The 288,358-nt window shown below is 43.7% G+C and overlaps 3 protein-coding genes and 2 pseudogenes across 12 annotated transcripts; 2 read left to right on the forward strand and 3 right to left on the reverse strand.

Annotated features, from left to right (window-relative positions):
• Positions 1 to 29,837: 29,837 nt before the first annotated feature.
• On the reverse strand, positions 29,838 to 184,455 carry GLG1 (golgi glycoprotein 1). 2 transcript variants are annotated; one of them, XM_016930161.4, is made up of 27 exons: positions 183,970 to 184,455; positions 109,946 to 109,978; positions 86,702 to 86,788; positions 81,389 to 81,604; positions 74,249 to 74,452; positions 72,566 to 72,637; positions 70,770 to 70,953; positions 68,821 to 69,035; positions 63,633 to 63,754; positions 60,854 to 60,955; positions 58,067 to 58,220; positions 55,232 to 55,369; positions 52,392 to 52,478; positions 50,204 to 50,266; positions 49,023 to 49,136; positions 47,858 to 47,946; positions 46,816 to 46,933; positions 45,628 to 45,720; positions 43,545 to 43,682; positions 41,220 to 41,343; positions 40,353 to 40,495; positions 39,960 to 40,061; positions 37,547 to 37,654; positions 35,734 to 35,854; positions 34,514 to 34,620; positions 31,054 to 31,217; positions 29,838 to 30,011 (listed from the first exon to the last, which is right to left on the reverse strand). In XM_016930161.4, exons 1-27 carry the CDS (start codon positions 184,405 to 184,407, stop codon positions 29,936 to 29,938), a joined length of 3,612 nt encoding a protein of 1,203 aa, XP_016785650.1. In that variant the 5' UTR covers positions 184,408 to 184,455; the 3' UTR covers positions 29,838 to 29,935. The 2 variants fall into 2 exon arrangements, with proteins under 2 accessions (XP_016785650.1, XP_016785651.1); XM_016930162.3 differs by lacking the exon at positions 109,946 to 109,978 and having other exon boundaries at positions 183,970 to 184,431.
• Positions 129,916 to 130,411, forward strand: LOC100610595 (small ribosomal subunit protein eS10-like; annotated as a pseudogene).
• Positions 184,456 to 198,713: 14,258 nt separating the features above from the next.
• On the reverse strand, positions 198,714 to 244,308 carry RFWD3 (ring finger and WD repeat domain 3). Of its 6 annotated transcripts, XM_016930163.4 has the most exons (14): positions 244,163 to 244,307; positions 241,964 to 242,085; positions 238,299 to 238,818; positions 229,279 to 229,481; positions 226,476 to 226,546; positions 221,889 to 222,083; positions 221,723 to 221,814; positions 215,184 to 215,298; positions 213,684 to 213,915; positions 209,862 to 210,012; positions 208,107 to 208,283; positions 205,772 to 205,986; positions 203,661 to 203,872; positions 198,714 to 201,394 (listed from the first exon to the last, which is right to left on the reverse strand). In XM_016930163.4, exons 3-14 carry the CDS (start codon positions 238,814 to 238,816, stop codon positions 201,251 to 201,253), a joined length of 2,325 nt encoding a protein of 774 aa, XP_016785652.1. In that variant the 5' UTR covers positions 238,817 to 238,818; positions 241,964 to 242,085; positions 244,163 to 244,307; the 3' UTR covers positions 198,714 to 201,250. The 6 variants fall into 6 exon arrangements, with proteins under 6 accessions (XP_016785652.1, XP_001137409.2, XP_063653499.1 ...); XM_001137409.8 differs by lacking the exon at positions 241,964 to 242,085 and having other exon boundaries at positions 244,163 to 244,308; XM_063797429.1 differs by lacking the exon at positions 229,279 to 229,481 and having other exon boundaries at positions 244,163 to 244,270.
• LOC736335 (lamina-associated polypeptide 2, isoforms beta/gamma-like) lies at positions 240,052 to 246,241 on the forward strand (annotated as a pseudogene).
• A 3,010-nt stretch (positions 246,242 to 249,251) lies between these two features.
• On the reverse strand, positions 249,252 to 279,216 carry MLKL (mixed lineage kinase domain like pseudokinase). Of its 4 annotated transcripts, XM_016930165.4 has the most exons (12): positions 278,129 to 279,216; positions 277,899 to 277,988; positions 272,750 to 273,211; positions 269,818 to 269,892; positions 268,755 to 268,941; positions 262,885 to 262,982; positions 260,048 to 260,183; positions 256,293 to 256,374; positions 253,017 to 253,168; positions 252,759 to 252,808; positions 252,364 to 252,504; positions 249,252 to 249,929 (listed from the first exon to the last, which is right to left on the reverse strand). In XM_016930165.4, the coding sequence occupies exons 3-12, from the start codon at positions 273,207 to 273,209 to the stop codon at positions 249,895 to 249,897; spliced, it is 1,416 nt and encodes a 471-aa protein (XP_016785654.1). In that variant the 5' UTR covers positions 273,210 to 273,211; positions 277,899 to 277,988; positions 278,129 to 279,216; the 3' UTR covers positions 249,252 to 249,894. The 4 variants fall into 4 exon arrangements, 3 of the variants coding, with proteins under 3 accessions (XP_016785654.1, XP_054525551.1, XP_063653503.1); XR_010152454.1 differs by lacking the exon at positions 252,759 to 252,808 and having other exon boundaries at positions 278,129 to 278,645; XM_054669576.2 differs by lacking the exon at positions 278,129 to 279,216 and having other exon boundaries at positions 277,899 to 278,123.
• Positions 279,217 to 288,358: the final 9,142 nt, after the last annotated feature.

Below are 288,358 nucleotides of genomic sequence, written 5' to 3' on the forward strand. Positions count from 1 at the left end.
GTGGGCTCAAAGGGGGGCGGGCTGAGGCTGCACCTGCACGAGGAAAAGGGTGCCTTAGGAAAGTCTGTCTGGGCAGGGTCGGGGGCTGGGCCCAGCCCCGGTGCCCACCACCCTCACCCACGTGACTACAGGCCAGGGGGGGAGTGAGGCAGGAGGAGTCAAAGCAGGCGGGGACCAGAGCACGTGATGCCCTGGGCTGACTCCAGTCCTGCTGGGATCACGTCCGCCTCTAGAAAAACAGGCGGCGTAGCAGGTGGGCAGCACGTTGCCATGATGTGCCATGGCCCGGCCGTGGCTGGCGTGATCCCACCAGAGTGAGCTGAAGCAGATCTGCACCATGGGCCAAGTTTCTCAGAAAATACATGGCTTCCTGCGGGCTGCAGCCTAATGCTCACGTTCCTCTCGGGGCAGACCGAAGGTTATTCAACCAGGGCAAAGGACAGCCTTGCAAACCAACTACATCCTCCTTCTGGAGTTTGTGTGACCCCTGGCCCCTGAGCCCATACCCTCTCGGAGCAGGGTTCCAACTCCGTGGAAGCTCTGCTGAGATGCAGGTAGGGTTGGCTTTCCTGGGGAAACACCAGTGGAATGTGGCTATCGTCATGGGTGCCAGGGATGGGGATGAGGCCAGGCATACAGGCCATGAAGGCGGCCTGGAACTGCGTGTCCCCCACAATACCTAGGGGCTCAGGAGTTTCTTCTCCCTCAAACAGAAACCCAGCACCCTCAGGGTCACTGCGTGTGGGTCCTAGCAATGCTTAATAGCTACCTGTTTTTTGATGTATTTGTATTTTTATTTTTTAGACAGTTTCACTCTGCCACTCAGGTTGGAGTGTTATAATCTCAGCTCACTGCAGCCTTGACCTCTTGGGCCCAAGTGATCCTCCCACCTCAGCCTCCGAAGTAGCTGGGACCAGGTGTGTGCCACCATGTCTGGCTAATTATTATTATTATTTTTGGTAGAGACAGGATTTCATCGTCTTGCCCAGGCTGGTCTCCAACTCCTGGGCTCAAGGGATCTTCCCACCTTGGCCTCCCAAAGTGCTGGGGTTGCAGGCATGAGCCACCACACCTGGCCAAGCCACCTGTGTTTATGGAGCTCACAAAGCCTGTTTGCATGTGTGAGTTCAAGTTATTGCCACAAGAACCTGGTGCAGTAGCAGATGGGATGCCTGTCGTGTAGATGAGGAAACGGGCTTAGTGTGTCTAAGGGGCTTGTCCAAGGTCACTCAGCGAGTGCGTGGAGCATCCCAGCTAATCCAAGGTCTCTGCCTTCCCATTCCCAATGCTTTAATTCACATCCTGATCTCTCCCAGTGCAGTTTCCACAGCTCTGCTATGCCGGGTGATAAAAGACCCACTTCCTACAATTGGGCTTCCATGGCAAACACGGCCAGCTGACCCATATAGTATGATGCCAGGCACTTGGGACAGGCAGGAGAAAAAGATATTTTGGGGATTAGGGTGGAGCAACTTTTGAAGGGTCCCATGGCCCTGGCTCACTGCAAGAAGAGTCCCAGGCCGGGTGTGATGGCTCAATGCCTGTAATCCCAGAACTTTGGGAGGCCAAGGCAGGCGGATCACTTGAGGTCAGGAGCTCGAGACCAGCCTGGCCAACATGGTGAAATCCTGTCTCTACTAAAAATACAAAAATTAGCTGGGCAGGGTGGTGGGTGCCTGTAGTCCCAGCTACTCGGTAGGCTGAGGCAGGAGAATTGCTTGAATCTGGGAGGCGGAGGTTGCAGTGAAGCAAGATGGCACCACTGCACTCCATCCTGGGCAACAGAGCAAGACTCTGTCCCACCCCCGACCCCTCAAAAAAAAAAAAAAAGAGTCCCAGGAGAGCAAGGTTCATGGGCCAGACGAGAAACTGAGTGGATAAAAGATCAATGAGACACTGGAAGACCTAGGCTGGAACCGACACGCTGTGTGACCCTGAGGATGGCACTCCCACTCCTGAAGCTCAGTATCCAATGGCGTAGAGCTGGGATGACCCCTCTGCTGGGCCCCTAACCAGGGCATTGCAACTTGGTTTCCATGGTACTCCCTCCTGGGTTCAGACTTTTTAGTGGAGCCTGCTCGGTGGCTGGGGTGGGTTTGGAGAATGGGCAGCCTCATTCTTGCAAGGCAGCTTTCCCCAGGTGAGGCTACTACAGGGTTTACATCCACCACCCAGATTGTAGGATTCACATTTTGCTAACTTTTCTTTATCACCTGTGTCTCTATCCCACCCCTCTCCAGCTCATGCATAGCTGATACTTCTCCCAGTCTGCATTTGAAGGTTATAGCGTTCGAGTCATTTTATCTCTTCCTGAAGCAGCTCCTTTCTTTAAAGCCTTGAAATCTTGTTGATGGTCTCAAAAAACAAACAAACAAACAAAAAAACAACATTTAACTCTAGGAGAGTTGTGGCCACATTTTCTTTTAAAAATTACATGTCCAGGCCAGGCATAGTAGCTCACTCACACCTATAATCCCAGCACTTTGGGAGGCCAAGCTGGGTGGACTGCTTGATCTCAGGAGTTTGAGACCAGCCTGGGCAGCATGGTGAAACCCCGTCTCTAAAAAAAATACAAAAAATTAGCTGGGCGTGGTAGCATGTGTCCATAGTCCCACCTACCTGGGAGGCTGAGGTGGAAGGATAGCCTGAGCCAGGGAGGTCAAGGCTGCAGTGAGCTGTAATCGTGCCACTACACACCAGCCTGGGTAACAGACCAAGATTCTGTCTCAAGAAAAAAAAAAAAATTAGGCCAGGTGCAGTGGCTCATGCCTGTAGTACCAGCACTTTGGGAGGCCGAGGTGGGCAGATCACCTGAGGTCAGAAGTTTGAGACCAGCCTGGCCAACATGGCAAAATCCCGTCTCTACTAAAAATACAAAAATTAGGTGGGTATGGTGGCACACACCTGTAATCCCAGCTACTTGGGAGGCTGAGGCATTAGAAACACTTGAGCCCAGGAGACAGAGGTTGCAGTGAGCTGAGATCACACCAGTGCACTCCAGCCTGGGCAACAGAATGAGACTCTGTCTAAAAAAAAAAATCATGTCTATTTGATTTTTAAATTTTTCTTGAGATGAAGTCTGGCTCTGTTGCCCAGCTGGAATGCAGTGGCACAATTTTGGTTCACTGTGACCTCTGCTTCTGGGGCTTTGACCTCCACATCCCAGGCTCAAGCCATCCTCCTACCTCAAGCTCCTGAGTAGCTGGACTGTGGGTGTGCGCCACCATGCCAGGTAATTTTTGTATTTTTAGTAGAGATGGGGCTTCACCATGTTGCCCAGGCTGGTCTCAAAGCTCAAGTCATCTGCTGGGATTATAGGCGTGAGCCACCACAACCAGCCCCAAATTAGTAATGTTGAAGTCCTACCTCCATTACCTCCGTGTCACTGTATTTAGAGATAGGGTCTTTAAAGAGGTAATTAAAGTTAAATGAGGTCACTGGGGTGGGTCCTGATCCAGTCTGACTGGCCTCGTTATAAGAAGAGACACACAGAGGGAAGATCCTGTGAAGACACAGGGAGAAGGCGACTGTAGACAAGCCAAGGAGAGAGGTCCTCAGAGGGAACCAACCCCCCGGCACCTTGATCCTGGCCTTTATGCCTCCAGAACTCTGAGAAAATACATTCTGTTTTTTAAGCCACCCAGTGTGTGGTACCTTGTATGGCAGTCCTAGCAAACGAATACAGCCCTTACGCAAAACGTACAGCTAATATCACACTTAACAGTGAGACCAAAGACTTTCCTCCCTAAGATCAAAACAAGGCAAGGATGTCTTTTCTCACCGGTCCCACTAAACATTGTACTATTGAATGCGCAATTTGTGCAATAAGTTAAGAAAAAGACATTAAAGGCATCCACACTGAAAAGAAAGAAGTAAAACTATCTTCATTTGCAGATGACATAATTCTACTGTAGAAAATCCGAAGGAATGTATATAAAAAAAAACCCTACTAGACTAAAGGTCTCAGAATACAAAATTAACATACCAAAATCCACTGCATTTCTACAAATTGGCAATAAACAATCCAAAAATGAAATTGAGGAAACAGTTCCACACATGGCCAGGCACAGTGGCTGACATCTGTAATCCCAGCACTTTCTGAGACCGAGGCAGATGGATTGCTTGAGGTCAGGAGTTCAAGACCAGCCTGGCCAACATGGTGAAACCTCATCTCTACTAAAAATACAAAAAATTAGCCAGGCGTGGTGGTGGGCAACTGTAATCCCAGCTACTCTACTCAGGAGGCTGAGGCAGGAGAATTGCTTGAACCCGGGAGGCGGAGGTTACAGTGAGCCGAGATTGCGCCACTGCACTCCAGACTAGGCGACAGAGTGACTCATTCTCAAAAAAAAAAAAAAAAAAAATCCATACACATAAAACTGTAAAACAACATTGCTGAGAGAAACTAAAGATCTAAAAAAATGCATAGACATTTCACATTCATGGAATAGAAGACTCAATATTGTTTTATTGTTTGTTTTTTGAGACTGAGTCTTGCTCTGTTGTCCAGGCTGGAGTGCAGCGGCGTGATCTCTTCCTACTGCAACCTCCGCCTCCTGGGTTCCAGTGATTCTCCTGCCTCAGCCTCCCGTGTTGCTGAGATTACAAGCACCTGCCACCATGTCCAGCTAATTTCTTTTTTTTCTTTTCTTTTCTTTTTTTTTTTTTTTGAGACAGAGTCTCACTCTGTCACTGAGGCTGGAGTGCAGTGGCGCGATCTGGGCTCACTGCAACTTCCACCCCGTCGGTTTAAGTGATTCTCCTGCCTCAGCCTCCCAAGTAGCTTGGATCACAGGCACCCACCACCACACCCGGCTAATTTTTGTATTTTTAGTAGAGACAGGGTTTCACCATGTTGGCCAGGCAGGTCTTGAACTCCTGACCTCAAGTGAGCCACCCACCTTGGCCTCCCAAAGTGCTGAAATTACAGGCATGAGCCACTGCACCTGGCCAATTTTTGTATTTTTAGTAGACACAGATTTCACCATGTTGGCCTGGGAAAACTCAATATTGTTAAGATAGATGGTAATTCTCCCCAAATTTGTCTATTAATTCAATGCAATGCCCATCAAACTTCCAAAAGATTTTTGTTGTTGTGTTTATTTTAAAGTAATTGAGAGGCCAGATTTGGTGGCATGTGCCTGTAATCCCAGCTATTTGGGAGACTGAGGCAAGAGGATCCCTTGAGCCCTGGAGTTTGAGACCAGCCTGGGCAATATAGCAAGATCCATCTCAAAAAAAATTTGAAAACTGGATCTTAAAATTTGCATGGAAAGGCAAAGGAATTAGAATAACCAAAACACATTTGAAAAAGAATAAAACTGGAGAATGTATACTACCTGATTTCAAAACTTGCTATGAAACTTCTAGTAATCACATCTATAAGTTATGGAAAAAGGACAAGACATATAGATCAAGGGAACAGAATGAACAATACAGGAAAAAACTCTTACATTTATGGCCAATTTATTTTGTTTTATTTGAGGGTCTCACTTTGTCACCCAGGCTGGAGTGCAGTGGTACCATAATTTCTGAGTAGCCTCGAATTCCTGGGCTCAAGCCATCCTCATGCCTCAGCCTCCTGAGCAGGTAGAATGATAGGCACGTGCCACCATACCCAGCTACTTTTTTTTTTTTTCCAGACAGGGTCTCACTCTGTCACCCAGGCTGGAGTACAGTGGTGTGCTCACGGCTCCGGGGTTCAGGTGATCCTCCCACCTCAGCGTCCCAGGTAGTTGGGACTATGGGCATGCACCACCATGCCCGGCTAATTTTTTGTATTTTTGGTAGAGACGGGGTCTTGCCATGTTGTCTAGGCTGGTCTAAAACTCCTGGGCTCAAGTGATCCTCCTGGCCTCCCAAAGTGCTGGCATTACAGTTGTGAGCCACCGCGCCCGGCCCTATTCTTTTTTTTCTTTTTTTTGAGACGGAGTATCGCTCTGTCGCCCAGGCTGGAGTGCAGTGGCGCCATCTCGGCTCACTGCAACCTCTGCCTCCTGGGTTTACACCATTCTCCTGCCTCAGCTTCCCGAGTAGCCGGGACTACAGGTGCCCATCACCACACCAGGCTAATTTTTTGTATCTTTAGTAGAGATGGGGTTTCACTGTGTGAGCCAGGATGGTCTTGATCTGACCTTGTGATCCACCTGCCTTGGCCTCCCAAATTGCTGGGATTACAATCATGAGCCACCGTGCCTGGCCCTTCCTTTTCTTTTTTTTAGATAGGGTTCTCACTATGTTGCCCAGGCTGGAGTGCAGTGGCTATTCATAGGTGCAATCATAGTGCACTGCAATCTCCGACTCCTGGTCAGCCGCTACTTCTTAAAATGTTTCTCTGTCTGGTTCATGTTTCAAAGTCTGGTTCATGACTCTGCTGCACTTCAGTTTCAAAAGCTGGTAGCAAAGGAAAGAACATGCCAAGAGCTGAGGTTCTGCTGTGATGAGGCCACCCAAGCTCCCCGTATCTATACCAAGGGATCTGTTGCCCAGGCTGGAGTGCAGTGGTGCGGTCTTGGCTCACTGCAACCTCTGCCTCCCGGGTTCAAGAGATTCTCCTGCTTCAGCCTCTCAAGTAGCTGGGATTATAGATATGCACTACCACACCCGGCTAATTTTTGTATTTTTAGTAGAGATGGCGTTTCACCATGTTGGCCAGACTGGTTTTGAACTCCTGACCTCAAGTGATCTGCCCGCCTTGGCCTTCCAAAGTGCTGGGATTACAGGCATGAGCCACCACACCCGGCCCGGATGTCTTACTTAGCTCTTCAAGGCTTACGGACGTTGGTACCTTGTGGAACTAGGCTGGGAGGTCTGGATGCCAGATGTTCTTCTGAGGTTGCTGTTCTTATAATTGCTGTATTCAAATATATCACCCAGTTGAGATGAAATGCCTAGAGCACAGCTGCGGAGTGGGACCAGCTGGGCTGAGGAGGGAATGAAGTACAAACATCCAGCGATGTTCAGGGCCCTGAAGCAGCTGGGAAGCGCAGGCGTTCAAATCACCAGAGGCACGGCTATATCAGCTCACATATCATGCACATAGATGCATGTCCTAGGCGTGGAAACAAAGCTCCCCAGACCATGGTTAACTCACCGCATGCACCTGGAGCTCCATCTGCACCAAGGCGCCAGTGGTTACTTTTAGAAATAAACAAGTCACAATGAACACAGTTAAAAGATGTCAGCACTAGTGGCACTTGGGGACTCCAGCCCAGCTCCTGTCACAAGCAACTGGCCACCAGGTCTGGACCCACATCCTTTGCTCTTGGCCTACTGAGGTCATTGAGTTTTGCTCATCTCCCACAACCTGGAAACCCAAGGGGGCAGGCTGTGCAGTTCATCCTGGAAGAATAATGAAGAGCAGCTGTCGTGCATGGAAAGATCGTGCAATGGGTCAAGTATTTAATTAATTATTTTTCGAGACAGGGCCTTGATCTGTCACCCAGGCTGGAGTGCAGTGGCGCGATCATGGCTCATTGCAGTCTTGAACTTCTGGGCTGAAGCGATCCTTTCACCTCAGCCTCCCGGGTAGCTGGGACTACAGGCACGCACCACTCTACCTGGCTAATTTTTTTATTTTTGGTAGAGACGGGGTCTCCCTAAGTTGCCCAGGCTGGTCTTGAACTCCTGGGCTCAAGCGATCCTCCCACCTTGGCCCCCCAGTGTTGGGATTACAGGCGTGAACCACCATGCCAGTCTGGGTCAAGTATTTTATATTCATTAGTTGAGTTTCATAACAACCCTATAAAGTAGGCATCACTGTCCATTTTAGAACAAGTAAACAGAGGCCTAGGAAAGGTAACCACCCAAGGTCATACACACCAAGGAAGAGGCAATGCTGGCATTCAGACCCAGGCCAGTAAACCCAAAGCCCCATGCCCTTGACCCACCACAACAATCTGGGATTCTGAGGGGCTTGAGTCAGGTGACACCCCAGATCTAAGCATCTGAAGGTCCCTAACTGTGGAGCCTTTCATGAGAACAAGCCACTGGAGGGTAAGCACACGTCGCTCTTCTCAAGGGAGGGTGTACTAAAGGAGCCTCATCTCACTCCCCCTGTGCCATGGAGGCCACACCAGGTGAGCACCCTTGGGAGGGAGACGCATAGCCTGACTGGGGTGCTAATGGGTCCCGGCACTGGGTTCTCCACATGAACAGTTGCGTGAATCCAGGAGGCTCAGATCACGTGCCACAGCGCCACCTACTGGCCTGCAAACAACAACATCAGGAGATGGATTCCACTGGCTTTTCTTTGTTGCTCTGTGTGATTTCTTTACATATTCTGGATACACTGTCAGATGTATGTATTAGTCTCTCTCTATATAGAGAAGAATTATATAAGGAATTGACTCACGTGATTGTGCAGACCGGCAAGTCTGAAATTTGCAGGGCAGGCTGGAAACTCAGGGAAGAGTTGATGTTGCTGTTCGTCTTGAGTTGAAGGCAGTCTGGAAGCCAAAATCCTTCTTCCTGGGGGAACTTTAGTCTTTTCTCTTAAGCTCTTCAACTGATTGGGTGAGGCCCACCCATATTATGGAGGGCTTTACTGCTTTACTCAAAGTCTACTGACTTAAATGTTAATCACATCCAAAAAGTATCTTCACAATAATATCTAGGCTGATGTTTGCCAAACATCTGGGCACCAAAGCCTAGCGAAGTTGACACATAAAATTAGCCAGCACAGCATCCACTTACTTGCTTGTAAAATGGGCAGTGACACACCTTTTTTTTAGACTTAACTAATGCACATAAAACATGCGGCCTGTTGTAAAAATCTTCCCATACATGACAACTGCTTTTTACCTTTTTTTTTTTTTTTTTTTTTGAGATGAAGTCTCCCTCTTGTCACCCAGGCTGGAGTGCAATGGTGTGATCTCGGCTCATTGCAACCTACGCCTCCTGGGTTGAAGCAGTACTCCTGCCTCAGCCTCCCAAGTAGCTGGGATTACAGGTGCCTGCCACCACGCCTGGCTGAATTTTTTTATTTTTAGTACAGATGGAGTTTCACTATGTTGGCCAGGCTGATCTTGAACTCCCAATCTCAGGTGATCCACCCATCTTGGCCTCCCAAAGTGCTGGGATTACAGGTGTGAGCCACTGCACCCAGCCTACTTTTTAAATTACTCTTGCAAGACAAACTGCATGGCCTATCCCCTTGGATTTCCAGGTTGTGACAGATGACTGGAGATGAGCAAAATGAAATGACCCAAGGAGGCCCAGAAACATTCAGCTCGAGAAGCAAATAACCCAGGCCCAGGTGTGTTGGTCAGTTGCTTGTGATGAACGCTGGGCTGGAGTCCACAAGTGCCATTGGCACTGATGTCTTCTAACCGAGCTCCTTGTCTGTTTACTAATTATGTGGGCTTAGTGTAGACTTCCTCTAGGATGAAGCCTGGGAGTTGGTGCAATGGTCTGATTGCAGGGAGCTATCTTTGCATGCCTAGGACATGCCCCTGTGTGCATATCCTATGTCAGCAGCTCTCCTCCTGGCCCCTGGGGATATTGGCTAGCATGGGCCCTATGCTTTCCAGCATCTTCCGGGCCCTGCATGTAGCTCGAAGTTTGTGCTTCATTTCCTCCTCAGACTGGCTGGCCCACTCTGCTGCTGTGCTCCAGAACCTCTCCACTGTGTGACCAGTTTGAACACCCAACCTCTGCACCTATCGTCTGGGTTAGAACCTTTCAGCAGCCTCACAGGAAAGCTTTGTGCCCAGTCTTCCACAGCCCATCTGCATGGGGACCAACTGCTGCCAGCCTTGCAGAGCAAAGGTGGCCAGGACGGTTGGCCACAGAAAAGGGTGCAGACATGGGGAAGGCTGGCTAGAGTCTCATCCAGAGAGGAGAGCCCATACTTGTGACCCATTCCACATTCTCCTTTACCGGGCAGTTTTTTTTTTTGTTTTTTTTAAAACAGCATCTCACTCTATCTCCCAGGCTGGAGTGCAGTGACACAATCACAGCTCACTGCAGCCTCGACCCCTGGGCTGGAGTGACCCTCCTGTTGACAGCTATTGTGAGGCCTTGGTTCTTGTCTTCTTGGTTTAAAAGAATTTAAACAAGAGACACACAGCAAAAGAAGTGCAGCATAGAGTCATTTATTGTAAAGAAAAAAGAGTATTTTGAAAGTTAAGTATATATAGGCTGGGCATGGTGGCTCATGCCTGTAATCCCAGCACTTTGGGAGGCTGAGGCAGGTGGATCACAAGGTCAGGAGTTCGAGACCAGCCTGGCCAATATGGTGAAATGCCGTCTCTACTAAAAATACAAAAATTAGCCAGGCATGGTGGCAAGCACCTGCAGTCCCAGCTACTTAGGAGGCTGAGGCAGAAGTATTGCTTGAACACAGGAGGCGGAGGTTGCAGTCAGCCGAGATTGTGCCACTGCACTCCTGCCTGGCCAACAGAGCAAGACTGCATCTCAAAAAAAAAAAAAAAAAAAAAAAAAAAAAAAAGTTAAGTACGGAATAGACAGTGCCCTGAGAGACAGCATTCGTAAGGATGAGACAGCAAAGACTGGCGCTAGGGAGGCTCCCTTTCTGGAATCCTTTCATGATTCTTCGTAAGCGGGTGGGAAGAGGCGTTACTAGTAGGCATGGTCTGGGTTGTCTTCTTGGTGCACATGTGCAGTAGTTGTACCTGCTTGTCTATACATCGCATGTCCCTTTAGCATCTTTTTTTTTTTTTTTTTTGAGACAGAATCTCACTCTGTCGCCGAGGCTGGAGTGCAGTAGTGCGATCTCAGCTCACTGCAACCTCCACTTCCCAAGTTCAAGCAATTCTCCTGACTCGGCTTCCTGAGTAGCTGGGATTACAAGCACGTGCCACTACCCCTGGCTAATTTTTGTACTTTTAGCAGAGCCAGGCTGGTCTCGAACTCCAACCTCAAGTGGCCTGCCCTCCTCGGCCTCCCAAAGTGCTGGGATTACAGGTGTGAGCCACCGCACCTGGCATCTTTAGCATCTTATATCTCCACCCAGGGGTGTATTTTTTACTATTAAAATGAGCAATGTGTCGGTTTGAGGACAGGTGAAATCAAAATGTGCATGCTCTCTACAGGGGCAATCGCCTACTGAAGACAGCTTTGCTTGAATGCGCTCGATTACAATGTGAATGCTGAGGCTTATTGTGTTGATTGTACAGTCACCACGCTTGCTGCATTCCTAGAACATGGTCATTTCCTTAACTACCTATCCTGCCTCACTCCCACCCCAGCCTCTTGAGTAGCTGACACTACAGGTGTGCAACACCACACCTGGCTAATTTCTTTTCTTTTCTTTTTTTTAGACAGTCTTGCTCTTTTGCCCAGGCTGGAGTGCAGTGGTGCAATCTTGGTTCACTGCAACCTCTGCCTCCCAGGTTCATGTGATTCTCCTGCCTCAGCCCCCCGAGTAGCTGGGATTACAGGCATGCACCACCACGCCCAGCTAATTTTTCTATTTTTAGTAGAGACAGGGTTTCACCATGTTGGCCAGGCTGGTCTCGAACTCTTGACCTCAGGTGATCCACTGGCCTTGGCCTCCTAAAGTGCTGGGATTACAGGCGTGAGCCACTGTGCCTGGCTCCTTTTCAATTTTTGTAGAGACAAGGTCTCACTATGTTGCTCAGGCTGGTCTTGAACTCCTGGCTTCAAGCCATCCTCCCAAAGTGCTAGGATTATAGGCATGAGCCACTGCACCCAGCCACTACCTGGCAGCTTTTAAGCCAAAGCTTAGTGGAATCATGGGAGGGAGAAATCCTAGTGTCAGCAAGTGAGGAGGTTCGGGCAAGGAAAAGCAGACCTGGCTCTCCTCTCCAGGTCCACTTAGTGCCAGAGCTCTGCGCCTCACAACACACTGCTTGTTCCAGGCTCCACTTTTTCTTCTCAAAATGCTTTATAAATGCCTGGTCCTCATCCTCTTTGGAGTAAGGGTTAACGCTATTCTTCAGGTAATAAAATAAGGCACAGACTCTCTTCATATGATCTGGTACAACACCTCATCCCAGATGTGAAATCCTCTTTGCCTAGCCAGGCCATGCTTTCCTCCTCCAGGCAGGCTTCCAGATCTCCAGCTGCAGCTACTCATCCAGTCAGGAGCCAAGAGAACGAGAGAGGCAGACTGGGTGCAGCCTGCAGCCTTCTGCAACCTCCAGCCCCAGAACCCCTCAGCACCAGTTTATAAATGAAAGAGGTTTAATTGACTCACAGTTCCGTATGGCTGGGGAGGCTTCAGGAAACTTACAATCATGGTGGAAGGGGAAGCAGGCACATCTTACATGGTGGCAGGCAAAAGACGGCCAGAGCAGGGAAAACTGCTTTATAAAACCATCAGATCTTGTGAGAACTCACTCATATCACAAGAACAGCATGGGGGAAACCGCCCCCATGATCCAATGATTTCCCTTCCCTTCCTTACAGGTCCCTCCCTTGACACCTGGGGACTACAATTAGAGATGAGATTTGGATGGGGACACAGAGAGAAATCATGACAGGGGCTCTCCAGAGAAGCAGCTCAGCCTTGGGCAACTTAGTTCTCCCATCTGACCATCCAACCCAATAAGGCTGCTGACTCACATAGGACCAGGTTAGTGTTTTTCTTAAAGGCACTACCTTTTTGTGGCTAATTTTTATAATTTATTTTTATTATTATTTTTTTGAGACGGAGTCTCACTCTGTTGCCCAGGCTGGAGTGCAGTGGTGTAATCTTGGCTCACCACAACCTCTGCCTCCCGGGTTCAAGCAATTCTCCTGCCTCAGCTTCATGAGTAGCTGGGACTACAGGTGCATGCCACCACACCCGGCTAATTTTTTGCAGTTTTAATAGAGATGGCGTTTCACCGTGTTAGCCAGGATGGTCTCTATCTCCTGACCTCGTGATCCCCCTGCCTCAGCCTCCCAAAGTGCTGGGATTACAGGCGTGAGCCACTGTGCCCGGCCGCTAGAATTTAATTTTTATCAGATATATAGATACTAGTTTGAAGTCAAGTAATACTACAAAGCTTATAATGATGAACAGCAGCTCCCTGACTCACCACACCCTTGCAATTCTCAATCCTCAGGAGTAATAACTCTCAACTCTTAGAGCTCTTTCTTATGGTAATTAACTATTAATTCATGCTCATACTGTTATTTTATTGGTTTTCAGGTTTCAGATATTCTCTACTGACTAGGAAGATGATTTTGCTTTCAGACCACACATACACTCATCGCCCCTCTTGCCACCCATCCTTTAAATTTGATTGTTTTTTCCTTCTGGGGTTAAATCAATATTCATTGTTTACAATGTTTTAATTATGCAAATATCACTACTTGAGGCATACCACATACTATAATTACATTTCTGTTAGTTTTCCTTTAACTGAAAATGTCTTAATTTCACCTTCATTCTTGAATGATATATTTGGTGGATATAGAATTTTGAGCTGACAGTTCTTTTCTTTCAACCCCTAATGATGTTCTTCTGGCCTCTATGATTTCTGATGAGAAGTCCAAGTCATTCAAATCCTTGTCTGCCTTAAATTTGTTGTTTTCTCTGTTTTCAAGATTTTCTCAGTTTGCTTTTTTTTTTTTTTTTTTGAGACAGAGTCTTGCTCTGTCACCCAGGCTGGAATGCAGTGCTGCGATCTTGGCTCACTGCAACCTCTGCCACGTGGGCTCAAGCAATTCTCTGGCCTCAGCCTCCCTAGTAGCTAGGATTACAGGCACCTGCCACCATGCCTGGCTAAGTTTTGTATTTTTAGTAGAGACAGGGTTTCACCATCTTGGCCAGGATGGTCTTGAACTCCTGACCTCAGGTGATCCACCAGCCTCGGTCTCCCAAAGTGCTGGGATTACAGGTGTGAGCCCCTGCACCCAGACTATTTTGCATTTTTAATAGTTTGATCATGAGGTGCTTAGGCATAGTTCTCTTCAAATTTATTTTGTTTGGGGCTTATTGAGTATATTTATTTATTTATGAGATGGAGTCTCACTCTGTCACCCAGGCTGGAGTACAGTGGCATGATCTCGGCTCACTTGCAACCTCCACCTCCTGGGTTCAAGCAATTCTCGTGCCTTGGCCTCCCAAGTAGCTGGGACTACAGGCATGCAGCACCATTTTTTTGTGGCTAATTTTTGTATTCTTAGTAGAGATGGGGTTTCACCATGTTGACCAGGCTAGTCTTGAACTCCTGATCTCAAGTGACCTGCCTGCCTCGGCCTCTCAAAGTGCTGGGATTACAGGCGTGAGCCACTGCGTCTGACCTTATTGAGCTTTAATCTGTAAACTTATTTACTAAAGTTGGGATGTTTTCAGTTATTATTTCTTTAAATATTTTTCTTCCATGTTGTCTTTCCTATCAATTTTTTTCTGTCCTTCAGATTTCATTATTTCTATTATCCAACTTCATCTTCACTCACTCTTTTGTTGGTTTTTAAAAAAAAATTTTTCTATTTTTTTCTTTTTTCACTGACTTTTCTTTTTCAATTCTGTTTTACTAGTAAGCTCATTGCTCTGGTTTTAATGTGTCCCCCAAAATTCATGCATTGATACTTAATGGACAATGTGATGGTATTAAGAATTGGGGCCTTTAGTAGGCAATTAAGTCATAAGGTTGGAGCCCTCATGGATGGGGTTAGGGTCCTTAATAAAAGATCTTGCAGGAGTGGGCTCATTCTCTTCTGCTCTTCCACCACGTGAGGACATAGCATTCATTCCTTCTGGAGGATACAGCAAAAAGACACCATCTCAGAAACAGAAAGCAGCCCCTAGCAGACACCAAACCTGCCTTGATCTTGGACTTCCCAGTCTTCAGAACTGTGAGAAATAAATTTCTATTATTTATGCATCGCCCAGTTTCAGTTATTTTGTTATAGCAGCTCAAATAGAATAAGACACCCATCTAGTGATTTTTTTTTTTTTGGAGACAGAGTCTCACTCTTGTTGCCCAGGCTAGGGTGTAGTGGCACGATCTCGGCTCACTGCAACCTCCACCTCTTGGGTTCAAGTGATTCTCCTGCCTCAGCCTCCCGAGTAGCTGGGACTACAGGTACCCACGACCACACCCAGCTAATTGTTTTCACTAGAGATGGGGTTTCACCATGTTGGCCAGGATGGTCTCGATCTCTTGACCTCGTGATCCACCTGCCTCGGCCTCCCAAAGTGCTGGGATTACAGGCATAAGGTACTGCGCCCGGCCTTTTTTTGAGACAGAGTTTCGCTCTTGTCACCTAGGCTGGAGTGCAATGGCGCTATCTCAGCTCACTGCAACCTCTGCTTCCCAGGTTCAAGTGATTCTCCTGCCTCAGCCTCCCAAGTAGCTGGGATTATAGGTGCACGCCACCACGTCTAGCTAATTTTTGTATTTTTAGTACAGATGGGGTTTCACCATGTTGGCCAGGCTGGTCTTGAACTCCTGACCTCGTGATCCACCCGCCTCGGCCTCCCAAAGTGCTGGGATTACAGGTGTGAGCCACCAAGCCCAGCCACTATTGGTGTTTTAGCTCCCAGGTGCTACAGATTGTTTGCTCCAAGTTTTGACTCCCCTCTGAAAACTGCCTGCTTTTGTTCAGTTTCCAGAGCTCTTAAGTAGTTCTTTTCTCAATATTATCCAGAGCATGTAAGTATTTGAAAGAAGATGGCTTGTTAGCTTTCTCCTCTAAAATGGAAGTGATAACCCATCTCCCAAATACTTCACCTTTTATATCATCAATCCTTTTTTTTTTTCTTTTTTTTTGAGACCAAGGCTAGGAGGCTAAAGTGCATCTTGGCCCACTACAACCTCCGCCTCCTGGGTTCAAGTGATTCTCCTGCCTCAGCCTCCCAAGTAGCTAGGATTACAAGCATGTGCCACCATGCCTGCCTAATTTTTGTATTTTTAGTAGACACGAGGTTTCACCATGTTGGCCAGGCTGGTCTCAAACTCACTGCAACTGAGCCTCTGGCCTTGGCTTCCCAAAGTGCTGGGATTACAGGCATGAGCCACTACACCCAGCCTAGAGATCAGTCTTATTTATAGCTTTGTTTTTTGGTAAAATGTACTAATAATGAAAAGCACAAGTGAATCATTTTTCTTTTTACATGATTTTTTGGGAACATAGTGATGCATATGTGTGCTTTGCTCCATAAGGCAATACTTCTCTTAAAAGTCCACCTAACTAAAAATGGAAAATTCTTATGCCTGTAATCCCAGCACTTTGGGAGGCTAAGGGGGGTGTGGATCACGAGGTCAGGAGTTTGAGACTAGCCTGGTCAACATAGTGAAACCCCGTCCCTACTAAGAAAAATTCAAAAAATTAGCCGGGCATGGTGGCGCACGCCTGTAGTCCCAACTACTCAAGAGGTTGAGGCACAAGGATCTCTTGACCTCAGGAAGCGGAGGTTGCAGTGAGCCAACATTGAGCCACTGCACTCCAGCCTGGGCGACAGAGCTAGACTTCGTCTCAAAAAAAAAAAAAAAGAAAATTCTTGCTTTTCTTCCTCTCCTTCCCCTTGGGGTTTGGTTTTAGGCTCTCTGATGATAGCCTATGATCACAATGCTTATGTAAAACCACTCTGGCTTTATCTGCTGATTGATCAGTTCTAACAGCCCTATAGGCTGTGGGTTTCCTGTTTCATATCTGACAGTGGTCACTTCTTAGAATATTCTTTTCCTATCAGCATGTAATTACATCCTTTTACTGCTGCTCTTGTGAACACTTTTGGACACTGACAGTTACACTGATATGTAACTGAGCAAACTTCGCTTTGCCTTTATTTTGAAGTTGCCTGTGCTCACCAGGCGATCTGATACTCCACATCGCGAAGCTCCAACCTCAGGGTTGTGGGAGTGTTTTTAATTGTTTCCTGCGTTTCCTACCAGGCATTGCCAAGTGACTAGACTTAACCTTCTCAGGAAGACTCGAATGCTTTCCCCTCTCTTACCCTACCCCGTCTTTAAGGCATAGCAGATCCTCGAGTTGACCTTTCATACTACTGACTCTCACGTCAGTCTGCCCGTTAGTCAGTTTATGCTTAGTGACTTGTTCTTCAGTTAGGAGACTTATGTATGCTTGTTTGTTTTTTTGAGACAAAGTCTCAGTCACCCAAGCTGAGTGCAGTGGTGCAATCACGGTCACTGCAGTCTTGACCTGCTGGCTCAAGCGATCTTCCCACCTCAGCCTCCTGAGTAGCTGGGACTACAGGCGTGCACCACCACATCCAGATAAATTTTTTTAAGAGATGGGGTCTCACTATGTTGCCCAGGCTGGTCTCAAACTCCTGGCCTCAAGTCATCCTCCCACCTCAGCCTCTTTTTTTCCCTGCGAGTTGCAATTATAGCTGAGTGAAACAAACGTAACCGAATGAAAGCAACGACAACAGAATCCTCCCCAGGAAGCAGCTGATTAGAGAGGGCCAAACGGACAGACATCTTGACAACCTGTAACCAGCAAGTTCTGGAAAGTTACTGATGGAGGCTCTTTGAAGTTCAGCCATAGTTGGGATCCACTTGGCTGGGCACAGTGGCTCACTTGAGGTTAGGAGTTTGAGACCAGCCTGGCCAACATGGTCAAACTCTGTCTCTACTAAAAACACAAAAATTAGCTGGGCATGGTGGTGCATGCCTGTAATCCCAGCTACTTGGGAGGCCAAGGCAGGAGAATCGATTGAACCTGGGAGGCGGAGGTTGCAGTGAGCTGAGATTGCGTCACTGCACTCCACCCCGGGTGACTCTGTCTCAAAAAAAAAAAAAAAAAAGGGCTGGGATCCACCTACTAATTACAGTTTCCTTCTCTGCGGCAGAGTGAGAGCAACAGAAAACTCTCCACTGTTAGCTGTTAGCAGACCCCTCTCAGTGTTCTCTGCCGCTTGGAGGAGTGACCCATACACTTGTGTCCAGTGAGTGCTGCACCATGTTGGCCTCTTAAGGAAGCGCTTCGCTTCAGTGCTGTCCAGGACTTCCCACTTTCCTTTACAAGAACAGCGATTACATCAGTGGCCCCCGTTAGGGGACTGGGCTGCTGTAATGTGTTTTAAAAATTAGGTGCCAAGAACATGTACAAGAATGTTCACAGCAGCATTACTCTTAAGAGCCAAGGTGGAAACAATGCAAACATCTTTTTTTTTTTTTTTTCTGAGACAGGGTCTTGCTCTGTCGCCCAGGCTGGAGTGCAGTGGCGCAATCTCAGCTCACTGCAACCTCCGCCTCCTGGGTTCAAGCAATTCTCCTGCCTCAGCCTCCCGAGTAGCTCGGACTACAGGCACCCGCCACCACGCCCAGCTGATTTTGTATTTTTAGCAGAGACAGTTTCACCATGTTGGCCAGGCTGGTCTCAAACTCCTGACCTTAGGTGATCCACCCACCTCAGCCTCCCAAAGTGCTGGGACTACAGGTGTGAGCCACTGCACCTGGCCTGAAACAATGCAAACATCAACTAATCAATGTATAAAAAAAAAATACATCCACACAATGGACTATTACTCTACAATGAAAAGGAATACATTTCTGATACATGCTACAACCTGAATGAACCTTGAAAACATTATGTGAAAGAATCCAGCCACAAAAGGTGACATATTATGTGATTCCATTTATTGGAAGTGTCCAGAATAGACAAATCCATAAAGACAGAAGGTTTCATGGGAATGAAAGGAGTTGGGGTGAATGGGGGTACATTTTAATTTTTTTGAGCTGGAGTCTCACTCTGTTGTCCAGGCTGGAGTGCAGTGGTGCAATCTTGGCTCACTGCAACTTTCACCTCCTGGGTCAAGTGATTCTCCTGCCTCAGCCTCCTAAGTAGCTGCGATTATAGGTGTGCACCACCACACCGAGCTAATTTTTCTATTTTTATTAGAGACAGGGTTTTGCTGTATTGGCCAGCATGGTCTTGAACTCCTGACCTCAAGTGATCAGCCTGCCTTGGCCTCCCGAAGTGCTGCGATTACAGGCATGAGCCACCACACCCGGCCAGGGGGTACACTTTAAATGGCTGAATTGAATGAAGTGTGTTATATCTCAATAAAGCTGTTTTTTAAAAAAGTTAGATGCCAGGTTTCTGACCCCACAGTGGCAGGCAACGACCCTGTTCTGTGAGCATCCGGGATTATTTTTGGTATGGCAGGTGCCCAGGATTTTTGTGCAGAGCCTTCATACCTGTCACTGATGGAGGCTCTCTGAAGTTCAAGCCAAAGTTGGGATCCGCCTACAAACTGTTTTACAGTTTTCCTTCTTCTCCAAGGTGCAGTGAAAGCGAAGGAACGCTGCTGGACACGGTGAGACATGGAGGACTTTGTAAGGGATAACCTTTGGTTCCCTGATTTTTTGACATGAATCTAATGCTCTGCACCTTCCTCCATCTTCTTGACAGTGACATTCATAAAGGCCAGAAGCTCGGTGTTTTTGTTTCTGTTGTCGTCTGTATTCTGTATTCTGTTCCACTAGTCCATCTGTCCATCCTTGTACCAATACTTCACTGTCTTCACATTACAGTAACTTTTTAGTCTTGGTTCCTGGTAGGATAAGTCGGAGGTTTGTTGTTCTTCAAGATCACCTTGGATATTCTAGGTCCTTTACATTTCAATATAACATTTTAGAAACAGCTTGCCATTTTTCCACCCACAAAAACCATGCTGGGATTTGGTTGAGATGACTTTGACACCACACATCAGAGTTTGGGAAGAACCAACAACTTTATAATACTGTGTCTTCCAATGCATATACATAGAATATCCCTCCATTTAGTTACATTTTGTTAGACTTATTTCTAAGTATTTGATGCTTTTTGATGCTATCATAAATTATATTGTTTTGGCAATTTCATTTTCTATTTGTAGCTGTTAGGTATAAATACAGTTTATTTTTCTGTGTTCACCTGATACTCAGTGACCTTGCTAAACTAACTTATTAATTCTAATGGTTTATACATTTAAAAATTTACTGTATATTCCATCAAGTTGTCTGGAAATAATAAAAGTTTTATTTCTTCCTTTCCAGTCTGTGCTTTGGTTTGTTTTTTGAGACCGGTCTCATATTGTCGCTCAGGCTGGAGTGCAGTGTCAGATCTCCGCTCACCACAACCTCCACCTCCTGGGGTCAAGCGATCCTCCTGCCTCAGCCTCCTGAGTAGCGGGGACTACAGGAGTATGCCACCAAACCCGGCTAATTTTCGTATCTCTTTTGGTACAGACAGGGTTTCACCATGTTGCCCAGGCTGATGTTGAACTCCTGGGCTCAAGCAATCTGCCTGCCTATGCCTCCCAAAGTGCAAGGATTACAGGCTTGAGCCGCCACGCCCAGACAAAAAAAAAATTTTTTTTTTAAAGCTTTTCTCAAGTGGTTTTTGTTGTTGTTGTTGTTTGTTTTAGACAGGGCCTCACTCTGTCACCCAGACTGGAGTGCAGGAGCATGATCACAGATCACCCCAGGCTCAGGTGATCCTCTTACCTGAGTCTCCCAAGTAGCTTGGACTACAGGGATGCACCACCACACCTGGCTAATTTTTTATTTTTGGTAAAGATGAGGTTTCACCATATTGCTCAGGCTGTGGAGTTCACGCAACATTGTAGCCTCAACCTCCAGGGCTCCAGCGATCCTCCCACCTCAGCTTCCTGAGTAGCTGGGACTACAGGCGCAAACCACCACGCCCAATTAAAAAAGTTTTTTTTTTTGTAGAGATTGGGGGGTGGGTCTTGCTATGCTGCCCAGGCTGGTGTTTCATTTTAAAAAATCCAATCTGACTTTTATTTGAGGTATTAGTCTGTTCTTGCACTGCTATAAGGAACTACCTGAGACTGGGTAATTTATGAAGAAAAGAGGTTTAATTGACTCACAGTTCTGCAGGCTGTACAGGAAGTGTGGCTGGGGAAGCCTCAGGAAACTTACAATCATGGGGGAAGGTGAAAGGGAGGCAGGGAAATCTTCCATGGCAGAGCAGGAGATAGAGAAGGGAGAAGAGTTACATGCTTTTAAGCAACCAAGTTTTGTGAGAACTCACTATCAAAAGGACAGCAAGGGGGAAGTCTGCCCTCATGATCCAATCACCTCCCCCCTGGCCTCTCCTCCAATAATGGGGAATACAACTCGACATGAGATTTGGGTGGGGATACAGAGCCAAACCATATAAAGGCGTTTAGACCATTTACAATACAGTTGTTGACATGGTTTGGTCTATGTCTTTCTGATGGATTGACTCCTTTATATTATTAAGTATACATCTTTAATAATGTTTTCTGGTCTTAAAGTCTACTTTGTCTGATATAGTATAGCTACATCAACTGATATCTTTATTTTTATTTATTTATTTTTATTCAAACAGAGTTTCACTCTGTCGCCCAGGCTGGAGTGCAGTGGCATGATCTCGGCTCACTGCAACTTCCGCCTCCTGGGTTCAAGCGACTCTACTGCCTCAGCCTCCTGAGTAGCTGGGATTATAGGTGCACAGCATGACACCCAGCTAATTTGTGTATTTTTAGTAGAGATGGGGTTTCACCATGTTGGCCAGGCTGGTCTCGAACTCCTGACCTCAAGTGATCTGCCAGCCTTGGCCTCCCAAAGTGCTGGGATTAGAGGCATAAGCCACCACACCCAGCCTCACTAGTTTTATTATCCACTGACTCGACTTGCTTGAGACGATTTTCCTATGGTGGTTATCAAATGGTAACTTTCTAATTCTGTAATTCCTTCTGTGTTTATTAGTTCAAGGTCTATGGGATGCAGTGTTGATAGGGTTCTGTCTACTTCACTTGCCTCTGTTCCCAGGGCCTAGCTCTCCAAGTTTTTCAACTGAAATCCCATAGTATTCCCCAGGTTCCCTCCTTTTGAGAGATCTTGAAAACTGTCTACTCAGCTCATTGCAACCTCTGCCTCCCAGGCTCAAGCAATTCTCCTTCTTCAGCCTCCTGAGCTGGGATTACAGGCACACGCCACCAGGCCTGGCTAATTTTTGTATTTTTAGCAGAGATGGGGTTTCTCCATGTTGGCCAGGTTGGTCTTGAACTCCTAACCTCAAGTGATCCGCCCGCCTTGGCCTCCCAAAGTGCTGGAATTACTGGTTTCTTTTTTTTTTTTTTTTTGAGACAGGGTTTCACTCTGCCGCCCAGGCAGACTGCGGTGAAGCGATAGCTCACTGCAGCCTCTGCCTCCTGGGTTCTAGCGATTCTCGTGCCGCAGCCTCTCAAGTAGCTGGGATTACAGGCACCCGCCACCATTCCTGGGTAATTTTTTTACTCAGCACTGTGACTGCAAAATTCCGCTCTGCTTTAGAGAGGTCTAGGCTTAGTGTTTCAGGTTTGCATCTTGTATATTCAGATTTCACCAGATGGCTTGAGACCTAGCCATCTATTCGAGGCCATTCAAGCCCCACATTTTGTCACTCCAGCTGGTGAGACTATAAAAACATAAAAAACCTGGATCCTCAGCCTCTGGCCAGAGTTGGCAAATGCAAGTGGCTGCAGGCTGTCAGCTCTCCTCTCTACAATCCTGACCCTTTAGTTACTGTTGCCTCTGCAACTCACTTAAACCAAAACCTCACCTCTGGCTTTCATTTTCCTTTCTAAATCTCCATTTTAAGGACTTCACAGGCCGGGCGAGGTGGCTCACGCCTGTAATCTCAGCACTTTGGGAGGCCAAGGAGGGAGGATCACCTGAGGTCAATAGTTCAAGACCAGCCTGGCCAACATGGCAAAACCCCATCTCTACTAAAAATATAAAAATTACCCAGGAATGGTGGCAGGTGCCTGTAATCCCAGCTACTTGAGAGGCTGAGGCAGGAGAATCGCTAGAACCCAGGAGGTGGAGGTTGCAGTGAGCTGAGATCGCATCACTGCACTCCACCCTGGGCGGCAGAGTGAAACCCTGTCTCAAAAAGAAACCAGTAATTCCAGCATTTTGGGAGGCCAAGGCGGGTGGATCACTTGAGGTTAGGAGTTGAAGACCAACCTGGCCAACATGGAGAAACCCCATCTCTACTAAAAATACAAAAATTAGCCGGGCATGGTGGCATGTGCCTGTAATCCCAGCTCAGGAGGCTGAAGGAGGAGAATCGCTTGAGCCTGGGAGACAGAGGTTGCAATGAGCTGAGATTGCACCACTGTATTCCAGCCTGGGTGACAGAGCGAGACTGTCTCAAAAAAAAGAAAAGAAAAAAAGAAAAACATCTGGGAAAGTATTAGACTCAGTCTCTAGTTCTGTCCCCAACTCTCTGGGGCCCCTTGGGTGAGTCTTTTACCTTCTCTGGGCCTCCTATCCACCTGCCTACCTATTACACTCAGTTCTGAGGCTACAGAGTGAACAGAAAAGAAAACCACTGCTGTCCTTACAGAACTTAAGCCTAACTTTTCCATCTATAAAATGGGGATACTACAACCTCCCGGAGAGTAAGCGAGCCAGAGAGCTTGCTCTTTGGGAGGTGGCAGTGGCAGACAGGAAAAGCCCATGGAAACACAATGTCAGAGGTCAGCCCAACCTTTCACCTGGGCCTGTGTGCCCTGCAGTGAAACTTGGACAGATCTTCACTGCTGTCACCTACTGCTACCTGGGGCCGTTGGGTGCAGCTCAGTTCTATGGCCTGATCCTGGTTGCTTTCTAAAGAAATCCCTGCTATTTGGCCCACCCTGAGGGGTCTCCCAGCCAAATGGGTCAAGGAGCAGTCCCTGGCTCCAAGACCCAGGCAGGAGAAAGGCATAGTCCTGCCAGGGCCCTGGAGTATGACAGCCAAGCACTAGCAACTGCCTAGTCCTCAGAAGAGCTGCCTGTGCTCCAGCCTCTACCTCCTCGTTTGAGCCAGCTTCCTCCTAGTCTGCTGCCCCTGTTGCCTCTCTCCTCCTGGCTTTTCTCTTCCACATCGTCCAAGTGTCTCCCCAAGTACAGAGTGTTTGAGAAGACACTGTTCTGCTGTGGGTTGTTGTGGGCAAGTGAGGTAGGGATTTAGGGCCGAGGCCGAGAGCTCCCAGGGAAGGCCTGTCTGGGGAGTCTGCAGCATCCTGCGTTGGGGATGTTCCTATCTTCTCCTACAACCCAATGGGAGCTGGGGTTTTAGTTTGGTCATTCATTCAGGTCCCCAAGCTAATCTGGCCAGTGAGAGGGACAGTGCCTGGTGGGGCAGGCATTCCTGGGCACTGCTGATCAGCTGTCTGAGAAGGGCCTCCCCTCTCTGCACCTCACTTTTTCATCAAGTGAGAATTGGATGTCTAAGGTTCTCCTCATTTTGGCTAAAACTCTTTAATTCCTAGCCCCTTTTGAGGACAAATGCCAAATGCCTCTGAGGATTATGTTGGCCAAGGATTTTTTACCAGAAACATCTTCACACATAAAATGTGAGGGTGGGGGCGATACATTCATACTACTAAGGCTTCAGCTGGGCAGCTGTCTCCATCACCGCCAGGGCCTCTGGGGCTGTGGCGTCCACTTATGGGGCAGGGTGGAGCTGGGATAGGTGAACCAAAATCTCCCTTGTAGGGTGCACTGGTGACAAGGAGCCTGAACCATGGACCCCACCTTCCTAAGCTTAGATCAAAGCAGGCAGCCTCTCCAAGACGCTCACGGACAGGCTCCCCACATGCAGAGACTGATGGCTGCCTTGGGCTCCCTAGACAGAGCAAGATCTGCAGTGACGACTCACAAGGACCCCAAGTCCCTCCTTCTTCTTCCTCCTCTACTCTTCACCTTCTCCCGGTCTCTCCTCTATGTCCGGGCCCACAGCCTCCTAGGTGACAACTGCCTATGATGGGCGTGAGTTCTGAGAACAAACCCTGGGTCCCAAGTAACTGCCTCCTCTCGCAGCACATCTCATTCCTCAAATCGTAGTATGGATATTACCACTTCAAGAAACCCCTGCTACCATGCAAATTCCCGAAGCCATTCATTTTTAACACGCAGACGCAAATTAACTTCGCCGAGACAGGAAGCAGCCGAAGGCTCAGGGGGGAGGTCTGGTAAAGGCTACTGACGCAGGGACTGGGCTGCTGGAATGTGAGGGAGAAGACTGACAAGGAGGTGATGGGGAAGGGTGGCCACTGAAGATCAGGCGCCTCTCAGGACCAGCCATCCACATGTCAGATCTGTACACAGAGCTGCCAGATTCTGCTCTCCCCAGGACAGAGCCTCATGATGTGGGCTTAAACATATCAGTAGAATGAATAATTCTGGACACATTGGCTCAAGAGTCAGAAAACCCCAGACGTGACTTCCAGCTCTGCTACTAGCATACAGAAACCAAGGGGATCAAGGTCCCTAGTCCTCTAAAAGTCCGAGTCCTACTCTGCTGGACCTAACTGGTCAAGAACTGAAGACCTGATCAGCAAGGTTTGTGAGCATCGGTTGGCAAGTTCAAGGCCACTGCTTCCACTAGCAGAGAGGTGGTTGAGGTTCCTCCCAGTCACCACAGAGAAGATTTAACAAGTAAAAACCTGCAAACTCTTTATTAAATTCTCCCATTTCATCTGTACAGAAAAAAATGCACATTATGTTCAGAACATATCTCAGTAACATCTCAAAATTACACAGCATGAACATGTAAAAACAAGGGACCACCACGATTTTATACATAGAAAGGAAACCCATTTACAAAAGAGGCTTGTTAATTGTACTTTTTTCTTTCTTTCAAAAACAAAACAAAACAAAACAAAAAAAGTGAAAAGCCTAAGATCTCACACAGCATTTGCTGTACAGACTGTTTTCCGGATGGACTGGTTTGGGAACACTGTGCTGGGGGAAGCTGCCCAGGAAGCGCTCCCGCTGCCGGCTTTCCGGAGGTCTCCGCCCAGTGCACTGCAGGGGGACCTGGAGGGCCCGTTTCTACCACCCTAGCATGTCTGACAGAAAGCCCTGCTGGGCTCTGGGGTCCAGATGTCAACTCTACATTGGAGGAGGCAAAACACAATCTAGAGGCACTGTCTGAACTTTCTCCTGGCCCAGGGAGATTTCTCCACTGCACATAGCACAGTGTCCTATACATGTGTCCTGGTAGAGCAGAGGGAGCGGGAGAGGACCACGGCTCAGGATCCTGTCACCACCAGCCTGAGCAGACAGTCCCATCTTTGTGATCCAGGTGACAAATAATCAGTCCCTGGTCCCCACAGTGACCTCACCAGATGGCTTTGGGGAGCTCTTCACCCTAAAGATTCAGTCTGGTTTGCTAATGACTTATCTATTATCTGAAGTCTGTGGAGGAAGGACCAAGAAGGGGTGCAGTTAGAGGGATGAGCAACCAAAGACCAATGGGAGGGAAGGCAGGCAAGAACCTCAGACCCGGCCCCACGCCCTCTAGGAACCAAAGTCTAGTGGAGAGGAGGCGAGTGGGGAGGAAGGAAGTGTCCCTCAAGGCCTGAGAGAGACCCACAGCACCAGATGCTGCATTTTACAAAACCACTTAGGTGCTGCCCAAATGGTGAGAAATAAAAGGAAGCATTCTGGCCTTTCAGGTTTTTCAAACTCACAAGATGTTGAAATACAAGTAAATATACCAAAATGCACATAATTGAGGCCAAGGTGGGTGGACCACATGTGGTCAGGAGTTCGAAACCAGCGTGGCCAACATGATGAAATCCTGTCTCTACTAAAAATAAGAAAAAATTATCCAGGCATGGTGGTGCATGCCCGTAATCCCAACTACTTGGGAGGCTGAGGCAGGAGAACTGCTTGAACCTAGGAGGCAGAAGTTGCAGTGAGCCGAGATTGCGCCACTGCACTCCAGCCTGGGCAACGAGTGAAACTGTGTCCCAAAAAGAAAAAAAAGGCCAGGCCGGGCGTGGTGGCTCACGCCTGTAATGCACTTTGGAAGGCCAAAGTGCACTTTGGCCGAAGTGGGCCACTTTGCGGCCACTTTGGAAGGCCGAAGTGGGCACATCATGAGGTCAGGAGATGGAGACCATCCTGGACAACATGGTGAAACCCCGTCTCTACTAAAAATACAAAAATTAGCTGGGTGTGGTGGTGCATGCCTGTAATCCCAGCTACTCGGGAGGCTGAGGCAGGAGAATCGCTTGAACCAGGGAGTCAGAGGATTCGGTAAGCTGAGATAGCGCCACAGCACTCCAGCCTGGCAACGGAGTGAGACTCCATCTCAAAAACAAAACAAAAAACCAAAAAAGCCATTACGGCCAAAATTGAGGCTGACTGTTCTAGGGCTGGCTGACTTCCAAGGTTCCTGGTCCAGCTTCCTTCTTCTTAGATTAAGTTCTGACTTAGAGTGTGTTCTAAGGAGGCAGGGGAGGAAATGGGAAGGGAAGGCCTCTCCCAGATGACTCACTACAGTAGGAACTTCGGGGCAGAAGTCACACCACAGGCCTGGAGGATGGGAGGATAGGAGACACTTCCAGAAGCCACACTGACATAAGAAGAGAATCTTCTCTTGGGAAGGCCAAGGGAAGTCAGCCACATAATTCCCTTTCCAGTGTGCCTTGATAAAACGTAAAACATGAATGAAGACACTCTCACCATTAGATTCTTCTGTTAGTTGATCTCAGGAAACAGAAACAAATGAAATCTGACAGTAACTTTCTGTAGCATCTTCAGGGAAAGCTGTCTCTTCACCAGGATGCATCCCCACCCTGGCCAGCTGAGTGACTCACTGTTCCCAAGAAGAGTAAGGACAGCATGAGACAGCCAAAGGCCTGCAGTGTGTTCAAGTCAATACCTGCTCACTCAACATTAGCTCACTGGTCACCCTAGAATTCTCCTAGCTTCGAAGGATGCACTAACTCAGAACTGCGGCTGGGGGTGGTAGCCCGGGGAAGATCGCTTTCCCGGGGGTGATCCCAAGCCTATGGAGTGCATGGCTCCCCTGCCGGTGCTTCTTGCTAACGGGCTTGTCTAGGGACAACCGCAACAGCAATGGAAGTCCAACATGCACCCAGGTGAAGGCCTCACAGAGCTCCCCATCTGTGGGAGAAGCTCCATTGTGAACAGTTCGTCTTGTTCTTAATAGTTTGCCCAGACAGCTCACCTTCAGTACCCCAGAGCCTCCAGCCTGGCAGTCCGGGCTCCAGGTGCCTCTAGAGGGCTGTGGGGCACACTATGCATAAGTCACAGGGACACTGGCATGAACTGGTAAGTCCAGATGACAGCGACCCAGCTGCTATAACTGTTAGCAAGTACCTGAAGCCTTAGCCTTGGCAAAACCCCCTACCCTCTACTTCTATTACTGTTGGTGGGCTACACATCAGGAGAGTAGACACAGGCCAGAGTCCATCATCCACTCACATCCACAGAAGGGTCATTGTTTCTGTTCTTGACCATTTCTCAGCCAGTTGACTGACCTATAAGGCCAGGAACCAGGGGTGCCCCAGGCCCTGTTTTGTTTTGCCAAATGAGGGACTTAATGAGTGCGGCCAGTTCAGACTTTGCTGGCCTTGGCACTTAGAAAAACTTGCTCGGGGCCCTGCCTGGGGCTCTCAAGAGCCAGTCATTGGAAAATGCTCCAAGTAAGATGATGAAAGACATTCTTGTAATAAGTAATTGAAGATACTGGCAGAGCTAACTTTTCTATTCTGACCATTTATAAAGATGACAAATGTTTTGGCCAGGCATGGTGGCTCACACCTGTAATCTCAGCACTTTGGGAAGCTGAGGCGGGTGGATCATGAGATCAGGAGTTCAAGACCAGCCTGGCCAAGATGGTGAAACCCCATCTCTACTAAAAATACAAAAATAAGCCAGGCGTGGTGGCGGGTGCCTGGAATCCCAGCTACTCAGGAGGCTGAGGCAGAGAATTGCTTGAACCCAGGAGGTGGAGGTTGCAGTGAGCTGAGATCGCGCCACTGCACTGCAGCCTGGGCAACAGAGAGATACTCTGTCTCAAAAAAAAAAAAAAAAGACAGATGTTTCAAGAACCAAATTCCTCATCAAACTTCCAAATCTGCAGACAACGAATGGGATTTTCTCTCAATTCAGAAAGAACAGAAATATCAATACAATTAGAACTATAAGGGTGTTTACGCATACTGGGAAGGAGACTGCAGAGAGGAAGGATACCCCACCCGGTCAAACAGTGAACATCCATCCTACCTGCAAACCACACCAGACACGTCTGTAGGCACCTCCATGTACATGACATTCCTGGCTCTTGATATTAGGCCTCAGCGGCCCCCAGCCCCCAGGGGAACCTGCAGAGACTCTCGGGCCGCTCAGTCCGGCTGGCAGTGGCGGGAGGCAGTGTGTGCTGCTCGCACCCTGCGTTTCCAGTTTTAGGAGACTGAAGCATCCCAGACAGCTGTTGACAATCAGGAAGACCCTACAAGCAGGACCGAGGGGACTAAGCAGCTTAGCAGCTTCCCTTGGTGACTTGGCAGGGGGACAATCAGTTGGCTTCTGGAACCCACTGCCTCCAGGAAGGGCAGCAAATAGAAAAAAAGAAAGAAAACCACAGTATTCAAATATATGTCAGTCAGGTTAGACAAGGAGTAACTTGGATCAACTGATCCACAAACTGACACGCCTTGTACTGAACACCCTTCAGGGAAGACACGTGTCGCTCCGGTCCTGCAGTGCACGTGGACTGTGCAGAGCAGAGGCAAGAGTGGGGGGTGCCGAGGGCAGGCCTTGGTCTACATGGACAGTTTTAGGCACGTGATTTATAATACTTTGTGGACATCTAACAGGTTAATAAAATATATATTACATAAATGTCTCTCCTACTGTACACACTGCTCTCTTGTGCAGCCACTGTGATCTCATGCCCCAAACTCAACCAAAGGAGTGCCAGGCTGAACCATGATGCCCGGACCCCTCCCTCTCACACCCCAGACTTGGCATCTCCACACTGGAGGAATGAGGCGGGATGGCCAAGAATATTGCTTCTATAAAGCCCATATTCTGCAAAGGATGATGAATCGCCAAAATACAACATTTAGCCAATGCCTACTAGAGTGGGTACACGCAGCAAACGGACAGAAAGAAAAAAAACAGAGCAAATCCTCCATCTTTTAATGTGATAACTTTCCACACCCTCTCCACGTAGAGGCACAAAGGAGCTTGTCTGGGAAGTTTGTCTGGAGTGTGCAGAAAGGTCAGGCTGGACTGCCTGTCACATCCTGAGACCACACTAAACCTTTATAAGCCATTGTCTCTGACCTGTATTGTAGCCTGAAAAATAAAGCAAAGTGAGTCAAACCTCTGGCTCCCACTTCCTGACCCATTGCTCCCCACACCCATCTTCAAGGACCTCTCCCGCCACAGTCCCGCCTCCTGATGAAGCGCAGAGCTTCCAGAGTGACTGTAGCCTCAGCAGGGCCGGTCCAGACACGGCTGAGTCCTGTGCTGCCCTGGAGGAGGAAGGTTCCTGGGATCCTGCTGCCCCGGGACTCGGGATCCAGCCTCTCAGTGCAGATGGATGGACTGTTCAACTTCACAAACTTCCGGTCCCTTCCCCTCCCCAGCTGCCCTTGTCTAGGGAGGCTCATGCTTTGCTTCAATGAAGTGAGGAGACCACAGAAATACCCATGGCCGTGGGGCTGTGACCAGCAGTGGCTGATTAGGGTGGAAACTGGAAAGCGTCACTGTCTCAGCAGAAGAAAGCAGGACCCCACACAGCCTGGGGAACGGCTGCCCACCCACGCCTCGGTGAAGACCACGGCCGTGGCGAGGCCCCAAGGTGCTTCTGAGAGATGAACGAGACACCTCAGTCACGGCACACTGGGTGGTGTGCTTCCCCTCCAAGTCCTGTCTTTGTTTTACACAGTCATATGAAAGACATAACCCCATTGCCCAAATCAAGCCTGGAGGAGATGCGTTACTATATACATTTTTTTCTTTAAAAAAAATTTTTTTTTTTTGGTGGTTTTCTTAAAAAAAGCCTTTGAGTTGCAGGTCAGGTGAGTTGGTTCTGGAAGTACCGGAAGTTCTGTTGGTATGAGAGAGACTTGTCTACAGGCAGGTAAACCCAAGTTTGCCAAACAAAGGCAGTAACCCCAGCGGCCAGCTGCTGCTGCTGCACGGTGAGGAGGAGGAGGACACCATGGACACGAGTGGAGGCTGGACGGGACAACGCAGTGGACACCTGCTGATGCTCTAACACGGGGTTGGTGTCACCTCTGAGAAGAGCGAGGTGAGTGGGGATGCTATACAAGAGGGCTGTACAAACTGGGCACTGGATAGGTAGTTCCTTTGGTGGTCAAGGTGGCTCTACCTGTCCTTGAGCTCTCGTGTCACTCGCTTGGTGATCCGTCCACACATCAGGCCAATCAGGAACAATATACAGATGCTCCCACTGATCACAGAGAGAATGTAGTTCTTAGATGGAGACGTCATTACTTGCATGGCAAGATCAGAGAAGCCATCTGCTGGGGCCACCTAGAATGACACAAGGCAATGTGATTCTCTGCGAGAGCACTGGGCTGGTGGCAGTGCTAGGTCTAACTTATCCCTCTCAGTTCCTAGTTTAATTTATGTCTTTTCTTTTGGAGAGGGAGGGCAGGAGATAAGAAAAATCAACACAGAGCTACAACTCTTTTTCCTGATCATAAAACTATACACACGTCTACTGCACAAAATTAGAAATACAGAAAGAGACAAAGTGGTGCAGTCACCCACAATTCCATCACAGTGATCACCACTAACACCAGGACACTGAAGATGTGTCGGGCCCTGGACGAAGGGCTCTCCCTGCCCTCACTCATTTAGCACTCACACCAAGCCTAGCAAGCAGATTTCACCACTCCCATACTCTGGATGGAGAGTCAGTGCCCGGGGGTGAGCGTGGTTAAATGACTTCTATAAGGCCATGGGTTCTTCTATCTTTTGATTTATGCTCTTTAACTGCGTTTGCTGCGTTTCTTTAAAAAACAAAGATAAAAGTTGACATCGTTTTACATATTCTATATTTTGTAAATTCTATTTTTTTTTTTTTTTTTTGAGACAAAGTCTTACTGTTACCCAGGCATTGTGCAGTGGCATGATGTCAGCTCACCACAACCTCCACCTCTCAGGTTTAAGCGATTCTCCTCCCTCACCCACATGAGTAGCTGGGACTACAGGTGCACGCCACCATGCACAGCTAATTCTTTTGGTATTTTTAGTAGAGACGGGGTTTCACTGTGTTGGGCAGGCTGGTCTTGAACTCCTGACCTCGTGATCTGCCCACCTCGGCCTCCCAAAGTGCTGGGATTACAGGCATGAGCCACTGCACCCGGACTTGTAAATTCTATATTATTTGTAAATTTTATATTTTGGCTTTTTTTTCATTGAGTTGGGGTCTCGCTCTGTTGCCCAGGTTGGTGTACAGTGGTGCGATCACAGCTCACTACAACCTCAAACTCCTGGGCTCAAGGGATCCTCCTACCTCAGCCTCCTGAGTAGCTGAGACTACAAGTGCACCACCATGCCTGGCTAATTAAAAAATTTTTTTTGGCCAGGCATGGTGGCTCACACCTGTAATCCCAGCACTTTGGGAGGTTGATGGTGGACCATGAAGTCAGGAGTTCAAGACCAGCCTGGCCAACATGGTGAAACCCTGTCTCTACTAAAAATACAAAAGTTAGCTGGGCGTGGTGGCGCTCGCCTGCAATCCCAGCTACTGGGGAGGCTGAGGCAGGATAATTGCTTGAACCCGGGAGGCGGAGGTTGCAGTGAGCCAAGACTGCACTACTGGACTCCAGCCTGGGCAACAGGACGAGAATCCGTCCCAAAAAAAAAAAAAATTTTTTTTTTTTTTGTTAGAGATGGGGTCTCCCTATGTTGCCCAAGCTGGTCTCGAACTCCTGGGCTCAAGTGATCCTCCTGCCTCGGTTTCCCAAGGTGCTGGGATTATAGGTGTGAGCCACTGCACCCAGCCTGTATTTTGACTTTTTTCATTCACCATTATATCATAAGCATTTCCCACATCAAAAACAATGTGCAGGCCGAGACCAGCCTGGACAACATAGCCAAGACCTTGTCTCCACAAAAAATTATAAAATTAGCTGGGTGTGGTGGCGTGCACCTGTGGTCCCAGCTACTCAAGGAGGATCACTTGAGCCCAGGAGTTTGAGGCTGCAGTGAGCCATGCTCGCACCACTGCACCGCAAACAAGACTTATATTGACAGAATATATTTAACCGCCCTCCACTTGTGGACATTTATAATTTAACCTCAGCTAGTTTTCGTCCTCAGTTTTCCACTGCTTTCCCTAACGGACCTTGATGGTAGCCTGCTATGGCAGAATCAGGACCGAAAGGGTCCCCAGGTGCACATGTCCCCATTCTTTTGCATCCCAGCCTGGCTGCTGAGATGGTGTGGCCCAGAGGCATCTGGGCTGTTTCTATGCTCATATCACGTACACAGAACAGAGTAGGGAGGCGTGAGATGAATGAGATTTGAGCTCCAATAGTTGCCAACACAAAACAAGCCGTGAATTACTCTGAGTCACTCTGAAGCAATAATACACAGCTCAAAGGACTGGACACAATGAGGCAGAATGAAGTAACGCAGCATCTCCTGCTGCCGCTTCCCTGAGCCACCAGCTTTAAAGGCAACTTTCTTCCCTTGGCAGAAGGGTGACAGAGTGTTGACTACTGTGACAGACAGGAGCCCTCCCTTGTACCTTCCTGCTGTCGAGCTATGAAGACTTTCTCTGATTGTTCCTCTTGTCTTGTTACCCTTGACTTGGAAGTAAAAGGGTGATAAAATTGGCCAGGAAGGAGGGGTGGTCCTGGGATTACTCTCTTGATCTTAGGCCACTGCAAATGTCTATCCCAATGTGAGTCAATACAAAAGCATGGCTCTAAAAACCAGAGGGACTCTGGGCAAGTCGTGACCTCTGAAGTCAGTTTCCTTCACTGTAAAGTGACGAAACAGTCATTCTACTTACCTCACAGGGTTTCAAGGTTCAAATCAGGCAATACGTCCAACAAAGTGTTATGTAAACTACAAAGCAATGTATACACGAGAAGAACTGTTATTCTTCTCACTGAGGCTGAACCTCTGTAGGAAAAATTTCCCCTAGCCCAAGTCTACCTGGGTATCATACACATTCATGAGTGTCCTACAGTCTTTCTTCATCCCCTTCTTCTCCATGTTCCAGACCAGATGAGTACTGGCCTCAAATATGTATTTTTCTCCTAAAGACTGTAAAATGATAAAAGCAAGCTTCATCATAGGCGAGGCTGGATTTCTTTCTTTTGCCATGGGTGTGACATCTCTTTTGTCTTTGGGTGACTCACTTTTCAGCGGTGAACAGTGGGCGAAATGAGAAAGGAGGGCCCTGGCAAAGCCTTGCAGACAGCCCGATGCACAGGGAGACGGCTCCAGGCTCACGGGCAGCCAAGGAATTCTAAAAGCACACTGACCATGTTTACTGTCTTTTAGTAGAGACGGGGTTTCACCGTGTTGGCCAGGTTGGTCTCGATCTCCTGACCTCGTGATCTGCCTGCCTCGGCCTCCCAAAACGCTGAGATTACAGGCGCGAGCCACCGCGCCCGGCCCTGACCACGTTTTCAAATGCACTTATTGCTAGTCTCACAATAAGGACAAGACCAGTGCGATATCTAAAAGAGGCTGGACAGCCACAGCGAGGAGAGCGGCATGGCCTTTGCTCAAGGATGACATGCAAATTGGTGAAGTGTTCCATATTTTTTTGTTTTTTTAAAAAAGGAGATTCTCTTGGTCATTACCTTTGCTGCGTAACTCCACATCTCAATCCGGTCATTGAGGCGCTTTTTGCACTCGGGCTGTAACCTCACCCGCTTATCCTCCAGTGCTTCCATGAGACAGGACATTTCTGTGGGAGGAAATGAATAATAAGAAAAACCTGAAACTGTACAGAATAGAGAAATTTCTGTAAAGATGAGGAAGAGGGTGCACAACCACCAGAGAATTCAGATCTGCAGGCTCAACAAAGTTAAATACATACTAGGAAACTTGATCCAGGATCCAACAATGGAGAGAAATGATATGTAACCTCCAGGGTTGGCGTCCAAAGCCTCTCTTAAAACCTCCTTATTTTTAGAGCCAGGTGTGGTGGCAAACACCTGTAATCCCAGATACTTGGGAAGCTGAGGCAGGAGGATCCCTTGAGCCCACGAGTTTGAGACTACATTATAGTAAGACCTTGTTTCAAAAAATTAAAACGAAAACAGGCTAGGCATAGTGGCTCATGCCTGTAATCGCAGCACTTTGGGAGGCCGAGGTGGGTGGATCACTTGAAGGAGTTTGAGACTTGCCTGGCCAACATGGCAAAACCCTGTCTCTACTTAAAAAATACAAAAATGAGCCAGGCATGGTGGTGGGTGCCTGTAGTCTCAGTTACTCAGGAGGTTAAGGTGGGAAAATCACTGGAACCCAGGAGGCGGAGGTTGCAGTGAGCTGAGATCATGCCACCACACTCCAGCCTGGGTGACAGAGTGAGACTCTGTCTCAAAAAAATAAATAAAAATACAAACAAACAACTTCTATTAGTTTTATTGGGTATACGTGGCTCAAAAAGAACTCTCACACTTGCCTTGGCTCCCTCCTCACACAGAACCTGTCTACTGAGTCCACTGTCGCCACCGGGGAAGTGTGTGAAGCTGGCTTCTAGTTTCGGCACCAGGAAAAGGACCATGATGATGACTTTAACTTCTGCTTCCCTAATAAATACCTCAATTCTCCCTGTTCATCAAATCTTTAGCTCCGGTCATGACAAGGTCAGTTCAAACTTGCAGGCTTATTCCTAAATTCATGATGCCATAAAGGTCTAGTTTTGGCATCACCCAGGTCCCCAGGGAATGTTGTCTATGACTGGGCTACAACTACAGACCATACAGACCACAGTAGCTGCAACTGATGTCTAAGAGGGAGTCTTTGCTCTTCCCAAGAGAGTTCAGACAGGATCAGAGTGAACACAGAGACTTACGACGCCCGCGGCCAGGGGTGATGGCTGCGCAGTGGTGTTTAATGTCCAGGGCACAAGCAGTATGAAGTACCGGGTCAACAAAGATGTCTGCTTTGCTTTCCTTCAGCATGTTTAGCACTTCCTGGAAAGGGAGGGTCATTGCGGACAGAGCTTTTGAAGGGGAAATGCATCAGACCTGTTGTCTGTAAATACTTCATATACTAATAAAAAAGGGGGGAAGTTGAGGGCTAACAACAGAGACCACTTTGGGACAGGTTGCAAGGTGGTGATGATGTACAGAATGCAGAATTTAATTGAGTAACTAACTACTTTTAGGGATACAAAACTGTGTGTTTAAAAAAAGCAGGGGACTGTAAGTGACTGTAAGATCAGATTTGTGTTTTTGGCATTCCCGTATGTCATGTCATGTCATATTTTAAAATACCTAAACGTTAATATTTTTATTGGTGTGATACAATTACTGTGTTACTTTAAGAAATATGAAAACATGTGAAATCTTAAAATCAGAGTAATATGCTATATTAAAATTCTCAATCGGGACTGGGGGTGGTGGCTTATGCCTGTAATCCCAGCACTTTGGGAGGCTGAGGTAGGAGTCTGAGACCCGTGTGGGTAACACAGCAAGACCCCCATCTCTATAGAAAATTATTTAAAAAAAAATTAGCTGGGCATAATCGTGTGCCCTGTGGTCCTAGCCACCTGGGAGGCTGAGGCGGGAGGACTGCTTGAGCCCAGTTGAGGTCCAGTGAGCTATGACTGCACCACTGCACTCCATCCTGGGAGACAAAGTGTGACCCTATCTCAAAGAAAAACAAAAACAAAAAAATACCAATTAGATAAAGGCACATTTGTTTACAAAATGTTCTACTTTACCTCTGTTGTCCTCAGAAAGAAAAACAGAAAGGACAGGGCATAACATCTACTACAAGAGCAATTCTTATTTGTGTTTACAGATGTCCTGAATGAGAGGAATATCAACATGATGGAACTGAAATCAACTCTGCAGATTCTCCATTTATACATAAGGGAACTATGGGAGGTAAAGATAGGCCAGAAATGTTTCCATAAATAAAAGTTAGTATGCTCCAGACAAGACTCTAGTCCCTATAAAACAACAGTAAGAGAAATAAAAACCAAAAACCAAAGGTCAAATAATATTCTAAAATCCTCCCCAAAGTTATATGGGATCATGTGATGATAAAGGAGGCAAAGGAAAATACACGGATCTAGCTTTCCACATTTTTAACAGACGAAAAAATTTGCACACAATGTTCTCAATTATTCAATAATGACATCAGTGAAATTCTTTTTTAAAAGGTTAATTTTGGCTGGGCGCAGTGGCTCACACCTGTAATCCCAGCACTTTGGAAGGCCGAGGCGGGTGGATCACGAGGTCAGGAGATCAAGACCATTCTGGCTAACACAGTGAACCCCCGTCTCTACTAAAAATACAGAAAATTAGTCAGGCGTGGTGGCGGGCGCCTATAGTCCCAGCTACTTGGGAGGCTGAGGCAGGAGAATGGCGTGAACCCGGGAGGCGGAGCTTGCAGTGAGATCACGCCACTGCACTCCAGCCTGGGCAACAGAGCGAGACTCCGTCTCAAAGAAAAGAAAAGAATATTCACATTATAGGAGATGAGCAGTCAAGATCAAATGAAAGTTTGGTAAGAAGGAACAGCAAGAAAAGAGTGCTGGGCAGAAGGTTGAGATTTTTGGTTTTATTACCAAGGTAGGCAGACTACAGCATTAAAAGGAAGAAGAGGAAAAAAAAAAAAAAGAAATGAAGTGAGGAAAACAAGGTGACGGTGGTTACCTTTTTACACAATTCTGTTTTGATCTTGAGCAGGTTGACCTTGAGGCACTCCTCCACCTGACCTGTCTGCTCTTGGGCTGCTGCTTCTTCAGCACATAGACTGGAGATCTGTTCAGGAGACACAAAAAACAAAGCTACCCCACTGAGCACAGAAATGAACTGACAGTTTCTTCTTTTTTTTTTTTATTTTTTGAAACAGAGCCAAGCTCTGTCACCCAGGCTGGAGTGCAGTGGTGCGATCTCGGCTCACTGCAACCTCTGCCTCCCAGGTTCAAGTGATTCTCCTGCCTCAGCCTCTTGAGTAGCTGGGACTACAGGCGTGTGCTACCATGCCTGGCTGATATTTTTTTTTTTTAGACAGAGTCTTGCTCTTGTTGCCCAGGCTGAAGTACAATGGCACGATCTCGGCTCACCGCAACCTCCGCCTCTCGTGTTCAAGTGATTCTCCTGCCTCAGCCTCCTGAGTAGCTGGAATTACAGGTATGTACCACCATGCCCAGCTAATTTTGTACTTTTAGTAGAGACAGAGTTTCTCCATGTTGGTCAGGCTGGTCTCGAACTTCTGATCTCAGGTGATCGCCCACCTTGGCTTCCCAAAGGGCTGGGATTACAGGGCATGAGCCACCGCAACTGGCCTGATTTTTGTATTTCTAGTAGAGATGGGGTTTCGCCATGTTGGCCAGGCTGGACTTGAAGTCCTGACCTCAGGTGATCCTCCTACCTTGGCCTCCCAAAGTGCTGGGATTATAGGCATGAGTCACCACACCCGGCCCGAACTGACAGTTTCAAAGGCAGATGAGTCCGGTGATTCCAATCAGCTCTGGACACCACAGGATCTGTGCCCCCTCTTCACTGGCCTACTGCTGTTTTACAAGCCAGGGGCAGTAGCACTGCTATCACCAGAACCCTTGGTCTCTAAACATGTCAGTTTGATGATTGTCCCACACCTGTGCCAGGGCTCATCGCAAACAGTTTCCTGGGGGTTTCGTGCCCCTCCTCCTGTATTGGATGCCAGGCTTCATTCTTCACAAGGACTGGCACACAGAGTGGAAAATCAATAAATGTCATATCTTTACAGTGTAAACACTGAGACTTGAGTCAGATCTCAGGACTTGTCAAAAAGAAGGCTGCTACTTGATTCCACAGGAGCAAGGTTATATATAACCAAATAAAATACGAAAAGCAAACGCTTGACATTCACATAGGTTCAGGGTCAAACCAGACTCACAACTTGAAAGTGTGCACACGCGCGTACCCGCACATACATGCACGCATACACAGGAGTTGAGAAACACAGCCCACAGCAAAGACAAAAATATTAAGTTTCTTTGGACAGTTTTAGGAGTGAGCTTTTTTGTAACAGCTTTTGTTATGAGCTCCTGAAATTAACATATGTTGAACACACTCTCCACAAGGCCTTTTCTAGCTAAGAAGTCCAATAATCTCCAAAGATGGGCACTTCCTTAGGGCCATTATAGAATTATCATTATTATTATTTTTTTTTGAGATGGAACCTCGCTCTGTCACCCAGGCTGGAGTGCAGCGGTGCAATCTCGGCTCACTGCCAAGCTCTGCCTCCTGGGTTCATGCCATTCTCCTGCCTTAGCCTCCCAGGTAGCTGGGACTACAGGTACACGCCACCAGGCCGGGCTAATGTTTTTTTTTTTTAGTAGAGCTGGGATTTCACTGTGTTAGCCAGGATGGTCTCAATCTCCTGGCCTCATGATCTGCCCGCCTCAGCCTCCCTAAGTGATGGGATTACAGGGGTGAGCCACCTCGCCCGGGCTTTTTTTTTTTTTTTTTTTTTTCAGACAGAGTCTTCCTCTGTCGCCCAGGCTGGGGTGCAGTGGCATGATCTCAGCTCACTGCAACCTCCGCCTCCCGGGTTCAAGTGATTCTCCTGCCTCAGCCTCCTGAGTAGCTGAGATTACTGGTGCACGCCACCACGCCTGGCTAATTTTTTGTATTTTTAGTAGAGACAGATTTCTCCATGTTAGCCAGGCTGGTCTTGAACTCCTGACCTCAGATGATCCACCCTCCTTGGCCTCCCAAAGTGTTGGGATTACAGGCGTGAGCCACCATGCCCAGCTGAAAGTACTTTTATCTTTCTGGCAGGTCTTGGGTTTACCATCCAGAATAAGAAAAAGGGAAGAACAAATTTACAGAGAGCTATAATGAAAGAACACCCTTGTTCAACAGAGAAATATGGAACAACGCTTTAGAGTGTCAGGACTAATGCCAAGTTGAATTCAGTGTTACAAAGAACAGGAATGCAGACCATGGAGAGCCTAGAAGATGGCCTTCAATTCACCAGATCATTCACGGCTGAAGGGAGAGAAAGTAAACAACTTTTCTCCAGTGGAAACTTCTCTGAGCAGCTCTGTGCGTAACCAGTTTTGCACGCAAATCCCACCTCATCTGAGCAGTGCAGCTGGAGCTGAGGATCCAGGCGGTAGTCCAGGGCGGACTCCTGGATAATGATTCGGATCTGGTCTTCGCAGTCTGAAGACAGGCGCTGCATGTGACAAAGGGAGGATACATGGGCTGATCAGAAAACGAAGCTTTTCTACAAAAGCAGGACATGAAAAAAAAACAAAAAACAGCCACCACAAGAACAAGAAAAAAACAAAAAGAACAAGAAAAAACAAAATGCCTGCTTTTGATCTGGCCCCTTAGCCCCCCAGGTTCGGGAAGATAGGAAAAAGGTCTTGGGAAAACGGGAGCAAGCTAGAGATTTCAAAAGAGAAAATTCCCAGGGACAGAGGCTCCATAAATACACCTTTGTGGAGAGCCCAGGCCAGTTTACCTGGTCAGCATATCTCAGCTTCAGGCAAGAGATGACTTGTCCTTCTAATTCTGAATCATCCTTGGCCTTAGTCAGGATACCGTGACAGAATTTAGGAATGTCAGCTTTACAGGCTTTTCTTAGCATGGGGTTTAAGCGGTAATCTAGAGTAGAAAGCAGTGAGCATGTGACAAAACATTCCACCTGATTCACACATTTTTAGATATCCACCTTCCTAAAGGGAGCATATTACGTCAATGATCATGACTACAACCATGGATTTATCTATTCAATAAACATTTACTGAGCTCTCACTACACTGTTTTTAATCAGCAATATGACTTATTAACGAGTACTTCTGGAAGTCCTCAGGAATATTTCTACTCTGTGGGGTTTTGTGCAGACTCCAATACTCTAAGGAGTCCTCGGAAAAATCAAGGGGACATCAGCAACCTTCCCCATAACAGATACTTTTGAGAACACTGAAAAAGAAATACAATATCCAACTCACCGTGACCATTAACTTACGAGGTCTTCCAACTCAGAGGTGAAATGTTTCTGTTCCGAACCAGATTACCCGTACATTCTCCTGGCACACTCATGAAGTTTTATTGAATTTCTAGATTTTTCTTTCCAAGGACTGCCGGCCTGATTCCTTCTGAACGTTCTTTTAGGGCAGTTTTCTGGTTCTTGTGGCCTCTCTCTCCCCTGACTCTCCCTCCATTTTTCTGGATGCTCCTCAAAGGAGGAAGGCCCTGCTTACACTCAGACTCCTCCCTTAAAATTCCCAGGCAACAAAGCCCTGGGAGTTTGAGCAGGTCACTCTACAGCCACTGAACTCCCTTTCAGATACTCCACGGGGCCAGGAGAGCCAAGCCAAGATCTTACCTGTGTTCTGGGTGATCTGGCGCTTGGTTATCATCTGTTTGCATTTGGGATCCATCAATTCACTGTTTTTATTTTGCTTCAAGCACTGCAACATGGTTTTAGAATCTGCTTCTGGACAGAACCTCTGCAAAGAAACAGTCTGATAAAAACAGCTATCTAAACATGGCGATTAACTCCATCTGCGACCACTTTTCCTGGAGACGGAGTCTCATCGTGTCACCCAGGCTGGAGTGCAGTGGCGCGATTCGGCTTACTGCAACCTCCACCTCCCGAGTTCAAGTGATTCTCCTGCTTCAGCCTCCCAAGTCAGCCTCCTGAGTAGCGGGGATTACAGGCGTGCGTCACCACGCCCAGCTCATTTTTGTGTTTTTTGTTGTTGTTGTTGTTTGTTTTTTAGCAGAGATGAGGTTTCACCACGTTGGCCAGGCTGGTCTTGAACTCCTGGTATCAGGTGATCCACCCACCTGGGCTTCCCAAAGTGCTGGGATTACAGGCATGAGCCACCACGCCTGGCCACTTTTTTTTTTTTTAAGGCTAGTCAAGTGAAGCAACAGGAATGTAGAAGAACAAATAAATCTGTAAGTAGCTGTGATCAATTAGTTGTAAACAGCACTGCACTTGGACCAGCCTGTGGTCACCCTTAACATCTATCCGAAAGCTGATGAAAGCAGCAGCCTGAAGGCATCACGTGGTACAAGAGGAGCAGGTAGGCCTGAAAGAGCACCCCACCCCAACTTCCCCTTTCTTTCTTATTCTCTACTATTTCTCACATTTCTTTCTACTGCCTCACTGGTTCTTACACATGATTGGTTCCCTATCTAGAGGGTGATGTTAAGTTCAATGGCATCTGAGGAACTTATTGTTTAAGCATGAACGTAACACTGTACCAGGTGGCTGTACAGCCCTCAAGCCCTACCTACTCAACTCTAGTGGGGAAACCTAGGAATTCTCCACTAACCAATGTGAACAAGGATGTGGGGTAAGGACCCACTTGGTTCATCTTAATTACAGGGCTATAATCCTACCAAGCAGTAAAGGTATAATCCTACCAACCTGTACACTTACTGCTGTCCTTTAAGTCAGGGATCAGCTGTGGACTAGTAATAAACTCCCTATCCGTTCTGCTAATCCGCAAGTCTTCAAGTGTCACAGTGTCTGATAAACTCTGGTTGAGACACTTGAGCACTGAGCCTCTCTTCCTAGTTCTGTTTCTAGTTCTCTAAAGAGTGTGATTATAATCTGCTGACATCTTGTTATGGAGACATGGATTGTTCACTGACTTTTAGAAAATTTTCCAAAGCTCTCTCACATCAGAGCCTGACATTTCCATTTTTACATATGACTCAATTTCATCAGGCCAGTTAAAAAGACTTACACTGTAACTTTCAAAATTCTCTCTGGAATTTATTTGATAGTGTAAAAAGTAGCATTTTACTTTAAAGGAAAGCTGAAATAAAGGAGCTAGAACCTTTAGTTTAAGTTTTAAAAAAAAATTTTTTTTTTCTTTTTTGAGACAGAGTCTTACTCTGTCACTCAGGCTGGAGTGCAGTGGCATGACCTTGGCTCACTGCAGCCTGCGCCTCCCAGGAGCGATTCTCTTGCCTCAGCCTCCTGAGTAGCTGGGACTACAGGCATGTGCCACCATACCCGGCTAATTTTTGTATTTTTAGTAGAGACGGGGTTTCACCATGTTGGCCAGGCTGGTCTCGAACTCCTGACCTCAGGTGATCCTCCCGCCTTGGCCTCTGAAAGTGCTGGGATTACAGGCGTGAGCCACCGCGCCCTGCCTAACCTTGAGTTTAATGTATGTGTGGCGAGATCAGGGAACTGACATCTAGGTACTCAGGTCAGCCCTGCTGCAGGGAATACCTGCTGGAGGAGGGAATGAAGCAAAACAACCTGTAGAACAGAAAAATCTTCTGAATGTGCCAGATGGATGATCAGGACATTAGATGGTGACTTTCTCAGTACAGCTACTATTAATCGTCCTCAAAACCAATCATTTATTTATTGCACATCCATTTACTTGTGCCTCAGGTCAAAGTGAGGTCAGTTATTCCAGCTCTGTGGTTTCCAAACTTGAGCCTGCATCAGAACCCCCTAGGGAGGCAGTTAAGGCAGGCTTCGTGCTCTACTCCCAGAGTTTCTGATTCAGCAGATCTGGAGGGGGGCCCAGGAACCTGCTGGCTCCCAGGGGGTGCTGCTGCTGCTGCTCGTCTAGGGACCACACTTTGAGAAAGCTGAGCCTGAGGAAGTTGCTGCCATTGTTTGTGCTTTGTTGTTTTGTTGTTCATCCGTGCTCGGCCTTTGGTGTCGGCTTCTCACCTTTATCATCTGCTTGCAGACCCTCATGAGGGTGTAGTCTAGCTCTGGGTCCATCATCTCTGTCTCCTGCAGCTTAAATACTTTTTGGTGGCAGCGGGTGCTTAGCTGCTTCTTGTTTTCTTTCAGACATTCGATAATCTATGGCAAAAGAGTTATAGTCAAGTTGAGAGATGTCAGAGACTGCTCATCCATGTGTTCTGATTGAAACATTCAGCTCCACTGTGCCTCCCATTTCTTTATCCATTTCTCATTCCCAGGCAATAGGAATCAGGATTTCCTTACCAAAGATAAGGATTTACAACCTTACAGCTGACAGCAAACCCAACTAGATAAAAACTCAGGATGACTGGCAGGCTGTGCTCCAGTCTAATGGAAAAGAAACACACCCACGATTTCTGGTTTCTTCTGCCTTCCAGAGCTGCTCCTTGTCCACATTCATTTTGGAGATAGGCTCTCTGCATTTTCCCAGAGCAACAGCTCCGACTAGACAGTGGGCACAAACCAGGAGGTTCAATTCAACCCACTATTTACCACCTGAGAAAGACTACTGGATGCTAGATATGAATCAGACCCAATTCTCAGCCTGATAAATTCACAACTACACATGGCAAACTTATGTAAACAAGTAACTATGATTAAAAAAAGATGAGTTATCACTCAAAATACAAAAGCGTAAAGTGTCATGAAATGAATTTTAAGGTAGTGAATTAAGTATATCCTGAAATCTTCCCTTCCCTAAACCTTCAGATATCATGAAAAGAAAGAAGGAAAGCAGATGGGAAGGTGCAGCAGCTGGGGCTATCGCAGGAAGCCATAAGACTTCCGGGAAATCCTCAAGGCATGGCCAAGAATCACTAACTAGTTGAGGAACACTAATATCATAAGAAAGATGATAAATAAAATGAACCAAGGAGTCAAAAACTGAGGGAAAGGGGTAATAGAGCTATCAAAGCAGAATTTTAAAATATACTTAAAATCCTCAGAACAACACAGAAGACAACAGTAAATAAGAATCAAGAATAGGTAGTTATGCAAAGAAGCAATGAGAAAGCTAGGAAATGAAAAACAAAACTTGATTGGTGGTCTCCTGGAGCAGAATGGACAAAGCTGAAGAATAAATTATATGCTGGGAAAGAGAACTGAGGAGTTACCTAAAATGTAGTACAAAGAAATGAAAAGTACCAAAGAAAAAGTTAAAGAGACATGGAAGACGGACTCAGATGCTCCAATTGCCTAACACGAGTTCCAGAAGGAAGGAAAGGGAAAGCAGTATGTGAAAGAACAATGACTGAGAATGTCCCAGAACTGAAGGAAGACATAGATTGTGAGATTGAAAGAGCCAACCGGAAACACACACAAAACAAAAACCACACCTAACCACATCACACTGAAACTACAGATCATTACAGACAAAGAGAAGACTCTAAAACCTATCAGAAACAGATTAACTACAAAGCAATGAGACTTATATTGACATCAGACTTTGCATCAGCAACAGTCTGATACAAGAGGACAATGAAGTAATTATCTCAAAGGCTGAAGCCCCATGGCAATGCCCTTAACTAGAAGAGGTAGCCGAGTAGTAATGAGAACATTTTTTAAAAAATCACTTGTTTGTATGTACTTCACTCCTGGCAATTCTGGATAGGGTCCTGTTTCTGTCTATTAAAAAAAAGTGTCCTAGGTGATTCTGATGTGACGTCTAGTTAAGAACTTCTGTGCAGTGGGAACAGAGTGAAGTAATGGTTAATTTTGGAGGTGCAGAGCATTGAGAATGCTACAGAGGAGGAGGCATCTGAAGGATCATTAGGAGCTTACTAGGCAGACAAGGTAGGGAAGGATGAGGTAACCTGAAAGAGGGAAGAAAATGAGTTAGAGAGGAGTGCAGGTGAAGAACCCAAGGAAACGCAGCCTGATGTAGTTTAAGAAGGGATGATTAGGTTGGAAGGGATGAGATGGGTCCTGTCTCACCAGCAAAAAATTCATGACTAAAATGTTACCTTATGGGCACTAGCTTTTGAGAAAACATTAAATATTACCTTCACATTACTTTTACAATTACAAAAGAAAAGCAAAAAGTTACCTGAGCGTTGCCATATTGCACAGTGGAACAGAAGTTTTTGATGTCACTCTTGCAGGCTTCGTATAGATCTGGCTCCAAGCGAATGTCCTCCGTCTGCATGAGGGAGCCAGCATGGAAAGGTGAGCTTGGTTTAGGCTGGAGATGTCATATGTTCTGGAGACTTATTTGTTGACTGCATCTTGTCTAGTGACCCTGGCTTCTACATAGCAAAGTCGCCTTGCAGCAAGAGAATCAGGCTTTACTTTCAATTCTGTCACCAAATAGCTGCATGGCCTTGGACCTTCTTTGCAAAACACAATGCCAAGTTTACCCCGAAACACCTTATTTAGTCCTTCACAGGACTGCTGAGATGTGAAAATCACTTTGGAAAGTCAAAATCATTATATAAACGTAGAGTTCTACTTTTATTATTACTTTAATGAAAGAGCTAGGCTCAAAGTTAGGGAACCAAATCTTCCAGCTTGAAATGTCTTTTTTTTTTTTTTTTTTTTTTTTTGGAGACAGAGTCTCGCTCTGTCACCCAGGTTGCAGTACAGTGGCACCATCTCGGCTCACTGCAAACTCCATCTCCTGGTTCAAGTGATTCTCCTCCCTCAGTCTCTCAAGTAGCTGGGATTACAGGTATGTGCCACCACAGCTGGCTAAATTTTGTATTTTTAGTAGAGATGGGGTGTCGCCATGTTGGCCAGGCTGGTCTTGAATTACAGACCTCAAGTGATTTGACCGCATTGGCCTCCCAAAGTGCTGGAATTACAGGCATGAGCCACCTCGCTGGCCTAAGTCTCTTTTAGTACAGGCAGGGTTTCATCACGTTGGCCAGGCTGGTTTTGAACTCCTGACCTCAAGCGATCCACCTGCCTCGGCCTCCCAAAGTGCTGGGATTACCTGCATGAGCCACCGCACCCAGCCCCTGAGGACATTACTGATCCAGTGATTGGATCACATGCTTAGTTAGAGCCTGTCTTACAGCTGGACTTCCAGTTATATGTGGGAAGAAAGGTTTTATCATTCAAAATCAAAAGAATGACACAGGAAGCTAATGGTCGTATGGTAAAACTTTTGCACAGGACTTCAAGTCTTAACCATCACAGTAGTGGATAAAATGCCTCCCCCTTGCCCTAGCCTCTCCCCAGCTTTCCAAGCCCTGGCCCACTGTGGTTTCTGGGAGCAGAGGCTGGGAGGCATTACCATCTCCAGCTCCTCCACGCGGAGCTGCCTGCGGCACTTCAGGGACACCCTGTGCTCCTTGGCTTCCTGCAGAGTGTCATTACGCACGGTCGTGCTCAGGCAGATCACCACGTCCACCCTGCAGACGAAAGGAGAAGCTTGAGGCTGGCTGGGGCCACACAAGGGCAGATGGCCTGAGAGCTGGGCTTGCGGGGGGTCACACCATTAAGAATTTAAGATGCCCTTTGGGGGAATGTCTTTCCTGTAAGGCTCACTGTATTTTTTTTCAGGGTGCTAAAAGCTGCAATTTGACTGTGGGTGTCATGAAAGGCAGGCAGCAGCATGAATGCTGACTACATTCCTGACAGAAGGGGAAGCCACACAGGGCACATGTGTGCAACGACAGTTCAACATCTGTGTTAAAAACATGTGACCACAGAGGAATGCTGCTCTTAACTCTAGGACTGTACTTTTGACCTACTGTGAAACTCACTCCTGAAAGGTAGAGAAACCTGAGCAAATTGGGAATTCGGTTTGTATGAGGGCAAGTGTTCTAGAAATGGTCCTTTCAAAGAGCAACATGGAAGAATTTGGACAGTCATGCTGAAAAAGCTCATCAGTTTCCTCAATAAGACTTAATTCTTAAATGAATAAACATTCTGTTTCTTCACTAAATATCTAATCCAATACAAAAACTGCTGCATCTTAGATGAGATGACATAACAGGACGACACAGGGAAGAGGTCAGTTCGCCTCTTTCACTCACACTGCACCCTGCTTCTCTAAGTACACAATCCAGCCCTACTTGGTCAGTTAGATGGCCTGACCTGGAAAAATTAAAAATGCTCCTTTAGCCTATGGGACCTCCCTGTGAGAACTACCATCGCCAGATGCTCTGTCCAGACAGTCCGAGTGTTTGCCACGCTAATCAAAGGAGAGATGCGGGAGGCCTCCAGGGCTAACCCCACCAGGCAGCAGGAGGGCTGCCTGACATCTCGCATACTCATTCCGGAGCTAAGAGGGACTTCGGGAAAGTGGAATGAAACAACTACAAGCTACATACTTCTTTTTTATGTTTGGGCAAAGCTTCAACACGTCCTCCTTGCAGGCCATTTTAAACTTGTAAGAAAACCGAAAATCCTTCATCTGCACCTGAAAGGTAAAGAGAAAGAAAGTCAGAAGTTTTGTGGCAACTTGTGGTCAGTAGTGGTAGGGCGCACTTTTTCATACAGCTCTCACAAGCCTGTTTACACGACCCTGCATGGCTTGACCCACACCTGAGACATCACGACCTGCTCATCTCTCCAGTACTCCCCCTACAACAGGCAGGCTTCCTTCCTTCCTTCCCTCCCTCCCTCCCTCCCTCCTTCCTTCCTTTCCTTCCTTCCTTCCCTCCCTCCCTCCTTCCTTCCCTTCCTTCCTTCGTTCCCTCCCTCCTTCCTTCCTTCCATCCATCCATCCATCCATCCTAAATAAAAATAGGACATATATTTGAAATTTTTTTTTTTTTTTTTTTTTTTTAAGAGAGAGCCTCTCTCTTGTCATCCAGGCTGGAGTGCAGTTGTGCGATCTCGGCTCACTGCAACCTCTGCCTCCCGGGTTCAAGTGATTCTCCTGCCTCAGTCTCCCGAGTAGCTGGGATTACAGGCACCCGCCATCACGCCAGGCTAATTTTGTATTTTTTGTAGAGACAGGGTTTCACCATGTTAGCCAGGCTGGTCTCGAGTTCCTGACCTCAGGTGATCAGCCTGCCGCAGCCTCCCAAAGTGCTGGAATTACAGGCGTGAGCCACCATGCCCGGCTGGAAAAAATGATTTTTTTGTTGTTGCTGTTGAGATGGAATCTTGCTCTGTTGCCCAGGCTGGAGTGCAGTGGCGATCTTGGCTCACTACAACCTCCGCCTCCCAGGTTCAAGCAATTCTCCTGCCTCAGCCTTTGAAACAGCTGGGATTACAGGTGTGTGCCACCATGCCTGGCTAATTTTGTATTTTCAGTAGAGACGGAGTTTCACCATGTTGCTCAGGTTGGTCTTGAACTCCTGGCCTCAAGTGATCCACCCACCTCGGCCTCCCAAAGTGCTGGGATTACAGGTGTGAGCCACCGCGCCTGGCTGGAAAAAAATGACTTTTAACAGAACATCAGAGGTGCTCTGATGTTCCAAAAAAGGAAAGGATTCAGTCAACATCCAGGCAGCTATGATGGGATATTGGCAGCCAGGTGTCACTGACCAGCTGGAAGTGGGTGACTCCGATGGCACACTTCTCGTTCATGTCCTTCTGGTGTTTGTTCTGTATCAGACACTCCATCAGGTCCCCAGAGTCTATCTGGTTATCTGCCACATCCTGGGGAAGACAGCATGCATTTACACTTCATTGGTAACAATTAATGAACAAAACTTGTAGCCCAGTCCGAAACAAATGCAAGCAAGGTTGGTTCTAGAAGCCCTCACAAAAAAAAGACACACCATAAATTGTAATCAAAATAAGCCTGAAGAATCACAATGGTATACATTCAGTGGCATAAAACTAACACAGCACTGTGTTCCGTATGAGACATGATATATGCTTTTTTTTTCACTTTCCGAAAAGCAGCTGGCTTTTGGGATAATATCTAACATAGCCTCCCAACTGTCAGATCTTAAAGGTTCCTGGGCATGTTTCACTCCCACAATTTAAATAGTTCAGTAAATGAATATGAAATAGTCAGAATTCACTCAATATTGAGGTACTAGGAGACAGTTGGAAGAAGGAGCCACTATTACTGCTAACAATTCCTGGGCAGATGCTAACAATTCCTAGGCTGATGTACTGGAATCAACCCTGCATACTAATGGGGGTTTCCCTGTTCCATCTCTTCTTAAAAAGGGCAACTCAGTAACTGCTGCTGGCCACATACCTGTTTTTACCTACAAAAGCTAATCAAACACAGGTTCCAGGATGGTAGCATCTCTCTCTCGATCTTGTTTACTTTTTCTTTTTTCTTTTTTCTTTTTTAGACAGGGTCTCACTCTGTTGCTTAGGCTGGAGTGCAGTGGCACAATCACGGCTCACTGCAGCCTCGACCTCCTGAGCTCAAGTGATCCTCCCACCTCTGCCCCCTAGGTAACTGGAACTACAGGTGTGTACCACCACACCCGGCTAATTTTTTGTAGAGACAGAGTTTTGCCATGTTGCCCAGGCTGGTCTTGAAATCCTGGGCTCAAGTGCTCCTCCTTGGCTTCAAAGTGCTGGGATTACAGGTATTGGTCACCACACCCGGCCTGTTTACATTTTTAATTTTAACTTGTCAAAGCTGGCTAACACTCAAGAGTAATACATGCTGCAGACAGAGGTGAGTCTGAGATACTCAGGGGAGAGTCCCTGTCAATTTGTTTCTGTTTTTAACCCTTGCTCCTCCAGACATCACTTACGTGGCAGAAGTTCTGAATTATGGGCTCACAGGCTCTCATCAGCAAGGCTTCTATTTGAATATCCTGTAGAAGATTAAATATATTAATACTTCTGCTTTAGAAAGAGCCAGGGTGGAGGAGGAGCAGTTTCTCTTTCTGAATCAGTAATATCTGATGGGCAAATAATCTAATACATACTTTTGGAAACGATTCTAGTATTTGAAGTAGATAGCCCCAGAATAAATATAGAACTGCTCCTCCGTTATACTTTGAAAGGCAAATTTTTAAAGACATATTCCCTTTCGGCCTGAACAAATGAGAAGGCAGAATTAAGAAAAGTGAGGTAAAAACACATGTAGCAATAACATTAGAGTATGCAAAGCCTTTGCAGATTTTCCCAAAATGCTAAGTAGTTCAAAATGAAAACAGGGGTAACTGATATCCATCTTCAGTTTATAAGTTCATAAGCCAGAGCACTGCCCTCAAAGCAGATGCCAAACCACTGTTACTGGGGAACACATACTAATAATGCCTTTAAACAGAGAAACCCGCGCAACACTAGCTCCTGAAAAAACACCTTCCTTTAAAGAGCTATACACCCAGACTGCTCTCATAAGTCCATGATGACAATGATAATGTGAGAGATGACGATAAAATGAGAGAAGGCAATGAACTTCTGAAAACTAGAAAGCAAAAAAGAACTGGTTGAGAAATGTAATTTTACATTATGACAATTCAAATAGAGTACTAAAAGGTTTAAGACAAAATGGTAGTTCCCCACTTCTCTGATTTCTGGCCCCACAAAATAACTTTAACATGTTTAGCTGCCCTCCTCTGTATTTCTAAATAACATCCCAGTGCTTTATGAGGGTTTCTAATCCCCCCTTTTTTTTCCTTTTTATTGAGACGGAGTCTGGCTCTGTGGCCCAGGCGGGAGTACAATGGTGCAATCTCGGCTCACTGCAACCTCCGCCTCCCGGGTTCAAGTGATCCTCCTGCCTCAGCCTCCCAAGTACCTGGCACTACAGGCATGTTTTACCACGCCCAGCTAATTTTTGTATTTTTAGTAGAAACGGGGTTTCACCATGTTGGCCAGGATGGTCTTGACCTTTTTTTTTTTTTTTTGAGACAGAGTCTCGCTCTGTTGCTCGGGCTGGAGTGCAGTGGCGTGATCTCGGCTCACTGGAAGCTCCGCCTCCCGGGTTCACGCCATTCTCCTGCCTCAGCCTCCCGAGTAGCTGGGACTACAGGCACCCGCCACCACACCTGACTAATTTTTTTGTATTTTTAGTACAGACGGGGTTTCACCATGTTAGCGAGAATGGTCTCGATCTCCTGACCTTGTGATCCGCCCGCCTCGCCTCCCAAAGTGCTGGGATTACAGGTGTGAGCCACTGCACCTGGCCTCTAATCCCATTTTTTAAATATTTTAGTGGGTTTCAGGATGGAACAGGGACAAACATACGTATTCAATCTTCCATGCTTAGCTGGAAGTCCTCAGCTTTTATGTTCTGAAACACACAAACATTACCAAATGACCTAACTAAAAGAGCGAGGGATGAGAGAATGGGAATGTGTAGATTGCTCTTGAATGTGACTGTGATGTGAAGTACTGCTGCTATTTTTTTTTTTTGAAACACAGTCTCCCACTCTGTTGCCCAGGCTGGAGTACAGTGGCGCAATCTAGGCTTACTGCAACCTCCGCCTCCCGGGTTCAAGTGATTCTCCTGCCTCAGCCTCCCAAGTACGTGGCATTACAGGCGTGTTTCACCACACCCAGCTAATTTTTGTATTTTTAGTAGAGACGGGGTTTCACTATGTTTGGCAAGCTGGTCTCGAACTCCTGACCTCAAGATCCGCCTGCCTCGGCCTCTCAAAGTGCTGGGATTCAAGGCGTGAGCCACCGCTCACGGCCGTACAGCTGCTATCTTAAGGGAGAAACAGAGGCAAGTCTAATGACTATGATAAATCTAATTTATGAAGAAAACCAAAGGGCTGTATAGAGTGTTGTTCTAGAGAAATGAGGGAAGGAGCTCACAAAGCAACACAATATACTTCTTTATAAAGCAAATATGGAAAATTTGATCAGGTTTCTTTTGATTGACAGAAAATCTGCACTCTCAGGAGTCTAGAAACAGTAGAATCAAACACAAAAGGCCAGGATGCTGGCAGCCACTCTCCTCCAATGAGTAAGCTGCATACCACTTACCTCTGATTCTAACTCAGTGAGGTTGCCAACTATATCTCTACACTCCACCACCAAGTCATCCAGATGGTCCTGGAGGCACTCCAGCTCCTGCAAATATAAAGGCAAGCCACTGGCATTTATCAGTCACATACATGAACAAGGGAAGGGGAGATATCAGCGTCATGACACTTCCCTTTTCAGTGGTCCTCCTTTCTCTTCTTTTTAAAATTACCTCACTGAACAGGACACAAAAGCTTTGTTTAATTCCCCAGACTGAGATTGTTGAAAAGATAATTACTTCATGTAGCAGGTTGGTTATTAGGGCCAAGTGGGCACAAGAGCCATGCAAAGGCTGGGCACGATGGCTCACACCTTTGATCCCAGCACTTTGGGAGGCTGAAGTGGGCAGATCACCTGGGGTCAGGAGTTTGAGACCAGCCTGGCCAACACAGTGAAACCCCATCCCTACTAAAAATACAAAAATTACCCGGGTGTGGTGGTGGGTGCCTGTAATCCCAGCAACTCAGGAGGCTAAGGCAGGAGAATTGCTTGAACCCAGGAGGCGGGGGCTGCAGTAAGCCAGGATCGTGCCACTGCACTGCAGCCTGGGCAACAAGAGTGAAACTCCGTCTCAAAAAAAAAAAAAAAAGAGCTGTGCAAATCTTTCAGAAGACCAAATCTACAAGTGCAAGGAGAATCAATCTTCAAGTGTCCTCAAAGTCTAAAAACCTTATCAGGCCTTGATTCTATTTTCAATCTGTGCTTTGATAATTTGTCACCTCTCATTTTAAATATGCACTTTAATAATGATCATCAGACAAATTCACAGTGAAGAGCACAGATTATTTTAAGACTCTTTATTGGCAAAGTAATTGGGAACCAGGGGTCTGGAACACAGGATACAACTGATAGCTCCTGCAAGTCAGATCTGGGATTCTAACTCCAGTATACATCAAAAGGGTCCTCTGAAGAAAAACAAGTGAACACACTAGGGTTTGGGTACTTAAAAGCTATCTTGTGTGGGCTTTGGAAACCAAGCTGGAGCTATCTGTAGCATTAGTCTATTACTATTCCTTCTAGAGGTTTACAGGTTTAGAGGTTTCAAGTATAATATCAGCTCACTTTCAAAAAGCATATCAACAGCTATTTCTTAGCAAAGTGCTCTGTTAAAGGATCAAGTTTAACTTACTATTCTGCAAGAATCTGTTTCAGAATTAGAATGTGAGGGGAAGAGAGGAGTTGTAGGAATTATACAACAGCCAGAATGGAAGAAGAAGAAGAAATTAAAAAGCTAAAGGAAAATACCCCAAACTTGGGAGTAAAATAAATGGCTAAGAGAAAGATCCTATTAATAGAATCCTGGCTGGTCTCAGTGGCTCACACCTGTAATCCTTGCACTTTGGGAGGCCGAGACAGGTGGATTGCCTGAGCTCAGGAGTTCGAGACCAGCATGGGTAACATGGTGAAACCCTGTCTCTACTAAAATACAAAAAATCAGGTGGGTGTGGTGGCAGGTGCCTGTAATCCCAGTTACTAAGGAGTCTGGGGCACAAGAATTGCTTGAACCCGGGAGGCAGAGGTTGCAGTGAGCCGAGATCGTGCCACTGCACTCCAGCATGGGTAACAAAGCGAAACTGTCTCAAAATAAAAAAAAAAAAGAATTCTTAAGTTTAGCTTCTCCATGACGGGCTGCAATGTAGTGCAGCTTTCTAAAGTTTACTTTACTCGGGGTTCTAAAGGAAACTATTTTCTGGGATTCCAAATCACCATATCCCTTGTTTCATTGGACAGAGGCAACAGAAAGCTCAACTATAAGCATTTTCTAACAATATACCCAACAGAACTGTAGCAGGCTCAGGAAACAGACTGCTGAACATGATAGTCCTATGCTCAACAGACCTGAGTAGGCAACCACGTTTCTCCTTTAAAATGTCCAATTCCTGTACGTGTGACTTTTTCATACTGTACTTCCAGAGGGGGTTTTGTAGTGGTACAAATGGAACCCAGAAACCTGAGTTCACTCCTTGAGTATTTATGTGGCTTTAAACACGCAGTATTCCTACTGCTGAGTATCCTGCATTCAGATGGAAGACATCTAGCTTCCCACATGACCTGCAGTCATGCATCTTTCCTTCTTTCCCTTAAACTGGGACACAATCCTAAGGAGCCAATCACAGCACTCAGGGAATTCTTGGGGGCTGCTCCTTCCCTCTGCTTCCTAGATGGAGAGGCTATATAATGAACTGAACTGAATTTTAGGTAAGGGAATGTATACACTTAACTTCTCTGAGCTTCAATTTGTCAACCAGGTGAGAAAAAATTCCATTTCTACATGTTTTTTGGGACTGTTCTAGGGCATGCCCACTATTCATGCAGACCAGTACTCACATATGCACAGATTTACACCCTGCTTATCTCAAAAGGACTTAATGGAGAAAATGAATTAAAAATGAGTAAAATGAATAAAGATGAGAAACAAAAAGGAAAGGAAAGAGGATGTGAAATGGAGCCAGTAGTAAGCTTTCTACAAAAATGCCTACCATGAAATCTTATATACCTGTAAGAGGCAGGCCATACCATTGGCTCTAGAAGTTTTAATAAGCAACAGGAAGAGGGAAAATAATCAATTACAAAATACAATAACCATAATGCAAACACAAACTCGCTGCCAACTATTCCTGATACAAAGACCAGAGAGAAAATTTTCCTGAGAATTTCTTCCAGAGAAAATATTGAACAATACAACAAATCACATCTGTAAGGTAAAGAGAGATGGATTTTATGGTGTTTGTACTCTGCATAAAATGTTAAACATTAACATCATCATTATTGTAAGACAAACAGAAAGCGATGTCACCTACCTGTCCAGTCTCTGTTTTCTCACTGCACCATTTTCCCAGATCAATCAGGCACTTATCCTGGAGGGCAGGATCCAGCTTGACATCCATGGCACGCTGGTGTAGGATCCTTTGGACTTCAGCTCGGCACTCCCGTGAGAGCTGCATGAGAAAAAATGAGCTAAATACTTGAAAGGTAACAAAACAAAAACACAAAGATATGAGATAAACCTGCTATGAGGAAACTAACAAATAACCCTGTATTTTATCTCCCAAATTTTATACCTCAAATATCTTCCAGAATAAAAATTAAATGTTGCAGCCAGGTGCGGTGGCTCACGCATGTAATCCCAGCACTTTGGGAGGTCGAGGCGGGTGGATCACCTGAGGTCGGGAGTTTGAGACCAGCCTGACCTACATGGAGAAACCCTGTCTCTACTAAACACACAAAATTAGCCAGGCATGGTGGCACACGCCTGTAATCCTAGCTACTCGGGAGGCTGAGGCAGAAGAATCGCTTGAACCCGGGAGGCAGACATTGTGGTGAGCTGAGATTGCACCACTGCACTCCAGCCTGGGCAACAAGAGCGAAACTCCGTCTCAAAAAAAAATAAAATAAAATAAAATAAATAAATAAATAAATAAAATGTGCAAGAGGCTTAGAAAAGCCCATATCTTTAGCAATGTGATTATACATATTCAGCAGTTTCTAATATACTATATAAACAACATTCTTTTATGAGAGTATCCTGATAAAAGTGAACTGGCTTCATTCAGACTAGGTTAGTTGGAAAGTTTTGTGTTTGTTGTTTTGCTTAGCAAAACTAATGTGTCAGTCTATGAACGCCATGTAGAAGGTCAGATCCAATTCAAGAGAGCATATACACTTGACTCAGGAGAAATGAGTTCAAATTGACCTAAATCAGAAAAAGCAGGAAAATGTAGATATAACATTATGAGATAGGACTGGACTCTTCTAGATGAGCTATGAAGAATTAGCAGAGGGTAAAGCAGGTGAAAACTAGTATTTTTCCAAGGGCCATGACAAAGCTGTTATTGACAGATACAGTTAGTCTCTCTTGCAAAAAAAGAAAAAAAAGCCAGCATACCCGGGGCAGGAGGGATGGAAAGTAACTGTTTAATGAACACAGGGTTTCCTTTTGGAGTCATGGAGTGTTTTGAAACTAGACAGACATGATGACCACACAACACTGTAAATGTACTAAATGTCACTGAATTTTTCTCTTTAAAATGGTTAAGACCAGGAGCAGTGGCTCACACCTGTAATCCCAGCTCTTTGGGAGGCTGAGGCAGGCACATCACCTGAGGTCTGGAGTTCGAGACCAGCCTGACCAATATGGAGAAACCCCATCTCTACTAAAAATACAAAAATTAGCCGGGCGTAGTGGCGCATGCCTGTAATCCCAGCTAATCTGGAGGGTGAGGCAGGAGGCGGAGATTGTGGTGAGCCGAGATCGCACCATTGCACTCCAGCCTGGGCCAAAAAGAGTGAAACTCCGTCTCAAAAAAAAAAAAAAAAGGGGGGGTTATTTTGGCCAGGCACAGTGGCTCACACCTCTAATCCCAGCACTTTGGGAGGCCCAGGTGGGCGGATCACCTGAGGTCAGGAGTTCAAGACCAACCTGGCCAACATGGTGAAACCCCGTCTCTATTAAAAAAAAAAAAAAAAAAAAAAAAGCCAGGCATGACGGCAGGCACCTGTAATCCCAGCTACTCGGGAGGCTGAGGCAGGAGAATCACTTGAGCCAGGAGGAAGAGGTTGCAGTGAGCCAAGATCACACCACTGCACTCCAGCCTGGTGTGCAGTGAGACACGTTCAAGAGTGAGGCTTTGTCTCAAAAAAAAAAAAAAAAAGATTAATTTTATGTTATGTGAATTTCACCTCAATTAAAAAAAAAAAAGAAAAGAAAACTAGCACCACAGGCTCCAACTCTTTCTTATTTAAAAGAGAAGAAACCTCCTACCCCCTAGTCACTGTAGTGACCAGAAAGATGCCGGGATGTGGGAGCCCCCATGGTTAATGAGAGGCTCATTATATGGAGAAAAAAAAAAAAAAAAAACAAATTCCCACGTTTTCTCACACAGCAGTATAAACACTGGGTTAGGGAGCAGCAACTGATGTATGCCATTTCCTTCTGAGTCCCCTCATTCTGGATTTGAGATAGCCAGGCTTTTGCATTAAGCTCAGAAGGGGTATTTCTAAGGATGGATGAGAAGTGGTACCATCTCAACTCTCCGGAACAAAGGCAGGACTGATAATGGAGCATCTCAGAAGGCAGAGAAAGCCATCGTGGAGAACAAGTGCATGTCAGTGCGCACCGGGAAGCAGCCGATGCTGCCGAGACCCCAGCACACACAAACATCCCAACAAAAAGCAGCAGTTGGGGCAGACAAATACCAAGAGACTGAGGTATGGAGGTTTCTGCTCCAACCAGTCCATGGGCAGACAATGCAAATGTGTTCAGCTGCCAAGAGGAGAAGCCTAAAATCCATTTGTAGCCTGGCTAAAAGCTTCTAATGGATCCTTAAACCTAAATAAAGTTAGGACAGCAGAATTTAACTGTCCATTTGTGATTCAGATTTTGGGAATTAAAAAAAAAAATCTGAAAATCTTCCCCCACCCACTTTGTTAAAAACATAAAATCAGATGATAGAAGCTGGTAGGGCAACTCTAAGTGCACTCATGGAAGGAAGAAGTTTCTAGAAGTGCAGCAATCTTCTCCCCACAAAATAGTCTAAAAAGTTTTCCTAATATGACTGAAATCAGAAGAATATACAGCAAACAATTTAAAAAACAAATGACAATAAGAAGAAATGAAGTCGATATTCACTGCATACCCTCCTTCCCTGTTCCTCAGTGCGGTAGGCGTGTCTGTATAAACAAGAGAACACAGCTCCCTGAGGCATAAATTCACTGGTCTCATTCCAACCGTGGGTATGGCAAAGACGAGAAGCGTCTCCCTGGCACTTGCGGTACAGGACAGGGTCCAGCCTATAAGGTTAAGAGTTAAAAGATAACCACTAATTAATAGACATTTCCTTCTAACACAGGCTCAGGGTTTTTATGAGGTGTTTGCTTGTATACTCATTGATAATCACTTCCAGGGGCGTGGAGACAGAAGATATGTAAAAGTATATTCCTGAATTTTGTTCTTTTGTTTTTTTTTTTTTTTGACACGGGATCTCTCAATCTGTCACCCAGGCTGGGGTGCAGTGGTGCTATCTTGGCTCACTGGAACCTCCGTCCCCCGGGGCTTGAAGGCAATCCTCCCACCTCAGCCTCCCAAGCAGTTGAGGCAACAGGCACACACCAGGCTCTTTTTTGATATTTTTGGTAGAGACAGAGTCTCGCCATGTTGTCCAGGCAGGTCTCAAACTCCTGAGCTCAAGCAATCAGCCTGCCTTGGCCTCTCAAAGTGCTGGGATTACAGGCATAAGGCACTGCACCCAGCCGTGAATTTCGTTCTTAATGAACACACAGTAGTCAGCACTGTGGGAGGCCTAGGCAGGAGAATAACTTTCTATAGAAGTTTGTTAACCTTCTACAGAAGATTTAAAGTCTCTCTCAAAGATATCTTGGCTTTGTTAGATACCTAACATTTTAATAGACTTAGCACTCACATGCCCTGGGTGAAAACAGAAAACTAGAGTTGTAGCCACCACCAGGCAATTCACAACTTTTTACTTAGTACTTTTTACTAAATACCTTTTTCTAAGTAGGAATGAAGTTCAATCCTATGTAATGTATTAGATTGAGTAAGATCAGGAAATGGCAAGATAAATAGTCTCCTATTCAATTTTCTCTCTTCTTCCTGTGCCAGGTAAGGTGGTTATCTTTTTGGTTACTTGAGTGTGCTTATCAATTTATGAGACTTGACATTTAACTCTCAATCTGGAGACAGTGGATTAGACAATGAGCCTGCTTCTTCTCCACATCAGACCAGGGCATGCTTAATTCTGTCCATATTATATTGTCAACTTTGGTAGATGGCTAGTTAATGGGAGAAAAAGCTAATATTTAATCAGTAACTATTAAGAACTAATATTTAATGAGTAACTACACAGCACTTTTTTTTTTTATTATGGGGGAAGGAATTAAAGAGGAGAAAACGTGATTTTGATTAAGGCAATACACTCAGTAGACTATTTAGGTTGAGATGGCCTGAGTAAGCAAAGGGAAATTACAGCCCAGCTTTCTATAGTCCTTTCCAGAGCTAATCTGAAGGAATAGAAATAAGAATATATTGAATCTTCAAGTAATCTCTTTCTAGAAAAAGTATGTGGGCAAAACACATGCACACACACACGTTTTTTGAGATAGGGTCTCACTGTTAACATGCAGTGGCATGATCACAGCTCACTGTAACCTACAGCTCCTGGGCTCAAGTGAATCTCCTTTTTTTTTTGAGACGGAGTCTCGCTCTGTCTCCCAGGCTGGAGGGCAGTGGCGCGATATCGGCTCACTGCAACCTCCGCCTCCCGGGTTTTACGCCATTCTCCTGCCTCAGCCTCCCGAGTAGCTGGGACTACAGGCATGCACCACCTACGCCCGGCTAATTTTTTCTGTATTTTTAGTAGAGATGGGGTTTCACCGTGTTAGCCAGGATGGTCTCGAACTCCTGCCCTTGTTATCCTCCCACCTCGGACTCCCAAAGTGCTGGGATTACAGGCGTGAGCCACCGCGCCCGGTTCAAGTGAATCTCCTGCTTCAGCCTCTCAAGTAGCTAGGACTACAGGTGCACACTACCATACCTGGCTGATTTCTTTTTAGTTTTTATAGAGACAATGTCTTGCTATGTTGACCAGGCTGGCCTTAAACTCCTGGCCTCAAGCTATCCTCCTGCCTAGGCCTCCCAAACTGCTGGGATTATAGGTGTGAGCCACTGTGCCTGGCCAAAATATATATTAATCACCAAAAAAAATTAACTACCACACCATGGTGGCTTAACAACCGAATGGAGAAGCCACTGAACTTGAAAAGCTAGAGAAGCAGTCGGATCCAGCACTGGCTGCTTTGGAGGTGGGGAGAGAAAGCAAGATGCGGAAAGAGGAGGGGAATGCCAGCCAATGAACTCGGTGATTCTGGCTGTAATACGGATCCTTCTCCTAGTTCACCCTCCCACCCCCGCCGCTTTTTGTTAACAGAATGAGAGGGAAATTAGAGAATCAAGTTGTCACTTATTGACAAAAACCCCTTAAGACAGACTTAATTCAGTAACTGAATAAATAAATAAAAGCCAATTACCATATCCACTGCAAATCAATGAAAAATACAACTGCACTATTATCTTCTTAGAGACATATCTGAAGGCGCTTTTGCCACCCCCACAGGTGCCATACTTCTTACTAGACAGATCTTTGTAGTATCAGAAACATTTTGACCCTGACTTCCAAAGTCGTGGTGAACAAGGATGTGTGGTACAGGCTGGTAGCGGGCTGACTCTGCTTTTAGATAATGTTCTGAAAGTGATAAAGAATAGTTTTTCAGGGGATTGGAGTGTGTTAGCTGTCCCAGAACTGAACAAAAAGAGTTTCCTACTGATTATTTTAATAAATACAGGTAATTATGACTACACAGGAGAAGAGGCTGAGGCAATACATTTACTTTGGCTTCAAAATACTCACTTCCAATCCCGGGAGATGAAATACTGCAGCTCTAAGAGACGGTGTTCACAGTCTTCTACCATCTTCTCTGTGTATAAATGTTCCATCAGGCACGACAAGATCCTAGCCATAAAATGTGTAAAATTGTTAACAAGAGAGAAGTGTTCAGAACTCTATGTCAATATAATATTTCCCTGGTCTGTAGAAGACGGCTTTTAGTTATTTTCTTAGGGCAATCAGATTTATTTTTCTGAGAATCACTCAAATTAACTGAACCTGACAGTGGTTATACCTTCGATCAACTTCAGAGCCACTCAGCACTGAAGACTATGCATGCACAAGGGCAGTGTGCAGCTGCTGTATTTTTAACTGGTTATGAAAAGTTTCCAACACACAAAGAAGTAGAGAATAATGTAACAGCCAACTTCCCTCCCCATAACTTTATCAATCTACGGCCAAGTCTGTTTTAACTCTAGGCCTCTTTGCTGATATTTTAAAGCAAAATCCCAGATACTCCATCATTTCATTTGTAAATATTTCAGCATGTTTCTTTAAAATATAAGGACTTAATACCATTATCACACCACTAAGCAATTATTTTAAAAGCTTTACTATCATGTAATACCCTGTTAGTTTTCAAATATTTTCCTTTCTTTTCTTTTCTTTTTTTTTTTTGAGATGGAGTCTCGCTCTGTCGCCCAGGCTGGAGTGCAGTGGTGCAATCTTGGCTCACGCAAGCTCCGCCTCCCAGGATCACACCATTCTCCTGCCTCAGCCTCCCGAGTAGCTGGGACTACAGGCACCCACCACCACGCCCGGCTAATTTTTTTGTATTTTTAGTAGAGATGGGGTTTCACTGTGTTAGCCAGGATGGTCTCGATCTCCTGACCTCGTGATCCGCCCGCCTCGGCCTCCCAAAGTGCTGGGATTACAGGCGTGAGCCACCGTGCCCGGCCCAGATATTTTCAATTATCTTTTTTTTTTACAAGTTTGTTCAAATCAGGATCCAGAAAAGGTTAACTGATAAGTATCTTAAATGTATTTTCATCTGTAGCAGTTCTTCCTTCTTCCCTCTCCCCTGCCCCCTCTTTGCTTGATGTGGTTATTTTTACACTGTAAATATTCTTAATTAGTTTAACCACACAGAAAGCTTTGAGGAAGAATATGATTTTCTAATTCTCTAGCACAGCATGAACAGCAGGAGTTCTTGCATAGCAGCATGAGATAAACATGGACTATACTCACTTTGTTGTTGGGTATGGCCAACTGCAGGCTATAAAGATTTTTGCAGAATGGGAAAGCTGCTCTTACTTGCAACTGTTTTTTTTTGTTTTTGTTTTTGTTTTTGTTTTTGTTTTTTTTGAGGTCGAGTTTTCCTCGTTGCCCAGGCTGGAATGCAATCGCACGATCTTGGCTTCACCTGCCTCAGCCTCCCGAGTAACGGGGATTACAGGTATGCACCACCAACACCCCACTAATTTTGTATTTTTGGCCGGGAGTGGTGGCTCACACCTGTAATCCCAACACTTTGGGAGGCCAAGGCGGGTGGGTCATGAGGTCAGGAGTTCAAGACCAGCCTAACCAACATGGTAAAACCCTGTCTCTACTAAAAACACAAAAATTAGCTGGGCATGGTGTCATGTGCCTGCAATCCCAGCTACTCGGGAGGCTGAGCCAAGAGAATTGCTTGAACTGGGATCCGGGAGGCGGAGGCAGCACTAAGCGAGATTGCGCCACTGCACTCCAGCCTGGGCTACAGAGCAAGATTCTGTCTAAAAAAAAAATAAAAATAAATTGTATTTTTAGTAGAGACGGGGTTTCTCCATGTTGGTTAGAGGCTCATCTCGAACTCTGGACCTCACGTGATCCGCCAGCCTCAGCCTCCCAAGGTGCTGGGATTACAGGTGTGAGCCACCACGCCTGGCTTGGTTTGGTTTTTTGAGACAGGGTTTTGCTCTGTCATCTGGGCTGGAGTGCAGTGGTATGATCATAACTCACTGTAACCTTGAACTCCTGGGCTCAAGCAATCTTCCCACATCAACCTCCCAAGGAGATGGGACTACAGGCATGCACCACTACGCCAGCTCATTTTAAAAACTTTTATGTTGCCTTGCTATATTGCCCAGGCTGGTTTCAAACTCGTAGCTTCAAGTGATCCTCTCACCTCGGCCTCCCAAAGCACTACAATTACAGGCATGAGCTACTGCATCCGGCCATGGTTTAAGAGCTGTTTTTACATCATAAAAAATAAAACTAAAGAATGAGAATACTTTAATATAGCATTTATTCAGCTTTTCTAGATCTTGGTTGCAACTTTAGTATTCATTTTGTCCATTACTACTCCCTTCAACTACCACATTTTGTTTTCTATTTCTATTTTCTGTTTCAAGTATTTTCTGATGATTACCAGGTAGTCAACGTATACAATGAGTCAATATACAACTAGGATGAAAAGTACAGAGTGCCAAAGTATGTACCACCTATCCTGAGTGTCTCTCTTTCATTTTAATTTGATTGTGATATAAAATTATTCAGTAACCTAATATATAGGTCCATATATGCTCAGTCATTGTCCGTAAACACCATCACAATATTGGGTCTAGGTGTCTCTATATCATGGATGAGGCAGATCCTAGGTTTTAATTCCAATACTAGTTTTAATAAAAGTTGGTGTATGTTCAACTTGTTCAACAAAATTTCAGTTAAGATGTCAAACCACCCAAAAGTCATTTGAAGGAATGTTCCCTGTGCTGCCAAATGAAATACAATATGGATAAATACCATGGAGAAGATAACTTACATTGGGTCTCCAGATCTTATATGTTTGCAGGCTGTCTGGATTACAGATTCACAAGCTTCATTCAAAGCTCGATCAATGCGGTAATCTGCACCAGGGTCAGTCTCCTGAATCAGTGTTTGAAGCTGAATTAAAATAAATTAAGAAGGAAGAAAGAAAGTCACTTAGGTGCTAGGTAAGAGCAGTGTCTTCATACATTCAGTTGCTCAGTCCTATTTACCACAATGTACTCCAATAAAGTTGTCTACAGTTGTCACTAGCCAAGCTCAAGAGCATTTGCCAAATACTTTTCCAACTGGTTTCTCTACCTTGACTGCAGGTTTTTCTGTTTGAGTCATTGATGGGGACTGCTTATCTTTGTTCTCCGTAATCCCTGGAGGTCTTTACAACATGAATATGAAGGCTGCCTCTTTGCTTTTATCTGCCTACTTGTTAATCAGATTACTAAACCTGGTGCTCCCAGCAAAGCCAGATTTAAGTGGAAAAGAGTAAATAAAGAACATTTTCACTTAGAGACCTAATTGGGTCATAAGAATCTAGAATTTGAATTTTGCTGCAAAGACACTGGTATTAAGTCAAGTGTGCTGTGCTTTATTAAAAGCAGATGTGCAATTTCATTTAACTTGCAGAAATATCAATTACAAAAAACAGGATTATGTTATTTATAATTTCCCATTTTCCTCAACTATTTTTCTATAACCAAGAGGTAAACCAGAGCTTGCTCATTCTAAGTACATAGAAAAATACTTGTCATTATGCAGCTGGAAATGAGACTCTATTCTTTATCATTTACTTTTCCATCTTGTCATGGAACAAAGGAAAGACAGGAGAATAGGTACTTCACATTTTTTTTCCTGCCTTTAAGGCACTTGGGGCATAGATGAAAAAGCTCTAAATTAAAATCAAAAGAACTGAGTTCTATTAATAGTTCTGGCTCTGACAGATTAGCTTTGAGAACATGGACAAATTGATTACCTCTAAGTTTTAGTTTCTTTAACTGCAGAAAATTGTAAGAAATAATAATATATGGGAGAATATTAGGTAAACTGCAAAGCATTTTACAGACATGAAAGATGATTATTACTACAGATAAGTAGCAGATGGTGTTTTGGGGTAGAAATCTTTTTTTTTTTCCCCCCGAGACAGAGTTTCGCTCTGTCACCCAGGCTGGAGTGCAGTGGCATGATCTCTGCTCACTGCAACCTCCACTTCCCGGGTTCAAGTGATTCTCCTGCCTCAGCCTCCTAAGTAGCTGGGACTACGGGCATGTACCACCACTCCCGGCTAACTTTTGTATTTTTAGCGGGGATGAGGTTTCGCCACGTTGGCCAGGCTGGTCTTGAACTCAAGTGATCCGCCCACCTCGAACTCCCAAAGTGCTGGGATTACAGGCGTAAGCCACCACACCCAGACCTGGGGTAGAAATCTTTAATAATAGAAAGCAAATTTGAAAACTATAATCCTTACTGGTTTGCGTTCCCTTTTGCCAAGTTAAAAAACTGGAACCCTGTTGTGTCACTGATTTGTCCTCTGATCCTTATACATCTAACCTATGATCCCACAGGGCCTTCACTGGAGCACCTGTGGGATCATAGGTTAGATCACAAATTTATCAGAGAACCATAATCAAAAGGAAATAAAGGAAAAAACCACAAACTTCTATTATCCTGAAAGAAGCTGGTAATCCAGAAGAGAGAAACATGAAAGATTTCCAATATTCTAGGATAGAAGTTATTTATACCAAAAATTCTTGGTGGCAATTTGGGAAACCTACAAAATGCTGTGGTTAGCTGGTAGGAAAATTACTATCAAATGATTACCAATGTTACTTATGACATTTGTTGACAAAGACCAAAGCATTTACATCTTTTTCTGAGAAAAGTTGGAAGCAACATGGGAGTCTGCAAGTCTCTGCAAGAACTGTATCAGTTAAATATCCATGACTGACAGGCAAATGTCAAGAAACAATACATGCACTAGACTGCAAATATTTACAGGCAAAAATAAATGCCCTCTAGAGCCTAGTGGGCTAACAGCTCCAGGGATCATTGCCACTCTGGAATTTAGTGACAGTAGCGTGGGAAATAAACACTGAAAATGTGAATTGCTACATGATTATACACCTATTCCAGCCCCTGGCATGCCTAGGAAAACCTGGGAAAATGCTTCAGAGAGATGACTAGAGAATAAGACTGGCAGTTATCTTTGGCCTAGGAGAGCCTGGGCCCACACTTACTCAGCCATGAACGAAGAGAATTTCACAGTTCATGATTATGGTGCATTTGGGAGAGTAAGTACTGAACGAGATGATAATTATCCTTACGCTTTACAGCTTACTACCTGTTGAGAAATCACTAAATCAATCACCAAGCAGAGAACAGGGAAAACTAATGGTCAACCACAGACAGGTATGGAAGTCTGCTGTATTAGGAAGAAAAATTTGAAAAAGAAAGAAAAAAGAGGCCAGGAACAGTGGCTCATGCCTGTAATCCCAGCAGTTTGGGAGGCCAAAACGGGCAGACTGCTTGAGTCCAGTAGTTTGAGAACAGCCTGGGCAACACGGCGAGACCCCATCACTTAAAAAACAAAACAACAAAAAAGAAATAAAAATAAACTCCCCCAAAATGAATTACTTTAAAACATTCGTCAATTTGACTGGGGATGGCTACTGTAGTAGAACACTAAGGACATTTTTCTCCCTTTGGATCATTTAGGCCTTCAATTTTTGTGGGCAAAAGCTAAAAACCCTGGGTCCATAAAAATAAAAATAAAGCGCTTCTTTCCTACTTGGCTAAATTTATTTTTTATTTTATTTTAATGTTTTAATTTTTTATTTTTTGAGGTGGAGTCTTGCTCTATTGCCCAGGCTGGAGTGCAGTAGTGTGATCTCAGCTTACTGTAACCTCTGCTTCCCAGGTTCAAGCGATTCTCCTACCTCAGCCTCCCGAGTAGCTGGGACTACAGGTGCGTGCCACCACGCCCGGCTAATTTCGTATTTTTCATAGAGACTGGGTTTCACCATGTTGGCCAGGCTGGTCATGAACTCCTGACCTCAAGTGATCTGCCTGCCTTGGCCTCCCAAAGTTCTGGGATTATAGGTGTGAGCCACCATGCCCAGCCCCACTTGGCTAAATTTAATATGGGCAAAACCATATGTTTCACTACTTGAAGCCACTCTCTAGATTTGGAAAGTACTTTTCTTCTGGACACAAAGGGTGATGTGGGAAGTACTTATGTATCTTTCAAGCTGAGTCACTAGTTCTTTCAACAAGCTACATTTTAAAAAGCCCTGGGTGTGAATTAGGTGCCTCGAAATAAAGTCAAACCAGTCTATTTTCTTTTTTCTGTATCCCTTACTACAAGTGTAGCCTCAGTAAAAAGACAGGTTTAGGCCGGGCATGGTGGCTTACACCTGTAATCCCAGCACTTTGGGAGGCTGAGGCGGGAAGATCACCTGAGGTCCAGAGTTTGAGACCAGCCTAGCCAACATGATGAAACCCCATCTCTACTAAAAATACAAAAATTAGCTGGGTGTGGTGGTGGGCAACTGTAATCCCAGCTACTCAGGAGGTTGAGGCAGGAGAATCATTTGAACCCGGGAGGTGGATGCTGCAATGAGCAGAGGTTGCGCCATTACACTCCAGCCTGGGCAACAAGAGTGAGACTCTGTCTCAAAAAAAAAAAGGTAGGTTCATTCCTAACCCCCGCCACAACAACCTTTCTGTGCTGCTTTAAGGATGAAGTGCAAATATAGGCTGTCTCCTGATTCATTTTTGGTCTGGGTCCCAGGACCCACACTGGCACAGAGGTTTCCCAAGGAAGTCACCAGCAACAACTGCACCCTAGAAACAACACTGTGGCAAAATCAAACAGCAGATTCCAGAAGCCTTCCCTCCTGCCCAGGTTGGTATTTTAAAGGAGTTACATTTGTCTGTTTTCCCACCATGGGATGCATAGACACGCATGCGTGCGCACACACACACACAGACACACGTGCACACATGCACTGGTGTCTACTCTGGGTCAAGGTGAGTAATTAAAGCTAAGATATAATTTTACTCCACATCCAAATTCTGTAAAACTGTTGTGTTTCAGACTGCAAAGTTTTGTTTCAGACTGTAAAAATCTGATTTTACACGATTATCAGGAACATAAAATTCGAGTTGATATCCAGTTTTTAATAAAAATGCTAACTATAAAATAATAGACTAATTGTGGCTTTCTAAAGTTACACTGAGGGAGGAGAGCCTCAAGTTTCTACTATTCTAGGATATAAAGCGAAACTATCTCTTGTGCTCCCTAAAGGAAAGTTCACTGCATAGGGCACACTGGTGCACATGGTAAGTTAAGTTGCTCTAAGACTCCTATCCAGTAAAAAGTAATCAACACGGGCAACAGGAATGAAAGGGATGTACTAAATCTCTACTACATTAACTTGTGTTTTGTCCCTGACCTACAGTTATTCAACTGTTTATAAACGCTAGATCAAGAAGAACTTTATCTCCCCAAGCAAAGTATGCTAACTGTGATAGAAAAAGGACTCCCACCATGGCACACGTTTACCCATGTAACAAACCTGCACATGTATCCTGGAACTTAACACTAAATTAAATTAAAAAGAAAATGGCTCTTCCATGCATAGTTGCCCTAGTATATGAAGAAAAGATAGTATGATTTCAAAAATGACATGCTCTCTCGATCCTTCAGGCCAGGAATTCATGCCATGGGGTAAATTAGTAACAGAAAAAATTTAGAAACTTAGAAAAAATTTCAATTCATATCAACTCTTTTTCAGCCTCAACTCAATCAAATCTATTACAACAGGCAAATTCTCTCTTGGTAGAGGGCCTGTCGTCATTGATTGGAACCTGGTTTGCCTTGATTCTGAGTTTAGGAAATCCAGTCTAGCAAGCTGCCCTTTCTTTAGGAACTCTAGCAAATAATGCATTCTATCTATCTAAGAAGACAATTCTTTTTATTGATTATGAGCTCAAACTTTTGCTCTGTAGCAAATGTCACATTCTTACTAAGATATGCCTGAAGAAGCAACATTCAGTCTCTGATCATTAGTACCTAATGTTCAATGTGACACCACAGATGATCCATATAAAGCAAGGTGGGACAGCATCAGGAAGAGGCTCTTCAGCTGATAAATGTGACATTCAAAATGGCAATAGCAATGTCTCCTTACCGCCTGCTGGCAGTTCATTCCAAGGTTCCCCTTCTCCCCTCGAACTACTTTCATCAGACAGTGTAGGGTCCGCCCTTTTCGATGTAATCCGGAACAATGGTGTTCAATCTCCCCCCGACAGCTTAGGATGATCTCAGGGCTCAGAGAAAAGTCTTCCATCAACATGCGTCGGTAATCCAGCATCTCCCCCTGGCACTCACTGCTGACTTGTCGCCCTAAGTTAGGATGTAAGTCATAACATTACGAAGGGTGATGCTATGTATTAGCATCAGAAATCACCACCTATTAAAAGTACATATTTCTATCTGTAATACAATATACCTATCAGACATGCTAACATCTGAAAAGTTTAGAATTAGCAAAAGCTTTAGCAGCATAAAATAGGCTTAGACTCCAGATATTCAGGCTTCTCCTGTCACTGTTCTGCATGAAACAGGTTTTATACTACTGCACTAATAATGCAAATGCTCTGCCCATGGAAATCTTATCAATAAGATAACTATTAGGGTAAAAATGAAAGCCAAAGAACAATCTCCACTGGCCTACACAATTAAAGCTTTTAGAAAAGACTACATTTAAGATATTCACTATAAGCTCCCCCAACTTCTTTGAGCTGTAAATGCCAATGGGGAAAACTTTTTTTTTTTTTTTTCAGACGGAGTCTCACTGTGTCACCCAGGCTGGAGTGCAGTGGCGCGATCTCGGCTCAATGCAAGCTCCGCCTCTCGGGTTCACGCCATTCTCCTGCCTCAGCCTCTCCGAGTAGCTGGGACTACAGGCGCCCGCAACCACGCCCGGCTAATTTTTTTGTATTTTCAGTAGAGACGGGATTTCACCGTGGTCTCGATCTCCTGACCTCGTGATCTGCCTACCTCGGCCTCCCAAAGTGCTGGGATTACAAGCGTGAGCCACCGCGCCTGGCCGGGAAAACTTAAAATAAAAAGATTAAAACAAAACAAAACAAAACAAAAACTGGTCACCCAGACAGTTTGTTTAGTGATAAAGCCAAAATTTGAAGCCAAGTCTGACCCATGTGCTAAATCATGCTACCCTGAGTCTCCTCAAAATGTTGCACAATGTGTATTTCAAAAACGAAAACTAGGCCAGGCGCAGTGGCTCACGCCTGTAATCCCAGCACTTTGGGAGGCCGAGGCAGGCAGATCACGAGGTCAGGAGATCGAGACTATCATGGCCAACGTGGTGAAATCCCATCTCTACTAAAAATACAAAAATTAGCTGGGCATAGTGGTGCGTGCCTGTAATCCCAGCTATTCCAGAGGCTGAACTAGGGAGTCGGAGGTAGCAGTGAGCTGAGATTGCGCCACTGCACTACAGCCTGGTGACACAGAGAGACTCTGTCTCAAAAAAAAAAAAAGAAAAGACAAGAAAACTATTCAGCTGGGCACAGTGGCTCACGCCTGTAATCCTAGCACTCTGGGAGCTAAGGTGGGAGGATCACTTGAGGGCAGGAGTTTTGAGACCCGGCATGCCAACATGGCAAAACCTCATCTCTATTAAAAAAAAAAAAATTGCTAGGTGCGGTGGCTCACACCTATAATCCAAGCACTTTGGGAGGCCGAGGTGGGCGGATCACCTAAGTTTGGGAGTTCGAGACCAGCCTGACCAACATGGTGAAACCCCATCTCTACTAAAAATACAAGAATTAGCCAGGCGCAGTGGCGCTCGCCTGTAATCCCAGCTACTTGGGAGGCTGAGGCAGGAGAATGGCGTGAACACGGAAGGCGGAGCTTGCAGTGAGCCGAGATTGCGCCACTGCACTCCAGCCTGGGCGACAGAGCGAGAGACTCCGTCTCAAGAAAAAAAAAAAAAAGAAAAATACTCAAAAAAGCAAATATGGGAGGAAACTAACGTTTATATATATAAAGCTTTAGAGTGTGAATCCAAAAAGGAACAGAAATGATAATTAAAAAAAAAAAAATGAATGCTACCTCTGTGTACAGCTGACTCCAGGCACATTAACAAGTAGGAGAGCCTGGCTTCACGCGATCGCGGAAGGTTTTCCACATTGCACCGGTATTTCTTCAAGTCACTTTTACAGGATTTGGCCAATGAATAACTGACTTTATAATCCTGGGCAATCAGCTTTTGGCGGGTTGTAAGTGCTTCTCGACACTGAGGAAAGAGTACAGCAACAGCCGTGAGACCACTCATGTAACTTTACTGTTGACGTGTACCACTAAGATGAGCATAGCGACTCAGCCAAGTACATGTCAACAACTGCAGTTATTACCAACATATCTATCTTTAAGTTTGGTTAAAATGTTCACAATTGAGCTAAACTAGTGTGGCATGAGACAGGGGTAAGTGGGTGGGGAACCTAGAAATTCTGTAGTCACTTGCTAGTTGTTGCTGCAATAGCAGCTGTCCAAAACATGTAAATATCTCATAGATCCCAATATGTTAACTTGACACACAGCATTCTTTTCCACTTTAACAATACCCCTAACATAAATTTCACTAGCATCAAACTGGCAACTAACATAACATTTGGGATATTCTGTTCAATGCTTTAAAATACAATTATTCAATTATTCTATATCATCTGAATAATAAGATTTGAATAAGATTGTTCAAATGATACAAGAAAAAGGAAATGAGAAACATTTCTTCAGCTACGCAGGAAAGTAAATGACAAGATAGCAAAATTAATTATTTCAAAAGCCATCAACTATTCTTGCATTCATTCAGGGACAAAGAACTAAAAGAGGATGCTTAATGATATAGCTGCTGAAAAATTAAATAGCTAATTGCCTAGAAAGCACATTGATTTGGTTAACCTAAACTTCTTGAGGAGGCAGGGCTGGCCTTAGTGTGGTTTTATATAAAATTCTCTGATTTTACTTCCCAAACAAAGTAATATCTGAGAATTTTATATAAAATCACACTGAGGATTTTATATAAAACCACAGTGAGAGGCGGGTGGATCACCTGAGGTCAGGAGTTTGAGAGCAGCTTGGCCAACATGGTGAAACCCCGTCTCTACTAAAAATACAAAAATTAGCTGGGCGTGTTGGCAGGTGCCTGTAGTCACAGCTACTAGGGAGGCTGAGGCAGGAGACTTGCTTGAACCCGGCAGGCAGAGGCTACAGTGAGCCGAATCATGCCACTGCACCCCAGCCTGGGTGACACAGAAAGACTCCACTCAAAAAAAACAAAAACAAAACAAAACAAAACCACCTAAAAAAACCACCACAGTGAGAACCCTACTTGGCTTCTCACTATCTAGGTATCACAATCAGGGTTTCATTTTCTTGGTTTCAGCCAAATATGCTTAAAACCCAAGTACCTCACCTCTGAAAGCGGTGAGCTTTATCAGTCATTTACGTTTCGGTATAAGATTATAAGAAATATTGTTTCAGAGAAATTGAGAAAGCTTTTTTTTTTTTTTTGAGACAGAGTCTCACTCTGTCACCCAGGCTGGAGTGCAGTGGTGCAATCTCAGCTCACTGCAACCTCCACCTCCTGGGTTCAAGGGATTCTCCTGCTTCAGCCTCCCGAGTAGCTGGGATTACAGGCGCCCGCCACCACGTCCGACTAATTTTTGTATTTTTAGCAGAGACGGCGTTTCACCATCTTGGCCAGGCTGGTCTTGAACTCCTCACCTCGTGATCCACCTGCCTCAGCCTCCCAAAGTGCTGGGATTACAGGCGTGAGCCACCGTGTCTGGCTGAGAAAGCTTTTAAAAAACAAATAAAACATTCATTAGATTCAAAATAATACTTACCTTTTCACTCATGGATTCTTCAAATTTATGGTTAAAGAGGCACTTATACACTCTGCCCTCACCAGCTTGTGTCTATAAGATGGAACATACACATTATTATTACTTTAGCTAAATAGTTATGCTGAACATTATCCACAATCTCATATAGAGCTTTCTATTAAATGATTATAATCGTACATACCTTTGGACAAACAGCGCTTCCATTTATAAAATTTAATAGGCTTTTAACAAAAACAGTGACTGCAGTAAAGACGAAAAAAATATTCCCATGATATTTGGAGTTTGTCATTTGTTCTCAGATGTATTTTGTTAATTAGGGAACCAAGAGAAGTGTTAGAGTCTGAGTCTTTTTTTTTTTTTTTTTTTTTTTTTTTGAGATAGAGTCACTCTTGCTCTGTTTCCCAGGCTGGAGTGCAGTGGCACAATCTTAGCTCGGTGCAACCTCTGCCTCCTGGGTTCAAGCAATTCTCCTGCCTCAGAGCCCCAAGTAGCTGGGATTACAGGCCCCCGCCACCCTGCCCAACTAATTTTTTTATTTTTAGTAGAGATGGGGTTTCACCATATCGGTCAGGCTGGTCTTGAACTCCAGACCTCAAGTGATCTGCCTGCCTCGGCCTCCCAAAGTGCTGGGATTACAGGCGTGAGCCGCCGCACCCGGCCTCTGAGTCTTCTTTCTTACAAGTGTATGCTAGAGTTAACGAAACTCTTACTCAGTGGCTCTGATGGTTAAAGCTGTTAATGCAAACCAGCAGGCAGAGTGGAAGTGTACACAAGTTACTTTCAGTACTTTGTTGTAAGGATGGAGAGACCATTCTATTTAAAGAGTTAGAAGGCTGTTCTATAGAGTCAGCAGGTGGTAATCAAGGATTTGGTTTTAAAGATTAGCCACCTGTTTTCTTCACCTTAGCCAAAAACACATAAATATATAATGCATCAAAGTTTTAGCCACTGAATAGATGTAAATAAGATCCTGGGTAAAATAAAATTCCTATAGATAAAACAGACTTCCAAGAACTGAAATTGAGAAGTGAGATAAAGCAGAAAAAATACTAAGTGGAGATCATTAGAAGCCAGCTGTTAACCAAATGTTCAGTCATCAAGGCTGAGCATCCAGTTACCACTTTCTGCTATACTGGGACCAATTTCTTCTTCCATTTCTGTGGCTTTTCTACATGTGAGGTTTCTTGATGGCTTATTTTACGTTAGAATAGAGTATTAAAAAATATTTAAGTCACAGTGGCTCGTGCCTATAATCCTAGTACTTTCAGAGACAGAGGGAGGAGATCACCTCAGGCCAGGGGTTCAAGAACAGTCCGGGCAATATAGCAAGGCCCCATCTCTACAAAAAATTTTTTAAAAAATTGGCCAGGCAAGATGGTGCTTGCCTATGGTTTTAGCTACTTGGGAGGCTGAGGCAGAAGAATCGCTTGAACCCAGAAGTTGGAGGCTGCAGTGAGCCATGATCACACCACTTCACTCCAGCCTGGGCACCACAGCAAGACCCTGTCTCAAAAATTGGGGAGGCTGAGCTGGAGCATTGCTTCAGGTCAGAAGTTCGTGACCAGCCTGGGCAACATAGCAAGACTCAATCTCTCAAAAAACAACACAATTAAATTAATTAAAACAAAATTATATATGTGTAAAAATAAAAGGAAGAAAAGAACAGTTTCTGAGCTGACTCACATTTTCACAAAAACGCTCCCGATCATCTCGGCAAGCAAAATATAAATGCCGGTCTAAGTGAAAGTCATCTGATGACAGCTCAGCCACCCGGAGAATGGCTTTCTTGCAGAGTTCAGAAACTTGAATCTTGGGTTCTCTTTCTTCTGCTTCTTTCACCAGGCCTTTCTCCAAGCATGATACCACCTCACCTTGTGAATGTGCATCCTAAAATAGCGAGGATATTAATATTTTAAAACTTTTACCACATGGGTTTCAAATAAACAACATTTGGCTACACACACACACACACACACACACAAAGTAATAAAACCCCATCATAGAGTTGACTTATTAATGTTCTACCAAGAAATCAAGTAAGAACCAACCACATTGTGGAAGTTAAAGAAAATGCTCTCAATAATCTTCAGTTAGAATATAATACTTGCATGCTACAAATGGAAACAGAAATCCTGGAAAGTTTAAGTATTATAGTTTAGTTAGCACTAGAAGTAAGAACCTGAATTTTTAAAAATTTAAAATGTCAAAAATTCATAAGAAACACAACAGGGCCAGGCATGGTGGCTCATGTCTGTAATTTCAGCACTTTGGAAGGCCGAGGCAGGTGGATCACCTGAGGTCAGGAGTTCGAGACCAGCCTGGCCAACATGGTGAAGGCCCATCTGTACTAAAAATACTAAAAATACAAAAAATTAGCCAGGCATGGTGGTGTGCGCCTGTAATCCCAGCTACTCAGGAGGCTGAGGCAGGAGAATCACTTGAACCCGGTAGGCGGAGGTTGCAGTGAGCCGAGATCGTGCCACTGCACTCCAGCCTGGGCGACAAGACAGAAACTCCGTAAAAAAAAAAAAAAAAACAACACACACAAAAAACCACATGGGCTCAAAGTTCTGGTCATAGTTCATGTCAAGACTGAAATTACACTGCTGAAATCTCTGTTCATTTGTCTCTAAAAACCAGGCATTTCCCAAATAACAGGGCTTGCTTTTTTTTTTTTTTTTTTTTTTTTTTTTTTTTGAGACGGAGTCTCGCTCTTTCGCCCAGGCTGGACTGCAGTGGCGCTATCTCGGCTCACTGCACGCTCCCCCTCCCGGGTTCACTCTATTCTCCTGCCTCAGCCTCCTGAGTAGCTGGGACCACAGGCGCCCGCCACCACGCCTGGCTAATTTTTCGTGTTTTTAATAGAGACGGGGTTTCACCGTGTTAGCCAGGATGGTCTCGATCTCCTGACCTCGTGATCCGCCCGCCTCGGCCTCCCAAAGTGCTGGGATTACAGGCGTGAGCCACTGCGCCCGGCCAACAGTGCTTTCAGTCAAGTTAAAAACCAACAAACCACACAATCCACTAAGAAGTTAGAGACTTTCTTTCTCCTTTCCCTACTCTGTGGTGTCCACAAACATCCCAATATGTAGAATCTGTTGTTTAATACTCACATTGATGTTTTGGATTTATCTTAATGGGATTTAACAAGATTACCACTGTTTACACAAAACGCTTCTGAGAGTTTTCTTAAAAACCATCCAATTATCTTTAATTGTACACTTCATCATCCCCATAGCAACCACAAACATTCATTCATGCAAAATATGAGATAGTTCCCCTAAATATTTTCTATTCCAGAGTCCTAATCTATACTTATAAGATATGCTTCAACAATTTAAGGTATAACCACTAATATAGCAAACCAAAGCATCTTAAAATATAGTGCTATTAGCCCGGCACGATGGCTCACGCCTGTAATCCTAGCACTTTGGGAGGCCAAGGTGGGCGGATCACGAGGTCAAGAGTTCAAGACCAGTCTGGCCAACACAGTGAAACCCTGTCTCTACTAAAAATACAAAATATCAGCTGGATGTGGTGGTGTGCACCTGTAATCCCAGCTATTCCGGAAGCTGAGGAAGGAGAATCGCTTGAACCCAGGAGGTAGAGGTTGCAGGGAGCCGAGATTGCACCATTGCACTCCAGCCTGGGGGGGCAGTGCAAGGCTCTGTCTCAAAAAACAAAAAAAAGTATATATATATATATATATATATATGAGATATATTTTTTGTATATATTTTATATATAATATATTTTTATATATATTTTATATATTTTTATATATATTTTATATATATAGTGCTATCATTTATACACACACAATTAAAATCTTGTTATAATAAAATACCTATCTATGAAATAATCTGCATATAATAAAAAGATTCTGGCCAGGCGTGGTGGCTCATGCCTGTAATCCCAGCACTTTGGGAGGCCGAGGCGGGTGGATCATCTGAGGTCAGGAGTTCGAGACCAGCCTGGCCAACGTGGTGAAACCCTGCCTCTACTAAAAATTCAAAAATTAGGTGGGTGTGGTGACACGTACCTATAACCCCAGCTACTCAGGAAGCTGAGGCAAGAGAATTGCTTGAATCTGGGAGGCGGAGGTTGCAGTGAGCTGAGTTAGTGCCACTGCACTCCAGCATAGACAACAAGAGTGAACTCCGTCTCAGGCAAAAAAAAAAAAAAAAAAGATTCCTAAAACCAAGTAGAGTAACATCTACTTCAGACAAAATTTCAAATCAACCAAAGAATGTATTTTTTTCTATTTTAATTAAAGGATTTGTCTATAGCACCTTAATTTCCAAGTGTTTCCATGAAACCTTTCGTGTTATCTCCTAACACACATATGAAGAAAGGACACAGCTCTGATATCTACTGCGGACATGAATGAACAGAGGCTCAGAGGAGTTAACTAACTCATTTGAGTTGTAGAACATAAAGTGTCTAGCTAACAGTCCATTATTTATTTATGGGGTTAATCTGGGTGAGTGGGTGGAGTCTATAAAACTCCTAAAACTTGTTTGTTGTTGTTGTTTAACTTTCATTTTTATTTATTTTTTTAAGAGACAGGGTCTTGCTCTGTTGCCCAGGCTGGAGTGCAGTGGAGGGATCATAGCTCACTGCAGTCCCAAGCTCCTGGGCACAAGTGATCCTCCTGACTCAGCCTCCCGAGCAGCTGGGACTAGAAGCACACACCACCACCCTCAGCTATGGAACACTGTGTTTTTTACTGTACCTTTCCTATGTTTATATGTACTTATATACACAAATACTATACTTGTTTATAAATGTCTCCAGTATTTCAGCATAGCCACATGCTGTACAGGTTTGTAGCCCAGGAGCAATAGGCTATACTACATAGCCTAGGTGTGTAGTAGGCTATACTCTATGATACTCACACAGTGATCAACTTGCCTAACAACACATTTCTCAGAACGTGTCCTGGTATTCTCATTGTATCCTCATCGATAAGCAACGTGTGACTAAATGTAACTACACTGGCATTAGGTCATAACAATACTTCTGGCTGGGCACGGTGGCTCACACCTGTAATCCCAGCACTCTGGGAGGCCGAGGCGGGTAGATCACAAAGTCAGGAGATAGAGACCATCCTGGCTAACACTGTGAAACCCCGTCTCTACTAAAAATACAAAAAATTAGCCGGGCATGGTGGCTGGCACCTGTAGTCCCAGCCACTCAGGAGGCTGAGGCAGGAGAATGGCATGAACCTGGGAGGCGGAACTTGCAGTGAGCCGAGATTGTGCCACTGCACTCCAGCCTGGGCGACAGAGTGAGACTCCGTCTCAACAACAACACCAAGAGAAAAAAAAACAATACTTCTCTACTAGATGTTTCCATTCACTGTAACTTTCAGATAAATACTTTTTTCAAATAAGGGTATTTCAGGAGTTCCTCGGAGTCTCTGAGCTTTTAGTGCATTGGAGTTTATAACTGAAATGCATATAAATATTTGACAACGAAGACTGCATGGTTAGTTACCAAACATTAATTAAAGTGAGGTGAACTACACACCTGCACATTATGAGAAAATAAGCTCATTTAGGTTTAAAAAGTTATTAATACACAGGCTTGGCATATGAGTAATAAATTATCCTATAAATGAACTTACAATAATTTTTTGTTAACTTTATTATGGTAGAAAAACATCTGCTTAAAATCTACTGCCAATGCCTTGATCCGTTTTTAGAAGTTTGATAGGCAGTATTTTTCTTCCCCATATTCCGTGTCCTTTAACAACAACGGCCCCCACAAAAAAAAAAAAAAAAAACCAACAACAGATGCTAACACTAATCTCTAAATAGTAGGCAAGAACTCAGTTTTTATCTCTGCTATAAACCATTCTCTATTTCAATCCTTCTGCTGTCTTCTGTAATCAACCTCACTAGATAAAGGAAAAAGGAATATTAGAATTACTCAAATTAACTGGTTAAAAGCAGGAAATAATAAATGAAATAATAAATAATAAATGATACAGCTACCGAGAGAAAAGCACAAAAGTACTAATACTGTGGCACATGTCCGCAATTAAGTTCCTTTGTTGGCAGCCACAGTCTTTTTCTTCAGATGATGTAAATCATTTATATCTTTACTTTTGGAAATCTGCCCTTTCATTTTGACAACATTTATTATTATATAAAATTCTAAAGCCTTTATTAATGTATCTTCTTTGTTCTAAAATTTATATTAACATTTGAAAAAATCATAGTTTTGAAATCATGACATTTATGTGTTCATACAAAGGCAAGGTACAAACAGATTAACCATGAATCCTCTCCTCAGTCCTTTGGAGGAGGCCAAGTCAAAGCCAGTCATAGAAGAGTTTCAAGCTTCAGTGGCAGCAAATTTGAAACTGACAAGCCTGTTATTTTCTGTGTTCAGAAGCTGCTTTGTTAATTTTCAGTATAAGTTTTCTATCTAAATAACTGGCTTCAGAAAAGCAAACTACGGGTTTTAGAAAAAGGCAGAGAAGAGCTGAGAACATGCCTCCCTCTTTTTTAAATTTGGCTGTAGTACAGAGTGAATGATATAGGAAGGAAGGTGTTTTTTCAGAAGTTCAGGTGTGAGTCTATCTCACTGTCCCCAAAATACAAGAACGCCTTTGATGCTGGTGTAGTGACCTGGTATAAACTGAAATTTCACCCAACTGGTAGACATACTGAAAGATTAAATGACAAAAGTGTCATTTCTATCTTTAGTCCATAGGAACAATTTTTATTATTTTATCTAAATGAATAAACAATCCTGTCGTGCCTTTTGGCTCCAGCAGTACTATTTTCTGCAATCGTTTCAGTCACTACAGACTTAGTAACTCATACATGGAGGTGACAATTCAGAGAGCTAGAAGGAGGCTAATCAGTTGCTACCTTGGTGGTTACCAGGCAAGAACTACTCCACAGAGGGACTGAAACGCTTGGCTTTACTGCATGGAGCACTCATCACGAGGGTGAAAAGGCCTCATTTCTGATTCCTGAAAAGTATGTTTGGAATCCTGTGGAGACTTTAAAAGGAGGCAGGTTTGGAATTGGATATAATTTTCAACATCCTAAATAAAGTCAGAAGAGCTTCCTGAATCATCAGTGACATAAGTGCTTTTGTGCCATTTTGAGAGTCTGCTGGGAAGGAAAACACTGCGTTCTTTATTAAAGCTGTCCTTTCTTTATTTGCCTGAAAGATTTATGCCAAGCCACAGAGTTTTTCAAGACCAACTCAGTGGTACACTCTGATAAGGGAACAGGCCCTGTGCTGATATTAAGGAAAGGGCATCAGGGCTTTGGTGACAGCCAGACAATACACAGCAAGAAACCCTTCATTTGAACTGTGTGCTCAGTTCCAGGATCCTAACACCATGTCCCCTTTGTCAGTGATAGACACCTGCCAACCATGAACAAATAGGGGGCAAAGGGACAAATGGGTTTTATTTTCCATCATATTTCCTGAACAGTAGATTAATGAGCAGCAGCAACTAATAGGGGATGCCACAGGTCTCAGGCTCCCTCTCCCACTGGCATCCATTACTTTTCAGGAGTTTTTTTCATTTTTGCTGAGCAAACAAATTCAGAATAAACCTGGCCAGATCTCTATTGTGACCTTCTGTTCAGCAGACTAAGTCAAAAAATAAGATCAGATATAACTGTGGAAGAAGAAACTAGCTAGGTAGTTATTTTCTTTCCTGTCTTTACTAAAATCAGTTCTTCTGAGATGAAGATTAATAATATATCACATTTAGAGAGGACTTTTCTTCCAACTAACTAGAAGTACCTTCACGTATCTTAAAATTTTCTAATATTTTATAGATGGACAGCAGCCAGTGTGCTAAGTAATTTTTTTTTTGTTTTTTTTGAGACGGAGTCTCACTCTGTCTCCCAGGCTTGAGTGCAGTGGCGTGATCTCGGCTCACTGCAAGCTCCACTTCCTGGGTTCATGCCTTTCTTCTGCCTCAGCCTCCCAAGTAGCTGGGACTACAGACGCCTGCCACCACGCCCGGCTAATTTTGTTTTTGGTTGTTTTTTTTTTTTGTATTTTTAGTACAGACGGGGTTTCACCGTGTTAGCCAGGATGGTCTTGATCTCCTGACCTCGTGATCTGCCCACCTCAGCCTCCCAAAGTGTTGGGATTACAGGCATGAGCCACCGCGCCCGGCCAGTAATTTTTTTTATACTAACAGTGGGACATATGCAGAGAAAGATTACTGAACTTGGCCGGGACCGGTGGCTCACGCCTGTAATCCCAGCACTTTGGGAGGCCGAGGCGGGCAGATCACTTGAGGTCAGGAGTTCAAGATCAGCCTGGCCGACATGGCGAAACCCCATCTCTATTAAAAATACAAAAATTAGCCGGGCGTGGTGGTGCATGCCTGTAGTTCCAGCTACTCGGGAGGCTGAGGCAGGAGAATCACTTGAACCCAGGAGGCTGAGGCTGCAATGAGCGGAAATCCCACCACTGTACTCCAGCCTGGGAAACAGAGGGAGACTCTGTTTCAAAAAAAAAATATTAGAGAACTCAGGTCTCTCCTTTGCCAGAGGCACATTACAGGTAACCAGCAGCTGGTCTAATATTATGAAGATAACACCACTCTTTGCAGGTATTAATTCCTCTGCTTCCCATACAGTACTGAAAAATTTTGCTACAAACACATGAAATACATTGTCAACCAGCCTTAGCTCTTAGGGCTGTCTGGACAAGTTTCTTCAATTTCAACTTAAGGTCACTCCAGTCCTAAATTTTTCCCATGTCAGTTATACAAAGCTTTTCATACACCAAATTTTAAGACCCCTTTGTTGAAGCTAACGTAGTATTAGATACCTTTTCTCCAAGCCGAATACTGCCACATTTCAGAATGTTGATGTCATTTTTGCAGTCATCCATGAAGCCACAGATTAAACGGTAATCACTAAAAATGATGGCCGTCATCTTGGTAATGTACTGGTGACACTGATACTCAGTGATGTTGCCTCGGTGATCCACCAAGCAGGAAACCATGTAACCTTTTCCAACCGGTTCATCAGCACATTCTTTAATCTGCTCAAAATAAAGTAGCTGTTTTACAAAAGTGTTCCATGCTCGTATCAAACAATATTTATCAAAGAGAAAAATGTCTGAAATTTTCCTGTTGATTTCCTAATTCTTTACTTGGAAGAAAAAAAGAAAAATGCTTAGAAATATATCCAAGGAAAACATTTAGGAATACATTCATTTTAAAGAAAAATACTGTCATCCCTACTCAGACTGTTGTGCCTTCTAGAAAAACCTGATTAATGTGTTTTGCAAAAAAATACCTACATATCAAATGCTTAGGTAATGCTCACTTCTAAATGCAGTGAAAAGAGCTGTTAACATCTACAGCTTTGGCATGGTCCTATGGAAGTCCTTGTAACCATGCAAAAAATGCAGGGAACAGTGAGGGGATGAATCTAGGGAGGAAGGTTTGACAAACAGGTGCAAAAGTGAAGTCCAGCTGCATACCCTAAGCCAAGCTACACAGAAAACTATTATTGTTAGGCAAACCTAAGGGCCAAGGAGAGACAGGAGGGAAGGTGTAATATTACTTCTTGACATGATATTATTATTATTTATCTTTTGAGGCAGAGTCTTGCTCTGTCGCCCAGGCTGGAGTGGAATGACATGATCTCGGCTCACTGAAACCCCTGGCTCCCAGGTTCAAGTGATTCTCCTGCCTCAGCTTCCTGAGTAGCTAGGATTATAGGAGCTCACCTCCACGCCAGGCTAATTTTTGTATTTTTAGTAGAGACGGAGTTTTGCCATGTTGGCCAGGCTGGTCTCGAACTCCTGACCCCACGTGACCCGCCCACCTTGGCTTCCCAAAGTGCTGGGATTATAAGCGTGAGCCACCTCACCTGGCCTACTTCTTGACATGACATTAATGTGTTCTAAATTAACTATGGATTGAACATGTGTTTTTGAAATCAGTAGAATCCAAACTTAACCGCTGTGGTCTGGGACACATGTGGTCTGGGAAACAAGTTTAAAATAATGTTCAGTGCAGTTTAGCAAGAAGTTTGGGAAGGGGAACCTAGTTTGGGTGGTTTAGACATATGATCTAGTGGATCAGGCACAGAGTGATTCTGCATGGTGGTGTTCCTGCAAAGTGCATTCCAAACCACAAAATGCTAATAAAGCAAACTAGCCCCCAAATGCTGAAATTCAGGCAAAAGTAAAACCTAATAATAGAATTATAAGCTTAAATTATAAAACAGAGAAGGGTGTTTGGAAAAGAGCCTATTGCATTTGGGGAAATTAAGACAAACTGAAGTGGCAATTCTGACAAGAGGAAGGAGTTAAATGGGAATGTTTATTTTGAATATAAACAAGAAACAGTGCTTTATTTGTCCTTTGAATGCAATAGAGAGCATTCTCCCCATTAGGCCTATCTATCACAAGCATGCCCATAGGGCAAAACAAACACAATCTCCTCTTCCAAAAGGTGCTGGATGAAGGACACACCACCGAGGAATTATCCTATAGGCAACAGGTTGTCTTCACCTCTAACTCCAGTATCAAATCCAGACCACGTAAATAACTCAGTTCAGAAAAGAAAGTTGTGTTTACTTCTAAAGGGGCAAACTTGGGAATTTAGTAAATAATAGTCTCACACTGGTTTCAGAGACAGCAGAGATTTTCAACAGTCAAGATGAATGAAATTCTTTCAGTTTAACCCCAAGTAAGTTTTTGTGATGCCTAAAAGAGGGCCATGGCTGGGCACGGTGGCTCACGTCTGTAATCCCAGCACTTTGGAAGACCGAGGGGGGTGGATCACTTGAAGTTAGGAGTTTGAGACCAGCCTGGCCAACATGGCGAAACCCCATCTCTACTAAAAATACAAAAATTGGCCAGGTGCGGTGGCTCATGCCTGTAATCCTAGCACTTTGGGAGGCTGAGGCGGGTGGACTGCCGGAGCTCAGGAGTTCGAGACCAGCCTGGGCAACACAGTGAAAGCCTGTCTCTAATAAAATACAAAAAATTAGCCAGGTGTGGCGGCGTGCGCCTGTAGTCCCAGCTACTTGGAAGGCTGAGGCAGGAGAATTGCTAGAACTCGGCAGGCGGAGGTTGCAGTGAGCTGAGATTGAGCCATTGCATTCCACCCTGGGCAACAGAGCGAGACTCCTTCTCTAAACAAATAAACAAAAAACCCAAAATTAGCTGAGTGTGGTGCCACGCATCTGTAGTCCCAGCTACTCGGGAGGCTGAGGCAGGAGAATTGCTTGAACCCAGGAGGTGGAGGTTGCAGTGAGCCAAGATTGCACCACTGCACTTCAGCCCCGGTGACAATGACAGACTCCATCTTAAAAAAAAAAAAAAAAAAAAGAGGGCCAGGACTGTATTTCCTGGAAAAGATTTTTTTTTTTTTTTTTTTTTTGCCGAACAAAACAGACTTAAGTTTGAAAAGTGAAAGGAGGAATAGATGCTTGAAAATCCCAGCACTTGTAATTCAACCACAGAAAAACACTGGATAAAAAACAAGACTAGTGGCAGACACCCACTTAATGAAACAGAGAAACATTTTTCCAGGCCCTAATATTGAGCAACCAAAAGTTTTAAAACATCTCAAGAGGCCAGGAGCGGTGGCTCACACCTGTAATCCCGGCACTTTGGGAGGCCCAGGCGGGCGGATCACGAGGTCAGGAGACTGAGACCATCCTGGCTAACACAGTGAAACCCCATCTCTACCAAAAATACAAAAAAAAATTAGCCATGTGTGGTAGCAGGTGCCTGTAGTCCCAGCTACTTGGGAGGCTGAGGCAGGAGAATGGCATGAACCTGGGAGGCGGAGCTTGCAGCGAGCAGAGATCGCGCCACTGCACTCCAGCCTGGGTTACAGAGCAAGACTCCGTCTCAAAAAAAAAAAAAAAAAACTCAAGAGAAACCAGGAGCACATTTTGAACTGTAGCCTCAATAAGAAACTGAATGTAAATTTTAGCTTCAATCACTTGAGATTTTACTGAAACACAGAGATGTGGCACCTACTCATTTTTCAGCTCACTATCCATTACAACAGGGCGTGGTGTTAGAATGAGAAGTTTGCATGTTTCTTCATTCTGCTGGATAGCACTTTTTCCTTCTATCTTACTAAACTTCTAAGATGAACAGCAAAAAAAGGGGCACTAAATCATCATCAACATATTTAAGAACAGGAGTAAACTCTGAAGTGGCTGGGGAGCAGATTGAAAAGGTACCATGAGCAAAATGCTGCAGTCACTCTATTTTTTGACTGGAGCCAGAAGGAAAGCAGGCAGGATTTAGCTCAATCCTGGAGATTAAGTTTGGTTTGTATTAATAGTTTACAGGTATTCTTATGATGTTGTTTTTCTCCCTGGAAGCAGGATTCCAAAATTAAGAAAGATGACAGAATGAAAATATAGAATGAAATGTTTTGCTGGAGACTGTGTTCTTCCTGATATTTAATTTCCCTGACTCCAGTATAATCTTCCTGTGGGAGGGAGAAGTGTCCTTGTTAATGCTAATCTTTTACAAAACTAGAACACCCCAAAAGGTCACAGAGGACCATCGTGATACACACATTATATGGAAGCCAGCCTAATGCAAAGAGTGAAATTATTCTAGTGAATATGTACATACTCAACTAAATTTCCCTGGGCCAATCAAACTGGTATGTATTTAATGGGACACAAAATGGGGCAAAACAAACATATGTGGGTGTATATATATGTATCTCTCCAATGTGTTTTTTTAAAAAAAAACTACTTATGGCCAGGCACGGTGACTCATGCCTGTAATCCCAGCACTTTGGGAGGCTGAGGCGGGTGGATCACATGAGGTCAGGATTTGAGACCAGCCTGGCCAACATGGCAAAACCCTGTCTCTACTAAAAATACAAAAATTAGCCAGTTCTGGTGGCATGTGCCTGTAATCCCAGTTACTTGGGAGGCTAAGGCAGGAGAACTGCTTGAACCCGGGAGGCAGAGGTTGCAGAGAGCCAAGGTGGCACCACTGCACTCCAGCGTGGGCGACAGAGCAAGACTCCATCTCAAAAAAAAAAAATCTACTTACAATTGTATAGTACCACAATATAGAGGGAAAATACAAACATTTAAAGTTCAAGCCTAGGAATAATTTCTTTGTTAGTATTTAGTTTAGTTATTAAGCAAACATCTTTGCCCTTGATATTTTAAAGTTAGAGGTTAAGTCCTATAGCTAGCTAAGGGAGTTTGAGATGTAGAATGTTAAAGCTAGGAGCTAAAGATAAATTTTTCAACGATATGCCTTTCTGCTCGGAAGCCCCAAGGTAAATATGAGGGGTCACTGCTTTAAAAGAATAAAACATAACTGATCTAGTATTAGAAAGTTTGAGAAAACAGGTTCTACGAGTCCCCATAATGACACAAGGAACACAGGCTGATGGTTTATCTGGATGAGACAGGGTCTTCCTTAAGAGCTCTGAAGAATGTGGCCCTGACTTAATTCATCAATAGGGCCAGCTTGAGGACAATTAGTATGGTGTTAGATCTATGACTGTTAATTCTGGGGTGGAAAAATAGCAACTGTTTTCTCTGTGATTCTCATATTTCAGTATGCAGAAACTCTGGCTTCCTGGAGTTTCTATTACTGATTCAAAAAAAAAAAAAAAACCGTTAAAAAAAAAAGAAATTTAAAGTAACACAATTTTCACTAATATTATTTGTTGTTTACACTGGGCCAAGATAAATAATTTTTAAAATCTTAACCTTTTTAACACTAACTCCTATTATTTGAAGTATATACCTCTGTGGGTCAACTGATCCAGCTGCATAGCCAAAACAGGAATGCTGACAGACCTCCTGTAACCAGGCTGATATGCTTCAGACACAGCATGTTGTCCAATGTGTGAGAGTAGCACTGATACCTCAGCACTTTTACTTGCTGTTTTGAGACCAATAGAACCTGATTTCCAACTGCCTCAATCAATAGTATCCTAATGTAAGCGTAGGTGGACATTAACAAAAAGAGTCTAATTACACCCCCCAACTTCCTAATTTTCAACCAAGACAGATGTGAATTCTAAGAAAAGTAATGTAACTGAGTCATTCTTCTCATAAGGGCTGGTCTGGTAATTTTCTCCTCTAAGCCATTAGATGTCTACAAAATTCTTTGACAACTTACCTCTGTTATAGTAGATTTGCAAACCTCTCTGGCCACAGATTCAAATTTGGGATCTGTAGTTAGGTTCAGCTTATAATTCCACAACAACTAGATAGGAGAGGAAAAAAAAAAAACAAAGAAAAACTCCAGTTAGAACAGTATGAAATTTATTATCAACGTTAAATGACAAAAGCCAATTTATACAGAGTCAGAAAAAGCATATTGACATCAGATAACAAACAAAGTAGGATAAAATGCCATCACATTCCTAGATAAAAGGAAAAAAATGCAAGCCAAATAAAAGGATGACTATTCAGATATATTTTTGTCGTTTTTGCTAAAGGACAATTTTTTTTTTTTTTTTTTTTTGAGACAGAGTTTCACTCTTGTTGCCCAGGCTGGAGTGCAATGGCGTGATCGTGGCTCACTGCAACCTCCACCTATCAGGTTCAAGCGATTCTTAAATGACAATTTTTTTAGAGCTATAAATTAAAAACCATTAAAAAGTCAAGAAAAAATGAAAAATTAAGATCCTTGGTAAGGTTTTCAAGGAAAATATAAATAGGTTATATGAGCTAAATTCTGCTTGAACCAAAAAGTCTAATCCAGAAGCTCAGATTTGGTGGATTCAGTCTCAGATCTCACAATCAACAGTGCTTTCATAGATCGGTTTCATGGAGGAGAGTCGCCCAGGTTCTAGTTTCTAGGCATATTTATCTTCATTCATTCATTCATTTAAAAAAAAATTGCCAGGCGCGGTGGCTGACGCCTGTAATCCCAGCACTGTGGGAGGCAGAGGCGGGCGGATCCCGAGGTCAGGAGATCGAGACCATCCTGGCTAACACAGTGAAACCCCGTCTCTACTAAAAAATACAAAAAATTAGCCAGCGTGGTGGCAGGCGCCTGCAGTCCCAGCTACTCGGGAGACTGAGGCAGGAGAACGGCGTGAACACCGTAGGCAGAGGTTGCAGTGAGCCGAGATAGAGCCACTGCACTCCAGGCTGGGCAACAGAGCAAGACTCTGTCTCAAAAAAAAAAAAAAAAAATTTGTAGAGATGGGAGCTCACTGTGCTGCCAGGCTGGTCTTGAACTCCTGGCCTCAAGCAATTCCCCTGCCTTGGCCTCCCAAAGTGCTAGGATTACAAGTGCGAGCCAGCATGCCCAGCCTCTTCATTCCCTTAAAACACTTGACACATACACTATAAGGTCTACTTTTTTTTTTTTTTTTTTTGAGACAGAGTTTCCCTCTTATTGCCCAGGCTGGAGTGCAATGGCGCGATCTCGGCTCACCACAACCTCTGCCTCCCAGGTTCAAGCAATTCTCCTGCCTCGGCCTCCCGAGTAGCTGGGATTACAGGCATGTGCCACCATGCCTGGCTAATTTTGTATTTTTAGTAGAGATGGGGTTTCTCCATGTTGGTCAGGCTGGTCTTGAACTCCTGCCCTCAGGTGATCCACCCACCTTGGCTTCCCAAAGTGCTGGCATTACAAGAGTGAGCCACTGCACCCAGCCCATAAGGTCCACTTTATACAACTGTTTTAACACATGTTACACTAGAAAATATCTAAAGCCTATTCTTGCAGATAATGACTAAATATTACTTTATTTTTGAAGCTTCCATAAAAATATTTTGATAAGTGATCCAATTTCTGAAACTTAGCAAAAATGAGCCTTAAATTGTTCAGTTGGTGAGATAGAGCAGAGACTTTGGATGATGTAGAACATGAAGATGTATGTATATATTCATTTTTGGAGGGGGGTACATTCCTCTCTGGCTACTACATACTCCTAGACAAAAAAATACAGTCATCAATCACTGATTCAGTTAAATATCTGCTTGGCAACGCGTTTCACAGATAGGCTATTAGAAGAAACAAGCAAATGTTTACTGAGTACATACTGTGTTCCAGACACAGTGTTAGGAACTGGTGGATAAAACATAAGGAGAAGGACAAAGACTGTCCAGTGGCAGCTACAGTCAATGGCAGGGAGTATGATCAAGTAATTGGCTAATGGCATCACTGGGTACCACAGCAGTATAGGGGAGGAATATTCCAAACTGGGGAGGGATGGGGAGTTTGGTCAGGGAAGATTTACCATAGAAAATGCTAAGATGAAACCTGAAAGGCTAGAAGCAGTTAGCCAGATTCAAGGGTAGGGAGAAGACTTTTTTAGGCAGATGACACCGCATCCATGGAAGCAAGGGGTGGAGGGAACCAGAAGTCCAATGGAGGACTGACCGAGGAGCCTCAAGCCAGGCCAGATCAGAAAGCCTTTGTAAGCCATGACTGAACTTTAACCCAAGAATAACGGGGAATCGCAGAAGAGAAAGTAGGGAGTGACACGACCAGATCTGCTTTTTAGAAGGACAGAGGCATATAAAAAGTACATTAGAAACGACATGGAAGCATGCAGTTAATTCTGCATGAGTGCTGAGGAAGATCTGAAGAAAACACAAAGGATGGGTAGGATTTCTTCTCCTCCCTCCTCAAAAACAAAAATATGAGTAAAAGCTCTCATCTCTCGGCTACCATCAATAACTGAATTTTTAGGCTGGGCATGGTGGCTCATGCCTGTAATGCCAGCACTTTGGGAGGCCAAGGTAGGTGGATAACCTGAGGTCAGGAGTTCAAGATTGGTCTGGCTAACATGGTGAAACCCGGTCTCTACTAAAAATATAAAAATTAGCCAGGCGTGGTGGTGCATGCCTGTAATCCCAGCTACTCTGGAGGCTGAGGCAGGAGAATAACTTGAACCTTTTTTTTAAAAAGAAAAAAAAAAGAAAGAAAGAAAGAAAAAAAAGAAAAGCTTTCTGGTATCTCAAAAATTTAGGACAAACAGTAACAAAAGCCAGAAAAATTAAAACTATAAGCAGAATATTTCCTTACTATTTTATCAAATGCAAAGTCAGATGTCCTACAATTGAGCTAGAAATAGATTTTCCGCCAACAGACGTTTAGATGACCATTTAGATTTTTTGAATGTCTTCACCTTTTAATTTGAAAACTTACTTGTTCTGGCAGGCATAAATTTCCTTATGAACAAGTCTCTTCCCTAAGAACCATGACAGTATTGTCAAATGCTAAACATTTTACTGTATCTCATCTTTTTTTTGTTCATTTCAAATTGATATTTAATTCATATACCATAAAATTTACCTCTCTAAAGTGTACAATTCAGTGGTTTTTTACTTTATTCACAAGGATGGGCAACAACCACCATTGCCTAATTATAGAACATTATCACCCCAAACAGAAGCCCACACCCATTCTGTCACACTTTATCCTCTCTACCCTCATCTTCTGGCAACCATTAATCTACTTTCTGGTCTTTTATTTCTTTTTTTTTTTTTCCTCAGATGGAGTCTTGCTCTGTCACCCAGGCTGAAGTGCAGTGGCGCGATCTCGACTCACTGAAGCCTCTGCCTGGGTGACAGAGCGAGAATCCACATTAAAAAAAAAAAAAAAAATTTTTTTTTGCCCAGGCTGGAAGTACAGTGGTGCGAGTGTGATCTCGGCTCACTGCAACCTCCGGCCCCCGGGTTCAAGCAATTCTCCTGCCTCAGCCTCCCTACTAGCTGGGATTACAGGTGTGTGCAACCACATCCAGCTACATTTTTGTATTTTTAGTAGAGATGGGGTTTCACCATGTTGGCCAGGATGGTCTCGATCTCCTGACCTCATGATCTGCTGGCTTCCAGCCTCCCAAAGTGCTGGAATTACAGGCGTGAGTCATCGCGCCTGGCCTCAAATCTTAAGACATCCATCCATGAATCTATCTGTTCACCCATCCCAAACATGTAATGAGTAACTACTATAATCTGGACATCCTTCTAGGTAATGGGGATGAGAAAGGTGAAGGAAAGAAAAAAAAAAAAAAAAGACCATTGTCTCAGCAAGTCAAGAAGCTCAACCACAGGAGGACAAAAGAAGGAAGAGTCAGGTTGGAAAGGGAATAAACAATAAAAATATAGTGTGAGAAATGTGATAACAAGCATGCAGGAGATTTTACAGAACACAAAGGAAGAACACATTTTGGTGAGTGGTAAGAGGAGGGACAGGGAGTCTTGGTAGCAGTCCAGTCATCCTGGGCTTGATCCTCAGGGATAAGAAGCAATTTAGTCAGATGAACTGATGGAGATTGGGCTTCTAAGTGTACAAAGGTAGAAAGGACACAAAGAATAAATGATAACCTATGGAAACAGAGTTCAGAATAGCTGGAGTTGAAGGTATGAAAGATGAGATGGGGCGCAGGGGTCAGATCACATTGAATCGCAGTTCATATTAAAGGTTTTGAATTTTATCTTAAAGGAAATGGAAGGTTAATTGATAATTTTGACCAAAGAACTCAAAAGATCACATCTGATTACACTGGAGAAGGGCAGGATTTAGGGAGGTTAGTAGACCAAGAGGCAAGAACTTATTTGAATGAAAAAAGATGGGATATACTTGAGATACTTAGAATAAAGTAATTACAGGATTAGGGTGTGGGCTAGGGGATGAAGGGAAAAGTTTCCTTCAGTCAAGCTCCTTGAAAATATAGTCAGCCTACTGGGAGACACCTCCCAGTAGGGGCCAACAGATATCTCATACAGGCAGGTGCCCCTCTGGGACGAAGCTTCCAGAGGAAGAATCAGGCAGCAATATTTGCTGTTCTGCAGCCTCCGCTGGTGATACCCAGGCAAACAGGGTCTGGAATGGACTTCCAGCAAACTCCAACAGACCTGCAGCTGAGGGGCCTGTCTGTTAGAAGGAAAACTAACAAACAGGAATAGCATCAACATCAACATCAACAAAAAGGACATCCACACCAAGACCCCATTCATAGGTCACCAACATCAAAGACCAAAGGTAGAAGATGGGGAGAAACCAGAGCAGAAAGGCTGAAAATTCCAAAAACCAGAATGCCTCTTCTCCAAAGGAACACAACTCCTCACCAGCAAGGGAACAAAACTGGAAGGAGAATGAATTTGACAAGTTGACAGAAGTAGGCTTCAGAAGGTCGGTAATAACAAACTTCTCTGAGCTTAACGAGCATGTTCTAACCCATCAAAAGGAAGCTAAAAACCTTGAAAAAAGGTTAGACAAACGGCTAACTAGAATAACCAGTGTAGAGAAGAGCTTAAATGACCTGATGGAGCTGAAAACCACAGTACAAGAACTTCGTGAAGCATACGTAAGCTTCAACAGTCGATTTGATCAAGCGGAAGAAATGATCAGTGATTGAAGATCAAATGAATGAAATAAAGCCAGAAGACAAGATTAGAGAAAAAAAGAGTGAAAAGAAACGAACAAAACCTCCAAGAAATATGGGACTACGTGAAAAGACCAAATCTGCATTTGATTGGTATACCTGAAAGTGACAGGGAGAATGGAACCAAGTTAGAAAACAATCTTCAGGATATTATCCAGGAGAACTTCTCCAACCTAGCAAGGCAGGCCAACATTCAAATTCAGGAAATACAGAGAACACCACAAAGATACTCATCAAGAAGAGCAACCCCAAGACACATAATTGTCAGATTCACCAAGGTTGAAATGAAGGCAAAAATGTTAAGGGCAGCCAGAGAGAAAGGTTGGGTTACCCACAAAGGGAAGCCCATCAGACTAACAGCAGATCTCTTTGCAGAAACCCTACAAGCAAGAAGAGAGTGGGGGCCAATATTCAACATTCTTAAAGAAAAGAATTTTCAACCCAGAATTTCATATCCAGCCAAACTAAGCTTCATAAGTGAAGGAGAAATAAAATACTTTACAGACAAGCAAATGCTGAGAGATTCTGTCACCACCAGGCCTGCCTTACAAGAACTCCCAAAGGAAGCACTAAACATGGATAGGAACAACCGATACCAGCCACTGCAAAAACATGCCAAATTGTAAAGACCATTGACACTATGAAGAGACTGCATCAATTAACGGTCGAAATAACCAGCTAGCATCATAATGACAGGATCAAATTCACACATAACAATATTAACCTTAAATGTAAATGGGCTAAATGCCCCAGTTAAAAGACACAAACTGGCAAATTGGATAGAGTCAAGACCCATCAGTATGCTGTATTCAGGAGACGCATCTCATGTGCACAGACACACATAGGCTCAAAATAAAGGGATGAAGGAAGATCTACCAAGCAAATGGAAAGCAAAAGAAAAAAAAAAAGCAGGGGTTGCAATCCTGGTCTCTGATAAAACAGACTTTAAACCAACAAAGATAAAAAGAGACAAAGAAAGCCATTACATAATGGTAAAGGGATCAATTCAACAAGAAGAGCTAACTATCCTAAATATATATGCACCCAATACAGAAGCACCCAGATTCATAAAGCAAGTTCTTAGAGACCTACAAAGAGACTTAGACTCTCACACAATAATAATGGGAGACTTTAACACCCCACCATCAATAATAGACGGATCAACGAGACAGAAAATTAACAAGGATATCCAGGACTTGAACTCAGCTCTGGACCAGGCAGACCTAATAGACATCTACAGAACTCTCCACCGCAAATCAACAGAATATACATTCTTCTCAGCACCACATCGCACTTAATCTAAAATTTATCACATAATTGGAAGTAGAACACTCCTCAACAAATGTAAAAGAGGAGAAATCACAACAAACTGTCTCTCAGACCACAGTGCAATCAAAGTAGAACTCAGGATTAAATATCTCACTCAAAACCGCACAACTACATGGAAACTGAACAACCTGCTCCTGAATGACTACTGGGTAAATAACGAAATGAAGGCAGGGATAGCATTAGGAGATATACCTAATGTTAAATGACAAGTTAATGGGTGCAGCACACCAACATGGCACATGTATACATATGTAACTAACCTACACGTTGTGTACATGTACCCTAAAACTTAAAGTATAATTTAAAAAAATGTAAAGGGGCTAAATGCTCCAATTAAAAGACACAGATTGGCAAACTGGATGAAGAGTCAAGACCCATCAGTGTGCTGTATTCAGGAAACCCCTCTCACGTGCAGAGACACACACAGTCTCAAAATAAAGGGATGGAGGAAGATCTACCAAGCAAATGGAAAACAAAAAAAGGCAGGGGTTGCAATCCTAGTCTCTGATAAAACAGACTTTAAACCAACAAAGATCAAAAGAGACAAAGAAGGCCATTACATAATGGTAAACGGATCAATTAAACAAGAAGAGCTAACTATCCTAAATACATATGCACCCAATACAGGAGCACCCAGATTCATAAAGCAAGTCCTTAGAGACCTACAAAGAGACTTAGACTCTCACACAATAATAATGGGAGACTTTAACACCACACTGTCAACATTAGACAGATCAACGAGACAGAAAGTTAACAAGGATATCCAGGAATTGAACTCAGCTCTGCACCAAGCGGACCTAATAGACATCTACAGAACTCTCCACCCCAAATCAACAGAATATACATTCTTTTCAGCACCACACCACACCTATTCCAAAATTGACCACATACTTGGAAGTAAAGCACTCCTCAGCAAATGTAAAAGAACAGAAATTGTAACAAACTCTCTCTCAGACCACAGTGCAATCAAACTAGAACTCAGGATTAAGAAACTCACTCAAACCTGCTCAACTACATGGAAACTGAACAACCTGCTCCTGAATGACTACTGGGTACATAACGAAATGAAGGCAGAAATAAGGATGTTCTTTGAAACCAATGAGAACAAAGACACAACATACCAGAACCTCTGGGACACATTCAAAGCAGTGTGTAGAGGGAAATTTACAGCACTAAATGCCCACAAGAGAAAGCAGGAAAGATCTAAAATTGACACCCTAACATCATAATTAAAAGAACTAGAGAAGCAAGAGCAAACAATTTCAAAAGCTAGCAAAAGACAAGAAGTAACTAAGATCGGAGCAGAACTGAAGGAGACAGAGACACAAAAAACCCTTCAAAAAAAACCAATGAATCCAGGAGCTGTTTTTTTTGAAAAGATCAACAAAATAGATAGACTGCTAGCAAGACTAATAAAGAAGAGACAAGAATCAAATAGACACAATAAAAAATAATAAAGGGGATATCACCACCGATCCCACAGAAATACAAACTACCATCAGAGAATACTATAAACACCTCTATGCAAGTAAACTAGAAAATCTAGAAGAAATGGATAAATTCCTGGACACATACACCCTCCCAAGACTAAACCAGGAAGAAGTTGAATCTCTGAATAGACTAATAACAGGTTCTGAAATTGAGGCAATAATTAATAGCCTATCAACCAAAAAAAGTACAGGACCAGATGGACTCACGGCCGAATTCTACCAGAGGTACAAAGAGGAGCTGGTACCATTCCTTCTGAAACTATTCCAATCAATAGAAAAAGAAAGAATCCTCCCTAACTCATTTTATGAGGCCAGCATCATCCTGATACCAAAGCTTGGCACACAACAAAAAAAGGGAATTTTAGACCAATATCCCTGATCAACATCTAGCTGAAAATCCTCAATAAAATACTGGCAAATCAAATCCAGCAGCACATCAAAAAGCTTATCCACCACCATCGAGTTGGCTTCATCCCTGGGATGCAAGGCTGGTTCAACATATGCAAATCAATAAACGTAATCCATCATATAAACAGAATCAATAACAAAAACCACATGATTATCACAATAGATGCAGAAAAGGCCTTTGACAAACTTCAACAGCCTTGCAAACTAAAAACTCTCAATAAACTCGGTATCGATGGAACATATCGCAACATACTAAGAGCTATTTATGACAAACCCACAGCCAATATCATACTGAATGGGCAAAAACTAGAAGCATTCCCTTTGAAAACCAGCAAAAGACAAGGATGCCCTCTCTCACCACTCCTATTCAACATAGTATTGGAAGTTCAGGCCAGGGCAATCAGGCAAGAGAAAGCAATAAAGGGTATTCAAATAGGAAGAGAAGAAGTCAAATTGTCCCTCTTTGTAGATGACATGACTGTATATTTAGAAAAGCCCGTCGTCTCAGCCCAAAATCTCCTTAAGCTGATAAGCAACTTCAGGAAAGTCTCAGGATACAAAATCAGTGTGTAAAAATCACAAGCATTCCTATAAATCAATAACAGACAGAGAGCCCAATCATGAGTGAACTCCCATTCACAATTGCTTCAAAAAGAATAAAATACCTAGGAATCCAACTCACAATGGCTGTGAAGGACCTCTTCAAGGAGAACTACAAACCACTGCTCAAGGAAATAAGAGAGGACACAAACAAATGCAAAAACATGCCATGCTCGTGGATAGAAGAATCAATATCGTGAAAATGGCCTTACTACCCAAAGTAATTTATAGAGTCAATGCTATCCTCATCAAGCTGCCACTGACTTTCTTCACAGAATTGGTAAAAACGACTTTAAACTTCATATGGAGCCAAAAAAGAGCTAGCATAGCCAAGACAATCTTGGGCAAGAAGCACAAAGTTGGAGGCATCACGCTACCCGACTTCGAACTATACTACAAGGCTAAAGTAACCAAAACAGCGTGGTACTGGTACCAAAACAGATATAGAGGCCAATGGAACAGAATGGAGTCCTCAAAAATATCACCAGGTATCTACCACCATCTGATCTTTGACAAACCTGACACACGCAAACAATGGGGAAAAGATTCCCTATTTAATAAATGGTGTTGGGAAAACTGGCTAGCCATATGCAGAAAACTGAAACTGGACCCGTTCCTTACACCTTATACAAAAATAAACTCAAGATGGATCAAAGGCTTAAACGTAAGACCTAGGACGATAAAAATCCTAGAAGAAAACCTGGGCTGTATTAATACCATTCAGGACATAGGCATGGGCAAAGCAATGGCACCAAAAGCAATGGCAACAAAAACCAAAATTGACATATGGGATCTAATTAAACTAAAGAGCTTCTGCACAGCAAAAGAAACTATCATCAGAGTGAACAGGCAACCTACAGAATGGGAGAACATTTTTGCAATCTATCCATGTGACAAAGGGCTAATATCCATTAAGTCAAGAAACAACAGATGCTAAAGAGGTTGTGGAAAAATAGCAATGCTTTTACACTGTTGGTGGGAGTGTAAATTAGTTCAACCATTGTGGAAGACACTGTGATGATTCCTCAAGGATCTAGAACTAGAAATACCATTTGACCCAGCAATCCCATCACTAGGCATATACCCAAAGGATTATAAATCATTATATGATAAAGACACATGCACATGTATATTTATTGTGGCACTATTCACAATAGCAAAGACTTGGAACCAACCCAAATGTCCATCAATGATAGACTGGATTAAGAAAATGTGGCACATATACACCATGGAATACGATGCAGCCATAAAAAAGGATGAGTTCATGTCTTTTGCAGGGACATGGACGAAGCTGGAAACCATCATTCTCAGCAAACTATCACAAGATCAGAAAACCAAGCACCACATGTTCTCACTCATACGCGGGAGTTGAACAATGACAACACATGGTCACAGGGAGGGGAACATCACACACTGGGGCCTTTTGGGGGTGGGGGGCTAGGGGAGGGATAACATTAGGAGAAATACCTAATGTAGGTGACGGGTTGATGGGTGCAGCAAAGCACCATGGCACATGTATACCTATGTAACAAAACTGTACGTTCTGCATATGTAACCCATAACTTAAAGTATAATAATTTAAAAAAAGTATAGTACATACGATTATGTGCAATACATACTTGATATTGATAATAAATGACTATGTTACTGGTTTTTGGGGGAAAAAAAGAAAATTTAGTCTATAGCTCGTTTAATCTACTTCCTCTTTTATTCACCCTTAAAATTTTAAGTCAAAGCTATGTTGAGTCAAACAGTTCTACAAAGTTAGTTTAAAAAATCAAAACAAGAAATTCCCTGTCCAAAGTCCCACCCACTCCCCAGAAGCGGGCACTTTCAATTCTTTTTGCTTACGTTAATTACCTCCATATTTTTAAACTACATGCTTAAACTGTCATTTCTTGACTTGTCACTTTTAGATATTCTGTAGTAACTTACACTATAGAAGATGAGGAATGAATTCTCATACCCATCTTCCTGGTCCCACTCCTCCCCATACAGTTAAATCATCATGTTGTTAGATACTCAGTATTCACATTATTGACTATGTAAAAAGTTATATATACTGAGACACAGAATATTGTATTTATTTTCCTATACGACTTTTAGTTTGCTCTATAGTTAAGTCACTTATTTCATAGGCCTATTTTCCTATACACCCATTATTAATTAATCCTCAATCTCTTTACTAGAAATGTAAATCTCCTCTCAAAATGTTCTACTGTGTCCAGTGAGACATTCCTCTTGCAGTCTTTTCATTTTCCTGTTTCCATCAGGGACTGGCTATTTTCTCTGTACATGCATCATCCTTCTCCAGCATCCTCAGAATTTCCTTTGCTTTTCTCTTAGGCTGATTCATTAGTCACTGGGTTCTTTATCTTTCTCTGCCTTGGTGTATTCCCTCATTTTCTTTAAGCACATCCTCCAGGGGCTTTATTTAAAAACACGTGGCCGGGCACGGTGGCTCACACCTGTAATCCTAGCACTTTGGGAGGCCGAGGTGTGTGGATTACCTGAGGTCAGGAGTTCAAGACCAGCCTGACCAACATGTAGAAACCCTGTCTCTACTAAAAATACAAAATTAGCTGGGCGTGGTGGCGCATGCCTGTAATCCCAGCTACTTGGGAGGCTGAGGCAGGAGAATCGCTTGAACCCAGGGGGCGGAGGTTGCAGTGAGCCAAGATCACACCATTGCACTCCAGCCCGGACAACAAGAGCGAAACTCCATCTCAAACGACAACAACAACAACAACAACAACAACAACAACAACAACAACAACAACAAATATGCATGAGTCATAAATGTTTGGAAGAACTGCATGCCAGAAATATCTTTGTATTACTTTGACTGGATATCATTTTTCGGTAAGCACTTGTCCACTGTCTTCTAGCTTCTAGGCATGCTAATGGGAAGTATATTACTCAAATTTTGACCTGGGTTTTTCTTCTCTCTGAAAGCTTTAAGGTATTTTGTTTATTCCCAGGATTGTGAAATTTTACCGACAGGCAGCAGTGAGCAAAAAGGGCAACAGCCTTCAAGGAGTTTACATTCTATGAAAGAGAGAAAGATAAGGCACAAATTATCAAGTAAATGTGTCAGGTGATAAGCTAGGGCAAGGTGAATTGAAAGTAGGGGAATGGGGTGCTATTTTCCATAAGAGAGTAAGAGAAGGAAAATGAATAGCCACGGAAGATGAATGTTCCATGTGGAAAGAATAGCAAATGCAAAAGTCCCGAGTCAGGAACATTTTCTGAGTATCTGAAGAATAGCAAGGAGGACACTGTGGCTTAAGTAGAGGTGGCAAGGGGCAACGGTCGTAGGAGAAGAGGTCAGAGAGTTGGTATTTGCACGCTTGCAGGGCACAAAGATTTGGGAGTTTAATCAGTGAGAAAAAAGTTTTAGGGGTTTTTGGACAGAGCAGCAATATGAACTAACATGATAGAGGGATCATTCCAGCTGTAGGATAGACTAAGCACGAGGGAGACTGCTTAGGAGGCCAACACAGAAGTCCCGGAGAGACGTGATGATGACTTGTATCAGGGCAATAGCAGTGAAAATGGCCAAATTCAGGATATATTTCAAGGAGCAGCCAGAAGATTACTAATGGATTGAATGTGAAGTGTAAGAGGAGAAGAATCAAGGTTTCTGATTTGAGCAACCAGAAGAACAGAGGAGCCACTAGTGGGGATGGGGAAGACTACAGGAAGAGAAGGTTTAGGGGCAGAAAAATCAAGAGTTTCTTTCTGGAAATGACTATTAGACAAAGTAGAAATGTGGAATCAGCAGCTAAAGTCGGAGGTTCTATGGAAAGGTCTGGGCTGAAAAAAGACAATAACAACAAATTGCCAGGAGGACAGCATCAACTGTCCCTCCTCAATGTAAGTCCTGGCAGCAGTTCATGGAGCCATCTGGAGGCATTTTCTCCCCATGGCCGTTGTGACTATTGTCTAGTCACAGTGGCATGGAAAGGAGGTGCCTTGGCTCAGAAGCCTCAGGCCCCATGGGAACCAATATCCTTTGTAACAACGCTCTGGGCAGAGTTTCCAGGGTCCCTGCAAAGGATACATCCAGGCTTATGAGTCACCACATTCAGCAAAGCATGAAAGTACGGCATCCCGATTGGGCATTTATAATTCATTAACAGCTCTTCACAGCCCATCTAAAATTTACCAATCAGGGTCATTTTAATTATAAACAATGCTGCCTAGGCATTTAGTTGATATTTTGCTCTCATTAGGTTAAGGGAAAGGGAAATTAAGAAGTTAATAGAATTCAAATACTCATGAAAATGGGAAAAGGGCTTTGCTAACCTTTTACTCATAGGGCTGTTGTGAGCTGCTACAAATATTTAGCCCTTTTGGGCAGATTTACAAGTATTTGTGTAGGGTAAACACCTAGAAGTAAAATGGCTGTATCATTTGCTATGCTTTAGCTAATACTGCCAAGCCAGCTTTGAAAGCACTAGCTGTGCTAACTATCACCGTTGTTCCACATTCACACAGATACTCGGTATTGGCACTGTCAAGGTACTGGTATCTCACTGAGATTTTCATTTTCAGGTCCCTGATTACCAAGCGAAGTTAAGCACCTTTTCATTGTTTTTAGTTCATTCAGACGTCATCTTTGAGACATGGCAGATTAAGTATCTTACATATTTTTTTTATTCCACTGGCTTTTCTTTGTTGCTCTGTGTGATTTCTTTACATATTCTGGATACACTGTCAGACGTATGTATTATCAATTTTTTTTACTTTTCCATGGTTTGCCTGTTCATACTCTTAATATTGTATGCTTGTTTATTTATTTATTTGAGACAGGACCTTGCTCTGTCACCCAGCCTGGAGAGCAGTGGCGTGAACATGGCTCACTGCAGCCTGAAGCTCCTGGGCTCAAGCGATCCTCTCGCCTCAGTCTCCAAAGTAGCTGGGACCACAGGCCTGCATCACCACACCCAGCTAATTTTTCATATTTTTTGTAGAGACAGAGTTTCACCATGTTGCTCAGGCTGGTCTCAAACTCTGGGCTCATGCAGTCCTCTCACTCTGGCCTCCCAAAGTGCTGGGATTACAGGCCAGAGCCACGGAACCCAGCAATACTGTCTTTAATGAAACAGATTTTTAAGTAACCAATTTATCAGTCTTTTTGCTTTATACTTAGTGCTTTTGGTTTCCCAATTAAGAAAACTTAAATTTTTAATTTTTGGGTACATAGCAGGTGTATATATTTATGGAGTACAAGAGATACTTTAAAAGAGGCATACAACCATTTAAGAAATCTTTGCCAATCTCTAAGTCATGAAGATATTTTCCTATTTAGAAATTTTACTGTTTTACTTTTCACATTTGGATCTGCAGGGCATTCAGAATGGATTTTCCATGAATGGCATACAGTAAGGGTTAAGATTCTTTATTCAAGTATCCACTTATGTATGAATCTGCTTCTACCACACTGCCTTAATTACCGCTGCTTTACAGTAACTCTTCCACCAGGTAGTACAGTCTCTCTGCTTGGTTCTTCAAGATCGCTTTGGCTGTTACAGGTACTCTGTGTTTCCACATAAATTTTAAAAACACGTGGCAATTTTGCTAACAATAAATATGGGATTGCACAGAATCTATAGTCAATGTAATGAGCATTCACATTTTTTATAACACCAAGTCTTCCAACTCATGAGCACAACTGCTCATTTATTTATTTAAAGGCCTTCAAATTTCTCTTAATAATATTTTACAGTTATCTGTAGAGTGGTCTTACACATTTTTGTTAGATTTATTCTTAAGTATTTGATGCTTTACATGTTACTTTAAAATAATATTAATTTTTAATATATTTTAAAAATTGGCTTGTTAATAATATATAAAAGTACAATTAAATTTTACATACTGACCTTCTATCATGAGACTTTACTAAGTTCATCTGTTAAGTACTTGCTGGTCCATTTATAAATTCTTTTGGATTTTCTACTTATATAATTACCTCATCAGTAAATAATGACAGTTTATGATTCTGCTGATAGTGCATTTTAAAAAATAATAGGCCAGGCGCGGTGGCTCACGCCTGTGTAATCCCAGCACTTTGGGAGGCTGAGGCGGGCACATCACCTGAGGTCAGGAGTTTGAGACTAGCCTGGCCAACATGGTGAAACCCCATCTCTACTGAAAATACAAAAACTAGCTGGGTGTGGTATGTGCCTGTAATCCCAGCACTCAGGTGGCTGAGGCAGGAGAATCACTTGAACCCAGGAGGTGGAGATTGCAGTGAGCCGAGACTGAGCCACTACACTCCAGCCTGGGTGACAGAGGGACACTTCATCTCAAAACAAAAAAAAAGAATAAAAAAAATGACAGCTCAATTTTCTCCTTTTTAATTATTACCTGTTTTCTTTTTTCTTGCCTTACTGCACTGGCTAGGACCTCTATGATAATAAGTAACTATGTCTTGTTGCCAATCTTGGGTAGAAAGCTGTTAATATTTCACCATGAAGTACGATGCTTGCTGTAGGCCTTTTTATAGACACGTTTTATCAGATTAAATAAATTCCCTTCTAGGGTGGGTGCTAAAATTGGAAATTTGAATGCTAATTTGATATTTGATGATGTTAAAGAATTATGGTATTTTAAGATATGACAACGGTACTATGGTCTTTTTTTTTTTTAAAGTCCTTATCCTTTAGAGTATTTACTGAAATATTAACAGATGACATGATATGATGTCTCGGTTATGCTTCAAATGAATACAAAGGGAGGGGAAGTACATAAGGATATAAATGACACAATACCAATCTGAATTAATATTTGAAGCTGTATGGTGATTCCATGGGGGCTGGTTATACTGCTCTGTTGAGACAGAATTTACATTGTAAAATTCGCCCTTCCAGAGCACAACTCAGAGGTTATGGTTGTACAATCATCACCACTAATTCCAGAATATTTCCCCAAAAGAAACTCTGTATCTATTAGCAGTCACCTACCATTCCCCACTTCTCTGAGTTCCTGGAAACCACTAATCTTCTTTCTGTCTTTGTGTCCTTTTTGTGATCTTTTGAGTCCAGTTATTGAGGTTCATCCATGTTGTAACATGTATTAGTACTTCATTTTTTTGCAAAGTGATATTTCACTGTATGGCTACATCATGTTTTATTTACCCATTAATCAGTTAATAGGCATTTGGGCTGTTTCCATTTTTGAGCTTTTACTAATAATGCTGCTATGAACACTTATGTACACATTTTTGTGTGAAAATGTGTCAGCTCTCTTGGGTATACATCTAGCAGTGGAACTCATGGGTCATATAGTAACTCTATTTAACTTTCTGAAGAACTGCTAATCTGTCTTCCACAGTGGCTGCACTATTTCACATTCCACCAGCAATTTCTCTAGACTCACACCAACATTTGTTAATTGTCCACCTTTTTGATTACACCCATCCTTCCTAATGAGCGTGAAGTAATATCTCATTGTGGTTGGGATACGCATTTCCTTTTTTTGTTTGCTTTTTAAAGAGACAGGGTCTCACTCTGTTGCCCAGGCTGTGGCATGGCTACATTTTTAAAATTCTTCTTTGTAGAGATAGGGGGTCTCCGTATGTTGCCCAGGTTGGTCTTGAACTCCTGGCCTCAAACTATCCTCCGGTATTAACTTTCCAAACTGCTGGGATTAAAGGTATGAGCCACCCCACCCAGCCCTGCATTTCCTTAATGACAATGATGTTGAGCATCTTTTCATGTGTAACTGGCTATCTGTATGTTTTCTTCTGAGAAATGCCTATTCAAATCCATTGCCCGTTTTAAAATTTGCTTTTTATTCTAGAGTTGGAAGAGTTTTTGTATGATCTCAATACTAGACCCTTTATCAGGTATATGATTTGTAAGTATTTTCTCTCATTGTATAGGCTGCCATTCAACTTTCTTGATAGTGTCTGATGCACAAAAGTTTTTAATTGTGATGAAGTTCAAGTTATCTGGTCAGGCGCAGTGGCTCATGCTGTAATCCCAGCACTTTGGGAGGCTGAGGCAGGCAGATCACTTGAGGCCAGGAGATGGAGACCAGCCTGGGCCACAGAGCAAGACCCCCATCTCTACAAAATAGAGACAGAGCAAGACTCCATCTCAAAAATAAATAAATAAATAGAAGTTATTCAGGCTGGCCAGATACCCAAACAATTTTCCGAGAGAGAAGTATCAATTGAAAAATGAAAATAGTATATAAGTAACAAACAATTTTAAAGTAAAATATAACTTGTACATAAAATATAACATAATGGAAGGTCATTGTACTCTCCAAGGGAGAAAGAGAAGACTTGAGAGTTGGTGATGGTTGGTAAAGGCAGGGTATGAGGGAATCATTCTCTGGAGAGTAATGTAAAAATCAGATGACTGACTATGAGGCAGGCATTCAGTATCAGTATGAAGACATATTTTATGGTAATTCTTTTCCTTAGAACTTTGGCACTTAGAAAAAACTGATGTGGAAAGATTCATGACATTACCTGTAGATGAATCTTTGAGATTTAAAAAATACACTTTGGGCCGGGTATAGCAGCTTACACCTGTAGTCCTAACACTTTCTGAGGCTGAGAAGGTTGGATTGCTTGAGCCCAGAAGTTAGAGGTCAGCCTGGGCAACAAAGTGAAACCCCATCTCTACAAAAAATACAGAAATTAGCAGGGCATGGTGGTGTGCATCTGTAGTCCCAGCTACTCAGGAGGCTGAGGTGGGAGGATCACTTGAGCCTGGGAGATGGAGGCTGGAGTGAGCCGTGATCACACAACTACACTCCAGCCTGCGTGACAGACCAAGACCTTGTCTCAAAAAGCAAAACAAAACCAACACCAAAAACCACTTTTTGACATGGAGAAATACTGTATGTGCAAGACACACTGAAGAGGAACAGAAGATGCTACTTGATCACTTCCTGCTATCACTCCTTTAGCACTCCTAACTATGAGGTAGAATTCAAATTTGTTCCATGTGATAGTCTGACTAGTGTTGAGTAAGTTGCTACACGCAAATTTGCTTAAAACAATAATGTCTCAGGGCATAATCTGTGTTTTGGGTAAAGTGCTATCAACTTGTAAGGGTCATGATGGCTAAATACCATTAACTGAACAATCATTATGTGAAACAAATCTGTATCCTGATTATACATCCTTAACTTGGTCACAGTCCAAATTGAATTGATATTATGCTACCTCATATACAATATAAGAATATTCCAAAGTAAAATTATATTTTTATTCCTACCCACCCTTTGTGCTACTGTTGTCATATATTTTATTCTACATGTTATAATCTGAAAGTATACTGTTATTGTTTTGGCTTAAGTCAGTTCTTTTTTTTTTTTTGAGATGGAGTTTTGCTCTTTTTGCCCAGGATGGAGTGCAATGGCGCTATCTCGGCTCACTGCAACCTCTACCTCCCAGATTCAAGTGATTCTCATGCCTTGGCCTCCCGAGTAGCTGGGATTACTGGTGTGCACCACCACACCCAGCTAATTTTTATATTTTTAGTGGAGATGGGGTTTCACCATGTTGGCCAGGCTGGTCTCGAACTCCTGACCTGAGGTGATCCACCCACCTCAGCCTCCCAAAGTGCTGGGATTACAGGCGTGAGCCACCACGCCTGGCCAAGTCAGTTATCTTAAAGAATGAAAGAATAATAGTCATATGTATCAATTATTTTTCTCTTCTAGTGCTCCTACTTCTCTGCTTCAATTTGTGATCCTTTTACCTTCAAGAATTTAGGATTTCTCACAGTGTGCAAATGTGGGAGATGAATATTCTCAGCTTTCGCTTGTCTGATAACACCTATTTTATTTTTTTTTGAGATAGAGTCTTGCTCTGTCGGCCAGGGGTGAGTGCCGTGGCGGGATCTCAGCTCACTGCAACTTCTTCCTCCCCAGTTCAAGTGATTCTTATGCCTCAGCCTCCCAAGTAGATGGGATTACAGGTGCGGTGGTTAATTCTTTTTTTTTTTTTTTTTTTTTTTTGAGATGGAGTCTCGTTCTGTCACCCAGGCTGAAGTGCAGTGGTGCGGTCTCGGCTCACTGCCAGCTCCGCCTCCCAGGGTCACACCATTCTCCTGCCTCAGCCTCCCAAGCAGCTGGGACTACAGACGCCCACCACCACACCTGGCTAACTTTTTTGTATTTTTAGTAGAGACGGGGTTTCACCGTGTTAGCCAGGATGGTCTCGATCTCCTGACCTAGTGATCTGTCTGCTGGGTTTACAGGCGTGAGCCACCAAACCTGGCCATTTTTGTATTTTTAATAGAGACGGGATTTCACCATGTTGGCCAGGCTGGTCTTCAACTCCTAGCCTCAAGCGATCTGCCTGCCTCTACCTCCCAAAATGCTGGGATTACAGGGGTGAGCCACGGTGCCTGGCCTATTTTCATTTTTTAAAGGGGTATTTTTTGCTGGATATAGAATTCCATGTTGGCATTTTCTCTCAGCATTTTACATTTATTGTTTCATTTGTCTCTAGTTTCTACTGCTTGCTTTGCTGAGAAGCCAGCTGTCATTTTCCTTCCCTCAAGAGAATGTCTCTTTTTCTCTGCCTGCTTGTTGAGTTTTCTTTTTATCTTTTCGTTTTGGCAGATTGTTAATAATGTGTCTAGGCTGGGCATGGTGGCTCACACCTATAATCCCACTACTTTGGCAAGTCGAGGCGGGTGGATCACCTGAGGTCAGGAGTTCGAGACCAGGGTGAAACCCTGTCCCTACTAAAAATACAAAAGTTAGCTGGGCGTGGTTGTGGACACCTGTAATCCCAGCTACTCAGGAGGCTGAGGCAGGAGAATCACTTCAACCCCAGAGGCGGAAGTTTCAGTGAGCCGAGATCACACCATTGCACTGCAGCCTCAGTGACAGAGCGAGATTCTGTCTCAAAAAAAAAAAAAAAAAAAAAATTGTTAGGTGAGTATGGATTTCTCTTGAGGTTCACTAAGTTCGTTGAATTTATGGGTTAATGCCTCTCATTAGATTTGGAAAACATCTTGGCCATTATTTCTTCAAATACTGCTTCTATCCCATTCTGTCTGCCTTTTTTTTTTTGAGACAGAATCTCGCTCTGTTGCCCAGGCTGGAGTGCAGTGGTACGATATTGGTTCACTGCAACCTCCACCTCCCAGATTCAAGCAATTCTCCCGCCTCAGTCTCTTGAGTAGCTGGGATTACAGGCACCTGCCACCACACCCAGCTGATTTTGTAATTTTTAGTAGATATGGGGTTTTTTACCGTGTTGAACAGGCTGGTCTCGAACTCCTGACCTCAAGTAATCCATCTGTCTTGACCTCCCAAGGTGCTGGGATTACAGGCGTGAACCACCGCACCTGGCCATGAATCTGTTTTTATGTCCACTAAAGCTGTCTTTTAAAACTACCCATAAGTTCTTAATTTCTGAAATTATATTTAGTCCAAAAATGTCTAATTGATTTTCTTAATAAAGACTAATTCTCTGTTGAAATACTTCATATTTTCATCCATTTTAATTTTCCTCTATTTTATTTATAGGAAAATATTTTATTTTCCTCTATTTTATTTATAGGAAAATATTTTATTTTCCTCTATTTTATTAGTTATTTGAAGTCCCTGTCTGCTATTAATAATTCCAATATATGAATTACCTCTTCTCTGGATCTCTCTCTGTTGGCTACTTTATCTCTTGATATCTTCCTGCTTCTTCTCATATCCAGCCATTTCTGATAGCATGCGGGACATTATGAATGCTATATTATAGAATTTCTGGGTTATATAATTGTTCTCTAAAGAGTCCTGACTGCTTCTTCCATAGACCTTCCACCAAATCTCCTGTTTTTTGGATACTATTTGTCCCCCATTTTCAGCAGTATTGTATCCTTCCTATTCCTTGGCTCTTTGAGAGTTCTTTTTTTTTTTTTTTTTTTTTTTTTTTTTGTGACGGAGTCTCACTCTGTCACCCAGACTGGAGGGCAGTGGCATGATCTCACTGCAACTTCTATCTCCCCGGTTCAAGCGATTTTCCTGTTTCAGCCTCCTGAGTAGCCAGGATTACAGGGGTGTGCCACGACGCCTGGCTAATTTTTTAATTTTTAGTAGAGGGGTTTCACTATGTTGGCCAGGCTGGTCTCAAACTCCCGACCTCAGGTGATCCACCCAGCCTTCCAAAATTCTGGGATTACAGGTGTGGACCACTGCGCCCGGCTGGCTCTTTGAGAGTTCCAAGGCACACATCAACTTTTTTCTGGGTTTCTCTTCTGTCAGATTCAGTCTATTGATGGATTTTGAGGTTTTCCCCTAATCCTTTACTTTATAAATAATGCCACAACAAATATCCTTTTATAGACACATCTCTATCCACTCTTTTAAGTATAACTATTCATAAATTCACAGAAGTAGAAATGCTGGGTCAAAACATATGCATTTTAGGTTGACTGTTTTATAGCTTGTTTTTATTCCCATACATAGGCTTGAACAGGGTTCAGCCAACTTCTTCTGCAGAGGGCCAGAAAGCAACAGTTCTCAGGGAACTGTAGTCACTGTTGCAGTTACTCAACTTTGCCATCCTAGTGTGAAAAGCAGCCACTGGCAATACATAAATAAATGGTGTGGCTGTTTCAATAAAATTTTATGTATAAAAACAGGTAGTAGACTGGATTTGGCCTAAGTGTTGTAGTTTTTTGATCTATGGGCTAGAGAATGCTTAAATACATACATCCTTATCAATACTGTGTATTTATCCTTTTTTTTTTCTTTTTAAGAGATGGGGGGCTCACTTTGTTACCCAGGCTGCAGTGCAGTTTTCTGATCGTAGGTCACTGCTATCTCGAACTCCTGGCTCAAGGGGTCCTCCAGCCTCAGCCTCCCGAGTAGTTGGGAGTACAGGTGCGTACCCATTTATCAAATTTTTGATGTTTGCTAATCAAATGGATGACAACAGTGCACTCATTTTTTGCTGAATTTTTATGCTTTTGATTCTCAGGGAGAATAAACTTTTTACTGTTTATTGGACACCTTTTTCTTTTCCTGTGAACATTCTATTCATGTCTGTTATGTTTATTAATAGCATTTTCTATTAACAAATATAGTCCTTTTCATCTGCATTGTGAATACTTTTTTACAAAACATTTTTTGGGGAGAAAGCTTTTAATGTAATCAGATATAGATGCAGATATATATATTTTTAAAACATCATTTGGGGTTGTGTCATATTTAGAAAAGCCTTCCCTCTAATCTTCTAGTACTCTTCTAGTTTTATTTTGTACTTGACTTACCTAGGTTTTCATAAGAGTAAGTAGTTAACCTAAATAGCCAATCTGTCTCTGCTTATACAGCCTCCGGTCCCATCTACCTTCTATAATGTGATAGAGTGACTTTTGCCACATATAGATGCCTCTTCTAAGATCCAGATCAAGTGTCACCTCTTTTATTTATTGATTTATTTAAGACAAAGTCTTGCTCTGTTGCCCAGGCTGGAGTGCAGTGGCACCATCTCGGCTCAATGAAACCTCCACCTCCTGGGTTCAAGCGATTCTCCTGCCTCAGCCTCCAGAGTAGCTGGGATTAAAGGCATGCACCGCCATGCCCAGCTAATTTTTGTTTTTTGTTTTTTTTTAGTGGAGACAGGATTCTCCATGTTGGTTGGGCTGGTCTCAAGTGATCTACCTGCCTCAGCCTCCCAAACAGGTGGGATTACAGGTGTGAACCACCATGCCCGGCCTCATCTCCATTATTAAGCCTTTTCTGACATCAACTCACCTGGACAAAATTCATTTTTGTGTCTCCAGTGTCTTCTGTATAGACTTCTACCAAAGCACCCAATACTTTTTGCACAGAGTTGATTTCACATCAGTCTCCTTTTAATGTGCTACTATAGCGTTTGGCAAAAAGATGACTGTGTGATAAGTAAATGAGAAAACTTTAAAACAGGAAATTCTAAAGTTGTAAACTTGATAAGCAGAGAATTATTTTCACATGGTAGCTGTAACTGAAGAAAAATTTAAGTACGTAAATATTATTTGGGAGAACCTGCAGGCTTCTACAATGAAGGGTTATTTGTTGATTTTACCAGCATCCTTAAAGTTTGTCATCCTTTTAAGATTAAGACTGTAAGAAAACATAGCACTTCCCAGAACAACAGGAAGAGCATCCCGAAATCTGTCATCGTATCTATAAAGCACATATGGCGCATCACAGAAAATCCATACTTACATGATTGCAGTCTGAAGAAATTTCATTTTCAGGCTAGAAGAGAAAAAAAAGAAGAGATGATGTAAAAAAAAAAAAATATATATATATATATATAGAACCTTTCAAGTTTTCAAACACCACCAAAATAAACTCAAAACAAGAAATGTGAATATTCAACCAAATATGCTTCTTCAACATAAGGAGTAAAATGGAGCTTGCATATCTTTTAGGCTGTTGGGGAGAAATGTACCAGACATGAGACTTAACCCCTTCCCAATGGTACAATGTGAAGATGGGGAGAATGGAGAAGAATATGCTAAAGCAATAAATAAAGCAACAATGACATAAGGACTCCTACAGGACATTTTATAATTCACTTATTATAGAGTGCAGAGAAAGTCGCTCAATTTTTATTTATTTATTTATTTATTTTGAGACAGGGTCTCACTCTGTCACCCAGGCTGCCATGCAGTGGCGCAATCATGGCTCATGGCAGCCTCAACCTCCCAGGCTCAGGTGATCCTCTGGCCTCAGCCTCCCGAGTAGCTGGGACTACAGGCGCAATGTCACCAAGCCCAGCTAATTTTTTTGGTATTATTTATAGAGATGGGGTTTCACTATGTTGCCCAGGCTGGTGTAGAACTCTTGGCTCAAGTGATCCACCCACCTGAGCTTCCCAAACAGCTGGGATTACAGATGTGAGTTACCATTCCCAGCCCCCATCAATGATTTTTAAATTGGCCTAATGCTGCCATTGGGGGAAGCTACGTGATGGGTACGTAAGATCTCTAGGTACTGTTTTTGAAACTTCCTGTGAGTCTATAATTCATAACAAAAAGTTTTTTAAAAAAAACATTTGGAAATATATTCCTATGGATACATTTGCTTTGTAAAGCCAGACACACATACCAGAAATAAAATGAACTTTCAGGCGGGGCACGGTGGCTCACGCCTGTAATCCCAGCACTTTGGGAGGCTGACGTGGGCGGATCACAAGGTCAGGAGATCGAGACCATCCTGGCTAACACAGTGAAACCCTGTCCCTACTAAAAATACAAAAAAATTAGCCGGGCGTGGTGGCAGGCGCCTGTAGTCCCAGCTACTCTGGAGGCAGAGGCAGGAGAATCGCATGAACCCGGGAGGCGGAGCTTGCAGTGAACCGAGATCGCACCACTGCACTCCGGCCTGGGCCACAGAGCGAGACTCCGTCTCAAAAAACAAAAAACAAAACAAAACAAAACTTTCAATTCCATGACAGAAAAAAAGTGTGGACTAGGTTTCATGTAATATTACATAGCTTTGCAATACATAACTCCTTTAGTTTCCTTGTTCGTGCCTTCAAAGGAGACACAACTGCAACAAAACACACCATAAGGCGGCACCATTTCCTGGGCGAGTGCAGTGGCTCACACCTGTAATCCCAGCACTTTGGGAGGCCGAGGCAGGCAGATCACTTGAGGTCAGGGGTTCAAGACTAGCCTGGCCAACATGATGAAACCCCGTCTCCAGTAAAAATACAAAAATTAGCCAGGCATGGTGGCACGCGCCTATAGTCCCACCTACTCAGGAAGCTGAAGTGGAAGAATTGCTTGAACCTAGGAAACAGAGATTGCAGTGATCTGAGATTGTGTCATTGCACTCCAGCCTGGGCAACAGAGCGAGATTCCGTCTCAAAAAAAAAGCATAATTTATTTTGAGTTTCCATAGTATTCTAATCTGTTTATATAAAGTGAATTCTGTGTGCCTATAACTTAAATATTATCAATTTAGGTAGCAAAACATGCTAGTTTTAAAATAAACAGATGTTTTCTATTCAAGGATAAAGATAAGGCAATAAAGAAAATAGAACACATCAAGTAGCCACACCTAGCATTATTTCAAGAAGAAAAAGGTTTCCCTATGGAATTATTAATTCCACTGCAGAATTCAGTAGGCATTAGCAACATACAAACTCATTTTTATACTTACAACATATATTAAAATTGACTTTAATTAGGTTGCTAGGTAATCATAAGATTCTATTATATAACACAGTACTTTTGAACTTTCTCCCTACTTGTCTAATAGCAGATACTTTAATGCCTTTTTAAGGTGCCTTTCTCAATCTCAGAAATCAGCCTCCATGCTGAGTCAACCTAGCTTAACTCTGTTCCCACCACCTCAATCTGAAGTTTAACTTATATCTCTTAATAGTTTATTTACAAGAATGCTTTTTCTTAGACAGTTTTCTACACTATCCTTTTAAAATCTATCCTTAAGTTTTCCCAATCAATTAGCAATTCTAGCTGTTTCTCAAACAAGGGATGGAAGGCAATTAATATCACAATCTTCTCTACTTATACTCATTTCTACTAAACAACAAATTTGGATTAAAGGTGCATTCTTGAAAGAAATTTAGAGCATTGGAGAATTTTCAAAATAATGTCAAATAAGATGTAAGCTCCCCATAGAAAGAAATGTATTGTCATGTTTAGAGTCCACAGGACTATATTAGCAAATTAATTACTGTTTTAATGACTTGCTTCCCTACAGTGGGAGACTGGATTATTTCTCCCAATTTTTCACCTGCATAGGATTTTACATCCAGATCCTCTGTTCTGTAAGTCTGTACCGCCTCCTGCTATAAACTGAGTATACACCCGGCTCCGCTGACGTTGAGCAAATCAAGATAGCAAAAGAGATGAAAAGCAAGCACTGCAGTCCACGTTTGCAGTTAATTGAGTCTCCATGGATGATGTCATTCCTTCCTAAGAGGTGCAGTACTGTGTGCTTAGTAATACTGTTAATGTAACATAATATAATATAGGCCACTGACATGCTCAGGCCAATGGAGTTTTAGGAGATACAATATGAGCAGAGGATTTAAATGTGCCTGGGTAGTTTGGCCTGTATTCCTGCACCCCTGCCATTCCCCATGAGAACATGGTAGTACAAAGAAAAGAGACATGTGGAGCAGACCTGAACTTAACCCTCAACCTGTAGCCTGAAGCAAAGCCATCTCGAATAACCCATGGGAAAGAAAAACAAGCCTCGAGTTAAGCCCATCAACGTTTGAGGGTGTCTGTTACGAAGAAAAAATGACTAATATATCTATCAAACAAATAAAATAAAAATATCAAAGTCTTTAAATTAGAACCTGTAACAGCTATGATCTAAAATTAGTGAATTATATTGGAAAGCACAGAGCACTACTGTGTCTTTCATGAAGAAATGACATAATCCATGGAGACACAAAAGTACAAATCTGGACACCAGTGCTTGCTTTTCATCTCTTTTGCTATCTTGATTTGCAACTGACTATAAATGGGTCTTATTTTTGCATTCATTCATTCATTTAGTTTTGAGATAGAGTCTTGTTCTGTTGCCAGGCTGAAGGGCAGTGGCACCATTATGGCTCAATACAGCATCCACCTCTTGGGCTTAACTGATCCTCCTGCCTCAGCCTCCCTAGTAGCTGAGACTAAAGGTATGTGCCATGATAGCTGGTTAATTTTTTAAAATTTTATTGTACAGACCGGGTCTCGCTATGTTGCCTAGGCTGATCTCAACTTCTGGTCTCAAGTGATCTTCCTGCCTCACCTGCCCAAAGCGCTGGGACTGCAGGCATGAGCCAGTATGCCCAGCTTTTTCCTAGGTTTAGTTTCTCTACGCAGAAAGAAAAGATGACAGAATAGGAATGCCGTAAAAACAAGGTTATAATGTTAGGTCTTTGAGATTCATGGAACCAAATCGCTATGAAGAATTGTTAAGCATAATTGTGACAATTAATTTCAGAAATTTAGAAGGGTTTTTAGAATCCAAGAACACAGTGGTGATTTAGAGGAACAGAAGAGAGAGTACGAAATATAAAATACAAAGGAGTATTTTATACTACCCTGGGAATGGTGGGTGCATCAATAATGTCAGAATAAATGAACTCGAGAAAGTAAATAAAAATAATAAATAAATAAAAAGAAAACACTATGCTTCAGCACTCAGTCATGTGATAAAGAACCAATGAACAGAAATCTCAAGGAACGAAAACAGATGCGGGTGCTGATGCAGGTTTGGTTCTCATACTGCACCATTCTCATTATGTCCCAATTAAACCACTTCATCAGATATAGTACATCTATTTCCACAAAACTTTAAGTGCAGACAGGCTCACTTGTCTCTAATCCTAGAAGATGAATAGCATGAGGAATAACACCCAGAATTACTAAAATAAGATAAAACTGAGGATTTTTTTTTCTTCCTCTTTGGTAATAATTAGTGAAATAATGCTCTGAGATGATCCCAAGAAATTAGCCAACAAGTACATATTGAATAATGATGATGAACTCAAAATTGTGCTAGGCATTGTTGCAGGATACAAAGACAACATTCTATCTGGTCTCTAATCTCAAGTTGTTTACAATCCAGTTATACAGTTAAAATAGCGAAATCAAACAAGCAAGAGGAGGGACTTGAGATAGGCCTAAAGAATTAGAACAGTGATCTCCAAAAAGGAGTGGAGTGATTTCTCAAGGAAGAAGTTACATGATCCCTTGGGGGTCAGGAAGAAAATAACAGAGCTTCTGTTTTTAAAAAAGCTTATCCTTTAATTTATGTTTTAACGTATTTTTATAATGCATATAACATGGGTGGAACTAATATTTTATGAGTATGTATCTACTGGGGGAATGGTTACTGATTTTTCAAATGATAGGAAGAACATGACCAAGATAGAGGAAAAAAACTTCTTCTCATCATTAAGATTCCTACCTCTACCTGCATTCTTCAAACCAGGGGCAAAGTGCTGGCTCCTAGCCTGTGGAGGCATCAAATTAGAAGCTGAGCTATGTCACATTATCAGCTACTCCTTATTCTGGAGATAGAAGTCTGGGCTTCAAAAAGAAGGATCTCTTACATCAAGTGTTTACTCAGTGGAAATAAAACTGTCCTCTTACTATGGAAAACTGTAAGAAAAAAAGTTATGAAAAGTATAATAAATAGCTGCTAATTTAATCACCAAATATGAGAGAAGTGATTCCTGACATTGCATATATTAGTATCAATAAGTAAACTATTATAAACGGAAGAATGAGAAAATGAAGAGAATTTAGCACATCCCCATCCCAATGCATCAGTGACTAAAACAGAGAAGGAACTTGGGTAATGCTGTATAAATGATACAGCAAACAAAGGCAGTAAAGGGAAAAGCACCAAGTACTTGGAGACACCTGCTTGACTTCAATAAAGAACATGATGAGTGTATGAGGAAATGGTTAAAAAACGAAACAAAACAAAACAAAAAACCTCACAAAAAGCAGAAAACAAAAAAGAACCCTGCCACTTTTCTATAGTAGTTAGCAATAGAAGTGTGTGACTTTAGGTACATCACTTAACTTCTCTAAACCCCTAACAACAGGCTTTGAACTAGAGTGGGAATCCATGAACAGGCTTTGGGAGTCTGAGATATCTTGAAATTGAATGCAAGCATTTGTGTGTATGTATATTTTTCTGAGAAGAATATCCACAACAGCTATCACAATCTCAAAAAGATCCACGAGACAAGAAAAAATTAAGAAATACTGGTCAAACATTGCTTGCGGTTCTTTCCAGCTTTATGAGTCCATAAAATCTGAGATGTGGAATTTAAAAATGTACTTACTGAATTTCAAGTTTTTTTAATGTAGATAATTTGTATATTATGATGGTTACTACTGTTTCACCTTAATCTCTCCTAGTCAAAGTCACAACAAACAGGTTTCAGAATAAACTACTGAAAAGCTTGAGTCTGAATGTTCTCAAATCAACTACCGCATTCACTTAGGAGGAAGGTTTTTACAGAAAGTCTGGAACTATGATTTCCCCAAGGTGAATAGGCTGAGTTAATGAGTCTGGCAGGAGAAATTAAAGGATTCATAAAGCTATCTTGGAAGGTGTCCCAGTTTCTGAAACAGAAATGCTTGGGAGTTGGATGTTGTCTAAAATATGGAACATTCTACAGTTTCCACTGAAGCTGAACTACATCAGATCACATAAAGGAATAGGGTCCTTTTTCTAAGATACCTGGTACTAAATTAAGTGACAACCGACTTTGTTTTTGAATCCCTCAGGAGAAAACAAACAAAAGATGCCAACAGTATCAGTGCTTTTACAGCCTTAGAAAAATTTGAAGTCACGCGATAACCTAATGCCTCCTTTCAATTGGAGACACTCTGCTGCAGTATTAAGTCAAGTCTTCTGGGAGTTTATTCATTAAGAACCCAGTAACTTCCCATCACACGAACACTTCATTTATTAACCTTGTCCAAAGCCCCAATGACAATGAAGATAATGTAGCTGGTCTCTAACAAAATAAACCCAATCTTTTACCCCCGGGAAACTCTCCTGAGCAAGTCTAAATGCAATCTCAATCCTCAGGTTTAGAACTGCTTTCCTCTTAGTGCCTTATTCTGGCTCTATCAGAATTTATTTTTCTTATTTGTACCCAGGGATAGTGGTTGAGTATTGTTTTTCCAAAAGGACAGTGATCAGCACAGGCTTTATGCCTTCCAACAATGTTCTGATTCACTAAAGAGTTGTAGCTGCTTTTATTTAAGTCTTTAACATTCAACTACCTTTTCAAAAAGGAGTTACTGTACAGGTCCAACGGGAGATTTTGAGATTTTTTTTTTTTTTTTCTTAAAAAGACATGAGATACAGAAGCTGGCTCTCAAGTGCATATCTAATCATCATACAAGGCTGAATGTGGAGTTTTTAGGGGGAAAGGAGGACTTGATATTTTAAAGAAGGAAAAAAGCACCACTAACCCTATGAGATGAGTATGGCAATAAAGTCAGTCAGAGAAAGTTTCATGGAGGGTACATTTGAATTAAGTCTTACAGGCGGTTGTGGTTTGGTTAAGGATGCTGTGTGCAGGCTGAGGCAGATGAGAGGGAGGCTGTGAAAGGTGGAGCACTAGGCTGTGGGTGGCGTTGAAAAGGCACATTCTGTGCCGATGGCTGAGAAAGTGAGGGACCCCATGACAATCACTCCTAGGCTTATTCATTTGGCATCTCCTAATACGTGCTAGGACAACTACAAGGCTTTAGTAAAAATCCAACATTGGTCCAATAATGGTTTCTCATAGTTCAAATTAAGATGTCATGCTAAACACAGTGTCATAATTTGATTTACTTTTATTACTTGTGTGCTTCCCAAGTGGACGGTGGGATAACAGTTGTCAAATATTATATAGTTACTCCTACAGGAACACGTTAAGTTTTAAAGACAGACGGGGCAAGACCCTCACAGACAAATTAGAGCCCATTTATCCCTGGTTCTTAAAAGGTCTCACATAAATATAGAACAGTGAGTGGGCTATGTTGACGTTAAAACTTGTCTTGTACCTTTAAAATGAAAAATCTCCTCAAAGCCCTTTAATTCTAATAAAATAAAAGGGTATACGTATTTTACAGTGGGAATTAGCAGAATGACTCAGAGAGCATACTTATGCATAGGTATAAATATACTGACAGGACTTTTAGCTTTGTCAAGTACTAATTAAGTCATCTTCAGTGAGGTTATATCCCTATTCTGAAAATATGAAAACACACAGCAATTGCTAATTACTCAAAAACACTGCTTTGGACCTAATGGTTGACCTCCCTCCATCTCCCAAAAAAGACTGAGTAACTCCTGACTCCCTGACAGAAAGATCCATCTCTCTAGAGAAGATGCTCTGCCCCAAACTTTACTTTGAGAAGTCAAATTACATCTTAGTTTTGTTTAAGAAAACTCTAACACTAATTAAACTGACCAAGTGGAAACACTCAAATTAGTATAATTTCTCATCTTCTATGCCCAAAGCAGGAAATAAAAAATAACAAATAAGAACATAGTTCATGGTTGACCTGTGAGTGAAAAAATAAACAAATACAAATATATATATATTTTATATATATATATATATAGCAATTTAGTTATTGGACAAAAACTGAATCATTACATTACGGCAAATGTAATGACTTTTACATTGGATTATAATATTTATTAATCCATGAATATAAAAATACATATATTTTATAAAGTATTAAATGTAAATTTTGTAAGTATAAACTGTAAATTTTATAAAATGTAAATTACAAAAACATGTAATTTTTTCTACTGTGTATAAAAAATGTAAATTCTTTCCTTATATTTCCCATTTATTTTACTAACAGGAATTAGAAACAAGGTGCTCATAAACTATAGGAGATAGGCCATCCCTTCAGGGGAACATTTAGAGATATTTCTTTTCATATACAGAGCTCAACCAATCTTTTCATCAAATTCCCATCTGGGACTGCCTAACATTTAAGAAACATAAGGATTGTCTTGCAATGACAAGAGTTTTTAAGTCTGCTGGGACTAAAAATCATCCCCATGACAGTCTACTATCTGAAAATTTTTTCCTCCCACCACTCATTTTTTCTCCCTAGGAGATGACTTAGAAATCTAGAATACAGTTTGGTGCTGGTGTTAACCATTTTTACCTAAATTATGGGGGAAGGAAACAGAGTCAGGCACTCTATCAAATGCTTGTTCAGATTCCACTTTGGCATCGAGGGGAAGAACCTTGGACAGGTTTATCCCTTTGGCTCCTAGCCATGGCAGGCACACAGCTATCAAGAGATAAAAGGCCTTGTTTTCACTGCTCAGCTGCCTGAATAAAGTCAGTTATGGTGTCCACATGTAATGAAAGTGGCACTAATGTTTATAAACTGCTTTGTAGGAAATACATCAAAAAGGTCATATTTCTGAACTGTGAGGTTGTAACTACCACACTACTACTACCGAAATACAGTATAAAAATTCTTCTGCCGGGTGTGGTGGCTCACGTCTGTAATCCCTGCACTTTGGGAGGCTGAGGCGGGCAGATCACAAGGTCAGGTGTTCGAGACCAGCCTGGCCAATATGGTGAAACCCTGTCTCTACTAAAAATACAAAGATTAGCCAGGCGTGGTGGCACGTGCCTGTAGTCCCAGCTACTCGGGAGGCTGAGGCAGAAGAATCACTTGAACCTGGGAGGCGGAGGTTGCAGTGAGCCAAGATCACACCACCACACTCCAGCCTAGGTGGCAGAGCAAGGCTCTGTCTCAAAAAAAAAAAAAAAAAAAAAAAAGTCTAAAATTAGCTACTCATGGTATTTTTCACATCTCATAAAAGAAGATACAAGATAATGGATCCCCTCAAGCTATCATGTTTGAGAGGCAAAATGGAAACAAGAATTCTGGAATAACAGCCGAAGACTTGGGTTTTGATTCCAGTTCCACTGCACATTTATCACATAACATTCTTTAAGCTTCAAATTTTGTGTAGATAAAAGAGGTAAATCCTGCTTTACCTACCTCATGGGGCTGTTATAAGCATCAGGAGAAAAGTTATGTAGAAGGCCTTCAAATATTATAGAAGGCTTTGCAAATATATGCGACCACTGGCCTTTCATTCTCTGAATAAAATCTAACCATTTTAAACAACAAAAATGTTACTGCTATCCAAGAGGCCATGCTTCATACAGGCAAAGAATAAGAATTCAAAATACATGACACACATGTTTTATTGTATGTGTATAGGTTATTTCTGAAAGGATACCTAAAAAGGCTTATTTTTACTACATACTCTTTGCACTTTAAAATTTTTATACCATGTGTAAAAAAAGAAAAAAAAAGGTCATTCCAGTTTAGGAATATTTAGATACTCTAAATATCAGAAAATATTTAGAGTACATCTTCATGACTGGGAAAGCAGGGGAGTTTAATGATACACTTTCCCAGTTCATATTTTCCTATTTTTCCCCCTTCCACTGTCTATTTCAAAGGGGTGGTGGCAGGGAGGAAATATATATTTACACCCTCTGGGACACAGCAGGTAGCAATCTGCCCTCTTAGAGTCCTAGACTGACAGTTCTACTCTAAGAAAAGCACATTAACCATCTGATGATCTGGTTTGAATAGTATAGCTAACTTTTACATGGGAGTTTTAGAATGCAGGGTGAAAAAAATTATCTGAAAGGCACTGTATGAATAATGAACAGAATTATCAACTTTGATATGGCATCCTTTTATATTCTTTCTTTGCCCTGTCACATGATTTGGAACAGCTGAACAAAGGTACAAATTTGTCAAATCAGTAGCTACTATAGCCAAATGCAAAGAAGAAAACTAGACTAGGCCGGGCGCGGTGGCTCACGCCTGTAATTCCAGCACTTTGGGAGGCCGAGGCGGGCGGATCACCTGAGGTCAGGAGTTCCAAGACCAGCGTGGCCAACATGGTGAAACCCCATCTCTACTAAAAATACAAAAAAATTAGCTGGGCATGGTAGCAGGTACCTGTAATCCCAGCTACTTTGGGAGGCTGAGGCAGGAGAATCGCTTGAACCCAGAAGGCGGAAGCTGCAGTGAGCCGAGATTGCATCATTGCACTCCAGCCTGGGTGACAAAAGCGAAACTCTGTCAAAAAAAAAAAAGGGAAGGGAAGGAGGGAGGTAGGAAGGGAAGAAGGGAAGGAAGGAAGGAAGGAAGGAAGGAAGGAAGGAAGGAAGGAAGGAAGGACTAGACTAAAAGAAAAAATTTCCAGACATCTGACAATACCATTAATGTTTACAACCAGTAAATCTGGAATGATTCTGTCAATGCAGCTCATACCACCAATCCAACTATGTTACTTCTATAATTTTGAAAACAAAATACAAATGAGGGATGTAAGATTACATGATGCAAAAAAGTCCTGAAATTAAATATAATTTCTCACACCCCAGACCCAAGTACCTGCACATGCCACAACTCTTCCATACTGACCCGTGGTGAGTGCATTGTTTACTTGAACTGGCCTAAGCAAGAGCAAATAGGGCTGAGCTGCCAGAATGTGCTGAACTCTTTCTGTATAACCCAGTGCAAATTACTGGTGCTTCTGAAGAGTACAGCTTGGATTCAGAAGTGGACTTCCATCTGAATTAAGACAGCACACTTCACTGCACAATTCTGAAAGACGCGTAGCTCAAAGAAAGAGACCAGGGCTAAATTGGGAAAAAAATTTCATATATTTTAAAAACAGAATCAGGCCAGGCTCAGTGGCACATGCCTGCAGTCTCAGCTACTTGGGAGGCTGAGGTGGACAGCTTTCTTGAGACCAGGAGTTGGAGGCAGTAATGTGTTATGTTAGAGCCTGTGAATAGCTACTGCACTCCAGCCTGGACAACACAGTGAGAACTTACCACTAAAAAAACAGACAAAAAACTGAAATCTTCTGGGTTTGCAAATGTTAGTAATGTGCATAAAAATCTGATAAAATCCTCAAAAAGTCCCTACATTTCTTCTTGCTTAGATAACATCATTCTACAGTTGGTAGAAAAAAGGTATATACATCAATAATTACCACTATATCAAACTATATTATAGTTTGGGAAATACTGATAAACTAATGTAAATATTAACAAAGATGCAATCTAAGATTACCCATAATCTCCAAATCACATCTGTGCCTTTTAAAGTGCTCATTTTCTGTTATGAAATTAACTGATTTTGAAAACAAAGTACAAAGCACAAAAGACCGGGAGAATCCTGCTGATGGTACTCCACCTGAGCCAGTGATCACCACACGACCTGAAGAAATTCTAATTCCCTGTGCTTCAGTGAGAATAGGGGGGAGATGGGATAAAAAGCAAGACAGCTTGACTCCAATTGATTGCAAATCTAATATGATTCCAGAAAAACAGATGACTACCTTTCCAAGGAAGGGAAAATATTGTTATAGAAATGGCTTGGAGAAGTGAAAGGAGATGGGCAGAACAGATGCAGATCCTTTTAGAATTACTGTTTTAAAACATCTCATAGGTATGTCAATGGCTGAAAATGTATTACCTCCCTAATAAAGAATGTTCATCTCCATTAATGGAAAAACAAAGAAGACTCCTAAGTACTTCTAAGCATTCATTACTATACAATCTATAGGTTTGGCTATGCAGCATAAATTTTGGAAAGAGATCTGGGAACAAATTTGGGCTCTTCCAGGTACTAGCTGCAAGATCTTGGAAAAATTATTTAACATGTTTTTGTTTTGTTTTGTTGTTTTGAGACAGAGTTTCACTCTTGTTGCCCAGGCTGGACTGCAATGGCACAATCTCGGCTCACCACAACCTCCGCCTCCTAGGTTCACGCGATTCTCCTGCTTCGCGTGAGAATCTCCTGCACATGCAGGCGTGGTGGCATGTGCCACCAAGCCTGGCTAATTTTGTTTTTTGTTGTTGTTTGGTTGGTTTTTTGAAATGGAGTCTCACTCTGTCGCCCAGGCTGGAGTGCAATAGCGTGATCACGGCTCACTGCAACCTCCGCCTCCCAGGTTTAAGCGACCCTCTTGCCTTACTTAGTCTTACGATTACAGGCGCGTGCCACCACGCCCAGCTAATTTTTGTACTTTATAGTAGAGATAGGTTTGGCCATTTGGGCCAGGATGGTCTCAATCTCTTGACCTTGTGACCCTCCCACCTCGGCCTCCCAAAGTGCAGGGATTACAGGTGTGAGCCACCGCGCCCGGCCAGTATTTAACATCTGTAAGCCTAAGTGGAGCAAAATACTTAAAGCACCTAGCACAATGCTAGTAGTAAGTATGTAATAAATATAATCTATAATTATAATAATAATTATTGCATACTTCTAGAAGAGTGTTAATTCTGCATTGCCCCAATCCCAAAATAAATCAATCTCAAAAATAAGAAAAAAATACAAAAGAAGTGTTCTATTAAAGCCTCAACTTCAGGAATAAGTTTGCAGATATGTAGATTCTTGGCTACAGGAAGGCAACTTCAGTTTAAATTAGATCAATCACATTAGGATAAACTAGAAAAAAGGAATAAATTCAGGAAATTCTGGTGGAAAGATCTAATCCTAATGGAAAAACAGGATTTAAATCACTCCACCAAGTATTCTTGTTTTTGTTGAGACAGGGTCTCGCTCTGTCGTCCAGGCTAGAGTGCAGTGGTACAATCTCAGTTCACTGAAGCCTCAACCTCCCAGCCTCAAGTGACCCTCTCACCTCAGCCTCCCTAGTAGTTGGGACTACAGGTGCATGCCACTACACCTGGTTAATTTTTGTGTATTTTGTAGAGACGGGGTTTCACCATGTTGCCCAGGCTGGTCTCGCACTCCTAGGCTCAAGGGATCCACACACCTCAGCCTCCCAAAGTGCTGGGATTACCAGCATGAGCCACACCATGCCTGGCCCACTCCACCAAGTTTTCCAAGCCCAGAAAAGTGTGTGTGGAATTTCTGTCTGTTCCAGACCCTAGTCTTTCAATCTAATGTTTACACACAAATCTAGATTCAGATATCTATTTTGAATTTCATTTAGGTTTTTGTTTCTAAGTAAACATCAGAGGATTAGTTTGGGTTTTGTTCACCCATGTCTTTTAAAGTTCTAAAGAACCTTTGTATCTAAGCTCAACTTTATATTTAAGTTCAACTGCTCAGATGCAGACATCTTTTAACATGCAAACAAACCAAGAGGGTATTGGTTAACTAAGGTCTCTTTTCTAAGTTTTACTTAGGAAATGTTTCATGCCTACCACTTCCAGTCAATATAATTCTCTCATCACATCAAACTCATGTTGATTAATTTTGTAAAAGTAAATGTTTGTTACCAACCGGTCAACTTTAATAAAGCAAGATCAATGACTTCAATAACTCAGTTTAAATGTCATGCATTTGTCTGAGTTTGTTACTGAAATCACCTGACAGTCACCTGTGAACAGGTAGTACAAAGCAGTATAAAAGGAAGTCCTGAGCTACATTACTATAATTCTTTCAAAGACGATCAGATCTTACCATAATATCTTTGAAATTTTCATAATCATAATTACTGTTCTTCAGAAGAGTACTGGGAAATCTAATGTCTAAAACACAAGGCTTTGTAGCTCATGCCTGTAATCTCAGCACTCTGGGAGGCTGAGGTGGGCAGACTGCTTGAGCCCAGGAATTCCAGACCATCCTGAGCAACATGGCGAAACCCTGTCTCTACAAAAAATACAAAAGTTAGCCAGGTGTGGTGGCATGTGCCCGTAGTCCCAGCTCCTTGGGTGGGGGGCGCTGAGGTGGAAGGATCGCTTGAGCCCAGGAGATAGAGATTGCAGTAAGCAGAGCTCACACCACAGCACTGCAGCCTGGGTCACAAAGTAAGACTCTGTCTTAACAAATTAATTAATTAAATAAAATACAAGGCTTTGACTTAAGACTTCTGAAACTTTAGTGTAGGCCATAAACAAAGATAAGAATTTATGATTAGAAGGATCCCTGACTAGGCAGGGCGTGGTGGCTCACACCTGTAACCCCAGCACTTTGGGAGGCCAAGGCAAGGCGGATCACCTCAGGTCAGGAGTTTGAGACCAGCTTGGTCAACATAGTGAAACCCCGTCTCTACTAAAAATACAAAAGTTAGCCAGGCGTGGTGGCAGGCACCTGTAATCCCCACTACTTGGGAGGCTGAGGCAGGAGAATCACTTGAACCTGGGAAGCGGGGGTTGCAGTGAGCTGAGATCATGCCACTGCACTCCATCCTGGGCGACAGAGTGAGACTCCATCTCAAAAAAAAAAAAAAAAGGATCCATGACTAGAAGTGGGTAACATGTGATAATTTGGACCCACCATTTTAATGAAGTTTGAAAAGAGAAAGAAGCCTTCCTTCCCCAAAGGCTTATCACTGAGCAAAGGATCACAACACTAGACCTAGCAAAATAATTTACTCAACTGGTTGCTAGAACTGCCCCCGCTTCCAGAACAAAGAAATGGTGCATAAAATAGGAAGTTGACTTCCCTGGTTTAAGACAGTCTTTTATTATATCATTTTGGGGCCATAACAAATTCCTAAACTTTTCTGGTTTTGTTGTGTTCCCTTGCCTCCAAGGGGGATGTAGAGGTAGTGCCTCAACTAAACAAAAACAATTTCTATAAATGTAAATCACCTCATCGATCTTTTCCTTACTTTACCAATAACTTATTTAATACAATTATACATCCTGTCCTTAAAGCTCAGAAAAACAAAAACAGAAAAAATGAAGAGTAGATCCTTTTTCCAAAGATGACTAATCACATTTCGCTTTAGAATTTAAGATTAAGCAGATCTAGCTTACATAAGTAATTGCCTCCAAAATAGATCAGACACAACAAAAGTGTCTTGCATCTGTGTATTGGCTTAAGGCTCAGTTTCTATTTATGACAAAGTATATATTTTTTCACATTTAGCATTCTTTTGGAATAGTGAAGAAACAACTCACAGGGTAAGACTATGGAATTGTTCATTCTAATTCCTGTTCTACCAGTTAATTTGTGCTATGTTTTGGAAGAAGCCAATCATTAATTGCATGAAAATGCTTTGAATGAAAGTGCTTTGAATTTGAGCTATGATGAAGAGAGAAAAAATACATTTTTTTCAACCTTTCTCCCATAAAAATTAGAGTCCTATCTTTCCAAACCCCTCTGACAAACTCTGATAGCATAATCACCAACTCACAACGTTGACATCTGTGAAAAATTTCCACTTCCATAGAGGGATAATTTCCACTGTCTCTGATACCAAAAGCTGTATCCTTTTGATATAAACTATTCATTTAATCCACTGATGATGGCTTAAAACGGTATTTTCAGAACAGAAGAATTCAGAAATAAAAAATCCAAAGTTGTTTGTTTGTTTTGAGATGGAGTCTCGCTCTGTCGCCCAGGCTGGAGCAGAGTGGCTCAGTCGCGGCTCACTGCAACTTCCACCTCTGCGTTCAAACGATTCTCCTGCCTCAGCCTCCCAAGTAGCTGGGATAATAGGCGTGCGCCACCAAGCCCAGCTACTTTTTTTTTGTAAAGTCAATAGTCAATATCTATTTCTGGGTAAGAACCTGACTCATAACGAGCACTTTAGCTGCTCTGCATTCTAAAAATATCTGCCATAGGACACCAGAAAATAAGTATTCTGAACCTGTGTTCCAATTCTTACTTGGTACAACCATAACATCACAAAGCAGGCAACGGCATAAATGATTTTGCTGGCATAAATCTGGCTCCAAATTATAGCTATCTTTAAATTCTTCCCAAAAATATCTGAATTCAAATGAAAAATCCTTGGTTGATCACAGAACCTCTGTAGCCTCTGGCAGAAGTTTTCTTCTTAAGATAACAGTCCAGACACTTATATTTAAGAAAGTTCTTTGAAGGCAGTAACCACAGCTTGGCCTACCACACAATTCTAGGCATTCACTGGCATTCCATATGTTATTTGGTTGACAGAAATCTGACAACTAGGCTTCCAAAAACAGCTTACTGGGGTCAAACTGACATCAACAGCTTCTCCCAAATAACTTCCTTCGTGGACAATTTTTCAGGACTTTTAGCCTCAATTTAAATCTCAATTCTCTAAAAATTCCCATAAGACTATTAGATGATCAATTCTTAGAAATAATACCAAACAGGGCCAGGTACAGTAGCTCAGGCCTGTAATCCCAGCACTTTGTGGGGCTGAGACAAGCGGATCACATGAGGTCAGGAGTTCAAGACCAGCCTGGCCAATATGGTGAAACCTCGTCTCTACTGAAAATGGAAGAATTAGCTGGGCGTGGTGGCAGGCACCTGTAATCCCAGCTATTCAGGAGGCTGAGGCAGGAGAATCACTTGAACCCAGGAGGTGGAGGTTGCAGTGAGCTGAGATCACCTCACTGCACTCCAGCCAGGGTGACAGAGACTCCATCACCAAAAAAAAATAATAGTAATACCAAACAACACTTAATTTTTCAGTCATTTGCCAATCAGCAAATGAACCAATGTTGGTTCAATGAATCAATCTTATACATTCCTCTCTGAGCTTTAAGCATTTCTTGATGGATCAGGCAATAACACTAATAAGCACTTCTGTAAAAATTTAATATTTTCCTTTTGAGTCTTTGGAAAGTTTAATTTTATGAGTCACTTCAAGATATGAACACAGTATGCTTTCTATCTCTCTAGTAAAGTAATGTACTGTATTATAACCTGTTTACATGTTCCTTGCAGGTGGAATTTTGTCTTCTCCATCTTTTTTTTTTGATATGGAATCTTGCTCTGTTGCCCAGGCTGAAGTGCAGTGATGCAATCTCAGCTCACTGTAAGCTCCACCTCCTGGGTTCACGCCATTCTCCTGCCTCAGCCTCCTGAGGACTACAGGCGCCCGCCACCACGCCCGGCTAACTTCTTGTATTTTTAGTAGAGACGGGGTTTCACTGTGTTAGCCAGGATGGTCTTGATCTCCTGACCTCGTGATCCGCCCGCCTCGGCTTCCCAAGGTGCCGAGATTATAGGCGTGAGCCGCTGCGCCTGGCCAGTCTTCTCCATCTTTTTATACATAGTGCCTAGCACAGCTAGCATAGCACGTTCAATATTTGTTCCAAGTATGACTAGATAAAGCTGGTGAACAAAATCTGTATACCTTTTATTTTCAGGAGAATTTGCTAATTTTATATTAAAAAGCCTTAATAGTAATTTTATAACCTTGAGAAAAGTTTGGATGAAGTCCACAATGAACTAAATGACTGTTCTATAAAATGGAAAATAAACAACAGGAAAAGGGGCTGAGCATGGTGGCTCATGCCTGTAATCTCACCACTGTAGGAGGCTAAGGCAGGGGGATCACTCAAGCCCAGGTGTTCAAGACCAGCCTGGGCAACATAGCAAAACCCCAACTGTGCCAAAAAGAAAAAAAAAAGAAAAAAAAAGTTAGCCAGGCGTGGTGGTGAGCACCTGTATTCCTAGCTACTTGGGAGGTTGAGAGGACAAGACTGCTTGAGCTGGGGAAAGTTGAGGCTGCAATGAGCCATGATCACACCATTGCACTCCAGCCTGAGCAACAGAGCAATATCTCTAAAATAAAAATAATATAAAAAGAAAGGGCACAGTGGTGGACGGGTGCTAGAACTTAAGGGGCACTAAAATACTTATTGATTGTGCTTTCCTTTCTTGCAGCAGTCATTCAAAAGCTTCTTCCTGAAGTTGAGTAAGAGAGTCCATGATGTTTAGAATATGTGTTTTCATTATGTGGCCAAATGTTAAAGCTGTTGGAGAAAGAGCTCGAAGTCTCAATTGATAGAAGACCATGATGTACTGGAATCCTAATATATCCTGGTCAATATGTTGGCTTACAAAGATAAGCATATGAGAGCAGCGCCTCAGCTTCACGCCTGGCAACGTCTCCGCCGTGTGTGGGTTTCCTAAAGTAACAGCAGTCATACCATATGGTGTGGCTTTCATTGGCATGGGCAGGCGAGAAGATGCCAAAAACTCAATGTGCTATTTTGGGCCATGAAACGTGATAAGCTCTAAATTTAAAACATAATTTTTTAAATTAAAGAGTATTTTTTAATTGTAAGATGTTTTTATACTGGATTTTATAATCTTAAGACTCAATTAGGTAACTGTTCTCAGTGTGTGAAATAAGACAAAGACTCAAAAGTCAAGAGGGGGACAAGCTTGGCAGCAATCTTCTGAAAAAAAAAATTTAGAGATTTAAATGAAATCTTTTTTTAGTGATACTATAAATATAAAGGTGAAATATACAGAAACAGCTTTTGGAATGCTACATTTTGATAATGCTGAACAAGGGCAGTAGATGTGAGAAGCTGAGAGGCAGTATCAGAGGGATGGAATCTCTTATTCCTCTCGAGCCACCATTCCAAATTTTGTACAATAACACACCTCCAGCCTATCAAATAAGCTGATCTAATGTCTGAAGTTAGAGCAACCCTGGAAATATTCATGTTGAATCTAACGGACAACTTATTTAACCCTTACAAACTCAGCCCTAGATGTGAGCAACTAGGTTCAAGAATTCTAATAACAATTTCAAATGCTATACTGGGGCTGGTAATACTAATCTCAGGAAAGCAATTTTTGAGCTTCCTTGTCTCAGTGCTAGCCTTTCCCGTAAGTCTGCTTCTTTTTCCTAAATTAGGTTAATTATACGTAATAAAAATAGTTTTTCATTAGTCCTGAGCTGGCAAAATGGGTTTTATGAACTGCTTCATATAAAGCAAGTGCTATATCTTATTTTATTTATTTATTTTTTGAGACAAGGTCTCGTTCTGTCACCCAGGGTGGAGTGCAGTGGTGTGATTTCGGCTCACTGCAACCTTAGCCCCAACCCCCACCTCAGCTCAAGCAATCCTCCTCTCTCAGCCTCCTAAATAGCTGGGGACCACAGGCGCACACCACCATGTCTGGCTATTTTTTTTTTTTTTTTTTAATTTTTAGTAGAGACGGGCGTCTTGCCATGTTGGCCATGCTGGTCTCGAACTCCTGAGCTCAAGCAATCTGTCCACCTCGGCCTCCCAAAGTGCTGGAATGAGCCACCATGCCCAGCCCTTATTTATTTTTTTTTTAAATAAAAGAAAATACAACTTTAAAGTGTCAGTTGGCTAATTTGGGAACAGGTGTGGGTGTCAGTGTATGGGGGGAGGGGGACCTGCCTTTAGGTGTCATTACCAAAGGCTATGATGATGTCATACAGCCCATTTCAAATGTACAAGGAGAATTACTGGGGAGAAGAAAGAGAAGGGAAGTGGGGAAGGTATCTTTTTAAGATACTTTTTGCACCTGCAGATCCTTAAACATCTTCCCCATTAGTCCAAGTAGATACAACAGAAGGTAGTCTAGAATAGGGAGTTAATTATAAACAGAAGAAAACGGCAAATATCTTTCTAGTTTTCCTTTTCCTACCAGTCCTTCACCTTTCCTACTGAAGAGTTAAGTTTAATCTAAAAAGTTTGAAGTTTGCAGACCCTTTAAGCCCCACTGCTATGATCTAGTTTGGGGGATGTGGAAAATAGGTTATATAAAAATTTTTCTGAGTAATCAAAAGCACATCCAACATTTACTACAGACACAATATTGTCTTCTACAGGATGGATTAGCATCTCTTCCTTCAAATGTCTTGACTTGGAAGATGCGATCTCTGTTAAGTTGCAGGTCTCTCCAGCCCCGGACCTGGGCCCTGCAGCCACCAAGATGCTGATGCCTAAGAAGAACGGGATTGCCATCTATGAACTCCTTTTTAAGGAAGGAGTCATGGTGGCCAAGAAGGATGTCCACCTTCCTAAGTACCCAGACCTGGCAGAAGACAAGAATGTGCCCAACCTTCACATCATGAAGGCCATGCAGTCTCTCAAGTCTTAAGGCTACGTGAAGGAACGGTTTGTCTGGAGACATTTCTACTGGTACCTTACCAACGACGGTATCCAGTATCTCTGATTACCTCCATCTGCCCCGTGAGACTGTGCCTGCCACCCTATACCACAGGCATCCAGAGACTGGCAGGCTTTGGCCTAAAAGTCTGGAGGGTGAGCAACCCGCAAAGCTCACAAAAGGGGAAGCCAAAAGACACCCACAGACAGAGTGCTGTGTCCCCTGGTCTGATGAGAAAGCCGAGGCCGGGGTTGGGTCAGCAACCAAATTCCAGTTTAGAAGCAGATTTGGTTGTGGGTGTGGTCAGTGACCTCAGTAAAACTGGAGAGGATTATTTTGCATTGAATAAACTTATAGACAGAAAAAAAAATGCAGGTCCTTTTGCTTAAGCCAGTGTTTAACCTGTGGTTTGATTCTGAATGTCTTCCCTAGTTTTGGAAACAATTTATATTGAAGTTCAGTTGTGTCACAGGCCCTTATTTTACTTTTTTTTAAAAAAACTTGTTTTTGGCCAGGCGCAGTGGCTCACGCTTGTAATCCCTGCACTTTGGGAGGCAGAGGCGGGCGGATCACCTGAGGTCAGAAGTTTGAGACCAGCCTGGCCAACATGATGAAACCCTGTCTTTACTAAAAATACAAAAAATTAGTCGGGCGTGGCGGCAGGCGCCTGTAATCTCAGCTACTCAGGAGGCTGAGGCAGAAGAATCACCTGAACCTAGGAGGCGGAGGTTGCAGTGAGCTGAGATCACGCCACTGCACTCCAACCTGGGCAACAAGAGCGAACTCTGTCTCAAAAAAAAAAAAAAAAAAAAAAAAAATTTTAAAGACAGGGTCTTGCTATGTTGCCCATGCTGGTCTTGAATTCCTGGGGTCAAATGATGCTTCTGCTTTAGCCTCCCAAGGAGCTGGAATCATGGGTGCACACCACCATGCTCGGCTACTATTTTCTTCAAAATTTGACTATTCTGACAGATTCTAGCTTAACAGTACATATTAGATAAATAAATGGCAATTTTCTGGAACATTCTTTTTTTTGTTTTGGTTTGGTTTTTTTTTTTTTTTTTTGAAACGGAGTCTCGCTCTGTCGCCCAGGCTGGAGTGCAGTGGCGCAATCTCGGCTCACTGCCAGCTCCGCTTCCCGGGTTCACACCATTCTCCTGCCTCAGCCTCCCGAGTAGCTAGGACTACAGGTGCCTGCCACCACGCCCGGCTAATTTTTCTGTACTTTTAGTAGAGACGGGGTTTCACCGTGTTAGCCAGGATGGTCTCGATCTCCTGACCTCGTGATCCACCCGCCTCGGCCTCCCAAAGTGCTGGGATTACAGGCTTGAGCCACCGCGCCAGGCCATGGAACATTCTTTAAAATAGTATAGACTTCATAGCAGTTGCAACTTCAGTTATTGTATTCTGCTATCATTTTGGTCTTCTTGTGGCTTCTAAAAGCTGAATTTTCACTGCATATCCAAACTCCATAACTTGGTAATCAGCTCTTTAATAGAAGTAGCTATCTGACAATAGCACAACTCACATATACAAAAATACAATTTGTCAATCTAGATTTATGAGATCATTTAAAATTCTCAACCAAAGCGTAAGCTTTCAACATTCTCAACCATGGCCTAAGTAAATCTCAGTGACTGAGTATTTAAGAACCAGGTACAACACAAAATATAGTCATCTATGGGAGATAACTAGGGAATTACCTTTTGCAAAAATCAGTCAGGAAAAAAAATACAATGTGTACAATTCCTCAGAATTATTTATTTAAACCCTACTTTGTTACAAAATGATTTAAGACAGGATTTCCTCAATAAATGGGAGGAGAGCCAGGCGCCGTGACTCACGCCTGTAATCTCAGAACTTCGGGGGGCCGAGGCGGACGGATCACTTGAAGTCAGCAGATCCAGACCAGCCTGGGCAACATAGTGAAACCCCATCTCTACTAAAAATACAAAAATTAGCTAGGCGCGGTGGTGGGCGCCTGTAACCCCAGGTACTCGGGAGGCTGAGGCAGGACAATCACTTCATCCCAGGAAGCAGAGGTTGCAGTGAGCAGATTGCATCACTGCACTCCAGCCTGGGTGACAGAAAAAGACTCCATCTCAAAAAAGAAAAATAAAAAAATGAGAGGGATTCCAGCACTTTTCTCAATATATTCTGGCTAAATGTAAGATGGTCACTTAAATTGAGCAGATGGGACTTCATTAAATCACGATGAAAATGAACAGTCAAGAAAAGAACTATTGTATAGAAAGGAACTTTGGTAAAGTGCATGAATAAAATTACATTTTGGTGGATATATCTAATTAATATTCATTTCCTCAACTTGCAAAGCAAATGACATCATTGTTTGTCACTTTAACTAGTTCTCTGTTCAACAGTGGACCTACTGACAGATGCCCAAATAAAGATCACACACTAACATAAAAAGATGTAACTGCAGCCAAACATGGTGGCATGCACGTATAGTCCCAGTGCTTTAGGAGACTGAGGTGTGAGGATTGCCAGAACCCAGGAGTTTGAGGCTGCAATGAGCTATAATCTCACCACTGCCCTCCAACCTGAGCAACTGAGCAAAACCCTGTGTCTAAAATAAATAAATAATAAAAACATGTAATTGCCTTCAGTTTATAAGACTTTGTGATAAAACGGGAAAAAAGAAAAAACAGTTGTAACTGTGCTTGGAGATACCCACCAGATGGGCCATTCTCACAAACTGATCAAATGATCACTATGGTGGTGTTAAAAATAAGTTTACAAATTGTAACTTTTCCTTCACTGAAAACTGATCAAGAAAGCCAACTCCCCAAATTATAATCTTGTCTTATCTAGTGGTCTGTCCTAGATTGACAAAACATAAAATTGGGCAATTATTCATGTTGTGAAAGGATCCACTACACAAAAAACAAAATTTAAAAATTAACGCAAGTTTCCTTGACATTGTCAACTCCATCAGTACATTTAAAATGGGATTCCAGGCTGGGTGCGGTGGCTCACACCTATAATCCCAGCATTTTGGGAGGCTGAGGCAAGACAACTGCTTGAGCCCAGGAGTTCAAGACCAGCCTGGGCAACACAGAGAGACCTCATCTCTACAAAAAAATATTAAAAGATTGGCCAGGTGTGGTGGTGTGTGCCTGTAGTCCTAGCTGCTTGGGAGGCTGGGGCAGGAGGATCACTTAAGCCAGGAGTTCAAGGCTACAGTGAGCTGTGACTCCTCCATTGTGCTCCAGCCTGGGCAAGAGAGAGAGATCCCTGTCTCTAAAGAAAAGAAGAAAAAGGAAAGAAAGAAAAGAAACATGCTGGGTTTCAGGAACAATTAGCCTAAGATTTAAAAGATTTCTGTGGAAAAATCAGTCACACAAAGACAATTATAGCTGGTGATAATTCTTTTTTTTTTCTTTTTTTTTCTTTTGAGACAGGGTCTTGGTCTCACTGTATCACCCAGGCTGAAGTGTAGTGGCACGATCATGGCTCGCTGCAGCCTCACTCTTCTGGGCTCAAGCAATCCTCCTGCCTCAGCCTCCTGAATCCCTGGGACTACAGGCACATGCCATCACATGAGGCCAATTTTTAATTTTTTTGTAGAGAAGGATCTCACCCTGAGCTAGTCTCCAACTCCTGGGCTCAAGCAATGCTCCCACCTTAGCCTCTCAAAGTGCTGGGATTATAGGCATGAGCCACTGGTAAGAATAAATCGCCTACTTTATATTACAGTTAACAGTTAATTACAAATTCCTAAATCACAAAATGTCCCTCTTACTCTTACTATAACAAAGTAAAATAGTCCTACAGGAAAAATCCATTACAATAAGATATACAGTTAGGTGCTGGAAACAAGCAACAGTAAGTAGCTATTGATTATCTTACCATTTTACAATAAATCATGACTTTAAATACTTTACTAGAAAATTTAAAGTTCTTTGACTAGGAAAAATGGACCTCTTTCCATAAAATTTTTGGTTTTGTTTGGGGCTAACCCAAACAATTTATTTAAACCAACTTTAGTATGAAATATACAGATTATACACAAAATAATCTAATACACTCTGGGGCAACCTGGTGAGACAATGCCTCTACAAATAAAATAGTCAGCTGGGCGTGGTGGTTCATGCCTGTGGTCTCAGCTACTGGGGAGGCAGAGGTGTGAGGAATGCTTAAGCCTAGCCATCAGAGGCTGCAGTGAGCTAGGATTATACCACTGCATTCCAACCTGGGTGGCAGGTTGGAATAATATTTTTTTTTTATTATTTTATATATACATAATTTTGAGACAAGGTCTTGCTCTGTCTCAAATATATATATTATAATAAATATTATCACTAATAAAAATATATATAATAATATTATTATTACAACCTAATAGTCTTTAGCCAATGAGTAAGAGAATAGCTGAAACTGTGTAACAGTCTGTTTATAGGCTATTTCCATATGTAGGCTGATAAGAACAACTCTAATAATATAGCTTTTAAATAATACAGCAATTATTTAAATGCATTCTCATAAATAAAATGTATTCTAATTTTCACTGCTCAGGAACAGTGAAGTACTTTATAATTTGGCAGGAGGAAGATTTACTCCCCATACATTAAAGATAAGCAGTAGAAAGAATCTTTATATTTTTGCATCTGACCAGTTTCAACAGCACCCCTAATTGGTGTGGGGTTAGCAAAAAGTTTGTGGTTATTACAATCATTGTATAAAGAGCTAAGTAAACTAGAAGAAACCCAGGACCTTTGATACAACAGCTTTGTAAATCCTTACCTCGAATATTACAAATGTTTCTATAACTACATATGATTTGTTTGACTTTTGTAGATCTTTATTTCCTGCTTATCCATTACTATGTAATAGTAAGTGTGCTGAAGTAAAGCTGTGAGACTCAATTAAAGGAAAATTTTAATCATAGAGGTCTTTAATGGCAAAATAGGCAAGAAGCTCTCTTTAGGTCTGGGGAGAGGCAAGAAGCTCTCTTTAGGTCTGGGGAGGGGCCAAAGCATAGGCTTACTTATGGGTGCCCACTTAGCCCAAGAGTGTGAGCAGGTGGAAGTGAGAATGCTTTGCAGATACTAGTAGGCCAAAACTCTAGGCATAGTTAATTCAGATACTAGTCCAGACGCAGAAGATTTCAGGAAAACAGACCAAAAGCCTGAGTCAGGAGCTTTTGAGACTGAGCAGGTAACAGGAAGCAAAGGAGGCTAAAGAACATGGTCAGAAGACCATATCCCAGAAGCATCTGAAAGAAGTCTGGTGCAGCTATCTGGAAGCAGCCAGCTGGTTCCTTGGTAGAAAGTGTCCTGTGTGTCTTTTTTTTTTGGTAGGGTTGGGGTTTCACCATGCTTTCTAGGCTGGTCTTCAACTCCTGGGTTCAAGTAATCCATCTGCCTCAGCTCCCAAAGTGCTGGGATTACAGGCGTGAGCCACCACGCCTGGCCATAGAAAGTGTCCTGTCTTGAAGATTGTGCTGAGGGGATAATGAGTCCTTTTTTATGGAAGACATACCAGTCATTTGTAAAGAACATATGCTGAACAAAATAGAAAAATTTTAAATGCTAGACACACACATAAGGAAAGCAGTAAAACCCTGAAACTGTAGGTAGTTAAAAATTTAAAATATTTGCATTTTTATTCACAGATGGTCTTCAACTTTCACAGTCTGATTTTCATATATTATATACTTATGTACCTAAGAGGCTTTTCAATGTGGATTTTGTATTTTGTGTTCACCAGCTGACAAACTTTTGAGCTACTGAGTGAAGGTGGTACTGGCTCACCAACATTTCACTTTTGGCAGTATCACCACATTGATGCATCTCTGTGAAATTATTAGAGTATTTTATTGGATTTGGGGGAAAATGCAAGTGTTAGTATCAGCAAAAAGAAGCATCTCAATGTAACAGATTGCTTTCAGGTGTTAAGCCAACCTTCCACGTGCTCAATTATGAATAATGGATAATAAAATGAAAGTGTGTGCACAAATGTTTGAACTGTATTACTGAAGATTATACCAAAAAGGTTAAGTATAATTTAGGATTTTATAATATTTGTTAACTCGCTGAGCACCTGCTTTACAACATTTGAGTCTGACTTTAACCTGCACGGCTTTCGCCCATGTTTCCATGGATACACACACATTTGTAAATTTCAGGACTTGAGAACCTTAAGACATTTTTAGAAAATGTGAAGAAATCTCCAATTTTATTTTTAGCTTTAAAATTTTTTTGTAACTTATTTCTTACCCCCAAAGGTTGCGGAAAGTTTCCTATATTAACTATTTTGACCCTACGAGTTTCATGGTGGATTAGAATAGTCAGAAGAAAAGAGAAGGGCAGATAAATGTTTCAATCTGTCTTCAAACATTTAATTATGGCTTACAATAAAATAAAATTTAACCTAATTCTATTACCTATTTTGTCACAGACTGTACATCTTCTTTTTACTTTTTATATTTTCTTAGAGAGGGGGTCTCACTCCGTCACCCAGGCTGGAATGCAGTCACACAGACATAGCTCACTGCATCCCAGAACTGGGCTCAAGCAATCCTCCCACCTCAGCCTCCTGAGCAGCTGGGACTATAGGTGTATCCCACTATGTGTGGCTCATTTTTTAGATTTTTTTGCTATGTTGCCCAGGCTGGTCATGAACTCCTGGCTTCACGCAGTCTTCCTGCCACAGCCTCCTAAAGTACAGAGATTACAGGCCTGAACCACTGGGCCTGGCCTTTTATTTTTTAAACGAGGTATCTGAGTACATTTCCTTATTTCCTGCTTCATATGACTTTTACTATCAAAAGTAATCCTTTTTACCCATCTTTAGGCTTCCTGCTGTTTAAAAAAAAAAAACTTAGCTGGGCATGGTGGTGTGCAGCTGTAATCCAAGCTACTCAGGAGGCTGAGGGCAGGAGGATCGTTTGAGCCCAGGAGTTTGAGGCTGCAGCAAGCTATGATCACACCACTGCACTCCAGCCTGGGTGACAGAGGGAGATCCTGTCTCTAGAAAAGGTGAGGGTGAGGCTGGGGGAGGAGGGGCGATGGGGGGGCAGGGGACAACACAAATACAGTCAAATAAAAATATAACTCTTCCTTAATCCTCTGTCCTCTTTAGGCCAGGCTCTCTCCTCCTCAAACCTCTCTCATCTTAATTTTAGATAGTGAAATATGCAGATAGTATTGGATCTCTTCTTCCCTTCTAATTCTAGACATTCTTAGAACTTAATTCTTTGCCTGCTTTTTCTTCATTACTCATTCCCACCGAGATTACGTCTTCGTATCATGTCTCTATTGATGAAGACTTCATTTTTCATCTTCAGCCTTCTGACATATGTATTTTCAGTTTCTTAATGTATTCACTTTGAATGTCCACTGTCACCTAAAATGTAACATGCTAAAACATAATTTTATTTTGAATTTATTATTTTAAAAAATAAACCACTGGAGAATTTTAGACTTAATGGAAAAGTTGAGAAGACAGCACACAGAGTTCCCATATGCCTTCTCATTTTCCCCTATTGTTAATAGCTTACATTATATAGTGCAATCTGTCACAACTAAAGAACCAACAATGGTACACATTTTATTCAGATTGTACTAGGTATTTTATGAGGATGATGGTTAATTTTTTGTGTCAACTTCACTGGGCCACACGCGTTTTGCCAAACATTGTTCTGGGTGGGTCTACGGTGCTGTTTTTGGATGAGATTAGCACATGGACAGGCAGACTAGCAAAGCAGACTGTCCTTCCCAATGTGGGTGGGTCCCATTCCATCAGTTGAAGGTCTGAATAGAACAAAAAGGCTGAAGCTCCCCCAGGACTCCAGAATCAAAGAAAGGGGGGATTTCCTCCTAACTGCTTTGAATTGGGACCTCAGTTTTTGTCTTTTTTTTTTTTTTTTTTTTGAGACGGAGTCTCACTCTGTCGCCCAGGCTGGAGTGCAATGGCACGATCTCAGCTCACTGCAACCTCCGTCTTCCAGGTTCAAGCGATTCTGCCACCTCAGCCTCTCCCCGCCGCCCCCCTGCCCCCGCAGTAACTTGTAACTTGACTGCCATCAAGCCTAGCTAATTTTTGTATTTTTGTAGAGATGGGTTTCAGCATGTTGGCCAGGATGGCCTTGAACTCCTGACCTCAGGTGATCTGCCTGCCTCAGCCTCCCAAAGTGCTGGGATTACAGGCATGAGCCACTGCGCCTAGCCCTAAAAACTCTTTATAAAAGGCAAAGCTTAAGCAACTAATTGTAAGAAAAATTAAACTTGAGCTGGGCATGGTGGCTTAGGCCTGTAACCCCAGCTACTTGGAGGCTGAGGCAGGAGGATCTCTGGAAGCCAGGAGTTTGATTGAGACCAGACTGGGCAACACAGCAATCCCATCTCGAAAGAAAAAAAGAAGGGAGGAAGGGAGGGAAAGAAGGAAGGAAAGAGAGAAGCAATTCTGTATATAGAATATGTAAAGAAAGTAAGATATGTTTTTGTAAGGAAAGCTATAAAGGCATAAAAATATGTGTTTGCTGAGAAAAAAAAAGAAGTTATTTAAAGGTTATTTCAAATTGAATGAATTTTTAGAAGAGATATAGTCTGGCACCATGCAGTCCTGCTTGGTTGCATGGCAGCACCTGGGGGTGCCCAGCTGCAGGGATGGGGCAGGATCGGGGCCAACAGGCAGCAAGCCAGGATCCTGCAGCAGCCAGCACCTTCCTCCTGCTGGTGTCAGAGCTGGGCATGGGGGGCAGCATGCCTGTGAGTAGCCTCAGAAGGCTGAGGTCCCTGCCCCCAATATTGGCACCTAGGCCTGCACCCTCACACCCTTCATGGCCACAACCAAATTTTCTTGTCAATTATGTCTTTAACCATGATCATTTTGTTTCCACAGTTAATTGCTTAATACGGATGCATTTTCTTTAAGCTCTTTACAACCAAGTAAAATCCTACAGCATTATGTCTTCAAGAACGTTCATGGAAAGTAATGGAAAGGACCCTAATAAGCACTACTGAATACAAGTTTCTGATAACTTTAGGCTCATCTAATTTGGACTGGGTAAGAATTCCTAGAACTTTAATAAAGGACTGGTTTATAAAACTGCTAACCCAAGCAGGACAAAAATTAACTGAATACTAAGAAAAATACTCTGCCAGATTTTCATGCTAAATCAGCCAGTACTAAAACTGTTAAGATATGCAACTTGAATGAACTCTATGTTCCAAGTCAAATTACCTATGATAACCCATTTAATGAACAGTGCTATGCACCTGAATTGGAGATACAAAATTGGTATTTAACAGGCTATAAATGCAATGTTAAGCATGGACTCACAGAGATCCTGCACAGCCACCTGGTCCTTCCTGAATCCGTAAATCTTCCATTATTAAAAGCTCTGCACTCCATGACTCATGATGGAAGACAGAAAATGATCCAAATAGAAAACATATACATTGGTGTGGTGACTGCTCTGAATCGCTAAAAATGGTTTATGACCAAGGTTTGGCTTATCAAACCTACAACCTGGGAAGATAATTAAAACTTCAGCTACCTGATGGGTCACTGGAACATTTATAGAGGAATTTCATTCAACTGTCATTTTCAACACGTTTTCTGGTAAAAGCTTTCTCATGCAAGAAGGCTGATGCTATAACAGTGGCTAAAAGGTTGTCAGAAAATGTGTTTCCCTCACGGGGCATTCCTGGAGAAATCTCCAGTGATAGTGGTACTTGTTTCACTGGACAAGTTGTAAACAGTTAAGTAAGGTATTACAGACACAATAGCTTTAGGTGAAGCTAACTGAATTGACTGGTTGCCTTGGTCAAAGGTATTGCAGATTGATGACAACCAGATCTACTTCCAGTAGAAAATATAAGTTGACTCATTATGAAATAGTCACTGGAAGGCCTATGCCGCTAATAATAGAACCTCATGTATCTTCCTCTCCCAAACTCTGATATGAATAAATGCTGCAAGGCTTTAATGCATTATACCAAAGTGTATTTTCACCAGCTAAAGGAAGCTTTTCTTTTTTTTATTTTCTGTAGATGGTCTCACTCTGTTGCCCAGGCTGGAGAGCAGTGGTGTGATCTCAGCTCTCTGCAACCTCCACCTCCCGGGTTCAAGCAATTCTTGTGCCTCAGCCTCCCAAGTAGCTGGGATTACAGGCATGCGCCACCACACCCAGCTAATTTTTGTATTTTTAGTAGAGACGGGGTTTCACCATGTTGGTCAGGCTGGTCTTGAACTCCTGGGTTCCAGAGACCTGACCTCCAGTGATTCGCCCACCTCGGCCTCCCAAAGTGTAGAGATTACAGGCATGAGCTACCGTGCTGGCAGTAAAGGAAGCTTTTCATGACCCACCCACTGAGGACATTCAAATCCTTCACAATCTAGAACCTGGAGGTTGGTTCTTCTGGAAATGACGTCAGGAAAACACTGCCCTTGTTACCCACAATGAAGCAAAACTCTGGGCCTCAAACACTGGGTCAATTGATATCACAATGCAGGAGGGCCCCTCCAGACTTGGAATTGTACACCCATTGGAAATCTTAAGGTAAAGCTAACCAGTTAGAAAAGGTTTTCCCCCAGAAGCAGATGGCACCCTAGACATGGACAGCTTTCCCAAAAGCATGGATCAAAACTTCTCTGCCATCATGAGACTCTTACCTCTCAATGTTTTCCTTGTTTATGCCTCTATGAACAACAGAAAAGGGGTCTTATGGTGCACCAATGGGGCACACTTTTATTTGTGAAAACTTTTACAGCCAACCTTATCCATAGGCAGCATTATGTCTTAATGGATGAAAGATGACAGTCCAATGTGGGTTAGGAATTTTAATGGTTCTGTCAGAAAGAGAACACTGGTCCACTCCTTTTAACCTACATCAGAGGTGAAAAAGAACACTAGTGCTTGGAAGCCTTCATCATTCTGAATGGCCTTCATTGTTAGGTCGCTTTTTCCAGAGTTTGGAGTAAACGATACAGTGTCTAGAAATTTGTCCCTCATGGGCTGGACGCAGTGGCTCATGCCTGTAATCCAAGCACTTTGGGAGGCTGAGGTGGGCAGATCACTTGAGGTCAGGCGTTCAAGACCTGCCTGGTCAAAATGGGAACTCCGTCTCTAGCAGAAACACAAAAATTAGCGGGGCGTGGTGGCGTGTGCCTGTAGTCCCAGCTATTTGCGAGGCTGAGGTGGGAGAACTGCTTGAACCCAGGAGGCAGAGGATGCAGGGAGCCGAGATCACGCCACTATTGCACTCCAGCCTGGGCAACAGAGTGAGACCCTGTCTCAAAAAAAAAAAAAGAAAAAAAAAAGAAATTTGTTCCTCATGATATGCTCTATAGCAGATTCTACTGCAAACTCTATGGTTACAAAACAGACTTCTTTAAATTATCTTGCTAAAGGTCTACTGGATAATAGAATTGCTCAAGGTTGCCTACTGGCTAATCAGGGAAGTATCTGTGAAGTTGCTGACACTTTTATTTTTATTCTTTGAGACAGGGTTTTGCTCTGTCACCCAGGCCGGACTGCAGTGGCTCAATCATGACTCATTTAGCCTCAACCTTCTGGGCTCAAGTGATCCTCCCACCCAGCCTCCTGAGTAGTGGAACTACCAGCATGTGCCACGAGGCCTGGCTAATTTTTGTATTTTCTGTAGAGACAGGGTCTTGCTATGTTGCCTACGCTGTCTTGAACTCCTGGCCTCAGGGATCCTCCCGCTTCGGCCTTCCAAAATGCTGGGATTAACAGGTGTGAGCCATCATACCAGGCCTTGCTGACACTTCTTGTTGCACGTGGATGAATATACTGGATATTACAGAGATTCAGTTGTAGGGGATTAATGAACTGGCTGCTTGGTTGAAATGAGTAGATTGTTTATCTTGCTCATTCTTTGATCTATTTGATTTTAGTTGGTTTGGTTCATGCGAACTCTGGCTAAGGAGCATACTCCAAACTCTTAGTATTATCCTCCTAACAGTCATAATAGCAGTCTCCCTGCTGCATTATATTCTCTCAAAAGTTATAAATGTTTGCATGCAGCCATCTATGTAAGTTCAAATGGTCTCTCTTCAGCAGGAATGATAAACACTCAAAGACATGCATGATCATGAGGACACCAAAACCTATGAATAAAGTGCTAGGACTGGAAACCCAAAAGGATGGTAACTTGAGTAGCACTAAAGCCCTAAGTTTCAGTAACACTCACACCCAAGTGAGAACCTGACCAAAAAGGCGAAGCTGTTAAAACAAAATTGTGAGAGCCCACTGTTTTGGATTAAGCTTATTCACTAGGCATCAACAGGCTAGACCAGATCAAACCTAAATGAAGTCACTCATGCTAAATGCAACATCATCAAATTGAAACTTTAAGGAAGCAGAAAGATCCCAAACAGCCCAGGTTTTTTATTCCTTTCCTAAAAACAAGAGATCCCAGCATAAGGAGGTTGCCCCTGCTCTAATCCCTACAGAAAACTAACCTGAAGTCCTTGTTCCCCACCTTGCAAAACCCAGTTTTGTTACCTCCCAGTTGGATTTGAGATCAAATAAGTACATTTATGGATGCCTAAAGTTTTGTCAACCTCTCAAAATTGACAAACAATACAAAATTGAGGCCAGATGGGGTGGCTCATGCCTGTAATCCCAACACTTTGGGAGGCTGAGATGAGCAAATCACTGGATGTCAGGAGTTCAAGACCAACATGGTGAAACCTGTCTCTACTAAAAATATAAAAATTAGACAGGTGCGGTAGCACACGCCTATAATCCCAGGTACTTGGAAGGCTGAGACATGAGAATCACTTGAACCCAGGGGGCAGAAGTTGCAGTGAACCCAGATTTTATGACTACACCCCAGTCTAGGCAACAGAGCCACTCCATCTCAAAAACAACAACAATAACAAAACAAAACTGAGAGGTTGACCAAAGAGGGGAATTGTTAAAGTTAGCCTAAAGCTGCCTTCTTACATATTTTAAGTTCGGGCCTAAAGATTTCTCAGTACACAGGGAACTGTAACCTGACTAGAAGAGAAAACAAACTGCAACCTACTCCTGTAACAAGTAACTCAGTCTCCACCAATCACAGCAGCCATACTTCACTCATAGACCGCCAACTGCTTAAACTGTGTTCAGATAAGCCAAAGGCCCAGCTGTAACCAATCCAGCAGTTTCTGTACCTCACTTCCTTTCCTGTATGTCACTTTCCTTTTTCTGTCCATAAATCCTCTCCAACCATACACCAGCACCAGAGTAGTTCTCAACCTTTCCTGGTTCGAGAGGCTGCCTGATTCGCAAATTATTCTTTGCACAATTAAATTCTGTTAAATTTAATTTGTCTGAAGTTTTTCTTTTAACACACCTTATTGGTTCTATTTCTTTGGAGAACACTGCCTAATACAAACCAAACTAAAAAGTTTGGTTTAGGTTTGGTTTTGCTTAAAGCAGTGTTTTCTAACGTTCCTTCTTTGTTTCAGGATCCCATCCAGGATTTAGTCACCATGCCTTCTTAGGCTCCTTGTTCTGATGATCTTGACTGTTTTGAGGAAATCTCATCAGGTATTTTGTAGAACGTCCCTCAATTTGGCTTTGTGTGACGTTTTCCTCATGGGTTATAGGCTTTTTGGAGAAAGACCATATAGGTAAAGTGCCATTCTCAACACATCGCATCAAAGGCATACATGCTACAAACACCACCTCACTCATAACGTCAACTTTGATCACTTGGCCAAGGTTTCTCCACTGTAAAATGATTCCCTTTCCACCTTCCCATAGGCTACTCTTTGGAAGCAATTCACCAAGCTCAGCCCATCATCAAGAAAGAAATGCAGAGGCCCACCTCCTGGACAGGGAAAGTATCTACATAAATTATTTGTGATTCTTCTCTACAGGACATTTGTCTTTTCTATTTATTTATTTAACAGAATTTATTTTTGTCCCCAAGCCAGTTCTTTCTACCACGGCTTCATCGTTCCCACAGGGAGTAACCCCCACATACCCAATGAAACTTTTGGTTTATCTTTAATTTTTCTCCTGTATGTCTCATATTTTAATCCTTCAAAGAGCTCTCCATTGTCATCTTTTTCCAATGTTGTTTAGATTTAGTCAATCTCTTTTCCTTCTGTCATGACTTTAATCCAGACCACCGTCTTCATTCTCTCGAAGAGTTAACCTCTGAGCAGGTCTCTTTTTTTCCCCTCCATGCCTATTCTGTTGTAATTTGCCTTTTATATCCTTTAGTCATACTATTAGATTATTATTCTTATACTTTCAAAAGTATAATTTTAGTAGCATTACAGAGACAAGACCATTCCCAACCCTAGAACTCAGAATGGAGAAAGTGCATAATAAATATTTGATGGGAAGTAGAAGATACAACAAATTTTTTTCCACCACAATTTATTCTCCATACCAGGAAAATAATACCCTGCAGGAAACTTTAAATAAACAACAGAAATATTTAAACATTAATTATTTTAAACATAACACATATTGCTAAGATGTGAATGAAAAGTATATATAGTCACGCAAAGAATATAGATATCAGAGGAGAAAATGTTTAAGATGTTGCAAAACTATAGGAAGCTAAGAAAAAGAAAATTGTCTTTGCCCAGAAAAAGAATCTAAGAAAACCTTTCAGGCCGCTTAATGGGTCTCCTAAAATCTAGCATTTTTGAATTTTCTATAGGAGAAAATCTTGAATAAAATTACATGATTACATGTAATTGTGTGTGTGTGTGTTGTGTGGGGGGGGGTGTAGGGAGCGGGGAGAGAGAGACAGAGACAGAGAGAGAGAGAGAGAGAGAGAGAGACAGAGAGAGGAGTTAGCTGTTTCTTTTGTTTTGCTGGTAGGAGGAACAGAGTTAAGTTCAATTACCAATGTTGTAACACGTCCCTCAGCTCTGGCCTGGCTCACAGTAGTTTCACTGAAATTTGTAATGCCAGCTCTTTAGAATTTGAAATGAGAAATTGACAGGTATCTCTTTATTCTAATGATAGAAGCAAATACAAAACATTGGGGTTTCCTAGGACACAGGACTATTCTTCATTTGGGTCACGTCAGAAGTAAAACTCCCAAAGATAAAAATCACTGCTTCCTGTGCTGAAACCTTACTATATATGGTGCACTTTCATTGTCTGCTTCTCTAGCCTCCTGGCTTTCTTTTGGGGATTCACCCAACTCTGTCAATCTCAGTCTGAGTGCTCCAGGTCGCGCCTCATTCCTGACACAGATAGAGCAAATGAGTCCACATAATCCAAGACTATGCACATAACATTCCTAACTGGTTCAGGGACTCAGACAATGACAAACAATACAACATTTGCAATAATGCTGGGACACATGGAGGAACAGGAATAAAAGCTACTTTGGCCACCTTGCCACAACGTGGAGACTGTGAAAGAAGCCAGCCCAGAAGCAGATGGTAAGAGAAGTCAGTCCTGCTAAGATGCCGAGTATCAATACCTATCTAAGCCTGAAGCCTGTGCTAAACCTTGTCTTTACAGTTATATGAGGCAAATTCTCTTTACCTGAAGCTAGTTTGGAAAGGAATTCCTATTACTATAAAAGAATCATTAACTCCTAACTGATATAGTGAGGAACATGAACTTTTTACTTAAATCTCACTCTGATAAAGCAGAAAGAAGTATCAGAATAATTTTACTGCTTTTTTTTTTTTTTTTTTTGAGACGGACTCTTGCTCTGTCGCCCAGGCTGCAGTGCAGTGGCATGATCTCGGCTCACTGGAACCTCCACCTCCCAGGTTCAAGCGATTCTCCTGCCTCAGCCTCCTGAGTAGCTGGGATTACAGGTGCACACCACCACGCCTGGCTAATTTTTATGTTTTTAGTAGAGACGGGGTTTCACCATGTTGGCCAGGCTGGTCTAGAACTCCTGATATCAGGTAATCCGCCCACCTCGGCCTCCCAAAGTGCTGGGATTACAGGCATGAGCCACTGCGCCTGGCCTGTACCTATATTTTCTATTTGCAAAGTGCTTAACCAATAGTATCTTAAATCAGGTGCACATGCAAAGTAACAGAAAAGCTTAAAAATAAGTGTAGTTATCTGCTTCTGGAAGTGGTTATTTAGAACAACCCTTTAACTATAAACAACTAAAAGTGTTGGAAAACAAAAATCTTCTTAAAAGCAATAAAGAGCTAAAAATACTGTAAATTACTGTCAAGCCAGAACTGAAGGAAAAGGGGGTACATACCCAAGAACACAGGAGAGCTCAAAAGCTCACTTCTGCCTTGAAGGCACTTGCTAAACCCATCAAAATGACTGAAGGGCCGTGTGGGCAGAAACCAAGCCCAAGGCCTGCCCAAGGTAGGAAATCTAATGAGATAGTCCTCACTTAAAGCTGGCATCTCAAAAGGCTACACCCTTAAGACAAGGGTGAATCAGAAGTAAACCAGCCTTTCCACAGATTTGAGCACAGATTTGTACTGTGTGGGTGTTTCAGAAAACCTCGAACTGTGAGAATGATGTAAGATGGTCTTAGAATGGAGTGGTCAGAATTCCCTAGCATAAGCAAATAAAAATCCTTTCTGAAACAAGACATCATAAACGATAATCAGCAGAAAGGCAAAGAAACTTTAATAGACATTTAAACACAGTAAACCCAAGTATTTATTCTATGTTTCCTTGGGTTTGAAGGTATATATACCTGAACTGAACAATGTCAGCTGCTTATCAACTGTCATTCACAAACCTGGAACACATCTACCTCGTAAATACTGATTCCAGTTTCAAATACATCTCTAACAGAGTCTAGCTTATCATTATTTCTAGTTCTCATATTTGCACTTGTATCATCAAAATGCAATAGTGCCATGCACAGTGGCTCACACTTGTAATCCCAGCACTTTGGGAGGCCGAGATGGGTGGATCACCTGAGGTCAGGAGCTCAAGACCAGCCTGGCCAACATGGTGAAACCGCATCTCTACTAAAAATACAAAAAATTAGCTGGGCATGGTGGGGCGCACCTGTAATTCCAGCTACATGGGAGGCTGAAGCAGGAGAATCACTTGAACCTGGGGAACAGAGGTTCCAGTGAGCCAAGATCACGCCACTGCACTCTAGCCTGGGCGACAGATTGAAACTCCAACTCAAAAAAAAAAAAAAGAAAAAAAAAAAAAGCAACGGTTTTGGCCGGGCGCAATGGCTCACACCTGTAATTCCAGCATTTTGGGAGGCTGAGGCCAGTGGATCGCTTGAGCCCAGGAGTTTGAGACCAGTTTGGGCAACATAGCAAACCCCGTCTCAAAAAAAAGAAAAGGAAAGAAAAAAAAAAAAAAACACAATAGTTTTGAAATTTTTTGATGGCTCATAATTTTATTGAAAAGACAAATGGTTTTTGCTCCATCATTACAAAATATTTTCATTTTTATATTAATAAAAATCAATCAGAATAATAAATCCAATGAATATTTTCACTTCTACATCACCTATTTCCTTCTAGGTGCTTTTGTACACACACCTGACTTCACCATTTCTCCAGCTGTCTAATAAACTTTGGTGCAAAAACATCATAAAACCACCAGCTATTTGTCTCTCTACTGGTACCAGCAAACTACCAGGTATTTGTCTCTTTACATTTATCTTTTAATTCACATAATAATTGTGAAGCATTTCTCAGCCTCAGAAAATCTTAAAAGAAGCTATAGGAATAAACTGCTCAATAGCAAAAATGAAAGCCAAAAGACAGTGGAATAAAAAAAAATGCACTGAAAGAAAAATATATTCCAACCTAAAATTCTATACTGTGATGGATTTTTTTCAAGGCCACAAATCCCACCTGCCCCCCTTTCTGAAAGCACAGCCCTTTGAATGTGACATTGTTGCTCATGCCATCAACAGATGGAGTCAGGCCAGGCACAGTGGCTCTCATCTGTAATCCCAACACTTTGGGACTCCAGGGCAGGAGCATCACTTGAGATCAGGAGTTTGAGACCAGCTTGGTCAACATAGTGGGACCCTGTCTCTATAAAAAATCAGCCAGGTGTGGTGGCACACGCCTATAGACACAGCCACTTGGAAGGCTGAAGTGGGAGAATGGGTTAAGCCCAGGAGTTTGAGGCTACAGCAAGCTACAATCATGCCACTGCATTCCAGCTTGGATGACAGCATAAGACCCTGTCCGCCTACCACCCGCTGGCCCCTCAAAAAACAGATGGATTATAATTCCTTCACTCTTTGTGTTTTTTTGGTCTTGTTTTTTTTTTTTTAACCACACCTCACTTGGGACTTTAACCTTTTGAATCTGGGCATGGCTACCTGACCTGCTTTGGTCAGTAAAACATTAGCAAATGTGACATCAGAGGACTGAAAAGTGCTTGTACACTGGAGCTTGTCCTTTCCGTATTGATTTTTGAACCCAGCCATGTGAAGGAGTGAGACAGCGAGCTAGATGATGAGACATGGAGCCCAGTTGCTTTTTTCACCCAACAAACTACCAGACATGTAAGTGAGGCCATCTGGGTCTGTCCAACCCACAGCTGACCTGCCAAGTGACTACAGACACATGAATGAGCCCAACTATAACCATGTATACCAGAGAGATAAGGGATCCCATTGAGTACTGCCCAAAAATCTGACCCACAGATTCAGGGGCAAATATGTAGTTGTTGTTCTTGAGTCATTAAGTTTGGGACCGGGTACAGAGGCTCACGCAAGTAATCCGTGTTTTGGGCAGCTGAGGTGGGAAGATCACTTGAGCCCAGAAGCTAGAGACCAGACTGGGCAACATTCAGAGACCTTGTCTTTATAAATAATAATAAAATTAGCCGGGTGCCAGCTACTTTCAGGAGACTGAGGCAAGAGAATCGCTCGTACCCAGGAGGCAGAGGCTGCAGAGAGCTGAGATACAGCCACCGCACTCCAGCCTGGGCAACAGAGCAAGACTCCATCTCAAAAAAAAAAAAAAAATTAGCCGGGCACAGTGGTGCACGCCTGTGGTCCCAGCTATTTGGGAGGCTGATGTGGGAAGATAGCCTAAGCCCAGAAGGTCGAGGTGTGACTGCACCACTGCACTGAAGCCTGGGTGACAGAGACCCTGTCTCAAAAAATAAAAATAAAAATACTAAAAAGATTAGAAAACAAAATGAAAGTAACTAACAATAAAATGCAAAAGAAGTTTGGGGTGGTGTGTTCCCAGCATGTGATACTGTGGAATAGATACTTGGTCTCTGTGCCTGTTTCCTGACGCACAGATCTAACTAAAAGGCTTGGAGTCTCAGAAGAGATAACTGTCTTTTGTATGCTACTGAATGAATTGAATGGTGGTGTTGGGCGGGGGGGGGGGGGCGCTTAAAAAGCTAATTTAGGATGGGGCTAGTCACTGGAAAAACCAAGGCATGATTGGAGGGTTGGGACTTTCAGGCCCACCCCCAATCTCCAGGGAGGGGAAAGGGGCTGAAGGTTAAGTTGATCACCAAAGGGCAATGATGCCTAAGTAATGAAGACTCCATAAAAACCCCAAAGGGGCTGGGCACGGTGGCTCGCACCTGTAATCCCAGCACTTGGGGAGGCCGAAATGGGTGGATCACCTGAGGTCAGGAGTTCAAGACAAGCCTGGCCAACACGGTGAAACCCCGTCTCTACCAAAGATATAAAATTTAGCTGGGCATGGTGGCACCCACCTGTAATCCCAGCGACTCGCAAGGCTGAGGCAGGAGAGTCACTTGAACTTGGGAGGCGGAGGTTGCAGTGTGAGCCGAGATCGCACCACTGCCCTCCAGCCTGGGAAACAGAGTGAGACTCTGTCTCAAAACAAACAAACAAACAAAAAAAAACACAAAACACCCAAAAGGACTGGGTTCTGAGGGCCTCCAGATAACTGGACACAGGTTCCTGGAGAGTGGCCTGCCTGGAGAGGGCATAGAAGCTCCTTGCCCCTTCTCCTATACCTCGCCCTATGCACCTCTTCCAACTGGCTGTTCATCTGTGTCCTTCATAATATTCCTTAAAATACTTGTAAATAGACGTGTTCCCTTGAGTTCTGTGACCTGCTCTAGCAAATTCACTGAACCCAAGGATAGTGAGGGGTGGGAGGGGGTGGTGCTTGTGGGAAGCCCAATTTATAGCAGGTTGGTCAGAAGCACAGGTTAAACCTGTGTTTGAAACTGGCATCTGAAGTGACGGGCTGTCTTCTGGGAATGAGCTCTCAACCTGTGGAATCTGATGCTATTTCCAGGTATATAGTGTCAAGGATTGAGCTGAATTAGAGGACACTCAGTGGGTATACACTGCAGAATTATCTGCAGAATTGGTTGTTGGTGGGGGTAAAAAAATCCATACATCTGGTGCCAGAAGTGTTGAGTGACTATATTGAGAGTAGATAGTAGGAAAAACTCTTTGGTTTTTCACATATCCTCAGACCCAGAAATAGATAATTGACACATAAGCCCAGCAAAAATATCTTTTAAGAATAGGGTAGAATGAAGATATTTCTAGACAAAAAAACCCTGACAGTTGGCCCTCAGAAGATCTTTACTACACGAAGTTCTGAAGAATGTATTGTAGGCAGATGAGAGATGCAAGAAGATACAGGGAGAAAAGAAAGTGCTAAATATCTGGGTAAATATATTTTTTTAAAAAATTGCTTTTTAAGTACAATAATAATCATATCTTAAAGGATTCTGAAAATTTGATGCCAGTATCCACTCTCAGACATTCTGATTTAATTTGCCTGAAACATCTGGGTATTACTATATTAAAAATCACCCTAGATATAACTAGGGTTAGGAACCACTGACTTAAATTTTAAAACTTATACCTATATATCTAAAGCTGGCATGAATCCTCATCTTCCTTCCCCTTTTATTTATCTTGCCTTTTTTTTTTTTTTTTTTTTTTTTTTAAATAGAGACAGGGTCTCACCCTGTTGCCCAGGCTCGACCTCCTGGGCTCAGCTTCCCCAGTAGCTGGGACTACAGTCACACACTACTGAGCCTGGCTAATTAGCCCTCCTGGGTTCAAGTGATTTTCCCACCCTGGCCTCCCAAAGAGCTGGGATTACAGGTGTGAGCCACCTGGCCCAGCCTATCTAGCGTCCTTTTTTTTTTTTTTTTAAACGGGGTCTCACTCTGTCACCCAGACTGGAGTGCAGTGATGCAATCTCGGCTCACTGCAACCTCTGCCTCCCAAGCGAAAGTGATTCTCCCAGCTCAGCCTCCCAAGTAGCTGGGATTACAGGCGCACACCACTACACCCCACTAATTTTTTGTAGAGTCAGGACTTCTCCATGTTGCCCAGGCTGTCTTGCCTCTTTTTAAGCTACTGACTCATGATTCTCCACGGAAGTAAGCAACATGCGTGTGCGCGCGCACACATACACTTATTATCTCTGTAATACGAAGTAGCTCAGCCTAAAGATACTAAAGGTCTAAAGAACACTAAGCTTCTCAGCCTTTGGTGAAGATGAAGTGGAAAAAACAATTACTATGTAATTTCTAATTATTTCCCATCAACAGGATATGACTATTTAAATTCAGAGGGTGTTCACAGTTGCAAGCATCCAAGAAAATCTCAGCTAAAGCTAACGCTAAACAGGTTTTCTGGTTAATGTTCTTCTACGGTATATTCAGCAAAATATTATCTAATAGAAAAGACCAGGCTGCAGGCCATCTGTTAACAGTAACAGATAGGGATATTGCATTACTCAAAACTGACTATGTTAACTGTTCATTTTCCTAAACTGCTCTGTTGACTAGCTATGCAGGATGGTGCTTATCATCTAACTCAAAATGCAAATATCAGAATTAACCCCCAAAGCAAGCCTTTGAATGATGAAAGATTTCCAAAATAATAAATTTTGGCAACAAAATCAAAATAAAAAAGAAGAGGTGGAATCTAGGTCAGTGCAGTGGCTCACGCCTGTAACCCCAGCACTTTGGGAGGCTGAGGAGGATCATTTGAGGCCAGGAGTTTGAGACCAACCTGGCCAACACGGTAAAATGCCATTTCTACTAAAAACACAAAAAATTAGCTGAGCATGGTGGTGCACACCTGTAGTCCCAGTTGCTTGAAAGGCTGAGACACAAGAATCTCTTGAACTCGGGAGGTGGAGGTTGCAGTGAGCCTAGATTGCACCACTGCACTCCAGCCTCGGTAAGAGAGCAAGACTCTGTCTCAAAAAAAAAAAAAAAAAAGACAGAGAGAGGAGGAATCCATATAAAGAACAAGAAGCTGGGTGCAGTGGATCACGCCTGTAATCCTAGCACTTTGGGAGGCCGGGCGGGGGTGGATCACGAGGTCAGGAGTTCAAGACCAGCCTGCTCAAGATGGTGAAATCTCACCTCTATTAAAAATACAAAAATTAGCTGGGCATGATGGTAGGTGCCTGTAATCCCAGCTACTCAGGAGGCTGAGGCAGGGAATTACTTGAACCTGGGAGGCAGAGGGTGTAGTGAGCTGAGATCACGCCACTGCACTCCAGCCTAGGCCACAGAGCGAGACTCCATCTGAAAAACAGAACAAAAAAACACTGCACCTAACAGGTAATACAAATGAGTAAACTGTCTGAATCACACACTGATTTTGAGATGCACCATTACTTTACGTACCACTAGGGGAGAAATATTCTACCAATCATATGATGTCATAAAATTTAAGATGAATTCTGATTTCAAAGATGTTAAGATGAAAAATTAACAGCATGTTTTAGAATCAATAAGACATCACAAATAACAAAATATTATGACCAGGTAACCAGAGGACTTTTGCTGGAAGCTAACTACCAATATTAGAACTCAACCAAACCAAACCAAACATACAACCAACTGTAACATCAAAATACAGCCTCAAAGATCTCTCGCTCTGTTTTTGTTTGTTTGTTTTTTTGAGACGGAGTCTCCCTCTGTCGCCCAGGCTGGAGTGCAGTGGCACGATCTCAGCTCACTGCAACCTCTGCCTCCCGGATTCAAGCAATTCTCCTGCCTCAGCTTCCGCAGTAGCTCGCTCTTTATTTTTATGCTGTAGATATAGATATCAATGAGAAAATATTGATTTCATAGAGAAGTGGCAATATATTCAAATTCATCGTCAACAAAAAAGCAGTATCACGAAACCATATACAACCAATAGTAAGCATACAAGCACAGTGTGCTCTCATGCTCTCTCTCTCTCTCAAAATTCCAAACTAGCCAGGCGCGGTGGTTCACGCCAGTAATCCCAGCACTTTGGGAGGCCAAGGTGGCAGATCACCTGAGGTCAAGAGTTTGAGACCAGTCTGGCCAATGTGGTGAAACCCTGTCTCTACTAAACATACAAAAATTAGCCAGGCATGGTAGAGGTTGCCTGTAATCCCAGCTACTCAGGAGGCTGAGGCAGAACTGCTTGAACCCGGGAGGCGAAGGCTGCGGTGAGCTGAGATAGCACCACTGCACTCCAGTCTGCGCGACAGAGCGAGACTCCTTCTCAAAAAAAAAAAAAAGTTCAAACTATTTTAAGTCTGTGGTGTCATACATACACATTTGGCCCTGGTTAATAAAACTCCACACCAACTATTAAAGACTGACAAATTCCGTGAATTTCTATAAAAATGCAAGACATATAAAGAGAATACAGCCAAACATTTTTCTAACTTAAAATGACACCATGATTTGGATGGATCATAGACCATTTTAAATGAGTTGCATGTACATTATACATTATAGTCTAAGACAGGTGTCAGCAAATTTTTTCAGTAAAGAGGCATACCATACTTATTTTAGGCTTTGCAGAACACATACAATCTCTTGTGGTCTCTATGGCATCCCCTTAACAACCTTTTAAAATTATAAAAACCATTCTTAACTCCAGAGCCATACTAAAACAGGTTGTGGGGCTGGATCTGTCCCTTGGACTATAGTTTGCCCACCTCTGGTCTGAGATATAAATGGGGCATAAATGAGTGCTTCATAAAATAAGGTTGCTGGAGAAATTAGAGAACAAATCTATTCTTTTTTAAGGTACAAAAATTGCTAAACAAAAAAATAATGAAGCCTGCTGAAGAAAAAATTTTTATTGTTTTCATTTTAAATATAATCTTTGAGTATACTTTCTTTACTCATGAATGAGATACTGAATTGAGTAGCTGAAGAAATATTTTTATTTTTACCTCTTGGAAGAAACCATGTACCCTGCATATAAATTCTAACCCTCCTAATTTTTTTTTTTTTTTTTTTTAGAGGCAGGGTGAATGTCACTCTGTCAGTCTCCCAGTGGCATGAACATAGCTCACTGCAGCCTCAACTTCTTGGGCTCAAACAATCCTCTTGCCTCAGCCTTCCAAGCAACTAGAACCATAGGTATACGCCACCATGCCTGGCTAATTGTTTTTAATTTTCTGGTAGAAACAGGAGTCTCTCCATGTTGCCTAGGCTGGTCTCAAACTCCTGGGCTCAAGAGATCCTCCCGCCTTGGCCTCCCAAAGTGCTGCAAATACAGGTGTAAGCCCACTTATTTTAAAAAATAGACATTGAGGACTGGGTGTGGTGGCTCCTGCCTGTAATCTCAGCACTTTGGGAGGCCAAGGCGGGTGGATCACCCAAGGTCAGGAGTTCGAGATCAGGCTGGTCAACATGGTGAAACCCCATCTCTACTAAAAATACAATAATTAGCCAGGTGTGGTGGCAGGCACCTGTAATCCCAGCTACTCGGGAGGCTGAGACAGGAGAATCGCTTGAACCCAGGAGGCAGAAAGTGCAGTGAACAGCAATGGCACCATTGCACTCCACCCTGGGAAACAAGAGTGAAACTCCATCTCAAAAAAAAAAAAAAAAGAATCCCAAATACAATAATGAAAAACTATAAAACAAGAAGGGGCAAGTATTCTGACTTCACACAAAAACATTCTTTTTCTTTTTATTTTTTTGGAGACATTGTCTCATTCTGTCACCCAGGATGGAGGGTAGTGGCATCATCATGGTTCACTGCAAGCTTGATCTCTTGAGCTCAAGCAATCCTGCTTCAGCCTCCTGAGTAACTGGGACCACAGGCACTACCAGCCACCATGATCGGCTAATTTTATTTTTATTTTTTGTAGAGATGAGGTTTCAGTATGTTACTTGGGCTGATCTCAAATTCCTGAGCTCAAGTGATTCTTCCACCTTGGCCTCCCAAAGTGCTGGGATTAAAAGTGTGCAGTGGCTCATGCCTGTAATCCCAGCACTCTGGGAGGCCAAGGTAGAAGGATTACTTGAGGCCAGGAGTTCAAGACCAGCCTGGACACTAGAGAAAGACCTTGTCTCTCAAAAACAAAACCCATTCTGACACCAATCATTTGGATTTGCTCCTTGTTCTCTGTTAAAACTAAAAGAATGAGTAAGACACAATTTTGGTTGTCTGAGGTATTTTGTTTGTTTTTGTTTAATCAGACCTAAGTTGCAATACATTTGATCTCTTTTTGAAAAACTGTTTATTATGAGTATGTGATGACTCATGACTGATGAATAAGACTGAAACAAGAAGGAAATGGACGAAAATTGATCTCATTAAAGTAGATAAAAGCTTTTTGTAGAACTCAGCCAACTAATGCCATCTCCTGCAGCTACTGCCTTGTCCAAATACTCTTTGTGGCACCGCACAGTCCATTTTATCCTCTAGCTTTGTAGGATGTCTTACTTTATGAAGTTCAATTTCAGAGTAAACTCTGTCAAGTGTGTTTTATGAAGACTAAATGGTGCTTGTAATAAGTCAACGGATAATGTCTAATTTTTTAAAAAAAAATCAAGAGAACAGCTTACACATTCTATTTAAAAATTAGGTAAATAAGAGTAAAGAGCTAAAACAGTTGAAAATGCAGAGAACTAAGACTGACTGTAGTCCTTCATTATCAACCTGATAGCGCTCTGACTTAAAACTATGAAGATGCATTACTTGGTTTAAAGGGAGACGAAGAGATTAAATCCATGTGCCTACCAGAACACAGGCCTCCTTAGAGTATAGGAGTATGTTCTGAAGGCTGAATGCACACACAAAAAAAGCTATCTGATGTAGATATATTGATTCTGTGGTTTTTTAAAATCTTCCCCAATACAATTAACATGCAGTATCATAAGTCATTCTGTGAAAACAAGATTTAGGATAAGGTTTTTGAAATAACTTTTTCTCCAAAATGACATGGTCTCACAAGGCATTTAAGTAATCTTTAACAAGATGAAAATAGGTAAATGTGTCCTGAGAATTCTGCATTTATGTCTGCATTTATAAAGAGCCAGCTCTTATTGATCCATATGAATGGGTTGGAATCCTGAACAACAAGGTTCAGGTTTGCCCTAGGAATGCTGAGTTGCAATAACGTACACAAGCTGAGAAGTTAAATTCATAAGTTGTTTTTAAAACTCAACCCAGGAGTTCCAGGCTGTAGTGAGCTATGATCGTGCCACTGTACTCCAGCCTGGGAGACAGAGCAAGACCCTGTCTCTTAAAAATACAAACAACAACAACAACAAAAAACAGCCTGGGCAACATGGTGAGACCCCATCTCTACTAAAAACACAAAAATTAGCCAGGTGTGGTGGCATGCGCCTGTAGTCCCAGCTCCTGGGGTGGTGGAGGCTGAGACAGGAGGATCACCTGAGCCTTGGGAGTTAAAGGCTGCAGTGAGCCGTGATTGTGCCAATGCACTCCAGGCTGGGTGACAAAATGAGAACTTGTCTCAAAACAAACAAACAAAAAACCCTTGGCCGGGCGCAGTGGCTCACGTCTGTAATCCCAGCACTTTGGGAGGCCAAAGTGGGTGGATCACCTGAGGTCAGGAGTTCGAGACCAGCCTGGCCAACGTGGCAAAACCCCATCACTACTAAAAATACAAAAGTTAGCCAGGTGTAGTGGCACGCACCTGTAGTCCCAGCTACTAGGGAGGCTGAGGCAGGAGAATGGCTTGAACCAGGGAGGCGGAGGTTGCAATGAGCTGAGATTGGGCCACTGCACTCCAGCATGGGTGACAGCAAGACTCAGTCTCAAAAACAAAAAACAAAACAAACAAAAAACCCTCAAGAGATCTTCATATGAAGACCTTAGCATGGCCGCGCACAGTGGCTCACGCCTGTAATCCCAGCACTTTGGGAGGCGAAGGCAGGTGGATCACGAGGTCAAGAGACAGAGACCATCCTGGCCAACATGGTGAAACCCCGTCTCTACTAAAAATACAAAAATTAGCTGGGCGTGGTGGCACGTGCCTGTAGTCCCAGCTACTCTGGAGGCTGAGGCAGGAGAATCGCTTGAACCTGGGAGGCAGAGGTTGCAGTGAGCCAAGATCCTGCCACTGCACTCCAGGCTGGGTGACAGAGCGAGACTCCGTCTCAAAAAAACAAACAAAAAACCTTAAGATAACTTTTCCAGAAGAGCTGAATCTCATGTTGCACCATTTTTTAAAACACAGGCCTAAATCCTAAAGGCTATTTATCAGGTATAAAAGATGCTAAATCAAAAAACCAAATTTTAGGCCTGTGCAGTGGTTTATACCTGTAATCCCAGCACTTTGGGAGGCTGAGGTGGGAGGATTGCTTGAGCCCAGGAGTTTGAGACCAGCCTGAGCAACATGGCACAACCCCCATCTCTACAAAAAAAAACTAAAAAAAAAAAACAAACAAAAAAACCAAGCCTGGTAGCATCTGCCTGTCGTCCCTGCTTACTCAGGAGACCAAGATGGGAAGAGTGCTTGGGCCCAGGAGGTCAAGGCTGCAGTGAGCCATATTCACGCCATTACACTCCAGCCTAGGAAATAGAGACAGACCCTATTTCAAAAAGAAAAATTTTTTTTAAATTAACTCAAAATGGATCAAAGGCCTAAATGTAAGATCTAAAACTACAATATACTGTGAAGCAAGCATAGGAGAAAAGCTTCATGACATTGAATTTGCAATAATTTATTGGCTATGACACTAAAAGCACAGACAACAAAAGAAAATGATAAAGTGAACTACATCAAAGTTGAAGACGACCAAATCAATAGAGTGAAAAGGCAACCTATGAAAAGGAAGAAAATATTTGCAGGTCATCTATCTGATGAGAGGTTAATATTCAGAATATATAATAAACTCTTACAACTCAACAACAAAAAACAAACAGCCGGATTAATAAGTGGGCAAGGATCACCTGAGGTCAGGAATTTGAGACCAGCCTGACCAACATGGTGAAACTTCATCTCTACTAAAAATACAAAAAATTAGTGCACCGTTGCACTCCAGCCTGGGCAACAGAGCGAGACTACGTCTCAAAAACAAACAAACAGAAAATAAGTGTTGGTGAGGATGTGAAGAAATTAGAACTCTCTGAACTGTTGGTGGGAATATAATATGATGCAGCTGCTGTGAAAAACAGTATGCCCTAACTTCAAAAACTTAAAAATAGAATTGCCATATGACCTAGTAATTCCACTACTGGGTATATACCAAAAAAAAGTGAACACAGGGTCTCAAAGAGATATTTGTATACCCACATTCACAGCAGCATTATTCACAAAAGGCAGAAGCAATTCAAGTGTCCATTAACAGATGAACAGATAAACAAAATGTAGTGTATACGTATGATGGAATGTTATTCACCTTTAAAAAGGAAGGAAATTCTGATACACAGGCCGCAACATGGATGAACCTTAAAGACATTAAAAGTGAAATAAGCCAGACATAAAAGGACAAATATCACGATTCCACTTACATGGAATACCTAGAGTAGTCAAATTCACAGAGATAAAAAATAGAATGGTGGTTGCCAGGGACTCTAGAATGGGAAGTTGTTATTTAATGATTATGGAGATTCAATTTAAGATTTAAAAAAAAAAAAAAAAAAAAGGCCAGGAGGTGCTTCACGCCTGTAATACCAGCACTTTGGGAGGCTGAGACTATCTAAAAGGGAGGACACTCCTGTTAACAAAGATCTTTCAAGATTAAGGAAACCCCAGCACCTCGGGATGTTGAGGCAGGCAGATCACCTGAGGTCAGGAGTTCGAGACCAGCCTGGCCAACATGGTGAAACCCCGTCTGTACTAAAAATACAAAAAATTAGCTGGGCTTGGTGGCGGGCGCCTGTAATCCCAGCTACTCGGGAGGCTGAGGCAGGACAATCGCTTGAACCTGGGAGGCAGAGGTCGCAGTGAGTCGAGATAGCGTTACTGCACTCCAGCCCAGGCGACGGTGAGACTCCGTCTCAAAAAAACAAAACAAAACCAAACAAAAACAAATTCAAAGTACAAATCATGTTCTGTGACACCACATTGGCTTGAACCCTCTCCTCCTTCCTCTCTTGCGTAGCATTTTACATGCACCCTCTTCCTCTCCAGCATTTCCAATCTCTCACCCTCTCTACTGGTTCCCTGTTTCTTTGCCTTTAAAACAGATTTTCCTAGATAGTAAGATTGGGGTGAAAAATATTTTAATAAATAAAAAAATAGATCTCCTTAATCTGTTTTTTTGTTTGTTTGTTTTTTGAGACAGACTTTCACTCTTATTGCCCAGGGTGGAGTGCAATGGGGCAATCTCAGCTCACTGCAACCTCTGCCTCCCAGGTTCAAGTGATTCTCCTGCCTCAGCCTCCCAAGTAGCTGGGATTTTAGGCATGCGCCACCATGCCCAGCTAATTTTGTATTTTTAGTACAGATGGGGTTTCATCACGTTGGTCAGGCTGGTCTTGAACTCCTGACCTCAGGTGATCTGCCTGCCTCAACATCCCAAGGTGCTGGGATTTCCTTAATCCTGAAAGATCTTTGTTAACAGGAATGTCCTCCCTTTTAGATAGTCTCACCTTCTCTTCACTATCAAACTTTTCGAATAGTCAAAATCTGGGTTCTGCCGGGCGCGGGGGCTCACGCCTGTAATCCCAGCACTTTGGGAGGCCAAGGCAGGCGGATCACGAGGTCAGGAGATCAAGACCATCCTGGCTAACACAGTGAAACCCTGTCTCTACTAAAAATACAAAAATTAGCCGGGCGTGGTGGCGGGCGCCTATAGTCCCAGCTACTTGGGAGGCTGAGGCAGGAGAATGGTGTGAACCCGGGAGGTGGAGCTTGACAGTGAGCCGAGATCGCGCCACTGCACTCCAGCCTGGGTGACAAGAGTGAGACTCCTTCTCAAAAAAATAAAATAAAATAAAATAAAATAAAATAAAATAAAATAAAATAAAAATCTGGGTTCTATAGAAGGTATTCTATCTCTTTTACCAGAAACCATGCTCTTTTCTCAGTCATTAACTTTAGCTGTGCTACTCTAGTTACCCAAGGGTTTACTACCTCTTAAATTTCTCTTTTCTTGACTCTCACAACTAAAATTTCCCTTTCCTTGGCTTCCACAACTAAACTCCTGTAAATCTTCTTGTAACTCCCAACCACTCCTCCTGTTACCTATAATTCCCTCCACAAGCCTCTTTCCAACCCTTCATCGCAAGCTGTCCCCAGGGCTCAGTCCTTGGAATCATACTCTTCTATTTACACATTCTTTAAGAGGGCTTGGCCATTTTCATAGCCCCAACTATAGCCTTATAAGCAGGATGACTCTAAAATTTAGACTCAGTTCAAGAGTTAGTTCCAAGTTTATATCCTCTTACTGGAAACTGCCTGAAATGCCTAGCTGTCATTTCAAATTCAGCACAAATTACATATTTTTGGAGGTAGTGTAACAGTTAAACTTTGACTTTTTTGGGGGGTTGGGCGCAGAGTTTCGCTCTTGTCCCCCAAGCTGGAGTGCAATAGCGTGATCTTGGCTCACTGCAACCTCCATCTCCCGGGTTCAAGCAATTCTCATGCCTCAACTCCCTAGTAGCTGGGATTACAGGCGCACGCCACCACACCTGGCTAATTATGACATTTTTAGCAGAGGCAGGGTTTCACCATGTTGGCCAGGCTGGTCTTGAACTCCTGACCTCAAGTGATCCACCGGCCTCAGCCTCCCAAAGTGCTGGGATTACAGGAGTAAGCCACGGCACCCAGCCTAAACTTTGACTTCTCTTCACTTGGTTAAATTCTATCATTCCTTCAGCTCAATCATCATCTTCTCAGGGAGACATATCCAGACTCCAGTTAGCCAATGTCCAAGCATCTCTCTTTCAAAGCTCTCACCATGGCTACGTCCTCCACTCGACCATGTCTTTTAGAAGGCGGAGCTGAGGGTATCATCATCACCACATTCCCAGCACCTACAATTAAGGTGCTGGCACACAGTAAATAATATTTACCCAAAATTTGTCAAATGAATGAACAAAAGCACTGTAAATTTTTCCTAGGTAAGAAGTCCCCATCAATCCCACTTCTATCTCCTTTGCTACTAGTCTCCTTTGGCCCAAGTCTGTTTGGAGGTCTCATTGTAACAGCAGCTTTCTCAGCGCCTTCAATTTTCCTCACTTCAATTCATAGTGCCCTGAGTAATTTCCTTAACTATTTCATCATGACATTCTCCTACCCAAGAATGTTTACAGACTTCCTAGTTCCCCCGAAAACAAACCTAAGTTAATATAGACATTTCAATAGACAGCCAGCTTTGACAAGAACAGTAATGCCAGCTGCTCAGGACCCTTCCCACCAGCCATGCACGGCTTCGAAAAACATTGACTGTTTTCTTTGACTCTCCTTTATTCTCCTTGCAGACAATAATATGAACTTGGAAATGTTACTATTAATTGCATCATAAATGCCTAACATTAATTAACGAGGTTTTGTTAGCAATACATTTATAAACCATCTCTTAGGGTATCTTTCTTACAAAGCATGATTAATATTATTTATAACACTCTTACCAATTAGTTTCAGTTTCACTTTAGAAACCTATCCTTAAATCCTAGAGAGCTAAGTAAGCTATGAAGAGGCAAAGGCATAAGAATGATATAATGAACTCTGGGGACTTGGGGTAGAGGGTGGGAAGCGGTTGAGGAATAAAAAAACCACACAATGGGGGCTGGGCACGGTGGCTCGCACCTGTAATCCCAGCACTTTGGGAGGCTGAGGCGGGTGGTCACAAGGTCAAGAGATCGAGACTACCCTGGCCAACATGATGAAATCCCATCTCTACTAAAAATACAAAAATTAGCTGGGTGTGGTGGTGCGCGCCTGTAGTCCCAGCTACTTGGGAGGCTGAGGCAGGAGAATCTATTGAATCTGGGAGGCAGAGGTTGCAGTGAGCTGAGATTGTGCCACTGCACTCCAGCCTGGCGACAGAGCGAGACTTGTAAAAACAAACAAACAAACAACAAAAAAACCCCTACACACTGGGTACAGAGTACAATGCTCGAGTAATGGGTGGACCAAAATCTCAGAAATCACCACTAAAGAAAGAACTTATTCACGTAACCAAACACCACATGTTCCCCAAAAATCTATTGAAATAAAAAAAATTTTTAAACCCTATCTTTAAATCGCAGATTCAAAAACTCTAAGTAAAACTGACCAGGCACAGTGACTCATGTCTGTAATCCCAGCACTTTGGAAGGCCAAGGCAGGCAGATCACCTGAGCTCAGGAGTTCAAGACTGGTCTGGCCAACATGGTGAAACCCCATCTCTACTAAAAATACAAAAAATTACCTGGGCGTGGTGGCACACACCTGTAGTCCCAGCTACTCGGGAGACTGCGGCAGGAGAATCACTTGAACCCAGGAGGTGGAGGCTGCAGTGATCTGAGATTACACCAGTGCACTGCAGCCTGGGCAACAGAGCGAGACTCTGTCTCAAAAAAACAAAAAAGAGGCCGGGCGTGGTGGCTCACGCCTGTAATCCCAGCACTTTGGGAAGCTGAGATGGGCGGATCATGAGGTCATGAGATCGAGACCATCCTGGCTAACAGGGTGAAACCTCGTCTGTACTAAAACTACAAAAAAAATTAGCCGGGCGTGGTAGTGTGTGCCTGTAGTCCCAGCTACTTGGGAGGCTGAGGCAGCAGAATGGCGTGAACTCAGGAGGCAGAGCTTGCAGTGAGCCAAGATCACGCTACTGTACTCCAGCCTGGGTGACAGAGCCTGAGACTCCGTCTCAAAAAAAAAAAAAAAAAAAAAAAAAAAAAGGCCTCTAAGTAAAATTATGACAAATAAAGTTTAGCTATCTAAAGTAAGATTTGGCCGGATGAGGTGGCTCATGCCTGTAATCTCAACACTTTGGGAGGCCAAGGTGGGTAGACCACTTGAGGTCAGGAGTTCAAGACCAGCCTGGCCAATATGATAAAACCCTGTTCCTACTGAAAATACAAAAATTAGCCAGGTGTAGTGGCGGGTGCCTGTAATCCCAGCTACTTGGGGGGCTGAAGCAGGAGAACTGCTTGAACCCGGGAGGCAAAGGCTGTAGTGAGCCGAGATCACACCACTGCACTCTAGCCTGGACAACAGAGCAAGACTCTGTCTCGAAAAAAAAGAAAAAAAAAAGAACAGGTGGTAAACAGGGTGAATCTTATGGTAAGTGAATTTCATCTCAATGAGTTAGAGCTGATAAGGAAAAAAACAAAAACAAAAAAAAAGGCAAGGCCCTAGGAAACGAATGGAACCACAAGATAAAAGGAACCTGGGTCTCTGGATCACCAGATGACTGCATCACAGTCCCCCACAACTTCTCTTGTGTTCAACCACTGATATTTTTGGGTTTTTTATGGAAGTTAGTTTTGTCCTAATTAGCACATGAACTGAAAGGAAATCTTTTATCTTGTACACTGGTAAAGGGCTTATTATTAGCTCAACTCAATTACAAGACAAGTTGACCACCTTGACACACAATGAAATTATATCATGCTAAAATATTTTTCCATTGGGCAATGGAAAGATAATTTTTTTTTTTGAGACAGGGTCTCGCTCTGTCACCCAAGCTGGAGTGCAGTGGCACAATCATAACTCACTGCAGCCTCAATCTCCTCAGCTCAAACAATCCTCTCACCTCAGCCTCCAGAGCAGCTGGGACTACAGGAGCCTGCCACCACGCCTGGCTGATTTTTTTGTTTTAATAAAGTCAGAACTTTGGATCAAAATACACACACATTTGTAATTCTAATTTTTTTTTTTTTGAAATGTAGTCTCGCTATTGTTGCCCAGGCTAGAGTGCAGTGGCGCGATCTCAGCTAACTGCAACCTCCACTTCCTGGGTTCAAGCAATTCTGCCTCAGCCTACCAAGTAGCTGGGATTACAGCCTCCCACCACCACACCCCGCTAATTTTTGTATTATCAGTAGAGATGGGGTTTCACCATGTTCGTCAGGCTGGTCTCAACTCCTGACCTCAGGTGATCTGCCCGCCTCAGCCTACCAAAGTGCTGAGATTATAGGCGTGAGCCACCGCACCTGGCCTCATTAATCTCTCTTTCTAACAAATTCTCCCCATTCCTTCCCACATTTAATATGTCAGAAGTTAAAATCCAAGAAGTAATGATTTCTACTTCCACTCATGAGGATTAACTACTATGGAAACTATCTCCCTTACTCCCATTGTGAACGAGACACAATATATGAAGTAACCTTCAGTCACTGGACAACAGGCAGCATTAACTATGATCCCTGAGAGAAGGCAACAAACCAGGTGAGCCGATGATTACCTAGCTTACTGTATGGAAGTGGCTTCCGGGCTGCAACACAGGAAGGGGGAACCCAAACAGAATTGGACAGTCTTGCTGAAAGGAGGAGAGAAATTAAACTTTAGGGTATCTAAAGCAGCTAGAATTTGCAAGATTTGAATACTGGAACCAAGAAAGAGTGAGAATAAAGAGTTCTGTACTGAGAATGGTCACAGGAGATTTGTGGAGGGATCCCCTTGAATCTAATAAACAATTACCACACTTGTAAAGCAGGAATATGACTAATAACAAAACTTAATCAATAGAAAAAGATCAAGAAATGACAGACATGATGGAATTAGCACGAGGACCTCAAACAGCTATTACGGCTGGGCACGGTGGCTCACGCCTGTAATCCCAGCATTTCGGGAGGCCGAAGTGGGCGATCACGAGGTCAAGAGATCAAGACCATCCTGGCCAACACAGTGAAACCCCGTCTCCACTAAAAATACAAAAATTAGCTGGGCATTGTGGCACGTGCCTGTAGTCCCAGCTACTCCGGAGGCTGAGGCAGGAGAATCGCTTGAACCCGGGAGGCGGAGGTTGCAGTGAGCTGAGACTACACCACTGCACTCCAGCCTGGCGACACAGCGAGACTCCGCTTCAAAAACAAAAAAAAAAAGAAAAAAACAGCTATTACAAGTACACTAAAGGGTGTAAAGAAAAACATGAACATAATGGATAATCGAATATATAAATAAAACACCCAAATCAAACGTCTATAGGTGAAATATATTTAAAATACAAATTCACTGGATGGTATTAATAGCTGACTGAAAACTACAAAAGAAAACATCAGTGAACCTGAAGATCAGCAATAGCAATTATCCAAAATGAAACACAGAGAGAAAAAAAACAGGGGGAGCGTTGGTGGGGGGATTAAAAACAGAGCCCACTTCTGGGACAATAGCAATCAATTTAACCTACATAAGATTAGAGCCCAGGAGAGAAAGAGGGACAAAAAAAACTGTCTGAAGAAATAGTGGGCAAATAGTATGTGATCAAATATTTGTTGATGGATTTAAATAAAAATGGTAGGGGCATAAAAATATAAAAAACAATAGCATGAAAATATGTTATCTATGTAAATGTGAAAAATAACAGAGAAGCAATGTGGTAACATGGAAAGACAGAGGCTTTGAATTTTAAAAGACTTGGATTTGAATTTAAGCTCTGTTTCTCTGTTTCTTTCTTTCTTTTTTTTTGAGACAGGGTCTCACTCTGATGTCCAGGTTACCCATTCTGTTGCCATTGCAGCCTCGACTTCCCAGGCTCAGGTGATGCTCCCACCTCAGCCTCACGAGTAGCCAGGACTACAGGCTCTCACCACCACATTGACTAATTTTTGTATGTTTTGTAGAGATGAGGTTTCGCCATGTTGCCCAGGCTGATCTCAAACTCCTAGGCTCAGGAAATCCACCCGCCTTAGCTTCCCAAAGTGCTCGGATTACAGACATGAGCCACCACGCTTGGCCTGTTCTTAATATTATGTGACTTGGGCAAATAAAAATCTATCTGATTCGTGGTTTTTCATCTGTAAAGTAAGTCTGATATCTGTCATATCTACCACACATGGTTATCAAGAGCTACAAATAAGATTAAAAGGGTTCCATAAACTGAAAGTTAAATAGCAACTTGACTAAGAATAATCAAATATTTAGGGAAAAGGTTGTTAGACCAATATCCTTTTTTTTTTTAAATCAAATGTATTTGGTGAGTGGCCGGGCATGGTGGCTCATGCTTGTAATCCCAGCACTTTGGGAGGCCGAGTGGGGTGGATAACTTGAAGTCAGGAGTTCGAGACCAGCCTGGCCAACATGGTGAAACCCCGTCTCTACAAAAAGAACAACAACAACAACAAAAAATTAGACGGGTGTGGTGGCGTGCACCTGTAATCCCAGCTACTCGAGAGGCTGAGGCAGGAGAATCACTTGAACCCAGGAGGCAGAGGTTGCAGTGAGCCAAGATTGCGCCACTGCACTCCAGCCTGGGTGATAGAGTGAAACTCTCTGTCTCAAAAAAAAAAAAAAAGAACAATTATGTTAAACCATATGAAAATGTTTTTATAAGTCAAATATGATGAAATATTGGTATTTTCTTATAGTTCATTCAATCTAACAAAAATGAAGGAAGAAAACAATGCCTAAAGCAGACCTAGCTGGCAGGGGAAGAGAAGCAGCGGGCTGTGCTGAGGGAAGGGCACTGGGAAATATTTTGGTGCAGCAAATTCCCAAACCACTGAATATAAAATATTTTCCCAAAAATAACACTTCCATATAAGCCCTGTAAACTCTGAAGCTGTAACTCTGTACTCTCCAAAAGCCCACACCACTACACTATTTATTTGCGGGTGTGGGGCAGCAAGATGTGTATGGAGCCAGTGCGAAGCAGAGGCAAGCAGGCTGAGAATTTGGGCTAAAGAATGGGAATTTCCACAAGAGGAAGGGAAACACAACAATGTCTTCTGACTTCTGCTTTCAATGCTCTAATTTCTCCTATTTCACATATACTCTCAAGTTGAAAATGAAAGTATACCAATAGTAAAAATTCTTGGCCGAGCATGGTGGTACATGCCTGTGGTCCCAGCTGCTCAGGAGGCTGAGGCAGGAGAATTGCTTGAACACGGGAAGCACAGGTTGCAGTGAGCTGAAATCCAGCCACTGCACTCCAGCCTAGGTGACAGAGTGAGATTCTGTTTCATAAATAAATAAATAAATAATAAAAATATACCGATAGTACAAATTCTTGAAACTTCACTTTCGTTGTTGTTGTTGTTGTTTTGAGATGGAGTCTAGCTCTGTAGCCCAGGCTGGATGGAGTGCAGTGACACGATCTCTGCAAGCTCCGCCTCCAGGGTTCATGCCATTCTCCTGCCTCAGCCTTCCAAGTAGCAGGGACTACAGGCGCACGCCACCACGCCCACCTAAGTTTTTTGTATTTTTTAGTAGAGACAGGATTTCACCATGTTAGCCAGGATGGTCTTGATCTCCTGATCTCGTGATCCGCCCACCTCGGCCTCCCAAAATACTGGGATTACAAGCGTGAGCCACCGTGCCTAGCCGATAATTTTTCTTTTTTTACCATTATAAGAAGTTTCAGGCCAGGTGCCGTGGCTCACGCCTGCAATCCCAGTACTCTGGGAGGCCGAAGCAGGTGGATCACCTGAAGTCAGGAGTTCGAGACCAGCCTGACCAACATGGAGAAACCCCGTCTCTACTAAAAATACAAAAAAAAATAGCCAGGCGTAGTGGCGGGCGCCTGTAGTCCCAGCTACTCAGAAGGCTGAGGCAGGAGAATGGCGTGAATCCAGGAGGCGGAGCCTGCAGTGAGCCGAGATTGCACCACTGCACTCCAGCCTGGGCAACTGAGTGAGACTCTGTCTCCAAAAAAAAAAAAAAAAAAAAATTAGCCGGGCGTGGTGACACATGCTTGTAATCCCAGCTACTCAGGAGGCTGAGGCAGGAGAATCGCTTGAACCTGGGAGGCAGAGGCTGCAGTGAGCCGTGATCACACCACTGTACTCCAGCCTGGGCAACAAGAGTGAAACTGTCTCAAAAAAAAAAAAAAAAAAAAAGGAAAGCATCACCACCACCAGACACACTAAAAGCCGCTATCAATACACATAAGTCAGGTTCTAACAAACCTACCAAACTCAGAGTTTTAAAATGAAATTGTGTCAAAGGAGGGCCTTTCTTGTTAAAAAAAAAAAAAAAAATTAAATTAAAATATAAAAATATGAAAATGAAGTTGTGGATTTTCAACTATTTCAAAACTCTGCTGCCTAGTTACTTCTGAAAGAAGACTTACAGGGCCGGATGCCGTGGCTCACACCTGTAATCCCAGCACTTTGGGAGGCCAAGGTGGGTGGATCACGAGGTCAGGAGTTTGAGACCAGCCTAGCCAACACGGTGAAACCCCGTCTCTACTAAAAATACAAAAACTAGCTGGGTGTCTTGGCATGCACCTGTAGTCCCAGCTACTCAGGAGGCTGAGGCAGAAGAATCACTTGAACCCGGGAGGCGGAGGCTGCAGCGAGCCAAGATCGTGCCACTGCACTCCAGCCTGGGTGACAAAGCAAGACTCCATCTCAAAAAAAAAAAAAATAAAGGCCTGGCACGGTGGCTCACGCCTGTAATCCCAGCACTTTGGGAGGCTGAGGCAGGTGGATCACAAGGTCAGCAGATCGAAACCATCCTGGCTAACACGGTGAAATCCATCTCTACTAAAAATACAAAAAAATAGCTCGGCGTGGTGGCGGGCGCCCGTAGTCCCAGCTACGTGGGAGGCTGAGGCAGGAGAATGGCCTGAACCCGGGAGGCGGAGCTTGCAGTGAGCCGAAATCGCGCCACTGCACTCCAGCCTGGGAGACAGAGCAAGACTCTGTCTCGAAAAAAAAAGAAGACTTACAAACCAAAAATTTTTTGCGCTGTCCTTAATGTATGGCTAAGTTTAGTATTTATATCTTAGTATCACAGACTGTTTCACAGGCCAGAGAAATGTTCCAACCTGGGAAAAGGCCTTACATATTACTTTCCCTCTGAAAAGTCACCATCTTTCAGAAAAATTTCAGTAATTTTTGAATTTATCTGGTTTTATACAGGGAAAAAAAGCAGTCTTCTGAACTATTCTTTTTCCCCTTATACGTGGGAGCAGAGTTTTCCTTTGATAGGCAGTATTCCAAATTTGGCAGAACATAATTCCTTTACCCAGAGGATTTACCCCTTCATAGTGTACACATTTAAATACCATGCATATATGTATGTATGTAGAGTTGGGCTCTCACCGTATTGCCAAACTGGTCTCAAACTTCTGGCTTATGCAATCTGCCACCTTGGCCTCCTAAAGTGCTGGGCCGTGGGCCACTGTGCCTGGCCTTCTGTAATTTATTTACTGATTGATTGATTGATTGAGATGGAGTCTTGCTCTGTCATCCAGGTTGGAGTGCAATAGAGCGATCTTGGCTCACTGCAAACTCCACCTCCTGGGTTCAAGCGATTCTCCTGCCTCAGCCTCCTGAGTAGCTGGGATTATAGGCACATGCCACCACACCTTGCTGATTTTTGTATTTTTAGTAGAGACAGGGTTTCCCCCATGTTGCCCAGGCTGTTCTTGAATTCCTGACATCAGGTGATCCACCCGCCTTGGCCTCCCCAAGTGCTGAGAGCCACTGCACCTGGACTGTTTATATAAATGTTCTTGACCTTATTCCAAAGCTTTATGGAAGAAGCTCTGGAAGGATTATATAAAGGGTGTGAAGCATTCCAGTTTATTTCACACTTCTCTTAAGGCAGCGAACAAAAAGCATTATCTCGAATGATCTCACCTACAACAACAAAGGGGAAAGGAAAGACCATTTATAAATAAGAAAACTGAAGGTCTGAGAGATTAATTTGCCCAACATCATAATAACTGGTAAGTGAGCTAGGGTTTGAATCCAGGACTGCAGCTCCAAAGCCCATTCTATTTTTCCATTTACCACAATGCTTTTCCTCTCATCACAAGCTTCACATGACTATAGGACCTTCTCTCTTCTTATTTTATTTCATATATAATAGGTGTGTCCTCAGCAAATGGCTGCTATCGTTTGAATATGTCCCCCAAAGTTCCTGTGTTGGAAACTTAATCCCCAATACAAGTGTTGAGAGATGGGACCTTTAAGAGCTCACTAGGTCATGAGAGCACTGGCCTCATGAATGGATTAATGCCCTTATCTCCGTGATCCTGGGAGTGGGGTTCTGATAAAAGGATGAGTTCTGCACACTCCTTGTGCAAGCCCACCCTCCCTCTTGCATTCTCTTGCCCTTCCACATTCTGCCATGGGATGATGCAGCAAGCTGGCCCTCACCAGATATGGCCTCTCAATCTTGGACTTCCCAACCTCCAGAACCATGAGCCAAATAAATATTCCTTTATATATTACCCAGTCTTGGGTATTCTGTTATAGCAACACAAAATGGACTCAGACAATGGCACTAATTAACAGATGGCATGACGTTTGTTAATGATTAAAATTCTCCATTACACCCCTTTCTGCATCGTTGAAGTTACTGTCCACTTCATGCTGTTTATCACATTACAGAGCTGATATGGCCAGTGCAAGAATTTTGAGAGTTCTGTTAAATGACTTGCAGGGCAGTCTTTATAGTTTACACTTAAATTACAAGTGAAGTACCAGAGCTTTTTTTTTTTTTTTTTTTTGGAGACAGAATTTCACTCTTGTCACCCAGGCTGGAGTGCAATAATGCGATCTCGGCTCACTGCAACCTCCACCTCCCAGGTTCAAGTGATTCTCCTGCCTCAGCCTCCTGAGTAGCTGGGATTACAGGCACATGCCACCACACCTGGCTAATTTTTGTATTTTTAGTAGAGACGGGGTTTCACCACGTTGGCCAGGCTGGTCTCAAACTCCTGACCTCAGGTGATCTGCCCGCCTCGGCCTCGCAAAGTGCTGGGATTACAGGTGTGAGCCACCACACCCGGCCAGGTACCAGAGCATTTTTAACATAATTTCTTTTGCTGTCATTTGTTTAAAACTTGTATTTCAATTGATTTAGAACTTATATTCCTATTCTCCTGGTTAATTTTACTCATCTACCATTTCACTTCACTGTTTATCATGCTTATGATTTTAAATAAGTATAACATTTTTATTTTTTTGTTGTTGTCATTTTTTTGAGACAGAGTCTCACTGTTGCCCAGGCTAGAGTGCAATGGCACCATCTTGGCTCACTGCAACCTCCGCCTCCCAGGTTCAAGCAATTCTCCTGCCTCAGCCTCCTGAGTAGCTGGGGTTACAGGCATGCGCCACCATGTCTGGCTAATTTTTTTATTGGTAGGAGAGATGGGATTTTGACATGTTAGCTAGGCTGGTCTCGAACCCCTGACCTCAGGTGATCTGCCCACCTCAGCCTCCCAAAGTGCTAGGATTACAGGTGTGAGCCACCGCGCCCAGCCTATCACATTTATTTTTTAAAGAAACACAAAATTATTTTAAGAATTTGTTTTATTTTACAAGTGTATAGATCCAGGATTCAAGTCAGCACCCATTTTTAATATGATTCACCCTATCAAGAATTATAGGTGTTATTCAAGCCTTTAATAGGAAAATGTACAGGTCCTGTAAATATCACACATTCAGTCAAACAAAACTTTCTGATTTCAGTAAAATTATTAAAGCTGAATGACTACAGATGCCTGGTTCTCTTAAGTCATTGTTTTTAGATTCCAGTCCACACTCCTTGTTCCTTCACACTCTATTTTAATGCAGATACAAAGGGTAGTACTGGCACAGTTCTGAGGACCATCACTTAGGATCCTTTCTTAAGTTTCAAATCTATCTAAGGCAACCAAAATAAGATGGAGTCACTAACTGACCTCCAGTTTTATCAGAGTATTGTTCTCAAGTGGAAGGAGCTAAAGCACCCCTTACAACTCATAAATTAGGCATTCGGAAGATGAAATCTACTCATGAACAAGATTAGGAGGCTTTTGTTTTGTTTTGTTTTTGAGACAGACTCTCACTCTGTTGCCCAGGCTGGAGGGCAGTGGCATGATCTCAAAATGTGTACACTTTGAAGGGGTAAATCCTCTGGGTAAAGGAATTAAGTTCTGCCAAATTTGGAATACTGCCTATCAAATCAAACCATGTTGATTTAAGGCCGGCACGGTGGCTCACGCCTGTAATCCCAACACTTTGGGAGGCAGAGGCGGGCAGATCACAAGGTCAGGAGATCAAGACCATCCTGGCTAACACAGTGAAACCTCGTCTCTACTAAAAATACAAAAAATTAGCTCGGCGTGGTGGCAGACGCCTGTAGTCCCAGCTACTCAGGAGGCTGAGGCAGGAGAACGGCATGAACCCGGGAGGCGGAGCTTGCAGTGAGCGGAGATCGCGCCACTGCAATCTAGCCTGGGCAACAGAGCAAGAATCCGTCTCAAAAAATAATAATAATAATTTAATTAACATGAACCACCAATTTAAGAAGAATTAAAAGTACTGAAGGGCTCTGGGTGCGGTGGCTCACGCCTGTAATCCCAGCACTTTGGGAGGCCAAGGCAGGCAGATCACAAGGTCAGGAGATCGAGACCATCCTGGCTAACACGTTGAAACCTGGTCTCTACTAAACATACAAAAAATTAGCCGGTCGTGGTGGCGGGCGCCTGTAGTCCCAGCTACTCTGGAGGCTGAGGCAGGAGAATGGCATGAACCCAGGAGGCAGAGCTTGCAGTGAGCCAAGATGGCGCCACTGCACTCTCGCCTGGGCGACAGAGCAAGACTCCGTCTCAAAAAAGAAAGTACTGAAGGGCTTTTTTTTCTGATTCTCCCAACCATTTCCTCTACTGTACGCCTACAGCATTTAATTTATTCTTCTCTTATGACACTTATTACTTTAAAACTTGTATTATGGTTTTCAGTAAAGATATCTTTTTCTTCTAGATCAGTGCTATTCATAAGTATGTGAGACACATACATAATTTTATGTTTTCTACTAGTCATTTATTTTTAAAAAGTAAAATTGATTTTGTAATTTATTATTTAACCCAATATATCGAAATTTTTTTTAAGACATAAACAATATAAAAATTATTGGGCCAGGTACAGTGGCTCACGCTTGTAATCCCAGCACTTTGGGAGGCCGAGGCGGGTGGATCACCTGAGGTCAGGAGTTCAAGATCAGCCTGGCCAACATGGCGAAACCCCATCTCTATTAAAAATATAAAATTTGCCGGCCATGGTGCCACATGCCCATAATCGCAGCCACTCGGGAGGCTGAGGCAGGAGAATTGCTCGAACCTGAGAGGCAGAGGTTGCCCCTTATACGTGAAAGTGGAGTTTTCCTTTGATAGGCAGTATTCCAAATTTGGCAGAACTTAATTCTTTTACCCAGAGGATTTACCCCTTCAAAGTGTACACATTTTGAGATCATGCCACTGCACTCCAGCCTGGGCAACAGAGCGAGACTCTGTCTCAAAAAAAGAAAAAAAAATTTATTGTGGGCTGGGCGCGGTTGCTAATGCCTGTAATCCCAGCACTTTGGGGGGCTAAGGCAGGTGGATCACCTGAGGTCAGCAGTTCGAGACAAGCCTGGCCAACATGGTCAAACCCCTTCTCTACTAAAAATACAAAAATTAGCCAGAAGTGGTGGCGTGTGCCTGTAAACCCAGCTACTCGGGAAGCTGAAGCAGGAGAATTGCTTGAACTCGGGAGGCAGAGGTTGCAGTGAGCCAAGATCGTGCCATTGCACTCCAGCCTGGGCCACAAGAGACTCCACCTCAAAAAAAAAATTATTGTGATATTATGCATCCTTTTGGTACTAAATCTTCAAAATCAAATGTGTATTTTATACTTACAGCACATCTCAATTCAAACAGGCCATGTTTCAACTGTTCACTAGCTGCACGTGGCTGATGACTACCACAGTAGACAGTGCAGTCCTAGGTTACTTATGCCTTAGGGACAGGGGGGAAAATGAGCTATCACACAGCTGGACTGACTTGTTTTCAAATCTTGATTCCACTACTTACAAGCCCTGAGGCAAGCTATTTAGAATCAGTTTTCTCACTAAAAATAATAGGATGTAATAGGCTGGGTACAGTGGCACATGCCTATAATTCCAGCACTCTGGGAGGCCAAGGCAGGAGGACTGCTTGAACTCAGGAGTTGGAGACCAGCCTGGACAACAGAGTGAGACCTCATCTCTACAAAAAAAAACAACTTTTAAAATTAACCGAGTATGGTTACTACTAAGGAGGACATAGGAGGCTGAGGTGGGATGATCACTCGTGCTCGGGAGGCAGAGGCTGCAGTGAATCATGATCATGCCACTGCACTGCAGCCTGGGCAAGAGAGTGAGACCTCGTCTCAAAAAAAAAAAAAAAAACCAAAACAAAACTCACCAGGCACAGTGGCTCACGCCTGTAATCCCAGCACTTTGGGAGGCCGAGGCGGGAGGATCACCACGTCAAGAGATCAAGACCAACATGTCCAACATGGCGAAACCCCGTCTCTAGTAAAAATACAAAAATTACCTCGGCGTGGTGGGGTGCGCCTATAGTCCCAGCTACTCAGGAGGCCGAGGCAGGAGAATCGCTTGAACCAGGGAGGCAGAGGTTGCAGTGAGCTGACATCATGCCACTGCCCTCCAGCCTGGATGACAGAGTGAGACTCCATCTCAAAAAAAGAAAAAAGAAAAAAAAAGCTCCGGTGATAGATGGTGGTGCAAGCAGATCACCTGAGGTCAGGAGTTCAAGACCAGCCTAGCCAACATGGCGAAATCCTGCCTCTACTAAAAAAACAAAAATTAGCCGGGCGCAGTGGCTCACGCCTGTAATCCCAACACTTTGGGAGGCCGAAGCGGGCGGATAACGAGGTCAGGAGATTGAGACCATCCTGACTAACACAGTGAAATCCCATCTCTACTAAAAAATACAAAAAATTAGCCGGGCACAGTGGCGGGCGCCTGTAGTCCCAGCTACTTGGGAGGCTGAAGCAGGAGAATGGAGTGAACCTGGGAGGTGGAGCTTGCAGTGAGCTGAGATCGCACCACTGCACTCCAGCCTGGGTGACAGAGTGAAACTGCCTCAAAAAAAAAAAAAAAAAAAAAAATAGCTGGACATGGTGGTGTGTACCTGTAGTCCTAGCTACTCAGGAGGCTGAGGCAGGAGAATCGCTTGAACCTGGGAGGCAGAGATTACAGTGAGCTGAGATCACACCACTGCACTCCAGCCTGAGCGTCAAGAGCAAGACTCTGTCTCAAAAACAAAATCAATAAGAATGATAATAATAAAACATCTCTCATAAGATTAAATGAGATAACGCCTAGAAAGCATCCAGTCCCTCAGGACAGGGCACACAGAAAACCCTCAGTAAATGCTAACCATTATAAGTAGCAGTAGTATACTTGAACACTGAGCAGTGTCTTGCACACAGGTTTCAATAAATGTTTGCTGAAAGAAGAAAAATTGGTCGGGCGCGGTGGCTCACGCCTGTAATCCCAGCACTTTGGGAGGCCAAGGCGGGCGGATCACGAGGTCAAGAGATCAAGACCATCCTGGCCAACATGGTGAAACCCCGTTCTCTACTAAAAATACAAAAAATTAGCCGGGCGTGGTGGCGGGCACCTGTAGTCCCAGCTACTCGGGAGGCTGAGGAAGGAGAATCACTTGAACCCAGGAGGTGGAGGTTGCAGTGAGCCGAGATCACGCCACTGCACTCTAGCTTGGTGACAGAATGAGACTCCATCTCAAAAAAAAAGAAAAAAGAAAGAAGAAAAATTAATTTACATGATAGCCTATAAGCCTTTTTAACTACTGCTTTTAAAAATATATAAATAAGGCCGGGCGTGGTGGCTCACGTCTGTAATCCCAACACTTTGGGAGACTGAGGTGGGTGGATTGCCTGAGGTCAGGAGTTTGAGACCACCCTGGTCAACATGGTGAAACCTCGTCTTTACAAAAATTAGCCGGGTGTGCTGGCAAGTGCCTATAATCCCAGCTACTCGGGAGGCTGAGGCAGGAGAATGGCTTGAACCCGAGAGGTGGAGGTTGCAGTGAGTCAAGATCATTCCACTTCACTCCAGCCTGAGCAAGAGCGAAACTCCACCTCAAAACAACAACAAATATATAAATATATATATATATAAAACTTATATAAAGAGGAGATTTTTGTTATTGTTCCTGAGTAAATTTGTTTTGAACACATTAGGAGAAATGCACAAAAGAGAAATACAGCATTTCATCTTTTGGACTGTTCAAGTATTTTATTTCCTTCTACAGAACAATGAATTATTAAGCAACTATATACTGTAAAGCATTCTCATCAAGAGATTTCTTAAAAAGTATTTGCCATAAACGACAATGCTACTTTACAGGTAATTCTCAATTATCTGCTGCAATATTTTTATCTGAGGTAGGGATAAAAACATCTCATTTCTGGACTTTACTTGGAGAACCAGCTAGAGGTGAATATACGACCCTTCATGACCTGGACTGAAAACATTTTCAAGTTCTCTATTTCGGTCAATACAGCCCCTTTAATAATTCCCCAAAGCATCTCCCCTTTCCACCTGTGCTACGACTCTCTTGCACACGTTTTGTATTCCCACAGATCACAAAATCACAAAGCACCAGAGCTGGAAGAATCTTAAGAGATAATCCAAGGCCAGGAGCAGTGGCTCACGCCTGTAATCCCACCACTTTGGGAGGCCAAGGCGGGTGGGATTACCTGAGGTCAGGAGTTCAAGACCAGCCTGGCCAACATGGTGAAAACCCGTCTCTACTAAAAATACAAAAATTAGCCAAGACTCGGCCGGACACAGTGGCTCACGCCTGTCATCTCAGCACTTTCGGAGGCCGAGGTGGGTGGATCACGAGGTCAGGAGATCGAGACCATCCTGGCCAACATGGTGAAACCCCGTCTCTACTAAAAATACAAAAAATTAGCCGGGCATGGTGGTGGGCGCCTGTAGTCCCAGCTACTCGGGAGGCTGAGGCAGGAGAATGGCGTGAACCCGGGAGGTAGAGCTTGCAGTGAGCCGAGATCGCGCCACTGCACTCCAGCCTGGGTGACAGAGCTAGACTCTGTCTCAAAAAAAAAACAAAAAAAAATTAGCCAGGCATGGTGGCTGGTGCCTGTAATCCCTGCTACTAGAAAGGTGGAGCCAGGAGAATCGCCTGAATACAGGAGACAAAGGTTGCAGTGAGGTGAGATCGCGCCACTGCACTCCAGCCTGGGTGACAGTGCAAGACTCCGTCTTAACCAAAAGCAAAACAAAACAAAAAAACAACAGAGAAAGATAATCCAGTGTTAGTGCTTTCTGAAGCATGTGCTATTGGTAATATGCAAGATGATTTCAGGTGGTATGTGTTGGTACTGTATATTTTATAGTCATATATTTAGTTTCATATATATTAGAGAAGTATACCTACCACATCAAATTCATGAGTTCACGTATATTTCCGCTTAGAACAAGGCTAAGTGGTGTTGTGTACCTATAGTCCCAGCTACTCGGGAGGCTGAAGTGGGAGGAGAGCTTGAGCCCAGGAGTTTGAGGTTGCAGTGAGCCATGATCATGCCACTGCACTCCAGCCAGCCTGGGAGATAGAGTAAGACTTTCAAAGAAAAAAAAGAACAAGGACAAAGCTAAAGTAGACAGTCCTTGCTTAAGAAAAGAGGCCGGGTGCACTGGTTTACACCTGTAATCCTAGCACTTTGGGAGGCCAAGACAGGCAGATCACTTGAGGTCAGAGGTTCAAGACCAGCCTGGCCAGTGTGGCGAAACCCCCGTTTTACTAAAAATACAAAAATTAGCCGGGTGTGGTAGCGCATGTCTGCAGTCCCAGCTACTCGGGAGGCTGAGGCAGGAAAATCACTTGAACCCAGGAGGCAGAGGTTGCAGTGAGCCAAGAATACGCCATTGCACTCCAATCTGGGCGACTGAGAGAGATTCCACCTCAAAAAAAAAAAAAAAAACAGTGACAGAAATTTCAAGCTAAGAATAGCAGAGCTGGGTTCCACCCAAATCTAAATCCTAATTTTGTGTTATTACACTGCCCTAAAATAATTTACTATCTGTATGACATCAAGTGATTAACACTCTCTTATATAATCGCTTCTCGATCACAACAATCTCACTTATCAAACCAACTGTAAGCAATGGTGGTGTCTTAAAGTACTAGTGTCCTTCCACAATGATAGGTGTATAATAGAAGATCAATAATGACTTGATTATGTGGTTAGATTGCTTCCAACCAGAGAGACAGCATAGGAGGAAATTCCATATTGGCTCAAACAAAACAATCATAATATATCCTAAAGCCAAACAATGTTTGGATTAATTGCTGTTTGAATTATTCATTGTCACTGATTCCCTCCATGAATGAATATGGTATCAGGAACTGGTACATACATAATCCTAGAAACTTTACAATATATACATACCCAGAGAATATATACAGGAAACGACTCATATAAGTTAGACAGCAGAGATCTTAGAAACCGTACTGTAGGGGCAGGGTGTGGTGGCTCCGCCTGTAACCTCAGCATCCGGGAGGCAGAGGAGGGTGGGTCGGTTGAGCTCAGGAGTTAGAGACCAACCTGGGCAATCCGGCAAGACCTTGTCTCTCATAAAATTTAAAAAAAAAAAAAAAAAAAAAAGTATACCCCAACTACTCATTTAACACATCAGGAAGCAGAGAGAGAGAAAATGCTTACAGTCATTTGTTAGTTAATGGCACTGACAGCTCTAGTCTCAGTTCACTTTTTGTGATGTTCCATGGATTCAATATAAATATCAAGGAAATACAACTATATGCTTCCAGTGTTCTAGTACAAATCCTGCTTAAGGTGAGTTGGGATTTGAAACTCTTTTCATAAAGCAGAAATTCGGTTTATGATGCACTCAGACTAATTAAATTAGCGTTGGCTGATAACGCATTTGCCTGAGAAATCTACAAATACTTCAATGCACTGTTACAACTCAGTTGTTCTTGTGTCCCATTTAGCATACATTTATAAACCTATGGCATTCTCAACAGTCACAGACTAATGTCCTTAGCTACAACCACCCATGGTACATTAGAAAGAGTATGGTCTTTTAAGTCAAAAAGGACTTGCTGAACACCAGCTCTACCACTTAGGATATAACATCAGACAACTTACTTTAGCTCTTTGAGCCTATTTCTCTGCTAAAAGAATAACACTAGCACTAGCACTAGCACCTCATTATCATTATCATTGATAATGATAGTCATTATCAACAGTGAGACAATAGAGATGGTGTAGTCCACTATCTCAAGTATACAGTTAAGTGAAAGGTTAAAAGCAGAGTATAAAAATATTTACCTATGAGTCTAAAAGGGGGTTTATGGTTTGCAACACTGAAATGTTAATTCCTGTTCAATACCTAAATTAGTTTATTTAAATATTTACAAAGAATTCACTCTGTGCAAAGCTTAGAGCATGGTTACAAATTTATAATCTGAGACTGATATATCAAGAAAAGGTGGCAAGAAAGATTTTTTTTATGTTTTTCTTTTTAGTGTCAGAATTACTTGCAAAAGAAAGATTATACATTTAAATACAAAAACAAACAAAAAAAACCTTCTAGTTTTTAAAAACTATCACAGACATGCTTGAAGTATTTGAAATGACAGTATCTGGGATTTGCTTTTAAATATGCCAGCCTCCCAACCCTGTGCCCTAAAAATAAAAGGGCGGGGCCGGGCGCGGTGACTCACACCTGTAATCCCAGCACTTTGGGAGGCCGAGGCGGGCAGATCACGAGGTCAGGAGTTCGAGACTAGCCTGGCCAATATAGTGAAACCCTGTCTCTACTAAAAAATACAAAAATTAGCCGGGTGTGGCGGCAGACGCCTGTAGTCCCAGCTACTTGGGAGGCTGAAGCATGAAAATCGCTTGAACTCGGGAGGCTGAGGTTGCAGTGAGCCGAGATCATGCCTCTGCACTCCAGCCTGGGTGACAGAGTGAGACTCTGTCTCTCAAAAAAAAAAAAAGGGTGGGAACAGTTGAAGCTGGGTGATGAATACCCGGGGACTCATTACCCTATTCTCTCTACTTCTGTGTAAGAAAATCTATGGGGCACGCACAATGGCTCATGCCTGTAATCCAGCAGTTTGGGAGGCCGAGGCAGGCAGATCACCTAAGGTGAGGAGTTCAAGACCAGCCTGGCCAAGGTGATGAAGAGGCTGAGACAGGAGAATCACTTGAACCCAGGAGGCAGAGGATGCAGTGAGCCAAGATTGTGCCACTGCACTCCAGCCTGAGCAACAGGGCAAGACTTCGTCTCAAACAACAACAACAACAACAACAACAACAACAACAACAACAACAGCAGCAGCCAGGCGCAATAGCTCATGACTGTAATCCCAGCACTTTGGGAGACCAAGGTGGGCAGATCATGAGGTCAGGAGATCAAGACTATCCTGGCTAACATGGTGAAACTCTGTCTCTACTAAAAATACAAAAATTAGCTGGGCGAGGTGGTGCGTGCCTGTAATCCCAGCTACTTGGGACGCTGAGGCAGAAGAATTGCTTGAACCAGGGAGTCGGAGGTTGCAGTGAGCCGAGATCGTACCACTGCACTCCAGCCTGGCAACAGAATAAGACTCCGTCTCAAAAAAAAAAAAAAAGAAAATCTAATCTATGAACATCACAAACTTCTTTTATTAGAGACGGTGTCTCACTATGTTGCCAGGCTGGTACTGAACTCCTAGCTCAAGCAATTCTCCTGCCTCAGCCTCCCAAAGGGCTAGGATTTCAAGTGTGAGCCACCGCGCCCGGCTGAACACCACAAACTTCTAAGGAACCAAGGTCTCCATCTGAAACTTCGAAATACAAGACACTAGTGGAAAAAAAAAAGTGCTACTGGCCATTTCAACCAAGAATAAGTAAAGTATTTTAAAATGACTGACAACATCAAGCATGCCTTCCTTATCACATACTAGGCAACAGTATCTTCTCTTTCTTTGGTATTATTACTCCACCTACTAGAACAGCCCAGGGAATATTTTTTCTTTTCTGCCTTACACTTTCTAATTTTTTGTTTTTATTTAAATAACTTGAACTACTAATAATTATACACACACAACTAGCACTACTAACACACCATTACTGGCTATTACATCTATTATTTCATAGTGGACCCATGATATACTTGGCCTTTTTAAAAGCATGACTCATCCGAGAGCGTTAAAAAAAAAAAAAAAAAAGAATCCCAAGGCCAGGCACAGTGGCTCACACCTCTAATCCCAGCACTTTGGAAAGCCCAGCTGGGAAGATCACTTGAACCCGGAAGGTGGAGGCTTCAGTGAACTCTCGAACCCAGAAGACTGAGGCTGCAGTGAGCTTTGACCGCACCACTGCACTCCAGCCTGGATGACAGAGCGAGACCCTGTCTCCATCATAAAAAATTTTTTTCAGAAAGAAAAGTTCCATAAGGTTCCAAAAAGCAAAAGTTAAGTTTGACATATGCCAAGTACTACAGTGAATCCAAATGAATGAAGTGATATGTAGGCACTGTACTAGGTATCACAAGTATTTTAGAGATGACAAGAATTCGGAAGAGTGTGCACAGATGATATGGAAATATGACACCATTTTATACGGTATAAGGTACTTGAGCGTCCTCGGATTTCAATATCTGCAGGAGGCCTGGAACCATCCTCCAGTGATACCAAGGAACAACTGTACTCATATGCTCTGCCTTTTCATAATTCCAATAATGGGTACGGATAGGAAAATGTTCCCTGCATTTGCATGCAAAGGGACAGAAAAGTACATATATCTATTTCACTATCAAATAGTTCTACTTACTGAACAGCAAATACAAAACATATTCAATACATGTTTCTTCAAATGTGTCTAACTAGTTTACTTCTTTAAGTTATGCTCTTTCAAACACATAGATCAGATTTAATTAACTCTCAGACTAAGCAGAATGAAATTTCCTTTCGCTGTCTTTAAAGAAAAAGAAAATAGGGTGGGGGCGGTGGCTCACACCAGTAATCTCAGCACTTTGGGTGCCCGAGGCGGGCAGATCACAAGGTCAGGAGATCGAGACCATCCTGGCCAACATGGTGAAACCCTGTCTCGACTAAAAATACAAAAATTAGCTGGGCGTGGTGGCGCTCGCCTGTAGTCCCAGGTACTCAGGTGGCTGAGGCAGAATTGCTTAAAGCCGGGAAGTGGAGGTTGCAGTGAGCCGAGTTCAAGCCACTGCACTCCAGCCTGGCGACAGAGTGAGACTCCATCTCAAAAAAAAGAAAAGAAGTTTAAAAATAACTCCACCTCCTGAAGAATACACACAGGTGTTCACAGTACTCTTCCTTCATTATTTCTGTATGTAAAAGCTGGAGGAAAAAACATTAAATTGGAAATTTGGTCCCTCCACCTCCCCCCAACCCCTCAAAACCCCCATTTCCAATTTATATGACGCCTTTCCTCCTCTGGAGCATAAAACTGCCTCCTTTAAGTGGAGGTTTCCAAATGTCCGGAATACACATGAAGGATATATACACTCCTTGAATAGGCCACTTTTTGCCACTTTCCCTAATAATGTGCTGTTTCTACCACAAACTACTAATAATTGTTTGGTCACCAGTATTAGGATCCTAGTTTGATGAAACGACATCTATTATGTGTCCTCAAAGAGCGAAAAGAAAATTCCAAAAAGTTCGACAGAGTTAGGAATCTTAGCTGTATCTACCAGAGGACTATCCTTCTAGTCGTTAAGCTGAAGATGAGAAGTCAGGTAAGGCCTCACATTTCTAGGGGCTCTGGAAACTTCCTTTCTTTCTGTCTCCTGCTTATGTATGTCTTTTCCTCTATCTGAATTGCTTTTGTATAGAATACTAGAGCACGAGATGAAGGGGGGAAATGCCAAGAGAAGCAAATTTCTACAAGCAAGTGGTCTTGCTATAGCTTGAACGCCTTAAACAAATCTGATATTAAAAAAAAAAACTAAAAACAGTATGAAGTGGTAGCTTCGTTCTATTTGTCCACCTTTAGGGCTAATTTTATATACCTACACCTCTGGAAAAAGTTACTACTGTCAGATTTGCTCCCAAACTTTGAGAATTGTCATTATGGTCTGCAGCATTAAACCTAGATTATAAATTATCAATGTCACTTGATTATAAATTATCAATGTCACTTAACTGAATCACACCAAGCAACGACAAATCTAGATTTCATTAAGAGATACTGTTAAAATCACATTCAGACCTCAGAAAGGCAAGATCCCATAACCCAGTCACGAACACAGCTTCAAACGCTTCCCCAACTTTTCAAGCTTTGGGGCGCCAAGTCACTGGGAGTTAACAGCTTAAACATGGGGTTCAATACAACTGACCAAAGGAAGTGAAGAAAACAAAGCATACATTAATTTCAGCACCAAAAATATGGATTTGCGAATTACATCTACTGCAGTAAACAGCAGATCAAACATCTACTGCTAATAAACAGATCATTCTTTACAGCCTAAGTACGCCAGGCATTTTTTTATGTTTAAATGGCTTGCCACAAATTGTCCTAGTCGAAACTGATGGCAAAATCCTAAACTGATCTTCGGCGAGGAGACACTCTGCATAGAGCATCACACAAAAGACAGGAGCGAACAGACACGCTCTGGGCCTCGGCGGATTGCGGCCAGGAGCCCAGGTTTTCGTCCCAGACCCCGGCAACAGGGAGGGAAATAGGGGCGGGGGAAAGAAGGAGTGGGAGTGGGATCCTTTTCCCTGAAAGCGCCTGGGAGTGAGGAGCAAAGAGGGAAGGAGCGAGTGCAGCACAGAGGAAGCAAGGAAAGCAGCCGACCGGCGTCAGCGGCTTCCAAGGCCGGCAACACCCTCGGGCCCGCACCAGGCCTGGCCCTCCCGGCTTCGTCCCACCTCCTCACCTCCCTCACATCCTGCAGGCACTCGAGCACCGCCAGGTTGTTGCTCCAGGTGTGCTTAGGGCACACGCGGGTCACGTCCTCCCTGCAGGACTCTTCCTCCGCCAGCTTCCAGCCCCCACCAGCCCCCGCTCCTCCCCGCCGGGCCGGAGGCCCACCCGCCGGGAAAGGCGGCTGCGGCGGCTGAAGCTGCTGTTGCTGTTGCTGCTGCTGCTGTTGCTGCTGGAGCTGCGATGACTGAGGCAGCTGGGGCAGCTGCTGACCCGCCGGGCCGCCGCCTCCGGCCTGCCCTACGAAGGACACAAAGTTGGCCCCGGGACCCTGGCCCTGGCTGTGGACGCCCTGGCCGGGAAGTTTCTCGGCCCCGGCCGCGAATAGCAGCAGCAGATGCAGCGCCGCCGACAAGCGGAACATCCTCCGTACACGTCCACACGCCGCCATCTTGAGTCCGCGGCGAGCTCGACGCACTCGCCGGCGCCGCGTATTTAAATGAGGGGGTGGAGACGCTGGGCGTGGCAGCGTGGCCCTGCCGAGCCGAGCCCCGCCCCGCCGGCGCCGACCCGCGAACCCAGAGTGGGGCGAAGGAGGAGGCCATGCTGGAAACCGCACACACCCTGGACCGGCGGGCGGGAGAGCGGCGCTCCTTACCCGGGGGGGTTGCTGGGGTTTCTTAAAAAGCCCGGGCAGGGCGGCCTACTCTAATTCCCTTTGCTGTCACAAAAAAAAAAAATCAAGGGAATTGGGGTTGCCACATCCAAAATGGCCGGTAGAATATGTCGCCGGTTCAATGACTTGGAAAACAAAAACTTTATATGTAGAGGTGAACTTTGCACAACCAGGTGTATTACGGAATCGGAAAGCCTCTCCTTGTATCGCTCCCTCCTTCCTTCCTTCCTTCCTTCCTTCCTTCCTTCCTTCCATCTGCCTCAGAAGTCTTTCTTAGCCAAAGAGAGAGACAGCATTGAATAGGGTTAAGAGCATAAGTTCTGGGGTAAGAAAAAAAATTAAGGTTATAATCCTTGCTCTGGCAGGGTACGCAAGAGCTCAAATGTAAAGTACCATTGACAAGATTCGAAATAATAATTTAAGTGCCTGGCCCACAACACTGAACTCAAAAAGTCACAGCCAGTATTGTTAATAAACTGGGAAGCCCTTTGTGCATGAATCCTGATTTTAAGCCAGCATTTAGATTCATGTTTAAAGGATGAAAAAATAATAATAAAACACATCTTTGAGGACTCCGGTTAAGTCTGTGTGTCGGTAACTGTTCTCATTGACCTGCATGCAATATCGCAAGCACCCCACACTAGCATCCCCTCCCTGTCCTTAGGAGAGAGGATATGTTCCCAAAGCCTCTTCACATCCCCTGTGTAATCTGAGCCATGCATCAGGCCTGCGTTAGGTTCTCATTTAACTGAAGAATGGCACAGAGATGTTAACAGTTCTGCGTGGAGGGATTAAATGAGCTGCCCAAGAGGAACTCTGCCATCCTGTAGACAGCTAGGCTAGCCACCAGAATCCCTGGGGCTTCCCACCACCCTGGCGCACTTTCATCCCACTCTGTCCATGCACATGTTGGGGAATGAGGGCAGTTTGGGATGTGTAATCTCCACTGGTCATTGTGTCCAAAAATGCGAACTACATCTACTGTAGTAAACAGACAGCTTCTGCTGTCCTGACCCGTAAACGAGCAGTCAAGACCAGGTTAGACATAACTAGAACCTGAGAAGTCAGGAGCTCAGGGAACCCAAAAGGAGCTCCTGAGACTGAAGATATTCTGTGAGTACAAATTACCCACTGTGGCTGACCCCAGGCCTCTATCATGGGGAATGAGAGCTTGTTGGCCTCTCCACCAACGGTCACCTTTGCTACTGTCATAAAATGATCATGAGGCTGCTGCTAACCTTGAACACTGACTAAGGCAGCCCCATGTTTATTAGCAAACACATGGCATAGGTAAGTTTCAGTCAGGCAGGCTGGACACATCACCAGAAGTCCTTGAGATGTCACTAGCGTATGTTAATTTTTTTTTTTTTTTTTTTTGAGACGGAATCTCACTCTGTTGCCCAGGCTGGAGTGCAGTGGCGTGATCTCTGCTCGGAGCTGCCACCTCCACCTCCTGGGTTCAAGCAGTTCTCCTGCCTCAGCCTCCGAGTAGCTGGGATTACAGGCATGTGCCACCACACCCAGCTAATTTTTGTATTTTTAGTAGCGACAGGGTTTTGCCATGTTGGCCAGGCTGGTCTCAAACCCCAAACCTCAGGTGATCTGCCCACCTCGGCCTCCCAAAGTGCTAGGATTACAGGCATGAGGTACTGCGCCTGGCCTCCATTAATTTTCAATGCTGAGTCTGCATGTGTTCAGACAAGTGGGAGATTATTTTAAGCCAGTTTAACTAGAAATTGACAATCCTAGATAAGCCATCAGTTACTTATCTTTCAGCCTGAACTGAGGAAACCACAGCCACAGATTGCCTCCAGAGATAGGGAGGAGTACACATGGCTATCTTGAAATCTCAGTGACCAAGAAGCAAGAAACAGATAAATCTGGGAACCTGGCCAGCTCAGGCTGTGTCAGGCAAGCGTAGACCTTACGGAAGCCACGAGCCCCCAAACCCGTGGAAAGACAGTTGCCTTAACTCAGGTCTTCTGGTCTCATTGCCTTTTCAATATAACATATACTATCTCTATCAGAAATGGGGAATTCTTTTTTCTTTTTTTTTTGAGAGGAGTCACACTGTCGCCAGGCTGAAGTGCAGTGGCGCGATCTCGGCTCACTGCAACCTCTGCCTCCCGGATTCAAGCAATTCTCTTGCTTCAGCCTCCCAAGTAGATGGGACTACAAGTGTGCGCCACCATGCCCAGCTAATTTTTGTATTTTTAGAGACAGGATTTCACCATGTTGGCCAGGAGAGTCTCAATCTCTTGACCTTGTGATCCATCCTCCTCGGCCTCCCAAAGTGCTAGGATTACAGGCATGAGCCACTGTGCCCGGCCAAGAAACGGGGAGTTCTTTTTACCCTTTATTGTATCCTGTTTCCTGATCCTCACTTTCTTAATTTATTCATCAAGCAGGTATCTGTTGAACATTTTCTTTTTTTTTTTTTTGAGACGGAGTCTTGCTCTGCCACCCAGGCTGGAGTGCAGTGTTGTGATCTCAGCTCACTGCAACCTCCGCCTCCTGGGTCCAAGCGATTCTCCTGCCGTAGCCTCCCAAGTAGCTGGTATTACAGGCGTGCACCACCACAACCGGCTAGTTTTTGTACTTTTAGTAGAGACGGGGTTTCGCCATGTTGGCCATGCTGATCTTGAATTCCTGACCTCAAGGGATCCACCTACCTTGGCCTCCCAAAGTGTTGGGATTACAGGGATAAGCCACCGGGCCCAGCCATGAGCATTTTCCTTGTTTGTTTTCAGACGGGGTCTCCCTCTGTCACCCAGGCTAGAGTGCAGTGGCATGATAATTGTGGCTCACTGCAGCCCCAACCTCCTGGGCTCAAGCAGTCTTCCCGCCTCAGCCTCCTAAGTAGCTGGGATTACCGGTGTGTGCCACCACGCCCAGCTAATTATTTTTTTTTTTGTAAATTTAGTATTTTTTTTGTTTTTGAGACAGGGTCTTGTTCTGTCACCCAGACTAGAATATAATGGCATGATCATGTTCACTGCATCCTCAGCCTCCCAAGCTCAAGTGATCCTTCCACCTCAGCTTCCCAAAGTGCTGGGATTACAGGTGTCAGCCCTGCACCTGGGCTGTTAAGAATTTGTTCTTTTATTATTATTATTATTATTATTATTATTTGAGATGGAGTGTTTCACTCTTGTTGCCCAGGCTGCTGTGCAATGGCATGATCTCAGCTCTGCAACCTCCACCTCCCGGGTTCAAGTGATTCTCCTGCCTCAGCCTCCCCAAGTAACTAGGATTACAGGCGCCTGCCACCACGCCCAGCTAGTTTTTGTATTTTTAGTAGAGAGAGATTTCACCATGTTGGCCAGGCTAGTCTCGAACTCCTGACTTCAGGTGATTGCCTGCCTCGGCCTCCCAAGTGCAACCATGAAAAGAGGACTCTAAGTGTTCCAAAATCAGACGTTAATAACTAGTTCAAGATTCTAAGGAGGTGGGAATAAGCATTCAAAATGAAGGCCTGCTAGGCATGGTGGCTCACACCTACCTGTAATCCCAGCACTTTGGGAGGCCGAGGCGGGTGGATCACCTGAGGTCAGGCCTTTACTAAAAATACAAAAATTGGCTGGGCATAATGGTGCAACCTATAGTCCCAGTTACTCAGGAGGCTTACGCGGGAAGATCACTTGAAAGCGGCAAGTGGAGGTTGCAGTGAGCTGAGATTATGCCACTGCACTCCAGCCTGGGTGACAGAGTGAGATCCTGTCTCAGAAAAATAAAAAAATTAAAAAATTAAAAAAAAAGGGGGTCAGGCGCAGTGGCTCATGGATGTAATCCCAGCTACTCGGAGGCTGAGGCAGGAGAACTGCTTGAACCCAGGAGGTGGAGGTTGCAGCTCCGAGCAGAGATCACGCCGCTGCACTCCAGCCTGGGCAACAGAGCGAGACTCGGTCTAAAAAAAAAAAAAAACAGTGCCTATCAAAGACTCAGTGTTGCAGGCTGGGCGCAGTGGCTCACGCCTGTAATCCCAGCCCTTTGGGAGGCCAAGGCGGGCGGATGACAAGGTCAAGAGATTGAGACCATCCTGGCCAACACGGTGAAACCCCGTCTCTACTAAAAATACAAAAATTAGCTGGGCGTGGTGGCGTGCGCCTGTAATCCCAGCTACTCAGGAGGCTGAGGCAGGAGAATTGTTTGAACCCAGGAGGCAGAGGTTGCAGTGAGCCGAGATTGCGCCAGGGCACTCCAGTCTGGCGACAGAGCAAGACTCTGTCTCCAAAAAAAAAAAAAAAAAAAAAAAAAAAGACTCAGTGTTGCTCTCTGTTGCTGACAAGTTGGACATTCAGAGGCAGCAGTAGCTGGATGTACCTTGGTGAGTGGGAGTCCATGCTACTGAGCTCACATGGAACTTGCATGTCTGCTGCTATGGCCGCTCTGTTCACGTGCCCAGCATGTCGGGTCAGGAGGAGCTAGAGGCTAGCTCATGTGAATTGGCTGTGTCATTTTGCTTACTTGGTTGCTCAGTGCCTCTTCTATGGTGGAGGCTTTCTGGAGGGCATTATTAAGAGATACAAAAATCTTTATATATTATACTCACTCCCATATGTTCATCCACATGCCTCTACTCCAGGCCAGGCCATTGGACTTTGTCCAGGAATCTGTATATATTCTCATCTTACATACAAAGTGGAATGACTAAGAGCACAGCCAGCATTTCTACTAGTTTGGAAAAGTTTTCACTCTCCACCATCTTTCAGAACCACATTTGCATTCTTTAGGTCTTTAATGGTGGCTCTAATCTTCACCAATCCCCATCCTCCCAATGGAACATTTTTTTTTTTGTCATTAGTTATCATGAGTTTATTATAAAAGAGAGATATGGAGGCCAGGTGCGGTGGCTTACGCCTGTAATCCCAGCACTTTGGGAGGCCGAGGTGGGTGGATTACGAGGTCAGCAGATCGAGGCCATCCTGGCTAACATGGTGAAACCCTGTCTCTACTAAAAATACAAAAAATTAGCTGGGCGTGGTGGCAGGCACCTGTGGTCCCAGCTACTTGGGAGGCTGAGGCAGAACGGAGAACGGCGTGAACCCGGGAGGCGGAGCTTGCAGTGAGCCGAGATTGCGCCACTGCACTCCAGCCTGGGCGACAGAGCGAGACTCCGTCACAAAAAAAAAAAAGAAAAAGAAAAAAGAGAGAGAGATGGAAATTATTTACATGATGAAAGATTTCAGCTGGGTGCGGTGACTCACGCCTGCAATCCCAGCACTTTGAGAAAGATTTCAGAACTTCAGTGGAATGGGCAGCTTCATGTTGCTGCCATTTTCAATAGTGTCTTATTTCAGTCTACGTACTTTCCAAGAATGTCACCATCTCTAAATAGGAAATAATCCTTGTCATCTAGAATTACTTTGGTGCCTCCATATTCTGGGAGAAGAACTTTATCTCCAACTTTCATGCTAACTGGTTGAATCTCTCCACCTTTTCCTTTAGAACCCGATCCAACAGTGACTACTATTGCTTGCAATACTTCTCCTTGAGATTTTTCTGGAAGCATAATGCCTCCTTTGGTTACAGTTTCAGCAGCGCTCCTTTCAACCAGTACTCGCTCAAAGAGTGGAAGAAACTTTCTTTTTATTTATTTTTTTTGAGACAGAGTCTCGCTCTGTCGCCCAGGCTGGAGTGCAGTCCTGCGATCTCGGCTCACTGCAAGCTCCACCTCCCGGGTTCACGCCATCCTCCTGCCTCAGCCTCCCGAGTAGCTGGGACTACAGGCACACGCTGCCACGCCTGGCTAATTTTTTGTATTTTTAGTAGAGACGGGGTTTCACCGTGTTAGCCAGGATGGTCTCGACTCGATATCCTGACCTTGTGATCCGCCCGCCTCGGCCTCCCAAAGTGCTGGGATTACAGGCGTGAGGCACCGCACCTGGCCGAGTGGAAGAAACTTTCTAAACGCCTGTCCTGCCATGACTCCCTCCACCTCAGACTTGTACTCTCGGAACACTGCTTTTTTTTTTTTTTTTTTTTTTTTTGACATGAAGTCTCGCTCTTGTTCCCCAGGCTGGAGTGCGATGGCGCGATCTCGGCTCACTGCAACCTCTGCCACCCGGGTTCAAGCGATTCTCCTGCCTCAGCCTCCTGAGTAGCTGGGATTACAGGGGCCTGCCACCACGCCCAGCTAATTTTTGTATTTTTAGTAGAGACGGGGGTTTCACCATGTTGGCCAGGCTGGTCTTGGACTCCTGACCTCAGGTAATCTGCCCACTTTGGCCTCCCAAAGTGCTGGGATTACAGCCACTGAGCCTGGCCTTGGAACATTGTTTTTAACGTACAATCTTAGCCACGGGTAGGGAGCAATTTCACAGATTTACATCTGGCCTTTCCTGCCCATGATAGTCCCTGCCCCACAGGCCAGAAATACAATGTGGGGTTATTCCAGGTCATTTCCAGTTATACATTTGGGGACTATGTAAATCTCTGGGTGGGTCCACACATCCAGTGAGCTGAGAGCCATACCTTACCACTTTAGGCAGGAGTCCATTTATTACCTGGCCCCTACAGGCCAGGGGGCTATAATGATGTTTTTGGCCTCTAATGATCGATTTCACCTTGAAGTCTGTGTCCGATAGTCTTGAAAATGTTCGGTTACTTCCCTTTTGCCAATGTACAGTCACCCAAGTAAGTAGCCACAAGTTCCTCTGGGGAAGGCCTGAGGGCCCTTGTGCCATGGTACGGCTGCCATGGTGTTGTAGCGTCTTTGGTGTTAGGCTCCTGGCCACCACTTTCATCAATGGATTCTGGATCTGAAAATTGGCTCAGATTGGGCAGGGAGCAGTGGCTCACACCTGTAATCCCAGCACTTTGGGAGGCTGAGGTGGGCGGATCATGAGGTCAAGAGATTAAGACCATCCTGGCCAACATGGTGAAACCCCGTCTCTACTAAAAATACGAAAATTAGCTGGGTGTGGTGGCACATGCCTGTAGTACTAGCTACTCAGGAGGGTGAGGCAGGAGAATTGCTTGAACTTGGGAAGTGGAGGTTGCAGTGAGCCAAGATCACACCTCTGCACTCTAGCCTGGGTGACCGAGTGAGACTCCATCTCAAAAAAAAAAAAGGCTCAGCTCTAGAAGCTGGGCAAAGGAGCATGACTTATTGGGGGTGACCACCCTTAGCCTCCTGTTCCTCCATTCTTGTGGACCTTATTGGCTATAGATGTTGAATAGTTCCCTTGCTGGTCTCGGGTGATGTTATCCTTTATTAACCATCTCTATACTCCCCGCTGGTCAAGACCCCTTGGTCGCTATTTTCTTATTATTTTTTGAGATGGAGTCTTGCTCTGTCACCCAGGCTGGAGTGCAGTGGCACAATCTCGGCTCACTGCAACCTCTGCCTCCCGGGTTCAAGAGATTCTCCTGCCTCAGCCTCTCGAACAGCTGGGACTACAGGCGTGTGCCACCACACCGAGCTAATTTTTGTGTTTTTAGTAGAGACAGGGTTTTACCATGTTGGCCAGGCTGGTCTTGAACTCCTGACCTCAAGTGATCCTCCTGCCTCGGCCTCCCAAAGTGCTAGAATTATAGGTATGAGCCACCGCATCTGGCCCTTGGTCATCACCTTTGATCTTGCTGGTAATGGTGGTAATTGTGGTCTCCTGGCTTCTGGCACTTAAACATTGCCACCGGGTCTTTATTATTCTGGGGCCCTAGTCAGCCCCGTCTTACCACCTGTTTTCTTGGAACACTCCTGGTACTACTTGTGTGAGTCCAGGTCTGCCAGGAAGCAGACAACAAAAGGGGATTAGCTATGCAAGAAATTTATTAGGGGCAACAGTTGTAGGAAAAATGAGGTGGCTGAGAGAGCCATGTGACCATGATGCAAGTCCAACACTGTGTGAAGTACAGAGGGAGGGAAGGAAGGACGGGAGGATTCGGTGGAAACATCTAAGACTCAACTTAAACTGAAATTCATTTCTAAGAAAGTCAGCCAAGGCCCGGCACGGTGGCTGACGCCTGTAATCCCAGCACTTTGGGAGGCCGAGGCAGGCAGATCACCTGAGGTCGAGAGTTCGAGACCAGCCTGACCAACATGGAGAAACCCCGTCTCTACTAAAAACACACAAAAAATTATCCGGGCACGGTGGTGCATACCTGTATTCCCAGCTACTCGGGAGGCTGAGGCAGGAGAATCACTTGAACCCAGAAGGCGGAGGTTGCAGTGAGCCAAGATCTCCAGCCTGGGCGATAAGACCAAAACTCCGTCTCCAAAAAAAAGAAAAAAAGAAAGTTGGCCAAGGCCATAGGATAGTCCTCATGCAAAAGTTACCTGTCACTGAGTCTTCCAGAAATGGGCCTGCGTCAGTAGCCCTATCACTCTTAGTCAAGACTAGGAGGATCCTTGGGATGAATGCAGTTGTAGATTTCGGTGCTCAGCAGATGAAACAGAGGTCAATCATGTTCCCCACAGCTGGAGATCTGAGAGGCTCATTTTCAAGGTCACCACATCTGAGTAACTTCTTTAACTGGAGAATCTCTTTCATATAAAAGGCATAGCATGGCTGGGCATGGTGGCTCACGCCTGTAATCCCAGCACTTTGGGAGGCCAAGGCGAGCAGATCACCTGAGGTCAGGAGTTGAAGATTGGCCTCGCTGACATGGTGAAGCCCAGTCTCTACTAAAAATACAAAAATTAGCTGGGTGCAGTGGCTCATGCCTGTAATTCCAGCACTTTGGGAGGCTAAGCGGGGCAGATCATGAGGTCAGGAAATCGAGACCATCCTGGCTAACATGGTGAAACCCTGTCTCTACTAAAAATACAAAAATTAGCTGGGCATGGTGGCATGCGCCTGTAATCCCAGCTTGGGAGGCTGAGGTACAAGAATCGCTTGAACCCAGGAGTCGGAGGTTGCAGTGAGCCAAGATCGCGCCACTGCACTCCAGCCTGGCAGGAGTGAGACTCCATCTAAAAAAAAAACCAAAAAAAATTAGCCAGGTGCGGTGGCATGCACCTGTAATCCCAGCTACTCGGGAGGCTGAGGCAGAAGAATCACTTGAACCTGGGAGGCAGAGGTTGCAGTGAGCCAAGATCATGCCACTGCACTCCAGCCTGGGTGACAAAGTGAGCCTCAGTCTCAGGGAAAAAAAAGAAATTGTTTAGACTACTAAGCTAGGACATTGGTGACTTCATATTGACAAGACTTAAGGGATTAAAAATGAAATAACAGGCCAGGCGTGGTGGCTCATGCCTGTAATTCCAGCACTTTGGGAGGCTGAGGCAGTGGATCACTTGAGGCCAGGAATTTGAGACCACCCTGGCCAACATGGCAAAACCCCGTCCCTACTAAAAATATAAAAAAATTAGCTGGGCATGGTGGTGTATACCTGTAGTCACAGCTACTTGGGAGGCTGAAGTGGGAGGATCGCTTGAACCTGGGAGGCGGAGGTTACAGCAAGCCGAGATTACACCACTGCACTCCAGCCTGGGTGACAGAGTGAGACCCCATTTCAATAAAAAAAAAAAAAAAAAAGAGTAACAAGTAACATATTTCTAGACACCCCCGCATTATCCAGCTAAGAGACCTGAACTTGTCTGTCACAGCAACCTCAGTGACTGTCTAGACTGAGAATCTAAGACTCCTGGAGAAGAAAAACTCACCCAGCATTCTGATCTGTAGACAGTAGAGACCGGACTGTAGTTTGAATATTACTTCCTTTATGGCAATTTGCCAGTTTGCAGGAATTTCATGTCTTTTGGAGAGGGTCTCAGAGAAACAAATGTTAGCATTTGATATTTCGTTTCCTTCCTTGACTCAAGGGCAAGTGACTCCTGTGAGCTGAGGGGGTAGCATACTGTTTGCCTAGTGAAATACCATCTCTCTGTCTCAAGTCACGACATCATCTTCAAGAGAGGAACTGGGGTCCTGGCTAACTCTGCAGCTTCCACTGGGGTACAAGTGAGGTGTCAGAACTTCACTGAGCTTAGATTCCGTGGCAATTTCCCATCTTCCCCCCTACCCTGTCACCCTTTCTCATGTTAGGCCCTCATTCTTTCCCATCTGTTCCTGCACAATCTAACCAGCAATTTTTTGTACCAGGCTTATGAGAAAGGAGGAAGCCACATCATCACTCAACACCCCCACCATAGCTCAAGCCTGGGAATTCCCCTGGACCCTCCTGGAGGCACTCTTTTAACTCTGGTGACATTTCTCTTAAATGGGAGGGTCTACAGGCATTGGAGTTTGAAGGCAGAGCATAACCATTTATCCAGGGCAGGCATCCCCTTCTTTATTCCAGGAAATAAGTGGCCTGCCAACTTCCCACTTACAACTTTCATTAACCAGCAGCTTACCCAACTGTTGGCAGCTCACACAGAGCTGGCTTAGGTAACAAAAGTGCCAGTTTTTTGTTTTTGTTTTCTTTTTTTGAGACAGTCTTGCTCTGTTGCCCAGGCTGGAGGGCAGTGGCACAGTCTAGGGTCACTGCAACCTCTGCCTCCCAGGTTCAAGCAATTTTCCTGCCTCAGCCTCCCAAGTAGCTGGGATTACAGGTGCCTGCCACCACGCCTGGCTAATTTTTTGTATTTTTAGTAGAGACGAGGTTTCACCATGTTGGCCACGCTGGTCTTGAACTCCTGACCTCGTGATCCACCTGCCTTGACCTCCCAAAGTGCTGGGATTACAGACATGAGCCATCGTGCCCGGCCATTTTTTTTTTTTAATCCAAGCATCTGTTCAGTGATGTCCTGAACTTTGTTTCCCCCTCAGCCTTCAACTCTCCCTTTATCCAAATCCAGATATTTAAGTTGGTACCTATGTTCAGCCTCTAGGGAAGCCTTTCTGCTGGGTGTCTGTAACTGGATAAACCTGTTATTACTCCTCAGGGACCAGCGTGGGTTCATGGCACTCCTCACATCTGGACAGTAGACTCCTTATTCAGCTGGCCCTGCACCCTGCTTTCTAGAGCAAGCCCAACAGCTCCTCCACCTTTCTCCTCTCTTCAGCTGACCTTTCCGATGACCACTGCTGGGCAGTTCTAGCCCATGTGTCATAGCCTCTTCTATGAACCCGTTTTTTCTTCTATTGGACAGTGGGGTTCCCAGCCTCAGCACCCAGAAAACTACTTGAAGACTGTAGTGCCACATCATGAGTATGACTGTCTGCTTTGTTGTAATTTTCAATGCAGAAGAAATAATTTGTGGGGGCTCAGCCTAGGGTGTTCTGGAGACAGAGCTAGGAAGAGTGAAAATGAGCTTTCACCCAGGCTCTCCAACTCCTGCTTAGCTGTTGGTAACACAAAGTATAGACTGGGAAGACGAGGACATATAAAATTTAATTAAATATCATCTGTCATTTTCCTTTATTAGGATTTTTTCTTTTTTTTTTTTTTGAGGTGAAGTCTTGCTCCCGTTGCGCAGGCTGGAGTGCAGTGGCGCGATCTTGGCTCACTGCAACCTCCACCTCCCAGGTTCAAGAAGAAGCTGGGGCTGGGTGTGGTGGCTCACGCCTGTAATCCCAGCACCTTGGGAGGCCAAGGCGGGCAGATCACGAGGTCAGGAGATCGAGACCATCCTGGCTAACACGGTGAAACCCCATCTCTACTAAAAATACAAAAAAATTAGCCAACTGTGGTGGCAGGCGCCTGTAATCCCAGTTACTCAAGAGGCTGAGGCAGGAGAATGGCGTGAACCCGGGAGGCAGAGCTTGCAGTGAGCTGAGATCCTGCCACTGCACTCCAGCCTGGGAGACAGAGCAAGACTCCGTCTAAAAAAAAAAAAAAAAGAAGCTGGGATTACAGGTTTACGCCACCATGCCTGGATCATTTTTGTATTTTTAGTAGAGACAGGGTTTCACCATGTTAGCCATGCTGGTCTCGAACTCCTGACCTCAGGTGATCCACCCTCTTTGGCCTCCCAAAGTGCTGGGATTACAGGCATGAGCCACTGCACCCAGGCTTTATTAGTATTTTTAACCTGTTTCTTCCCCCGTAAGATAGAATAATAATATGTATTCCATAACATTAAGAATTACTTATTAGTAATATATATTTACTAAGATGTTACTTAATATATTAGTAAACCATAAAGAGATAAAACAGAGAGTGTTACCAACAAACATAAGTTGACTAAGAACAAGGACAAACAAATGTCTATTTTTAGAATTTTGGCCAGACATGGTGGCTCATGCCTGCAATCCCAATGCTTTGGGAAGCTGAGGCGGGAGGACTGCTTGAACTAGAAGTTTGAGTCCAGTTGGGCAACAAAGCAAGACCCCTGTCTCTACCAAGAAAAAAAAAGCAAAAAAAAAAAAAATTGGCTGGGCACAGTGGTCCACAACTACAGTCCCAGTTACTTAGGAGGTTGAGGAGACAGGATTACCTGAGCCCAGAAGTTTGAGGACGCAGTCGAGATAGGATAGTGCCACTGCACTCTAGCCTGGGTGACAGTGAGACCCCGTTTCTTAAAAAAATTTTTTTTCAGAATTTCACTTGTAGTCAATCACTGACATGGAAAACAAAAAAAGGGTACTGTGAAAAACAGAAACAATGGTGTTGGGTTTTGTAATTTGGGGTTCACTTCTATCCTAGGACCTCTGTCATTTTCCCTTAGAGCACCAGGCTCCATGAAGTTAGTAAGCTTATACCTATGGATTCAATTCTCCTGGAATCCAGTATACTCCATTTGCTGTTCAGCTGAAACTGGAAAACATTTTCAGCCTTTCCAGCCTAATTCCAGAGCACCATGATTTATGGCAACGAAGATTCTTGAACTCAAACAGAACAAAGAAACTGAGGCAGGTGGCCAGAACTGTGCTGAGCAGGAACCCTGAAACCCATACTTGCCCATTGCTGCTGCCACGGTCAGAAATGCCACCAATGACTAAAAGAAATAAAGGGAACAAAAGTCCTCTCCTCCTCTCTCTTCCTCCCACTTTAAAGTCTCCTGGATTCAAAGAAACTAGCAGGAAGCCAGCAGACAAGTCTGGGAAATGTAGATCCCTAGATCTGAGAGTAAATAGACATAAGACCAGGACATTTTTTTTTTTTTTTTTTTTGAGATGGAGTCTCACTCTCACCCAGGCTGGAGTACAGTGGTGCAATCTCAGCTAACTGCAACCTCTGCCTCGCGGGTTCAAGCAATTCTCCTGCCTCAGCCCCCTGAGTAACAGGCGTCTGCCACTACGACCAGCTAATTTTTATGTCATTTAGTAGAGATGAGGTTTCACCTTGTTGGCCAGACTGACCTTGAACTTCTGACCTCAGGTGATCTGCCCACCTTGGCCTCCCAAAGTGCTGGGATTATAGGCGTGAGCCACACGGCCAGGGCACAGGGTTCTTAAGAGGCAAACACATCGCTTTCCATTGGCAACAGCAAAACAGAACTGCAAGCTAAAGCCTCAACCACTTCATTTGTGTGAAAAAGAGAAAATCTATGGCTGGGTGAGGTGGCTCATGCCTGTAATCCCAGCACTTTGGGAGGCTGTCAAGATGGACAAATCACTTGAGGTCAGGAGTTGGAGACCAGCCTGGCCAACATGGTAAAACCCCGTCTCTACTAAAAATAGACAAATAAGCCAGGCATGGTTGCAGGCGCCTGTAACTCCCAGGTACTGGAGAGGAATGAGGCAGGGGAATCGCTTGAACCCGGGAGGCAGAGGTTGCAGTGAGCTGAGATTGAACCACTGCACTCCAGCCTGGGACAACAGAGTGAGATTCAGTTAAAAAAAAAAAAAAAAAAGGCCGGGTGCGGTAGCTCACGCCTGTAATCCCAGCACTTTGGGAGGCTGAGGCAGGCAGATCACAAGGTCAGAAGTTTGAGACCAGCCTGACCAACATGCTGAAACCTGTCTCTACTAAAAATACAAAAATTAGCCGAGCATGATGGCGCACACCTGTAATCTCAGCTACTCAGGAGGCTGAGACAGGAGAATCTCTTGAACCTAGGAGGCGGAGTTTGCAGTGAGCCAAGATGGCGCCACTGCACTCCAGCTAGGGCTACAGAGCAAGATTCCGTCTCAAAAAACAAACAAACAAACCCGAGAAATCTACCAGGTTGGGATTATATCCCTCTCCCAAGAGGCAGACATGTTCCTGCCTCTAGAAGTCAAAGAGACAAAAGGCACTAGGAGCCATTATACATAGCAAATTCTTTATTTTCATATTAACATTAAAACATAAAACAGAAACATTAAAACAGGGCATAAACAGAGAGTTCCCATGGCCCTGTTTTCAAAGCAGGGGCAAGAATACATACAATGACAAGACATTTTGAGTTCGTTTAACTCCAAATCCTCAAGTGGGGGAAAAAACTTAGAGGTAGTGACAAAGGAATATGGTGGGGCAGAGACTGGTGGAGCCCAGAAGACTAAAGCCTGGATTTATAAATGTGATGTCCTACAACGGGGAATGGGAATGGCATCAGGGTTTTTTTTTTGTTTGTTTTTTGTTTTTTTGAGATGGAGTCTTGCTCTGTCACCCAGGCTGGAGTGCAGTGGCGCGATCTCGACTCACTGCAACCTCTGCCTCCCAGGGTTCAAGCAATTCTCCTGCCTCAGCCTCCCAAGTAGCTGGGACTACAGGCATGCGCACCACTGCACCCAGTTGATTTTTGTATTTTTAGTAGAGATGGGGTTTCACCATGTTGGTCAGGCTGGACAAGGCTTTTTTTCTTTGGAGAAATCACTCACGATCATATGAATTTGCTTCCAAAACATCCAAATTTAATGTACTAATGCAAGGACTGGTAAGACTTTAGATTCACATAACGTCCCTCATAGTTAAGTCTCTTGCTTCCTACTATTAGTGGAATCAGTCAGCATCAGGTACTTCAAAGAAAGTCAAATCCTAAGCCTGCCCAGGCCCAAAGACAAAGCCAGCCAGGACCTGACCACCTGTATCCTCTTGGTGGCAATCTGTTGAAGCCAGATGAGTTCCGCTTTTTAATTCCAATCCTATTCTGCCACTGAAACTAGGCCTGGGCAACCACTCTTAATCATTAACATATCAAAAGGAGTATCTCCTCTAAGAAAAGAGCTTTTCTCAGGTTCTAGAAGCTAGCTTTTACAAAAGACGTCTTCAAATAGGGGCCGGGTGCAGTGGCTCACGCCTATAATTTTGGCACTTTAGGATGCTGAGATGGGAGGATTGCTTGAGGCCAGGAGTCCAAGACCAGCCTGGACAACGTAGTGAAACATCTATTTCTACAAAAAATTTAAAAAAGGAAAAAATTATGTCCTAAAATATTAAAGGGTCATTAAAAGGCACAACTAGAACTTGGAACTCTGGGGAAATCTAGTGCAACAACCCCTTGCCGGAGAGAAAGATCCTAGAAACAGCTCCTGAATTGACAGGTTAGAAGTGTTTTATAATAAAAACGATAACAACTCTTCAATAATCATTTGAGAAAATCAGACTGTTAAGCCATTTTCTCCCATGAACAGGACACTGACCTGCCCAAATCTTGAAGCATATTCTGTTGTGGAAGTGGTTGGCAAAGTAGTCTGAGGCAAGGCAAAGAAATACAAACTGAGCCCTAGAAAAGGTTAGGGAGGCAAATCAAAGGAAACTGGAATCAAACATCAGCTTCACATGGGGAAGGCTTTAATTGGATAACTGGAATGTATAAAGAACACTTAAGAACAGCCCCTCAGTCTGAGGGATTGGCTTTATTTAGATAGGAACTCTCAAAATGGGAGACAAGTTCTTCTCATGTTTTCAATAGCAGTCTGAATAGCTTTTGTAAATTCTCTTATGTCTTTTCTCCTGATCTCTGACACTAGGGGAGACTCAAGTGAAAGCTTTGACCTATCAATCATCTTTTCCTGGCGAGAGATAGTGTTCTTCAAAGCACTAGCTTGGATAAAACCAATCCTGAGATCCTAAGCTGGCTAGAAAAAACAAAATCTTCCCCACCGCTCAAACAACTGGCCTCTTTCCTTACCTTTCGCAAAGCAATGAACTTAATGCACTAAGCATTAGCAAAGGGAATCGTTCACTAGCTGCTTCCATCACTGGGCCTGCCAATGTCCCAGCACTTCACACCTGGAACACAAGTGTTGTTGCCACAAAGCACACCCAGGTGTGCTCTATCATACACTTGTGTGGAGATGAGACAAGTTACTAAAAGATTGTCAGCCTTCAAGGTCAGAAATAAACCGGACACAAGGTTCTACAGTGCCCTCTTGTGTTCAACTAAATAATACTCTTTTACATCTACGTTGCATCAAATCAGTATCAAGATGATGGTTAGTCCCTTCAAGGATACCTAAGTGACAGGACAACTCAGATGGGATGTCATATTCCCCAGAAAATGCTTGATGCCCACTCACATCCTAGATGATGAGAGGACAGTCTCTAAGGTCCAGAAAGTCACAAAGAAAATAAAGAAAATAAGAATTTCCAACATACAGTAATGGTTAATGAAGGCTTTAAACCCAAGAAATGGATAATGTAGATAAAGTACCCATCAATTACTCTTTTAGTGGACATAACAGATACACAATCTGTAGTGTCTCAGTGACCTAGGGTCCTAGAATCATACTAATGCAAACAAACCATGATTCCCAATGTTCTAGACTGCAGACAATAAACAGGGATCTTGCTTGGGGCTGCTAGGCGCTAGCAAACAACATCTAACCAGCAGCATGCCTTCAAGGTTTCGAGACCACAGTCACTCCCACTTATAGATGTGGACCATCTTCTCTGTTAAGGTAGCCAAGTAGCTGTTATGGTTCACCTCAAATGGGCAGATGTCCAACACAGGCTGATCGGTCTGTAGGTCCTGGAGCAACGAGCCACTGGCAGCATCCCACAGCTAAAGAACACAAGCAGAGGGAAGGGTCAGGAGTCAGTCAGTACACGAAGGGACTTCCTTTCTACATCATCCAACAAGTCTGAAAGGCTGCAGAGAGAACACTACCTGGAGAGCAAAGCAGGCTGTCCCTAACCTTTGCAAGGTTGTTCAAAGTCAGCACACCTGACATAGGTCAAGTACAGCCTCACCTACTGTAATCAGCAATTAGTCTACCTGTAAGTGGATCTGAAATAAAGCCCAGCTTCCATTCATTCAATGTGCCACCCTCTTCTAGGGACAGAAGGGTCAATAAGATAAAGTCCCTGTCTTTGCCCTCATGGAACTCACCTTTTTTTTTCTTTGAGACAGAGTCTCACTCTTGTCACCCAGGCTGGAGTGCAGTGACGCGATCTTGGCTTACTGCAACATCTGCCTCCTGGGTTCCAGCGATTCTCATGCCTCAGCCTCCCAAGTAGCTGGGACTACAGGTGCCTGCCACCACGCCCGGCTAATTTTCTTGTATTTTTGGTAGAGACGGGTTTCACCATGTTGGCCAGGCTGGTCTTGAACTCCTGACCTCAGGTGATCCACCCACCTTGGCCTCCCAAAGTGCTGGGATTACAGGCGTGAGCCACCGCGTCTGGCCTCTAAAAATTTATTATTGGCCAGGCATGGTGTCTCACACCTGTAATTCCAACACTTTGGGAGTCTGAGATGGGAGGACAGCTTGAGGATAGGAGATTGAGACCAGCTGGGGCAAGACAGCAAGATTCCCATCTCTACAAGAAAAAATTAGCCAGGTGTAGTGGTGCATGCCGGCAGTCCCAGCTACTCAAGAGGCTGAAGGAGGATTGCTTAAGCTGAGGAGTTTGAGGCTACAGTGAACCATGATTGCACTACTGTACTCCAGCCTGGACTGAGCAAGATACTGTTGCTTAAAAACAAACAAACAAACAAACAAAAAGAAATGAAAAATATTTTGAAGTATTAAAAAGTAGAGCTAGCCGGGCATGGTGGCACACACCCATAGTTCCAGCTACTTGGGAGGCTGAAGCACAAGAATCACTTGAACCCAGGAGGTGGAGGTTGTAGTAAGCCAAGATTGCACCTCTGCACTCTAGCCTGGGCGACAGAGCAAGACCCTGTCTCAAAAAAAAAAAGTAGAGAGGGACAGAAAAAAAAAGGTAGAGAGCACGGTGGCTCATGCTTGTAATCTTAGTAGTCTGTGAGGCTGAGGTGAGAAGACTGCTTGAGCCCAGGAGTTTGAGACCAGCCTGGGAAACATGGCAAAACCCTGTCTCTACTAAAAATACAAAAATTAGCCGGGTATGGTTGGTGTGCACCCAGCTACTTGGGAAGCTGAGGCACAAGAATTGCTTGAACCTGGGAGGTGGAGGTGGCAGTGAGCCGAGATTGCGCCTCTGCACTCCAGCCTGGGTAACAGAGCGAGACCGTCTCAAGAAAAAAAAAAAAGGACGGACCAGGCGCAATGGCTCACGCCTATAATCCAACATTTTTTCTTCTGCCATTGACTTGTTGTGGAAGCCAGATCAGCTGTCTTATAGAACGCCCACAACCCGGACTTGTGTATATGCTTTCTGTGCTATCATTAAACTTGTTCTCCTCTATTCCCTGCAACTGCAGTCAATGAAAGTTAGCGCTAGCTTCTAGAGTGGCACTATACAATATGGTGGCCTCTAGTCACACAAGTTTATATTTAACTTGATTAAAATTAAACATTAAGTTCTTCCTTGGCACTAAGCACACTTTAAGTGCTCATGTGACTAGTGTGACTGTACTGGACAGTGCTACTCTAGGCCTTAATCAGACTCAGGTTCAAGAACATCTCAGCTGGGTGCAATGGCTCATGCCTGTAATCCCAGCACTTTGGGAGGCCAAGGCCGGTAGATCACTTGAGGTCAGGAGTTCCAGACCAGCCTGGCCAACACGGTGAAATCCTGTCTCTACTAAAAATACAAAAATCAGTCGGGCATGGTCGTGGGTGCCTGTAATCCCAGCTACTCAGGAGGCTGAGGCAGGAGAATCACTTGAGCCCAAGAAATAGAGGTTGCAGCAGTTCAGTCAAGATCTACAAAGCAATACGGAAAGCACGACTCATGGAAACCAAGCAATCTCACATACACACATATGCGGATATGTGGGATTACAGAGCAGAACTTACACTTTTTTGCTTTATGAGCTTCTGTAAAAAAAGTTCATGTTTTCCCTTACCAATATTTTAAGCAAAACTACTTTTTATATGAAAGTAAAAAAGTAACAGGCTCACCAGGGCAGAATTTGCTGCTTCATCCCCAGTACACACCAGGATGTTGCCATCATTCTCTGGGCTTTGGAAAATGGCATTTTTGGTCAATAGTTTGCAAGTAGGTCCTCCAAAAAATGTATGTACAGGCTGGCAGGAGCAGATTGGATTTCCAGTGTCATCCAGTCGGTAGGACATTTCCATCAGCACACTTCGTATGGTGGTGTGATTTTTATCTATGGGACAGAGAAATCAGTGCTGCACCATGGGGATGCTACACAAAAAATTAACCAAGTACCCAAACCTCACACACTTACAACCTAGTTGGATGGAAAAGCCATAAATGCATTAAACCATCAAGAACAGTTACAAAACAAATGAAAGAACAATATCACAGCATCAATGAAATTTAGAACCGTAGGCTAGCATCTGTGAAATTTAGAACCGTAGGCTAGGAATCAAGTTATCTACAATAGCTTTTTGCTTAAGAGAAAAACAATTCTGAGAGTGAGTTATCTGTTTTAGTAAAATCAGTCTCCTGCCAGACCTCTGCTAGGGGATTTCTCTCTCAAGAATTCTCAGTAAAAGGTTTTTCCCTTCCCCCAGTGAGAACCTCATTAGCCCCTGGGACTGCACATTTTTATAAAGTGAAAGCATGCTATTACAGAAAGGGAAACATGTATCTGAAATTCTGCTGGGAGGCAAACAAAAGCAAGATAACAAAATAGGACCCCCAGGCTTTGTATACCAGTCACAGCAAATCAGTCTTGGAGACAGCAGAGCTGTGGGATAACGAAGAGCCAAAGGGTCTGAAGTGGTACTGGGATGTTTCTCAGCTCAAACGAAACTTAAAAACATGAGTAGACCCACCCACAACTAGCAGAAGTGTGAGCATTTAATGACTAACTCTGACTATACATCTGCCTGACTGTTACAAATTTGTTTAATACAGTTGTTACCTCAGCATCTGTTTTTAGGGCTAGCATAAATTATTTGAAACCCAGATGTACCCTGTCAACTTTGGCCTAGTTAAAACACCCCTTCCCTGAGCAGAGGTTTGAAATATAGCCCACTTGTCCCTCCCCTCCACCCCTACCCCACCCCTAAGGGAGCAGGCCTGTCCTGGATGGCTCCCCCTTCTTCCCATTGGCCCCTGAAGCATGCTGCCCTCTTCTCTGTGGGATCTGTCAAGTAAGCTGATTCCGTTATTTCCTGTGTTTTGTGCACTGCCTCCTTTGTGTCTCACCTGACCAACACACCTGAACCTAACTTGTTTCCTAGTCAGGGCTCTTCTAGAGAGTCACTATCTCAAGGGAAATGAACTAGACACAGTTCAGAAAAGAGCCACAAGGGTACCTGCCAGTATAAACAAGTTTCCTGTGAGAGGGACATCTGGTCATGGGTCAGGCAGGCATTAGGCCATCTGCCAGGACAAAGGAGTATCCTGTGAAAGGCAAACTATGAACACCCACAACGAACTCCCTAGTGTTTGGCAGGACAGGGCTAGAGTTTATAGCCACTCTCCTGACAGAGACCTCAAGACCAAATTAGAAAGAAAAAACCTAGAACACTGACCATCAGTACAGTTTACCAGGAATTTAGATTCATGCCGCTTAGCCTAGAAAGAACCTGTGAATGAAGCACAGTCTGCTGTTATGGGTTCCACCTCTGATTCCAGAGGCAGAGATGTTCAGCTGGCTGGGCACACACAACCACTGTTGTCCATTTCAGTATGCCAGCCGGGGTACTACATAGCTGCCCTAATCTGGGCCTTTCTCTCAGGGGAAGTAAGAGGCAGGCAGAAGATACGAAAGTGATCTCAAGGTGGCTCAATGACCTAGAGCTGGCCCCCTTGTTCCACTACTGTTCTAAACTGTAGGGGCTCCTAAGTGGCTAATTCACTTCCAGGAGTACCTGGCAGAATATGCTCCAGTCCTCACACGTAAGGAGCAGGGAGGCAGGCTCTGTGGGGGAGCTTGGAGCCACCATACTCCCTGTAGTAGCAAGAGCTACAACACACCTTGTTAGCCTGTGAGCGGTACCAAAGCCACCCAAAGGGTAGGATCAAACCCTCCTTCCCTTTTCTCTACCACTGTGCTCCCAAATAAGCTATGGGAGACCCCAGCACTACTCACCAGGCCTGTAGGTCACAAGACAGTGCCGGGAGCTGTTCTCTGTCTGAAAGTCTATGCAGCCCCCTGGCTCCAAGGGCAGCACATGAGGCCAATGAGAAAAGTCCATTTTCTGTTCCCAGAATGAAGCATCCTCCAAGGTTCCAGCCAGCACCCCACCATATGGAAATGCAGCTGAGGCAGCTCTGGGCATGTATGACAGGGAGACCAGTGGGCATCTGAAAGGAAAGTAAGGAAACTGTATCTCACATTCCAAAACTCGGACGGCTCCAGACTCCACTACCAGACCTCAAGCACATTCCCACCTCTACAGAGGAGGTTAAACGCCTTTAGTCACTATCCTCTGATATCTGATAAAAATTATCAACCCTCTCTGTAGAAACAAAAGGACATACATATAATATTCTGCAACTAATTTCAGGTGAGATACCAGATGCTCTAAAAGAAAAGGAAAAAAAGAACTAGGAAATTTAAGGGATACAAGATCACAATTACTATGAAGCTTGACTGATGTGAAGCTTCTGGAAATGGGTTTAGCCACATAAGAAAAGTCAGGAAAGAAACAAAGCTTATATACATAACAAAATAAAGATCCCAAGTTGTAGTTGACAGACCCCACAATTAAACTATAGCTAAAAGCAGCTACATTTTAATTCAGAAACAGGACTGTTTTAGGTTTTCTAAATTTCCTTCTGCAAGCATATGACCAGGACTATGCGCCAAGAATTCTCTCAGAAATATCATCCTTCAGACTGTGTTCCTATCAACTCATTTCTGCTATGAACTCGTTCATGCCAAAGTTGCCAAAGTGTCTACTTTGCCTGTTTTATTTTATTTTCCCTGTCACAATAAAGGTAATCAAAGTAAACAAAAATAAAAATGAACACTACATACAAATATTCTTTCCTTGCTATTTTAAAACTTGCTGTGTTTGGCTGGGCAAGGTGGCTCACGCCTGTAATCCCAGCACTTCGGGAAGCCGAGGTGGGAGAATCACTTGAGGTCACCGGTTTGAGACCAGCCTGGCCAATATGGTGAAACCCCATCTCTACTAAAAATACAAAAGTTAGTCAGGTGTGGTGGCACACGCCTATAGTCCCAGCTACTCGGGAGGTGGAGGATGCAGTGATCCAAGACTGTGCCACTGCACTCCAGCCTGGGTGACAGAGTGAGACACCATCTTAAAAAAACAAAACAAAACAAAAAAAACACTACCACCAACAACAAAAAAAAAACCTTGCCATATTTTACTGTCTACTCTATTTGGGCCTAGGTTTCAGTAAAGAATTATTACTTTAGTGATATCTTTATGTTTGGCTCTCCTTGCTCTTTTTAATATATCCAGTTGGAAACATAAATTTTCTGTTAAGATACTTTAGATTTTGGCCAGGTCACAGACCCTACTCCCTTTTTGATAACTTTATACCTACAGGGCAGCTCAACACATTCTAAGACAGAGTGGTGCTGGTAGCCATCCATCCTCAGAACTTGGGCTGACTTTATAAACTTCTCAATCTCATAACTGGATTAAATGATAAATAATAATAATATGGTATCTTCAAACAAGTTGGTTTAGCTTTGGATTAGGGAAGTTTTAAATCACTTTTGATTAGGTTACCCTTAATTGATCTCTTCCAATGTGCTAGACATGTGGCTATTTTTTTTTTTCTTGAGATGGCGTCTCACTCTGTTGCCCAGACTGGAGTGCAACGGCGCAATCTCGGCTCACTGCAACCTCCGCCTCCAAGGCTCAAGAGATTCTTCTGCCTCGGCCTTCTGAGTAGCTGGGATTACAGGCGTGTGCCACCACGCATGGCTAATATTTTTTTGTATTTTTAGTAGAGACGGGGTTTTACCACGTTGGTCAGGCTGGTCTTGAATTCCTGACCTCCTGATCTGTCCGCCTCGTCTTCCCAAAGTGCTGGGATTACAGGCGTAAGCCACCGCACCCAACGACATGTGGCTATTAAAGCAAGTCTACATTGACCAGATTTTACAGATTAGGCTCACAGTGGGCCAAGAAAATACAACTAAGGTCACACAACTTCTAAGTAGTGGAGCTGGGTTCTGAATATAGATCTGACTCTATTTTGCCATGTTAGATGATTACTATGAACCTGGCTATACTTGTACCAGAACTCTCCGTCATATGAAATAGCATGAACACAAACTCTTATTAATAAGAATGTTATTGATTCTGAAGTGAGATCAAGTGGATCTTCAAAAAATTTGTGAGGATTTCTGACTAACTGTGGAACACCCACTGAAGAGACGATTAACACAATAATAAGCCAAGAGAAAGCTGCTACCACCAGGAAAAGAGTGAGTGGCTCCCTACCTGGCTTTCTGAGCTACTAACTCCTGCACATGACTGCTCGTGTTTCGCACGTCATATACCAGAATTGAACCATTGGCCAGTCCAGCATAGATGTAGTTAGCCTCATCAAGACACCAGCAACAGCTCCAGACAGGACGTCCAGCATTATAAGTCTGGACCACGGTATTTGTCTCCAGGCTGTGGAGTTACAAAAGACTTTTACAACTGCATTAAGAAAATCAAATACATGACAAAGATGTAAAGATTATCATTTAAATGATCATTAATCCTTACTGAGAACACACTCATACACCCAAACTATCTGGATTCCCTATTTTTTCTAGAATCTGCCCAGGTAACTCCTTTAAATTCCATAACATTTGTTTTGGGGGCCACAGGTTTTCCTCTTGAGTTCTAAGGAAATAAAATAATAAATTAAAAGGGCTGGACATGGTGGCTCATGCCTGTAATCCCAGCACTTTGGGATTGTGAGGCAGACAGATCACTTGAGGTCAGGAGTTTGAGACCAGCCTGGCCAACATGGTGAAACTAAAAATACAAAAATTAGCCAGGTGTGGTGGCATGCACCTGTAATCCCAGCTACTCGGGAGGCTGAGGCAGGAGAATCACTTGAACTCCGGGATGCGGAAGTTGCAGTGAGCTAAGATCATGCCACTGTACTCCAGCATGGGTGACAGAGTGAGACTCTCTCTCTCTCTCTCTCTCTCAAAAATAAATAAATAATAACCCAACCAACACTCTGGTATGTAACATTTTTCTACCTTATTTTTAAAACAATACTTATAAAGGCATGGAGCACACTCACATCTGGTTCATAGTACTCACAGAGCATGTGACAGATAAAACGCTGTGACTAAGGGTATAAAAGAAGTCATCATGGTACCCAAGGGCAGTGAGTGCTTGGTGAACATCTCTGTTACACAGAATTATCCAGGTAACAGACCAGGACCAGGAGTAAACAGTACCAACCTGGTATGGCGACTCTGATGTCAGGCACCAAAGCTTCCTCCATCCTGTCATTCCACAAACTTTAAAGACGGGGTTTCACCATGTTGGCCAGGCTGGTCTCAAACCCCTGACCTCAGCTAATCGCCTGCCTCGGCCTCACAAAGTGCTAGGATTACAGGCGTGAGCCACCACGCCTGGTCTCCACCAACTTTAGAGTTTTATTCTCATCTCCTTAAAATATACTTAAGACATATTTTGTAATATACCTAGTTTCAAAGAAACAGGAAACATACAGTTTTGTAACCTTCTGTGCCCACTTCTAAAAGCAATATATTTTAAATGGATCTCAGAAGACACAGTCTCAGACCAAAAAAACAGAGCTAACGTCGGCTGGGCGCAGTGGCTCACGCCTGTAACCCCAGCACTTCAGGAGGCCGAGGCGGGCGGATCATGAGGTCAGGAGATTGAGCCCATCCTGGCTAACACAGTGAAACCCCGTCTCTACTAAAAAAATAGAAAATATTAGCCAGGCGTGGTTGCAGGCGCCTGTAGTCCTAGCTACTCGGGAGGCTGAGGCAGGAGAATGGCCTGAACCCGGAAGGCAGAGCTTGCAGTGAGCCGAGATCCCACCACTGCACTCCAGCCTGGGTGACAGAGCGAGACTCCATCTCAAAAAAACAAAACAAAACAAAACAAAACAACAACAACAACAACAAACAGAGCTAAGGTCATCATAACACTGATACAAATTCCATGCTACTCAACACCAAAGAGCCCAGTCTCCACCTTCTTCCCCAAATCACTCACCTGGTCAGTTTAATAGTGTTGTCTAGGGAAGCAGAGAGTAGCAAGCCTCTGAGGTAACTGCTAAATGCCAGTCCACGGATCTGTTTGCCATGCATCGGAATGTACTGACTGCTCTTCATGTTGGCAGTACTCAACATCTTAACACCAAAGCCTGAAAAAGGCAAAATAGTATGAAATGGATCACTGAAAGTGAACCTAGGGCAATTCAAACTACTTTTTCAAGTAGCTCCTTCGTCCACCTTTCTTGGCGTATAAGTCCTTGGGAACCAGCTGGTCAAACAAAAATTCTCTAGTGTTATAATTTATTCATTTATTTTTGAGAGTTGCCCAGGCTGGAATGCAGTGGCGTAACCTCAGCTCACAACAACCTCTGCCTCCTGGTGATCTGCTCGCCTCAGCCTCCCAAAGTGCTGGGATTACAGGCATGAGCCACCGCACCTGGCCTATGATTCATTTAAAAAAGTACAACCCAGGCCGGGCATGGTGTCTCACCTCTGCAATCCCAGCACTTTGGGAGGCCGAGGCAGGTGGATTACCTGAGGTCAGGAGTTCAAGACAAGCCTGGCCAACACAGTGAAACCCTGTCTCTACTAAAACACAAAAAATTAGCCAGGCGTGGTGGCAAGTTCCTGTAATCCCAGCTATTCGGGAGGCTGAGGCAGGAGAATCGCTTGAACCCAGGAGGCGGAGGTTGTAGTGAGCCAAGATCGCACCACTACACTCCAGCGTGGGCAACCAGAGCAAAACTCCGTCTCAGAAAAAAAAAAAAGAAAAGAAAAAAAAGTACAACCCATGCTTGCTTCATGACAATGAAGAGAAGAAAAAAAAAAAAAAAGAAAAAGTATAACCCATTCCAAATGTCCAGGTAAATGGATAAACAAACCTACTGTATACACATGTGATGGAATACCACCCGTTAAAAAGGAATTAACTACTAATATATACAATAAAAAATTATGCAGCGAGAAAGAAGTCAGACCAAAAAATGGTAACACTATATGATTCTATTTATGTAAAATTCTAGAAAATGCAAACTCATCTGTAGTAACAAAAAGCAGAGACTGCTGGGGATGGGAGAGGAGGGAGGGGCAGGTGAGATTCTCAAAGGCCATAGGGAAACTTTTGCGGTAATACATATGTTCATGGCCAAGCATGGTAGCTCGCGCCTGTAATCCCAGCACTTTGGGAGGCTGAGGTGGGTGGCTCGCTTGAGATCATGAGTTCGAGACCAGCCTGGGCAATATGGTGAGACCCTGTTGCTACAAAAAATACGAGAATTAGCTGGGCGTAGTGGGGCGAGCCTGTAGTCCCAGTTACTCAAGAGGCTGAGGTGGAAGGATGACTTGAGCCCAGGAGGCAGAGGTTGTAATAAGCTGAGATCACACCCCTCCCTGCATTCCAGCCCGGGAGATCACACCCCTCCCTGCATCCAGCCTGGAAGATAGAACTAGATCTTCTGTCAAAAAAAAAAAAATAAAGTTATCTTGATTGTAGTGATGGTTTCAGGGGTGTATTACATATGTTAAAAGTCATCAAATTGTATACTTTAAATATGTAGTTTACTCTCTGTCAATTATACTTCAATAAAGCTGTTAAGAGACAGAGAATATTTCACCAGAACCACAGACACTCCAGATGCAGAAGGAATAGTGAACAATAGAGAATGAAAATAAATAATTTGTCAGTCAAGATATGTCACATCTGTCTGAAATGAAATGAAACAGATGACATTTCAAGTACCCACATTACTGAAGTGGGGGAAAATAACCAACAAAAACCAATAACCTTTTAAAACTTCTTGTTACTCTGTTCTCTTACTAGGCTATGATAACATTTATTTTTTACTAAGTACTTTATATATATATATATTTTGAGACACGGACTCACTCTGTCACCCATGCTAAGGTGCAGTGGCACCATCATGGCTCACAATAGCCTTGATCTCCTAGGCTCAAGCGATCCTCCCAACTCAGCCTCCCAAGTAGCTGGGACCAGAGAGGTGTGCCACCACACCAAGCTAGTTAAAAAAAATTTTTTTTATAGCGATGGAGTCTCACTATGTTGCCCAGACTGGTCTCATACTCCTGGGCCCAAACGATCCTCCCGCCTTGGCCTCCCAAAGTGCTGGGATTACAGGCATGAGCCACTGTGCCCACTTGAGTTAAATTCTTTAAAAATACGTCAAATCCTAGATTCAAGATAGCTTCAGCTTCTCCAGGGAACCAAGTACGTGGCTTACTGTACTTTCTTCTAGCAGAATTAAGACAGCCAGAGAGGAAAAAAAAGGGGGGGAGGGGGGCGCAGGTATAGGCTTTAAATCAACAAGGTGGCCAGGCATGGTGGCTCATGCCTGTAATCCCAGTACTTTCGGAGGCTGAGATGGGTGAATCACCTGAGGTCAGGAGTTGGAGACCAGCCTGACCAAAATGTTAAAACCCCATTTCAAATACAAAAATTAACTAGGCGTAGCCGGGCACGGTGGCTCACGCCTGTAATCCCAGCACTTTGGGAGGCCGAGGCGGGCGGATCATGAGGTCAGGAGATTGAGACCATCCTGGCTAACACGGTGAAATCCTGTCTCTTCTAAAAATACAAAAAATTAGCCGGGTGTGGTGGCGGGCGCCTGTAGTCCCAGCTACTCAGGAGGCTGAGGCAGGAGAATGGTGTGAACCCGAGAGGTGGAGCTTGCAGTGAGCCGAGATAGAGACAGCGCCACTGCAGTCCGGCCTGGGCGAAAGAGCGAGACTCCATCTCAAAAAAATTAAAAAAAAAAAAAAAAAAAAAAAAAATTAACTAGGCATGGTGGCATGCACCTGTAGTCTCAACTACTCCAGAGGCTGAGGCAGGAGAATCTCTTGAATCCAGGAGGCAGAGGTTGCAGTGAGCTGAGATCAGGCCACTGCACTCCAGCCTGCGCAACAGAGTGAGACTCCATCTCAAAAAGAAAAAAAAAAAAATCAACAAGGTAACAGAAATACACACCGAGTTAATCATTAAGGGGAACAAGGACAAATCAACACCAGTACACTATCAAGCGGACTGGAATGGACACGTTAAGAAAAAAAGAACAGAACACATTCCCAATTTGGGGAACATTAGGAAATAGCTATTTTTCCAATTTGTTGGTTTTATTTGATGATAAATCTTTTTATTAAAAACTTAGATGGGATAAAGGAACATTATACAACCATGCTAAAGCAAAGGGGTCTTGCAGTTGGCAGAAGTCTTATGCTAAAGACAGCAGAAAGAAACATCTGCAAGATTTAGAAATGATTTAATTGAGCATTTGAAAAGACTTGGTTTTCAACATTTAGAAAACCTAAAATTAAGCTTAAAAACACAAAATATGTTGAGAGAAAATTAACCTAGTATTAATAAAATAATCAATTTACTCCCTAAATTCTCTTATTTGGAAATTGTTAACTTGAACACTACTGAAAGTAAATATTAAATACTGTTTCACCTTGAATTCACCCTTAGGGCAGTGTTTTGTCAAACATTTCCAGTCTAAAATGAATCTGTAAGTTGAATAGGACATATAAGTCCTTCTTGGACTATATCAGTAACCTACACTTCGAAGGACCTCACCATCTGCTTTATCATGGTTATCAGTATTTCTACCCTCTTGGTTAATAAATTTACAGAATGAAGTCAACAGACAGTAAAGACATCTTTGCAGCACCCTGGGGTACTTGCATTAACAAGGAACTGATAGGGAAAGGTGATTTGGTAACCTTTGAGTCTTGAATTTTTCAAAAGGCAAGGAAATAAATACATGGAGTCTAATAAAGAACATGAAAGCTGAGGTTCTAGACTCTTTACCTGGAAGAAAAGAGGCCTGAGGAGAAGGCTGTGATATCACCAGGCAGCTCAGAGCATCACAGTATGCCATGATCCGGCAGTTTCCTGCCTGAGATACTGTGAAGGTCTTTTGGAAGTGGTACTTGTGCTTGTGCTGGCCCTGGCTGGAGGGTGAGCAGCTCAGGACCCATGCTTGGGAGCCCCTGGGTTGCTGTAAATTCTGACTTTGATGTGACGTAAGTTTTTGCAAGTCCTAAAATGAAAAAGATTTTATAAATACAAAGCTTTTTAATTTGATATTCCCCTCAAACACAATTCCTTGATCTTTTACAGGAAGATTTCTTATCCATTATATGAAAGTGTTAACATGAATCCTAGAGAACTGCAGAGTTTTTTTTTTTTTTTTTTAAGACGGAGTCTCACTCTGTCACCCAGGCTGGAGTGCAGTGGGACCATGTTGGCTCACTGCAACCTCCATCTCCTGGGTTCAAGCACTTCTGCCTCAGCCTCCTGAGTAGCTGGGATTACATGCACCCACTACCACGCCCGGCTAATTTTTAAATATTTTTAGTAGAGATGGGGTTTCACCACGTTGGCCAGGCTGGTCTTGAACTCCTGACCTCAGGTGATCCACCCGCCTCAGCCGCCCAAAGCACTGGGATTACAGGCGTGAGCCACCGCGCCCGGCCAGAACTGCTGAGTTTTTACAGTATTTCAACAAGCAAGTGAAATAAGGAGAGCACAGAATCATAATATGAGGGTTGAAAGTCCTTAATGGTGGTTTCGTTTAAAGTCCTTTAAAAAAAAAAAAACTTAAAAGGAGACAGGGTCTCACTCTGTCATCCATGGCATCCAGGCTGGAGTGCAGTAGTGCAATCACAGCTCATTGTAATCTTCAAACTCCTGGTAAAGCCCTCATTTTACTGGTAGATTTAGGAAGGTAAAATTACTTAAACAAGTTTGGAATTCTTGGTTGGCTATTTAATTTTTTCTAAAATTCAGACTGTAAGGCCAGGTGCAGTGCTTACGCCTGTAATCCCAGCACTTTGGGAAGCCAAGGCAGGCGGATCACCTGAAGTCAGGTGTTCAAGACTAGCCTGGCCAACATGGTGAAACCCTGTCTCTACTAAAAGTACAAAAATTAGCTGGGCATGGTGGTGGGCTCCTGTAATCCCAGCACCTCGAGATGCTGAGGCAGAGGCAGGAGAACCGCTTGAACCCAGGAGACAGAGGTTGCAGTGAGCCGAGATCACATCACTGCACTCCAGCCTAGGTGACAGAGTGAGACTCTGCCTCAAAAAAAAAAATAAAATAAAATTCAGACTATAGTAGACCTCATCATAAAGTATGTAGTAAGTTTTGAACAGATGCCCTAATCAGAAATAAAATAAGGAGTTGGTCATGTTCATTTCCTAAACAACTTGGCAAATCCTATTTGTTTCTGAGATGAACATAACTAACATTAGCTTCCTCTTCCATTCCTATTCCAAAAGTTCTTTGGATTAGAAAGGACAAACGTACCTGAACACGCCTTTGAAGCCTAGTGCACTCATCAGTGAGGACCTGCAGTTGGAGTCGGCACTGTGCTGATTCTAACTCGGCCTGTTTCCTTAGCATCTGTTCCTTCAGTAGGGAACTAGAGGGGGAAAGCCAGCAACAAGTGGGGATTAGGAAGGCTACAGAAGACTTCCCATCAAGGTGGCAGAGTTAAGTTCATGCTATGATGCACGTTCTTTGCTGTAAATATGTTATGATAGTGAATAAAATATAAAAAGAGAAAAAGCTGTAAATATGTTATGATAGTGAATAAAATATAAAAAGAGAAAAATCTCTCCAGAAACAGGTTTTAGGGTAAGCAGGGAGTGATGGTCAGGAATTTGACTATTACTAGAAAATGGGGACTAAAAATGCCACAGGCAAAACAAGAGAACAGAGTTAATCTAGTGTTCAGCTACGGCAAATTATAAAAGATTAAACTGACATGTTAAAAGGCCAAGGTTACTAGATTAAAAAGAAAACAGTAAGCTGTTGGTTGTTCATGAAATACTCAAATAATATAACCCAAAAAAGAATCTGAAGTTAAAAAGAGCAAAAATAGACATCAAGCAAATATTAACAAAGGAAAGACCAATTAGAATTAAGGAAAAAGCATAAATAGGCATAACGAGGAACAATGTATCATAAAAGGACACATTCACCAAGAATAACAATCATATATTTATATGTACCTAAAAACAGTCTCAAAATATGAAATGCAAACACAGAATTCCAATCCAGTAAGATATGCAAGAAAAAGATGAAAATTGGAAAAGATAAAGCTGCCCTTATTAATTTTTATGGCAAATTTAAGAGAACCCCCAAAACGATTACAGTTTAGCAAGGCTGCTGGACTCAAGACCAAAAAAATTAGATCAACAGCAGTCCTCATCAGATAACTGATTAGTAAATGTAATTTAAAAAATTCATTCACAACAATTTTAACAGCAATCTAGAAATACAGTCATGTGCAGCTTAATGATGTGGGCATGTTAGAGAAACATGTTGTTAGGTGATTTCGTCATGTAAACATTACAGAATGTACTTACAGAAACCTACACAGTATAGCCTACTACACACCTAAGCTATATACTGTTGCTCCCAGGCTACAAACTTGTATAGTATGTTACCATAATGAATACTATAGGCAATTGTACTATAATGGTATTTATGTATCTAAACATAGAAAAGGTAATGCATTGAGCTAAGACTTTTTTTTTTTTTTTTAGCCCGAGTCTCACTCCATTGCCTAGGCTGCAGAGCAGTGGCGTGATCCAGGCTCATTGCTACCTCCGCCCCCCGGGTTCAAGAGATTTCTTGCCTCAGCCTCCCAAGTAGCTGAGATGACCGGCGCCTGCCAACACACCCAGCTAATTTTTGTATTTTTAGTAGAGACAGGGTTTCACCATATTGCCCAGGCTGGTCTCAAACTCCTGGCCTCAAGTGATCCACCTGCCTCGGCCTCCCAAAGTGCTGGGATTACAGGTGTGAGCTACTACGCCCAGTGCGCTAAGCCATTTCAATGATTACAACATCACTTACGCAACAGAATTTTCAGCTCCATTATAATCTTATGGGGCCACCATCGTATATGCAATCTGTCACTGACCCAAAGGTCATTATGCAGCACGTGACTGTAAAGTAAAAGGCTAGGCAGGATCTTTATGAAGCAAAATACACTTGTGAAAGACACAAGAAAACAGTGAATAAATGGAAGGATATTACATAATGTTCATGACTGAAAAGACTATCATAAAGATGGTACTTCTCAAGTTACCCTATAATAATTTTTAATGCAATTTCAATCAAGATCCCAAAGGTTTTTTTCATGGAACTTAACAAATTAATTTTAAAAAATTAATATGAAGAACAATGCCAAAAATAGCAAAAAATACTTTTGCAGAACAAAGTGGGGGAACATATATTAAAGCTACAATAAATTATAGCTTGGAATATGTGAGAAAGAATTAACAAAAAGACTGTGGAACAAAAGAGTATAGTGTCTCCTTATCTAGTTTCATTTTCCATGGTTTCTGATATCTGTGATCAACCACAACCTACAAATATCGAGATATGTTGAGAGAGAGATGGAGACCACGCTCACATAACTTACTATAGTATACTGGTATAATTGCTCTATTTTATTATTTATTATTGTTAATCTCTTACTGTTCCTAATTTATAAATTAACCTTTAGGTTTGTATGTATAAGAAAAAACATACTATGGTTTCAGGCATTCACTGGGGGCTCTTGAAATGTATTCCTTGTGGCTAAGGGGGGACTACTGGAGCCCATTCATACATGGAAACTTAATTTTTTTTTTTTTTTTTTGAAACAGTCTTGCTCTGTTGCCCAGGCTGGAGTACAGTGGCGTGATCTTGGCTCACTGCAACCTCCGCCTCCTCCCGAGTTCAAGCGATTCTTCTGACTCAGCATCCTGAGTAGCTGGGATTACAGGTGTGTGCCACCACGCCCAGCTAATTTTTGTATTCTTAGTAGAGACAGGGTTTCATCATGTTGGTCAGGCTGGTCTCGAACTTCTGACCTTGTGATCTGCCCACCTCAGCCTCCCAAAGTGCTGGGATTACAGGCATGAGCCAATGCGCCCGCCCGGAAACTTAATTAAGGATAGAAGTAGCAATGAAAATTTGTACAGAAAAATATACTATTTAGTAAATTATAAGTTAGGTGTGGTGGCATGCACCTGTACTCCCAGCTACTCGGGATGCTGAGGTTGGAGGACTGCTTGAGCCTAGGAATCTGATGGCGCCACTGCACTCTGGCCTTTGTGATAGAGGAAGACCCTGTCTTTAAAAAAAATTTTTTGGCCAGGCGCAGTGGCTCATGCCTGTAATCCCAGCACTCTGGGAGGCCGAGGTGAGTGGATCACGAGGTCAGGAGTTCAAGACCAGCCTGGCCAAGATGGTGAAACCCCGTCTCTACTAAAAATACAAAAAATTAGCCAGGCGTGGTGGCGGGTGCCTGTAGTCCCAGCTACTCGTAAGGCTGAGGCAGGAGAATCACTTAAACCCGGGAGGTGGAGGTCGTAGTGAGCTGAGATCGCGCCACTGCACTCCAGCCTAGGTGACAGAGCGAGACTCTGTCTCAAAATAAATAAAATTCGCAAAGGCATGAAAAAATGAGAAATCTCTCCTTTTTTTTTTAAACAAGAAAAGTGTAAGTTAGAAGAGTAATTTGACAATATTTAGGTAAAGCTGAAATTAAATGTGCCCTATAATAAAGCAATTCCATTGCTAGACCTCTCTGCAGCATGGCTAATATTAACAAGTGGAGACAACCTAAATGTCTACCAATGTAAAACACAAACAGATAATTTTTTTTTTTTTTTGAAGACAGAGTTTCGCTATTGTTGCCCAAGCAGGAGTGCAATGGTGCGACCTCGGCTCACCACAACCTCTGCCTCCTGGGTTCAAGCTATCCTCCTGCCTCAGTCTCCCGAGTAGCTGGGACTACAGGTGCGTGCCACCATGCCCGGCTAATTTTTGTATTTTTAGTAGAAATGGGGTTTCACCATGTTGGCCAGGCTGGTCTCCAACTCCTGACCTCAGATGATCCGCCCACCTCAGCCCCTCAAAGTGCTGGGATTATAGGTGTGAACCACCACGCCTGGCCTAAACAGATTAATTTTGACTAGAGAACTAGAATATGATCAAGAAATTGAAATGAAAAAAACTAGAGTCCCATGTATCAACTAGGATATACTCCCAAAGCATAAAATTAAGCAAAAAAGCAAGCTACAGAAGAAAAAGTTATAATCTAACATAACATTTGCATACAGTATAAAAACTTTCTGGCCGGGTGCAGTGCCTCACGCCTGTAATCTCAGCACTTTGGGAGTCCAAGGCAGGCTGATCACGAGGTCAGGAGTTCCAGACCAGCCTGGCCAACACGGTGAAACCCTGTCTCTACTAAAAATACAAAAAAAATTAGCTGGGCATGGTGAAGGGCGCCTGTAATCCAGGCTACTTGGGAGACTGAGGCAGGAGAATTGCTTAAACCTGGGAGGCGGGAAGTTGTAGTGAGCCAAGATTGCACCATTGCACTCCAGCCTGGGCAACAAGAGCAAAACTCCGTCTCCAAAAAAAAAAAAACCAAAAAAACCAAAAACCAAAACAAAACTTTCTATATCATACTATGTATAATTTACAAATACATATATAGCTAATCAAATACATAATAACTCTTGGGAATGCTGAACACCTAATTCATGAAAGTAGTTCTCTATGGAATTAAGAACTTAGTTCACAGGAAGCCTTCTAGTGTACCTTTTTTTATTTGAGACAAAGTCTTGCTCTGTCACCCAGGCTGGAGTGCAGTGGCGCAATCTCAGCTTACAGTAACCTCCGCCTCCCAGGTTCAAGCGATTCTCGTGCCTCAGCCTCCCGAGTTGCTGGGATTACAGGCACGCACCACCACATCCGGATAATTTTTTGTATTTTTAGTAAAGACGAGGTTTTGCCATGCTGCTCAGGCTGGTCTCAAACTCCTGAGCTCAGGCAATCTGCCTGCCTCAGCCTCCCAGAGTGCTAGGATTTCAGGTGTGAGCCACTGTGCCTGGCCCTTCTACTGAATCTATAATTAACTTCTTCTTTAAAATTTTCTTTACTTTTTTTCCTTCTTGACCTGGTCAACAGATTTATCTTTATTTTTTTGAGACAGGTTCTTACTCTGTCACCCAGGCTAGAGTGCACTGGCATGACCATAGCTCACTGCAGCCACAACCTCCTGGAAGAAATCCTCTCTCCTGAGTAGCTGAGACTACAGGTGTGTACCACTACACATGGATAATTTTTTTCATTTTTATTAGAAACAAGGTCTCACAATGTTGCCCATGCTGCTCTCAAACTCCTGGTCTCAAGCAATCCTCCTGCCTCGGCCTTCCAAAGTGCTGGGATTACAGGCATGAGCCACTACACCCAGCCTATTTATTTTCAAAAAGGCTCAAAGCAATATGGCAAAACATTAAGATCTGATAAAATTGGGTACAAGGCTGTTCGTTTTATTAGTCTGTATCGGCATTTTGAAACTCTTCACTTTTTCTAATGAGGCTGGAGAGTATACTAATTCCTTATTGTAATCAGTGAATTGTTTTTAAATATAATCACCCATTACAGCCACACCTATAGATTTTGCCTTTTCAACAAAATTCCTCTCTGTACACATCTTCCATTATTTAAAAATGCTACAAGTGAGTATTGGTTGGACCAAATGAGTAAAAACAAGGAAGAAAACTAAAATAATCTGTACAGTGACTACCTATAGAGCTTTTTTTAATTTCTTTTAAAAAAATTTTAAATACAGATAGGATCTATGTTGGCCAGGTTGGTCTTGAACTCCTGGTCTTAAGCAATCCTTTTGCCTTGGCCTCCCAAAGTGCTGGGATTACAAGAGTGAGCCACCGCACCAGCCTTACGTTTTTTCTAGTTCACAAAAATGCAATCATACTAATAACATCCTTCCACAGGACAACATATGCACATTTCAACATTGTATAGTATTCTGTTCATGCATACACCACTGTTCATTCAACTAAGCAATCCCCTTGCCTTAGATTTTTAACAATGCTAAATGAAGTTTCATTAAGTAAATCTTGGTACACAGCCTTCAATGTTTCTTTAGAATGCCTGAACAATTATTACTAGATCAAAGGCTTTAGAGACACATTTCCAAGGATGTCTCAAAATGATTTTGCCTGTGTACATCCAAACCAGTAAAGTGTGAACCCATGTCACTGTACCTCTCTCTCAATGGTGTGTATGTTCTTTAATATTTTTGAAGCATATACTGAGCGGTGTTACTAGCAACTGCTTTTTTTTCTTTTTTTTTTTTTTTTGAGACGGAGTCTTGCTCTGTCGCCCAGGCTGGAGTGCAGTGGTGCAATTTCGGCTCACTGCAAGCTCTGCCTCACGAGTTCACGCCCTTCTCCTGTCTCAGCCTCCTCAGTAGCTGGGATTACAGGCGTCCGTCACTATGCCCGGCTAATTTTTTTGTATTTTTTAGTAGAGACGGGGTTTCACCATGTTAGCCAAGATGGTCTCGATCTCCTGACCTTGTGATCTGCCCACCTCGGCCTCCCAAAGTGCTGGGATTACAGGCGTGAGCCACCATGCCCGGCCCTAGCAACTGTTTTGTGCTTCCGAAATCCTGGTAATTTTTTACATTGCACTGCATGTGCAAAGCTTCACTTATGAGTTTTCTGTATGGAGAACTGCTGTGGGTGGGGGGTGGTCAGGGATATGAGAAGCAAAAATGGCAACAGAAGTAATGTGCCAGATCCTTGTGTTTAATGCTCTACATAAGGCAAACGATGCAGACTTCCTTAAGAAGATGATCAGACATGAATTATAAATAACAGTGTAAGACAGACTGCCAATGATCCCCAGAGATCCCAAGTCACAGGTCAAGTAAAACCTCACTACGAGTGACTCATAACTTCTTTTTCAGATGTGCCTACAATGAACCAAAAGGGAACATTCCAGCCAGGCATACTCTTACCACCTACCTTTTCATGCGCTCCTGTTCACTAGTGTCCAAAGCTCTCAGGGTTCGGGCATAAAGGACGACAATGTCACTGTGCCTGGCTTTCTTGTTGCACTAAAGAACCCAATAGGACATAATTAGAGTGGTTCTAGGAATCTGCCTGACTTAACATGTTAATGTGTCCTTACCTGGGGACATTTTCGTACTTGTCCTTTAAGCCACGTGGAAATGCACCTATACCCAAAGAGATGCCCACAACGTAATGCTGAGAGCCGGTGGTCCCCAGCATTGGTCCACTGTTCCAGACATATTGTACAAGTGTCCCCTTCTTCCTCATCCATAGAAGCAGAAGGTAGCAGAGGCTCAGACTTCTGGGGAGATGGCTAGATGGAAAGCAGAATATATTCAAATTAGAGAAAATGTAAAATCAATCTTGAAGAAGATGTGCAACTAAGAAATTAACAGAAGTGCAAAAAAATGATACAAACAATTAAAAGGGCTACAGAACACTTGTAACACCTATGAATCACTTGTCATTCTTTCTAGAATGCAATGTCACAAAATATAAGCTATGAAAACTATACTACTCTTAAATCTTATAAAATTCTTGGATACTTTTTCCTTCACTCAAAGGAAGAAAAGCAGCTATCCATATAAAGAATAGCAGCTATAAAATATTTAACTCATGTGTACCAGAGGGGGAAAAAAGAAAACAAAGGATACAAATGCTTACAAGAAAACACAATGGTCAATAAGTGTTTGCTTATAATTAAAGAAATGCAAATTAAAGAGACCATTTTTCATCTATCAGACTGGTATAAATTGATGTCTGATGACACCAAGCACTGTTGTGGGTAAATAAGATATGGACATGCTTATATACTGTTGCCTTAAATGTAAAGTGGCACACATTTCTGGAGCACCGTTTGGCATTATCCATGAAAATTAAAACACATATATCTTTCCTTTGGCATAGCAATCTCTCTGCTAGAGATACCTCACGGATATATAGTCATGCATTGCTTGACAATGGGAATACATTCTGAGAAATGCGTCTTTAGGCGATTTCGTCATTGAATGATCCCAGAGGTACTTAAATAAACCTAGACGGTGTAAACTATTACATACTTAGACAACAAACCTGTATAGGATGTTACTGTACCAAATACTGTAGGCAACTGTAGCACGGTGGTGGGTTTCACCATGTTGGCCGGGCTGGTCCCGAACTCCTGACCTCAAGTGATCCGCCCGCCTTGGTCTCCCAAAGTGCTGGGATTATAAGTGTGAGCCACTGCGCCCAGCCTGGTATTATCATCTAATGGGACAACCATCATACATGTGGTCTGTCGTAGACTGAACTATTATGCAGCCCATGATCATAGTCACAAATATTTTCTTTTTTTTTTTTTTTGAGACAGACTCTCGCTCTGTTGCCCAGGCTGGAGTGTAGTGGCACAATCTCGGCTCACTGCAAGTTCCGCCTCCCGGGTTCACACCATTCTCCTGCCTCAGCCTCCTGAGTAGCTGGGACTACAGGCGCCTGCCACCAAGCCCGATTTTGTGTATTTTTAGTAGAGACGGGGTTTCACCGTGTTAGTTAGGATGGTCTCGATCTCCTGACCTTGCGATCCGTCCGCCTTGGCCTCCCAAAGTGCAGGGATTACAGACGTGAGCCACCATGCCCAGCCAGTCACAAATATATTCTAAGATAATTATATAAGATTGTTCCAAGCAGGCCAGGTGTAGTAATCACACCTATAGTCCCAGCTCGTTGGGAGGCCAAGGCAGGAGGATTGCTTGAGCTCAGGAGTTTGAAACCAGACTGGACAACATAGCAAGACCTTGTCTCTGTTAAAAATTTAAAAAATTAGCCATGTGTGGTGGCACATGCCTGTAGTCCCAAGTAGTCAGGAGGCTGAGGTAGAAGCATCACCTGAGCCCGGGATATTGAGGCTGCAGTGAGCTATGATTGTGCCACTGCACTCCAGCATGAGGGACAGAATGAGACCCTGTCTCAAAAAAGTTCAGTGTAGCGTGATTTATATAAAGAAAAAAAGTATTATTACCCCCCCAAGTAGTTGAGACAACACAGGCGTGTGCCACCATACACCAACCATGCTTTACATGATAAGAAAAGAATTAATTCGCTGGGCGCGGTGGCTCACGCCTGTAATCCTAGCACTTTGGGAGGCCAAGGCAGGCGGATCATGAGGTCAGGAGATTGAGACCATCCTGGCTGACATGGTGAAACCTCGTCTCTACTAAAATACAAAAAATTAGCCAGGCGTGACGGCGTGTGCCTGTAGTTCCAGCTACTCGGGAGACTGAGGCAGGGGAATCGCTTGAACTCAGGAGGCGGAAAGAAAAGAATTAACTCAAAATTTATTTGTATGATGGAATGCCATGTAGCTATTAATAAGAATAAGATGAGACCAGGCATGGTGGCTCACGCCTGTAATCCCAGCACTTTGGGAGCCCGAAGCAGGCGGATCACCAGGTCAGGAGATCAAGACCATCCTGGCTAACACGGTGAAACCCCGTCTCAACAACAACAACAACAACAACAAAATTAGCCAGGTGTGGTGCCAGGCGCCTGTAGTCCCAGCAACCGGGAGGCTGAGGCAGGAGAATGGTGTGAACCTGGGAGGCGGAGCCTGCAGTGAGCCAAGATCATGCCACTGCACTCCAGCCTGGGTGACAGAGCAATACTCGTCTCAAAAAAAAAAGATTCAATTTTATGTACTGATAACAGAAAGCTCTCCAAGATGTACTAAGCTGGGAAAAATGAGCCAGACTCAAATAAAAACACAAAGAGCACATAGAAATATGCAAAAAATGATAAATGATGTTTTGACATTGGCAGAATTCACAGCAGATGTAAATAACTCATACTGAGGACAATGATGTATAGGTGTTATTTTTTTTTTTTTTGACATGGAGTCTTGGTCTGTTACCCAGGCTGGAGTGCAATGGCACAATCTCGGCTCACCACAACCTCCGCCTCTCAGATTCAAGTGATTCTCCTGCCTCAGCTTCCCGAGTAGCTGGGACTATAGGCATGCACCATCATATCCGGCTAATTTTTGTATTTTTAGTAGAGATGGGGTTTCACCCTGTTGGCCAGGCTGGTCTCAAACTCCTGTGCTCAGGAGACTCACCCACCTTGGCTTCCCACAGTGCTGGGATTACAGGTGTGAGCCACTGCGCTCGGCCAACATTATTATTACTATTCTTTGAGATGAAGTCGTGCTCAGTCTTCCAAGCTAGAGCACAGTGACGCTATTTGGGCTCACTGCAACTTCTGCCTCCCAGGTTCAAGCGATTCTCCTAACTCAGCCTCCTGAGTAGCTGGGATTATAGGCGCCTGCCAACATACCCAGCTAATCTTTGCATTTTTACTAGAGATGGGGTTTCGCCATGTTGGCCAGGCTGGTCTTGAACTCCTGACCTCAGGTGATCCGCCCACCTCGGCCTCCAACAGTGCTGGGATTATAGGCATGGGCCACCGAGCCCAGCCCATTATTTTTAAAAATAAAAATTATCACCTACTAACCATATTCTGCCTGATTTTTTTTTAATTTTAATTTTTTTATTGAGACAGGGTCTCACTCTGCTGCCATGGAGTGCAGTGGTACAATCATGGCTCACTGAAGCCTTGACCTCCCAGGCTCAAGTAATCCTGCCTCAGACTCCCTAAGTAGCTAGGACTATAGGCGCATGCCACCACACCTGGCGAATGTGCTTAATAATTTATAAAGCACATTTATGTCTATTTTTTCAACTGATACTTAACCTTGTTGGCTAGACAGGACAGTAACGTTATCCTCAATACTCCTCCCTCCCCATTTTTAAATCTAAGAGACAGCAGTCACACAAATAATGAGTAACTGGGATAGGATCCACACCTGGACCTCTTGCCTACAAAGCCTTCAAGCTTCCCATTTTAACCTGCAGCCCCACTTTGGTTAGAGACTAGGTTTCACCATGTTGGCCAGGCTGGTCTCAAACTCCCTACTTCAGGTGATCCACCCGCCTTGGCCTCCCAAAGTGCTGGGATTACAGGTGTAAGCCACCGTGCCCAGCCAAAAACCCAAACTTTTTATTTAAAAGGATATTCAGAGGCCAGGAACGGTGGCTCACACCTATAATCCCAGCACTTTGGGAGGCCGAGGTGGGTGGATCACGAGGTCAGGAGTTTGAGACCAGCCTGGCCAGTATGGTGAAACCCCATCTCTACTTAAAAGACAAAAATTAGCTGGGCGGGGTGGCGTGTGCCTGTAGTCCCAGCTGCTCGGGAGGCTGAGGTAGGAGAATTGCTTAAACACAGGAGGCAGAGGTTGTTGTGGTGAGCTGAGATTGCACCACCGCACTCCACCCTGGGCAACAGAGTGAGACTCCATCTCAAAAAAAAAAAAAAAAAAAAAAAAAAAAGGGGATATTCAGGTTGGGCATGGTGGCTCATGACTACAATCTCAATGGTTTGGGAGGCCGAGGCAGGACGATACCTTGAGCCCAGGAGTTCGAAACCAGCTGGGTAATATAGTGAGACTCTGTCTACAAAAAATAAAAAATGTAGCCGAGTGTGGTGGCATTACCTGTAGTTCCAGCTATTCAGGAGGCTGAAGTGGGAGGATCCTTTGAGCCCAGGAGTTTGAAACTGCAGTGAGTTATGACTGCACCACTGCACTCTAGCCTGGGTGAGAGTGAGACCTAGTCTCTAAAAATAAATAAATAAATAAATAAATAGATTAAAAAAAAAATGATGTTCATATTACCTGTTTGGGGAGGGTCTTGCCTCCATCGATACATGTAACTTCTTGCTCTGCTGAGACACCTGCTAGTTGCTCTGCCAAGTCATTTCCAGAAATGATAGGAGAGGTAAAATACAAAATAAGATATGTCAGGTATAAGAAGCTAGCAGGAGAAAGCCTGACTCACTACAGCTTCCCATTTCTAACTGACAGTGTTCCTGCAAAAAGGATGACAATTTCCCCAGGTACCATCAGTGAATTTATTTTTAAAAATTTAGTTTGAATATTCTCAAACATACATAAAAGTACACAGAACAGTATAGTTAAGCCACAAGTACCCACCACTCAATTTAAAAAATAATCAATATTTTGCCAATCTTGTTCCACCTAAGCCCCCATTCCATTATTTTCTTTTGGTTGGAATACTTAACAAACCTTAAAATGTCATTATACTTGCAAAAACTTCTGCAACACTGATAAGAATTCTTTTTTTATATAAACACTGTATAATTATTATACCTAACAATATTAACAATAATCCTCCAATACCACTAAATATCCAGGCATCCAGTTCATATTCAAAATTTCCCAATAGTTTTAAAGCTGCTCTTTGCAGATTTATTGCAATCAGAATCCAAAAAAAGTCTCCATAATGAGCTTGTGATGTCTCTTAAGTCTTTTTCATTTTATTACAATTCCCCCTCACCTATTTTTTTCCCCTCTGTTTGTCATTGATTTGTCAGGTCATTTGTCTAATGAGATGTCCTACACATCCTGGATTTGGCTGACTGCTTCTTCATGAAATTAACTTTTATATACAATAAATTGAGCATTGTGCAACCACCACCATAACCCAATTTAAAATATTTCTATCAGCCCACAAAGATCCTTTATGCCCATTTAGAGTCAATCCACATTTGCATCTGCAGCCCTGGGCAACCACTAATATTGTCTCTGTAGACTTGCCTTTTCTGGACATTTTATGTAAGTGGAATCATAAACTATGTTGGTTTACTGTTACATAAAACATTAAAAATTGTCCCCACTGATTTGAGATATTCCCTTCACAATATGTTAAATTTCCATATATATTTAGGTCTAGAAAGATGTTCCATTTGTAGACTGTTCTACATTTTTAATTTAAATGATTACATCTCTGAGGTATTATTTATCTTGTTCCTCCACCCCTGTTTCTACAAACTATGCAAACTGGTTGTTAGAAAACAGTCTTGAGTAGATTCAGGGCTTTTTTTTTTTTTTTTGGCAATGGGGGTGGGGGGCTGGTGTGTGTGTGTATACAGTACTTCCTAAGTGGCATGAGTATTTCTGATTGCAGCACATTAGAGGCACATATGGTCTTGCTGTCCTATTTTTTTAAGATGCTAAGATTGACCAATGGGTTCAGGTGGTATCACCCTGGTCCCTGTATTAAAAGGAATCCCATCAACCCTGCAACCTAATGGTTTTAGGATCCACTGATGATCTTTGCCTAGATATATAATTTAATTGGGGGTCACAAAATGATGACTTTTCTATCGTTCCTGCTGCAATTAGCTGAAATTTTTCTATTAAAAAAACCTTCAAGCCTGGACAACATAGGGAGACCCCATAGCTACAAAAAATTAGCCAGGTGTGGAGGCATGCACATGTAGTCCTAGCTACTCAGGTGGCTGAGGTGGGAGGATCGCTTGAGCCTGGGAGGTCAAGGCTGCGGTGAGCTGTGATCGTGCCACTGCACTCCAACCTGGGGGACAGAGTGTAACCCTGTCTCAAAAAAAACAAATGAATAAAAAACAACAAAAAAACCCACTTCATCAACTATCTGATTGTCCAAAATACAGTTTATACAGGAAGGCAAAATATTAATATATTCCTGACCCTTTATTTACTAGTTTTTAGAGTAATTAGTTGGGGTTCTAACAACTTACGATAGTGATAAATGAGGTTTTGGAAAATTATATAAATATGAACTTAAAGATTTTCATTGATTTATTATATTTCAATTCATAATCCAAGAATATTCTTTCAGTGGTAAAATATACTGAAAGAGCGCCCTCTGGGGATCAGAAAGTTTTTAACGTAAGCAGGACATCTACTTTAGGGGTCTCTGCCTACGACTATTAAATAAAGTTCCACTTGCATAACACATAACATTATACTAGGACTTGAAAGTGTCAGCCTGGACAGGGTGCTGAATTTACAAAACTTTTCTTTTAAATAAAGAATCTAGGCCGGGTGCAGTGGCTCATGTCTGTAATCCCAGCACTTTGGGAGGCTGAGGTAGGTGGATCTCTTGAGCTCAGGAGTTTATGACCAGCCGGGGCAACATGGAAAAACTCTGTCTCTACAAAAAATTTAAAAAATTAGCCAGGTGTGGTGGGGTGTGCCTGTAGTCCCAGTTAGTGGGGAGGCTGAGGTGGGAGGATGGCTTGAGCCCAAGAAGCGGAAGTTGCAGTAAGCTGAGATTGTTGTCGCTGCACTCCAGTTGTCACTGGGGGACAGAGCCAGAGCTTGCCTCAAAAAAGAAAAAAAGAAAAAGAAAAAAAAGAATCTACTTTCTCAGATGTCTGAAAAAGTGAAAGAGAATACAAAATGCCATTACAAAGTGACTAACTCACTGGGTCACAAATTACATTAAGCTGTAAGTCAGATCAAATCCTCTCTACATAATTATGGCCAGTGAAGGCTCTATACTATAAAACAGGAAGCCACAACATTTAGGGGAGAAAAGGGAAAGTGTCAAAGCACAAATCTAGTTTCTAGCCTTCCGAAATTTAAGCTTCATGGATGTTAGCCTTGTGAGTCCAAACCTGGGTAAAATACTGACCTTCTAAAATGACAGCTCCAGATTCCTCTGCCTGGTCAACAACCCCTCCATACTCTGCAGAGCTGTCACTGTCAGAATCAGAACTACTAGACACCTGCAACTCTTCAGATACAGGATTCCTAGTCTCTGAATCATAAGTGGTAGCTGGCAAGTCAGGCTGGGTCCTGCTCACCTGAAAGTAAGCATCCAATGGTGCTCTCAACCTATGTACACAGAAAGACAACGGAATTATAGTACAATGAACTATCATCACGAAAACAATCTATAGTGATTTGAGGTAAATCCTATCACTTCAACCCATCTCCAGGCCATTAAATGCTGCCTTTGAAAGCTGAAGCAGGTATAGCAGATAAGGGGGGGAGACTGGCCTCCTAGATATTATTTTTTACCACTCAACCACTGCTACATTAGCCCACAAAGGAGCTTGATCCTTCCGTTAAAAGCTAGTTCTATTTTACTGGCATCTGGCCATATTGTCAGTATCTTTAAAGGACAAACTCAGCAATCTGTATGCTGGTATTAGGTGGCTGAAAAGGGAGGGTTAGCAAGAAGAAAAAGGGCTTTGTTGCCCAAATATGGCCTCATGGGATTTTGCTATTGCAGTCACCCAGACCAAGGTATTTTGGAGTACAGTACAGGGTCTGGCTTCTGTAATTTCTTCATCTCTCATTTTAGGATAGTATTTTTCTTTTAAAATTTAAATAATGTTAGTTTTAAGATAAAAAACATAAATGATAATATGGCATCAAACAAAATAACTTAGAATGATGAGAAGACCTGGGGCCAAATCTAACACTCCAAATATATCTTGGCTGGCTGAGTTTAAAATAACCACTACTGTACCTCAGTTTCTCTAACTCCTGGAATAACAAAGCATACTCCAGTTTGAGCTGAGGAGTTTGAGGCCACTTTTGTCACAGAATTAATGAAACTTTATATTTAGTAGAGACAGGGTCTTACAATGTTGGCCAAGCTGGTCTCCAACTCCTGACCTCAAATGATCCACCCACCTTGGCCTCCCAAAATGCTGGAATTACAGGCATGAGCCACCACACCCAGACAAATTAATAAAACCTTATACTAAAAACCAGGAGTTCCTGAGGAAGGATCTAGGGACACACACACACAGACACATTAGGCTAGCTGCGGTGACTCATGTCTGTAATCCTAGCACTTTGGGAGGCCAAGGTGGGTAAACTGCTTGTGCCTAGGAGTTCGAGACCAGCCTGAGAAACATGGTGAAACCCCATCTCTACAAAAAATACACAATATAGCCAGGCATGGTGGTGTGCTCCTGTAGTTCCGGCTACTTGGGAGGCCAAGGTGGGAGGATGGCTTGAGCCTGGGAGATTGAGGCTGCAGTGAGCCATGATGGTGCCCATACTCCAGCCTGGGTATCAGAGTGAGACTTGTCTCAACAACAAAAAAACAAAAAAATGACACCCAAAAAACCTGGGAGGCTGAGGCAGGAGGATCACTTGAGCCCGAGAGTTTGAGGCCACAGAGAGTGAGCGAGCTATGATTGTGCTACTGCACTCCAGCCTAGGTGGCAAGAGAGAGACTCCATCTTCAAAAAAAAAAAAATAAGAAGAAAAAATAAAAATTAAAAAAATGGCTGAGCTTGGTGGCTCACGCCTATAATCCCAGCACTCTGGAAAGCCAAGGCAGGAGGATTGCTTGAGGCCAGAAGTTTGAGACCAGACTAGCCAACAAAGTAAGACACCATCTCTATTAAAAAAAAAATTAAAACAAAAGGGCAACTAAGTATTACTGACAGGTGACCTACTAGAAGTTTTAATAATTATGACATTAAATAAAATATTGATTATTACCCAGAAACATTGTTGGGGACTGCTTACACAGAAAAATTTTGACTCCTAATAGTTTGGCTGCAATTTATTGATGAATTAGGGCTTTGACTGAATGCTAACTAGAACAAAATAAACACTACTCAGTGTCCAACTCAATAGACAGAAGATTTTTTGACCTTTTAAAAAAAGAAATGTCAGTAAACCGAAAGGAGAAATAGCAATCAAGTTGCTTTTCTTTTTTGGAAATTGAGATATAATTAATATACTATAAAATCCACAATTTAAAAGTGTTCAATTCAGTGTTGTTGTTGTTTTTTTTAGCATAACCACAAGGTTATGTAATCATAATCATAACCATTATCTGGTTCCAAAACATTTTTGTCACACCTAAAAGGGACCCTGTATCCACAAGCAGTCATTTCCCCTCCTATTTGGGAGTCATGTCCTCTCTTTCATTCTTCATTTTAGTATTTTGAGTCTTCTCTATTTCTTGGTTGGTCTAGCTAAAAGTCTGTCAATTTTGTTGATCTTTTAGAAGAACCAACTTCTTGATTAGTTCATTTTCTCTCATTTTTCTATTCTCTATTTCATTTATTTATATGCTAACCTTTATTATTTCTGTCTGCCTGTGTTGGGTTTTGTTTGTTCCTCTGTTATTTAGGAGTGTGTTATGTAATTTCCACAAGTTTGGTGTGCAAGAATCACACCCATATAAGATGGTGAACTTAATCAGTAAATGTTGTGTATGTTGACTGCTCCACCCACCAGCCATTCCCCTCCCTCCTTCTCCTTGGGATTCCTTATTCTCTGAGACAAAACAATACTGAAATTAGGCCAGTTAGTAACTCTACAATGGCCTCTAAGTGTTCAAATTAAGGGAAGAGTCAGGCATCTCTCACTTTAAATCACTAAGCTAAAGTAATTAAGCTTAGCGAGGAAGGCATGTCAAAAGCTGGGATAGGCCAGAAGCTAGGCCTTTTGCACCAAACAGCCAAGTGGTGAATGCAAAGGAAAAGTTTCTGAAGAAAATTAAGCGCTACAACAGCGAATACATGAATGATAAGACAGCCTTATTGCTGATATGGAGACAGTTTTAGTGGTCTGGAAAGAAGATCAAACCAGCCACAACATTCCCTTAAGTGAATCCCTAATCCAGAGGAAGGCCCCAACTCTCTTTAATTCTGTGAAAGCTGAGAAGTGAGGAAGCTGCAGGAAGTTGGAAGAAAGCACAGGCTGGTTCATGAGGTTTAAGAAAACATACTGTCTCCATAAAGTGCATGAAGCAGCAGCAAGCGCTGACATTGAAACTGTACCAAGTTATCCAGAAGATCTAGCTAAGACAATTAATGAAAGTATCTACACTAAAAAGATTCTCAGTGTAGATGAAACACCCCTCTATTGGAAGATGCCACGTAGGACTTCTGCAGCTACAGAGAAGTCAATGCCTGGCTTCAAGGCTCAAAGGACAGGATGACTCTCTTGTTAGCGGATAATGCTGCTGGTGACTTCAGTTGAAGCCGATGCTCTTTTTTTTTGAGACAGTCTCACTTTGTCGCCCAGGTTAGAGTGCAGTGGCGTGATCTCGGCTCACTGCAAGCTCTGCCTCCCGGGTTCACGCCATTCTCCTGCCTCAGCCTCCCGAGTAGCTGGGACTACAGGCACCCGCCACCACGCCTGGCTAATTTTTTTTTTTTTGTATTTTTAGTAGAGACGAGGTTTCACCGTGTTAGCCAGGATGGTCTCGATCTCCTGACCTCGTGATTCACCTGCCTCGGCCTCCCAAAGTGCTGGGATTACAGGCATGAGCCACCATGCCCAGCTGAAGCCGATGCTCTTTTACTGTTCTGAAAATCCCAGGGTGCTTGAAAATTATGCTAAATTTATTCTGTCTGTGCTCTCTCTCTTTTTTTTTGAGATGGAGTCTCGCTCTGTCACCCAGGCTGCAGTGCAGCAGCGCCTGGCTAATTTTTTGTATTTTTAGTGGAGACGGGGTTTCACCGTGTTAGCCAGGATGGTCTCACCCATCTCCTGACCTCGTGATCTGCCCACCTCAGCCTCCCAAAGTGCTGGGATTACAGGCGTGAGCCACCACACCCGGCCTATGTCTGTGCTCTCTAAATGAAACTACAAAGCCTGGATAACAGCTTATCTGTTTAGAGTATGTCTTACAATTTATGCCCACTGTTGAAACCTACTATTCAGAAAAAAAGGATTCCTTTACTGCTCATTGACAATGCACCCAGTAAACCAAGAGCTCTGAAGGTGATTAATGTTATTTTCATGTCTGTTAATATAACATATTCTGCAGCCCAACTTTCAAGACTTATTATTTAAGAAATAAGGCCGGACACAGTGGCTCACACCTGTAATCTCAGTACTTTAATGAAATAACATCTCTACAAAAAACAGAAAAAATTAGGTGGGTGTGGTGGCTTGTGCCTTTAGTCCCAGCTACTCTGTAGGCTGAGGCAGGAGGATCGAGGATCACCTGAGCCCGGGGAGGTTGAGGCTGCAGTGAGCCATGATCACACCACTGTACTCCAGCCTGGGCAACAGAGTGAGACCTTGTCTCGCCAAAAAAAAAAAAAAAAAAAAAAAAAAAAGAAAAAGAAAAGAAATATTTTGTTGTGACTCTTAGCTGTGGGGAAAAGCTTTTTTTAATTTTTTTTTTTTAATTTCTTAAGATGATAGCTGCCAGTGATTCCTCTAATGGATCTGGACAAAGTAAACTGAAAACCTTGAAATGATCCACCATTCTTTTTTTTTCTTTTTTTTTTTTTTTGGAGACAGGGTCTGGCTCTGTCACCCAGGCTGGAGTGCAGTGGCATGATATTGGCTCATTGGAACCTTTCACCCCAACCTCCTAAGTAGCTGGGACTACAGGCATGCACACCATGCCCTGCTAATTTTTTTTGTAGAGACAAGGTTTCAACATGTTGGCCAGGTTGGTCTTGAACTCCTGAGCTCAGGCAATCTGCCTGCTTCAGCCCCCCAAAGTGCTGGGATTATAGGCATGAGCCACTGTGCCCTGGGGATCCACCATCCTTGATGCCCCTAAGAACATTCATGATTCATGGGAGGAGGCCAAAATATCAACATTATCAGGAATTTAGAAGAAGTTGATGTCAACTCTTATGGATGACTTCTGAGGGGCTCAAGACTTCAGTTAAGGAAGTAACTGCACATGTGCTAGAAACAGCAAGAGAACTAGACTTAGAAGATGTGACTGAATTGATCCCATTCCTAGATTTTCCTTTCCCTCTTATTGGTTAGTTTATTGCTTATCCCACTGAATATCCATTACCTCAGGCAGGCCCCAGGGAAAATGATTTAGGCTTTTCACACTCTGCATTGCTCTGAGTCAAGACTAGTCTTGCAAATGGGGTTTTCCAGAGAACCACCAACAGGTCATATAAAGATAATTCTCTGGGAATGAGGCTTTGAAGGTGCTCCAATCCCTCTGGTGCCTGCCAGGCTGTTGGTTTTTACTATGATTACAGGCAGATGCTTTTCACGACTACCAAGGAGCTGGAGAAGGTGACAAGAATAAGGAATGCCATAGAGCTCAATGAGATTCAGCTGTTTTTCTTTAATAATCACTCCCTGGATTGCTGTAAGCATTTGGTCAGTTTCCTGAATTATGAAAAAGTTGATCCTGACAAATTCTGCCAGTTGTTTCACTACTTCCATGGAGATAATTCTCTGTGGTCCTTACTCTGCCATTTTCAATGACATCACCCAGGTTTTCTTTTTCTTTTTTTCTTTTTTTTTTTTTGAGACGGAGTCTCGCTCTGCGGCCCAGGCTGGAGTGTAGTGGCGCAATCTCGGCTCACTGCAACCTCCACCTCCCGGGTTCAAGCGATTCTCCTGCCTCAGTCTCGTGAGCAGCTGGGATTATGGGCACCCGCCACCACACCCGACTAATTTTTGTATTTTTAGTAGACAGGGTTTCACCATGTTGGCCAGGCTGGTCTCGAACTCGTGACCTCAGGTGATTCGCCTGCCTCAGCCTCCCAAAATGCTGCGATTACAGGTGTGAGCCACTGCGCCTAGCCAGGTTTTCTTTTTAGACAGTGCTAAGCAAGTTTACCAACTCCATTTCTTGAGATTCTAAGTGAACAGCAGCTATAGCTACCATGAGACTAAACACATAAGAAAAGCATTTTATAAGAAGATTTAATCAAATACATACTAGAGTTAGGGTGTTGACACGTATATCAATAGAATTCTACATAGAACCCATTAAAAATTGATAGACGATTAAAAAAAAATCACTCTTTAATATTGCTTTTATGTAGCAAAGAATTTCCAAAGTCAGGCAAGAACACAGGAAAGGGGAACTGTGAAAACCAACAGGAAGCAGTGCTAGGGTTTCTCTTTGGGAGCACAGATTTAGAACCCAAGAAATTCTCCTCCTTCCCTGCACTTACCAACTTTGAATTTTGCTCCTTCCCTACTCTCTGTAGTCCTAGACTCCGTATGCTCCAGGAAAACAATATTGTGATCTGTGTTATTCACCAATATATCTAGGGCAAAGTTTAGTCTCTCACACAGAGGAGTGTTATCAATATTTGATGAATGAGTGATGACCCCCGCTGCCAGAATGAAACCGCCTCAAACAAATCAGAAAGGAGTTTGTGACCTCAGCTAAGCCTGTTGGGAAGAATAAGCTCACTACTTAGCTTTCCATAGCTTTGGCTTCTTGGCTGACTGTGAGTCAAAAGCTGTTCACCTTGGCCCAGGCTTTCAACACCTGGCCCAGGGACAGTCTGTCAGATGAGTAAATATCAAACACCACACTGAGAAATTTATCTCAAGAAATTCAGAAGTTATAAGTGATTAGTCCTGCGAAAGGTCATACTTCAGGGAAAAAAGTTTTAATCACATTTACCTGGCTCCAGAACTGATGTAATTTCCACTGAACTGCACACTTCCTGACCGTTTAGGTTATTCCCTTTGTGGAGAAAGATTATGGCTGCCAAATAGCTTGACTGACATCTTTCAACATTTAAATTCTGTATAACTCATTCCCTGAGCAGATTCTATAAGTAATTTTTTTTTTTTTTTGAGACAGAGAGTCACTCTTGTCACCCAGGCTGGATTACAGTGACAAGATCTTGGCTCACTGCAAGCTCCACCTCCTAGGTTCAAGGAATTCTTATGCCTTAACCTCCCAAGTAGCTGGGACCACAGGTGTGTGCCACCATGCCCGGCTAATTTTTTGTATTTTTAGTAGAGATGGGGTTTCACCATGTTGGCCTCGAACTCCTGGCCTAAAGGGATCCGCCTGCCTTGGCCTCTCAAAGTTCTGAGATTACAGGCGTGAGCCACTATGCCCAGCCACATCAAGCAATTTTCTCACTAGAGTTTGGTTTCTGTTTGGCTCTCTAGTGGTTCTGTTTTTCTTTGTAAGTTGGCATCTGGTTTATAAGTGTCACCCTTAAGTTGGTTAATACAAGTCACTGTGCCTGACCAAGAGGAATCCACTCTGCGTCCCCCAGTAAGAATGAGTGCATGGATAAGCAAGACTGAGGACTTGCAAGAGGCCTCCTGACAGTCAGCCAGTTCCTGGAAACACCACTCACAACTCTCAACCATGGAAAGTTAGCCCATTTACTTTGGCAGGGTCCCCAAATTACACCATAAGGTACCTTCACCTATAACACAAATGTATGAAATCTTACCCTGCCTTTATAATGTGAGTAATGACATCTTAAAACAACAGACTATAGCCAGGCCTGCTGGTGCACGCCTGCAATCCCAGCTACTTAGGAGGCTGAGGCACAAGAATCGCTTGAACCCGGGAGCCAGAGGTCCTGGTGAGCTGATACTGCGCCACTGCACTCCAGCCTGAGTGACAGAGCAAGACTCTTGTCTTAAAAACAAAACAAAAAAAACCCAGAGTAATATGCATTTGCAACTCTTGTCAACACAGAACTAGGCATCTGTCATCCTTGATGGGCACTACAGACACTGGAGCCACAGTCATGGCAAGTCCCAACATTAAAATCAGCAGGATCCATGAAAAAGAATGCTGAATCCAGATACAGAAGGCACAATTCCAATTCCAGCCTTATCACAACCAAATCACAAATTATCCCATCAGCTTCCTCATTTGTAAAACATGGGTAATAGATGACCTAGCTACCACTTTTTAGTATCATCTCAATATTTTCACAGTGTTAGAAAACATTGGCATGGTTGCGTATGCCTGTAGTCCCAGTTAATCATCAAGAGGCTGAGGTAGGAAGATCGCCTGAGCCTGGGGAGGTCGAGGCTGCAGTGAACTGTGATTGCACCACTCCACTCCAGCCTGGGGAGCACAGTGAGACTCTGTCTCAAAAATAACAACAATAAAAAGAAGAAGAAAGAGAAAAAGGGATTTCGTCGAAGCTTCCTCCATCTGCCTATGTAGAAAACAGGGCAGATCCAGGCTCCAATATCAGTGCTAACTCCTCTATTCTATAGTTATGAGACCCTGAACAAAGCCCTCTCTGAGCGGAGATCGCACCACTGCGCTCCAGCCTGAGCGACAGAGCGAGACTCCATCTCAAAACAAAACAAAACCAAAAACAGACAGGTTTAATTAGTTGGGTGTGGTGGCACGCGCCTGTAATGCCAGCTACTCGGGAGGCTGAGACAGGAGAATCGCTTGAATCTGGGAGATGGAGGTTGCAGTGAGCCAAGATTGTGCCACGGGAATCCAGCCTGGGCGACAGAGTGAGACGCTGTCTCAAAAACAAAAACAAAAAACCAAAAAACGGACAGGGTATAGGCAATTGTTATTCTTCATAATAACCCCGTCAAGACTTGACAGCTAAGCCCTTCAAGAGGCAAGTTCAAACCAAGACTATGAAAGAAAATTAATTAATTGTGCCCCCAGGTGGAATGCCGGTGAATAATGAATTTGGGTGAGACTTGCAAGTGAAGAAAGAATTTTTGGTGTACAAGACACAATCTGAAGAACAGCCAATCTCTACAGAGATTGCCAACAAACTACCACCTAGTTTTCAAGGCACAACAGTTTAACTTATCCCTTCATTACTTTGTGAAGTAAGGCAAGCACTTTTATTTCCACCTATGAGGAATTGGGGATCAGAAGTTATCTGACTTGCCAAAAGTCCCACTGTCAGTCCTTGAATGGCAGAGCCTCAGTTTCATAATTTCTAGTACAGCAATGATCACAGACTTATCCATATATTTATTTACCTGGCACTGTCTGTCCTCTGAGACCCTCCGGCTCTTGCCCTCCGTGAAGCAGATACCCTCCTTCTTGTTCTCATTGGCCCTACACTGTGGTTTGAAGATGAAGGTCTCAGGAATTCCAGCATGCCATGAAGTCTCTGCAGTCCACTGATGAAGTTGGTCATTGAATGCAACGAAGATGCTGGGATGGTGTGATTAGCATCAGATCCCTGCCTATGTTGTTCTGAAGTTCTTGGATTGATGTTCTCCACATTGTCTTCTCCCAAGACCTCCACTTCTGTCAGGTCAACAGACAGTTGCGGAGCAGGCTGGAGCAGGGGTGGTGTCGCTTGGCTGCTGATCACCTCAGCAGGAGCTGGCTGGAGGATGGATGGTACCCCCTGGCTGCTGACCACATCAGCAGGAACAGGCTGGAGGAGGGCTGGTCCCCCTTGGCTGCTGGCCATGCCAGCAGGAGCTGGCTGTTGTTCGGCATGATTTAACTGCACCTGAAGATCATATTCCATTGCTTCATGAGCCATCACTAAAGAAACAGTATTTGTAAAAAGTATTAATAAAATAGATAAAACATGCTATGTAGGTGACAGAATCATATTTAATCTTTCTGATTTTATGTTTAATATCATTCTTAGCAAGACTGAGAAGCTTCAAGAGAAGATTTTAACTACTTATTTTAAGTCAGAAGTGTTTGGTAATGGACTTTCCTCTCTATAACAAGCATTTATAACCAGTTTTCCAGTTTGCCCTTAGAAAACATGAAGTCCTGTGATCATAGTAGTATCTTCCAAAATAGAAAGATCTATAAACCAAGGAGATTAAACTACTGGGTCTAAAACTAATCTCTCAGACACTTTGCAGTTCTGTCTCAAGCTGAATATGGACATTCACCAAAATCAAATGCATATAATGCAGTATCTAATTTTAGCAGGCAATATTAATCTTTCACAGCATCAACAGTTACAAGGGATAAACAGAGAAAGGACATTTTTTACACTTGCAAAATTAACTGTGTTACTAACTCAAAATGGAAACTTACCTAATTTTTCCAAAAAGGCTGAGCAAACTTTATCCTATCCCTTTCATTATTTTTGTTTTCCATCTCTAATTCCATCATGTTAGCCTATTCAACAAATATTAAGCACCTATGTTCTTTTCATGTTTCCTATCTTTAATTCCATTGTATCAGTTTGAAAACTACCACCTAGTTTTTAAATTAAAAAAAAAAATTTTTTTTTTTTTGTTATATAGATGAAGGCTTCCTATGTTGCCCAAACTGGTCTTGAATGCCTGGCCTTACCTCCTCATGCATCAGGACAACAGGACTGAGCCACTGTGCCTCCCTACCACCTAGTTTTTAAAGTACATCAGTATAACTTATCCCCTCAATTACTTTGTGAAGTAAGGCACGTGCTTTTATTTTCATCTGACTTATGAGGAAATGGGGGTTCAACTAATAGTTATTAAGCACCTGTTATGCAGACAAGACACCCTAGAGGCAAAAACAGATAAGACCCCATGTATCAGAGTTTAGATTCTAGCAAGTAAGATGTCAATAAACGAATACATGAAAAAAATTATAGATTATGATGTTTGGGGTTGAGGAGACAAAGAGGACCAACTAAGACACAATTGTGAGGGAAGTACTCTTTTAAAGAGTGAAAACTGGGCTGAGGCATGAAGGATTAAAAGCAGCTGGCTATGCAAAGAGCCAAGGAAGAGTCTCAGAAGGAAATCAGTGCATAGGTCCCTGATGAGCATGGGTTTGATTGATGAACAGGACACCATCATTAAAGGGCCTATGGGCCTTGGTAAGGAGTTTCTTCTATGTTAGGAATGCACTGTAGGGGTGCAAGAGCATAAGCTAGGTGACCAGTGTAGAGGCTATTGTGGGAGTCCAGACCAGAGGTCAGAGAGACCTAGGCAAGAGTGGTAGCAGTGGAGATGAAAAGAAACAGACAGCTTTAAGAATCTTCAGAATGGTCATGCTTCTTTTTTTTTTTTTTTTGAGACGGAGTCTCGCTCTGTTGCCCAGGCTGGAGTGCAGTGGCGCGATCTCGGCTCACTGCAAGCTCCGCCTCCCGGGTTCACGCCATTCTCCTGCCTCAGCCTCCCGAGTAGCTGGGATTACAGGTGCCTGCCACCACGCCCGGCTAATTTTTTGTATTTTTAGTAGAGCCGGGGTTTCACTGTGTTAGCCAGGATGGTCTCGATCCCCTGACCTGGTGATCTGCCAGCCTCAGCCTCCCAAAGTGCTCGGATTATAGGCATGAGCCACCGCGCCCGGCCAATAGTCATGTTTCTTAAAATCATCAAAGCAGATTAAACCACCTGAGGAACAGAATGACAGAAGAGGGCTGAAGACTAAAGTCAGAGACACTACTGTTAAAAGGACAACAGAGTAAAAGAAGCCAGTTAAGGAAGATTATAAAGTAGGAGGAAACATGGGAATGTGGTGTCTTGGAAAAACAATGTTTCAAGGAAGGAACAACTGAGTGTCAAGTGCTACTGGGGGGAAGAATGGCCGCTAGATTTGGCAATGTGAGGATGACAGGTGACCTAAAAAAGCAGTTTCCCTGAAGTGGTGGGGTCAGAGGCCAGAATGGAGCAGGCTGAATAAATGGGAGGAATTCTAATAAACATAGTGGACGAAGTACATATATGTACCTTTCTCTCTCCACTCCAGTCATTCCTAAAACCCACGAACATGACCCCCACAACCTGAGACATTTTTTTAAGAAAGGATAAATTAACCAGGACGACACAAGTGCAAACAGGGTATGATATGCAAACCAGTTTTTTAAGGCCATAAAAGAGAAACTGATGATTGATGACTGCTTAGCAGAGCCAAAAGATAAAACTCAAAGCCTGCAAAGGGCACAGTGGTTGGGGTGAGGTGTGTTATTGAGAAGCAAGCTGATTCCCACTAAAGGGACTGTAAAAACCAGGTACCACAAAAGGCAATATTGAAAGATGGCGCTAAAAGGGAAGGGCTGGTTAAAAGCCAGTAAAGCAGTTAGCTTGACTCCTACTCAAACACCAGCCAGCTAAAACAAAACACAGAACAAAGCCCTTCTCCCGCTATGCACGAGAAAACTGGAGGTTTGAATCACACAGTCTTACACTCAGGATGCAGAGTGGCACAGTACTGAAAATAAGTGGGAAAGAAAGTCTGCAAACTGAACAATGTGAGATACTTCAAGTTTTAAACACTTTTTGTATAGACGGGGTTTCCCGCGTTGCCTAGGCTGGTCTTGAACTCCTCGGCTCAAGCAACCCTTCTGCCTCAGCCTCCCAAAGTGCTGGGATTACAGGAGTGAGCTACTGCAGCTGCCTAACTAAAAGCTTTTAATGTTTCTAGGGTACAACGACAGTCTCCCAAGAATTGTGTGTCAGAACATAAGGCCCAAGCTACTTCTAGATGTACTCAAGAGACATTACGCAACTCAGCCTTCAGGAAGACAAAGGGTAGAAATGGACTAAAAAGAGCAGAATCTAGGGGGCCGCACTGTCTACTCCCAGGAGCTGTGGCCCACGCCTATAATCCCAGCACTTTGGGAAACTGAGGCAGGTAGCTTGAGACCAGGAGTTGGAGACCAGCCTGGGCAACACAGCAAAACCCCGTCTCTACAAAAAATACAAAAAAATTAGCCAGGCGCGATGGTATGCACCTGTGGTCCTAGCTACTTGGGAGGCTGAGGCAGGAGAACCCCTTGAACCCGGAGGGTGGAGGTTACATTGAGCCGAGATCACGCCACTGCACTCCAGACCGGGAGAGAGAGTAAGACTCCGTCTAAAAAAAGAAAAAAAAAGAAAGAAATAAAATAAGTTCCTTTGTCATGCAGGTCACATTTCAACTGCTAGAAACCCACATAGGGCGGGTGACTCCCATACTGGACAGCAGAAATACAGAACACTTTTCTCGTCGCACAAAGTTCTATGGAACGGTGCAGTTCTGGAGCTGAAGCTTCCTAACCACTATAGGCCAGTCGGAGGTGCCTAGAGCGAGAGACCATGGGCTGGGCGCCCCAAACCTTGAGGATGTCACACAAACGCTGTTTTTTATGTGTGCTGTGAGCGGTGCTTAAAATGTCAACCTCAGACTTGTCATCTTTGTTACTCAGGTTTCAATCAATGGCCACAACAGGCAGGATGAAAGCCCCTCAATTAAAGGTTGAGAAGAGGTGGGCGGGGGAAGTGTTCAAATCTTTGCTCTGGCCGGTGCAGAGGGTCACGCCTGTGATCCCTGGACACTGAAATGCCCAGGCGGATGGATCACTTACGCTCTGGTGTTCCAGACCAGCTTAGGCAACACAGTAAAATTCCCATCTCTACCAAAAAAGAAAAATAGAACAGGTCAGGCGCGGTGGCTCACACCTGTAATCCCAGCACTTTGGGAAGCCGAGGGCGGACCACTTGAGGTCGGAGTCCCAGAATGGCCAATATGGTGAAACCCCGTCTCCACTAAAAATACAAAAACTACCCGGGTGTGGTGGCGCATGCCTGTAATCCCAGCTACTTGGGAGGCTCAGGCAGGAGAATCGCTTGAACCCGGGAGGCAGAGGTTGCAGTGAGCCGAGATCGCACCACTGCACTCCAGCAGGGGCAACAAAGCGAGACTCTATCTCAAAAAAAGAAAGAAAAAAGAAAAATAAAACAATGAGCCGGGCGTGGTGGCGCGCACCTGTGGTCCCAGCTATTGCGGGAAGCCGAGGTGGGAGGATCCCTGGGGCCCGGGAGTTGGAGACTGCAGTGAGCTCTTCCAGCCTGGGTGCAACAGGGAGACTTTTCTTTCTTTCTTTCTTTCTTTTTTTTTGAGATGGAGTTTCACTCTTGTTGCCCAGGCTGGAGTGCAATGGCGTAATCTCAGCTCACTGCAACCTCGGCCTCCCGGATTCAAGCGATTCTCCTGCCTCAGCCTCCCGAGTAGCTGGGAAATGGGGTTTCTCCATGTTGGTCAGGCTGGTCTCGAACTCCTGGCCTCAGGTGATCTGACTGCCTCGGCCTCCCAAAGTGCTGGGATTACAGGCGTGAGCCACCGCGCCCGGCCGGACTTCGTCTCTTTAACAGGAAAAAGGGAGGAAGAGAGAGGGAGAGGGAGAGGGGGAGGAGGAAGGGGAGGGGGAGGAGGAAGGGGAGGGGGAGGGGGAAGGGGAGGGAGACGGGGAGGGGAGGGGAGGGGAAGGGAGAGAGGGAGAGAAGGAAATTAAATCCCTGTTCTTTTACTACATGGGGAAAGAAAGACATAGATAGATTAGATAGACAGATTAGATAGATAGATAGATAGATTAGATTAGATTAGATTAGATAGATACATAGATAGATATTAAATCCCTGTTCTTTTACTACATGGGGAAACTTTGGGCGGGTTTCCTAAACTCGGCTCAACTTGTTCTCCTGTAAAACAGGGATAATACAAGTCTTTACCCCACAGTTTCCGTGATGAAATTAAAAATGAAGTTCTTCCATCAACTTTAAAGTGATGAAGTAACCGGCGCTCAGAGCGGGCGCAGGCAACGCCGCTGAGGAGCCCGAGGCTAGGCTCTCGGGGCAAGGGCCGGGCGACCTCCCACCCCGGCCAGGGCAGGCCCCGCAGCAGCGAACTCGGCTCCTTCAGTGATCGCCCCGAGCTCCCGCCTGCCCAGCCCCCACGCCCAGCAACCCAGATACGCGCGGGGGTTCGGGCTCCTTAGCCCCGACCACTGGCGCCACCCCGAGGGCCCGAATCCCCTCAGGCCGCCGGGTTCCAAGCCCGCGTGCAGCCCACCTCGTGGGGTGTCTCCTGAATCCCAAGCCAGGAATCAGGCGTGGGGAAGTTTATCCCGAAGCTAGAGGCCCAAGGCCTGAGGAGAAGCAACACCCCTCCTCACCTGAAACCAGTAGGCCGCGGCCGGGCTCGCGAGCCCGCCGAAGACTCGGTAGTTACCTCGGCCTAACTCCGAATGCACCTACGCCAACTGCCACTTCCGGAGCCGCTCAAGCTCCCGCCAGAGCCGCCGGCAGGCATGCTCCTATTGGACAGAAGCCCTACGCTGTGGCCAATACCCACTCTTCTTCTTCAATGGGTCCCCCGCTAGCTGAAGCAGCGGTGCTCTCATTGGCTGGTCGTTCATGCTGACGAGGCGGGACCGCGCTCGAGGAAGCCTCCTACAATTGGCAGGAATCTACGTCCGTCACCTTGCGCCCGCCCCGGAAAAAATGGGAGGTTTTTTTTGTTTTTTTTTGGTTTGTTTGTTTGGTTTTTTTTTTTTTTTTTTTAGCGCGTTTTATTTGAACTTTCTGGCGGGAGAAAGTTATATGATTTCTCGGTCCATTTTGGAATGGGGATGATAATATTAAAACTGACTCCTGCTGCTTATCCCTAACGCTTTAGTGAAGGAGTTATCTGTATCCAAAGGATAGCAGCTAATCGAATAATTTCAAAATATTTCAATATTTTGAATTTCGGAGCCTGTAAAGAGGCGTAGGACAGTCCAGTTCATATGTATGCTCTCTTGGGGTTGAAGAGCTCACGCAAAAGACTTTGCCTACATAATCTCTTCAATCTCAAACCGCTGCAAGGGATCTGAGCTACTAAACAGTCTCAAATCACTTGTTAGGGCCGCCGCTCGCCGCCAGCGCCAAAAGAAAGGGGCCCCCGGAATTCTCCAGCTACGTACGAGGAGCGCGAGCCCACAGCCGTCTCGGCTCCGAGCCCGCCGCCGGCAGGAAAGCCACAAAGAAAACTGATAAACCCAGACAAGATGATAAAGACGATCTAGATGTAACAGAACTCGCTAATGAAGATCCTTTGGATCAGCTTGTGAAATAGGAGTGAATTGTGGTCCTATTGTGGGAACAACCAGGAAGCTGTATGAGAAATAGCTTTTGAAACTGAGGGAGCAAGGAACAGAATCAAGATCGTCTCCTTCAGCAACAATTTCTTCTTCAGCAGAAAATACAAGGCAGAATGGAAGTAATGATTCTGACAGATATAGTGACAATGAAGAAGACTCTAAAATAGAGCTCAAGTTTGAGAAGAGAGAACCGCTAAACAGCGGAGTAAAGACTCCAGTAACCCTCAAGCAAAGAAGAGTTGAGCACAACGAGAGCTATTCTCAAGCTGGAATAACTGGGACTGAATGGACAAGTGGATCTTCAAAAGGCGGACTTCTGCAGGCATTATTAACTAGGGAATCTACAAGAGGGTCAAGAAGAACTCCAAGCAAAAGGGTGCACACTTCAGAATATTTTCGTATAGATGGAGCAGTAATTTCAGCGAGTACTCCCATAGCTGAAACTATAATTGCTTCAAACAACGAATCCTTAATTGTCAATAGGGTGACTGGAAATTTCAAGCATGCATTTCCTATTCTGCCAGTCACTGAATTCTCAGACATACCCAGAAGAACACCAAAGAAACCACTGACAAGAGCTGAAGTGGGAGAAAAAAAACACAGGAAAGAAGAGTAGAAAGGGATATTCTTAAGGAAATGTTCCCCTATGAAGCAACTACACCAACAAGAATTAGTGCTAGTTGCCGCAGAACAATCAAAGGAGCTGCAGGCCGGCCATTAGAACTCAGTGATTTGAGGATGGAGGAGTCGTTTTCATCTACATATCTTCCTAAGTATGTTCCCTTGGCAGATGTCAAGTGAGAAAATACAAAAAAAAGGGATGCTCCATTCCTGTATGGATAAAAATTTTGCTGTTTGTTGTTGTGGCAGTTTTTGTGTGTGTGTTTGGTCTATCAAGCTATGGAAACCAACCACGTAAATCCCTGCTCTGATATTCTTCCTGATGACTCTAGAAAACCCAACTGAATGGTATCTCTTTGGCACATTCAACTTGGTCTTGTATTTTTAGTAACTGTGTTGAAGAACATTCGTGTACGCTTTTTGACTCCAAGAACTAAAAATAATGTGATTTTGCCTCAATAAACGTAGTATTCCATTGGAAAGCAAACAAAAGATATATGAATGGACTTTATTAAAATGTTTTTGAACTTTGGACTAGTAGGAGATCACTTTGTGCCATATGAATAATCTTTTTTAGCTCTAGAACTTTTTTGTTTTTAGACAGGGTCTCGCTCTGGTGCCCAGGCTGGAGTGCAATGGCATGATTTCGGCTCACTGCAACCTCCACCTCCTGGGTTCAAGTGATTCTCCTGCCTCAGCCTCCTGAGTAGCTGGGATCACAGGCACGTGCCACTACGCCCACCTAATTTTTGTATTTTTAGTAGCGGTGGGGTTTCACTATGTTGGCCAGGCTAGTCCTGAACTCCTGACCTCAGGTGATCCACCCGCCTTGGCCTCCCAAAGTGCTGGGATTATAGGCGTGAGCCACCCGCGCCCGGCCATAATGTTCATGATCTTGATAGAGTTTGGATTACTCATATGTATGCATTTGTCAAAACTCATCAAATGCTATCTTTAAGATTTGTGCATTTCACACAAATTTTTCACAGCAAAAACTTACCTTCCCACCCCCCCGCCAAAAAAAAGCCCATAGAGAGATAAACTCCAGTTAATGGCATAAATGCTGAAGTGTTTAGGAATGAAGTGCATAAAAAATCAGGATGAATTAATGGCTAGAAAGAGGCACAAGTAGATAAATAGGTATGGGATAAAACAAATATAATAAATTGTTAGTTGTAGAATTTAGGTGGTAGGTATATGGTTGTTCAGAGTACAATTGTACTGACTTTTCTGTGTATCTGGAAATTTTCATACGTAAGTGTTGGGAAAAATCAGGTACAGGGCCTTGGAAGGCATCCTGTTCAAGTAAAAGGCCCTGAAGATTAAGCTTTATCAGGCTTACAGTAAATTCACCTATAATAATTGTGGGTCTGCCAGAGTATGAATAATTCATCTACCAGGGAGAATTTTCACTGTAACTCCTACAGTAAATAGAACAAATGATTTTAAAGATGAAAACAGTGGCTGGGCATGGTGGCTCATGCCTGTAATCCCAGCACTTTGGGAGGACAAGGTGGGCGGATCCCTTGAGGTCAGGAGTTCCAGACCAGCAGACCCTGCCTCTGAAAAAAAAAAAAAAAAAGAAAAAAGGAAGGAAGGAAAATAGTAAAATAGTAATACCTGCCAGTAAGTTCTACAAGATAATCATATTAAGTTTATATTCTTCTGCATTTTTTATTTATAGAAAAAAACCATGTTCTAGGTTTTAAAAAAAATCAAGGATAAGTAAAAGATAAAAATATAAGGCCAAGTGTGGTGGCTTATGCCTGTAATCCCAGCACTTTGGGAGGCCAAGGTGGGAGTATCACTTGAGCCCAGAAGTTCAAGACTAGCCTAGGCAACACAGTGAAACCCTGTCTCATAATAATAATAATAATAGTAATAGAAATCAGCCATAATTTTCTTCACCAGAGATGATTACTAGAATACAAGACCCAAATGTATTTTTATTGCTGTCTTCTCAGTGATTGAAACAATGGCCAGCACATTTGCTGTTGAATGATTTAGAATGAGTTCCGAAAAAAATGTAACTTTAAAGGCAGGGATTAGTGTATCCTAGGCAAAGCACACACCATGAACAAAGGTGTAAGATCTAAAATGAGACCAGGCGTGGTGGCTCATGTCTGTAACCCCAGCACTTTGGAAGGCCGAGGTGGGCAGATCACTTGAGGTCAGGAGTTCGAGACCAGCCTGACCAACATGGTGAAATGCTGTCTCTACTAAAAATACAAAAATTAGCCAGGTGTGGTGGCACACACCTGTAATCCCAGACACTTGGGAGGCTGAGACAGGAGAATCGCTTGAACCTGCAAGGCGGAGGTTGCAGTGAGCTGAGATTGCGCCACTGCACTCCAGCCTGGCCAACAAGAGTGAAACTCTAGGCCAGGCGCGGTGGCTCACACCTGTAATCCCAGCACTTCAGGAGGCCGAGGCGGGTGGATCACCTGAGGTCAGGAGTTCGAGACCAGCCTGACCAACATGGTGAAACCCCATCTCTACTAAAAAATACAAAAAGTTAGCCGGGTGTGATGGTGAGCACCTGTAATCCCAGCTACTTAGGAGGCTGAGGCAGGAGAATCGCTTGAACCCAGGAGGCAGAGGTTCCAGTGAGCCAAGATTGCACCACTGCACTCCAGCCTGGGCATGACAGAGCAAGACTCCGTCTTAAAAAAAGAAATCTAGAATGAAAGCACCACAAACATGGATTTGAGTCTGGCAGGGATTAAAATCTGGCAGCTCCTATGTGGACATATTTTGTTTGTCTTATCAGCATTAAAATAATTTTTTTTTTGAGACAGGGTCTCACTCTGTCGCTCAGGCTGGAGTGCAGTGGTGCAATCATGCCTCACTGCAACCTCCGCCTCCCAGGTCCAAACGATTCTCATGCCTCAGCCTCCCGAGTAGCTGGGATTACAGGCATGTGGCCGCCACACCCAGCTAATTTTTCTATTTTTAGTAGAAACAGGGCTTCACCATGTTGGAAAGGCTGGTCTCGAACTCCTGACCTCAGATGATCCTCCCGCCTGGGCCTCCCAAAGCGCTGGGATTTCAGGCGTGAGTCAGCGTGCCCAGCCTAAAATAATTTTTAATGAGATACTAACCTTTAAAAATAAGGACATCACAGAAAAATCCAACTTTCTAGCTCTTTTGACAAAATGGAAAGCTCTAGAAATGTTGGGATCCCATTCTATGTGACAAAGTATAGACTGGAGTTGAGGAGATGCTGTTCTTGCTCATCTGTTCACTGAAGCCCCCTCCAGGTTCAAATCATTCATTTAGTTTCCTTCCTAGGCCCTATGGGTATTAGAGTTTGCAATCTCTGGTAGGAGAACTCTGGGATCTGATTGGAAAGTCAGGTTGGAAAGTATGGCATGGGGGATATCCATAAGGCTATGGATATCCAAATAGGAAGTTTGTACTTGAGTCCTTGGGCAAGAGGAAGAATTGAACAGTTTCTGCCTAGTTACTTCTGTTGTGTAACAAACCACCACAAAACTTAGTGTTAAGACAACAGTAATTTATTTAGCTCCTGATTGTGTGAATGGGCAATTTGGGCTGGGCTCTGCTTGAGTGGTTCTTCTGGTCTTGATTGGCCTCATTCATGTGTTAGCTGCCATGTTGGTTGGTCTAGTATGACTTCAGCTAGGAAAGCATGTTTCTGCTTCATGTGGTCTCTCATTCTCCAGCATGCTCACTCAACATGTTCATGGCTGGGTAAGGTTCCAACAGACATTTATAAGGCCTCTTGAAACCTAGGCTTGGAACCGGCACACAGTCACTTCTTCCACATTCTATTGATCAAATCAAGTCACAGTGCCAGCCTAGATTCAAATGGTGGGGGAAAAGACTTCATTTATGGAAGGGAGGAGCTGCAAATTTCATTGCCAAGAGGTGCGGATACCCAGAAAGATACATTTGGCAAACCATCTATCAAAGTTACTGTCAGAGGTATGTTTTTGGAAATATCATTTGGAGTGGGATGTGTCCTGTATGACTGGAATCATTTTCTATTTCTAACAGAGAAGTGTGCCCACTCCTTGCACCCATAGATAAGCCAATGCCGAAGGATATGAGAGAGAGAGATGTCCAGTTTGTGCCTCTCCCAGCTTCTTGTCCAGAGACTCCTTGGTTTAGATTTTGATACACTACTTAGAAAAGGTGGAGAGTTTCTTTAAGATTTCTGTGGATGAATGAACAGAAAATTAGACCAGGGTAGGCAGCTGAGAGCCAAGTTAGAAACACAAAGACATTTCCACATTGCACAGTCATTTAGAAACTGCATTCCCCCTGGTCTGGCTGGTGCCTAAACCACCATCAGCACTCACACATCTGGGATATAAAGTTCTCTTACTTGATCAACTTTTAAAACACAAACACCTCACAGGAGGGGGTAAACTCACATCTTAGTATGAATTACTCTCTGGTGTTAGATTCCTTAATACTAGGAGGACCCTAGGTTGTAAGGGACCTTGGTAGAAGAAGAAAGAAGACAGAGGAGAGAGTGTAGTGGAGGACAGCATTATATAAATCACTGTTGGCTTCTCATCCACCCCAAAGACCAATTTTTCAGAACGCATCATTAAGTCTGCACTTCTGCTCTGTGGTGGTGGAGAGAAAGTTTCAGACAGAAACTATGCCGTGACTTTGATTTTTCATTCTGAAAGGTAGGGATGTGGATGAAGGGAGAGGAGAGATGACAGATGAGACCCTCTCAGGTAGTGTGAGAGGTTTTCCCAACAGACCATCTGTGAGAAGGCCTTGAAGAACAGTCCTCATGCTCGAGACTTCTGTAAGCAGACAGAACATCCTTGGAAGCTGCCTCAAAAGTCTGGACTCATGGCTCTTTAGTTCCTTTTTCTTTTCTTTCTTTCTCTTTTGAGACAGAGTCTTGCTCTATCACCCAGGCTGGAGTACAGTGGCGCGATCTTGGCTCACTGCAACCTTTGCCTCTGGGGTTCAAGCAATTCTCCTGCCTCAGCTTCCTGAGTAGTTGGGATTACCGGTGTGTGCCACTATGCCCAGCTATTTTTTGTATTTTTAGTAGAGATAGGGTTTCACCATGTTGGCCAGGCTGGTGTTGAACTCCTGACCACAAGTGATCTGCTTGCCTCAGCCTCCCAAAGTGCTGAGATTACAGGTGTGAGCCACTGCACCCGGCCCCTTCTCTCTTTTGTCTGGGCTTTGTGGAAAGTCTGGGAGATTTAGGTCTAGGGTAGGAGAGAGAGATGCTTCCAGGGAGGGAGACAGTGTAAGGAAGCTATGGAGAAGCAGCTGATGACATGGTGAGATAAAAGTCTGCATCGAGGAGATAATCCCAAGGATGCTGAAAAAAGAAAGGAAGGCAGACAAGGAGGGAGGAAAAAAGGAGAAAGATAGGCAAAAATAAAGCAAGAGAGAGGAAAAAGAAGAGAGATAGAAAGACAAAAAGGCAACAAGATAATGCTGCTGTGGTGGTGCCTGTTGTCTCAGCTACTCTAGAGACTAAGGCAGGAGGATCACTTGAGCCCAGGAGTTTGAGGCTATAGAGTGCCATGATCCCACCTGTCAATAGCCACTGCACTCTGGCCTGGGCAACAAACATAATGAGACCTCTTCTCTAAAAAAAAAAAAAAAAAAAAAAAAAAAGATAAATAGACAGATATAGACAAAAATAAAGGAAGAAAATAGGCAGGAAGAAAGTAATCTGCCTTTCCAACCCACTTTGGATAAAACAATGCCCTTTGGAAGCCCTTACACTATTGACATTGGGGCTGCCAGAGAGTTATTTGTGTGGTGGGCTGTCCTATGCATTGCAGGATGTTGAATAGCATTCTTTTTTTTTTTTTTGAGACGGAGTCTTGCCCTGTTGTCCAAGCTGGAGCGCAGTGGCGTGATCCTGACTCTGCAACCTCTGCCTCCTGGGTTCAAGTGATTCTCTTGCCTCAGCCTCCTGAGTAGCTGGGACTACAGGCATGCGCCAATATACTTGGCTAATTTTTGTATTTTTAATAGAGACGAGGTTTCATCATGCTGGCCAGGGTGGTCTCAAACTCCTGACATCAGGCGATCCATTCACCTTGGCCTCGCAAAATGTTGGGATTATAGGCATGAGCCACCGCGCCTGGCCAACATTTTTTTTTTTTTTTGAGACAGAGTCTTGTTTTGTCACCCAGGTTGGAGTGCAGTGGTACAGTGGCGTGATCTTGGCTCACTGCAACCTCCCAGTTTCAAGAGATTCTCGTGTCTCAGCCTCCTGAGTAGCTGGGATTACAGGCATGTACCACCATGGCTAGCTAATTTTAGTAGAGATGAGGTTTCACCATGTTGGCCAGGCTGGTCTCAAACTCCTGACCTCAAGTGATCGGCCCACCTCAGCCTCCCAAAGGGCTAGAATTACAGGCATGAGCAACCGCGCCCAGCCATCATCCTTGGCCTTTATTCACTAGATGACAGTAGCGCACCCCATCCTACCTCCCTGGCCTTATGACAAACAACATTTCAGACATCACTAAATGTTCCCTGGATAAAACCACCCCTCGTTGTAAACTACTGCCTTGGAGCTGGTGAAAAGGAAATCTTTCACAAGTGTGAAATAATGATGGGGCTCATGCTCTTTACAGCAGAAAGAACCCTACCATCCACGGAGGGCCGCAAAGAGGGATCATGGGCCCGGCACTGATCAATGATCTCCCGCAGCTCTGAAGGGCAGTCTTCACCCAGCGGCTCCTGCTCCCGCTCCACAGACACCAGCTTGCGGATCTCCTCAGAATTACAGCCTGGAAATGATAGCATGAGAGCCTCAAAAAATTGCTCCAGTACTCGTACATCTCTCTGGATGCTGATGGCTGGCATCAGAACTAGGGACTCTGAGTATGGAAACAACAAGAGCTTCCAACGATTCCACTGACCGGCCCAGGCAGTTCCGACATTAAACAACAAATCGCCAGGGGCAGCACTGATGGGGAATTTCTGGTCTACTGGAAGGGGACCCAACCCCACCACTGGCTGAGCCAGTCTTCACATTCTTCACCTTGAAACGGGATATCTCCAGTGGCGATTTCCCAGAGGACGATTCCAAAGCTAAAAGAAAACCAAGAAACTGAACAACCATAACTAGTCTCCCCTTTCCCCTGTCCCTCTAGCCGCTGCCAGAAAACTCAGTGAATTTTTTGATTACTACCCAATTTCATTCAACAGAGTTGAGTTTAGGTGGTCCTTGGAGGAGTTTGATTTGGGTTTTCCTATTATGCACATCTGAGTTAGAATCTGTACCAGAACATGAGTGTACCTGTATATTTCAGACTTTACATCATATAGATAAAATACGTCTTCCAGTTCCTGAGGTGAGAGATATGCTGTAGATTTGACTTTGTCTGTCTTTTCTCTCGTAGTTCCCAAACTCATGGAAGTCTGTGTTTCCCTCAACTCAAATCCTGCAAGCTAGATAGAGAGGCAACTTAGAAAGAAACAAGCAAGACCTTGGGTAGAGGAGTAAAGGGCAGGGATTGTTGCTTCACACAATTGCCAGGGAATTGTCTTTTACCTTAGGGATTTATTTCCTGTCGTGACTTCTGTCTGTGTGGCTACTTTATTGGTTAACATTATGGGTTCAACTTATCACAGTGCAGTGACCAAGAGAAACACAAAGAGATTTCTTCTCTATAAAATGGGGTGATGACAGGGGGGATTACTTGAGATAATGGTTATAAAGCACTGGTAAGACCTGCTAAGTTGTAGTTGTTGCCAGTATGACTATGTTAAAATGTAGGGGTTTCTCAGTTGAGGACTGAACTCCACTCAGTGAGAGCGGAGAGGGGTCATAGAGCCACTGCCTGGCTCGCCTTTTCCCAGAGAAGCAGATGGAAAAATGGCATGGGGGCATCCCCTCTGTGCTATCTGACTTTATGGGGGGTCAGCCTGATCCTTTGGCTTTGGCATGACGAGTGTGAGTCATCCCCCCAGGCCTGCGTGGTCACCTGGTGTTCTTAAAGAAACTGTAGCACAATCATGACAGCATATGTTCTTGTCCCATGCACACCTGCCATTGACGCCATTGGTGTGCTGAAGGCTGCCAGCCCCAAACTCAGCCAGGTACCCAAATCTAGGGGCAATGTGAGAAAAGGGATAAGGCACTTAGATGGCTCATCCCCCTTTCATTCATTCCTTCATTCATTTGCTCACACGTTTCCTGAGCACTGACATTCTCTTACATCTAGCGCCGTATGGGATACCAGGGATGAAAGGTGGAATAGCGCATCTTATAGTCAGGCTGCATGAAGAGCGTGAGAGTAGTAGAAACAGTGTTTTGGGAGTACTTATATCACCATCGCAGAGGGGGAAAGGCATCTGAAAGGCAAAAAAGGCCTGTCTGCTATTATTTGAGGGCTGTCTCTGACACTCGTAGGCCTGGAAGAAAGAAAACCGTCTATGGATGACAAAGAAAACTGCTAAAATTCTTTTAGCATTTGGGAATTGTGGACACTGAGTTCACAAAATCTTTTCCTCTTCTGTATGAAAATCTGACTTCCAGTGAACTTCTTAGCTCTGTTCCCCTGGAAATCTGATACAGGTAGACTGTCACCTATGGCTCTTAGGAACATCGCTGATGATAAAAATAAAAATGACTGCTGATTGTTAGATTGCTTCTGGGCAGGATCAAGGGGGTAAGAGGACTACACAGTAAACAGCTGATGGGAATGCTTTGTAGCAAATTTTTCTTATTTATTTATTTATTTATTGAGACGGAGTCTCACTCTGTCACCCAGGTTGGAGAGCAGTGGTGCAATCTCGGCTCACTGCAAGTTCTGCCTCCTGGGTTCATGCCATTCTCCTGCCTCAGCCTCCCGAGTAGCTGGGACTACAGGCGCCTGCCACCACGCCTGGCCAATTTTTTGTATTTTTTAGTAGAGACAGGGTTTCACTGTGTTAGCCAGGATGGTCTCGATCTCCTGACCTCGTGATCCACCTGCCTTGGCCTCCCAAAGTGCTGGGATTACAGGTGTGAGCCACCGCGCCCAGCCTCTTTTTTATTTTTTGAGACAGGGTCTCATTCTGTTGCCCAGGCTAGGGTACAGTGGCGTTAACATAGCTCCCTGCAGCCTTGACGTCCTGGGCTCTAGGCATCCTCCTCCTGCCTCACTCTCCTGAGTAGCTGGAATTACAGGTGTGCACCACCATGACTAGCTGATTTTTAAATTTTTTGAAGAGGGGGAGGTCTCACTGTGTTGCCAAGGCTGGTCTTGAACTCTTGGGCTCAAAGTGATCCTCCTGCCTTCCCTTCCAAAGTGTGGGGATTACAGGCATAAGCCACCATGCCCGGCCATGTGGCAGCTCTTTTCTTTTCTTTTTTCTTTTTTTTTGGAGATGGAGTTTTGCTGTTGTTGCCCGGGCTGGAGTACAACCACGCGATCTCGGCTCACTGCAAACCTCTGCCTCCCGGGTTCAAGTGATTCTCCTGCCTCAGCCTCCTTAGGAGCTGGGACTAGAGGTGTGCGCCACCACACCTGGCTAAGTTTTTGTATTTTTAGTAGAGACGGTGTTTCACTATGTTGGCCAGGCTAGTCTTGAACTCCTGACCTCAGGTGATCCACCCGCCTTAGCCTCCCTAAGTGTTGGGATTACAGGCGTGAGCCACCATACCCAGATGTGGCAGCTCTTAAAACAGCAACTGACATGTCACTTGCAGAAACACTGGAAGGCATGCCTGCAGAGTTGTTACCAGAGATGCTGACTCCTGCAGGTCATGGGCTTCTAAGCCTGGATGACCCACACCCACCTAACGGGAGCCTCTTTCTCCAGCACCTGTGGCTCTGACAAAGAGAGTATCTCCTGGATGACTGCGAGGACTCACCCTGGAGGGAAAGGTTTGGCGCTGCTGACATCCTTCTAAGTAACTGAATGACAAGTGTGGCCTAGACCTGTCCTGTGAGTCTGAGTCCTTAAACCTAACAAGATCCCCCATTGTACGTTGTAGGGACATAGAAGTGGTGTCCAGGCATCTAAGGGGAAATGACTTGTAGCCCATCCCTGCTAAATGGGCAGTGAGGGAAGGCAGTCATCAGAACAGGCGGCATAGATGGAGACTGTTGTGTGGTGGGCACACAGAAAGTTGAAGTTAGTTCTGAAACTAAAAAACTAAAATTGAACTCAGTTCTAAAACCAAGGCAAGGCCGGGCATGGTGGCTCATGCCTGTAATCCCAGCACTTTGGGAGGCCCAGGTGGGCGGATCACTTGAGGCCAGGAGTTCAAAACCAGCTGGCCAACATGGTGAAACCCTGTCTCTACTAAAAATGCAAAAATTAGTCAGGAGTGGTGGTGCATGGCTGTAATCCCAGCTACTTGGGAGGCTGAGGCAGGAGAATCGCTTGAACCTGGGAAGCAGAGGTCGCAGCGGGGCGATCTCGCTCACTGCCCTCCAGCCTGGGTGACAGAAAGAGACTCTGTCTCTAAATAAATAAATAAATAAACTAAGACAAGAATCAAGCCTTTCTGAGACACTCGTGCCCCTCTCCTAGCACCAGTGATGCAGGTTTGACCCAAAGCGCCCCCGCAAGGCACACTCACCTTCACTTGGTAGCCTTGAGTTACCAGGAAGTTTGAGCTTCTGATTTTTCCGTGGAGTTCAGGTGCTTCTGAATGGTGTAGCCTGACACGGCCAAAGGTGGGGAGCATTAGTGACCTTTGCCCAAACTTTCTTTGGGGGACTGACAATCATAACTGGGCTGATGAGGCTGGACAGTACCATGGGTGCCTCTCCACAGATACACAGGAAAAACTGGGATGCAGAGGCAAGGTTTGAGAATCGCAAGCCGTGAGTATAGAGCAGAGATGAGATTCATAGCACAAGGGGGCATGACAGCCCTTATGAAGTGCATGCAATCGGGCATCAGGGGTGCCTTTAGGTAGAGAAGGACAACGTTGCCTCTGTGTTGCTTTGCCTGGGAAGTGCTGGGCAGATCCGAGAGCTCAGAGGCATGGCTGGGTGGCTGGACCTTGCTGGGACCCTTCAGGTCAAAGCAGAATGTGAAGCTGGGGTCCCGCTGACTTCCAGACAAGGGCTTTGGTTTCACAAAGCCCCTGCGTCCCAGGTTGGGTTGTGGTCATGGTGTCTGCCTGAGCTCAGATTCTCCCAGAAGCAGATCATGAGCCATGATTTGGGTACGAGGGATTTGTATCAAGAAGGTGCTCCCTTGACCAGGCATGGTGGCTTGCGCTTATAATCCCCACACTTTGGGAGACCAAGGTGGGTGGATCACTTGAGGTCAGGAGTTTGAGACCAGCTTGGCCAACATGGTGAAACATCGTCTCTACTATTAATAAAAATACAAAAAAATAGCTGGGCGTGGTGGCATGTGCCTGTAATTCCAGCTATTCGGGATGCTAAAGCATGAGAATCACTTGCACCCAGGAGGTGGAGTTTGCAGTGAGCCGAGATCACGCCACTACACTCCAGGCTGGGCAGCAAAATGAGGCTCTGTCTCAAAAAAAAAAAAAACTCCAAAAGTCCCCCAAACAAACAAAAAGAAGGTGCTCCCAGGAGAAACGGTTGAGGGAGTACAGGAAGTAGGATGGCGAAGGAGAAGAAATCAAGCAAGAGGTTGATTTCAGGTGAAATCCCAGGCTCAGGTGGTCTCGCGGAGACCTGTGGGCACAATTACGCCTCAGAGTGTGTCCCACAGGAGGCAAAGGAACTGGACTTTTATACTTACACCAGTCAGTGGTTATGGACCGTGTTGGGGAGGGCAGGGACAGATGGATATAAAACTCTTGGGCACTTTCAGCTGTCTATAAGGGTGAAAGGGCTTCAGTGCCCACAGGCAATCCTCTGAAGATTGCAGCTGTGAACTTTTAGCAGCAAAGCATGCCAAGAGGGGGATGGGTAAATAGAGCTGGTAAAAAGGATCAGAGGTCATTTGGAGGGGATATTAACAGTGTCCCCTACAACATCCAAAAATACTTCTCCTTAAACTCACTAGTTTAGGGAGTTGAGAAGAAACAAACTTAACTTCAAATTAATAGCTAAGACAGTGTTTCCAAAAGTGTGGGATAAGGTGGTATGCAAGATTATATAAAGGGAAAATTACTCTCCTTTCAGTTTGCTCCAGGCTTTCTGATTACATCAAGAAGAAAGTCTGGGTTTGGTATTTTTTTTTGTTTGTTTTTTTGTTTTTGTTTTTTGTTTTTTGTTTTTTTATGAGACGGAGTCTCGTTCTGTCGCCCAGGCTGGAGTGCAGTGGCACGATCTCGGCTCACTGCAACCTCTGCCTCCCAGGTTCAAGCGATTCTCCTGCCTCAGCCTTACGAGTAGCTGGGACTATAGGTGCGTGCCACCACGCCCAGCTAATTTTTGTATTTTTAGGAGAGACGAGGTTTCACCGTGTTGGGCAGGATGCTCTTGATCTCTTTACCTTGTGATCTGTCCGCCTCAGCCTCCCAAAGTGCTGGGATTATAGACGTGAGCTACTGCGCCCAGCCTTGGTGTTGGGTATCCTTAACTCTGCCAATATCTCCAATATCTCCATTGTACAAAGAGAATGTGGGTTGGATCACAGAGCTTCTGGCAGGCAGCCTCATCCAGCCAGAATTTAATTACATTGTTTTGGTTTCATTTGTGGTTACCTATTTTTGGCAAGTGACACTGGTTTTCAATTTATGGTAGTAAGAGAAAGTGTCCTTTTTAAAAGCTTTATTTCAATTATTATTATTATTTTTTGAGATGGAGTCTTGCTTTGTCGCCCAGCCTGGAGTGCAGTGGTACGATATCAGTTCACTGAAACCTCCGCCTCCTGGGTTCAAGTGATTCTTGTCCCTCAAGCCTCCTGAGTAGCTGAGATTACAGGCCTGTGGCACCATGCTGGGCTAATTTCTGTATTTTTAGTAAAAACAGGGTTTCGCCACGTTGGCCAGGCTAGTCTCCAACTCCTGACCTCAAGTGATCCACCTGCCTTGGCCTCTCAAAGTGCTGGGATTATGGGCGTGAGCCACCGGGCCGGGCCTTTATTCCGATTTTTAAAAAGTGAGTCAATGTAATGAAAAATGTTAAGTAAATAACACTGGTAGTAGTATAGTTAAAACCCTGCAGATGGTTTGTGAGTGACTAACCTTCGGGTACCCTTGGGACTAAGAATCCATAGATTCTGCAGGTGAGAATAGGTAGAGTTGCCAAATAAAACACAAGACATGGCCAGGCGCGGTGGCTCACACCTGTAATCCCAGCACTTTGGGAGGCCGAGACAGGTGGATCACGAGGTCAGGAGATCGATACCATCCTGGCTAACATGGTGAAACCCCGTCTCTAATAAAAATACAAAAAAATTAGCCAGGCGTAGTGGCAGGTGCCTGTAGTCCCAGCTACTCGGGAGGCTAAGGCAGGAGAATGGCGTGAACCTGGGAGGCAGAGGTTGCAGTGAGCCGAGATCGTGCCACTGCACTCCAGCCTGGGCAACAGAGGGAGACTCCATCTCAAGAAGAAAAAAAAAGAAAAGAAAAAAACACAAGACACTCCATTAAATTTGATTTTCTGATAAGCAATGAATATATAGATTCACATACACACATATATACGTACAAGCATGCCCACAAATTGTATAGGACATAGTTGTACTAAAAATAAATGTTTATCCAAAATTTGAGACTGGGTGCAGTGACTCATGCCTGTAATCCCAGCACTTTGGAAAGCTGAGGCAGGAGGATTGCTTGAGCCCAGTAGTTCGAGACCAGCCTAGGCAGCATGGCAAAACCTTGTCTCTACAAAAAATATATTTAAAAAAAAAATTGGCTGAGTGTAGTGGTGTGCGCCTGTAGTCCCAGCTTCTCAGGAGGCTAAGGTAGGAGAATCCCTTGAGCTCGGGAGGTTAAGTGATCTGTGATCATATCAGTGCACTCCAGTCTGGGCAAGAGAGTGAGACTCTGTCTCAAAACATAAAATGAAATTTGATATTTTTGATATTTAGTATAAGTATATACCATGCAATGTTTAGGATGCACTTATACTAAAAAATGATTCATTACTTTCCTAACGTTCAAATTTAACTGGATATGTTCATTTTTATGCTAAATCTGTCCACTCCAAAATTAGGGCTCATCCAACTCTATAAGTGCAGTGTGGACATCAATTTCAACCGTCAGTTCCGGGAGCTGGTGTTCCCTGGGTTAAGCCTCTTTCCTCCCTCCTATCTGTAATCAGAGTAAATAGTAAAACAGTGTATGGGAGGGAGACTGTCTGGGGCGTCTGGCCTGTTCTCTCACCATCTCTGGGAGTATCAGGAGTGTGGACAGACCCATCTAACCCTTAGTGGCGCCTTTTCACCCTGTCTTACCGGTACAGGCCTCGGGCTGCCCCCAGGACTAGGACCATGCGCTTGCCAAGTGTGAGGTCTTTTTCCCTATCCAACAGCTCCCTCAGGGTCCCGAGTTCACAGTACTCCATGACAACGGAGAATTGAGGCGGAGTCACTGGTGGAAAGGAGCAGACACTATGAGGACCCGCCCTACTTGAAGCTTCCCACGTCTGCAGCCCACCTCTCCCAGCCTCGGTACAGATACAGACTTGGCTCTGCTGAGTCCCATTTCTCCCCCAATTCTCAGCCCACAGTTTTGGTCCCCGGCCTCCTTGAACGGACCAAATATGCCCAGAATTCCCATCCTCTTCTCCATAATACTTGGCTTGTCGTAATTCTACCTTAAAAAAAAAATTGACTGGGTGCGTTGGCTCACGCCTGTAATCCCAGCACTTTGGGAGACCAATGTGGGTGGATCACAAGGTCAGGAGTTTGAGATCAGCCTGGCCTACACGGTGAAACCCTGTCTCTACTAAAAATACAAAAATTAGCTCGGTGTGGTGGCAGGTGCGTGTAATCCCATCTACTTGGGAGGCTGAGGCAGGAGAATCGCTTGAAGCTGCGTGGCAGAGATTGCACCACTGCACTCCAGCCTGGGCAACAGAGTGACACTCTGTCTCAAAAAAAAAAAAAAAAAGTTCTGCCAGGTGTGGTGACTCACGCCTGTAATCCTGGCTCTTTGGGAGGCTGAGGCTGGTGGATCACTTGAGGCCAGGAGTTCGAGACCAGCCTGGCCAACATGATGAAACCTCGTCTCTATGAAAAATGCAAAAATTAGCCAGGTGTGGTGGGACATGCCTGTAGTCCCAGCTACTAGGGAGGCTGAGGCAGGAGAATTGCTTGAACCTCGGAGGTGGAAGCTGCAGTAAGCAGATTGTACCACCGCACTTCAGCCTGAGCGACAGAATGAGACTCTGTCTCAAAAAAAAAAAAAAAAAAAATTCTTTTTCTTTTTCTTTTTTAACTTCTATCTCCCTTTCTTGGTATAATTCAAAATTTTCTTGAGCAGTTATTTGGGGAATGTCTTCCTCACTCAACTGGAATCCCAAGAAGGCAGGAAATGTGTCTGTCTTGTTCACATGGGTGCTCACAAGGAGCTTCGTACATCTGTGTGGGAGGAATGAGTAGGGCACACATGGCAGGGGCGGGTGAGGACTCAGACAAGAAGTCGACTTCCCCATTCATGGGCCTGAGCTGCAAAAATGACATGTGACTGAGCCAGGCACCTCAGCGGTCCCCAAGGAGAATAAACGTTGCTGAACATTTGTCTTTATTTTTTATTTTTTAATTTTTTTGAGACAGAGTCTAGCTCTGTCACCCAGGCTGGAGTGCAGTGGCATGATATTGACTCACTGCAACCTCCGCCTCCCGGGTTCACGCAATTCTCCTGCCTCAGCCTCCCAAGTAGCTGGGACTACAGGCACCCACCACCACGCCCAGTTAATTTTTATATTTTTAGTAGAGACAGGGTTTTATCATGTTGGCCAGGCTGGTCTCAAACTCCTGACCTCAGGTGATCCACCTACCTTGGCCTCCCAAAGTGCTGGGATTACAGATGTGAGCCACCGTGCCTGGCCTACGTTTCCCTTTAGATTGGGATTCCACACTCTGAAATCAAGTTGGCCTGAGGCTGTGGAGCAACTTCCAAAGGGGATAAGACAGGAGTTGCTCTGTCCAATCTCTACGCAAGACGGCAGCAAAACATGACCAGCAGGAGGGGTCATTCCATGAGAGAAAATGCAGTCACATTGGGAAAAAAAGAAGAAAAAAAAAAAAAAGAGCCTGTCACATAAGGCTCTTGGTAGAGGGGTAAGGTAATGGTTTTTTTGTTTGTTTGTTTGTTTGAGACAGAGTCTCACTCTGTCACCCAGGCTGGAGTGCAGTGGCATGATCTCGGCTCACTGCAAACTCCGCCTCCCAGGTTCAAGCAATTCTCCTGCCTCAGCCTCCCGAGTAGCTGGGACTAGAGGCATGTGCCACCACATCCGGCTAATTTTTTGTATTTTTAGTAGAGACGGGGTTTCATCATGTTGGCCAGGATGGTCTCAAGCTCCTGACCTTGTGATCCACCCACCTCAGCCTCCCTAAGTGCTGCTGAGCCACAGCGCCTGGCCAGGTAAGTTAATTTTGCTTTTAGATTTGATCTATACTAATGCTGACCAAGGGTGTTTTCCTTCTTTGGGTCAGACAGCTTTATAATTTATTTTTATTTTTGAGACGGAGTCTTGCTCTGTTGCCCAGGCTGGAGTGCAATGGTGCACCCTCAGCTCACTGCAACCTCCGCTTCCCAGGTTCAAGCAATTCTCCCACCTCAGCCTCCCGAGTAGCTGGGACTACAGATGCCTGCCACCAGACCCAGCTAATTTTTGTATTTTAGTACAGATGGGGTTTCACCATGTTGGCTAGGCTGGTCTTGAACTCCTGACCTCAAGTGACCTGCCTGTCTCGGCTTACCAAAGTGCTGGGATTACAGGTGTGAGCCACTGCACCTGGCAGGTTTATAATGTTTTAGAGCAACAAGATACACCCCTCTTCCAGGCTGGCATCTAAACATGCACCCCCTTATTTCCCAGTGGGCTGAAAGGAGAAGATGTGGCCGTGTTAGTGCAAACCACCCCTCAGCCTTCAGCCCTGCCCTCCTGAAAGAAGATGAGAACATGCATCTTGGGATGAAAAAAAAAAATTAACATTGATAATAATCACACTTTGTAGATTCCACCCTTTTTGGTGTTCTTTAAAAAAATGCAACACATTAAAACACAGGAGGTATGTTCTAGGCCATCCAAAGCTTGACCAATCCCAGAAGCATTCCTTACCTGTTTCATCAATGCAAATCCCAAATATACGCAGGATGTTGGGAGATTCGAATTTCTTCATGGTTTTGATCTCATTATTGAAAGTCTGCCTCACTATTCTATAAGGATTAAAGAGAGAAATCAGGATTTCAGAACTGGAAGTTTCCTTAGAGAACATTCAGTGTGGTGACCCTCCGTGTATGTGGGGGCGGGGGTATCAGCATCTGGGGTGAGAACTGGTGCCAGGATGAACTCAGCTACTGATAACAACATGTGGAACCCCTCAGGTGCCTGTGGCAGCACAATTATCCCTCGGGGTCTGTGAGATATTAATGGGACTTGCTAATATCTTTTCAGTAGTTCAAATAGTCTGATAGAATTGTATTTTTATGACCTACAGGGCTTTACTAGGCAAACTAAAAAGTCAAGTATTTGTTACTGTTTTTAGGCTGTAACCTGTTGTTTAGCATATACTCTGACAGATTGTGGTTTGTGTCTTTTTTTTTTTTTTTTTGGAGACAGGGTCTTGCTTTGTCGCCCAGGCTGGAGTGCAGTGGTGCGATCTTGGCTCACTGCAGCCTCCACCTCCCAGGTTGAAGCAATTCTCATGCCTCAGCCACTGAGTAGCTGGAACTACAGGTGCGTGCCACCATGCTTGGCTAATTTTTGTATTTTTTTTTGTAGATACATGATTTCACCATGTTGGCCAGGCTGGTGTCAAACTCCTGGCCTCAAGTGATTTGCCCGCCTACGCCTCCCAAAGTGCTGGGATTTCAGGTGTGAGTCACCGTGCCCAGCCCATGGTGTGTGTCTTTGATGAATAAAAATAATGATATTAGGCTGGGCATGGTGGCTCACGCCTGTAATCTCAGCACTTTGGGAGGCCGAGGCAGGTGGATCACAAGGTCAGGAGTTCGAGACCATCCTGCCGAACATGGTGAAACCCCGTCTCTATTAAAAATAAAAAAAAATTAGCTGGGTGTGGTGGCGGGCGCCTGTAGTCCCAGCTACTCGGGAGGCTGAGGCAGGAGAACGGCGTGAACCCAGGAGGTGGAGCTTGCAGTGAGCCGAGATCGCACCATTGCACTCCAGCCTGGGTGACAGAACGAGACTACGTCTCCACACACACACACACAAAAGATATTTATTAAGTGAAATCTTATAACCAAAATTCCTTCCAAAACGTGGGCCTTAAAAAATGTGGGCAGGTAAATTATTAAAGAGGATCACTGGAACCACCAACTCAATCCAATCTGTTCATTCACTCTGAGTCTTAGACTCAAAGGGTAAAGGAGGCTTGTCCAAGGTCTGTCAGAGAATCAGGGCAGGTTCAGAGCCTATAAAAATCAATTGTATTTCTATCTGCTAGCAATTAACAATCAAAATATTAAATTAAAAATTTTCATTTCCAATAGCATAAAGAGAATAAAATACTTAGGAATAAATTTACAAAAGAAGTGCAAGTCTCACCCTGAAAATTTTGTACCTAAATTGTTGAAAGAATGTTGTTTTGTTTTGTTTGTTTGTTTGTTTTTTGAGATGGAGTCTCACTTTTGTCGCCCAGGCTGACTGCAATGGCATGATCTCGGCTCACTGCAACCTCCACCTCCTGGGTTCAAGCAATTCTCCTGCCTCAGCCTCCCGAATAGCTGGGATTACAGGCGCCTGCTACCATGCCTGGCTAATTTTTGTATTTATACTAGAGGCGGGGTTTCACCATGTTGGCCAGACTAGTCTCGAACTCCTGACCTCAGGTGATCCTCCTGCCTCAGCCTCCCAAAGTGCTGGGATTATAGGCATAAGTCACTGCACCCAGCAAGAAATTTTAAAAGATCTAAATAAATGGAAACGCGTCCCATGTTCTTGAATAGGAAGACTTTATACCATTAAGATGGTAACATTTTCCAAATTGACCTACAGGTTCAATGCAATCCTTACCCGATTTGTAGTTGGCTTAAAAAAAAAAAGCAAAAACAAAAACTGAAATTGACAAGATATTCCTAAAATTTGTGTGGAAATGAAAGGAATTCAGGATAGCCAAGACAGTCTTGCAAAAGAAGAACAAAGCTGGAAGACTGATACTTCTCAATTTCAAAACTTATCACAAGGTTACAGTAATGAAGACAGCATAGTGCTATCATAAGACTAGACAAACAGATCAATGGAATAGAATTGGGAGTCCGGAAATAAACTCATACATATAAAGCCAGTTGATTTTTCACAGTTTTGTTTTTGTTTTTTTTTTTTTTTTGGAACTTGCTCTGTCACCCAGGCTGGAGTGCAGCGATGCAATTTCTGCTCACTGCAATACCGGCCTTCTGGGTTCAAGAGATTCTACTGCCTCAGCCTCCCAAGTAGCTGGGAGTACAGGTGCCTGCCACCACGCCTGGCTATTTTTTTTTTTTTTTTTTTTTTTGCGATGGAGTCTTGCTCTGTCACGCAGGCTGGAGTGCAGTGGCGTGATCTCAGGTCACTGCAAGCTCTGCCTCTCAGGTTCACACCATTCTCCTGCCTCACCCTCCCGAGTAGCTGGGACTACAGGTGCCCGCCACCACGCCTGGCTAATTTTTTGTATTTTTAGTAGAGACGGGTTTCACCATATTAGCCAGGATGGTCTTGATCTCCTGACCTGGTGATCTGCCCGTCCTGGCCTCCCAAAGTGCTAGGATTACAGTCGTGAGCCACTGCGCCCAGCCAATGCCCGGCTAATTTTTGTATTTTTAGTGGAGATGGCGTTTCGCCATGTTGGCTAGGCTGATCTCGAACTCCTGACCTCAAGTAATCTGCCTGCCTCGGCCTCCCAAAGTGCTAGGATTACAGATGTGAGCTGCAGTGCCAGGCCAGCACAGTCTTTTAAACAAATGGTTCTGGGACATGTGAATATCAACATGCAGAAAAATGAAGTTGAATGACTACCTTATACAATACACCAAAATTAACTCTAACCTCGGAAACCTAAATATAAGAGCCAAAAACTATAAACTCTTAGAAGAAAACACAGGAGGGCCAGGTGCAGTGGCTCAAGCCTGTAATCCCAGCAGTTTGGGAGGCCAAGGTGGGTGGATTGCTTGAGGTTAGGAGTTTCAGACCAGCCTGGCCAACATGGTGAAACCCTGTCACCACTAAAAATACAAAAATTAGCTGGGCCTGGTGGTGCATGCCTGTAGTTCCAGCTACTCGGGAGGCTGAGGCATGAGAATTGCTTGAACCTAGGAGGTGGAGGTTGCAGTGACTGATATCACACCACTACACTCCAGCCTGGGTGACAGAGCAAGACTCCATCTCAAACAGAACAAAACAAAAAACCCCCCAAAACCTGTACATGAATGTACACAGAAACATTATTCATAATAATCAAAAAGTGGAAAAAACACAAGGTCCTTCAACTAATTAATGGATAAATAGGATGTCCATACAACAGACTATCATTCAGCCATAAAAAGGAATGAAGAAATGATACTTGCTATAATATAGATGAACCTTGAAAATATCATGCTAAGTGAAAGAAGCCAGACTCAACAGGCCACATATTGTATTATTCCATTTACATTAAAGATTCAGAAAAGGCAAATCTATAGAGACAGAAGGTAGGACTGTTGCCTGGGGCTCAGGATGGTGGTGATGGGGGTGAATGAGGAATGACTGCTAGTGGGTATAGGGTTTCTCGTTTCTCCTTCCTTCCTTCCTTCCTTCCTTCCTTCCTTCCTTCCTTCCTTCCTTCCTTCCTTTTTTCTTTTTTTTTTTTCTTTTTTCTTTTGTTGGAGTCTTGCTCTGTCACCCAGGCTGGAGTGCAGTGGCACGATCTCAGCTCACTGCAACCTTGGCCTCCAAGGTTCAAGTGATTCTCCTGCCTCAGCCTCCCAAGTAGCTGGGATTATAGGCTCACGCCACCATGCCCAGCTAATTTTTGTATTTTTTAGTAGAGACGGGGTTTCACCATGTTGGCCAGGCTGGTCTTGAACTCCTGACCTCAGGTGATCTGCCCTCCTTGGCCTCCCAAAGTGCTGGGATTACAGGTGTGAGCCACTGCACCTGGCCTGTAAATATATTTAAAGCCATTAAATTGCACGTTTTAAATAGGTAAATCTTATGGTATGTAAAATATATCTCAATAAAACTGTTAAAAATACAGTCTCAGTGAACATCTTGATGTGTATTTTGAGGAGTGTGATAAAACTTTCTTTGATATTTATTCAGCTAAGTCAACCTGAAAAAAAAGAATCAAGAGGAGGAAGTTCTTTACCAGATATTGAAATTTACTGCAAAGTCATATGAAAAAAACAGTAACAGTGTGTTACTGGTACAAAAACAGACAAATTGATCAGTGGGAAAGATTAAAGAGATCAGAGTCAGATCTATGTCTATATAAAAACTTAATATACAATAAATATGGTACCACAAATCAACAGGGAAAAGACAGATGACTTAATAGATGGTACAGAGAAAACTGACTTACTATGTGGCTAAAAATAAAAGTTGACCCTACATAATGTCACATACAAAGGTGGATTCTAGTAGGATTAAAACCTAAATATAAAAAATAAAACTGGAAAGTTAAGAGAGGAAAATATAGAATGCCTTTAAGATCTAGAGGTGGAGCAGGACACCTCCAGAGCACAAATAAAAAGCTTGCAATGTCTAAAGCTGACAAGTGCTTTATTTCCACAATATACAAAGATTTACAGACAAGACAAAAGCAGCAACCGTGATGGAGAAAAGGGCAGAGGATATGAACAGGCAATTTATGGAAGAGAAAACCCAAATAACTAAAACATGTAAATAAGGGCTTGAATTCATTAGTAAAAACAGAAATGCAAGTTCAAATAACTACAAGATATTGATCACTTTATAACTATAAAGATGAAAGTAATCAGAAAGCTGGATAACACTAAGGGTTGGTGAGGTTGCTTGTGGGAGTGTAGGCATAGACACTCTGTTCTGAAGGTTGCCTGGTAGTACTTAGTCACTTAATATACACATATCCTATGGCCCATCATTTTCTCTCCTGGTGCTATATCCCGAAGAATTCTCATACAGGTCCCTAAAGGGAAACTAAGTATGGCATCTTTTTGGTGGGGAAAAGTTGGAAGCTGACTAGGTTCCATCACTGGAAAAAAAAAGAGACAAAATATATGGCTCACGCCTGTTATCCCAACACTTTGGAAGGCTGAGGCAGAAGGCGCTTGAGTCCAGGAGTTCCAGACAAGCCTGGGCAGCACAGTGGGACCCTGTCTCTACAAAAAATTTAAATATTAGACAAGAATGGTGGTGCACACCTGCAGTCCCAGCTACTTGGGAGGCTGAGGTGTGAGGATTGCTGGAGCCCAGGAGGTTAAGGCTGCAATGAGCTATGATCTCACCACTGCACTCCAGCCTGGACAACAGAGTGAGACCTTGTCTCAAAAAAAAAAAAAAAAAAAAATTGGCAAAATGTGGATCTTCACCATGGATGGCAGACAGAAATTAAGGAGTCCAGATATGGAACATGTTTCATGATGTTGAGTGAAAAAAGTGAGGAAAGGAGGCAACAGACACGTAACTCCACCAGTTGTGAACATGAAAAATGTATGCATACATTTTACAAGAACGCATACAAACAAAACACACTAGAATTACTGTCTGTGGAGGGGATGAGCAACTGGGAAACAGGGTTGGAAGGGAAAGTTGTTTTTTTTTTTTTAAATATATATGTGAACAAAGGAGAGAAGACCTAGAACTGAGGTGGAAAGATGTATTTAAGTCAAGACTCTGCTCCTTAACAGTGGAGAGCACATAATTTAACCCTTTAGGGCCCAGGCTTCCTCATCTAAAAATGGAGACGATATCCCTCTCTCCTTGGAGAGTTAGAGTAAGTATTGGTACACACGGGAGAACCACACAAAACAACTTACGCAATGCTGCCAGCCTGGAGTTTTTTGAATACTTTTATGGCCACTGGAGCTCTGTGGTATTCTCCTTTATAAAGTGTGCTGACTTCATTTTCCCTTAGCAGAATCCACGGGGATCCTGAAAGCTGCTCCTTCTTGATCTCCTTGATTTGCTCTTGCGGGATCTCCTGCATGCATTTTGGTGGTAAATCTGACCTCACCCCCGAGAGGAAAGAAGACAAAAGAGTCAATGAGCAGAGGAAGGGGTCCTAAGGGAGGTGGCATATTTGTGATGTGTGAGTGGGAAGCTCTACAACATGAACCAGAGCTGGTGGTGGCTGGGGCTTCTGATGGACTCAGCCCAAGGGAGCGGCTCCCGTGCCTCTGAGTGACCAGTAGAGACACAGCTGGACAGTTAACAGAATGTGTCATCCACTTCCTTTCCCTCCTCTTCAAATCCCCTGTCCCTCCAGCCTTAACCCTCATCCAGACTCATCTCTCTCATCCTGGAAGGATGTCTATTTCTGTTACCCAGAGCTTGGCACTTGAGCATCTGGCATCTGGCGTAGTCATTTCAGATCTAGTAGTTAGGGACATAGTTCAAGCTCAGTAACCTTGCTGTTGTGTGTTCACTGTCTGTCTTTCCTCTTTCCTCCTCCACCCCGTGAGCTCCTGGAAGGCAGTGTCCTTCTCTGCATCTTAGTTACCTCTTTGCATGGCCTCTGGCATAAACCAGATACTCACAGTTTTGTTGAATGAATGAATGAGTGGGCATTTTAAATTTGATTTGAATTTCTTCTTGGAAATTCAGCAACTGAACTGAAGCTTTGATTCTATTCATAGAGGTTTTTAAGTACTTTGACAGCTGCTAGAAGGTATCTTACTGGTCAAGAAGCTCTCTCCACATGTTATTCCATGGACAGAAGCCTGGGCTACCCATGAATGGATCCCCAAACCTGTGGGCTGCTTCCAGCCATCCAGCACAGAAAATGGACAAATGCAGGGGTAGAGGGAGGCTGGGGTCCCAGTAAACTGATGACTTCTAGTTTGGGGGCCATCAGAAACAGCAGGGCACATGATAACTTACACTGCCTCAAAGTTTCCTTGATTTCTTTCATGTTGATTTCTAATCGTCTCAATGAAGCTTCTATTTTTTCATTATCTGCAGGAAAAAAGGGCAGTATATGCTCAAAACAGATATTAAAATCACATGCCAATCAAAACTAAAATGCTAATTAAAACTGTTGAGATATCATTTTTTACCTATCATATTCATTATGGTAGGGATTAATACTGATCACCATTATTCAGATTTCTACTTCTGAGCACATAGGAAATGCATTAAAGCATGGCTGGGTAACTTGTTTTGGCTAAGAAATGAAGAAAAGAGATGTCTGTCACTTCCCAGAGGGAGCATTTAACTGACTCTGCATAAGGTTCCAACCTGGCTGCTTTGGAAGTGAGGAAAGTTTGCGTCAACGCAGAAGTGCTATACTATTGAAAGTATCCTGGAAGGAGGACATTCACCTTGGAGAGTCCCCTGGACTTTGCCTGAATGAGAAATAAACTTGTTTCTTTAGAACACTGAGTTGTTGTTTTTTAAACCACAGCATAATCAAATCAATCCTGATTTATATACTCAGAAACATGTTTGAAAATTTATAACACACTATTTACATTGGTCAGCCATCCCTGTCTGCCCAGGACTGAGGAGTTCTGGGGACATGAAACCCTGACTACTAAAAGTGGGAAAGTCTCTTATGGGAAAAGTATAGAGAAGCAGATAACTCATGCATAGTTGGTAGAAGTAATATCTGTGCAACTTCTATCAAAATTTGAAATGCCTACAGTCTTTGACCAAGTGATTTTACCTAGCAATTCCACTTCTGGGAATTTCTCATAAAGATATCTTGAAATAGGCCAGGCGTGGTGGCTCATGCCTGTAATCCTAGCACTTTGGGAGGCCGAGTCAGGCAGATCACTTGAGGTCAGGAGTTTGAGACCAGCCTGGCCAAACTGGTCAGTAGAGATAGTGAAACCCCGTCTCTACTAAAAATACAAAAATTAGCCGGGTGTGGTGGCACATGCCTGTAATCCCAACTACTCGGGTGACTGAGGCACAAGAATCCCTTGAACCCAGGAAGCAGAGGTTGCAGTGAGCCAAGATCGTGTCACTGCACTCCAGCAACACTCTGTCTCAAAAAAAAAAAAAAAAGAAAGAAAGAAAGAAAAGAAAAAAAAAGTTCTGGTGATGAATGGTGGCAATGGTTTCAGAACCATGTGAATATACTTGATGCCACTGAACTGGCATCTAAAAATGGTTGAAATGGTAAATTTTTTTTTTTTTTTTTGAGACGAAATCTCGCTGTCGCCCAGGCTGGAGTGCAGTGGAGCGATCTCAGCTCACTGCAGGCTCCGCCCCGCGGGGTTCACGCCATTCCCCCGCCACAGCCTCCCGAGTAGCTGGGACTACAGGCGCCCACCACCTCGCCCGTCTAATTTTTCGTATTTTCAGTAGAGACGGGGTTTCACCGTGTTAGCCAGGATGGTCTCAATCTCCTGACCTCATGATCCGCCCGCTTCGGCCTCCCAAAGTGCTGAGATTACAGGCGTGAGCCACCCCGCCTGGCCGAAATGGTAAATTTTATGTTATGTATATTTTATCACAAAAAATGGGAAAAAATGATGGGTGTATGTATTGGGTTGTTTTTGAATTTGTGTGCTGCTAGTATGATCATAAAACAAAACAAAACAGTAGGGTAGATGCCAAGTAAGAAAACAAGCTATATAATTCAATGGATATTTACATGGGAGGATATTTAAGATTATTTAATGAGAAAAGAAGAAATAGAACAATGTGCTTGGCATGATGCTGACTGTGTGACAACAACAATAAAATATATATACTTAAATCTCCAGAAAGGTATTCAAGAAACTGGTAGATTGTGTGATTGTATCTCAGATTTTGATAAAGGTTGCACAAATATCCTACCGACAATGGATGAGATTATCATTTTGTCTATATGGTTTCCATCAGACTTCCCCAGTTTTAGTACTGAAGGTCTCATGTCCTCAGAAAGGGAAACAGGGGCCCCTGAGGTCAAGGAGGGAGATTTACTTCTCACGCCGGCCCCCCTCCATCCTTTATTTTTGGAGACAGGATCTCGCTCTGTCGCCCAGGCTGCAGTGCAGTGGAGAAATCGTGGCTCACTGCAGCCTCGACCTCCTAGGTGCCTGTAATCCCAGCACTTTGGGAGGCTGAGGCAAGAGGATCACTTGAGGCCAGGAGTTCTACACCAGCCTGGGCAACATAGTGAGACTCTCTAACTACAAAAAATAAAATAAAAATTAGCTGGGCATGGTGGCGTGCACACCTATAGTACCAGCCACTCGGGAGGCTGAGGTGGGAGGATCACTTGAACCTGAGGCTGCAGTGAGCTATGATTGTGCCGCCGTCCTCCAGCCCGTGCAACAGAGACCCTGTCTCAAAAAATGAAACAAAACAAAACAAAACTCCTCCTCAACGCTGGCTTGCCCAAATTTCACCAGCCCCCACCATATATCTGGGCCAAAGAATGTTAGGAGTTTTGTTTGTTTGTTTGTTTGTTTTCTGAGGCAGAGTCTCGCTCTGTCGCCCAGGCTGGAGTGCAGTGGCGCGATCTCAGCTCACTGCAAGCTCCGCCTCCTGGGTTCACGCTGTTCTCCTGCCTCAGCCTCCCGAGTAGCTGGGACTACAGGCGCCCGCCACCATGCCCGGCTAATTTTTTGTATTTTTAGTAGAGACAGGGTTTCACCGTGTTAGCCAGGATGGTCTCAGTCTCCTGACCTAGTGATCAGCCCGCCTCGGCCTCCCAAAGTGCTGGGATTACGGGCGAGAGCCATCGCGCCCAGCTAGGAGTTTTGAGGTACAAGTATATTACAACTGCTCAAACTTCATCATTGCTGCTCCTTTGGTAAATTAAAGTGAGACTAAAATGCATTCAACTGCACTCCCACTCCCCACCAAAGACCCAACTTGCCTCTTCTTAGCATCTGGAAGGCTCGCCTGTCTTCGTCTGCATCCTGCTGATCTTCCTGTGCCCAGGACGCTCCTTGGCTTATGGGTGAAACAGGCATGCGTTGCTCAACCTGAAGTAACAGCGAGAGCTCCTTCCAGACATCACTCAGCTTCCTGTTCACGTCCTTGAAGAGTATTTTGTCCTGGCTTGCTGTTAGAAACCTGCAGATATTGGATCTATTGCTGAACTTTTCTATCTCCCCATTAGCCTCCTCCAGGGCAGCCTTGAAGCGGTTCATGGCTGTGGTTAACTTCTCAGAGGGCACGCTCCTCTTTCCTTGGTCCTGGAGCATCTCCAGAGGCTTGATCAGGCCGAGGACGCGGTGGCCCAGGCGCCGGCACTGTTTCTTGCAGTATTTCATCTCTTCACACCGTTTGTGGATGACCTGGCCAAGGGTGATAATATGCTTCAAATTTTCCATGCCTGGAAGAAATGAATGGAATTTGGTGAAATCCCCAAATCTCCTGCATATTCACTACTTGGCTAAGAAAGAATCAAAGGGGTCTGTGACTTAAATGCCTGAGGAGGTCTCCCCAGCATTTTCATGCAAGATAGAGATGGTTTGCTACCCACCAAAATCTGTTCTGCCCTTGCACAATAATAGAGTTGTAGCTGGCAAGAGCTGGTCCAGCCGGAACTACATCTCCCAGCCTTCCTTGCAACTTGATGTGGCCATGTGACTAGTTCTCACCAATGGGGTGTAAGTGCATGTGACCTGCTCTACTTCGGACTGGGGCAGCTGTGCCGCCTCCTCACACTCTCCCTTGGCTGGCTGGATGCGTGGGGTGAAGCGGCCCTGGGGTGGTGGAGCCCCAAGAAGAGTCCTGAGTCCCTGGATAATCACTTGGAGGAGAGCTGCCCACAGACCAGGAACGTCTGTCATGGACTGTTAAGTGATCACGGAATAAACTTGTATTGCATGTAAACCGTTAATATTTTCAGGTTGATATGTTTATATCAGTTTCGTCTATTACAGATATATCCTGCTAAAGCATAGAGGTTTCAGGGGCCAGGCGGGTAATTCAAATGAGTGAAGTGAGCTGAGCTAGTCTTTACTGCCACAGATAAATATGTTTCTTTCTGTTTTTCTTAAAACATGTGGACTATCTTTCATTTTTCCTACAAAAAATTGTTCAGTTTCTTCCTACAGTCCTTTAAGAAAAATGCAGCTGGGCGAGGTGGCTCCCACCGATAATCCCAGCACTTTGAGAGGAAGAGACAGGAGGATTGCTTGAGGCCAGGAGTTCCAGACCAGTCTGGACAGCAAAGTGAGACCCTTTCTCTACAAAAATAGAAAAAATAAAATGAAATAAATAAAATATAAAATTGGCTGGGCGCGGTGACTCACGCCAGTAATCCCAGCACTTTGGAAGGCTGAGGTGGGCGGATCACTTGAGGTCAGGAGTTGGAAACCAGCCTGGCCAACATGGTGAAACCCCGTCTCTACTAAAAATACAAAAATTAGCTAGGTGTGGTGGTGCACGCCTGTAATCCCAGCTACTCGGAGGGCTAAGCCAGGAGAATTGCTTGAACCCAGGGGGCGGAGGTTGCACCATCTCAAAAAAATGTAATATATTACATATATATAGTAATATATATAATATTACATATATAGTAATATATATGTAATATTACATATATAGTAATACATATATAATATTACATATATATAGTAATACATATATATAATATTACATATATATTATATATATAAGTTAGCCTGGTGTGGTGGCACACACCTGTAGTCTCAGCTACCTGGGAAGTTGAGATAGGAGGATTCCTTGAGTCCAGGAGGTTGAGGCTGCAGTGCTAGCTTCCTACTCTTAACCTCTCTCTCTTCTCTGAACATGAGTGAGGAAGCACAGAGCCCTGATCCTAAAGCTTGGAATGAGGCTAACCTGAGCATGGTAGAATGGAAAGGGAGAAAGAATCTGAGTCTTTGATGACAACATTGAGCCACTGGTTTGAACTGACACGAAGTGTACCCCATCCCCTAACTGCAGGTTTCATGAACCAATAACCTCCCTGATTGTTTAAGGCAGTTTGAATCATGTTTGCTTTATTTGCAACTGAAGCCAACTGCGTTCAGCAATCAATGATGATAATAATTATGACACTAGATCTCTCAATTCACCTACTACATCCTAAGTGCTTTGGAACCCCCAGCTCTCCATGGTTATTTTCATTTAACAGATGAAGATACCATCTGGGCACAGTAGTTCATACCTGTAATCCCAACATTTTGGGAGGTAGAGGTGGGAGGATTGCTTGAGGCCAGGAGTTCCAGACCATTCTGGGCAACACAGCGAGACCCATCTCTACTAAAAATACAAAAATTAGCTGGGACCTGTAGTCCCAGCTACTCAGGAGGCTGAGGCGGGAGAATCGCTTGAGCCTGGGAGGTTGAGGCTGCAGTGAGCTATGATGACACCACTGCACTCCAGCCAGGGAAACAGAGAGACCCTGTCTCGAAAAAACAAACAGGTGAAAAGTGAAGATGCTGCGGTTCAGGGAGGTTGCATTCAAATAATCACAAGGCCATGGAACCAGTTTTCAAAGTATTTAAAATAAAGTTAGGGTAGGGTGTGACGACTCAAACCTGTAATCCCAGCACTTTGTGAGGCTGAGGCCAGGGGATCGCATGAGCCCGAGTTCGAGACCAGCCTGGGCAACATGGTGAAAACCTGTCTCTACAAAAAAATACAAAAATTTTTGGATGTGGTGGTGCTTGCCTGTAGTCCCAGCTACTCTGGAGCCTGAGGAGGGAGAATTGATTGAGGCTGGGAGGTCGAGGCTGCAGTGAGCCATGATTGTGCCACTGACTCCATTCCAGCATGGGCAACAGAATGAGACGGTGTCTCAAAAACACCACCACCACCACCACCACCACCACCACTAACAAACGACAACAAAAAACAAAGTTAGTTTTTTTTTTTAACAGCTCAGTGAAATAGGTAGGTTAAGTATTATCGCCAGTTTATGGATTAATTAGCAGCTTGGAGAAAATAATTGGCCTGGAGCCCAAGTATGGCTTTAAAACATGAGTAAGGCACTGGCAGAAGTGAAACTAAATAAATGAGCAATCGATATAGTTGTGTTTTTGTTGCCTGAGAGTTACAGTGATTGGGCAAGGGAGGTAACAGTTATTAGGGCACTCCTAAAAAGACTAGTGGATCTCAGACTACCCAGCTATTCCCACGTGCTAAGCAGATATCTTCAAGGCCATTTCTTGGTAATTGTGAGGGCAAAAGGTTTTACACTTTCTCTGTTGCACCAGAAACAGAAGCAAATGTGGCAATGTTGTTCAAGGAATCTTGCAAATTGTAGCTTCCTAGCTCTAAGCTCCAGTTATCTTACCAGCAGCCTCATCAGAAAGCCATATCTCAGCACTGAACTAATCAGAAAGGAAAATGGGGAAAATATCCCACCCATAGAACTGACAAACAATTTCAAATAATAAATTATACAGTGGTGGCATGGTATGAAGAAAATTGCAGCAGTCACATTGGCTCATGCCTGTAATCTTAGTGCTTTGGAAGGCCGAGGCAGGTGGATCACCTGATGTCGGGAGTTTGAGATCAGCCCGGCCAACATGGTGAAACCCCATCTCTACTAAAAATACTAAAATTAGCCGAGCATGGTAGCAGGCGCCTGTAATCCCAGCTACTCGGGAGGCTGAGGCAGGAGAATTGCTTGAACCCGGGAGGTGGAGGTTGCACTGAGCCGAGATCACACCACTGTGCTCCAACCTGGGCAACAGAGCAAAACTCCGTCTCAAAAACAAAAACAAAAACAAAAAAAAGAAAGAAAGAAAATTGCACAAAACAAAGCTTGAAGAAAGGAGGAAAGAGAAGTGTTGTATTTCTGGCTGGGAAGACTAAAACAGACCAACCCAGCAATCCTTCCCAAATTTAAATCCAATTTAATGCAGTTCCAATAAAACATCTACTGACATATTTTGGCATTAAATCAAAATGATCCTAAAGTTCATTTGAAATGGGAAATTAGTAGGGATAACCAGGATTTTAAAAAATAAAGAAAAGGTGACTTGCCTGTATGATATTAAAATATATTAAAAACTGCAAAATATTGGGAAAAAGCACCCTACAATAACTTAAATTGTTTAAGGGCTTATTAAGTATATGATCTATAAGGGAAGAAAGGGAATATACATATATACACACTTAGACTGGGCAATTTGAATTTCTAGGAACTTATGATGTAGAAAAGCTTGTGTGTGTAGATAGACGGCTACTGAGATGTTCACTGCAGTGCTATTTATAATATGTAAAACAAACAGCTAAGAATATGTTCAGGCCACCTGCAGTGGCTCACACCTGTAATCCCAGCACTTTGGGAGGGTGAGGTAGGAGGATCACCTGAGCCCAGGAGTTTGAGACCAGCCTGGGTGACAAAGCGAGACCCTGGCTCTACCAAAAAATACAAAAAAAATTTAATTGGGTGTGGTGATGTGCACCTTGTAGTCCTAGCTACTTGGGAGGATCTGGCGGGAGGATCTCTTGAGCCCAGGAGTTCGGAGGCTGCAGTGAGCTATGATTGTGCCACTGCACTCCAGCCTGGGCAACAGAGGAAGACTCCATCTCTCAAAATAAATAAATAAAAAGAAAAAGGGGATTATGTTCATATGTTACGATGAGCAAACAGGTTACTAATTTTAAAAGTGAAAAATCTTTAGATGGTAATAACAATGCAAATTCACCTCTTCCCTCCAAAAAATAAAAAATAAAAATAAAATAAGTAAAGGTTATCAGGCATTTCCCTCTTCTCTCTCTCTCACTCTGTCTCTCTCTCACGCCTTCAGCCTGCAAACCTGAAGACTTCCTTTTTCTGAGAAGACATCAGGTTACTTGTTCCCGTGCCCCTGCCCTCCACGACTCCCACTGCTACTGGACGTCTCGCTTTGGCGGAAGGTAGTGCGAGATCCGAGCAGGCAGCTCCACCATCAGAGCCGAGGAAATGAAACCAACTCGGTCCTGAGTTCCAGGAACTCGGACCGGGTCACCCTCACCCCTGGTTCTTCCCATCACCGCCCAGGAATCCGGCTGCAGCCCCTCGGCCCCGCCGCCTCCTGGGAAGACCCCATGCTCACCTTCGCGCCTCCCGAGGGGTGTGCGTCCAATCTGTCCCGTGCACAGTTCCAAAAAGCTCGCTCTTCCACCTTCTTTCCCACGACCGCCTCCTGCCCAGGCGAGAAGTTTGCAAACGCGAGGCCCGCGGGAGTTCCCCTGCGCCCCCTTCCCTGGTGCCCGCGCCCTGCACTCTGCTGACCGTACCGGACGCCACACGTGGCTGGCGGCGACAAGGTGCCCCGATCCCTACCTGAGGGAAACCCCGGCCACTGCAGCTGCACTTGAGCAGGGTCCCTCCACTCAGCCGCTTGGACGGCTGTTTCTGTCCTGTGCCCTCCGGAGGCCACTGCCTCAGGTCTGTGATGCCTGCAGAGAATGCTGCGACACTTCCCCCTCCGACGTGGCTCCAGCTGCCAACCACCAGGCTCACGGTGCCCTGGCTCCCTGGAGCCGCTTTCTAGGCAGCTCGGAGCCACGGCCCCTCCCTTCCTTCCTCCTGTCCTTTCCACACTCTTCCTGCCTTCCCCAAAGTCACTCGGTAACTACGCTGTACACGTCAGTACCAAGCCTTCTTTAGGGGCTGGGGATTCAGAATAGAATAAGGTCCCAGCAACTATTATAACCAGGACACAGTATGAGAAGGACTGGAAGTTTAGAGAAAAACTGAAAGTTGGAGAGGAGCTTCTGGTGTTTCCTTCTCTGTGCTGGATAATATTGGCGGGGTGGGGAGGGTACGAGGGAAGAGACACCAAAGTGGGAAAAAAGTCACTTCCTCTTCTAAGGTCATTGCAGAACATCCTGTTACAGTGTGAGTCAGATTTTCTTAAGATTAACTACATCTTCAGCTAGAAAGTCTAAGTAGTGTTATGCATTTACTCAACAGACTATTTGCCTCTAAAAGAACAGAACTGGGAGCTGGGTGTGGTGGCTCATGCCTGTAATTCCAGCACTTTGGGAGGCGGAGGTGGCCAGATCACCTGAGGTCAGGAGTTCAAGACCATCCTGGCCAACGTGGTCTCTACTAAAAATACAAAAATTAGCCAGGCGTGGTAGTGCATGCCTGTAATCCCAGCTACTCGGGAGCCTGAGAGGGGAGACTCGCTTGAACCCGGCCTTGGAGATTCATTTCTTCGCCTTGCTATTGTTCTTCGTCTCCTGCATCATCAGTTTTCTTCCTGTCTTAGGTGAAGAGATTGAGGTGAGGCAGGAGAATAGGGTCTGCAGGCAGGAAACATAAAGCTGATTCACGCTGACTTCTTAGAACTAAATAAAATGGAAACATTTCAGCTATGACAGGAAATATTTTCTTCATTTACATATGGCGTTCACTGAGTAAGTGACTGAGCAACTTCACTTCATCTTCTTCATTTACATAGGGTGTACACCAAGTAACCAATGGGAGCCTCTAGAGGGTATTTAAATCCCAGAAAATTCTGTAACGGAGTTCTTGAGCCCCTATGCTCAGGCTGGCTCCCACCCTGTGGAGTGTACCTTTGTTTTCAATACATCTCTGCTTTTGTTGCCTCATTCTTTCCTTGCTTTGTGCATTTTGCCCATTTCTTTGTGCAAGATGCCAAGAACCTGGACACCTTCAACAAGTAACACAGGTGCCTGTGATTTATTGAAGGAAGACTCTTAGGAGAGTGGTGGGTATGATAGGGCAGAGGAAGAAAAAGTGAAACAAGTATGTAGTCAGTGGAGGCTCCATGGGGAGGTCTGGAATGTGAAGGTCTGGAACAAGAGGCAGCCTCCTTTCTGCCCAGGGCAATTCTTCTGGACGAGGGGGAAGCTGTGTGAGTGTTTAGCTGTCAACACTCATAGCAGCTGCAGGATGGGTATACTGATCTGCTATAAACAAAATCATACAATGTATAACCTTTTGGAAGTTTTTTTCTTTTCTTTTTTTTTTTTTTTACTGTCCCACCATCAATGTACAAGACATTCAGTTTCTCTGCATCCTCAGCAGCCTTTTATTTTGTCCCTGCCTGAATTTTTAGCTATTCTAACAGGTGAATAGTGATATATATCATCATGGTTTTCTGTTTTGTTTTGTTTTGAGATGGAGTCTTACTCTGTTGCCCAGGCTGGAGTGCAGTGGTGCCATCTCAGCTCACTGCAACCTCCACCTCCTGGGTTCAAGCGATTCTACAGCCTCAGCCTCCCAAGTAGCTGGGACTACAGGCGTGCACCACCACACCTGTCTATTTTTTGTATTTTTAGTAGAGACAGCGTTTCGCCATATTGGCCAGACTGGTCTCGAACTCCTGACCTCAGGTGATCCACCCACCTTGGCCTCCCAAAGTGCTGGGATTATAGGCATGAGCCACCGCACCTGGTCTCATCATGGTTTTAATTGGCATTTCTTTAGTGCCTGGTGATGATGGACATGTTTTCATGTGCTTGTTTGCCATCTGTATAGCCTCATTGGTGAAATGTCTGTCCATGTCTTTTGCCCATTTTTAGTTGAATTCTTTTTAAAAAACTTGAGTTTTGAGAGTTTAAATATTCTAGATATTAGTCCTTTGCCAGATATGTGGTGTTCAAATGGTGGTGGAGTAACTGAACAAAAAAATGAACTTCACCTAAACCTCATATTCTATGCAAAAATTGCCTGAATGGATCAGAGATTTAAATGTAAAATGTAAAACAAGGAACCTTTTAGAAGAAAGCAGAGAGAACTGTGGAGAATGAAAGGACATTTCCTGTTGAGAAAATGTAAATGTTTGAAAAAAGTTTAGGGCCGGTCGCAGTGGCTCACGCCTGTAATCCCAGCACTTTGGGAGGCCGAGGTGGGCGGATCATGAGGTCAGGAGATTAAGACCATCCTGGCTAACACGGTGAAACCCCATCTCTACTAAAAATACAAAAAAAAATTAGCCAGGTGTGGTGGCGGGCACCTGTAGTCCCAGCTACTCGGGAGGCTGAGGCAGGAGAATGGTGTGAATCCGGGAGGTGGAGCTTGCAATGAGCCGAGATCACGCCATTGCACTCCAGCCTGGGTGACAGAGTGAGACTCCGTCTCAAAAAAAAAAAAAAAAAAAAAAAGAAAAGAAAAAAGTTTAAATGAGCCCTTTAAAATGTTTTTATTTTTAGTAGAGACAGAGGTCTCCCTGTGTTGCCCAGGCTGATCTTGAACTTCTGAACTCAAGCAATCCTCATGCCTTGGCCCCCCAAAGTGTTGGGACTACAAGCTTGAGCCACCTTGCCTGGCCAAATGAGTCTATTTAATAAGAATGGCTATTCATACTAAAAATTGTACAATATTAAAAATAATTCCCAGTTTCTTTGGCTTTATCTTGGAGTTGCCATTTGAAAAAAAAATCACAAAAATTAAAAAAAAAAAAACTTGTAGAACATGTAGAAGAAAATCTTCAGAACCTAAGGCTAGGTGAAGAATTCTTAGGCATGACATCAAAGCCATTATTATTATTTCTTCTTTTCTTTTTCTTTTTCTTTTTTTTTTTTTTGAGACGGAGTCTTCCTCTGTTGCCAGGCTGTAGTGCAGTGCTGTGATCTCAGCTTACTGCAACCTCCACCTCCAGGGCTCAAACAACTCTCCTGCCTCAGCCTTCCAGCAAGCTGGGACTACAGGCATGTGCCACCACGCTTGGCTAGTTTTTTTGTATTTTTAGTAGAGACGGAGTTTTAGCATGTTGGCCAGGCTGGTCTCGAACTCCTGACCTCAAGTGATCTACCTGCCTTGGCCTCCCAAAATGCTGGGATTACAGGAGTGAGCCACTGTGCCTGGCCCCAAAGCCATTATTCTTAAAATTAAAAAATGATAAATCATACTTGATCAAAATTTGAAACTTGCTCTGCAAAGACCCTTTTAAGGGGATGAAAAGACAAATTACAGATTGGGAGAAAATGTTTGCAAATCACATATCAAATAATATGCTTCTAAATAATTCATCAGTCAAAAAGGACATTTTCTCAAGAGAAATGAAGATATATTTTGCTCAATAAATTTAAAGAGATCAAAATCATACAAAGCATCTTCTTTGACCACAATAGAATAAAACTAGAAATAAATAACAGAAAGAGAACTGGAATATTCACAAATATGCAGAAATTAAACAACATACACTTAAACAACTAGCGGGACAAAGAAGAAATCACAAGGGAAATTAGAAAATACTTAGAGACAAATAAAAGATACAACATGCCAAAACTTAGGGGATGCAGCAAAAACAGTTCTCAAAGGATAATTTATAGCTACATGGCTACAAAAGAGAAAAAGAGAGAGGCCTGGTGCCGTGGCTCATGCCTGTAATCCCAGCACTTTGGGAGGCTGAGGCAGGTGGATCACGAGGTTAGGAGTTCAAGACCAGCCTGGCCAACATGGTGAAACCCCGTCTGCTAAAAAGACAAAAAAAAAAAAAAAAAAAAAAAAAATAGCCCGACGTGATGGTGGGCACCTGTAATCTCAGCTACTCAGGAGGCTGAGGCAGGAGAATCGCTTGAACCCAGGAGGCAGAGGTTGCAGTGAGCCAAGATCATGCCACTGCACTCCAGCCTGGGTGACAGAGCGAGACTCCATCTCAAAAAAAAAAAAAAAAAAGAGAGAGAGAGATCTCAAATCATTATCCCAACTCTACCCTTTAAGGAACTAGTGAAAGAAGAACAAATCAAACCGAAAACTAGCAGAAGGGAGGAAATTACCAAGATCAGAAAAGAGAAAATCAATGAAACTAAAAGTTAGTTCTTTGAAAAGATTAATAAAATTGACGAATCCTTAGCTAAACTAAAACAAAAAGAAGATGAAAATAACTTAAATCAGAAATGAAAGTGGGGACCTTACTATCTACCTTATAGAAATAAAAAGGACTATGAGAGAAAACTATGAACAATTGTTTGCCAACCAATTAGGTAACCTAGAGGATATGGACAAATTCCCAGGCACACAAAATTTACCTAATTCACTCAATGAGAAATAGAAAATCTGAACATACCTACAACAAGTAAAGAAATTGAATTAATAATCAAAACTCCTCCAAACAAGAAAAGTCCAGGCCTAATAGTTTTACAGTAAATTCTACCAAACATTTTTTTCTTTCTTGGAGACTTTTATTTATTGTATTTATTATTTTTTTATTATATTTTAAGTCCTGGGGTACAGTGCAGAATGTGCAGTTTTGTTACATAGGTATACACGTGCCATGCTGGTTTGCTGCACCCATCAACCCGCCACCTACATTAGGTATTTCTCCTAATGCTATCCCTTCCCTAGCCCCCACCACCTGACAGGCCCTGGTGGGTGATGTTCACTTCCCTGCGTCAATGTGTTCTCATTGTTCAACTCCCACTTATGAGTGAGAACATGCGGTGTTTTCTACCAAACATTTAAAAATAAATTACCACCAATCATTCTCAAACTCTTCCAAATATAGGAGAGGAGGAAACACTTCCCAACTCATTTTAAGAAACCAGCATTACTCCGATACTAAAGCCAGATAAAGACACAAGAAACGAAAACTACAAGCCAATATACCTTAAGAATCCAGAGGCTAGCCGGGCACAGTGGCTCATGCCTATAATTCTAGCACTTTGGGAGGCTGAGGCAGTTAGATCACTTGAGCCCAGGAATACGAGACCAGCCTGGCCAACATGGTGAAACCTAGTCTCTACCAAAAATACAAAAAAATAGCCAGGCATGGTGGTGTGCGCCTGTAGTCCCGGCTACTCGGGAGGCTGAGGTGGGAGGATCACTTGAGCCCATGCCACCACACTCCAGCCTGGGCAACAGAGCAAGACCCTGTCTAAGATAATAATAATAATAATAATAATAATAAAAAGCAATACAGAAAGTTACATGGATGTAAAAACCTTAACCAATTTAAAGCTCAGTTTTCCTGAGTAACTGAAACCTAATAAAGACAACACAGGAAATTGTCTTGGTAAAACATAAATTCTTTGTTTTTTTTTTTAAGGCCAGTTACCAAAAAGATTAAGAAAAACTTCCTGTACTGTGATTGCTTCTCTTTATAGGAAGGCTGTTTAGATAACCTGAAAGTTACACCTGATGAAAAGAGTAATAAAATTTAATCAGACATAAGAAGAATGTGTCCAAGGTTATGAGGGTACACTGTATTATAGAAGAAAGTAGGCCGGGCATGGTGGCTCATGCCTGTAATCCCAGCACTTTGGGAGGCTGAGGCAGGAGGGTAACGAGGTCAGGAGATTGAGACCATCCCGGCCAACATGGTGAAATCCCGTCTCTACTAAAATACAAAAAAATTATCTGGGCGTGGTGGTACATGCCTGTAGTCCCAGCTACTTGGGAGGCTGAGACAGGGGAATCGCTTGAAACCGGAAGGCGGAGGTTGCGGTCAGCCGAGATCACACCGCTGCACTCCAGCCTGGGCGACAGAGCAAGACTCCATCTCAAAAAAAAAAAAAAAAAAAGGAAGAAAGTAAACAAACAAGAAAACTTGTACCTTCATAAGGGGAATAGGTGATTCTTAGCAACAGGATGGGAAGTTTTCTGGCAAAAATTCAGACACATCAAGAGTAGCCAAGAGTACAGAATCAAGTTATAGTGAAAGAAAGCGTTGTTCTTCTAGGCCTTTAAGATAAACATTTCAGTGTCAGGCTATAAGGGCAGAGTTAGACTGGAGAAACAAAAGTTATAAGAGTTGATGAAAAGGTTGAAGGAAAGAGTCACTATCCCAGGCAAGGTCTCGCTCTATTGCCCAGGCTGGAGTGCCGTGGTGTGATCATAGCTCACTGCAACCTCAAACTCCTGGGCTCAAGTGATCCTCTTGCCTCAGCCTCCGAAGCAGCTAAGACTACAGGTGGTGTACCACTACACCTGGCTAATTTTTAAATTTTTTCATAGAGAAAGGGTCTTGCTATGTTGTCCAGGCTGGTCTTGAACTGGCTTCAAGTAGTCCTCCTGGCTCGCATTTCATAATTTTTAAAAACATGTTTTTCCATAATAAAATTTTTGGATGTATTAATAGACCCAATAAATGTAATCTTTTACAAAATGTAAGCATCAAAGAACACACATGTATTTATATTCAGTAATTTTGTTCATTAAAAAATAATATTTTTCATATGGTTCATAAAAAATAATGTGTTCTTGTATTTCATTAAAAAATACCATTTTTTAATGAAACAAATTGACCCAGACATTTAACGAATATCTATTATTTTATTTAACCTAACGTAACTTCAAAATTTCAAATTACATGAAAAGTTCATTTATAGACATTTATCCTATTACATTTACCTAAGTTATTTATGTTTTTTTTTTCAAGACCTCACTCTGTCATCCAGGTTGAAGCGCATTGGCGCAACCTCGGCTCACTGCAACCTCCGCCTTCCTGGTTCAAGCGATTCTCCCGCCTCAGCCTCCCGAGTAGCTGGGACTACAGGCATGCACCACCATGCCTGGCTACTTTTCATATTTTTAGTAGAGATGGGGTTTCACCATATTGGCCAGGCTGGTCTCAAACTCCTGACTTCGCGATCTGCCCGCCTTGGCCTCCCCAAGTGCTGGGATTACAGGCGTGAGCCACCATGCCTGGCTAGTCTTTGGAATTTTACCTGTGGGATTTTTTTGAGGCCTGAATTGAAGATACATTTCTCCATAAAACAATTTTAATTGCTTCCTCTGAGAGCCTTGTGGCTCCACCAACCGGGCTATTTTACATTACAATTTTGGCTTGAGGTGTTTCAGATCACCCGGTTTGCACGAATTCAGGCTTCAGACCTCAATGAGGACTCTCCTTGTGGCTCTGCATCCTCAGCCTTTACCCACTCCACGCAGGAGATTTCACTTGCAGTGCCCTGGGGAGGTGGGTTTCCTCTTGGTTCACTCTTACATTGAGGATATGACCCTTTGGGGTCTGTAGCGAACACATCTGTTCCTCCTCATCATGCCCCCTCTGTCTGCCTCTGGTCTTAGCCTCAATTGCGGTGGAAGGTTCTGTGTGAACTCTGTCTCAGCTTTCATTTCAGCCACAGTTCCAGTGGCTAGCTCCTGCCTAACAAGCTCATACTCAACTTGTACTGATAGAATCCCACTACAAATGCATACCTCTATCTTCCTGCTTTTGTCCAAGAACTTTTGCCAAAGCCAGCATCTGCTTGGCTTGCATGGCAGGGAAGTCCCTAAGTGAGGGTGAATCGATGTCCCTGAAGACAGTCCTCACCCATAGGAGTGGAAGCTGCTGATAAATGCTCCAGCCTCCTGTCCTACTGGACAATTCCGATACATTTTCTCTGTGCTTCTCAAGATGCCCTTACAGAATCTGTAGGAGAACCTCACATACTCAACCTTACACTGCTCCTCCAACTTCTCCCTTTCTAGACCTCCCTGGTTCTCGCTCTTTATTTCTGCAATCACCTCCCAAATAGACTGCCTGCATCCATGTGCTTGTTTTAGGTTTTGATTTTTGTTTGTTTGTTTGTTTTTTTGAGACAGAATTTTGTTCTTGCTGCCCAGGCTGGAGTGCAGTGGTGCGATCTCAGCTCACCACAACCTCCGCCTCCTGGGTTCAAGAGATTCTCCTGCCTCAGCCTCCCAAGTAGCTGGGATTACAGGCATCTGCCACCATGCCCGGCTAATTTTGTATTTTTAGTAGAGACAGGGTTTCTCCATGTTGGTCAGGCTGGTTTCAAACTCCCAAGCTCAGGTGATCTGCCTGTCTCGGCCTCCCAAAGTGCTAGGATTACAGGCAAGAGCCACCGCGCCTGTAATCCCATTTTTAGGGAACCTAAAAGAAGATATAACCCCACTGCTTTTGCCAGAACAAAAATTTTTTTCTTCTTTTAAATTTCTTCCTCTCCGCTATAGGTGTCTGAGATGGGACAGACACTTATGAGATGAGAGTCCTGGAATTTTCCAAATTTTACATTCATCTTGTGGCATTCTTTATAGATAACATTTATTCATTGGAGCCTGGTGTGGTCTTTGGGCAAAACACCTAACTGTAAAGAAAACTCCAGTTGAAATTTTGCAACCATTATGGCTTTTTTGAAAGTTAGAACTATTCATATACATATTTCCAACTTCCTCTCAAAAATGGCAGATGAGTCAAGAATGTAAGTCAACAGAACGGGTAAACTGGGAAAGGCTAGAATTTTGAAATCACAGATACCTGCTTCCAAAACAGTCCCCGCGAGGGCAGTAATAATGGAGTAGGGCTGCATGCTGCCACCAGAGGGCAGCAGAGGCCGGAACAGGTGGAGAGGCAAGGCCCAGTTATTGTTACCGTCTGAGATCTGATGGAGACAAGACAAGCATTTATTGGGCTCTGTTACAAGTTGGTCATTGTGCTGGGCACAATAAAAAATCACACAAAGTTCAAAGGCAGAGATCAGAGGTCAGAGCCAATGGGGGAGTGGAACAGAGCAGAATTAAGAGGGCTGTTCTTCAGATCAACTAAGGAACTCTCAAAGACAGCATGTCTGGAAATACAAACACAATACCAGAAATAAATATGATGGCTATTTTTTGGTCTGTTCTTGACCATGGAAGCTGGGTCATCCCTGGAGAATCAGGTGAGGCAAATTTGTAGGGCCACTGAGGGTCAGTCAATCTGCAGATTTACTTTATGCTGATCAGAATTTAAATGGCCGTCTTGGCTGGGTGTTGTGGCTCATGCCTGTAATCCCAGCACTATGGGAGGCTGAGCTGGGGGGATTGCTTGAGCCCAGGAGTTCGAGATCAGTCTGAGTAACATAGAGAGACCCTGTCTCTACTTAGAAAAATTAAAAAATTAGCTGGGCACGATGGCACATGCCTGCGGTCCCAGCTGTTTGGGAGGCTGATGTAGGAGGATCTCTTGAGTCTGGGAGGTCAAGACTGCAGTAAGCTATGATCACGCCACTGCACCCTAGCGTGGGCAACAGAGTGAGAACCTCTCTCTATAAATAAATCAATAGCTACCTCCCTGAGCAAACATAAAACTTTTTTGGTTTAGTGTCTCTCCCACTACAGGAATAAACACAATCCCACGTCACAGGTCTAGGCTTTTCCCATCAGGCCAGATGTGTTGGCATTTTGATAATATCCTGTGCTTGCTCTAACATCTAATCTTTGACTCTTACACTTGATGGCAAAATCCTCCAGCTCCCCTAGATGCTCACTGAGGTGGGGGCTGCTCCGTGAGCACTAACTGCTTGGGGACTGCAGGCCTCGTGGCCTTCCTGTATTTTGCCCCGCTGTGAAAACGCAGGCAATATGGCCGGGTGCGGTGGCTCACGCCTGTAATCCCAGCACTTTGGGAGGCTGAGGTGGGAGGATTACCTGAGGACAGGAGTTTGAGACCAGCCTGTGCAACATGGTGAAACTCCATCTCTACTAAAAATACAAAAATTATCAGGTGTGATGGCGCGCACCTGTAGTCCCAGTTACTTGGGAGGCTGAGGTGGGAGAATGGCACGAATCCGGGAGGTGGAGGTTGCAGTGAGCCGAGATCACACCACTGCACTCCAGCCTGGGCGACAGAGCGAGACTCCATCTAAAAAA

Source organism: Pan troglodytes, chromosome 18, assembly GCF_028858775.2.
Source record: "Pan troglodytes isolate AG18354 chromosome 18, NHGRI_mPanTro3-v2.0_pri, whole genome shotgun sequence".
Classification (NCBI taxonomy): Eukaryota; Metazoa; Chordata; class Mammalia; order Primates; family Hominidae; genus Pan; species Pan troglodytes.

What these genes read in the sequence shown, in the direction of transcription:
- GLG1 (XM_016930161.4), bottom strand. Translation starts at nt 184,407, where the DNA reads ATGGCGGCGTGTGGACGTGTACGGAGGATGTTCCGCTTGTCGGCGGCG. An exon ending in GGAGTCAGCTGTACACAGAG is followed by an intron (nt 69,036 to 70,769) that starts GTAGCATTCATT and finishes ATCCTAACTTAG; the next exon opens with GGCGACAAGTCAGCAGTGAG. An exon ending in CCAGATCACCCAGAACACAG is followed by an intron (nt 40,496 to 41,219) that starts GTAAGATCTTGG and finishes TTTCTACTCTAG; the next exon opens with ATTACCGCTTAAACCCCATG.
- RFWD3 (XM_001137409.8), bottom strand. Translation starts at nt 238,816, where the DNA reads ATGGCTCATGAAGCAATGGAATATGATCTTCAGGTGCAGTTAAATCAT. An exon ending in AAGTACGAAAATGTCCCCAG is followed by an intron (nt 221,815 to 221,888) that starts GTAAGGACACAT and finishes TGGGTTCTTTAG; the next exon opens with TGCAACAAGAAAGCCAGGCA. An exon ending in AACACTATTAAACTGACCAG is followed by an intron (nt 208,284 to 209,861) that starts GTGAGTGATTTG and finishes GTAACTCCACAG; the next exon opens with CCTGGAGACAAATACCGTGG.
- MLKL (XM_016930165.4), bottom strand. Translation starts at nt 273,209, where the DNA reads ATGGAAAATTTGAAGCATATTATCACCCTTGGCCAGGTCATCCACAAA. An exon ending in CTCAAGGCTACCAAGTGAAG is followed by an intron (nt 253,169 to 256,292) that starts GTGAGTGTGCCT and finishes CTCTCTATCTAG; the next exon opens with CTTGCAGGATTTGAGTTGAG. An exon ending in TTTGCGGCCCTCCGTGGATG is followed by an intron (nt 249,930 to 252,363) that starts GTAGGGTTCTTT and finishes ATTCATCCACAG; the next exon opens with AAATCTTAAAGAAACTCTCC.